Source organism: Artemia franciscana, chromosome 20, assembly GCF_032884065.1.
Source record: "Artemia franciscana chromosome 20, ASM3288406v1, whole genome shotgun sequence".
NCBI classification, from domain to species: Eukaryota; Metazoa; Arthropoda; class Branchiopoda; order Anostraca; family Artemiidae; genus Artemia; species Artemia franciscana.
In genome coordinates this window covers 34,435,452-34,655,317 of record NC_088882.1, presented here as the reverse complement: position 1 = coordinate 34,655,317, position 219,866 = coordinate 34,435,452, and the positions used below count along the sequence as shown (strand labels likewise).

At 34.6% G+C, this 219,866-nt stretch overlaps 5 protein-coding genes and 1 long non-coding RNA gene across 20 annotated transcripts; 4 read left to right on the top strand and 2 right to left on the bottom strand.

Moving 5' to 3' along the window:
• Positions 1-11,347: 11,347 nt before the first annotated feature.
• Positions 11,348-95,478, bottom strand: LOC136040175 (merlin-like). 3 transcript variants are annotated; one of them, XM_065724322.1, is made up of 12 exons: positions 95,354-95,478; positions 87,132-87,261; positions 75,551-75,756; positions 70,738-70,965; positions 56,430-56,639; positions 50,337-50,443; positions 41,817-41,946; positions 35,134-35,265; positions 29,975-30,190; positions 26,926-27,077; positions 16,718-16,877; positions 11,348-11,510 (listed from the first exon to the last, which is right to left on the bottom strand). In XM_065724322.1, the coding sequence occupies exons 1-12, from the start codon at positions 95,432-95,434 to the stop codon at positions 11,460-11,462; spliced, it is 1,803 nt and encodes a 600-aa protein (XP_065580394.1). In that variant the 5' UTR covers positions 95,435-95,478; the 3' UTR covers positions 11,348-11,459. The 3 variants fall into 3 exon arrangements, with proteins under 3 accessions (XP_065580394.1, XP_065580395.1, XP_065580396.1); XM_065724323.1 differs by lacking the exon at positions 95,354-95,478 and having other exon boundaries at positions 75,551-75,788; positions 87,132-87,263; XM_065724324.1 differs by lacking the exon at positions 95,354-95,478 and having other exon boundaries at positions 75,551-75,766; positions 87,132-87,248.
• LOC136040178 (uncharacterized) lies at positions 60,479-70,640 on the top strand. Of its 2 annotated transcripts, none has more exons than XR_010620636.1 (3): positions 60,479-60,617; positions 67,524-67,702; positions 70,264-70,640. It is a non-coding gene; the product is annotated as an uncharacterized LOC136040178 (long non-coding RNA). The 2 variants fall into 2 exon arrangements; XR_010620635.1 differs by having other exon boundaries at positions 67,524-67,770.
• On the top strand, positions 76,545-83,873 carry LOC136040176 (uncharacterized). Its single transcript, XM_065724325.1, has 4 exons — positions 76,545-76,705; positions 79,656-79,845; positions 82,268-82,421; positions 83,712-83,873. Exons 1-4 carry the CDS (start codon positions 76,624-76,626, stop codon positions 83,805-83,807), a joined length of 522 nt encoding a protein of 173 aa, XP_065580397.1. The 5' UTR covers positions 76,545-76,623; the 3' UTR covers positions 83,808-83,873.
• Positions 95,479-102,986: 7,508 nt separating the features above from the next.
• Positions 102,987-124,346, bottom strand: LOC136040174 (zinc finger HIT domain-containing protein 3-like). The gene is made up of 4 exons (XM_065724321.1): positions 124,209-124,346; positions 115,473-115,624; positions 106,756-106,911; positions 102,987-103,127 (listed from the first exon to the last, which is right to left on the bottom strand). Exons 1-4 carry the CDS (start codon positions 124,271-124,273, stop codon positions 103,114-103,116), a joined length of 387 nt encoding a protein of 128 aa, XP_065580393.1. The 5' UTR covers positions 124,274-124,346; the 3' UTR covers positions 102,987-103,113.
• Positions 124,347-126,405: 2,059 nt separating this feature from the next.
• LOC136040173 (zinc finger protein 567-like) lies at positions 126,406-145,261 on the top strand. 9 transcript variants are annotated; one of them, XM_065724318.1, is made up of 5 exons: positions 126,406-126,545; positions 129,791-129,873; positions 134,829-134,897; positions 140,004-140,171; positions 142,481-145,261. In XM_065724318.1, exons 2-5 carry the CDS (start codon positions 129,831-129,833, stop codon positions 143,431-143,433), a joined length of 1,233 nt encoding a protein of 410 aa, XP_065580390.1. In that variant the 5' UTR covers positions 126,406-126,545; positions 129,791-129,830; the 3' UTR covers positions 143,434-145,261. The 9 variants fall into 9 exon arrangements, with proteins under 9 accessions (XP_065580390.1, XP_065580385.1, XP_065580392.1 ...); XM_065724313.1 differs by having other exon boundaries at positions 126,407-126,545; positions 134,727-134,897; XM_065724317.1 differs by having other exon boundaries at positions 126,506-126,609.
• A 4,098-nt stretch (positions 145,262-149,359) lies between these two features.
• LOC136040171 (zinc finger protein 664-like) lies at positions 149,360-178,288 on the top strand. Of its 4 annotated transcripts, none has more exons than XM_065724309.1 (5): positions 149,360-149,490; positions 166,218-166,387; positions 169,518-169,688; positions 173,102-173,293; positions 176,295-178,288. In XM_065724309.1, exons 2-5 carry the CDS (start codon positions 166,345-166,347, stop codon positions 176,903-176,905), a joined length of 1,017 nt encoding a protein of 338 aa, XP_065580381.1. In that variant the 5' UTR covers positions 149,360-149,490; positions 166,218-166,344; the 3' UTR covers positions 176,906-178,288. The 4 variants fall into 4 exon arrangements, with proteins under 4 accessions (XP_065580381.1, XP_065580380.1, XP_065580379.1 ...); XM_065724308.1 differs by lacking the exon at positions 149,360-149,490 and adding an exon at positions 160,868-161,012; XM_065724307.1 differs by lacking the exon at positions 149,360-149,490 and adding an exon at positions 160,868-161,025.
• The last annotated feature ends 41,578 nt before the right edge of the window (positions 178,289-219,866 follow it).

Here is a 219,866-nt window from a genome sequence, read left to right as displayed (position 1 = left end):
AATTTAGGAAAAACTCTCAAATAAAAATAGCAATTAAATTGTATGAAAAATGAAACAAAACACAGTAAATTTTAAACGGCAATGATTCCTGGTGAAGGGATTAATTTATTTAATCAATAATATATTTAATTATTATGCATTTAATTTTAAAAGAAAATCAAATTCAAACCAAGATTACAGAAAGATTTATTTCTTCCGTAGACTAAAACCGATGTATACATGTCTTTATGCAATTTACTACGCCTTAGAATAGTTTCCAGAAGGAGTAGAGATGCTCAAAAATCATCGTGCCTGCATAGGTACTACGCTTTGATTTTGTAACGGCCATGTAAAATATACCTCTTTCATAACACGCCAATTCTCCCCCTCGAACTTAAATCCCTTATATATATTAAAAAAAAATAGAATAGCGAAAGAAAAACAAAATTTAAATGTACTATCCAGCTGTAAAATTGACCCTCTTTCTTTTTATTGTCCTATTCAACTGAATAAAATGAACAGATCCAAAATATTTTTTGTCACAAGAGAATCTTATCTATTGTCTGCGATTAAAAAACTGGAAGTAAAAAGTGACTCGGACCAATATTCACCAAAACTAAAAATGGAATTCTCATGACAATCGCTATACCGGCAGTATTGGCTTTTTATGTTGATTCTTGATATATAAAATTATTTCAGTTTGTTGTTACCCACCCAAAACCAAAAATCTTAGAAAATGTGCCTAATTTTCGAAAAAAGGGAAAACATCCCCAAAAAGTCAGCAATCTTATTGAAAATCCCTTTAATTGATTCATCATATCAGAGAAACCTACCATAGAGGTTTCAACCTCCAATCTTCAAAATGCTGAATTTCGATTTTTTTCAGAAGAAACATCGTCGATGCATTTTTATATGTTTTGTTTTTTTCCAGGGGTGTTTGTATATATATACAAACAATATATATATATATATATATATATATATATATATATATATATATATATATATATATATATATATATAAAACTAGCTGTAGCGCCACCCCAAGACCTAGTTGGTGGGGGCGCTTCGCGCTCCCCAAGCCCCCCGCGCGCGTAAGTCGTTACGCGCCATATTAGTTACGCACCATTGTAGTTGTGTCCCTGTGTCCCACCTGTGGATATAGAAAGATATATATATATATATATATATATATATATATATATATATATATATATATATATATATATATATATATATATATATATATATATATATATATATATATATATATATATATATATATATGTTTTTAACTACGTAAAACTTACGAATATACAACATTCTTAGATGTCCCATTGTCTGTGCATATAAATAGATTGTCAGGTTTACCGACTCTTGAACATGCAACATAAAATTGTCCATGGGAAAAACAATCCGTATTCAGATCTATACCTGATTATTCTAATGATTGCCCTTGAGCTTTGTTGATGGTGATGGCTAATCGAACATTCCCTGTCCCCCGTCGTCATTTATATATCCCCCTGTGCCCCCGGCATCCCCCTTGTAGTTGTGTCTCTGTGTCCCGGTCGTCATTTATATCCCCAGTATCCCGGTCGTCATTTGTGTCCCAGTCTGTAATTTCTCTTTGAGCGTCCCGGTCGTCATTTATATTCCCTGTGTCCCGGTCGTCATTTGTGTCCCGGTCTGTAATTTATCTTTGAGTGTCCCGGTCGTCATTTATATCTCCCGGTCGTTATTTGTGTCCCAGTCTGTAATTTCTCTTTGAATGTCCCGGTCGTCATTTATATTCCCTGTGTCCCGGTTTTTAGTTTTCTTTTTCTCCTTTATTTTTCAGTTTTTTTTCCTTTTTTTTAGTTTTTTTTATTAGTTTTTAGTTTTTTTTCTTTTTAATTTTTATTTTAGTTTTTACTTTTTTTTAGTTTTTTTTTCTTTTTTAGTTTTTTACCTTTTTTATTTTTTTTTTAGTTTTTTTAGTTTTTTTAGTATTTTCTTTTTAGTTTTTTTTCTAGTTTTTACCTTTTTTAGTTTTTCTTCTTCTTTTGTATTAATGCTAAAGCCAAGGTTCGAACCTGGAACCTGGAACATAACGCTTTACCACCTCAGCTACTTCGGCTTGAACACATTCGTTTTTGAATTGGTATATGATGAAATAATTCAGACGTCATTATATATATATATATATATATATATATATATATATATATATATATATATATATATATATATATATATATATATATATATATATATATATATATACATTTATATATATATATATATATATATATATATATATATATATATATATATATATATATATATATATATATATATATATATATATATATATATATATATATATATATATATATATATATATATATATATATATATATATATATATATATATATATATATATATATATATATATATATATATATATATATATATATATATATATATATATATATATATATATATATATATATATATATATATATATATATATATATATATATATATATATATATATATATATATATATATATATATATATATATATATATATATATATATATATATATATATATATATATCCGCATATATATATATATACATATATATATATATATATATATATATATATATATATATATATATATATATATATATATATATATATATATATATATATATATATATATATATATATATATATATATATATATATATATATATATATATATATATATATATATATATATATATATATATATATATATATATATATATATATATATATATATATATATATATATATATATATATATATATATATATATATATATATATATATATATATATATATATATATATATATATATATATATATATATATATATATATATATATATATATATATATATATATATATATATATATATATATATATATATATATATATATATATATATATATATATATATATATATATATATATATATATATATATATATATATATATATATATATATATATATATATATATATATATATATATATATATATATATATATATATATATATATATATATATATATATATATATATATATATATATATATATATATATATATATATATATATATATATATATATATATATATATATATATATATATATATATATATATATATATATATATATATATATATATATATATATATATATATATATATATATATATATATATATATATATATATATATATATATATATATATATATATATATATATATACTAGCTGTTGGGGTGGCGCTTCGCGCCACCCCAACACCTAGTTGGTGGGGCGCTTCGCGCCCCCCCCCAAGCCCCCCCGCGCGCGTAAGTCGTTACGCGCCATATTAGTTACGCGCCATTGTAGTTGTGTCCCTGTGTCCCACCTGTGAATATAGATAGATTTATATATGTGTTTCAAACTACGTAAAAATTGCGAATATACAACATTCTTGGCTTTCCCACTACTGGGAGCTTTCCGTTTCCAATTGCCAGCAATTGATCTGAAAATGTTTGACCAGAGTCATCGTTTTGCAATCGGACACGCATATTTGTAGTTAATTTTAATCTTTTTACGTGTGCCCATAAATTAGAATTTTTCAGGCAAGCATTCATTTCGTCTGCAGGAGTTAAACTACCTAAAAATTGCGAATATACAACATTCTTGGCTTTCCCATTGTCTGTGCATATACAAAGCCGTATGTACTAATAATGACGTCATATGCAAACGCTCTTTTTACAAACAAACAAACATGCATACACACAACTCGTTTTTATATAGATAGATAGATAGATAGATACAATACAAATTAACTGCGTAAAACTTGCGAATATACAACATTCTTCGCTGTCCAATTGTCGCTGCATATAAATAGATTGTCAGGTTTACCGACCCTCGAACATGCAACGTACAATTGTCCATGGGAAAAACAATCAGTATTAAGATCTATACCACATTTTTCTAATGATTGACCTTGAGCTTTGTTAGTGGTGATTGCAAATGCTAATCGAACTGGGAATTGCAATCTTTAAAATTGAAAAGGCAGATCCGTTGGAATCATAGGAATGCGAGGAATAAGAACAGCCTCACCCTCAAAAGGCCCTGTCAAGATTGTGGCCTCTATTAGGTTTTCCATTGTTTTTTTACGGCAAGTCGCGTGCCATTGCAAAGCTTTGGTGGGTTGATATTTCTTAAAAGTATTATTGGTACGCCTATTTTTAGTTGTAGCAAGTGTGGTGGAAACCCTGAAAGATCTATGGAATTTAAAAATTCAGATGGATAATTAACCGCTTCATTTGGTTCCAAAACTGTGTCGACTGACTTGCAAAGGACTGCCTGGTCTCGAATCTTGGTCAAAACAATATTGTTGATTTCGTGGACGTCTATATTTTTGGGTGCGAGAATCGCTCTTTCACTTAGCCATTTATTATTTTTATAATTTTTTAGAATATTCGGAAATACTTTTTCAATCAATTCATTTTTCGACGTCACTAAATTACAGAAATCAGCAGGTAGTTGTATACGTCCTGAAATTGAGTCTACTGGGAGCTTTCCGTTTCCAATTGCCAGCAATTGATCTGAAAATGTTTGACCAGAGTCATCGTTTTGCAATCGGACACGCATATTTGTAGTTAATTTTAATATTTTTACGTGTGCCCATAAATTAGAATTTTTCAGGCAAGCATTTTTTTCGTCTGCAGGAGTTGATCTAGGTATTATAGGTAATGTTTGCCTGAAATCTCCCGCAAGCAATATTAATGTGCTGCCAAAGGGTTTCGACTTCCCTCTCAAATCTTTCAAGCATTGATCCAGAGCCTCGAGCAATTTTTTGTGTGCCATTGTGCACTCATCCCAAATAATAAGTTTGCATTGCTGCAATACTTTACCCATCCCAGATGATTTGGAAATATTGCACGTGGGAGTTTCTGTAGAATGCAAATTCAGAGGCAATTTCAAAGCGGAATGAGCAGTTCTTCCACCAGGCAGCAATGTTGCAGCTATTCCGGACGCCGCAATTGCCAACGCTATATCATTTTTTGATCGAATTGATGCCAGAATCAGTTTTATCACAAACGTTTTACCAGTACCTCCTGGCGCATCCAAAAAGAAAATTTCTCTAACGTTGTTATCGACACAATGCATTATCGTATCATAAATGTCTTTTTGTTCCGACGTTAACTTGGAAATGTTATTTTGTACATACGACAATAGATCACTCGTACTGTAACTTTGTTCACGATCCAATTCTACACATGTCGAAACAGCAGCGATACGGTTAGGTGAAGGCATTCCCAAATCCTGAAGAGGTTTGTTTGCCATACGTACGCACAAATCTTCTATAATAACTAAAGTGTACTTATAAATTTCTGATGTAAAATCAAAAGTCATATCAGACGTCTCTAACTGTTTTCGATGGAGTATATCTTCGGACATTTTTGACTTATATTTTTCCCATAACTCTGTAGGAGCTGATGGAGAGCAAGTTGTTAAAATGATGCCAAACAATGCACGAATTTGACTTGGGGTTGACGTTTCGCACGCGTCATTGATGCAGTTATCCCAGTGTTGGTCATTCTCCAATAAATTCAAAGCGTGGCATGCACTACGGTAAGTGTCATGTATAGTACCGTTTACAGTTCTCAAATACTCAAAGGATGTCGGACCGGGTACATTCACCAAAAGCAGGCGTAGAAAGAAGCATTCATGTTGATTGGGGTGAACGGTGTAGTCTTCCTATCGTGGTATCTTTGAAGATGGTAGGTTGGCCGTCGACTGACTTACCCTGTTTTCGACGTTCAAATTTTTTTTTTTAGTATTCCACGTGTAATACGAAGGCACTTCAGTATACAGCAGTTTTTTTGCAAAAGAATCATTTTTGCAAAGCGAAAAAGAGCTGTTAATTTTGTATCCGGTGGATTCAGGGCTCTTTGTTGCACGTTGGTTTCCGAGAAATAAACACTTTGACCATTCTGTAAATGTACCGCTAAGTGAACAACAGCTGGACTACGTTCATGTATCGGAAATGAAAGAATTCGCCAAACAGCTTCATTACTGCTTATGTATCTTCCAGCCTGATATTGTACGATTTCGTCGAAATCTTTGATTTCGGGCTGCAAGCCAAAAACTGCCATGTCACTGCCTTTGTTGACGTATTTACATATGTATTTGATTGCCTTTACGGAGTTACAGTATTCAACGTTTATGTGTGCATTAAACCAAGGCCTTGCAATAGGGACAAATTTTAGACATTGTCCCGATTTGAACACATCTACTCAAGCTATAATCATCGACTGGGCTGTACCTGAATGCCAGGCGATAACTTTCAGGTTGCTCTGATTCCTCGGCACGCTTTCTTTTCTTACTTTCTCTATCAGCAGCAAGCCTGATTTCTTGCTGTTCTTGTGATTCATCGGCACGCTTTCTTTTCTTACTTTCTCTATCAGCAGCAAGCCTGATTTCTTGTTTTTTCTCTTTTAGCAGCAAGTCTGCTTTCGCGTTGCTCTGGTAGTTCCTCGGCACGCTTTCTGTTCTTTCTTTCTCTATCAGCCTCAAGCCTGTTTCCTTGCTGTTCTTTTGATTCCTCGGCACGCTTTCTTTTCTGACTTTCTCTATCAGCAGCAAGTTTTTTGGCATAGACTCTTTGAGCATCTTCATCGGCTTTTGCCATTGTAAGTTCATCAGTCATTTTAAACTTAAACATTAATAGATTTCTACGTGAACATATATGTCTTAAATATCTTTAATGACGTCACCGTCATAGCAAAAATGACGACAACTAACTTCATGACGTCAGTCGACACAGAAACATGACGTCACCTGACAGACACACAGACAGACAACTTATTTATATATATATATATATATATATATATATATATATATATATATATATATATATATATATATAATATATATATATATATATATATATATATATATATATATATATATATATATATATATATGTATATATATATATATATATATATATATATATATATATATATATATATATCCGCGTATGTTTTTCAGCCCTGTTGTGGCAACACAATACTGAACTTTTTATTTTGACAGTTTAAAGAAGTTACGATTTTAATCCTCTTCTTTTAAATACGAAATGAAGATTTTTACCTCCCAGTTGGCTTGTGTGGTAATAAAGTCAGATTCTCGCGATAAAATCTAAATCCAATTCCATAATAGTTCCATAATTATTCGGGTCACTATCAATTCGGTTAAAAGTCTTGAAAACATCAGGGGTTAAACCATTCATGCACTGAAAGACAAATACTGTAGCTTGCTAACCTCTTATCTGACCTATATTAAGGAGCTTCAGGGACCTAAAACAAGCGCCGGTGCCATGTACATCCTGGAAGTACCATCCAATCGTTCCAACAGTTTTATTTTGAAGAGCTTGTGCTTTCCTATAGTTGCATAAGAAGTTACTGCTCCAGAGGAGGTAACCGTAGGATATATATGGATAAACCAACGAGTAGTATATAGTTGGAAGTATCTTTTGAGGAAGGAAGTGCTGCAGACGTCGAAGTATGCCTACCCCACGGGCAATTTTTGATGAAATGCGTCACTGTGATATTTCCATGCCAGATGGCAATCAAGATAAAAACCGAGGTAGTGGAGATGCTCAACTTATTGAACTGGGTTATCACATAAAGTCACCTGGCCAGACACATCCAGTGGAGTACTAACTCGTACAGAATGACATTAGAATGTCTTACGAACATTTACGCACAATAGACTTGATGAAGAGAAAATCTCAAGCCTTTCCAATGCAAGGTTCACTTTTCTCACCAGAACCTTCGCACACGAGGCAAACACAGTTAAAAAAGTATAATCAGCAAACGATATAAGGCACACATCTTTCAGATAAAGACGCATGAGATCAATATGGATGAGATAAAGCAGCGGACCTAACACTGATCATTGAGATACTCCATACGTCACCGGAAATAATGCTGATCTCAAATCATTTAACACTACTTTGAGGGATCTCCCTATGAGACAGTTTTCAAACCACTTTAAGCACTTTCCACGGAAAAATAACGACCCAATCCGACTTAATAGCGTTTAAAAATCAACTGTATCGAATGTTTTGCAAATATCTATAAATATAGACAAAGGTGTTTTACTTCTGTTCATACCATTGTTAATTCATTCCATAAGTTGTTGCAAAGCATTCGTCCTGGAGTGCTCTTTGTGAAATCCGATTTGGGTCTGACTCAGCAAACCATTAGTCTGTAGGAAACTATATTCTCGTTTATTAACAAATTTTTCAACTAGCTTGGAAAACAATGGAAGGGTTCGGTCTCCAACTCTCAGTTTCCTTTTTAGGTCCATCTTTACGAAGTGGTATCACTTTCGCAACATTTATTTGATCAGGGAAATTCCCCCTCTAAAGTTACAGATTTATAATAAAAAGCAGACACGGTAGAATATAATGCACTGTTGCCTTAGACGCTCGAAGGGATAAGCCGTCCACTGCCACAGAATTTGATTCCAGAGATTTTATTATTTTAAGCAGTTCATCACTTTTACACGGCTGAAAGGCTAATTCGAAATTCTCCCCTGTATTATCACGTATAATGTGTTATTGAGCTTGCTGACATCTGTTTTTTACACTATTTTGCACTTTAGTACCAATATTAGAAAAAAATTACCTAACTTATTTGCAATTCCAGACTTTTCACCAGGGGCGAGCCCTTCAAGTTGTACTTCATCCCCTCCAACTTCAGCAGTCCCACAGGTCACTTCGTTTATCAGTTTCTATGTTTCCTTCATATTTCCTTTACTATTTAAAAACTTCCTACTATAATATTCAATCATATCTTTGTGACGTAGTTTATTCCTTAATTGTCCTGTTTTTGAACAATTCATACGAACCATCAGTTTTATCATCTAAATGTCTTTGATATAGCTCAACCCTTATCTTTCTTTCTTCTAGTATTTCACTCGTTATCCATGGCTTACGGGGTCCAGACATAGGCAGCTGATTTCTACTTAGGCTCTGTCTAAACTCTGACTGCAGTGGAGTTTCATCGTGGAAGATTTTTCAATTAGTCTCATATATTGAAGGCTTGTTTCTGCTATGCATGTCCCTGAGAGTTGCCATAAATAATTTTAAAATTAGTGTCACATATTTTTCCTGGCAATGATTGAAGGCTTGTTTCTGCTATGCATGTCCCTGAGAGTCGCCATAAATAATTTTAAAATTAGTGTCACATATTTTTCCTGGCAATGATTGAAGGCTTGTTTCTGCTGTGCATGTCCCTGAGAGTCGCCATAAATAATTTTAAGATTAGTGTCACATATTTTCCCTGGCATTGATTGAAGGCTTGTTTTTCTTGAGAATGTTTATGCGCTATCCTTTTTGGAACATTCATACGTGCATTGACAAAAAGAGAATCAGGAGTATCTGATTCAGATATACCAAAAATTTTCTTGGCAGTCCTCTTAACTCCAGATACAGGCAGTTGGTTACCAATTACAGTTTGGCTAAATCTCTGACGATTGTTAAAAGGCTTGCTTCTGCTGAGCATGTCCCTGAGAGTCACCGAAAAGGATTTTAGATTAGTTTCATTTTTCCGATTAATATGTGATGGATGGTTTCACTAGAGTCTGTTCTTTCTCTTTCTCCTTTTTGGAACCTATTTAAGCACACTGGCAAAAAAGAATCTGGTCTTTGTAATTTAAATATTTAGAACTGTTTGTTTGGGATCCCCTGAGGGTCCAGAACTAGAGAGAAACGATGAAGTATCTGTGCTTTCTGTGCAATGACGATCTCAAATCAAGACGTTTCCTCCCGCTAGCACATATTGTTGCAAAGTTGAGAAGCACATTTAGACTTCTTGTTTTTTCTAAAGCATCATCAAACCCGCATGCACAAGCATGCACATGCTTGTGCACATGCACAAGCATTTTACATGCACCCGCATGTAAAACCCATTTGCTCTTGCACATGCCTTTGCTTGTTCCTCTTTTCAATACGTCTTTATGCACAATGAAAATACTAAAAAATACTAAATATAAATACTAATATAATAATAATAATAATATAATAATAATAATATATATAATATTAAATACTAAAAAAGTAATTGGTCCTTTTTACTTCAGATGCATGCAATTTTTCTTTACGGTCCTCCAGGTCCAATAAATGGAAAAGCTGGTTACCACTTACGGTCAGATTGAATCTGACTAGCTGAAACACTAGACCCATCCCATATACTTCCCCTGGTGATGATTGTGGGCTGGTTATTCTTGAACATATTCTTACTCTTCCTCCTTTTGATACATCTTTATGCGCACATATATAAAGAGCATCCGGTCTATGTAATTTAGATGTACAAAATTTCGCTTGAGAACTCTCAATGGTGCAAAAATAGGCTGTTGGTTGCCATTTAGGGCCTGGCTAAAATCTGAGTGCAATTGACAGTCACCGTATAAGATTTCTCGATTGGTCTCATATATTTTACCTGAAAATAATTGACGGCTTGTTTGTGCTGAAGATGTCCCTAGGAGCCACCGTAAGCGATTTTACGATTTATTTTATATATATTTCCCTGGCTGTGATTAATGGCTATTTCCTCTTGAGCATTTTAGTTTTTCCTCCCGGATTACGTGTCTCCGCTAGACCAGATCAAACCAGGTTACATGTCATATAGTGTAAGAACAAAAGAGCGATTCATTCCCCTTTTGCAGCAAGAAGAAGTACTGGCGCAGTTGAATCGAATGACCTACGAACCTGCCACATAGCCGACAACGCTTTCCGCATCAATCAGAGCATTATCTGAAACATCTTTATACACATTGATGTAAAGAAGATCCGGTCTTGATAATTTAGATATGTAACATTTTGTATGCAAATAGTCCTATGGTCCAGAAATAGCGCCCAGAATACGGTCTAGAAATGGTGAAATATTTTGGATTTCATCTGATCGAAATGTTAAATCAAAACGTTCTCTCATGCTTGCAAATATTGTTACACAGTTGCAAGACGCATTAGAACTACTTATTTGTTCCAAAGCCTTTGAGAAGCCCAGGCCCCCAAAAATACTTTTCTTGTGTTTGTTTATTTTTATTGTGTAACGATAATGCCTCTTTTACGGAACAGTCAGTGTAGTTAATGAAATCCTGGCTAAATATGTTCCTCGACCAAAATTGAACCTTCACCATGATTGTTTTCCAGAAGTACCACGTCATCAAGCGAAGTCTAGGTCACACAAGAGTCTGATACCCCCAAGGGTAATTTACTTTAGGCCCAAATTTGACCACCAAAGCATTGTATCTTGAGATTTGTATATTGAAAATGACATATTTATTAGCTTAACTAAAACACATTAGAAGTCAAAGCGATCTGAGATAAAAAAAAGAAAAAATTGGCAAAAAAGTGGCACATGGAATATATCACAACTCTTCAAAGAAGGCAACTCGGGTATGTGTAGAACCAGACTGCGTCTGAAAAAAAAAGATTTTTGATAAAATACATGAAAATAAAATTTAATGGACTTAACAGAATGTTTTACTAATTATTATACTAATTATAATAGCTAGTAAAATAATACGGTTTTATGCACACTTATTTATACATAACAACACTAAGAATAATAATACTTGTTTATATATAACTTTTATTATATTATAATAAATATAACTTTATATTATATTATAACTTTTTTATATTTGTTTATATAAGTTTGGAAAATGTTCACTAAAACAGATAAGTCGGAACTTCATTTAGTTTTCTTTCGTTTCGCAAAATATCTTCTACATACCCCCCCCCCCCAAGGACTCGGAACCCTTATCTAGTTATAAAGTATAGCTTAGCTGATCTTGCTATATCTGATGAAAAGCAAGTCTCTGTATATGATATAGGTCTTTCGTAGCTGAACCATCCTTGGTCTCCAATAATATTTCACGTATTTTTGGAAATATTTCATGTACTCTGTATGTGTTTGTATTTAGTTGTATTTTCTTTAACCTTCATCTTTCATTTTGTGCATGACGGGATTTTAAATAAATAATAATAATATAAAATGGTATTATACTTTATTATATGTATTATAGCTTTTGTTATATATTTGGCTTTTAAAAAATAACTGATTTTTATATTCTTTTATAAGCAGTGGAGTCTCCGTTGATTAGGAGCCTTTATAGTTTCCTTAAAATTTTTGGTAGCAGTTGACTTAATGAACTGGTTTGCCTTTCAAACAACAGTTAAAATACGACCAATTTCTCTTTTTCTAATTCAAAAAAACTTATTCTAAGTCAAAAAAAAAAAAAAAAAAAAAAAAAATCAAGGAGATATATATTTGTGAGCACTTTAGCGACATAGATATCACCAGAAGTGCTATAATAGGCAATATCGACAGGTCAGTAGTTCTTATTTTGGTCTTTGGTAAATCAAAACGGCTTTCTTTTCAACCTGTTTCAGTTGGGATTCAAACTACTTTTTAACCAATCAAATCATGGAAGAATAGAATCTTTATAGAAGGTTACCACTGAAGTACGACTATAAGATATTGACTGACTCCCCCCCTTCCTCTAGACTTTCAAAAATAAAGTCTTTGGGTATTTTTCATTACAAAATTCCTATTTTTGGTATTTTCTTTGAAAACAAGTCAAAAAACAAAATTATCCTAGATTCTGAAAAATACTCATGAAAAAGATCTGACTTGAAAGCCTATATTTAATACCTTCAAAAATTAGGTTGACCTGTTTAGTTTGACCAGAAATTTGACTTAGTTTGACTTAGGTTGACCTGATATTCAAATGAAACACGAACGAAATCTTCCAAGATTTTGGCGTTTTCTAGTATATAATTGACTGTAAGATTTGTGGTATAACAAGCACAAATTTTTATTACGGTAATTAATAATAGTGTTTAATACAATAAGTAATAAAAAATAAAACGATAATAAAAGTATATAATAAAAATAAATAATAGACAATAAAATATAATAAATAATAATAGTGGTTTGATGCTACATTTCCGCATCTCCGCCCCAACATATCGATGCCAATATACATATCGTATTCCTGTACCATTTCTTTGGGAATACAAATCAATTTAAAAAGAATATTAACCGTTTATAGGCTTTTCACCTCTAGTCTCTCTGTGGGTTCCTTAAAAGTTACCTTAATACGTTTCTGATCTCATAGATGGCGTTGATAGCCTTTGAGAAACGTTTATAAACTGTTTATAGAAATATATATAGAGAAATAAAAATTCTACTACTCAGACATGACTAACCATTATACATGTCTACGCAGGGGGAGGCGAGAGTTCGGTCAGATCTCGCACACCTCTTCTTGTTCCTCACGAATAAATATTCACCCTTATCGACCTCTAGTCTCTATTCCTAAAAAATGGTTTCTGACCGGAAAAATGGCATTGTTGATAGCCTTTGAAAATAAATTATATTTCATTCAGAGATAAAGCCTATTAACAAAATTTTACAACCCAGAAAAGAGTTTTTAATATGCATTTTTACAGGGAAGAAGAGGGACGGCTTTAGGTCCGTTCAAAGAATCAAAATCTCGAGACTTTTACTCTTGTAGTCAGGTCCCCAGAGATAAATCCCCGAGTATGCTGTTTGATATTTTACAACGTCAGGCCCTTCACCCCGCATCCTGTAATGGGGCCCATTTTATTCCTAAACCTATATAAAGTAAACTTCACTCCTCAAGAAGTAAAAAAATTATCAAAATAAAATGTCATGTTCCACCATTTACTACTGTGTAGTATACCCCCCCCCAAAAAAAAAGGAATAAAATGCCATCAATCCAATTCAAACATCTATTCGGGTTAAAATATCTTAAACATTAAATTTATCAGTTCAAAGCGATAAGAGTATCATAATATTTACTTAGTACGACTTATTATCTGTAGCGGATTTATTATACTTGTTTAAATATCAGGAAACATACGGGGATATGTAATATTATTGCGCATGAAAAAAAAATAAAAGTAAACATTGCTTATTAATTTAAATTTAAATTAAAGAGGAAATTTAAAGAGGAATTCCTACCTCTTCGCCCTCCCATCATTAGACTAAAGTTTAAATAGGATTCAAATGATAATATATTTGAACTGGACGACTATAAACGGTAAATCACATTTTTTCACCTGTTAGCTTTCCATATGTTTAAATCAAATACGAATGGTTTTCAGTAAAGCAAATGCACCTTATTGAATATGCTTGATTCTCGAGGCTTTTCAATAAAAAAAGAAGAATAAAAAAGCACAATTATCTTCAAAAATTGATTTTTAAAGAAAATCAAAACTACGTTGGCTTTATTTAAGCACAAACTCAACTTTTAGCAAAATGACCAGGGGGCTAAGGGGGCAGTAAGCCTTTTTGCATTAAAATTTATCTTCATTTTAAGCTCTATCGTCGTTTTCTATCTCTATGTGAAAAAGTTTTGATTGAACTTGTGTTTTTTTTTAATGGGGAAAAATAATGATTCAAATAATGTTCTCAGGTACAGAATTAAGTGTAATTGATAATAAATTAGTGATAAATAAAATAATAATTGAACTATTAAGAATTACTGAATTAAAAGAATTGTTGGTGAGTTTGTTGAAATGAAAATTATAATAATATTACTGGCTGATTTGTAATTATAATTTTGCCTATTTAATTAAATTATTATTATTATGTATAGTATGAAATCAACTTGTTCCGTTTGTGAGTGTAAAAGTATGAGTGACACAGGGAGTTGTATAGCATCTAACAATTGGTGCTAGTATACATAACATAGTAGTTAATTTTTAAGATTCAATATAATATATATTTCAAAATGATAATATATTTCAATGAAAAATATGTTTTAATATTAAAAAAATTTCATACAATAGGAATAGCTGAAGTACCACCCACAGGTGAATTATTTTACCAGTTAAATTTGAAAACAAATTAAAATTTATAGTGCCAAGGACATCAAAATGATAAAGAATTGCCTGGACCCACCTTAAGTCTGTTCATTAAATAAAAAAACAAGTTTTTTAACTGAAAGTAAGGAGCGACATTTAAACTTAAAACGAACAGAAATTACTCCGTGTATGAAAGAGGCTATTCCCTCCTCAACGTCCCGCTCTTTACGCTAAAGTTATTTACTGTTTTATAAAGTAGAATTGAGAGAAAGAGTCAAAAGAAATTCATTTAAATGAATTCAAATGAATTTTAAATACTAAATAAATTCAAAATTACTTAAATTTCAAATAAATTTATGGTTGTTTAACTTTAAACTTAACTTTTTAAACAAACAGATTCTACTTTCACTATCTTCGGTCCTTTACAATTTTAAACGTTTTAAGTCTAAGTTTTCAGGTTATGTTTTTTCAATGAGAGCAAAGAATTAGAACTCCAATGAAAAAAAATAAAACAATTAGACCTAAAGAATCGAAGAAACTCGCTTGTGTGCATTACTTATATCATCTAAACATGCCTATATTTTCAACAAATCATCTATATTATCTTTATAAACGAGCAATAATTGCGTATGTAATTATTTTATCTCGAAAACAGCTCCATGTTTTTTCCAGAATATTTGTATCCTGGGATTTTCTGGCCTGCTGGTAAACCTGAAAGGTCAAAAACGAATATCCAAATCGTTATCAACCTATTTAAAGTAAATCACTATTAAAGCACTCAAATTAAAATTAAAAAACTCTTTTAAATAACCTCTCATTTTACAAATAGTGTTTGGGTTATATTCCTATTTATGCTATCAAAAGAATAAAGTAGGGCTGGTTGTTGGCTTTTAAATACCAAAAATAAATTTTAAAGTCATGATACATCCATGTTAAATATAGAAATTGAAATTACTAAATTAAATCTCGTTTTAAAAATATTATTTCGGCTATATCCACGATCACACTATGAAAACGAAAAGACAAAGCCCTCTGTTAGCCCTAACGTGCCAAAAATGAATTTCAAGATTCAGGGCCGAAAATATTGTTTCAGCTATATCCACATTCAAACTATAAAAAAGAAAAAGGCAGGGCCATCTGTAGGCCCTAACGTGCCCGAAACAGATTTCCAGGTCACGATTTTCAAATGAAAAATTTTGTTCTGTCTATATTCACATTCATACTACAAAACAAAAAAGACATGGTCACCTTTTGGCCCTAAAGTGCCAAAAATAGATATCCATGTCATGATTCTAAGACAGATTATATCCTATAATATTTAAAAATATTTAGGCCATATTCAAATTTACAACACACATAAAAACACAAATACATCATAAATAAATTCCAAGATTCCCGGAGACTTTCTAGCAGCCTAAGGGAAATTCGAATAGGGTTAAGTATAATTTAAAAAAGGATTCTCACAAATTAGCCCACATAAAGAAAATCTGACGAAAGGTGTAGAAAATGCATTCTTTGTAGCACTAAAAAAGATAGGTAGGTTGAAAAATGGTTCCAAACAAGAACTCCAATCTCCAGCTAAGGACTCCGATCCGATGGATCAGATCTAAGATGGATTGTTTTGTGTTCAACCTTGAGGACGCCTATTTCCGGTCAGAAATAGAAATTATAAGAAAAACACGTTAGTCAATTGAAACAAAACCTAACAAAAGTATAAAAATTACATTGTTTTGTATAGCTAGAAAAAAATAAGTAGGCTAAAAAAGGATTCCAAATAGGAATTCCGAACCTTTCGCAGCGTCGAGTATTTATCTTCGCCCCCTCTCTTGTGCTCTTGATGGAGCTGATCTAAGATGGATTGCTTGTCTTCAACCTTGAGAATGTCTATTTCCGATCGAAGCTCCTTCAACTGCTCATGAAGATGTTTACTCTTCTCAAGGTATTCAACCCTAAAAAATCACATTAAAATGTAAGAAACACATTTCTATCAGTCTTATCAGATTGGAATTTACTAACACCCATTAGGCCTACCATGAACAATCAAATATGAGTCATTAAATGTTAGCAGATATCTAAATGTTCTTTAGTGGAGACATCTTTTTATTTGGGAGTTTTTGATGCTTAGTTATTAGTTATAAGTTGGTCTTTTGGTTACGAGTTTTCGTCTGAGTTTATGAGTTATGAGTTTTGGATATGAGTTGTTTTTTTCTTCTTCTAACATTTATAAGTGTTGCTAATGTTGCTAATTAGCTTATTCCTTGTTTTGTGTGAATAGCAGTAAGCATTATTGCTTACCGTTTGATGTATTAATAAATTAATTAATTAAATCAAGATAATAATTCCAGAGCTCTTCAAACAGCTTATGAAGATGTTTCCTATTTTCGGTACATTCAACCCTTAGACCCACAATTCAAACATGTTGGTAATGAAATTTCTGAGGGCACATTTAAATCAGTTTTTTTTATTGGGGATATCTACTTATGCTCGGTAGGACTAGCCCGGGCAATTAAAGAGAACATACCAGAACAGTTCCAACTGCTAACAGAAAATTTTACCCTTTTCATTGCATTCAACCCTAAAGAATCCTAATTAAACCAAGTCGGTAATAAAATTCATGAGAGCACATTTGAGCTCGTTTTTGTTTTAAATCGGAGGTATCTACCTATACTCGTGAGGCCTAACCGGGCCAATTTTAAAGGAAGTTAGAAATTGCATCAAAATAGGATACCATCATGTTCAAACTGCTTATGAAAATGTTTACTCCTTTCTATGCATTCAGACGTAAGGAATTACAACTGAAACGTGTTGGAAATAAAATCCCTGAGGGCATACTTAATACAGTCCCTTTATATCGGATGTGTTACCAACGCTCGGTGAGACTAATCCGGGCAATTAAAGAGAACATACTAGAACAGTTCCAACTGCTTACAGAAATGTTTACTCTTTTCAATGCATTCAACCCTAAAGAATCCTAATTAAAACATGTCGGTAATAAAATTCATGAGAGCACATTTGAGCTCTTTTTGTTTTAAATCGGAGGTATCTAACTACACTCGTCAGGCCTAACCAGGCTGCTCAAACTGCTTATGAAAACGTTTACTCGTTTCTATACATTCAAACGTAAGGAATCACAACTGAAATATGTTAAAAATCAAATTTATGAGGGCATATTTAATACAATCTCTTTTTATCGGATGTTCTACCAACGCTCGGTTGGTCTAACCAGGGCGATTAAAAAGAAGTTAGAAATTGTACCAAAACTTAGTACCAGAGCTGTTCCAACTGCTTATAAAGATGTTTATTTTTCCATGCCTTCCAACGTAAGGAATCACAATAAAAACATGATGGTAATAAAATTCCTGAAGGCACATTTAAATAAGTCTATCGATAATTCACCATTCCCAACACTCCTGAAATTCTTTGAAAATATTCCTGAAGGCACATTTAAATAAGTCTTTCGATAATTCACCATTCCCAACTCTCCTGAAATTCCTTGAAAAAATTCCTGTAGGCACATTTAAATAAGTCTTTCGATAATTCACCATTCCCAACACTCCTGAAATTCCTTGAAAAAATTCCTGGAGGCACATTTAAATAAGTCTTTCGATAACTCACCATTCCCAACACTCCTGAAATTCCTTGAAAAAATTCCTGAAGGCACATTTAAATAAGTCTTTCGACAATTCAGCATTCCCAACACTCCTGAAATTCCTTGAAAAAATTCCTGAAGGCACATTTAAATAAGTCTTTCGATAATTCACCATTCCCAACACTCCTGAAATTCCTTGAAAAAATTCCTGAAGGCACATTTAAATAAGTCTTTCGATAATTCACCATTCCCAACACTCCTGAAATTCCTTGAAAAAATTCCTGGAGGCACATTTAAATAAGTCTTTCGATAATTCACCATTCCCAACACCCCTGAAATTCCTTAAAAAAATTCCTGAAGGCACATTTAAATAAGTCTTTCGATAATTCAGCATTCCCAACACTCCTGAAATTCCTTGAAAAAATTCCTGAAGGCACATTTAAATAAGTCTTTCGATAATTCAGCATTCCCAACACTCGGCAAGCTTAAGAAATTGCAATCATGGTCGAGCAATCGAAAAGAAGTTGCTTCTTAAATCAAAATAAGGTATCGGAGCTGTCGCAACTGCTTATGATTTTGACTTACTATAACTGAAAGTATTTACAGTAGGCCCAACCATGTCAATTGGAAAAAAATTGCTTATTAATTTGAAACAAGACAATGAAGTTCTTCCAGCAGCTAATACATATATTTACTTATGCATTTAGAACAAAGAAATCAACATCAAATAGTGTTGGTAATAACATTTCTCAAGACAAACTCATATCATGCAATAGAAATATCTTTTTCTTAGAGCTCGTTGCTTGAAGTACGGTCAGTGAAACGGATACACAAAACTACCTGTTGACGTTCCATTTTGGAAACACTTTATAAATCTTCATTTGCCTATCGAAGTGCTGAAGTTTCAGAGTTATATTTGATCTCATCCACTTGGAAGAGGTCAAATTTGGTGCACAGAGTTATTGCACCAAACAGAGTTATTGAACAATACAGAGGGATGGTGCGCTTCCTAATTTTGGTGCACAGAGTTATTGCACCAAACAGTGTTATTGCATCATACAGAGGTATGGTACGCTTCCTAATTTTGGTGCACAGTTATTGCACTAAACAGAGTTATTGCACCATACAGAGATATGGTGCGCTTCCTAATTTTGGTGCACATAGTTATTGCACCAAACAGAGTTACTGCACCATACAGAGGTATGGTGCGCTTCCTAATTTTGATGCACAGAGTTATTGCACCAAACAGAGTTACAGCACCATACAGAGGTATGGTGCGCTTCCTAATTTTGGTGCACAGTTATTGCACCAAACAGAGTTATTGCACCATACAGAGGTATGGTGCGCTTCCCAATTTTGGTGCACAGTTATTGCACCAAACAGAGTTATTGTACCATACAGAGGTACGGTGCGCTTCCTAATTTTGGTGCACAGAATTATTTTCAAACATTATCCAAAAAATTTTCAACCGTAAACCGTTTCAGCCATAAACCGTAAAGGTTTTTCCCAAACATTTTTCAACCGTAAGAAAACACCATGGACCTGGTAATTCTACATTTTTACATCCTCAGTTCAGTCACCATTTTTACTAACGATACTGCGCATGCAAGTGAAGCTATCTACTTTACCAATCCCGTCGTTAAGCAGCAATACATTTCATCTTCGTTTATTCCTAGTCACAATGCAGTCTTCTTAACATGGTTTATCAAGCCTATTCTTACACTCTAAGATCTTCAAAATCGATTCATTTTGCTAAAAATTTTTATCTAGGAGACTTATATCATCTTCATAAACTAAGCCAAGCGGAGTTTTACTTCCCCGTTTGATTTGGTATTCTCCCATTGCCTTTGCTGTTCTCCTTAAGACAAAGTCCACCAAAATGAGTATTTATTTAAAGAGTGGACTAGGTAGATTTGGTATTCAAATATGATGTATGTGTCACGCATCATGTCCATAAACTATGACATTCAAATATGTCACATAGACTTATGACTAGTGTATATTCTTCTAGGCCTTTTATTGAATTTTTTTATCGCCTTTTTATTCAAAATGGCGATATACAAAAACCCTAGCTTCGAAACTGTTAGCAGAAAACGTTGCTGAATATGCTTACCCTTTAAAAAGAGAAATAATGTAGATGGCATTCTCTGCAAATAAAAGCTTCTTACAGTGTTGTCAGGTCATCAGGAACAAAGGATAAAATGCATTTTTCAGAGGCATCCACAAATATAGATGTAGTTATATAGTTATAGATGTAGTTATATCGATATAAGTGTAGCTTGTAAGAGAAGAAGAAAAGGCGGCCAGGCCATCAAAGGACATGTTAAGTAAGATTGGGTGTATCTACCCAAGACATCTATCTATATATATAAAAATAAGTTGTCTGTGTGTGTGGGTATGTCGGGTGACGTCATGTTTGTGTGTTGACTGACGTCATGTTTTCGACTGACGAAATTACAGACCGGGACATCGGGACACAAATGACGACCGGGACACCGGCACATAGGTAATATAAATGACGACCGGGACACTCAAAGAGAAAGCGACCGGGACACAAGGAATGTTCGATTAGCAATCACCATCAACAAAGCACCGGGACACAAATGACGACCGGGACATAGGGAGTATAAATGAAACCAGGACATAAGTAAAAAAAAACTAAAAAAAACTAAAAAAAAAGGTAAAAACTACAAAAAAACTAAAAAGAAAAAAAAACTAAAAACTAATAAAAAAACTAAAAAAGCTAAAAAACTAAAAAAACTAAAAAAGAAAAAAAATAAAATAAGGGAAAAAAAATGAAAAATAAAGGAGAAAAACAAAACTAAAAAAAATAAAAATAAAAAAAAATAAAAAGAAAAAAGAAAAAAACTAAAAAAAAAGTAAAAACCAAAAAAAAAACTAAAAAGAAAAAAATGGGAAAAATACAAAAATTTATTTCATCATATACCATTTCAAAAACGAATGTATATACAGACCGGGACACAGGGATACAAATGACGACCGGGACACAGGGAATATAAATGACGACCGGGACACAGGGACACAACTACAACGGGGACGCCGGGGGGCACAGGGGGATATATAAATGACGACGGGGACACAGGGAATGTTCGATTAGCAATCACCATCAACAAAGCTCAAGGGCAATCATTAGAATCATGAGGTATAACTAAAAAAACTAAGAAAAAGGTAAAAAACTAAAAACCAAAAAAAAAGACCAATTCAAAAACGAATGTATATACAGACCGGGACACCGGGACACAAATGACGACCGGGACACCGGGACACAAGGAATATAAATGACGCCCGGGACATTCAAAGAGAAATCACAGACTGGGACACCGGGACACAAATGACGACCGGGACACAGGGAATATAAATGACGACCGGGACGCAGGGACACAGCTACAACAGGGACGCCGGGGGGCACAGGGGGATATATAAATGACGACGGCGACACAGGGAATGGTCGATTAGCAATCACCATCAACAAAGCTCAAGGGCAATCATTAGAATTATGAGGTATAGATCTGAATACGGATTGTTTTCCCATGGACCATTATATGTTGCATGTTCAAGAGTCGGTAAACCTGACAATCTATTTATATGCACAGACATTGGGACAGCAAAGAATGTTGTATATTCGCAAGTTTTCCGTAGTTAAAACATATATATATATATATATATATATATATATATATATATATATATCTATCTATTTTCACAGGTGGGACATAGGGACACAACTACAATGGCGCGTAACTAATATGGCGCGTAACGACTTACGCGCGCAGGGGGGCTTGGGGGAGGCGCGAAGCGCCCCCACCAACTAGGTGTTGGGGTGGCGCGAAGCGCCACCCCAACAGCTAGTAAAATATAATATTAAAAACACAAACCTAAACATAAATTTTACATAATATAATTTTTGTATAATGAATCATAATATCATTTAAGTACAATTTTCGAATGTCTATATGAAGCGAAATATACTTGTTTACATGTACATTAGTATTTTATTAATAGCTTACTTCTTAAATGAAAGCGATGACATTTAAAAATTGATAATTTAAAAACATCCAAGCAGAAATTACTATCAGAAATGGTATACAAATAGGAAAAAATTCAAAAGTTTAGATGTGAAGAATAGTTATCAAGAATTTTTTGGAGGTTTGACACTTAAAAAGGGTAGTTATTAAGGCCAGAGTAAAAAAAAAGGCCTTTATTAGACATTACTGTAGTGTCAATCAGCAATAAGAATAACTGCTGATTTAAATACAAACATTAAAAATATTGAGTTCTTCGGTTCTACCTCTCAAACATAGTTGGCTTAAAAGAGGATGAAAGCGACTGACAATCCAACAAAATTCAAAGGTTAAAAATATAGCCTTCATTTCCTTCTTTAGGCCCGCAATTCCTAAATTTTAAAAAATTCGACATCTGTGATCCCATTAGTTGCGTAGAAAAGCAAGGTTCTGTATATAATATCCGACCAAAGAACCTGAACCATCCTTAGTCTTTTGTAGTGACCCAGTAAGGCTTCGTCTTTATTGACATCATTTATCCTACGTTTTTTGCGAGCAGATCTTTTTTGAACAGGCGACTATGATTTGCTATCTGGTTGGAGCCAGCCCCGCTAGTAACAGGGTGAATGATGTCAATTAAGGCGAGACTTAATCCGTTTAATAGAAAGTTTTTACGATTTTACTTAACGCTATTTAACGAAACGTTATTACTTCTAAGCTGTACTATCCTTCTCCAGTTTTTTATTATTTTGTTCTTTGCTTATTCACCTTTTTTTCTTGTCATTATGACGATTCAAACACGTGATAAAACTAGAACTATTTTTCTTCAAATCCTACCATTCAAAAAGATCTCGTTTTTTACTCCTTAAAGAAGAAACCAATTCTAAAAGATGAGATTCATTCCGAAGTGGATACGAAATAATTTATCAAGTATTATCATTAACATTGGTTCAATTTGTTGATATTATATTATATTTGGGGCTATGGTACTGAGGATTATTAAAATGTTTTTCCAATTTTTTTTTGTGCTTCTATATGAGCTAGGTTGAATATTAAAAAGATTATTGATGAAAACGCTATTATTTACCCTAGTAGAAGGACAACGTACCTTTCTTTCTCAATTTGTATCGCCAGTGTATCTACTTCACTATTATCAATTTGATAGGTTGAGAGTAGATCAACTATTTACCCTATATTTACCCTAGTATATTTACTAGGGTACTAGGGTAATATTTACCCTAGTAGAAGGACAACGTACCTTTCTTTCTCAATTTGTATCGCCAGTGTGTCTACTTCACTATTATCAATTTGATAGGTTGAGAGTAGATCAACTATTTACCCTATATTTACCCTAGTATATTTACTAGGGTACTAGGGTAATATTTACCCTAGTAGAAGGACAACGTACCTTTCTTTCTCAATTTGTATCGCCAGTGTGTCTACTTCACTATTATCAATTTGATAGGTTGAGAGTAGATCAACTATTTACCCTATATTTACCCTAGTATATTTACTAGGGTACTAGGGTAATATTTACCCTAGTAGAAGGACAACGTACCTTTCTTTCTCAATTTGTATCGCCAGTGTGTCTACTTCACTATTATCAATTTGATAGGTTGAGAGTAGATCAACTATTTACCCTATATTTACCCTAGTATATTTACTAGGGTACTAGGGTAATATTTACCCTAGTAGAAGGACAACGTACCTTTCTTTCTCAATTTGTATCGCCAGTGTGTCTACTTCACTATTATCAATTTGATAGGTTGAGAGTAGATCAACTATTTACCCTAGTATATTTACTAGGATACTAGGGTAATATTTACCCTAGTAGAAGGACAACGTACCTTTCTTTCTCAATTTGTATCGCCAGTGTGTCTACTTCACTATTATCAATTTGATAGGTTGAGAGTAGATCAACTATTTACCCTATATTTACCCTAGTATATTTACTAGGGTACTAGGGTAATATTTACCCTAGTAGAAGGACAACGTACCTTTCTTTCTCAATTTGTATCGCCAGTGTGTCTACTTCACTATTATCAATTTGATAGGTTGAGAGTAGATCAACTATTTACCCTATATTTACCCTAGTATATTTACTAGGATACTAGGGTAATATTTACCCTAGTAGAAGGACAACGTACCTTTCTTTCTCAATTTGTATCGCCAGTGTGTCTACTTCACTATTATCAATTTGATAGGTTGAGAGTAGATCAACTATTTACCCTATATTTACCCTAGTATATTTACTAGGGTACTAGGGTAATATTTACCCTAGTAGAAGGACAACGTACCTTTCTTTCTCAATTTGTATCGCCAGTGTGTCTACTTCACTATTATCAATTTGATAGGTTGAGAGTAGATCAACTATTTACCCTATATTTACCCTAGTATATTTACTAGGATACTAGGGTAATATTTACCCTAGTAGAAGGACAACGTACCTTTCTTTCTCAATTTGTATCGCCAGTGTGTCTACTTCACTATTATCAATTTGATAGGTTGAGAGTAGATCAACTATTTACCCTATATTTACCCTAGTATATTTACTAGGATACTAGGGTAATATTTACCCTAGTAGAAGGACAACGTACCTTTCTTTCTCAATTTGTATCGCCAGTGTGTCTACTTCACTATTATCAATTTGATAGGTTGAGAGTAGATCAACTATTTACCCTATATTTACCCTAGTATATTTACTAGGGTACTAGGGTAATATTTACCCTAGTAGAAGGACAACGTACCTTTCTTTCTCAATTTGTATCGCCAGTGTGTCTACTTCACTATTATCAATTTGATAGGTTGAGAGTAGATCAACTATTTACCCTATATTTACCCTAGTATATTTACTAGGATACTAGGGTAATATTTACCCTAGTAGAAGGACAACGTACCTTTCTTTCTCAATTTGTATCGCCAGTGTGTCTACTTCACTATTATCAATTTGATAGGTTGAGAGTAGATCAACTATTTACCCTATATTTACCCTAGTATATTTACTAGGGTACTAGGGTAATATTTACCCTAGTAGAAGGACAACGTACCTTTCTTTCTCAATTTGTATCGCCAGTGTGTCTACTTCACTATTATCAATTTGATAGGTTGAGAGTAGATCAACTATTTACCCTATATTTACCCTAGTATATTTACTAGGATACTAGGGTAATATTTACCCTAGTAGAAGGACAACGTACCTTTCTTTCTCAATTTGTATCGCCAGTGTGTCTACTTCACTATTATCAATTTGATAGGTTGAGAGTAGATCAACTATTTACCCTATATTTACCCTAGTATATTTACTAGGGTACTAGGGTAATATTTACCCTAGTAGAAGGACAACGTACCTTTCTTTCTCAATTTGTATCGCCAGTGTGTCTACTTCACTATTATCAATTTGATAGGTTGAGAGTAGATCAACTATTTACCCTATATTTACCCTAGTATATTTACTAGGATACTAGGGTAATATTTACCCTAGTAGAAGGACAACGTACCTTTCTTTCTCAATTTGTATCGCCAGTGTGTCTACTTCACTATTATCAATTTGATAGGTTGAGAGTAGATCAACTATTTACCCTATATTTACCCTAGTATATTTACTAGGGTACTAGGGTAATATTTACCCTAGTAGAAGGACAACGTACCTTTCTTTCTCAATTTGTATCGCCAGTGTGTCTACTTCACTATTATCAATTTGATAGGTTGAGAGTAGATCAACTATTTACCCTAGTATATTTACTAGGATACTAGGGTAATATTTACCCTAGTAGAAGGACAACGTACCTTTCTTTCTCAATTTGTATCGCCAGTGTGTCTACTTCACTATTATCAATTTGATAGGTTGAGAGTAGATCAACTATTTACCCTATATTTACCCTAGTATATTTACTAGGGTACTAGGGTAATATTTACCCTAGTAGAAGGACAACGTACCTTTCTTTCTCAATTTGTATCGCCAGTGTGTCTACTTCACTATTATCAATTTGATAGGTTGAGAGTAGATCAACTATTTACCCTATATTTACCCTAGTATATTTACTAGGATACTAGGGTAATATTTACCCTAGTAGAAGGACAACGTACCTTTCTTTCTCAATTTGTATCGCCAGTGTGTCTACTTCACTATTATCAATTTGATAGGTTGAGAGTAGATCAACTATTTACCCTATATTTACCCTAGTATATTTACTAGGGTACTAGGGTAATATTTACCCTAGTAGAAGGACAACGTACCTTTCTTTCTCAATTTGTATCGCCAGTGTGTCTACTTCACTATTATCAATTTGATAGGTTGAGAGTAGATCAACTATTTACCCTATATTTACCCTAGTATATTTACTAGGGTACTAGGGTAATATTTACCCTAGTAGAAGGACAACCTACCTTTCTTTCTCAATTTGTATCGCCAGTGTGTCTACTTCACTATTATCAATTTGATAGGTTGAGAGTAGATCAGGAGATCGGTCGTTTAGACGGAGACCTTGAATATCTGAAGCTACGTCAACACTGGGTGCACGTGATTGTGAATATAACGGCTAAGAAAATAATAAAAATGAAAACAAAAAATCACCATGAGGGTATTCCAAGTCTACACTGTGCGCATGTGATTGTGAGTATAACGGCAAAAAAACGGATAAAATGAAAATAAAAATATCAAGAAGCGATTCCCGATCTACGCTGGGTGCAAGTTATTGTGAGCATAACAGCTACAAAAACAGAAAAAAAGAAAACAAAATCACAATGAGATGATTCACAATCTACACTGGGTACACGTGATTGTGAGTAAAACGGCTAAGAAAATAATGAAAATGAAAACAAAAATCACCATGAGGGGATTTTCAATCTACACTGTAGAAAGAATATAAACTATTAAGAAGCAATTCCCGACCAACGTTGGGTGCACATTATTGTGAGTATAACGGCTACAAAAACAGATAAAACTAAACAAAATCACAATGAGATGATTCACATTCTACACTGCACGCACGTGATTGTGAGTATAACAGATAAAAAACAGGACAGAAAAAAAATCACAATCTACACTGGGTGCACGTGATTGTGAGTATGACGGCTAAGGAAATAACGAAAATGAAAACAAAAATCACCACGAGGGGATTTTCAATATACACTGGAGAAAAAAATAAAAACTATTGAGAAGCGATTCCCTATCAACACTGGGTGTACATCATTGTGAGTATAACGGCTACAAAAACAGAAAAAAAAACTAGACACAATCACAATGAAATATTTCACATTCTACACTGCACACACGTGATTGTGAGTATAACAGATAAAAAACAGGAAAAAAATCACAATCTACACTGGGTGCATGTGATTGTGAGTAAAATGGCTACAAAAACAGAAAAAAAAGAAAAAAATCACAATGAGATGATTCACAATCTACACTGGGATATTGGATGATTTTCCAATATATCTGCAAATCCGAGCGTGATTAACAGTGAAGCCTCAGAAAGAACCTCAACAGTGACCCGCTATTCCATTTTGCACACACCTATTCCATTTTAATTCAAAATTGTGAGTATAACGGATAAAAAACAGATAAAAAAAATCACAACCTACGCTGGGTGCATGTGATTGTGAGTATAACAACAAAACAAGAGCTCATATGGCACTTGTGACGAGGTCGGACCCTAAAATTAGACTCGGTACTAGAGTTATCGATTCTGCTATTTTTAGATTTTTTGGGTCAAGAACTTCTCTCCCTCCAGCCTCCCAGATGGTTGAATTGGGCAAACAACTGTCCTCAAGTCAATTTTGCAGGCCCCTGACACACTTGCCAATTTTCACCGTCCTAGCACGCCAAGAAGCACCGAACTCACCAATGCACGAGAAATCCCTCCAACTCCCACAAAGGGATTGGATCCAGTCCGGTTATGCCAATCAGGTATCTAAAACTTGTGCTAATTCTTCCCATCAAGTTTCATCCCGATCTTCCCACTCTAAGCGTTTTCCAAGATTTCCATTTCCCCCCTACGCTCCCTAATGTCCCCGGATCCGATCCGAATTGAAAATGGAGCATCTGAGACATGAAATCTTTCTATATATAAAGTTTCACTAAGATCCGATCACCCATTCGTAAGATAAACATACCTCAATTTTCACCATTTCCCCTCCCTCCAACCCCCCCAGTTGGTCGAATCGGACAAAAGACTGTTATCAAGTCGTTGGCCGACGGGCAAGTGCCATAAAAACAGAAAAAATGAAAACAAAAACAATCAAGAGATGATGACCAATTTACACTAGATGGACGTGATAGTGAAAATAACGGCCAAAAAGCAGGGACAAATGAAAAAGAAAATCACCATAAGGTGATTCACAATCTACACACAGTGCACACGATTGTAGCAGCTAAAAAATATAAGCAGATAAAAATATATGCAAAATATAGGCAGATAAATATATAAGCAGATAAAATATACATATAAAATGTATAAATATATAAAATATATAAATATAAAAAATATATAGATATAAAAAATATAAGCAAAAATATAGCAGCTAAAATATATATAGAGTATAGCAGCTAAAAAACATATAAAAAATTAAAACTAAAAATCATCATGAACAACAATAGAGAGGAAAGAGCGATTGTGAGCATAGCTATGAGCATAGAGTGCTTTTTAATCAAAATAGGAATTTTCCGACGAAATACAAGCTGTGATGAAAAACCAATTTATTATCAACTTTGGACAGCTCCACCTCTGACCTGTTTTACCTCTGACCTCTTACCTGTTAGGAAACTTCAATTTTTAAACATTCCTCCCAATCTACGTGGATTTAAGTAAAAGCTAAATGAGGTTCATTGTCTCGTTGTCATATATTAATGATAATACATCGTTGATCATGAAAACAAACATTCAAAGAGTGAACAACCTAAAGTTAGCCAACTTTAGCGTAAACTTAGCGTACAACTTTAGCGTACTTAGCCAATACACACAGTTAGAAACACTCTTAAAGGGGCCTCGGTTCTCGCATAAAACACTTTACAGGATACACGAGTACGAACTTTCAAATTTTTGAATTCGAAAAAGTTTCCCCCCCCCTCAGGAAAATAAAACCCTGGTCTTTGCACATCAGAAAATAAAAAAATTTGTTGGGATGTTTTATCCTGATACTGACCCTCAAATTGAATCTCAGCCCTTAACAGTTTAAAAAAAAAATCGGAAATAAATATCGTGTTTAAAAAATAATATCGTTCAAAAGCAAGAAATTAACACACTCAAATTAAGAAGGATGATCAAGTTTTACCTCCTCCCCATTTACTCCCAGCCTTTTCTTGCCGAAAATGCCATATGTGCTGATGTTCAACCCCATTTGTCCATTTTTCAGAAATACACACTAGACAAACAAACAAAGCACTTTGTAGCTTAGATAACTGCTTAGATAAATAAGCAGAAGAATAATGACTTACCAGCACAGGGACTGTAGGTTGCGACGCAAGAACAGGTACTTGACAATACTGGACTAGCCGTTCTTTTGCCTGTCTCTCGGCCATTTTGGCTTGAGATAACTGAACTTTCAAGTATTCTGCTTCGTTTACTCGCCTTTCCGCCTCCTCTAACATTTGCGCAGCCAATAGTTCTGCTTCTCTCATTCGCCTCTCGTAAAGCAGCTTTTCTTCTTCAGACTGTAAAACAAAGTTGAAATATAAAAAATTAAGTGATTAAATCGGAGCAGCTGTTAAATCTAACTCTGAACTTTGAAAAAGTTAAAATAGGAAACACAAAAAAGTGAAAAAGGAAACAAAAAACAAGTGAAAATGGAAAACACAAAAAAGTGAAAACGGAAATACAAAAAAGTTAAAAGGGAAACACAAAAAAGTGACAATGGAAAACACAAAAAGTGAAAGAGGAAACACAAATGAGTCCAAAGTTCAAAAACAATTGACATGCAAACAAGAGTTCATTGGTTTCCAACTTCTATATACAACTATCAGCTTAAGTCGGGTTTGACTATGAAAAATTTCAATTTCTCACAGTTAATAATTTCGTTTTTTTTATAAATATTAAATACTTGCTTCTTGAATTATTAAGATAATTATTTTTTTTTACTAATAATAATCCAAGAAAAAGAATAGAACTTGAGATTGGATAGATGGATGAAGTTGGATAGATGGGGGGGGGGTCTCATCGAGCTGAGATAATTAATAAAATTTGAGATTGATATAAAAGAAAATTTCCTGGTGGTTTGACTATCAGTTCAATGCTGGTTTGATAAACTCCAATTACCCTTTGTTAATAATTTGTTTTTGTTTGTTATAAATATAAAATAGTTGTTTCTTGAATTATTAAGATAATTATTTTTTAAGTATTATTGATCCGATAAAATGGATCAATAATACTAAAGTATTATTGATCCGAAAACGTGAGATTGGATAAATGGATGGGGTTGGGTAAGTAGGGAGGGGGTCTCATCCGATTGAGAAAGAACTCAATCGGATTTATTCCATTTCATAAATCTTTCAGATTTCTATATAACTATTTCGAACCAGTTCTGGGTAAGTGGGGAGGGGGTCTCATCTGATTGAGATAATGAATAAAATTTGAGATTTTTGGAAAAGAAAATTTCATGTTGGTTTGACAATCAATTATATTTTTGAAGGAAATTCATCTACTGAAATCTGATTTGAGGATTTCCTAATTTTATTGTTCCTTCTATCTTCTTTTTCTCTGTTTACTATGTTTTTTTTTATTTCATTATTTTTTATTATTGTTGATGCTTTAGTTATGTTTTTTACTATTTTGTTAATGAATTGAAAAAAAATTGATAGTTGGTATTATTACAAGTGCAGAACGGCCTGCGATAGTATCCCCTTTGCTCGTTATTTTCAATTTTTGGTGGAAGATAATAACGAATAATTATTGTTCATTTAAAATAATTTAGCTCAGGAACAACCCCTCAGTAAAATTAGTCTGTTATCCGACTATCAATTTTAACTTTAATCTGACTATATATTATTTTTATTTTATTTTCAATTAAGTAAATTGATATCAATAGATTAATTTATTGTAAATTATAATATTTCATATAAATTAGTTATGTAACAATTCAATGAATTATTATCCTGTATCTTACTCTGCTATAGTAATTCGAACCCCCCCCCCCCCTCCCTAAAACACTAAAAAGAATGATAAGAAATAAAAATATTAAAAAATTAATTAAATAGATGAGGATACTACATTTGGCAGTCAACATTCATATTAAAGAGAGGAAAGAAGAAAATATGAACAATGAGATTAGGAAATTCTCAAATCAGATCTCAACAGACAATGTTTCAGCTAAAACGTAATCGATAGTCAAATTAACATAAAACTTATTTTTTCTTCCATCAGTCTCAAATTTATTCCATTATCTCAATTGGGTGAGACCCCCCCCCCATTTTCCTAATCCCATCTATTTATCCAATCTCAAGTTTATAAGGAAAAAAAATATATAAAAATAATAATACAGGATATTCTACATCATTCTACCTATAGGGGTCCTACCTATAGGTAGAATATTCCAAATTCCCTTCTTTTTTATTCTTTTTATTCGACTTCTTTTTCTTTTGCTGCTTAATCTAACAGGTGGAAGGAATTGCCTGCGGTGGATTGTTCGCGGAGACTATATTCGGTGGGGAAATGTATCAGTCCATGGAGGGATCAGCTGGGCACCATCATTCACTTACGATGTACTGTGGATTTGTACCATTCTATCAAAAAAAAAAAATTTAGAATCAGTTGGTCCGCCAATACACTTGTTTGGTAATTTAACAAAACTTAGTTTTCAGTAAAATGAACTTTTAAATAAGCATAATATAAGTTATCAAGAAATATTGAATGATATTTTTATGTAACTTGTTGGATATATTTTTCTCTTCCTTATGTTTTAAAAATTAGGGTAAGTTTTGTTACAGGTGGGTAGGGTGAAACAATTCCTTGTAAAGTTTTGCATGAAAGTAAATGGGGCTCTTTTGACGGATGTTGTTATACAAAAAGGGAGGGAGGGGGTGGTAATTTGGGCCAGGGTGGTGTTCTTTCAGATTTATGTATAAACTATTTCGAACCAGTTCTGGGTGATCGGTGGTGAAGGAAGCTTTGCCAAAAATTTGTGAGTATATGTATCATCTTGGTTATTTTTATTTTTTGCATATATTTTATCAGTTGACACGACACAAGGGGGTCCCACAACTTCTTATAGCAGGCGCGCTCACTTGCTAGGGTCAGGAATTTAAAGCGCCAAAACGTGTATTGGCAAGTTTGTATTCCTCTGCGGAGGATGTGAGGTGATCATTTGGGGAATAATTTACTAGATTTAAGGTGCTTTTGCTTGGATTTGTACGACTTACATTTATTAATGTTAAATTTGCTCGATTTTGGACATGATTATTTGGCTAATGGATTGGTTATGCTGTTCTGTCCTGGATGATTGGATGGATGAGTAAGGTCAAGACCTTGTACAAGTGCTCATTCATCTCAATTAATAAATCAGCAAGACAGTTTTTTTCTTTTTAACCAAATAATTACCTGTTATATATTATACAAGAAAAAAAGAAGAACAATTAATAGTCAAACAAAAACGAAACTTAATTTTCTTTTTCATCAACCTCACATTTTATCCATTATCTCAATTGGATGAGAACACAGCACCCTCCCCCCATTTATTCAGCCCCATCCATTTATCCATTTTTAAGTTTTTAAGTTTTATTCCTTTATCTTGAATCAATAATAACAAAATAGTAAATTATTTAATAAGTAAAAAAAACAATAATTTCATCTAAAAAAAAAATTAATTAACAGCTGAGGATAATTGAACTTTGGAACACCCTAAGCTTGGCAGTCATGATTCTTAGTAAACAAAGAAAAAAAGAAACAAAATCAAAATAAATTTCAGCAAAAACATAAAAGAAAAAAAGAAAAACAATAGATAGTCGAAATGACAAAAAGTTTAATTTTATTTAGAATCAATTTCAAATTTGTGCATCTAAGTCCAGGATTTCGGAAGGATTATTGAGTTATTTTTCAGTTTTAGACTTTAAATCCAATAATTTTTTTTCGATACTGCACGATTTTCATAATTCATTTAATAGTCGAAGCAATCATATTGACTCAGTGGTTGCAGTATTTTACAAAAGCATTTGAATGGAAATTTGAAGTTTTCGTGCACTCATTAAGGTCCAAATTCAATTAAAAATTAACTCTGCCATTATTTTCCCACCCAAAATCATCGCTGCCACACATTTTGTCATGCCCAAGTTTACAGGTAAAGCCAGGTTAAAGAAAGAGGTTGTAACGTCTAAACATATAAGTCTCCCAACGCGGCGAGACCCAGACACCCCTTACCAAGTTCATAATCGGATGTAAAGTAATATACCCTTTTGTGGAAGGGTTCCATTTCCCCGGGCAATATCTTATTAGTTTTCAACGTACCACTGACAAGCGCTTCTTCTCTATTTCTTCTATTTATTTCTGTTTTTCTGATATGGTTCTATGTTGAAGTCGTCTTTCGTTTCAAAATTTAGAATATTCCTTTCATGAAATAACGTGCAGCATTTCAGAAAGGCCATCTATTATAAGAGCCCGTAATTAATGTACAGATAGCACTACTTAAGCTTAATTTGCAGGGCTCAAATTTTATATCAAAATGTCTTAATTTTTGGAATATTTCTGTGTTTTTTTGGCAGCTTTTTTAATTACAGTAATTTTTGTGATTTTATTCATCCAAACAAGGAAAGGCATATTGAATTAAGTACAAAATTGAATGGGACTAGTTAAAGACACCGACCAATATAGAGGTGGCTTCAAACAGAGAGAAATGAAGTGAAATAAAGTAAATTTCGGACAGTCAAATTTATTTTTCTTCCTTGCAATATTTCGGCGATTACTACCGTTCCATATATTTTTAGCTTATTTTCGCAGATATTTTAACTCCTGTTAAAACAACATCACTTTACTCCTACCTACAACTAAAGTTAGCAACTGAAGTTGGGTAGGTAGCGCATAACACACCGTCATCATGTGCAACCAACCTTGTTTCTGAAAAAGCGTGTTACAAAAATGAGGTGATTGAGTTCCTCCTTAACCTTAATAGTTTCATGAACTATCTTCGCTAATAAGAATTGTCACTCATTCTACATCCAGCAAAATACCTTGCTAGTCGAACTGAACGCTTTAGTTCTTTGTTTTATAGGCTTCTTATTCTTATATAGATTCACACACACACGCCCATATAATAGAAAAAATTGAGGTTTAGATATACACTTTCTCCCAGCTATTCAATAATTGGGCTACAAACGGATAAGCCAGATTTAGTTTTTTCCCCCAACTTCGTCTGCTTAGACTACATAAGTATTAATAAGCTTAAAAAGTTTTCTTAATTTCAGGTTAGCGAAATAAAACGATTTTCCACCATAATAAAAGCCAAGATATTAGTGGTAGAGTTCCAATATATAAGCTTAGTCTATATACTGGTTTATAACTCCGCTTTATGTTTTGATTTTATGTTTTATCACCCACGGCTGAGGAGTTTCAGCGAAAAGAAGACAAAACAGGATAATGTGACAACAAAAGAGGATAATAAAAATCAAATTGCCTTCATTGCTTGAATACGAAGGCGGTTTAATTCCTCCTCAGCTTCAATGGCTTTCTGTTGAAGGAGTGCTGCTTCTTCTTCTGTTACACGAACTTTGGCATTCAAAAGGTCGGCGGTCTCTTCTGAACGTCGCTGAAATAATGAAAAACATAAATATTAAAATATTTGATAAAGTCGAACAAATAATAAAAAACAACAGAAAAAACATCAGATGTGCTTGGCTTATTCAATACGTGAAATGATTATTCAATACATGAACGTCGCTAATACGTCAACGCCGAAATAATGAAAAACGTAAATATTTAAATATTTTGACAAATACGAAAAAGTAATAAAAACAACAGAAAAACGTCAGACAAGCTTGGCTTATTTAATATGTGAAATACTTATTCATTACATGAACGTCACTGAACGTCAAAATAATAAAAAATATAAATATTTAAATATTTTGATAAATACGAAAAAAATAGATAAAAAACAACAGAAAAAACGTCAAATAAGCTTGACTTATTCAATACGTGAAATAATTATTCAAAACATGAACGTCAAAGAACGTCGTCTAAATAATGGAAAACATAAATGCTTAAATATTTTGATAAATACGAAAAAAATAGATAAAAAACAACAAAAAAACGTCCTGTAAGCTTGGCTTATTCAATACATGATATAATTATTCAATACATGAACGTCGCTGAGAGTCCAAACAATGGAAAACATAAATATTTAAACATTTGATAAATACAAAAAATATAAAAAAAACAACAGAAAAAACGTCCGATAAGCTTAGCTTATTCAATACGTGGAATAATTATTCAATACATGAACGTCGCTGAACGTCAAACAATGAAAAATATAAATATTTAAATATTTTGATAAATACGAAAAAAATATAAAAAACAACAGAAAAAACGTTAAATAAGCTTGGCTTATTCAATACGTGAAATAATTATTCAATACATGAACGTAACTGAACGTCAAAATAATGAAAAACATAAATGCTTAAATATTTTGATAAATAAGAAATAAAATAAACAAAAAACAAGTTTAACTTATTCAATACGTGAAGTAATTATTCAATACGTGAGCGTCGCTGAACGTCAAAATAATGAAAGACATAAATATTTAAATATTTTAATAAATACGAAAAAAAAACAGAAAAAATTTCAATGAAAAACTACTATATTTACTTTCTAAATGCCATTACCGCACTGCTGCTATGTGTGGTTCTATTCGAGTAACAGCATATAATTAAAATTAACAATTCCTGTTGAAAAATCAGTATTTTGACCAGTTATATTATAACGATTGAATATAAACGAGTTTCGGTCTGGGGTGACAGCCGAAGGAGATATTTTGAAAAACAGTAATAACGGTAAAACGGTAAAGGGAAAAACGGTAAACAGATAATTGATATCTGTGCGATGCCTGAATATGTGTGAAGCCTGAAAATATTATGAGAAAGATAAACTGCGGTATTCAATATGTGAAAATGAAAATTCGAGGATGAAGATGCGAGTGTAGATAGCACAGTACTTAAAAAAAAACTCTAAAAACATTGCGATAATAAAACGAATATTTTCTCAAAAGTTTTACTTGACGTATTTTTAAATCCAAGCGGAATTTATTTGAATAAGAATGAGCAAGATTTTCAAGGTTCTACAAGGTCGCCAAATAAGACTGAATGGTCAAAAACATTCACATTTTTCTATTAGTAATTTTTTTTCCTTTTTGGTAGATTATTTTTAGAGTTTGTTTGGCGATGTTTGATGGCTATGATGTGCAGCCACCGGTTAAAATTGACGGTTTTTTGTCCTCCAGACAGGAGTACTACCTCAACTCAATGCCATTATCGACATCATTTCAATGAAGGAAAACGTCATTTTAGTGACATTTTAAGACAAAATTCTCTTGGAAGAGTTACTATTTGGCTGAGTTCAACAAAATTATTATTTTCATTATAACGATGGAGGACACCATTTTAATGACGAAAAAGGTCATTTTAATGACAGAGCATTGGAAAAAAACCAATATTTATCCCAGCTTAATGAAATTGTATGTTATTTTAATGAAGGAAAATCTCATTTTAATAGAGAGAAAGATGGGTTTATTAATATAAATAACAAAACAAAACAAGCAAATGGCCCGAAGCAAAGCTTGTTTGGGCTTACAACCCCAATACACATACAAATAAAACAATACGAAAAAGAAGAAAAAATAAAAAGAAAAGAAAAGGAAAAGAAAAAAGAAAGAAAGAAGAAGAAAAAATCAATTACCCTGCATTTCAATCGAAACGGATTTCCACTTCAAAAGAGACAAAACAAAAAGAAACCAAAACCACTTAACCAGTATCGCCAAAATCAAAACCAACATCTTGGCTCCACTTGAGGTCCATTTAACTATCAAAACCATAAATATTAAGGCAAAATAGCTTTAATTCCCGCCGAAATTCAAAAAAACTATCCATGTTTCTCAAAGTCGTAGGTAAACAATTCCATGCATGGGGTCCTAGATGCCGAATAGAAAATTGAGATCTACGGGTAATAGCAAGTGGACGACGAATTATATCGGACTGTCTCGTAGAATGTGTATGAATATCACTTCCTAATTCAAACATACTTTTAAAACATGTTGGTAAACAATTTTGAAAATATTTATATATAAACAGGCTTCGATAAAAAATAATAAGTCCTGCTAAAGGCAAGATTTTGCATTCTATATACCTCTTTTGTACCGAGTCTTTAAAACCTACACCACATAACACTCGAAGCGCTTTATTCTGCAAAACTCGAACACGATGGAGATGAGAAGGAAATGTACTACCCCAAACATTGCAACAATATAGCAGATAAGGATGAATTAAGGAATAATATATTGTTCTTAAAATATCTCTTGGGAAAATATACTGCAACTTTCTTAAAATGCCAACATTCCTAGCGAGTTTAAGACTAATATAATCTATATGTTCTCTAAAGCTGAGACATTCATCAATTAAAACTCCTAGATATTTTGTACAATTTATTCTTAAAATACTCATATCAGCAATATTAAGTCTGTCTATCCAAGGGTAATAATTTGTGCTCCTACCATACAATAAAAAGCAAGATTTACTATAATTCAAATTTAACTTATTAAGCTTCATCCAATTTTGTACAAACTCCATACTGGGGTCCTAGATGCCGGAATAATGGAGTAATGGAGAAATAACCAATATTTATCTCAAATTAATGAAATTACAGTTGTCATTTTAATGACTGAAAAGCCATTTTAATGACGGAGTATGACGGAGCCATTTTAAAGAGCCAATATTTATCTCAATTTAATAAAATTGTAGCCATCATTTTGATGACGAAAAATGTCATTTTAATGACAGAGTAATGGAAAATACTCTTGCAGAGGCATAGGGGATAGTTGGTGATTGGCGCGGAAGCAGCACTAATAGTGACAGAGAACCCCTCTGCATAGTTTGCAATGAGAGCTTTCTTGTAATAGACGATAGATTCTATTGTCCAGCATTAAAAAGGAACTGAGCAGAATCCGCTCCAGTACACATCTTGCACCAAGGAAGTAAACAGGGTGAGGGTCTCAGGGTTTGGGCCCCTCAAAATCCTAAATTTAACTGAATTTCTGGGTACTTCTTATTCAAATCAGAAATAAATTTGTTTTTTATAATGTCCCCGCTCCCCCCTTTGGCCAAAATTCCTGAATATGAATGCCTTGCAACTATCAACCTCGTCCCAAGTTTCCGAAATTAAGCCCAAGTCTATGAAGGATGAGTGGAAGATGGTAGGGTGAAGAGTATATCAAAAGGTGAGAAAAACAGCGAAAAACAAGAAAAAAGTGAAGTGAATAATGAGTGAATAATGAAAAAAAGTGAATAATGAAGCCAGGTAGACTGAAGAGCGTTTCAAAAGCCAAGAACAATAGCACAAATAAAGAAAAAAGTCGAAAAAAGAACACATTGGCCAAAAAAAAACCCGAAATGATTATTTTAGGAACTAAAACAAAATAATAAAGCCAGGTAGGTTAATACCTTCAGCCGACTAGGCTGAAGGGTATTTCAAAAGCAAAGAAAAATAGCAGAAAGCAAGAAAAGAATAGGAAAAAAGAAGATATATGCGGAAAAAGAGGTAGGAAAGATTATTTTAAGAACTAAAAAAATAATAGAACATAAAATATAAGGTCATTTTCAACTCTCAAGTCTTATTTTGGCCCCCCCCCCTTTAGTTTCTGATAACCCTTGCTCGAGGAGTAGCACAATCGAGAAAACGTTGGCGCATACATAGTTTAGTGAGAATTGTTATTTTTAGGGTCTTTAATCGTCACACCATCCTAGGGCTTTTAGAAACAGCTTGCAAAGGAATGGTAGTTAATACAAGTTTTCTTATTACGGTTGAATCTAATTGACCTTTTTCAAATTCCTGTCACCGAGTAATGTCGGTGAATAGTCGCTTAAGCATCTTGGGAATTTCACATGTAATTTTAGTATTTTCGACAAAGGGGTTCTTACGGTATTGAAAATGACTCCATTTGGATTCTTTTGACAATTTTAGGAAAAGGTATAGAATCATAATAAATAATTGGGGATATTTAAGGCAAATCTCTGGGAGATGGTTTTACTGTAATACATCAACAAGCAATGACTGCAGCAATAGAGTATAGCTATGCAGCAATGACTGCTCTAGTGCACCAATCTACTCTAGTGCAGCAATGACTGCAGCAATTGAGTATAGCATAGAGCTATGAAACAAGTGGCACTTCAAAGCCAAGTAGCCTATTTTTGGATTTTATATTGAAAGTTCTTGAAAACGACGATGTCTCAGACAAATTCCCATACTATACATATGAGTCAGCCAAGTGCAAGCGGCATGAAAATGCCACTTGTTTAATGCCACATGAAAATGCCACTTGTATATGAAAGCCAAGTAGCCTATTTTTGGATTTTATACTGAAAGTTCATGAAAACGACGATGTCTCAGACAAATTCCCATACTATACATACGAGTCAGCCAAGTGCTTTATCCCTAAGACTCGAGGAAGGATCAATTGTTTCTTCTCTACCTGCTTCAAAACTAAGTTTTTTCGATAAGATTCATAGTTCTGTTATTTATCTATTTTTCTTTGTTTCTCTCTTTTCTGTTTATTTATATGAGATTGGTTATTATTATTAATAAGTTGATGAGAGATTGGTTGTTATTAGTTATTATATTTTTTTGTTTCGTTTGTAGTGAATTACTAGTTAGAAAATGAGTTTTATGTACCCGCCCAGTCGCAAGTGCTTTTTTGTATCTTTCTTTGGACGGGTACTTGCATATTAGTTAAATGTATTTGATTTATAAATAAAATGGACTGAACTGAACTGAACGATAAATAACAGCATTCATTTCCATAATAGAAACTGAAAATATGACTTTTTTCTTTGAGGATGTAGCTCAAATACTACAGCCCAGCATCAACTTATTGAAGCTAAAGTAAGCGAATTTTTTATTGTATTCAATAAAATTACTAAAATTATATAATCACAAATTAATCTTAAATTAAATGTTAAAGTTGATATAATTATAATTAAATTTAATTAAAATAATGCCAACCCTTTAGACTAAAATAATCAAAAACAAAGTTCCATATTTTTAACATACCATTGGTCCAACATAGCTTGATTTTATTGTTTTTCAATACCCTCTTAAATCAAGTCCTGGTTTGTGTGTTTATCGAAATATTTCAGCAGTTGTCTAGCTAATCTAAAAGTATTGCTAGTCTTTTCATACATATGAGCTTTTTAACATATTTAAACGCATTAAAACCCCAATATGGCTTGAATTCACTATTTTTCAGTAGCATCACGAACTAATCCTGAGTTGTGGGTTTACCAAAATATATCAGCAGTTGTGGAACCGATACAAAATAACTATATTTCATAGTTACAGACATATAAAATTCATTTAGTTGTGATGTGATATCTGGTTTCTTTCATGAGCCTCAGTCCAATTCAGTACTGGGAACGAATGGGGTGAGCCTAACTTGAGCTAGGAGTGAATAGACTGGGAATCTCGTTGGAATCGGCAGAATTTAGCACTTGATCTTTGCAAATATACCCTATATACGACATACCGTGAAAGATTCAAAATTCTAAAAAAAAAAATTTGAGGGGGATTACAAAGAAGTTTTTCGAAGGGGGAAAGGGGTGCAAAAAAACGCATAAAAACTTTGTTCATATTCATTTTTGTTATGTTTTTAAGAGTCAGACATTCATTTCGAAGGGGGGAGGGTCAAACCCCTTAACCGTGATGCCCATGGATACAGCCTTGCCAACAACCATAATGATAAAAAAATAGATGGCAGATTCTCACTAGTTTTCACCTTTTTCATTCGAAAATATTCCATTTAAAAGTCTGTGAGATTTGACAGGAATTTTTCTGAATTCCCTATATATGTCAACTAACTTTTTGTCTCTTTTCAATTTTCCTCCAAATAGCTCATTTTCATTTTATTTACTCTTCTTATGTCCTTCCTCTTATTTTGTTATTTTCCTCTTCAGCTATCTTATTATCTAACTTTTCACATCTCTATGTAGAGATGCATTGTTTGGTTGATATTAAAAAAAAAAAAAAAATTATTTTATTAAAACGTAAAATGCTGAAACGAATAGGGAGAAGAAATAAGAGAATAGAAAACCGGTTTCATACAAGAGCTTCATTGGCCAGCCTCATTTCTTCTTGATACTGAGAAAGCCGCTGCTCCAAGGACATTTTTTCCCGCTCTGCTGCTTCCCTTAACTGCTTCTCCTTCAGAAGTTTTGTCCTCTCCATCTGGCGCCTTTAAATACAAAACAGGGACGATCATTATCATTTTAACCACTTTATCAACAATGTTAAATAAAATACCACGCAAATTCAGGAAGTCATAATGTCCTTTTCAGGAAAATTGGAAAATTTTCAGGAAAATTTTATCTTACCAATAAAGAAGCTTCTACAGGCTGTTTCCGAGGCTTATAAGGTCAAACTTCTCCGCTAATTTACTGTTTTGGAACCACCGTGGTAATTGAAGCAAAAATTACAATATCTGAAATATGCCACTCGTAGGGTACTACAATATTTTTTACGAAACAAATGTAATACCAGAAAATTTCCAGAAAAACTTACTGTTTTTTGACAGGAAGTCTTTTTTTTAAGAAAAATGTCCGTTTAGAATCAAGGTATGAGAAGCACTTTTCACATGCATATATTTTTCTAAACGATATTTATTGACTAATTCTGGCAAACACAGGTAGGGATAAAGCATATCCTTGTGTAACACCATCTTACATCGGAAACTAATCTGTCAGCCTAGTCTCTGCCTGAGCTGAGTATAGACGACCTTCATATAAGTTTAAAAAGAGTATGGGTGACTTATAAAAGTACAATCTGACGCTGATGTCCATAAAAAAACCATCGACGCCATCTTTCGTTTGGAAAAACTTGGCATTTTTTCAAGCTGTGTAATTGTTTCTCTGTCAAGAACTAGGATCAGACACATATTATTACACTAATTTTACCAACTACAAAAACTAAATTAATTATTTTTATCATTGCAGTAAAAAAAAAGACGCCAAACACTAGATGACGTCAAGTATTTCTTTGGTCAACACCAGTGCCATGGGCTTAATAACATTAGGTTTTAATAATATTTCTGATAATTTTCGGCATTCAAAAAATTGGAGAGTTTTCCAAATTATTTTATGATGAAGTTCATTGAAAATTTTGAGAGAGTATATCAAAATTTCTACTTTTGAATTATACGCATAGTTTTGGGTACTTCCGTTCACTGACCGTATTCTAAGCAATAAGTTCTATGAAGAACGTGATTCTATCCCACTTTCTAGACCTATTTTGAGAGAAATGAAGCGTTATGCAGACGAAGAATGACAGATTGCCCTTTTGGCCATCCATCTAGGGCCAAACGAAAAACATATCATCCCTGAATAAGGTGGAAAAAGCTTATAAAAAAGGATTTAATGGGAAATAAAGCTTCTTGGGAGAGTTAAAAGCTTGAAATAAATTGGGGCGCAGGAGGAGAGTGCGTAGCTGTGTTGAGCCCAGGCAGCATAAGGCTGTAGTGAGTTGTTAACAGTAGCAGTATACTAAAAATTAAAAAAAATTCTACTTTTCATCCATTGGCTCTTAGTGTATTACATGAAGATTAATTGTATTTTCAGTGTTGTTTATTATTGTCAGTATTATTTGGCTGTTACCCGAAGACTAATGATATTTTCAATTTTTTATTAGTGTTAAGTGTTATTTGGCTACTACCCAAAGACTAATGACATTTTCAGTGTTATTTATTAGTGTTAGTGTTATTTGGCTTTTAATCGAAGACTAATGGAAATTTCAGTGTCATTTATTAGTTTTAGCGTTATTTGGCTCTTACCCAAAGACTAATAAAATTTTCAATGTTGTTTATTAATGTTACTGTTATTTGGCTGTTACCCGAAGACTAATGATATTTTCAATTTTTTATTAGTGTTAAGTGTTATTTGGCTACTACCCAAAGACTAATGACATTTTCAGTGTTATTTATAAGTGTTAGTGTTATTTGGCTTTTAATCGAAGACTAATGGAAATTTCAGTGTCATTTGTTAGTTTTAGCGTTATTTGGCTCTTACCCAAAGACTAATAAAATTTTCAATGTTGTTTATTAATGTTAGTGTTATTTGGCTCTTACCCCAAGACTAATGATATTTTCAATGTTATTTATTAGTTATTAATTTATGTTATCTGGCTCTTACCCGAAGACTAAAGATACTTACAGTGTTATTTATTAGTGTCAGTGTTATATTTGGCTCTTACCCCAAGACTAATGATATTTTCAATTTTTTATTAGTGTTAAGTGTTATTTGGCTACTACCCAAAGACTAATGACATTTTCAGTGTTATTTATTAGTGTTAGTGTTATTTGGCTTTTAATCGAAGACTAATGGAAATTTCAGTGTCATTTATTAGTTTTAGCGTTATTTAGCTCTTACCCAAAGACTAATAAAATTTTCAATGTTGTTTACTAATGTTACTGTTATTTGGCTGTTACCCGAAGACTAATGATATTTTCAATTTTTTATTAGTGTTAAGTGTTATTTGGCTACTACCCAAAGACTAATAACATTTTCAGTGTTATTTATAAGTGTTAGTGTTATTTGGCTTTTAATCGAAGACTAATGGAAATTTCAGTGTCATTTATTAGTTTTAGCGTTATTTGGCTCTTACCCAAAGACTAATAAAATTTTCAATGTTGTTTATTAATGTTAGTGTTATTTGGCTCTTACCCCAAGACTAATGATATTTTCAATGTTATTTATTAGTTATTAATTTATGTTATTTGGCTCTTACCCGAAGACTAAAGATACTTACAGTGTTATTTATTAGTGTCAGTGTTATATTTGGCTCTTACCCGAAGACTAATGATATTTTCAATTTTTTATTAGTGTTAAGTGTTATTTGGCTACTACCCAAAGACTAATGACATTTTCAGTGTTATTTATTAGTGTTAGTGTTATTTGGCTTTTAATCGAAGACTAATGGAAATTTCAGTGTCATTTATTAGTTTTAGCGTTATTTGGCTCTTACCCGAAGACTAATAAATTTTTCAATGTTGTTTATTAATGTTAGTGTTATTTGGCTCTTACCCCAAGACTAATGATATTTTCAATGTTATTTATTAGTTATTAATGTATGTTATTTGGCTCTTACCCGAAGACTAAAGATACTTACAGTGTTATTTATTAGTGTCAGTGTTATTTGGCTCTTACCCGAAGAGTAAAGATACTTACAGTGTTATTTATTAGTGTCAGTGTTATTTGGCTCTTACCCGAAGACTAAAGATACTTACAGTGTTATTTATTAGTGTCAGTGTTATTTGGCTCTTACCCGAAGACTAATGATATTTTCAATGTTTTTTATTAGTATTAGTGTTATTTGGCTCTTTTTTAAAGACTAATAGTATTTTTTGTGTTATTTATTAGAGTTAGTATTATTTGGCTATTTCTCAAAAACTAATAATATTTTCAGTGTTATTTATTAGTTTTAGCGTTATTTGGCTCTTACCCGAAGACTAATAAAATTTTCAATGTTGTTTATTAATGTTTGTGTTATTTGGCTCTTACCCCAAGACTAATGATATTTTCAATGTTATTTATTAGTTATTAATTTATGTTATTTGGCTCTTACCCGAAGACTAAAGATACTTACAGTGTTATTTATTAGTGTCAGTGTTATTTGGCTCTAACCCGAAGACTAATGATATTTTCAATGTTATTTATTAGTATTAGTGTTATTTGGCTCTTTTTCAAAGACTAATAGTACTTTTTGTGTTATTTATTAGTGTTAGTATTATTTGGCTATTTCTCAAAACCTAATAATATTTTCAGTGTTATTTATTATTTTTAGTGTTATTTGGCTCTTTCTCAAAGATTAAAAATATTTTCAGTGTTATTTGGCTTTTTCTCAAAGACTAATAATATTTTCAGCGTGCTCAACTGCACGTTTTCAAGAATTAATTTCCATTAATTCTTTGAGAAAAGAATTTCGGCAGAGCTCAAGCTCTGCCGAAACTTGACTGGGGTCTGGAATTTGACAATTCTACAAGAGAAATATATTTCTCTCAAAGAGCGGTAAACGAGTCTAAGTCTTCAAGTACTTACAAAAAACGTACATAACGTTTTTTATTATCTACAAAAAACGATAAGGTTTCATCCCTATTTTGAACTGTTATATTTTCTTACAAAAAACGGATCTGACCTTTAGTCGCTCTGTTTCTGTAAACCATTCCCATAGGAGGGACAGCTAAAGAACAAATGGCAAAGCCGTCGCTCTGTATATCCTCGCCACAATTTGCCGATTGTAAGAGTGCTTCAGCGGGGCAAGTTTGCCATAGCCAACTCGCAGGTTTGACACAAGGGTGTCAAGGCAAAAAAGTTCTCGCTATTTTCTTATCTTGATCATATAGGAAAATAAAAACATTGAGGAGAAAAGGACAGTGCGATAGTAGCACTATCTATTGATGCAATTGGTGTTAGTGAATCCCGTTTCGTCGAGTCGAAAACCTGTTATTCGGTTTTCTGGCCATTAACTTGTGGATCAACGGTGGTATAATCAGATAAAACCTATCTATATTATCCTGCAATGCACTCAAAGAAAAACTCAACATATGAAAATCATCAGCATAGCTTATTAGACTCAAAGATAAAGGCTTAAATCACCAGTAATTTGTTTTGTAACCTTAAAAGTCAAAGTGTTAAATAATATCGGATTTAAACCGAACCTTGTCGAAGTTCTCTATCAAGTTTGTCTGGCACACTAAGCCTGTCAATTCCAAGTTTCAATCTTTTATAGCTATTGGAATACTAATATGACAACATAGCTATTATATGGGTGTTCAAACCAGCATCTAGAAGGATTTAGAAGACGGCAGTCTGGATGACTGCATCAAACGCAGCAAAGATATCAACACAATATATGTATATAAGGACAACCCAAGTTATTTAGCCTTGGCAAGAATATGGTTTAGAAGTCTATGGGTAAAAGCACAGCTGAGATGTTTTCGAAACTCAAACTGTCTTTGAGCTCACACTTCGATATAACTTCGCTGTGAACCATTCTTTCCAGCACTGCGCAACTTACTTGAGACGGTAATTGGCATATATTCTCCACATTTACTTGAGTTTTTTCCTTTCTTCTTTGGTTTGGAACGGGTGTGACTCTGTAAGCCCAGCCAGAGTTGGCCCAGCTCTAAATGGGTACCCAGAGAAATCTGAGGGAAAAACACAGGAATCATCAAATGATTAGCCCCCAACCACGCATTACATTTCCGGCCGAGGGCGGAAAATCGAAAGCTCAGTACCTGCCTTACGCAGATTGATACCACAAGCTATTATACATAATATTACCAAGGTCGTGTCCAGAAGTAGGGGATTATTGGGTTTGACCCCCCCCCGAAATGTTTGTCCGTAAAATAAAAAAAAAAGCAAACAAACAATTTTTCGTGCGTTTTTAAAGTGTTTCTTTTTTATACACCCCCATATACGAGCAAAAATGCTGGATACGGCCCTTGATATTACTTAAACTTTTTCTAAGAGACTGATCTAAGTTTTCTTTAAAAATATCAAATATAATTTAGTAAAAACTAAATATGAGCTACTGAACGAATGGTAAATAATCTTCTTATGTTAAGACATTAAAACCTTGGCATTGATGAGAAATGACACAAAACGTTCACCAAAAACTTGCACAGGGAACAAGTCACCTGACGACGAGCATCCATCTTCATCCAGCGTCTACGAGCCAAACCCCCAACAGGTAACTCCTAATAGCAATAATCTTACCTTTTTTCTCACAAAAAATTCTAAATCCGATATACAGAACAGTTTCCAGAGTTAAGGACCCATCCGGTTTCCGAGGCGTTCCCTCCCTTTCCGAGACTATTCAAAAAGGGTCACATTTTAGTTTGAAAATAAGTATTTTTGATTCAAAAATTTTTGCTAGACCGAGCTTAGTTAGGCTGAATTTTTCTAGGCCGAACTCTGTTAGACCTACAGGCCGAATCTCTGAGCCTTTTTCTCTTCCTAACTCAAGGCGAAGAGACTACCAGATACGCGTTAAAGAAAGGTAACTTAGGATTTACTTTTAGCTTGAAGACCTGAATGCTTTCTTGGCGATTATACTGCTGTCTGGGTATCATAAGCTTCCAAGTGAAAACCAATATTGGTTCAAATCAGATGACTAGGATTTCTCCATCGAAGCCAAAGCCATGAGTAGGAACAGTTTCAACAATAAAAATCTTGATCATGGTGACAAAATGGTCAAAGTGCAACCACTCTTAGAAATTGTAAACTTAAAGTTGAAACAGCTAGGGACCTTCTGAAGTAAACTTTCCATAGACGAGCAAATGATACCGTTCTACGGGTATCATAGCTGCAAACTGTTTGTCAAGGGTAAGCCCATTCATTTTGGCTACAAGGCCTGGGTATTAGCTTGCACTCATGGCTACCCTTTCGACATAGATCTCTATCAAATGAAAGCGACAGAGCAGCAGCTCTCGTGGCGCTCAGCACGAAAGTGCCGAGTTTAAGTGCCAAACATAAGTTCGGCATCAAGTAAAAGTTCGGCAAAAGCACGAAGTTGATTTTGATAAGTTTTTTACAAGCTATGATTCGCTTGTTCAGTTCCATCGCCTGGGTTTTAGGGCGACTGGAAAAGTCCTTGAAAATCACTCGAGAGGGTGCTCTTTGACAGAAATCGGGGTCTTTGATTTCAGAGCGTCAGGAACTGTTTTAACTGTCAAGCGGAATGATAGCAAAGATGTCTGCGTCGCAACCAACTTTGATACTATTAAGCCGTTAGTTGAAAATTCTGGTTTGCTTTTTAAGATAAAAAAATATCAGAGGGACACTAGCCTCCCCCACGCCCTCTTTTCCCCAAATACATATGATCGAAATTTTGAGATTGACATTTTGTTTGAAATAATCACAGGACTATATAACAATCCTCAAGGGTTAATACAACCCACGGAGCTTGGGAGTAAGGGGTGTAAGTAATGCCCCGTGTTATATATCATTTTTATAGAAGGTCCCAAGCTGTTTGTTTCAGACCTTTTGCACCAAACTCTTCATAGACGAGTAAATGATTCCGTTCTACGGGCGTCCTAGCTGCAAAATGTTTATCGAAGGTAAGCCAACTTTTTGGATACAAGGCAAGGGTATTAGCTCTCTCTCATGGCTACCCTTCAACATCAATCTCTACCCAGAGAAAGCGGCAGAGCAGCAGCTCTCGTGACACTCGGCAAAAGAGCTGTAAAAAATGGCTATAATTGCTGTAACAACTTCAATAACTGTAACCATTGAAGACCTATTAAAGCGTCACAACCAACTTTGATACTATTGAGCCCAAGTTTCAAGCCAGAAGGTGCCCAAGCAGCGTGGGATATATTTATCCCACAGCCAGACATTGTCAAGAACTATAACCAAATTATAGATGGCTTTGTTCTCCTGGACAATGCCCTTTCTTGATATAGACCCAATGTCAGAAGCAAAAAATAGTATTGGATGATTGGTCAGTCTTCTTTGCATCCTCACCGTCACGGTTTGGCAATCCTACTGCCACCTCCACGAAAATGATGAAGAAGGAAAATTGTCACAAAAACACATCTCAGAAAAGTTGGGGAGGTTCTTTTTAGCAATGGAACTTTACTTCCGGCCAACAGAGGGGAAGGGGTTCCTGGAGTATTTTTTCGAAGAAAGCTACTGTCCACGTCATTGAGCTAGCTCCAACGCAAGGCCGATGCACAGTTTGTTGGATGAACATACGTCTACAGTGTCGAAACTAAAGGGGGGGAAACTCCACATTCTAACTTGTTATAAGTCATTTCATGCATAGAATTCGAATTCTTCTTGTTTTCTTATACTTTTGGCCACTTTTTCTTACGTTATAGTCTAATTTGATGAGCCAAGATTAAACCCGAATCTGCCCATTGCTCCCAAATGGGAACACACTGTAGGACCAATGGTGAAGGTGTTGATTTTTTGTTTGCACTAAAAACTTCAAAATTGAACCCCAATGACTTCTCTTGAAAATTCAGCATGGTTTCCAACAGGAACTAGGCTTGGAAATTAACGGGTTAGAATCAGCTCTAAGTGCCAGACTTGGGGGCAGAATGTGGAAGCTGGGAACTGAACCATAACTGAAAGCATACAAGAGCTATTGTATCAATCATTGTATGATCAGTCATTTTTATTAAATTTAAATCTTACTTTATTATAGAGAATTTTATTTAAATTTTTACAATTTGACTTGTATCTTTAGTTAAATTTATTATTATATAGATTTTATTATTATATTCATTATTGCATGTTATTAAATAATATATATTATTATATTATTAATTTATTATATATTTATCAGGTTTACATTTTTATGCTTTTGTTATGTCGAGCTTTTCATTCATAAGAACCCTAGCCACTTGAATAGCCTCTTAGGCCTTATGCACCTAATATAGGACAATTTCTCAGGTTGGTTGTGGAGCCCAGAAGTAAATTTTTGTGATTTGCGTTTCTCTTGTTGTGTTAGGTATTGTTTCTGTTATGTTAACGTAATGACATTTATTTAAAAGTGAATTTTCCTTCTGTTTTGTATTGTCATGGCCCTAGGGCTTTTAGCGCAATAAAACTTACTATAATGCATTACCTTAATTTCTCCTCCTTTGCTTGTGCCTTCATTTGTTGGACTTCCATTGTATCAGGACGTCTCCGCCTCATGTATAAATCATGATTACCACTACAGAGATCCAAGATCTGAAATTAAAATCTCATGACTTTCAAACAGTCTTGCTCGCAAGGGTAGGGGGCTTCAGGACCATGCAATCCCAAAATTTCACAAGTGTTGTGATTTTCTCTATATTTTTTCATAATTTTCAAAAAAACTTGGCTTTTAATACTTTTTTGAAGCTTGTGCCCCCTCTCCTCGATTTATGATATGTAAAACCCCTAATTTCTACTTCAGATAGTTGAGGGACTATGCAAAAGGATTTCAGAGATGAGAGTTAAACTACGGACAATCTACGGAGAAATGATTATGCGATAGATGAACGTTTCTTGTTTTATTAATAGCTAAATTTTATAAATGGCAATAATACGAATTATTTAATTAAATATCTAGTTAGATTATTCAATTATTTAATTAATTAAGAATTACGTTTCTTAAATTCCTAATCTAAATTAAAAGATGCGATCTTATTTTTGTTATTGTCATCATTATTAAATATGCCTAATTAAATTAAATCCAATATTAACATAAAAAAATTTTCACCATTAAAATAGTTAGTTACATGGTTAAAGTATTTGATTAAATTATAATTTAAATGTTTAATTCATTGTTTATTAATTATTTAGTTGATGATAACAGAAAAATATTTGTACAACAATGTTTTCGAGTTTGTGTCAATCAAGAGGTGATTATCTTTGCATTTGGATTACAAAAAAGTAGATAATTCCATTTATGGACGGATACTCTAGTTTTTCTTTGCCTTCGTTTCCAATCTAATTTATCTTTCTTTTTAGAGGCCTACTTTTAAATCTTCATTGCTTTAATTTGCATTTTGCATTTCTGTTTAGGAGTCTGACCTGTTTGGTCTTATCTTATAATTAAAATAACAAACAAGCTTTTTTCAACTGGAAGTATGGAGTAACATTAAAACTTAAAACGAACAAAAAATTTTTTTTTTTTGCAAATCAACAGCCCCTGTGTTTCAGCAGCCATTTTTAAGAATTGGGGGAAAATCAACTTTAGCCTCAAGATCGAAGCGTTGAGGAGGGGGAAGACCCTCTCATATACGGAGTAATTTATGTACATTTTAAGTTTCAATGTTGCTCCTTACTTTTAGTTGTGAAAACTTATTTTTTAACTTAGTTTCTGGCCGTTTCTCAAATCATGCCAGAACTTGAAAAATTTCCAAAGCGCATAATTCCCCCGCACAATTCCCTGGTAAAAATCTCCCAGACAATCCCCCCTAAAAAAAAGTCTCCTTACTTTCCTTTGAAAAAAAACAACATTTTTTTAATCAAAATTCTGATTGTTTCTCAAATCATTTCAGAAATCATCCTACCCTCCCACATAAAATATCCAACAAAAAAAATCCCCAGACGATAACCCTTTAGAAAGTTCTCCCAGATGTACAATCCCCCCCCCCCCACCGTGGAAACCGTACTCCCAGAAAAATCCTCCCCATGTGTTAAATTGATAAGCTAAAGGGAATTACAAAAACAGGATATAAAGTAGCACAACTGTCTTCATTTGTGTTTACATTCTTTGTGTTTACATTCATTTATTTGTGTTTGTGTTTACATTTTCTTTTTTTGTGTTTTTATTTTCTTTGTGTTTTTCTTTGTGTTTGTGTTTTTATTTTCTTTGTGTTTACATTCATTTATTTGTGTTTGTGTTTACATTTTCTTTTTTTGTGTTTTTATTTTCTTTGTGTTTGTGTTTTTATTTTCTTTGTGTTTACATTAATTTATTTGTGTTTGTGTTTACATTTTCTTTTTTTGTGTTTTTATTTTCTTTGTGTTTTTCTTTGTGTTTGTGTTTTTATTTTCTTTGTGTTTACATTCATTTATTTGTGTTTGTGTTTACATTTTCTTTTTTTGTGTTTTTATTTTCTTTGTGTTTTTCTTTGTGTTTGTGTTTTTATTTTCTTTGTGTTTACATTCATTTATTTGTGTTTGTGTTTACATTTTCTTTTTTTGTGTTTTTCTTTGTGTTTGTGTTTTTATTTTCTTTGTGTTTACATTCATTTATTTGTGTTTGTGTTTACATTTTCTTTTTTTGTGTTTTTATTTTCTTTGTGTTTTTCTTTGTGTTTGTGTTTTTATTTTCTTTGTGTTTACATTCATTTATTTGTGTTTGTGTTTACATTTTCTTTTTTTGTGTTTTTATTTTCTTTGTGTTTTTCTTTGTGTTTGTGTTTTTATTTTCTTTGTGTTTACATTCATTAAATAGTTCAGCATTTTTCTTTTTTAATTAGCAAGACTTAAATAAATTCCCGGAAATATTTTCAACTTCTTAATAGCTAAGAATCCAAGTACTTTCATCCTATTCTGGCTAGAGTACAAGCAAATATTCATTTATCATATTATTTGAACTCCAAAACTGCACGTTCTGCCCCACAATTTTCAATCAACACATGTTATTATCCTAAGACAAAAGAAGAAGAAAAAAAACTGAGAAGAAGAAAAAAGTTCGTCTTCAGACGAACTTAACTGAGGGGGGACTCCAATTTGTAATACTTTATGGTCTTTCTAAGGTTAAGACTGATTATTTCTGCATGTTTATGGTTCACTTAATTAATCATAATTATTTCTGTTCCTTAAAGAAAATCGAAAATAGGTAAAAAATACAGACAAGTCTCATGATTTTGTAATTTGCTTTAATTTTGCAAAATTCAATTTTGTTGTTTAGACAACTTATATTATTATTTATTATTTATCATGCCATATTTTTGTCTATTTACTGGTCAAATTGATTAAATAAAAAACCTCAAAAAGAGCAAAAAATCAAACTGTTTTCAGTCAATTTTGGATAAAAGCATAAATATTTATTTACCGTATTATATCTATGGACTCGTCAACTTGCTCACACCTAATTTGTGTACAAATAGAAGTGTATTTTGACCAAAATTCTAAGAAACAGACTAAGCTCGTTGTACGACTTTGTTCTTTGGACGTCAAAAATTATTTGCTTAAGATATTGTTGATCAAGACATCTCCTACTTTTAAGGAATTAATGACGTCCAGAAGTTTAGAAGATCTGTGTAAAAGCGACATGTAAACGCTTTTGTCTACAAATAATTAGCTACCTATGGTAATTAGGTGTGCGCTCCAGACTTGAAGTCGTGAGGCCAGGGGTTCGAGTCTTTTTGTCGCTGTTTTTTTTTTTTTGGAATGGGGTTAATGGTGTGACTCTGTTGGCGACCCAGCTCTAACTGTGTACCGGAAGATACCTGAGAAAAAACAGGAGAAGCGTCGGATAATTTGCCCCCCCAACCACGCATTGCACTCCTTACCGAAGGCAGTGAATCAGGAAATAGGTAGCGGCGCAACACAGACCATTGATCAGCATAAATTTTTTTGTTTTAGTATATGGTAATTAGCCCATAACTATATGTAAAAATTAAAGAGTTAAATTAAAATGTTTTTTTTTTAAAGTTAAAAAGTATGGGTATTAAAAATAACAAGACAAGATGATGGCACCTGTAGATTATCGGGGGAAGGGGAAGCCTATAAATCTTCTATCTAGGGGGCTGAAAGTAAAAAAAAACAATTTCTTTATCCAAAGTATTCAGCAATTATATACTTTTTCGGCCCTTTTTGCATATTTAAGATCTTTTAGGAGAGAAGAGAGGGAAGGGCTGGGGAGGGGGAGAGAAATTTCAGGAATATTTTTGGTAAGGAGTTACTGATTTCTACTCTCTACCAATGAAATGGTTCTAGTCCACTTATCATGTATGGAATAAAAAGGGATATAGAACAGTCATATGATTGCTAAAGATGTAAAATTTATTTCTTTACTAGCACAAAGGGGAGAAACCATCCTAAATGAGCTGGAGATGGTATTAAAAAAGATCGCTACGAAATACTTTTGAGACGGTCCAACTAGACGCTTTTCTAACTATTGCACTGCAACATAAAGCTCAAGTGAAATCCTAATTATTAGTTTTTTCTTTAGTGTAATTTTATCGTTGTGCAGTAAGAGTTAGTGCAGTAATTGGTTTCTAGTTCATGCGTTTTTGTTTGTTTTTTATGATTCATTTTCCTCCACTCCGTCTTATCATGCTATGTGAATGAATGGTGTTCAATAAATAAATAGACACTATGGTGAGACCTTCTATTAGAAAACATATCAAATTCAATAGATAAAGAGCTCATTAACAATTAGTATTACTGAAGTATCTTCCAAATAACTTATATACCTGCAATTTCTATGACCTGTCAAAATTAATCCCTCCGCCCACAAGCACCACTCCACTTGCACCAGGCGAGGTAAAAATTTTAGGGAGGTAAAATTTTAAATAAATAATCTAACGGTTGTAATTATTTTGTAGCTTTTGAAATTTTATTTGTGTTAAAATAAAATAGAGAGTACAATTAACAAAAGAAAATAATTAATAAATTACTAATTAATTAATAGAAACACACTAAAAATAAAATAATTACATAATAGTGATTAAAACAATCAAATTTAAAAATTGATAATAATTAGAATTTTCAATAATAAATTCAAAAATAATAAAATAGCTAAATTATTAATTAATTAAAAATATTTTGTTGACAAATAAAAATTTTGTTAAAATCTGACCCTAAAATTTTGTATGAAACAGGGGGGGGGGGTGCTAAAGTTTTTTTCCAGGGCGCAAGAGAGGCCAAAACCGCCACTGATTGGCTAGCATTAAAGAATTGGCTCTGGGGTTATATCTAAGAGGGTTTTTTTTGCATTTTTTTTTCAATTTGCGCGCATAACGCTCCTGAAAGAGCAAACACATCCATGATATTAAATTTATGGATTTTTTCTCTCATTAAAATTATTTTGAGTTGATTAGAGATTAGCAATCTTTATTATTATTATTTTTTTGTGATAGTTAGAAAGTTAGTTACAGTCAACTTTTACTAACTCGAAATTGACGGAAAAACTATTTTTCTTCGAGTTATGCATAGTTCGATTTATGAGTTCGAGTTACGCAGGAAATTCTACATAAAATACGATTCATATATGTAACAAGTTATAGAGATAAGCTAAATGAAAACTTGAGTTAAGAGGTACAAAATCATTAAATTTATTCCCTACAGCCACTACAAAATTAAGAATAAAATTATTAGTGCATTACAGACTTGACATATTATGACTTTAAAATGTCAAGACAATTTCAATAGATAAAATAGCTAAGCTAGAGTCAACCTTCGCTCATAAAAAATATGAGAAAACTCTTTAATTTTCTTGAGTTTGGAAAAACTCCTATAACAAGAAGCAACGAAGACGCACAGCGTTAGGTAAGACCCAAATCCTTAAGTTACATTAGGCTTAGAGGCTGAAAGCTTAATTCAGCTAAAACATACACAACTCCACTGTTTAAAAGAGCTCCATTTAATCCTCAATCCTTCAGTTACACTGGGCTTAGAGTCTGATAGCTTAATTTGACTAAATTACAGAGCTCCACTCTCTTAAAGAGCTCCACTTAATCCTCAATCCATAAGTTACATTGGACACAGAGTCTGAAAGCTTAATTTAACTAAAAATTTCAGTCTTCCACTGTCTCCTCAATCCATAATTTACATGGGGCTTAGAGTCTGAAAGCTTAATTTAACTAAAAATTACAGAACTCCACTCTCTTAAAACGCTCCACTTAATCCTCAATCCATAAGTTACATTGGGCACAGAGTCTGAAAGCTTAATTTAACTAAATTTTACAGTCTTCCACTGTCTCCTCAATCCATAATTTACATGGGGCTTAGAGTCTGAAAGCTTAATTCAACCAAAAATTATAGAGCTCCACTATCTCAAAGAGCTCCACGTAATCCTCAATCCTTAAGCTACATTGGGCTCAGAGTCTGAAAGCTTAATTAAACTAAAAATTACAGAGCTCCACTGTCTTAAAGAACTCCACTTAATCCTTAATCCTTAAGTTAAATTGGGCATAGAGTCTGAATGCTTAATTCAACTAGAAATGTGAAAACTTTCTTAAAATTAGCCTTTTTTAAAAATAAAGTCTAAAAAATAAAAAAAAGGGCTCACCACTTTGTTAACTTTAGGGTTTTCCGTGATGATGACAAAATTCGGTGCAGTCTTGTCCACAGGTCGAATAACAAATTTCTTATCTTCACATGATACATTTCTAACCTCAGACCATGGGAAATTTATTTTTGGCTGTAATTGGTTGTCCTTCTCATAAATATTCAGTCCTAAAGATGTTACACCCAACCAAAGCTCTGTATCTTTTTTATTCTGTAAATAAAATTAACTACAAAATAAATATCCAGTTCAGTCAAGTTGTAATCAGGATTGCATCTTGAAAAAGGGTACCAGTTGGCACGGTGAGTTCCCCCCCCCCGTTCTAAATTTGAAAACAATTTTGTATATTCATTAAACAAGACGAGGAAACTATTCATTCCACTGCATTTTCATGCATTGGTCCCAAGTGAGAACCAACTTGATCATGTTGGAATAAAAATTTAAGAGAAAAAGAGCAAAGCTGTGGTGCCAGCAGCGTGGCACCACAAGTGGCAGCAGGGCACCAGTTGGTGTCACCACACGTGGCACCAGGAGCATGACAAGGCTGTGGTGCCAGGAGGTGGAAAACTGAATGACAATATCCCCCCTCTCCCTGAAGCTACCCAGATTTGTTAGACACTAGAAAGATTCATGAGGCACGAACAGAGAAGGGATAGAGACTGGCTGAAGACCGTCAGGGAAACTGCAGACCAAAAATGGGTCTTCGGATGACTCGAAGATCCAATGATGCCAGGCAGGACAGTTCATTGTCTGGCTATCACCGATATTAAAACTAAGTAAAGTTTGAAGTAAATTTTCACCATTTCTTATCTCCTTTCAATTGTATTTCTGTCAAATACGTAATAAACTCCAAATGAATCATTCCAAAAAATTAAAAAGATTAAAGAAAAAACTTTGACAAATTAAAAAACATCCTTCATAAATTGTCAAAGTTTGGTTAAAAAAGTGGCATTTTAGACCGGTACATTTAATTCGAAAGTAAAGAATGCAATCATTCTAAGAATTTTCCCTTTCCAGTTACCAAGACATTTTTCTTTTACCATTATTTGGGTGGGGTTCGTAAGTAAATTTGAGTAAATATTTGTCTCTTAGGGTCCCACGGCAAAGGAACTTATATATGTAGCATTCAAGCCGTTAGACAATAACAAAGTTTTTCAGTCCTTTTTCCAGTCCTATCTTGGCTAACCCATATTTTTTTTTCCGTTTTCTTTTGTAATTTGGAGTCCCAACGAATTACATATTTAAATTTTGTAAACTATAAAAATTATTTTCAGCATTGAAGCTCCTATGGTTAAAGGACTAACAGATAGAAGTTTCAAGCGAGTAAGTGAAGTTTCACTTACTTTTTTGTTGAACCTTTCATATAAAACAGGTAGGGGAGATCGGGGTTATCCAGCACAAGGGGTTACTCTGAACAGACGAAGGGGGTCGTTCCAGTTTCTGATGTTGCGAATATAATTAAGAATCTAAAAATCAATTCTTCATCAGGATATGATGGAATTAATGTCAAAATTGTGAAGGAAAGTACTCAAGTTCTGGTTGAGCCATTTTTGTTGAACCTTTCATATAAAACAGGTAGGGAAGATAGGGGTTATCCAGCACAAGGGGTTACTCTGAACAGGTCATTTGCTCCCTAATTGCTATCTACACAGTTCCGTAAAAAATACTGAAATAGTTTTTTCTAGCGATTTATTAAAGAAGCTCCTTAAAAAGCCAATAGTTTAACTGTTTCTGAAAACTTTGGATAAAAGTAATTTTGAAGGCTGATTCTTGTGATTTTTCTATCATTTTCTAAGTTCTGCAGCAGCTCACCAGGAGTTCCAATAAAATTCAAAGTTCATAGCTTAAAGTTAAGTAGTCTTAGGGCTATTTTTGTTTTTGCAGAACACTGCCATCTGTTCTGGTTTGTTCAGGACGCATGTTCGACCGTTTACAGTCACAGCAGGGTTATTTCGGACACCGGTTAAAAGGTAACTATGAAAACTTTACTGAAGTGTCTGGAATAGCCTCCTTGAGGTTGAAAAGATGCATTTTCACCTTCAAAAAGGATTGACTATTTTACCTTAGTTTCTTATATATATATATATATATATATATATATATATATATATATATATATATATATATATATATATATATATATATATATATATATATATATATATATATATATATATATCATGAAAAGAGAAGAAGGTCAAGCAGATAGCAAAGAAACGGATGAGCAAGCGAGATTATAAAAAAAAAAAAAAAAAAAAAAAAAAAAACAATTAGACAACCGAAAACAAATCAAGACTCTCAGATTGCCTCTTCTAAAAGGCGCTAGTACCATCAGACGAGTTTGACAGCAAATTATGAATTATGTGCGAGAGATCAAAAAGTGCTCCCCGCATTCGAATGTTATCTTTCGTTTTACAGCAGTCGTTAAACCTCAATCTCAAATTTCTAGTTTGGTGTTTGTAAACATTTATTAGCTCGGCTGATTGCACCTTTTTTTTATCTTTAGTTAGATGTCCATCTGGGTCTATCTTTGAACAAATGAAGGCTATATTAAATGTGTCCAAATTCACCCCTAGGAATATCCGGAGTCTCCCCACTATATGCGATGACCTCGGGGAGTGAGCAACAATAGAAAAAAAAAGACTTTCAGATAGAAGAAAAATAGGAACGCTGGATCAAAGAAACTTCAGGGCAATATACGTAATTGGAGCGTTTGAAGTCATCAATCAGGCAAATCGGTTCATGAACACAGCCCCAAAAACAGCTGTCCGGGATAACTCCAGCCTCCTCAACTTTCTCGGATGATCCAAAAAAGTGACAGTAACTCCTCTTTTTAAAGGAGGAGATCCATCAGATGTGTCTATTTATAGGTGTATTTCACTTTTATCTACTCATTCTAATATTTTTAAAAACGAAAGCATAAACAAATTGCACGTTTTTTGGAATTATAGGGTTTTCTGAATTCGAGACAATTTGTCTTTCGTCACAGCCACTCTTCAGAATAGCTCTTGCTTTTGCTTTGCTTTCCCTTTATATAAATAAAATGAAGGATCAGAGTAAAATTTCTATGTCAATGCTTCTGGACATAATGAAGGCGTTTGATTGTATGTCCCATGATATCCTGCTTGGTAAGATAAACCATATTGGGGTGAGAGATCATCTTTTTTCATATAATTAGGATTAATCGTATACCTTCGAAAACAATGAACTGCGGAGCGCCTCAAGGTTCAGTTCTCGGACCTCTCTTATTTATTATTCACATTAAAGACTTCGAGTTTATTTTCGACCGCCCCCAGTTGGTCGCCTCAAACTTCAGTGTCCAGTCCAAGCTGGGATGCGAGTCCTGACGAAATGTTGCACGGCTTTGCAGATTTCCCAGTCATTGGATGTGCTAAAGGTGATTTTGAGGTGCTGGTTTATCGACAGCAACAGGCGATGGAGCATGTTTACTGGTTTATCGACAGCAACAGGCGATGGAGCATGTTTACTTGTGAATGGGCACTAACAAAATGACTAAAAATATTAAGAAATTCGATGTTTTGCTATTTTCATGAGTAGGAAAGCTCCAGCCCTATTTCACAGATCTCCAAACGACTAGAGGTATGATTCAGAGACCAGAAAATGGCTTTGAAAAGTATCTGGGTGCGTGCATTAATAAAGATTTGTCTTTCAAACAACATTCTGCAGCGGTGGGCTTAAAAATTTCTAGAAATCTGGGAATAGAAAAAAAGCTTAAACCCTTTTTTCCTGTTAAGATCCTTCATCTTCTATATTTTTCTCTGATACAGTCCCTTATCCAATAAGGCTCTCTTCCCTGGACGGTGACATTTAAATCCCATAAAAATATGATTAATAAAATAAATGAGAAAGCATTAAAGCTAATTAACAAAACAAATTTTTTAGTTAGTTTGGGAGTTTTAACTGCTCAGTTTTTGTTTACGAATACTTTCATTCTCTATAACCACAAGGCTTATCAGGAATTGTTCCTGTGGCTGAACCACGCCAGGGAAGATCATGGGATAAAAGCCTGTTGATTGTTCCGTATACGGCATGTGTTCCATCTGATTTTTCATTTGACATTTTATGTTTGTGAGTTTGGAATGGCCTACCAGAGGCAATTAGAAGTAAACCAAGTCTTGCATCATTTAAAATAAATATAAAAAATATCTGAGTAAGAAGCGTTAAGTAATAGTAAGTAATTTTCGATGATATTTTTCAATTGTTAAAGAGAGTGGGGTTTGTCTAGATCAATATCTGAACAAACTATGAATTAAACGATTGATTAGTACATGCTTTGTGTAATTAATTTTAAACTGCAATTAATAATAATGTATCAAATGTATTTTAAATCAAATAACAATTATGATTAATACTTATTTAAAAATAAGTGATTAATTTACTGGAAGACATCGTACTTATTACGACTCGTCACATGCAACAATGGGAGGGAAATTTTCAATTTACTAAGGGAAAATGTCTTCTTGTCGTTTGGCCTTCGTCGTCCATTCAGAAACCCTCTTAGTGTTAATTCTTACTTTCAGTTCAAAAAACTTGAACCATTTTTCAAAGTTCGTTCTAGGATATCCTTCACCCCTGTAAAATTGCTCCCCGTGATAAATCCTTCCCAGTGAACATCCCCCCTCCAAACAATTATACTTACTTTCCAACAACAAACACAATATGTAAACAAAGGACAAATTGCCTTTTTTTACAAGCCTTTTCCCCAGGCCTGTGAGGGTCACGTCATCCCAAGAGGCAAAGTTATTGGAACTTTCAACTATACTGAACCAAATGGCAATATCAAAATTTAGATCGCATATTTCTTGGGAAAAAAGGAGCGTAGGAGGGAGTGTGACCACCCTGCAACCTTATTGGTTATTATCGAAGTCCACTAAAACTTTTAATTTTCATTCAAATGAACCCTTTCCAAATATTCTAGGACCACTGATTCGATATAATCGTCCCTAGAAAAAGAAAAATAAAAACAAAAAGCCCACAAATAGACACGCATTCATGATCTTTCTTCTGGTAAAATATATGAAACTCCACATTTCTCTATTTAAGAGTTTGGAACCTCTACAGTAGGGTCCTCTGATATACTGAATTCTGTTTTGCGAATTTCATTAAGATCACTTGACTTTCGGGGTATTCCCTGCTTTTTCGATAATCAGGCCACATTCCGTTTATGGGTATCCTACCCCAACCGCAGACGTCTTTTTGTCTCTTGACTTCTTTTCTTATCCATTTCTGTCTCTTTTTATTTGTTTTTAAATGGTAATTAGGCAATGTCTAAGTAGACCAGTGGCGGTTCTAGCCTCTCTTGCGCCAGGGGCAAAACCTCCCCCCCCCCCCTAACTCGAAGAAAATTTTCAGGCAAAATTAAAAAAAATATCATTTATTAACAAGGTTATTTTCAATTCATTAACTGATTGAAAATAAGTTATTATTTATTAACATATTATTAATATCTAATTTATTATTGTTATTATTTTACTATTATTAATTCTTTTAATTTGATTTTTTAACAGCTACTATTCAAAAATTTTCATTTATTAACTGCATCCTCTACTTTGGTAATAAAATTCCAAAAGCTACAAAATGATTACAACCGTTAGACTATTTGTTTGAAATTTTGCACCCCTTAAATTCCTGCACCCGGGGCAACTGTCCCTCTCTAAAACCGCCTTTGAACCGCTTGCTTTAAAATGCTCTAAAACCACTTGCTATATGGTCATATAGCAAGGTCATATCAAATATTAAAATGGATGTTTTCACAAACATAAAGTTTAATATTTCTTCCATTTTGTCCTGCCTTATCAAAAAATATATTGCAACATTGACATGACCTATTTCTTTGCAGACAGATAACAACAAGTAGAAAAAAAATTGATTGCCACTTGGAAACAATTATATTATTTCCTCAATAAAAAAAAGGGATAGAGACGCATACTTGGACAAAAAATAAATCTCAATTGCAGAACCTTTCATAGTTTCGCATAACTAAAACCAATCTTTATCAAGCAGCTCGTAGTAACGAACTGCAAGTAAGGAGCGACGTGACTCAATAGTAATCAAAACTCTAAAAAACAGAATTTTGATATCATAGGTACTTCAAAAGAATTGGCTTATTATACTGACTCCAAACATATAAGATTTATTAGGTTTAGTGTTACCCATCAAATGCTACGAGCTTGAAAAATTTGTGTGATTCGAAGGGAAAACACCGTCTAAAAGTCAAGCATGAAAATCACAACATCAGATTAAACGTATCAGAGAACTCTACTGCAGATATTTCAATGTCCAGTCTGTGAAAATGTAGAATTTTATATTTTTTGCCGTGGATACATTTTCTTTTACCCAGAAATGATCGCATTGACTAATGGACCTAAAATAACGGGAAAGGGCTCATTCAAACAGAAATTAAAAGTTCCAGTGGCTCGTTTAAATGCCCTAAAAGATTTGAGGCCAGGTACCCCCCTTCCTCTCGCACCCCCTTTTCCCTGAAATCGTCTAAAAAATTATGAGATAGCCATTTTGTTCAGCATAGTTGAAAGGCCCAATAGCTATGCCTTTGCAGATAACATGACCCCCTTAACCCTCTGGGGAAAGATCTCTGAGTTATAATATTTGCCCATTGTATACGTAGTACCCTATTTATTATTGGTAAATATGCATAAATTATTCGGTTGTGGGGGACGGTAGAGGTGAATTTCATACCGGAGATTTTCCATGGGGAGCATCTTTGACGAAGACAGAAGTTTCCGTGGGCGAACTTTTCATGGAAACTTTTACACTGCAGAAATTTTCTTGAACTCGGAGGCATTGAAAAAAAGGGGACATTTTTCCGTGGCAAATTGTCACTGATATTGACTTGTTTAATGGATCTTTCCTTGAGTAATTTTTCCATGGAAGGAGAGAGATGAGTAATCCTGCATTATTTAAAAAATGATATAAAATTAAATAAATTGGGGAAAGGAAGGATGTAGGAGTTTGCCTGTTGTCAAAGCACCTGATTCATTGATAACAGAATTAGTAGCATAGGCATAATACCTTTAATGGGGCCCTATCCCTTGGAATAACAGCCCTGAGATTGTTTTAAGCTGGGTGTTTTGTTACAGAGCAAGACGCAGGTGCTTGTTACGTAGTAATGGATGTTTTCCTCTGAGATCTTTTTTATGGTTTTAATGCAATAGAATTATTTATGCAAATGTTTAAAAACCTACTGGTGTAGGTAGGAAAACACTTAGGGCAAGCTACCAGTCAAGATGTTTTCCCCCAAGACGTTTCTCCAAAAAAAAAAAATTGAGCATAGTCCAATGTTTATTTATACCGATGACATAGGTTTTTTGGTGGAGGCTTACAAAAACATTTGTTCGGATTCTTAAATTTCATCTTCACTGGTGCTAACAACAAAGGCGTCCCGTTGCGTGACCTATATATTTACTGACTCTCAAATTTTATTCTCATTGCTGCTACCACAAAAGGGTCCCATTGCGTGGTCTAGATATCTATTGATTTTCAACCACAGCCAAGGGATCTCATTATATAAGAGTTAGTTATTCTCATAGCCAGTAATGGATCGAGTAATCTCTCTTATCCCCTGGGACCCATAAACTCGCATGCAAACATGCAATTTCATCAGTCTAGCTTTCGTGGTAGATCGTGGAAGAAGATTTTTTTAATGATATTATCTGAGCACATTAACAGACACTTCACAGTACACTCTTCAGTACACTAAGGATGCCCCCACCCAAAAAAAATGGGAGAGTGGTGAGTATACACCAATTAGAGCTGATATAATCCTCTATAAAAAATTAACAGCTAAAAATCTTCCTCCCATTTCATTACATTGTTCTCTAGGTGATAAAACCTCTCATTTTATTACGTTAAACACATTTACAGTGAAAATATGTTCCCTATTCAAAACAAGCTTTTCATCAATCGAGGCCTATTCCGGTAGAAGGATTAACAGATGCTAGTTAACAACCGTCATATACAGTATATTAAATAAAAAAAAAGTTTTTTTGAACTCAAAGTAAGGAGCGATATTAAAACTTAAAACGAACAGAAATTACTCCGTGTATGAAAGGGGCTGTTCCCTCCTCAACGCCCCGCTCTTTACGCTAAAGTTTGACTCTTTCTCTCAACTCTACTTTATAAAACAGTAAAAAAAATTAGCGTAAAAACCGGGGCGTTGATGAGGAAGCAGCTATATTTAATTTCTGAACGTTTTTAAATTAAGGCATGTTTTGATTTTGGCTCTCCGCACATGAATAATTAAAATGAAATTTGGATATAAATTTATTCTTATGGCTAAATGGCTTTCTCATAGTTTTGATGAGCCGATTTTGAGAAAAAGGAGCAGGGGAGTAGGCATAGTTACCCTCCAATTTTTAGGTTATTTAAAAAAGCAACTAGAACTTTTAATTTTAAAAGAACGTTTTTATTACGTATATGAGGGGGTTCACCACCTCGTAAATACCTCGCTCTTTACACTAAAGCTTAAATTTTGTCTCAATTCCTTAAGAAAAACCCCTGAAGCATAAAGTCAATAAAATAGTTATTTCAATAAATAGTTGAAATGAATAAAGTTACTTTAGCGTAAAGAGCAAGGTATTACGAGGTGGTGAACACCTCATACGCGTAATAATTTCTGTTCGATTTAAGTTTTAATGCTGCTCCTTACTTTCAGTTGAAAAAAAAATTTCATATTTATTTTTTCGTTGTTCTTAAAAAAAAAATGCTAAGAAATCCTGCGCCCCCTTCATCGAAATTTTCTTCCCCAATAATAAATTCCTCCATGGAAAGATCCCCCAGATAGCCCCATCTCTTCAACCCCTCTCCCAACCAAAAAAAAATCCCCCTGAAAGTGTCTCTACACTTCCAATAACCATTACTATGTGTAAACACTGGCCAAAGTTTGTAACTTGCAGCCCCTCCCACGGGGATTGTGGAGGAGTAAGTTGTCCCCAAAGACATAGTTATTAGGTTTTTCGACTATGCTGAATAAAATGGCTATCTCGGAATTTTGATCCGGTGACATTGGGAAAAAATAAGCGTGAGAGGGGGTCTAGGTGCCCTCCAATTTTTTTGGTCACTTAAAAAGGGCACAAGAACTTTTAAATTTCGGTAGAATGAGCCCTCACACGACATTCTAGGACCAATGGATCGATACGATCACCCCTGGAAAAAATAACAACAAACAAATAAACACGCATCCGTGATTCGTCTTGTGACAAAAAATATAAAATTCCACATTTTGGTAGATAGATGCTTGAAACTTCTACTGTAGGGTTCTCTGATACGCTGAATCTGATGGTGTGATTTTCGTTAAGATTCTACGACTTTTAAGGGGTGTTTACCTCTCCAAACTTAACTAATATATTTAAAATCAGCATCAAAATGCAATTCTTTTGATGTAACTATTGTTATAAAAATTCCGTCTTTTAGAGTTTCGGTTACTATTGAGCCGGGTCGCTCCTTAATACAGTTCGTTACCACGAACTGTTTGATTTCCGTTAAGCCTTTAACTACAGCACATTGTCAGATGTAGGATGAATTTCCGTGAGCGGCTAGCGTCTTGCATAGAATTAATGGGCAAAAAGGGTTCTTTTTAACATTTGCTATGTCCAGTAAATTGAGACATTTCAGCCAAATTCCATCAGAAAGGCATGAATTAATTGTGAAAAGGGATTTTTCAAGGGGAAAAACATATTTATTTTTCCTTAAAATCAAGAGATGATATTTAAATTGATTGCATTTTTAGGGACGATTCCATGCGGGAAATTGGACAAGGTTTTATTTTAGTATAATATTGAATTATTATGTAAGGCCACGCTATATACTGTAAGCAAGAAGGGATAAGTACTCATTTCTGAGGCCATAAAAAAACAATAATTTTGGCTATGTACGGGTTATTAAAGTCGAATTTAATGGGTGGAATATGATGAAACTAGCTTCAAGTTATTTAGAAAACTAAAAACAAAAATGTATTACAAAAGTTTTTTTTAACTGAAAGTAAGGAGCGACATTAAAACTTAAAATGAACAGAAATTACCCTGTATATGAAAGGGACTGCTCCTTCTTCAACGCCTTGCTCTTTGCACTAAAGTTTGACTCTTTCTCTCAACTCTACTTTTTAAAACAGTAAAATCTTCAGTAAAACAGTAAAATCCCTTTATGAAAATCTTCTTCCCCCATGACAAATTCCTCCATGGAAAATTTCTCCCACATAGCACCCTCTTCTCCCCCCCCCCCCTCCCAACCAAAAAATCCCCTTAAAAACGTCTCTACATTTCCCAATAACCATTAATATATGCAAACACTGGTCAAAATTTGCAACTTGCAGCCCCTCCCACGGGGACTGTGGGGGAGTAAGTCGTCCCCAAAGACACAGTTATAAGGTTTTTCGAATATGCTGAATAAAATGGTTATCTCAGAATTTTGATCTGACTACTTTGGGAAAAAATGAGCGCGGGAGGGGGCCTAGGTGCCCTCCGATTTTTTTGGTCACTTAAAAAGGGCACTAGAACTTTTCATTTCCGTTTGGATGAGCCCTCTCGCAAAATTCTAGGACCACTGGGTCGATACGATCACCCCTGGGAAAAAGAAAACAAAAACAACAAACAAATAAACACGCATCCGTGATTTGTCTTCTAGCAAAAAATATAAAATTCCACATTTTTGTAGATAGGATCTTGGAACTTGTACAATAGGGTTCTCTGATACGCTGAATCTGATGGTGCGATTTTCATTAAGATTCTATGACTTTTAGGGGATGTTTCACCCTATTTTCTAAAATAGGGCAGATTGTCTCAGGCTCGTAACTTTTGATAGGTAAGACTAAACTTGATGAAACTTATATATTTAAAATCAGCATTAAAATGCGATTCTTTTTATGTAACTATCGGTATCAAAATTCCGTTTTTTAGAGTTTTGGTTACTATTGAGCCGGGTCGCTCCTTACTACAGTTCGTTACCACGAACTGTTTGATACTAGACAATGATATAGAAAAGGGGAGAAAATAAACAGTTCCGATAGGTATGAGCGCAGAGGGAATGATTTATTTGGAAAACTAAACTTTATTAATATTGCAGGAAAATCCTGAGCAAAGTGTACTCCCGCCAATAAGCCGAGGGTGTGTGATGCAGGAGTTGGTCCCGGTGTACAAATCAGTGAAGATGTGGGGCCTTCTGCGCTCCCCAACTAAGGCAGCGAAGTTGCCGGGGCTTCACTGCAAAGCTTGAGACGAGGCGTTCAGCCCTCCCCCTACAAGGTAATGACGTGGAGTCTTCTATCTCCGGTTTTCACTACGCAATTGTACACCGACAATACAGCCTTCCCGTAAGTAAAATCGCAATTATTTAGTCAAAACGAAATTTTGTCCTCGATATTTTTCGGAAAGCTTGACGGCTTATTATCTGTTTAAGAAGTAAAGACTGAATGTTTTTACGTAGAAGCTGAAAAAGTAATGAATTTGTCTGGATAATAGTCACAAACTGTTAAACACAGCCCATACTTTGATACTATTGTTGGGGCCCCCTGGCCCTAAAAAAACTGATTTTTTACCACGATGAACATAATATATGCTTTTAGTGGTTATCTTTATCGTTCAAAAAAAGAAAATATTTGTAAATCATATTTCTACATTCACTTACTGATATTTTTGTAGACCAATCCTGCTTTCTAGGATTATAATGCGAGAGTATCTAAAATTGCGCCCTCGATATTTTTCAAAAAGCAAAGAAGCCTAACCCCGTATTAACCTAACCCCATATTACAAGCCTAAGCCTCACCACGTATTACGTGTAACTTATCAGAATTTCTTCAACAGTATTCTTGGACTAACCGATTTCTTTGGAGAGGAACCAACCAACAGTCCTCTCGTAAGCACAATTATCTAAGAGTCAAAACGAATATTGAAAGGGAAAATAAATGGGAACAGTATTGGACCTTATTTGATGATGCTGAGAGGGTGGAGGGGCCGTCCAAAATAGGGTTATAGGTCTTGTTTTCATCTTAATAACAGGGACAATCCAATAGTTCTGGGAGATCGTCTGATCCTCAAAAATAGAGGTATATATTTTGTTTTAAACCTAATAACAGGGAGCTGTGATAGTCCTCAAAACAGAGGTCTGGGTTATGTTTTCAGCTTAATAAAAGGGACAAGGTGATGGTTATAGAGGGGAAGGGGCTCTCAATAATAGAGGTACAGGTTTTATTTTCAGCTTCATGACTGAGACGATTAAATGATGTTAGGAGGGAGTCACTCCTGACCCTCGAAAATGGGCCTATAGGTTAAGTTCTCAATGGTTCTGGGAAGGGGACCTCAAAACAGGATTATAGGTTATGTTTCTAGCTTAATATAAGGAAACTGTGCTGGTGTTCAAAAAAAGAGGTGTAACATTTGTTTTCAAGCTAATGGTATATTCTTTTTACAGACTGATAATATTTTCTTTTAATAGCAGAGTATATTCTTTTTTTTAATGAAGAAACCGTAATTGTGTCAAAAGGTAAATAAGTTATTTTTAATTATTAGGTTTACCTACCTGTACTATCACCCCCAACAACTCACGAGCCCTGGAATGATGGCACGGAAACTCTTCTCTTACGGCAAAAACAATTTCAGGACAGTTTCTGTACTAATATGTACCCCGACAAAAGAGAGCAGGAGGGTGAAAATTATTTTGTGAGGTTGTGAGCCCTGTTAGAATAGTTCCCCCCCCCCCCATTTTCGAACTAAACACTTATGTGAGAGATTTCGGCCTCGACGCAAATTTTTTAGATGGTGTGCTCGAGCAAGTGAAACCTAACGAGGTGGAGAGGGGCCTAAAGCAGCAGAAATCCCTCATCCCTAGAGTGACCGTAAGGAGGGGAGCAGGGGGAGTAGGAACTAGTGGAACTGGTTCGCCTCCTGTATTACTGGATTTTTAACCAGATAATTCTGTCTTGCACAATTTTTATGTTTTTAGGGCTGAGTTTCGAGACCCCTTCAATACTCTTACAGCTGATGGTATTGTGACGAATCCAATTGACATAGTCCACTCCTGTGTGGGCAAGATTCGAGCTGGAGAGATATACTCTCCAGTATATAAGTCTGGAGAGATATACTCGCATTACATACAAACGGAAATGCGGACATTTCATCCAGCGTTACACAATTTTGAGGGTATTTTTTTCAGACTAGGTGGCAGCGTTTTCAATAAGGTGGATAGCTATAATGGAATGGGAAGTGGTTCAGTAGTTTTATTTATCGAGAATTTAGATGTAGATGTGACAAAATTTAAAAAGAAATTTGTTTTCAGAGACGCGAAGGGAAGAAAAATTTTATAAAATATAATGCAAATTTAAAGGGGTATAGAGGTGTACAACTCTTACATTTGGATACAGACCTAGAGTGCTTAAAAATATGCAGTTCTCGTGGCAGGCCGTAAACCCTGAAAGATGAGGCCACTAAGACAAATTTGTACGATTTGGCGGTTAATGGGTGGGTGGGGAACTAACAGAGTTTCCTAAAGTGGATTTTAGCTGTTTAAACGGTCAATATCATGTATTGACCGTTATTGACCTGTATTGACTGTATTGACCTGTATTGACTGTATTTTGTTGGAATTAAAAATTTTTGAGAAGGCTGACAAATATTTCACGATTGATGTTACAGTGTTATAATATGACACGGAATTTTATTAGAGGCGACACTCTGTAGAGCTTCTCTATAAGCATGCTAGCGAACCTGATTTAATTGGACATTTTTTTTTTCCAATAAAAAATATTAGTCCGGTTTTAAGCGAGGGTAAAAAGGAGAGGGTGCTTTCATTGACAAATTTTTCTTTCCAGATTCCGCAGAGATTCTCGCCTACCTGAACTCTGTGCAGCTCAACCCCATTTAACTGAACCCTCGTTCACAGAAAGAAAAAGAAGAGACGACCAGGTATCAACCACTTTTTCAAAATTCCCAACAATTTGTTTCGTAATTAATTTTAGTGAAGATATTAAAATAAAAAGAATATACCGTTAGCCAATCAGCTTTGTATTTGAATAAATTTTTTCAGTTGTTAAAAACGGTTCAGTTAAACAGGGTTTGAGCTACACGAGGGTTCAGCAAATGGGTTCAACTGATTGGGTTCAGTTGCATGAGGCCTGATTGGAAAGAGGTTTGATTTCAATGTAGGCTTAGTTAAAAGAGGGTTGTGTTTAACAGTGGTTGAGTTAAACAGGGGTCGAGTTAGACGGTGTTCAGTCAAACAAGAGTTCAGTTAAACAAGGTTTTAGTAGTACCACTTGCCCTGATCTGAAAAAAAAAACACTTACCCTGATCGGGAAATAATTTACACCAAACATATCAAGGTCTTGTACAATTTTTAAATATTCCATCTCTGCTTCATCTCGGGACATTCCAATGTGGTCAGCATACCAAGTTCGAATCCGTTCTTCCCACATTTCTGAAGTCATTTGATACTGTTCCATTACTCGAGCAGGAAGAAATTCTTCAAGAATAAGTGTTCCAGGTTTATAGATGTTCGGGTCAAAATCACCATACTAATAAAAAGAAAAGAAAAACAAAAAGTATCAAAAAATACTGCTTTTCCGACAAAAACGCGTACATTAAAAATAAACAGTACTAAAACCATAACATCAAACATATCTTAAAAAAGGTGTCTTAAGCTTGATTTCAATATTCAAAACGTTTTAAGATTTATTTTTCTATTTGTATTAGTACATGTTGTATGTTTGTTAGCTATAGCGACATTAAAACTTAAAACGAACAGAAATTACTTCGTATATGAAAAGAGATGCTTCCTCATCAACGCCCCACTCTTTACGCTAAAGTTTGACTCTTTCTCTTAACTCTACTTTTTAAAACAGTAAAGTTTTTTTTTTGCTAAATGGCTTTCTCATGGTTTTGATCGAATGATTTTGAGAAAAAAAGGAGCGTGGGAGGAGGCCTAGTTACCCTTCGATTTATGGTTACTTAAAAAGGCAACTAGAACTTTTAATTTTTTTACGAATGTTTTTATTAGTAAAAGATATACGAAAATTACAAATTAGCTTACGTAGCGAACTACTGTATTCTCATGTTTTTGTTACGTATACAAAGGGGTTCACCCCCTCGTCAGAACCTCGCTCTTTACACTAAAGCTTAAATTTTGTTCCAATTTCTTAAGAATGACCCCTGAATCACAAAAGCCGTAGAATAAATTGCTGAAATTACTAAAAAATACTTTAGCCTTGAAAAGAGCGAGGTATTAGGAGAAGATGAGTCCATCGTATGCGTAATAATTTCTGTTCGTTTTAAATTTTAATGCTTCTCCTTACTTTCAGTTGAAAAAACTTTTCATATTTATTTTTTCATTGTATTTTTTTTTAATAATGCTACATAATCCTGCATTCCCTTCATGAATATTTTCTTCCCCCAAGACAAATTCCTCCAAGGAAAGCTCCCCCAACATATCCTCCTCTTCTCAACTCCTCCCCCAACCTAAAAATCCCCCTGAAAACGTCTGTGCACTTCCAAATAACCATTACTAGATGTAAGCACTGGTCAAAGTTTGTAACTTGTGGCCCCTCCCACGGGGACTGTTGGGGAGTAAGTCGTCCCCAAAGACATAGTTATAAGTTTTTTTGACTACACTGAATAAAATGGCTATCTCACAATTTTGATCTGGTGACTCTGGGAAAAAAATTAGCGTGGGAGGGGGCCTATTTGCCCCTCCAATCTTTTTGGTAACTTAAAAAGGGCACTAGAACTTTTCATTTCCGTTAGAATAAGCCCTCTCGCAAGATTCTAGGACCACTGGGTCGATACGATCACCCCTGGAAAAAAAAAACCAACAAAACAAACGAACAAATAAACACGCATCCGTGATCTGCCTTCTGGCAAAAAATACAAAATTCCACATTTTTGTAGATAGGATCTTGAAACTTCTACAATAAGGTTCTCTGATACGCTGAATCTGATAGTGTGATTTTCGTTGAGATCCTATGACTTTTAGGGGTTGTTTCCCCAATTTTCTATAATAAGACAAATCTTCTCAGGCTCGTAACTTTTGATGGGTAATACTAAACTTGATTAAAATTATATATTTAAAATCAGCATTAAAATACGATTTTTTTTATTTAGCTATTGATATCAAAATTCCGTTTTTTAGAGTTTTGGTTACTATTTAGCCGGGTCGCTCCTTACTACAGTTTGTTACCACGAACTGTTTGATGATTGTTTATAGAATTTCTGTTCGTTAAAGATATATTAACAATGGATAAATAGCATATCTTAAAGCCCTGTCACTGAGGGCTGGAGAGGGGGGAGGGGTATCAAACCCAGACCCATAGTTTTTTTTTACATTTGGACTGTTTTGAAAAAAATGGCTATATTAAAATTTCAGGGGAGAGGGGAAGGGGTTGTAAACCCCAGAGACAAAGCGATTTGATATTCTTACTATTTCGAACATAATGGCCATCTCAATATTTTGATCAGATGCATTTCAAGAAAGAGGGCGAGGGAGGGGGCTAGTTGCCCTCCGATTATTCTTGGGTCTTCAAAGGGCTTACATACTTCTGATTTCTAATCGAATGAGCTCCTCCAAAGTTTGTAAGACCACTCCTTCCATATGTAGTGCCTCTGGGGAAAAAAAATAAGGAAGCTATTTAATATTTATTTATCTTTGATATTTAATATTTATTTATCATATATATATATATATATTTATAACTATTACTTTTATTTTTGTTATGATTGTTTCTTTTTATTTCTGTTGATTTTGAGTTCCATTTATCCTTTAATAGCAATTTCGGGTCATTTTGAGTTTGAACTATAGTAGGAATTAATTTCTAGTGATCTCGATTTCAAAATGGTTTTCGAACCATTTGGAAAAACCTCTTTTTATGCTAAGATTTTTTTTAATTAATTACCGATGATTTTTATTAGCAAAATTTTAATTGATTTCTGCCCTTTTTGAATTACCAGCGTTTTTTGTTGGTTAATATAATGAATATTTATCTAGTCTTTTATGTCTCATGCGTATGATTGACACCCCCTCAACATTTTCCAACAGTTTTAAATTAATACCGTTAGCTTGGAAACTCAGGAGCAAATATGATCACTTTTCTCAATAATCAATCTTGTATATTAGCAATGGTCACCTTTTATAACGTACAACTTTTGCCCCTGGGGCTGTAGGGGTTTTACCAACCCCAAATGTATAGTTATTTGAGTTTTCGACTATTTTGCACGAGATGGCTATTCCAAAATTTTGGTACACAAACAAAAGATCAGCTGATAAATAAAGTGTTAGAAATCAATGAATCAACTGAGGATGGAAAACATTGACCTATGACATTATCTTCAAGAAGCATTGAAAGAATAACCAATGAGTACGATCAATGCAAGATTTCATAACATAAATATAGCAATTGAAAACTTATTTCATTTTAAACTTTCATAGTATCACTTTATTATAGCTTAATTATAGCTAAACAATGGAATTCAGCAAAATTATATCCTGGGTTCCCATTTTTATTACTGATTGTACCCATTCTATAATACCGCACCGGAGATATTGCTCTCTAGAAAAATATTTATCGGGAAGAATATTTTATAACAAGGAAATACTTTGTATTGAAAGGATTTAACTATATACTGCAAAGAGTACGGGTTGGACCAACCACAACCTTGATTTAGCCTCCACCCGGATCCAAAATAAGACTTTTTATCCAGTTTTGTTCTTTTATATAGTAAAATGTGTGAAAACTTATGTAACAAGCGACACTAATATATCTAGCTTGTCTATGCTAATTAACTATTTATGACAATATGGTAAATATATTGCCATTGTCTCAAAATTTGGATCGGATCGATCTGGATATTGGTGATATTGGTCGCCCTAATCACTTTTGACTCTCAAAACGTAACTAGAACTTTCCAATTTCTAAGTAAAGGAGCCTAATCCAAAGTTTAGTAGGTGAAATGGGGGATTTTTTTTTAAATATCTGTTCTGCGATAATGCTTTTCGTGTAAATTTTTGAAAGTAGTAACGTTAGTTCAGCTTCAGCAAGGCAGTAATTTATAACCATCAATAAATTTGTTTGACTTTGCAATAAGAGAATGAATATCAAAAGCATCGACTGTCTTCCCAGCATCGTATAGGGGACACTTCACAGGATTTTTTGTCTCTATTAGTTTTCATGGATGATTTTTTTTTTTTTATCTCTGCTTTGGTCCCAAGATACTTAAGAAATCACTACAGTTTGGTTTGGTTGTGGTGTTTCTAGTGTAGATAAAAAAAAACAACATTTTAATGAAGTATATTTTCTAACCCACTTAATAAATCCGCGCGATTTAATTTAGTTGTAGTGTTTCTGCGGTAGATAAAAAAGCATTTCCAGAAAGTATCTTTTCTAAGCTAGTTAAGGAACCCACGTAATGTGGGTTGTTTTTACTGTTTCTTCGTTAAATAAAAAAGCATTTTATCCAGAATCACATTTTAGCATGAGATCACTATTGTCGAAAACCATTAACTGGAGGTTTACAACCCCCAACCTTAAACAACAAGGATTTTTTTTTCTTTTTTTTTGGCAAATCACTAACATAGGCTATTTCGCTTTTTCTTCGCCCTCTTCTTCCATAAAAAACCATCCTGGGCATTAAGAGTCTCAGGCAACCCTGTTTTCAAGAATCTAAGGGTAAAGGTGACAATGGTGATATTGAAGACCAAACGAACAAAATTTTTTAAGCGGAAAACGTAGAGAAGAAGGTGAAAATAGTTACGTTTATTTAGAATGGCGTAAACTTTACAATTTCTGGGCTTTCTTTCTAGTCTCCCAAAAGATGGGATAGGGCTAATATCAATGGCCATCTCAATTGGGCACACACAGAAAGAGCTCAAAAGGGCAGAAAACCTTCTTTTATTAATATTACTTTCAAAAAAGTATCCCAAATGTTCAAATTAAAAATACAAGTTGCTCACCTTCGATTGAACTGCATACGAAGCAAGAAGAAGGGGGGCAGTAAATATTCCTTGCAAGAAGAGCAGATACTATGTCGTCTCTTGCACAACCTCCTCCACAATACCCCGTGCTTTACAAAGAACAAAAACTGGCAGGGAAATTAAAAATGCAACTTGCTTACCTTCGCTTGAACTGCATACGAAGCAAGAAGAACAGCAGCCTCAGGGGGGCAGTAAATATTCCTGTTCAATATCATTTGCTTCGCTTGCAAGAAGAACAGATGCTGTGTGGCCTCTTGCACAACCTCCTCCGCAATATCTTCTGGGAAGTACTTGACAAAGAATGAGAAGTGACAGGGAAACATCTTCTTCACATCTTGCTCGATAACTGAAAGAGCCTGTTTACGTCTGAAATCCCAACTAAAAGGACAAGGGAGCGGGTGTGAAGAGTGCGTACCAATACGGTGACAAGAATTTGCCATAGCCTTAATCAGTTATTTTTCATAGGACCACCCTGCCTTTTTATGATGAACAAACGATAGTTCAAGTAGGGATAACTCCTTTTATTAGACAGCCAAAAACAATAAAACGACTTGTTCCTGTTTAAACTTTTATATGTTAGCCATAATTTGTTTGTTTTTTCATTAGCTTAGACAAGCTAGATATATTAGTTTCGCTTGTTACAGAAGTTTTCACAAATTGTAATATATAAAAGAATAAGACTGGATAAAAAGTCTTTTTTCGGGGGGAGAGGGAGGCTAAAACAAGGTTGGTTGAACCCATATCCTTCGCAGCATATAGTTAAATGCTTTCGATGTAAAATATTTTCTTGTTACAAAACATTCTTCCCGATATTATTTTTAAAGTTGTTAAATCAGGAGAATCAATTTTAGACTTAATAAATCGTTTAATAATCAATATAGCTTCATATTATAATTTTAACTTGAATTTTCTCAATTTTTCAAAAATATTTAGAAAATAATTTTTCAAAATTGCTCTCATTTGTCCCTGATTAAAACGGGACAAAAATCCCGCATTTTCCAATAAACTTGATTTATTTCCGCAATGTTTGCATTATTTAGACGTACCATAAAATCAAAAGTACATCAAAATATAATTATCTAAATTTAACAAAAATGGAAACTTGGACTCTGATTAATCTTGTTTGTATATTTGATAAGACGTTTTTGCATATAAATGCTGGCCCAGAATGGACTAACTCAAGCTGGCGTCTCAGTGACTTACCATTTTCAAGATGAAGACTTTCTTTGTAGTTCTCGCCATAGTGGCAGCCGCTAGTGCTCGCAATCTCAGACTCACAGGGGTCGAAGACTGTGGTAAGTATTATCCAACATTCTCAAACTAAAAATCTCAAATTTACGAAATGAAGTTATCCACTTCATCCATTTTCCTGATACTTGACGCCATCTAATCATCATCGTTTAGCGTATTCTTAGCCTAATCAAACATGATTTTCCCATATTATTTTTCAATCCTGACCCCACCTCAAAATTCCCAAAACTTCCAGAAATCAACTTATTTCTCCAAAGATTCAATCAAAAACTAAAATCACCCGCCTAATCAAATTCTAGGAGAGGCAAGGCCGTATCTAGGGGGGATTATGGCTTTCTAGACCCCCCCCCGCCCCAAATGTTTGCCCGACTCGTGAGAACGCAACAAAAATGAATATAAACGAATTTTTTATGTGTTTTTAAGTTTGTCCCAACTGTTTGTCCGACTCGTGAGAACGCAACAAAAATGAATATAAACAAATTTTTGATGTAGTTTTTTCTACCCCCACCAAAAAATTCCGGTTGTAAACACCCTCCCCCCCTCCCAGAAAAAAATCCTGGATACGGACCTGAGGAGACGTTACCTTTATGGTTAACTTTTTGACCGATTTGCGCTTATGTTTCACTTTAACGTTTTTTTAAATATGTGATTCATTGTCAAAAATCAACTAACTTTTAGTTAAGAGTAGTGAATTTAACGGGCTTGGTAAAAAAAAAAGAAAAAAAAAGATTGAGCATGTGCTTCCCGGACAAATCTTCTTTAAAACTCATAGACATTCCGCGATTTTGAACTTTCTCCCATGCCCCCTCCTAGCTAAATGCTCGTAGCGCCAGAGATGAATTTTGTTTTTGTTTTTATGATTCATACCAACATCTTAATTTTTCAAAATTCAAACATACAAAAACTTTTAATAGTCCTTCTAATACTCTTTCAAAGCTTTTCATTTATTTGATGCATATGTTACAGTGGCTGTCCCAAATTCGATAATATCAACATTCACCAGTGAACATCCGGAGGTTTCCAAGGTTGCAAGGTTTGATGATGACAGGTTAGGTTAGGTTTTTGACCCATTTCTAATATTTATAACCAAATTTTACCTAATCTAAGCTAAGATTAGCTTAGACTTTTACCAACATAGGTTTTGAAACCTATGTTTTACCAACATAATGTTTACCTAATGTTTTACCAACTTTTACCAACATAGGTTTGATACAAATGTTTGACAATAATCATATAGTTCAAGTTCAGGAAATCCATTATTTAGGTTTTTACATTGATTGTAATGTTTTGTGGAAGCGCCACAGTGATGTTGTTGCAAAAATGTGGCACATTGTTGACACAAAAGGTCACACAACACTTTGTTGACTGTGATGTCAACAAAGATTGCCCGCTACCTTGGAGCAATTCAAATAAGTTTTTACCTCCGAGAGTTTTATTGCTTTTATACCACACTCTGATTCATTCATATATTCCGTATGGCTGCATGTGGGCAAGCAATTTTTTTTGCGAATTTTAAACGTGTTTGATACAAATGTTTGATAATAAGCATATAGTTCAAGTTCAGGAAATCCATTATTTAGGTTTTTACATTGATTGTAATATTTTGTGGAAGTGCCATAGTGATGTTGTTGCAACAATGTGGCACATTGTTGACACAAAAGGTCACACAACACTTTGTTGACTGTGATGTCAACAAAGATTGCCCGTGACCTTGAAGCAATTCAAAGTTTAAATAAGTTTTTACCTCCGAGAGTTTTATTGCTTTTATACCACACTCTGATTCATTCATATATTCCGTATGGCTGCATGTGGGCAAGCAATTTTTTTTGCGAATTTTAAACGTGTTTGATACAAATGTTTGATAATAAGCATATAGTTCAAGTTCAGGAAATCCATTATTTAGGTTTTTACATTGATTGTAATATTTTGTGGAAGTGCCATAGTGATGTTGTTGCAACAATGTGACACATTGTTGACAGAAAAGGTCACACAACACTTTGTTGACTGTGATGTCAACAAAGATTGCCCGTGACCTTGAAGCAATTCAAAGTTTAAATAAGTTTTTACCTCCGAGAGTTTTATTGCTTTTATACCACACTCTGATTCATTCATATATTCCGTATGGCTGCATGTGGGCAAGTAATTTTTTTGTAAATTTTAAACGTGTTCACGTTCTTCGAAATAAAAAATGCGTCTTATTGGTGGATATGTTGAAGGGGATCACAACAACACAGCTTGCTTCAAAAAGTTGCAAGTACTGAATGTAGACAGCTACGGGAGTACCAAGTTGGAATCTTTACTTATCAATGTTGGCATAATTTAAGTCCAGAGATTTTTCGTGATTACTTTAGTGAAAAGTAGATCTTAGCCTAATTATGAGTGATTTTCGTCCCACATAGAAGTAGAAACAGGGCCAGTTTCCCTACTAGATTTTCGGGGCCTAATGTGTCGAACTCTGTTCCAGAGAGGATTCGGGCGGCTGAGCACTTGGGGTTATTTAAAAAAAAAATTGAAAAAGTGTTTGCTAGGCCAAGGTTCTTAGTTCTTTTATTTATTTATTTATCTTTTCTTTGTTTCTCTATTGTCTGTTTATTGTTATGAGATTGGTTATTATTATTGATGAGTTGATGAGGGATTGGTTGTTACTAGTTATTGTTTGTTTGTTTTTTTTTTTTTTTGCTTTTTTTTGTAGAGAATTATTAGTTAGAAAATGAGTTATGTACCCGCCCAGTCGCAAGTGCAATTTTGTATCTTTTTTGGGGCTGGTACTAGCATATTAATTAAATGTATTTGATTTATAAATAAAGTTAACTAAACTGAACTGAATTCACGGTAACACATAGATAAATTTAAGTTCTGGCTTCTCTTACATCAGGATACTTTAAGCTGTTCATAATTTTATTTCGGGTAAAGTCATTATACCTTATACATTGCTAACTCATTAGAATAAAACATTTGTTAAATAAAAACCTTAGAAATAGTATTTTTTTGCAGGCGGAACCATTGTAAGTGGAAGTGGAGCAATCTACACGGATCCAATTTTGGTCCCTGGTTCTGGTGAGGGAGAATTGACTCTTGTTTTCTCCCAAGACCTTCCAACTGACCTGCAGCTCGAAAAAAGGGTCGTGAAACAGGGCTCTGGTGAGATGGTACCCTGCTTAGGAAACGGCTTTTTGGGATCTTGGTAAGAAAAATAATTATCTCTCTAATATATAAATATATATATATAATATATATATATATATATATATATATATATATATATATATATATATATATATATATATATATATATATATATATATATATATATATATATATATATATATATCTCAAAATGAACAGAATTCCTAAAATAAGATCAGAAACCCCATCATACACCATCGTTCACCATACACCATATGCTAAAGTCTTGAAGTTCTTTCAAAATACTTCTCATTTAAATTCAACGACCCTCGTGTTTGGGCAGTCTTTGCAACAAAACTAAGACAAAAAGTTGGAATTCAGCATTGAGGTAGAAGAAGTTTATAGAATAACGTCTTATCGTTTTGAGTTTTAATGTTGCTGACTACTTTCAGTAGAAACAACTTATTCTTTTTTTTTACTTAATTTCTCAGATTTTACATGACGTTTTTACGTGACGTTAGACGCTTTACGTCTTAATTTCTTACGTTTTTCCATTTATGCCTTTCTCTTCCCTGCCACCTCAAGGACAAATTCACTGGAATTTTAAATCCCTCAGAAAATTCTTTCCTTGAGAATTCCTCCTGCAGTATAATACCCAAATATATACCAATAACAAATCCCATATTTAAACAATGGGCAAATTGCGTAGCCTACAGACCTTTTGTTAGGGGATATGGGGCTCGTGTTACCCAAAAGACATAGTTATTGGAGCTTTCAACTACGCTGAATCGGATATCTGATATCTTTTGATCAGATGTCTTTGGTAGAAAAATGGACGTAGGAGCAAGGGGGGAGAGGGGCTAGTTGCCTTTCAATCTTTTTGTTCACTTAATAAGGGCACTAAAACTTTTGATTTCTGTTCGAATGAGCCCTCTTCTGATCTTCGTGGACCATTAGTTCAATACGACCACTCCTGGGGAAAAAATTAGAACACACGCATCTGTGATCTTTCTCTGGTAAAAGATACAAAACTACACATTTTTGTTGATGGGAGCTTGAAATCTCTATTGTAAGGTTCTTTTATATCATGAATACGATGGTGGGATTTTGATAAGGGTTAAATGACATTTTGGGAATGTTGCTCCCTTTTTCAAAAATCAAGTAAATTTTCTCAGGCTCGTAGCTTTGATGGGTAAACTTAATGAATTTTGCACATTTAGAACCAACATAAAAAACCAATTGTTTTGATGCATCCAGTTTTTAGAGTTTTGGCTATTCTTCGGTCGTGTCAATCCTCACTTACAGTCCGCTACCACGAACTACTATTTCTTCCTTCCCTGTCTTTCCTCAGTAAGTATTTTTAGGAAAACAGGGAGGTTCTTTGGTCTTTTAGGACCTGGAAACGGGCAAAGATAAACTTACTGTTCCTGATCAGCTTAAAACTTACAGCCAGAAGAAACTGGACTAAGAGCAACCCAATGTACAAAAAAGGGGAAATAATAAGGAATGTTGTTTACTAATACGGAGGTTTTGACCCAATTAAGCGTAGAAAAATGTTTTCAGCCAAAGAGGTTGCAGTCACGTAAAGAGGTTACATGTAAGCTAGATGTTTCTGCAAACAGAAGAGTTAAAAAGAAAATCCACACATGTTGAAGACATTGCAACCAAAAGGGGTTGTAGTCACAATTACCAAAGAGATTTCAGTCACAATTATACATGTAGGGATATATCCTGTTAGTAAAGTTTCTGCAAAAAGAAGAGATAAAAGAAAATTCACAAATAAAAAAAACGTCAGATCAGACCTCAAACGTCAAACTTTGCATGAGATTCTAATTTGATGGCTATATTAAAGATCGTTAATTCAGAAAACCAAATTACTATATATTATAATTCCTATAGTAATGATTTATAAGGAAACCAAGTTTCAAAAAGTTTAGAAAAGAACTTTAATGTACAAATTAAGGCACCCATGTAGGGGGAGGAGAAAAGATTCGGGTCCTTGATGTCCTCCTAATATTCTTGCTCTCATACTGGTTCCATTTCACAGACTTAATCATTGATGATCAGGGCATGTAGTCAGAATAGTCAGGCGGTTTTTATTATTGTTTTAGAATTTGGTAGTTTTATAACTAACAAACGGTAGTTAAAAAAAGTTATATTATTAGTTTATAATATGGTAGTTATAAAAAAAAGGTGAGTTATTAAGGTTTCATTTTTGATCGCGAAAAAAATTGACATTTTCAATGATTACACATTTCAAAAAATTTAAGGTTTTCAAATTTGTCAGAGTTTTTTTCAAATAAAACCTTTACTTACCGTCATTTTCAAGTAAGACCGATAAATAAATTTTTATATTCAATAGCATAGCTACAAACCCCCTAATTAGAGCTTTTTTTAAGATGGTTACTTAGAGAGATTATCGTCAAAACTGTACAACGATATGAAAGACTCAAACTCTTTAATTTATTTGATTTTTTCAGTGACGTTGACGTTTGCGGTGCCATCACGACACAACCCGACGTTTTCTGCCCGTACTTTCCACCCGATGTTCCATGCGAGTGTCCATTGCTAGCAGGAGAAACATCTTTTCCTCTTACCCTTAACCTCCCAGCTGAATATATTCAATTTGGCCCGGTAAGTCTAATACACCTTCAGATACTAATTCTAGTTCAGTTTCATTGATACTTCAATACCAGAAGTCAGTAGCGGTATTAGGCCTTGTAATCTAGGGAGGGGGTATACCATATGAGTGTTAAAGTATAAGACTCATGGGATCATTAGATCACTAGAAATTGTGATCATTTACTAGGGATGGCAGCCTTGCCCTTAAGCCACGTAAAACCAGAGACAGAAAAATTGATTTTCTTTTTCTCTCTTTTTTTAGAGCGTTTATGAAAAAAACTTATGTACTCTGCTAGTGACCACTAGCAATAACGATAACAAAAAATATCTCTGGTGACCATTAAATAAATCAGTAGAAATCACCACATCACTAGAAATCGCTAGAAATAGTGATCAATCACAAGAAGTGGCAACCCTGCCCTTCAATCACGTAAAACAAGAGACAGAAAATTGATTTTTCTTTATTAGGGCATTTATGAACAAACCTTTAAGATGTACTCTGCTGCTGATCGCTAGAAATATCTCTAGAAATGTATCTAGTTATCACGAGGAATCACTAGATCACTAGATATAGTGATCATTCATTAGGGGTGGCAACCTTGCCCTTAAGCCATGTAAAACCAGAAACAAAAAATTGATTTTCTTTTTCTCTCTTTTTTAGAGCGTCTATGAAAAAATCTTATGTACTCTGCTAGTGACCACTAGTAATAGTGGTCATTAGAAAAATCTTAAGGTCATTAGAAACATCACTAGAAATCACCAGATCACTAGAAATCGATACAAATAAGAATCGATCACTGGGGGTGGCAACCCTGCCCTTCAGTCACGTAAAAACAGAAACAGGAAATTTATTTTCTTTTTCCTCTCTTTATTAGGATGTTTATGAAAAAAAACCTTATATATATCCAAAAAGTATATCTAATGATCACTAAGATTCACTAAATCACAAGAAATAGTGATCTATCACTAGGATTAACTAAATCACAAGAAATAGTGATCTATCACTAGGGGTGGTAACCATGCCATTAAGCCAAATAAAACCACATACAGAAAAATTGATTTTCTTTTTTTCTCTTCTTTTTAGAGCGTCTATGAAAAAAAAAATCTTGGAGATGTACTCTGTTGGTGACCATTAGTAATAGTGGTTATTAAATATATATCCAGTGATCATTAGAAATATCGCTAGAAAAGATCATTAGAAAATCGCTAGAAATAGCGATCAATCAGCAGGTGTGGCAACCCTGCCCTTAAACCATTTACAACCAGAGACAAAAAAATTATTATCTTTTTCTCTTTTTTTAGGGTGTCTATGAACAAACCTTGAAGATGTATTCTGCTGCTGATCCAGCAACAACTCTTGGATGCTTTCTGATGACGTTTACACTTGCTGAAGCTTAAGACCGTCAAATAGATATGTCTTCATTATCCTTTTTATAAAAGAAGACAATAAAAACGTGCCAAATACCGTTTTCAGTTGTCTGATCTTATGGAACAGTTTCGAGTTAGAACCAAATAGATATGCATAGTAGCTGCAGTATAAAAGATCTGAAAAGCAGTAATTAACAAGCCTATAAAAATATTTGAAAGTTGCTAGTCTAGGAGATATCTCTAAGAGACAGCCTGCTAGTCTTGGCGAAAAAGGAGACAGATCCCTGCTACCACTGCAAAAAGCGATTTCCCTTGTTGTTCAAGATGGGAATTTAAACCTTTAGTTTAGAAGAAACGGGTTTTAATCAAAACAATTTCAACGATTCAGCTTTATTTAAATCCTCTACCATTTTGGTTCTAGGTGTTAACCCTCCGGAAAATACCACCCCACAGAGAATACTCCCCCCACGGAAAATACTCTCCCCTACCCTGCGGAAAATACCCCCGGAAAGGCATAGGAGTTTTGAGTCCTCCTCGCATTAATTTCTGCTCGTTTGGAGTTTGACTAGGTTATTCAACGTATTTTCCTTTTATTTAGTTTAATTTATTTATTGATGCTGATTTGTGGTAGTTCATGCTTGGTCGATTATTTGATTCTAGTGTTACTCAATTTTAGTTTAATGGAGTTTTTCAGTTTTCTTTGAAAAACTTATTTTGTGAATTTTTTTTTTAAACTAATTTCTGTCCGTTTTATATTGATATAGTCTATTTCTGAGGAAAAAAACAATAGTTTTTTATTTAATTTAAATAGCTTCTTATGTAAATAGCTAGAGAAACTTGTCAGATATTTTTAAACAAACACACGCTTTTGAAAATCCAGACGCAATTGTTGGTGTTTAATTTAGTTTCATACCTCCTGACAGCTTGGATACACTTACACACTTTTGATTTAGTTAAATTTTAAGATCAGTAGTAAAGAAGTAGCTCCGAAGAAGAAGAAGAATAACCTCAGTCTTTATTGGGACACTGATGTCTTGTCTTAGTTGCAATCAGCAAACACACAGTGCGTTTTGGTTTTATGTTAAAGCAAAACTGGATGTTAAAGCAAAATTGCAAAATTATGTTAGATCAAAATTTGACCTTAATATCCTCACTCTTTCTTGGGACTTAGTCTTAGTTGCAATCAGCAAACACACAGTGCGTTTTGGTTTTATGTTAAAGCAAAACTGGATGTTAAAGCAAAATTGCAAAATTATTTTAAAGCAAAATTTGAACTTAATAACCTCAGTCTTTCTTGGGACACTGCTGAGAGTTCTTAATTGCAATTAGCATATATACAATGCATTTTGATTTAATCTTCAAGCAAAATCAGATTTTTAAGCATAACGAGCAAATTACACACTGTGGGGGGTTGACCAGCACAGCAGCCCTGTAGATACAGTCACAAGAATGTTCAACTATGCTTAACAAAATAGCTATCTTAAAAATTTGATTGGGTGTTTGGGAAATAATGAGCTAAATAGGGGGAATGATTGAATTCGAAACAATTTTGAATCTTAGAAAGGGTACTAGAACTTTGAATTTCCAATCAAATTAGCTCCCTTAACATGCAAAAGATATTACTTGCTATGATAGAGTAGCGCTGCCTACGATATTGCTAATATGACCTTAAAATACTTGCGTGCACATAGTTTTTTTCGTTGAATTGTAGCTCCCCCTTAACGTTTAAACTTAAAGCCCTTGGTGTCATTAGTTAGTAAATCGTAGAAGTAGTATTTAAAGTATACACAGTATCTTCTGGCTAGGTCAAGATATGCCACAACTTACCCTGAAAGGTCTAACCTAATAATGCAAGCTGTTATTTTGATATTTGCCTTTGGTAAAAAGAAAGGTAGTTGAGGAAAGGAGGGGGGCTAGTTGACCTTAATCGCTATTGACTTTTAAAAGGGAGCTAGAACTTTCAATTTTCAACTAAATAAAACTCCTCTAAAGTTAAACACCCATCCCTTCCATAAAGACCTTTAATGCCTCTGGGGCATAACTTACAACCCTTGCCTCCCAGGCTCTGGGTTTTTTTCAACCCCAAAAGCCTCATTATTTGGACTTGTTATATGACATTTGGACTATTTTGAATAAAATAGCTATCTCAAAATATCTGTTAGATACGTTTCGGGAAAGCACGATGTGTGTGTGTCGGGGAGGGGGGGGGAGGTAGCTGCCCTCTGATCACTTAGACTCTTAAAAAGATTACTAGAAATTCTGAATACCGATCCAATAAGCCCCCTTCAAAGTTTATACGACCGTGCTTTCTATAAAAAAAACCTTATATGTCCCCATGGCATAACTTAAAATCCTGGCCCTGAGGGATGTGGGTTGTCATCCTGAAAGACATAATTTTCAGACCTTTCAACTATACTGACCAAAATGTCCATTTTAAAACTTTTTATTGCAAATGCTTAGGGAAATGATGGGCGTGGGGATAGGGGTTCCTACCCCCCCCCCAATCATGACTATTAGGAAGAGCATTAACCCTCAATCTATAATCGAATGATCCCTTTTCAAACTTTCGTTGACAACTCCTTCGATACGAAGTGACCTGGTCTAAAACCAAAAAAAAAAAGAAAATAGTAACAAAATATATTATATATTATGTCACCATCGTTCTTTACTTAGGTAGCGCTAGTGCACTGCCTATGATAGCCTTTTTCATAGCTTTTTTTTACACTTTTTTTCTATTAGAGTCCATCATTTTCTATTTTTTATATTCTCTGCAGAGGGGTAATTTCCGACGTTTTTTTCTGGGGGGGGGGTACACAGAAGGGTATTTCCGGTGAGGGGGCATTTCCCAAAGGAGGGTATTTTTGGGGGCTATTTTCCGCAGAGTAGGTTTTCCAAGGGGACTATTTTACGTGGGGGGGGGTATATAACGGCCACTACCTTTTTATAGGAGTTTCAAAATCTTTTTCAAAATTCCTGAAAAAACTTTTTTTTTAAATAAACTTTGACTATTGAGACAATCCTATATAACAGTTATCATCCCTGAGCCAGTTTTAAACGAAGAATTTTCACTGTAAACCGAAAGTCTTTAAACTCTAGGATGTAAACTTTCGGACGTATTGGGCTATGGGTCGCTTTTTATGGTTGCTTATGCAACCATGATGGTGGTGTACAGGGATGACAGTGAGGAGCAAGATTAATATCCCCAATTTGTTTAAATAAGGATATTTGAGTCTGAAAAAAAGATTATATTTACGCTTATCACATCGCTCTCTCCTAAAAAACATTTGATCTTCCCCCAGTTTTTTTGGGCTATTTGCAACTGGATCAATAAACTAAAATATAAGACCCAAGTACCTTTCTTTTCCAATTTGAGCCAAACTGTGTTGTCTTTTGAATCCTGGAATTGAAGCCCGAAATACCAAGCTTCTCTAAGACCAATTGTTCGACAGACTAGATCAAATAATTCTTGACCAGTAGCCTTATTCTATAACAAAAAATAGCTATTTTAGGCTCATTTAGTTTTAGTTTTTTTGGTTCAAATTGACAATACAACCGAAAGGAAAACATAAATTGAATAATGAAAACAGATACAAAACAAACAGAAACAAAATGGAATAAAAAAAGCAAAACTATCCAATAATCCTCGAGAATTCCTGGAAAATTTTTGGATTTAAGTTTTGGATATATATATATATATATATATATATATATATATATATATATATATTAACATAACTACATTAAGTATGTGCATTGTTACATGCAACGCCACACTCACCATATACATCAATACCTATAGGCTACTTTATAAAGCTATCATTTTCAGGGGGAGAAATATTTTCTGGATATTTTGGTTTGTGTATGAGGTCCTTAATCCCAAAAACTTGAGAATACATGTTTCCAAATGGGCACAAAAAAAATATTTGCAGGTTAAAAATCAGGGATCCATGCTTATTTAGCTACTAAAAAGCTAAAATTGGGTAGGGTCTCAGAGGGCCAACCTGAGAGTATCGATGATTCGTCCAAATGGTATTAAGTTAAAACTTTCAGAGGGTATTGGAGAGCTCTTGGAGACGAACCAGTCCCCTTGCCCTTTTTAGACGCACTCTTTTTTTTATCATTTATCAACATTTTTTAAAAAGTAATCTTGTCGGACCAGCCAAAAGGTACAGTAACAACACCTCCAAGAATACAATATTCCTCACGGCTACCAAGGTAAGGATTGTTACTGAATGGCTACACCGCCTAACCTTTTTTAGGTGCCTCCTCCCCTCAACATTGATCAAAATTTTGAAAAAAACGGTTTTTTTCAAAATAGACCAAAGGTCTAGTAACTATGTCTCTGAGGATGAAATTCCCAACAGCCTCCAGGAGAAAGGCCTTAAATCATACAATTCACTTTCCTTTAAATGCATGATTCATTGTTACAAAAAGGGGAGGGGGGTTGCAATGTTAAAAATGCTTGATTCTTGGTGTGTGGCAAAGGCTAAGCATTCTCAAACAACCCCAAAACTTCGGCAATTTTCAGGGGCAGGTTAAGTTACATCAAGAGATATTAGGTATATCCAGTTTATCCAAAGCGAATAATTATAATATCTTGAGAATGGCTAAGGGTATTAAGTTTAAACTTCCTGGGCATGTTGAGGGAGACGTTGATGGTTGGAGGGTAAGTGGTCCCACGTCCATGTCCTTTTTATCTTAGTAAATTACTTATTTACATTATTTATTTAAATAAGATACTTTACAAATGTTTTCTTTTACATTTGAAACACTGAAAAATTAAAATTGATATTGCAGTGAAATGAAATCCGAAATGAAGTATTCTTTTATTTTATTATTCAGTTTTTTTTTGTAATTCAATATTCTGTTTATTTCTATTACTTTTTTCCAGTCATCTAAAAAAAAGGGTACAGATTCGGCATTAGACTTTACAGTCCCTACCGGCGGTGCTGTCTCCATTTATCAGCCTTTCAGCCAGGAAGTGCAATGGGGGCTGGGGGCCAATCATCCTGTGCTTTCGCACACCCTTCCTGTTTACCTTCCCCAAATTTCTCCACGTGCCTATTTAGAGCTGGGTCGACACAGGCTAACCTTACAGAGTCACACTACTGACCCTGGACACAGGATCCAGAATCCAGCGCACCAATCCACTCGACCAGGACAGCCGATGTAATATTACAGCGATTTAATATTATTAAATTGATTAATGATAACAATAAAATAATAATAATTAATGTAATATTACAGCGTCTTGATTATTACAGCGATTATCTATTTATTTGTTTGTCGTCAATATTTTGAGAAACAAAAACATAATGGTCAAGAATGGCCTAGATTTCAATAAAACATAAATGACATAAGAAATTTCAGACTTCTATGGTTAGGGGAGAGGAGGGGATAGTAGCTAAACTCATTTTTGTAGTAATTTTTGTTCATTTTACTTTTGAATTGAATATTCAATTTAAATTTTAATAGTTTTAAAATTTATATTATCTTTGAACGTCTTTGCTATGAACGTCTTATTGTGATTTCTGTTCATTTTGGGTTACATTTATCTTATATTGGTAATTTCTGGTCTTTTAAAGTTTGAATTATTGTAAAAAAAAATTATGTTGATACTAAGTTCAATTATTTTTTTTCTCTTTATTTTTCTTTGTGAAACTTTTTTTGTAAAATTTGCTTTAATTAATTTTCAATAAAACGTAAACAATACAATAGGCTTTAGCACTTCTCTCTCTTTCTCTCTGTCTCTCTCTGTCTCTGTCTCTCTCTCTCTCTCTCTCTCTCTGTCTCTCTCTCTCTCTCTCTCTCTCTCTCTCTCTCTCTCTCTCTCTCTCTCTCTCTCTCTCTCTCTCTCTCTCTCTCTCTCTCTCTCTCTCTCTCTCTCTCTCTCTCTCTCTCTCTCTCTCTCTCTCTCTCTCTCTCTCTCTAAAAAAATTAAAAAAAACAATTATACTGAGCTTGAGGATATCCAGCAATAAGTACTCATTTTTTGCTGGAAATTCTCTATTAGTTTGGGAGGAAACGAGAAAACTATAATAAGTTTGTAAGATGTTTTTTTACTTGATTTACAGCTTATAAAATCAAATGATTTTGGTTTTAGTGTACAACTAAAACAAGTTACTTCCATTTGATTTGTTCAGTACATTACCCCCCCCCCCATTCCTTTTTGAAATTTTTTGTGACTCAGATTTATCGTCCATTTATCTTCCTTAAGCTAAGTGTTCAGTGCTTTTGGAAACAAGAAAAAAAAATATTAAACTATCCACCTGATTGATCTTCTTGGTACTGAACATTGCCTACTCACTATTATTTATTCCCAATTTAAGGAACTTAACATTAATTTTCAGATCTATTCTTATACCCTGAACTTGCAAAGTCTCCAGAAAATCATATATTTTCTTAAAATTTATATCTAGGATACTAAAATAATAAGAAAACTAGGTTACAGATTATGTAGGAGCCAAAAAAAGACAAATCCAGCAACATACTAAGACCAGTAGAACGCCCAAAGCCCCAATAACGAGACATAGGTGATGTGGTATAAAGTGATAGGGTCCTATTACCAAAGTTCTTGTATTGTACACCAGCATATAGCATTTAGGCATGTTACAGTGTTGTAGGAATATAGGTATTCTAATCAATCATGTGTGAATGAAAGGATACTCTACTGCTTTCTCTTCTATTTACACAGTTAAAACTGGCTGACTTGCTTCAAACACCTTGGAGAGGGTTCGAAACATGTACACTAGACATAATTCAAGCTGTACATTGATTGCTGAAAGCTTCCTTTGCCTAACTCAACCACTTTCAAAGATAGCAGAAAACCCTAAATTGTCCCAACATGAGCATGAAATAACAACAGTAATTTAATTAGAGCAAACCTAATAACTTGTTTTATGTTAAGGGGTCAACAAATCTATCTTTTACTGGAAAGTTTCATTCTCTTAACTTAGCTACTTGGCATTAATCCAATTTTACTTCATGAAAAAATTCCGATTTCTGTGATAGTCCCTAATAAACCCTTCAGATCCAGCTTCACATTTAATTATCATTTGATTAGGTCAATCCTTTAACTTGAAAAATTGACATAAATTCATACACAACAGGAACCATTACCTTCTCAGAATGAAATTATACCTTCTCTGTATTGAGAAGGTATAATTTTTCATTAATTTTAATATAAAGAAGGTACTCAATATAGAGAAGGTACAATCATTGAAAGCCGGTAATGAATTAGTAAGCCAATAATGAGAAGGAAAAATACCTTCTCAATATGCAACATGGTTAAAAAATCAGCTCATGAGCTCAAAGAAAGGTGTCTTATCTATTGTGTCAAAACTGGGTTATACAATCATTGAAAGCCAGTAATGAATTACCTTCTCAGAATGCAACATGGTTAAAAAAAATCTCATGAGGTCAAAGAAGTGTCTTTTATCTATTTTGTCAAAACTGGGTTATATAATCACTGAAAGCCAGTAATGAATTACCTTCTCAACATACAACATGGTTAAAAAAAGCTCATGAGCTCAAAGAAGTGTGTTTTATCTATTTTGTCAGAACTGGGTTATACAATCATTGAATACCAGTAATGAATTACCTTTTCAGAATGCAACATGGTTAAAAAAAAGCTCATGAGGTATAAGAAGTGTGTTTTATCTATTATGTCAAAACTGGGTTATACAATCTTTGAAAGCCAGTAATGAATTACCTTCTCAACATGCAACATGGTTAAAAAAAAGCTCATGAGCTCAAAGAAGGGTGTCTTATCTATTTTGAGAAAACTGGGTTATACAATCATTGATAGCCAGTAATGAATTACCTTCTCAACATGCAACATGGTTAAAAAGCTCATGAGCTCAAAGAAGTGTGTTATATCTATTTTGTCAGAACTGGGTTATACAATCATTGAATACCAGTAATGAATTACCTTTTCAGAATGCAACACGGTTAAAAAAAAAGCTCATGAGGTGTAAAAAGTGTGTTTTATTTATTATGTCAAAACTGGGTTATACAATCTTTGAAAGCCAGTAATGAATTACCTTCTCAACATGCAACATGGTTAAAAAAAAACTCATGAGCTCAAAGAAGGGTGTCTTATCTATTTTGAGAAAACTGGGTTATACAATCATTGAAAGCCAGTAATGAATTACCTTCTCAACATGCAACATGGTTAAAAAAGCTCATGAGCTCAAAGAAGTGTGTTTTATCTATTTTGTCAAAACTGGGTTATACAATCATTGAATACCAGTATTGAATTGCCTTCTCAGAATGCAACATGGTTAAAAAAAAAAGCCCATGAGGTCTAAGAAGTGTGTTTTATCTATTTTGTCAAAACGGGGTTATACAATCACTGAAAGCTATTAATGAATTACATTCTCAATATGCAACATAGTCAAAAAAAAAGCTCATGAACTCAAAGAAGGGTGTCTTATCTATTTTTTCAAAACTGGGTTATACAATCATTGAAAGCTAATAATGAATTACCTTATCAATATGCTACATGGTAAAAAAAAACAGCTCATGAGCTCAAAGAAGGGTGTCTTATCTATTTTGTCAAAACTGGGTTATACACTCATTGAAAGCTAGTAATGAATTTTATTCTCAATATGCAACACAGTTAAAAAAAAGCTCATGAGCTCAAAGAAGGGTTATCTATTTTTTCAAAACTGGGTTATACAATCATTGAGAGCTAGTAATAAATTACCTTCTCAACATGCAACATGGTTAAAAAAAGCTCATGAGGTCTAAGACGTGTGTTTTATCTATTTTGTCAAAACTGGGTTATATAATCATTGAAAGCCAGTAATGAATTACCTTCTCAATATGCTACATGGTTGAAAAAGACAGCTCACGAGCACAAAGAAGGGTGTCTTATCTATTTTGTCAAAACTTGGTTATACAATCATTGAAAGCAAGTAATAAATTACATTCTCAATATGCAACATAGTTTAAAAAAAAAATCTCATGAGGTCAAAGAAGTGTGTTTTATCTATTTTGTCAAAACTGGGTTATACAATCATTGAAAGCCAGTAATGAATTACCTTCTCAACATGCAACATAGTTAAAAAAAGCTCATGAGGTCAAAGAAGTGTGTTTTATCTATTTTGTCAAAACTGGGTTATACAATCATTGAAAGCCAGTAATGAATTACATTCTCAACATGCAACATAGTTAAAAAAAAAAAAGCTCATGAGGTCAAAGAAGTGTGTTTTATCTATTTTGCCAAAAAGCTAATGTTGCATTCTCAACATGCAACATGGTTAGAAAAAGGCTCATGAGGTCAAAGAAGTGTGTTTTATCTATTTTGTCAAAACTGGGTTATACAATCTTTGAAAGCCAGTAATGAATTACCTTCTCAACATGCAACATGGTTTAAAAAAAAGCTCATGAGGTCAAAGAAGTGTGTTTTATCTATTTTGTCAAAACTGGGTTATACAATCATTGAAAGCCAGATCGCCTTAAAGAAAAATGTCTTAAAAACATTCTTAAATGTTTTGAAACATCTTGAGAAACGTTTTGAAGAAAAATGTCTTAAAAACGACTTTTGAATATAAAAAAACTAGTAAATTCAGAAAGAACACTGCAAAAGAAATGCCATGTAGGGCACTTTTTGTCAAAGCAGACAATTTCAGCTCTGATAGTGAAAGTAAAATGGTCTTCAACAATGATTCTGATCTTGATGTTGATATGGATGACTGTACTGCTGAAAAAGATGAAGTCAGTGTTGGTGACTTTGTTCTTTATCTTAAACTACCTTAAGCTTGGAGTAATATAAGGATTTTCTATCCTTCTGATGCTCCAGTGATGAAAAACATTTGTTTGGTGTAGGTTGTGGTTGTTGATCCAGACTCTTGTGGAGGACTCTGCAGCTTCCCAATTGTAAAGGAACTCCTGGCAGAGCCATTCCTTACCAAGGTGGGACTTGAGTCAATTGAAGTTGTAGAAACTGTTTCCTCAGACAGTTGATTCCACAGATTGATAACTCTTTGGGTAACGAAACAACTTCTTTGTCTACTCATGGAATACTGCATGGGGAACTTCATTGAATGTGCTCTAGTACCAGAATGCAAGGACTGTGTAAAGAGACTGGAAAGGGTGCTTTTAGAAAGGATTTTTTTTTGGTTAAAATCATATCACCTCTTTTTCTTCAGTATGTCAGCATTGGCAGCTTCAAACAATGTAGTCTTTCTTTGAATGGAGATTTATTTCCATTCTAGCTGCTAACCATCTCAGTGGCACAATACTGGACATCCTCAAGCAACTTCTTATCTTTTTTGAAAAAAGGTGCTGCCAATGACATTCTGACCTCCAGATATGGTCATACAAGCACCTTATATAACTTCATAAAAACACTCCACTTTTGTGGAGTTTTTAGACAAGAGAGTGAAAAACTACCTTGCCAGTGAATTCAATGAAGACACCAGTGAAGGATATCTTGTGAACATCCTTTGGAGGAAATCTCCCTCATGAAAAATTGTTTTTCTGAAGCACCTGATAAATCACTAGTTTCCTCAAAGTGGCCTTGTTATGAACCTTCCAGTTCCCAGGATCTCTGGGGCAACAGACTGTGCTGGAAAAGTACTACTCTTTGATATAAATTTGAGTGAATATAATTTTTTTTTGGTCAATGTTCCTATTACCAGAACAATTGTTTAGGGTCATGAAACTATTGTTAATAGATGCATTTCTCACCATTATCAAGTTATTATATATTTGCACATTAGGGGGGGGGGGTAAAGCACAGCATATATTAAATACAGCAATGGTTAATTTACATATTTAATATCTGCTATGATTTACTCTCACCCCCTCTGATGTGTAAATATATAGTCCAAATTTGTTTCTAAACTATTACAGATTTGCAATTTCAAATATCTAATCAACAAAAACAGAAATGATTGCAATTCTATATGTGTAAAAAATACTTTAAATATATATAGTTTGGTCCAAAAATTTCCATATTAGAGGGACTACAGTATATTTTATACCTTACACATAGTACTATAATTGTTTCTGGTGTTAGAAGTAATAAAGAGACTATTAACAGTGTGACCAACCTGCTCCATGGGCCTGACCAGCCTATCCCCCTATGGGGGACATTGGTCACTTTCAAACTCATATGTTAAATATTTTACTAAGAGTAAATAATTGTAAATTAAACCTAAAAAAATTATGGACATTAAACAGTAAATGCTCTGTCTTTTGATACCAGAATCACTTTCCTAGCTTGTGTACTTTGGCCAAACAAAAAAATGTGAACAATCTGCCCCACTATCCCCTACAGAAAAATTCTTTGGGTTGGGGTACCCTTAGAAAACTTAATAACAGCACCCTCTCTTGACTCAAATATAAGCAAAAAGAGCTGAATCAATGTGAAAAGATCCACAAAAATCAGCAGCCCCCAGCCAGAGCACCCAGGGCAGCTGACCTGGTTCCCCCTCCCTTTTCAGTGGCTCTAGGTCTGTCTTCTACGGAAAAGGTCTAGCCTATGGACCCACTTCAGCAAGGCTCAAAGAAGTTAGATATCAAAGTCTTTCTAACTGTATATTTTTTTTTATTAGTTCTATTAATACCTCAACATTGAATTCCATTTGAGCATCCATCGTATTCACTTTAACCGGGAAAGTTTTAATCTTTTTAGATATGAGTCTCATTTTTGTACTTCAAAAATCAACTTAATTGAACGCCATCTAATATTTTATCATTACCAAGGATTGTCATGCCGGTCTATCCTTTCGGACCAAATAAAAAGCGGTTCGTGGTAGAAAATGTCGCATGGAAGATTTAAGAAAATCGGAACATTTTGGGAGAGTGTAAAGAGGAAAGATATATATTAGGATGAACAAAGATTGGCCGTAGCTCTGTCAGCATCAGGTCGCTTGTTGCTCTATTCAGTTGTTTGCAATGTTAGTTGCAATGTTTTATAATAATTACTTGGGAACTATAAAGTGTAAATTTCAAAAACCAAATGAAACTGCAGAGCAGGACAATTAGTTTGTATCCTTATGATTTTAATGAAGAACTAAAGGAAGCTTGTCTTTTTCGTATGAACTTTTGGGGGAATTTGAGACAAAATTTTCATTTTTTCTCTCGACCTGCTTATTTGCTGCTTTAAGGACTTTTTTTATGCACCAACCATCACTAGAATTTTCACTTCTTTTTTCCAAGTGCTTTCTTTTGAACTGCCCGTCGAATTATAAACATTTCATCAAAGTGCTAGCTAACAATTCTGTATCTCTGTATTAACAGAAACAATTATCTAGCATTATTAGCTAGCAATGGGACAGATTTTATCGGACAGATTTAACAGGACAGGGCAGTAACTCGTTTTTTCTTCGGACTTCGGGCAGTAATCAGTTTTTATAGTAACTCGTTTACTATAAACGAACCAACCAAAGCGTACTCGTTTCAATGCTGATTCGAAAAATACTAATCTAATATTGCTGATCTACTATATTGATGCGCCTTACATAGTTCTTGGCTATTTGTAAACTTCGGTTGTTTCGCTTTATAAACTATATTTAGTTTTATAACAATAATTTGGTCCCATTCAGGGAGGAAGCTTCAACTGATTTGTGTGCCACTCTTTACAATATGCACAACTTGCTCGTATATTAGGTTTATTCCACGCTTTTGAACGTGACTATGTTTATAGAAAATATTAATTTTTAAAAACCTAAATGGCAACAAAAGTTGAAAAGGAGCGACTAATCATAGACAAGACGCCATCCTTGCCCATGTGTGTTGAGCAGTGAATCATCAACTGGAGAAGTCCTCACGTAAGGAGACATAAGTAAAAGGAATGTCCATACCTACTAATTTGAGTGATTGATAAGGGGTGTGAAATTTTTTATTTTTTCATGTTCATCGATCGAGAAAAAAAATGAATCTTACCTAAGCAACGTCTGTGATTATGCAATACTAAGAGTAAACAGTTATTTTGCTTAGTTTATGTTCCATAAAAATAAATTGAATATGACAGTGTCAATAATTTCGTAATACGACCGAAAAGACTAATAAAACTATGCTTAGATACTAACACTATTGATATAAAGAGAAACCATTAAGTGATTGGCATATGAAAACACTAATCAAAAAACACTTTCTTACCATACACATATCGAGCCAGAAGTACAAAGTATTTATGATAGAACCCATGCATATTTGCGACCATTCCAAGAAAAAAAAATAGTAAAGAAGGAAGATGATGCTGTTCACAGAAGAAATCACCACCAAGCGCAAAATCAAGATTATTGATGCAAAGGGAAAAAGAAACTCAACTGACTTTAACTCTATGGAAGAACTTTTTCACAAGTCCATGTCTGTCAAGCTCAAGTAAATCTTAAACTATATTTTAAACACTGAACCACTTTACTTAACTTAAAAAACAGTTTCAACATCACGGCAGATGATGATGATGGGTGTGGAGTTGATTCTGATCAGGAGGATGAGTTATTTTTAGTTTTTTTTTAAACCCTCCAAACAACCAACATACGGTGTTTTGACACTGGACCTCAATGATCGAACTCAAGTTGAATTCTAATGGATATCAGAGCTCAATAACATACAAGTTAACTTACTTGACTTAGTCCCATCAATCCTTAAAGGTCAGCTTGGGGCCTTTTTTGTAATGTTGTAGATATTATATTTTAGGAAGAAAAGAGGCTTCCTGGCTAACTTCAGGACAGCGGTAAGCTGTCCCTTTCCATCCATGGCAAGAGTCGGCAATATCTATTACCAGAAACGCACCTCTCTGGTCTCCTACACTTCCACAAATTTATCTCAAGAAAGGTTTTTGACTGGTGGGGCATATTCATACATTGATGGGCCCTGTCTAGTGCACATTACAGGGGTATTTCACTTCCTCCGTCGGGATTTATAGCCCCACCACTGAGGTGGACGTTTAAGGTTCATTTATAGCACCCCCAAGACTATGTCTCCCTTGGTCCTTGGCTCAAGGAAGTACCCTGCACATTTGCAAGAGCTTCCCCCATACACCACCTGGGCATGTGCTGACTTACCTGGAGGAGGCCCAATCGGAGAATATGTTTCAGTAGTACTAAGTAAGCAAGTCAAGTTTTACTATCTTAAGTCAACATTTCATCAGAATACTAAGATGGGAACAAAGTACTCTTTTAATAATTTTCTTGCCAAGAAATCTAACCAAGGGTCTCGAAGATAACAAGCTAACATTTATCGAAATTCCAGTAAAAAGAGCATGTCAAATCATACACAACTGTCAGCCCCAACTCGAAACCTAAGAAACAGTTATATTTGGTAGAAAAATACTTTGTTCCAATCTAAGGACTCTTATCAAAATTGATCAAATAGTAGAATTTTCCGTAAAAGGAATAAAACTGTAGAAACAACCAAAAAAATTATGCTTTTTATAAGCTTTAAAAAGTTTATAAAATAAACTTTTTATGCATATTTCAACTTTTTCTATGTTAGAACCCCCCCCCCCCCACACACACACACACACGCACACAAGAAATTACTAATTTTTATTCATTTTTCAGGTGTGTATTTCTAGCGTAAAAGAAAGCCGGAGGAGAAGCATCAGGTAGTTGAAAAAAGCTGGTCGAATCTTTATTTTTTCTGCATATGCTTAGATAGACTATTCCGAAATGGTGAAATAAAACAAAAAAAAACTGGAACCCCCCTTTATGCTTGTCCAACTCATACAAATGTAACAAAAATGCACATAAACAAACTTTTTACGCATTTTTAAACTTTTCCCTGTAAGACCCCCCCAGACATATACAGACAAACACACACCCGAAAAACTACTATTTTTTACTCATTTTTCAGGTATATATTTCTGGCGTAAAAAGAAAGCCGGAGGAGAAGCATCCGGTAGTTGAAAAAAGCTGACCGAATCTTTATTCTTTCTGCATAAAAAAATAGACTATATTAGTATAATTAGAAAAACTAGAATAATAATCTGCATAATTAGAATAGTTAGATAGACTATTCTGAAATGGTGAAATATAATAAAAAGAAAATGAAACCCCAAACATGAGTTTGTCTAACTCATACAAATGTAACAAAAATGCACATAAACAAACTTTTTGTACAATTTTAAACTTTTTCTATGTAAGAACCCCTTCCCCCCCACACACACACGCACCCGAAAAATTACAAATTTTTACTCATTTTTCAGGTATTCATTTCTGGCGTAAAAAGAAAGCCAGAGGAGAAACATCAGGTAGTTGAAAAAAACTGATCGAATCTTTATTTTCTCTGTTAGATAGACCAGTCCAAACTGGTGTAATATAATAAACAACTTGACCCCCTCCTAAATACTCGTCTGACTCATAAAAACATAACAAAAATGCACATAAACAAACTTTGATGCTTTTTCAAAGTATTTCTGTGTAATATATCACCTCCCACACTAAAAATTGCAAAGTTTATAATAATTCTCCAGGTATGTATTTCTGTTGTAATGAAGAAGCCAGAGGAGAAACTTCAGGTACTTGAAAAAATCTAAACAAACCTTTATTTTCTCTATATTAGATGGATAATTCCAAACTGGTGAAAGAAAATAAACAACTTGAACCCCCCCCCCTAAATGTTTATCCGACTCAAAAAAAAAAAAACGTAACAAAATCCACATTTGTATTATTGGTGTAAAGAGGAAGCTGGAGGAGAAACTTCAAGTACTTGAAGAAGGATTATCGAATGTTTGGTTTACTATATTAGACAGACCATTTCAAATTGGTGAAACATAATAAATAACTTGAACCCTCTAAATGTTTACCCGACTCATAACAAGAGCTAAGAGCTCATATGGCACTTGTGACGAGGCGAGAAGACCTAAGAGCCAAGAGATCATACGGTATGAGCTCTAACAAAATTCTATGAATCAATAGATTGATTTAAAAAGGAAAATAAGAGGCTTAATGCCGGTCATGATTTAAAATAAGAGCTCTGAGTCACAAAGTCCTTCTAAACATCAAAATTCATTAAGATCCGATCACCCACTCGTAAGTTATAAATACCTAACTTTTTCTAATTTTTCCTCTCCCTTTTGCCCCCCAGATGGTCGAATCAGGGAAAACGACTTTATCAAGTCAAATTGTGCAGCTCCCTGACACGCCTACCAATTTTCATCGCCCTAGCACGTCCAGAAGCACCGAACTCGCCAAATCACTGAACCCCTCCCCGCAACTCCCCCAAAGAGAGCGAATCCAGTACGATTCTGTCAATCACGTATCAAGGACATTTGTTTATTCTATCCACCAAGCTTCATCCCGATTCCTCCACTCCAAGTGTTTTTCCAAGATTTACCCCTCCAACTTCCCGCAATGTTAAAAGATCTGGTCGGGATTTGAAATAAGAGCTCTGAGACGTGAATTCCTTCTAAAAATCAAATTTCATTACGATCCGATCATCTATTCGTAAGATAAAAATACCCCATTTTTCACGTTTTCCAAGAATTCCGGTTTCCCCCTCCAACTCCCCTGAATGTCACAGGATCTGGTCGGAATTTGAAATTGGAACTTTAAAGCACAAGATCCTTTTAAATATCGAATTTCATTAATATCTGGTCACCCTTTCGTAAGTTGCAAATACCTCAATTTTCGAAATTACCCCCCCCCCCCAATTCCACCAAAGAGAGCAGATTCGGTCCAGTTATGTCAGTCACGTATCTTAGACAGGTTTCTATTCTTCCCATCCAGTTTCATCCTGATCTCACCGCTTTAAGTATTTTCTAAAATTTCCGGTCCCCCCCAACTGCCCCCCCCAATTACGCTTGATCCGGTTGAGATTTAAAATAAGATATCTGAGTTACGAGGTCCTTCTAAATACGAAGTTTCAGGAAGATCCTATCACTCCTTCGTAAGTTAAAAATACGTCGTTTTTCTTATTTTTCAGAATTACCCCCCCCCCCCCCCAATTGAGCGGATCCGTTCCAATTATGTAAATCACGTATGCAAGACTTCTGCTTATTTTTCCAACCAAGTTTCATCCCAATCCCTCCAATCTAAGCGTTTTCCATCATTTTAGGTTTCCCCACCCTAAACTTCCCCCCATGTCGCCAGATCCAGTCAGGATTTAAAATAAGAGCTTTGAGACACGATATCCTTCTAAATATCAAATTTCATGGAGATCCAATCACCCGTTCGTAAGTTAAAAATACCTCATTTTTTTCTAATTTTTCAGAATTAACCCCCCTCCCCCAACTACCCCAAAGAGAGCGGATCCGTTCTGGTTATGCCAATCATGTATCTAGGACTCGTGTTTTTTTTTTCACCAAGTTTCATCCCGATTCCTCCACTCTAAGTGTTTTCCAAGTTTTAGGTTTCTCCCTCCCAACTCCCCCTCCCCAATGTCACCAGATCCGGTCGGGTTTAAAATAAGAGCTCTCAGCCACGATATCCTTCTAAATATCAAATTTCATTGAGATCCGATCACCCGTTCGTAAGTTAAAAATACCTCATTTTTTTAATATTTCAGAAATACCCTCCCCCAACTACCCCAAAGAGAGCGGATCCGTTCCATTTATGTCAATCATCTATCTAGGACTTGTGTTTATTTTTCCCACCATGTTTCATCCCGATCCCTTCACTCTAAGTGTTTTCCAAGTTTTAGGTTTCCCCCTCCCAATTCCCCGCCACCAGATCCGGTAAGGATTTAAAATAAGAGCTCTAAGACACGATATCCTTCTAAAAATCAAATTTCATTGAAATCCGATCACCCGTTCGTAAGTTGAAAATACCTCATTTTTTCTAATTTTTAAAAATTACTCTCCCCCCCAACTACCCCAAAGAGAGCGAATCAGTTCCGATTATGTCAATCATGTATCTGGGACTTGCGCTTATTTTTTCCATAAAGTTTCATCCCGATCCCTCCACTCTAAGTGTTTTCCAAGATAATAGGTTTCCCCCCTCCAACTCCCCCCAATGTCATCAGATCCGGTCGGGATTTAAAATAAGAGCTCTGAGACACAATATCATTCCAAACATCAAATTTCATTAAGATCCAATCACCCGCTCATAAGTTAAAAATACTTCATTTTTTCTATTTTTTCCGAATTAACCGGCCCCCCACCCCTCCCCCAGATGGTCAAGTCGGGAAAACGACTATTTCTAATTTAATCTGGTCCGGTCCCTGATACGCTTGCCAAATTTCATCGTCCTAGCTTACCTGGAAGTGCCTAAAGTAGCAAAACCGGGACTTTAGATTTCCCCCTCCAACTCCCCCCAATGTCATCAGATCTGGTCGGGATTTAAAATAAGAGGTCTGAGAGACAATATCATTCCAAATATCAAATTTCATTAAGATCCAATCACCCGCTCATAAGTTAAAAATACTTCATTTTTTCTATTTTTTCCGAATTAACCGGCCCCCCACTCCCCTCCCAGATGGTCAAATCGGGAAAAAGACTATTTCTAATTTAATCTGGTCCGGTCCCTGATACGCTTGCCAAATTTCATCGTCCTAGCTTACCTGGAAGTGCCTAAAGTAGCAAAACCGGGACCGATAGACCGACAGACAGACAGACCGACAGAATTGGCGATTGCTATATGTAACTTGGTTAATACCAAGTGCCATAAAAACGTAACAAAATCCACATTGACTAGTTTTTCATGCATTTTTAACGTTTTTATTTGTAACCCCTCCCCCTCACTCATACTTCAGGAATGTACTTCTGGTGTAAAGGAAACCGGAGGAAAAACTTCATGTACTTGAAAATAGCGGATCAAATTTTTATTTCCTCTGTATTAGATAGACCAATCCAAATTGGTGAAACATAATAAATAACTTGAACACCAACCCCCAACTATTTGTCCGAATCATAAAAATGTAACAAAATCCACATATGTATTTCTGTTGCAAAGAGGAAGCCGGAGGAGAAAGTTCAGTTACTTGAAGAAAGTTGATCGAATCTTTATTTTCTCTATATTAGATAGACCATTTCAAATTGGTGGAACATAATAAACAACGATAGTAAGAGGAACCTACTGAGTAAATATCTCAGCTGCCATGTAAGCATCTCCTGCAGTAAAGATTAACTGAAAATGAATTGTAGTCAAAGAAAATGGCTATTACCAATACTATAAATAATTGCAAGGACGCGACCTTATTCCCTATAAGGATGTGACCTATTTGGACTGCAGCTAAATTGGACGTCAGTAGAGAAAAAAATGACGCAACCGCACTTCAATATTTTTATCATCTTTCAATACAGAGAAATAATTATAGAGAAAAAACTTTTATGCTAAATTGTAAAATGAATGACAATAATAATAAATTAACGATGCCTTCTTCAACTTCTTGTCTTCTTAAAACCTATTTAATTACATCCTCATGTTATTGCCAAAAATCAAAGCTTTTCTCCTAGAAAGACAATGTAAATAAAATGATAGTAATAGAAACCTACTGAGTAAATGTCACAGCTGCCACGTAAGCATCTCCTGCAGTAAAGGTTAACTGAAAATGACTTGTAGTTAAAGAAGATGACTACTGCCTATACTATAAATAATTGCGAGGACGCGACCTTATTCCAGATAAGAATGTGACGTATTTGGACTGCAGCTAAATCAATCGTACGGCAGCAAAGGTAAAAATGACGCCACCGTATTAAAGAACACTGTATATGTGTTCGAAATATCCAGTTAAATAATTTTATATTTCACTGTCAATAAAAAGGTATCATCCCTATTTTGAACTGTTTTACTTTCGTCATGGAAAGGCAGTGTGGTCTTCGAAGTTATCAACCTTTACGTTAAAATGTACAATGAGAGTTAATAATCATAAATTAACCATACCTTCTTCTACTTCCTGTCTTCTCAAAACATCGTGAATTACAACCTCATTTCATTATTAGTCAAAATATAAGTAGCTCTTTGAGTCAAAATAAAAACCGAGAGTACAAACAGTCGCCAGTAATCGCAGTGACCAGCAGTCAAAGTTGCAATTACAAGTAGTCACAGTTGCAGTAGCAAGTCGTTGCAGTAACAAGTAACTGTAGTCACTGTCTCTTTGGCATTAGGAAGTAGTTACAGACACAAGTAGTCTCAGTCACAAGTAGATGTAGTACAAATAGTCACAGTCGTAATAAATTGCAGGCACAAGCAGTCATAGTCTTAAGTAGTTACAGTCTCAGTCGCAAGTGGTTACAGTCATAATTGCAAGTAGCAGCAGTGACTCGTAGTCGCCGTTGCAATCGGACGTAGTCACAGTTGCAAGTAGTTGATGTCGCATTGACAATTATCGCAGTCTCAAATAGTTGCGAACACAACAGCAAGCATTCACGGTCGGAACTAGTTTCAGTCATAGTCACCATCACAAAAAGTCACAATCACTATCTCAAAAAGCTACAGTTGCAGTCATAAGCGTTCGCAGTCGCAAATAGCCATATTCATAGTCACAAGTAGCCGCAATCGTAAGTAATTGCAGGTACAGTAGCAGTGGTAGTAGTAGCGTGACTATATTGCCATTTGGTTAGTCGAACATTAATCCCAAAATGCGCTAAAAGTTTCAAAGTAATTCCCTAAGCTGTTTTTGATATATTGCCGATACGCCCTTTTCCTGATAGCACATACTGTGTTCTGATTTATATCATCATTTTTTTCGCCATTCCCAGAAATTTCCAACCTTATCCTTAGCAATAGTAGTAGCTACAGTCGCGGAAGTAGTAACAGTAGTAGGGCGATACCCATTGTGTCATGTGGTGAGTTCAGCATATCCCTCAGCATGTCCTGAAAGTTTCAAATTAATACCCTTAGACGTTCGTAAGATAGTACTGATGCGCTCTTTTGACAGCTGCCATGCACGTTGTGTAATACTTAGTTTAAAATTTAATAAATTAATTTATTAATTAATAATTATTTATTGATTATTTATTAATAATTTAAAATTTAATTTAATATTTAAATTCAGTTTAATATTCCCTGAAAGTTTTATCTCAGTGCTCATAGCCTTTATGGGGACCTAGGATCAAAAACATCTTCTCTTTTCCAAATAGCAAACCCTACATGTAAACAAAAGACAACTTGCATAATTTACAGCCCTTGCCCAAATCAAGGTCCTCCAATCACTCTGGAAAATGCCTAGAACTTTCAATTTCCAATAGAATTAGCCCCTCCTAGGCTTCTATGGGAAATCCTTCTATGACTTGGTGAAAATAACAATAAGAAAAAATTAAAGCCAATTTGTTCTGGGCAGCTCTTTTGCACTGCCAGCAATACATCTCAAAACTATTTTTCTACCTTTGTAACTGCACCTACTGTGTCTTTATTTAGTAAAATTTCGAGTTAACGAATTTAGACTGACACAAACAGCACCTCTGAAGCAATTCAGCCAATTAAATCAAGCACTTCACTCTAGATATTCGAGCTGTAGCTCACAAGTTTCCAAGCCCGCTTTATCAGGGCACTCACAATTCCACATGGCAAAACCTATTACATAAATATATAAAAACCACAATTTCATTCTATCTGAAATCAAGACATCGCATCTTATCTTAAATATGTTTTATATATATATATATATTTTTTCATTTTGCAGTTTTTATGAAACTCGAAGTTTGACATCTTACAGTTTGACACTTAACATCGTCGTATCTTATTTTCAATCTGCTTTAGATTTTTTTTTTTTTTTATGGTTTTGAAGAAACTCAAAGTTTGATAATTTCCTTCAAATTGGTTTGAAATTTCCTTCAATTTGGTTTGAACAGAACGTTTCGGTTACATAATTAGCTGAAATACATGCACTCAAACTTAGTCGTCGTCTCACCTAAAGGTCGTAACAGACATCCGACATATTCAAAATGCTGTGGAATTAAAGCAAAAACATGGTGACGACCTTGAGAGGATATTGCCTGATACACTGTCACACATAAAAGTAGCAACTAACATTTTCACACTTCTAAGACAACTACCAAAAACTGCTTACTAACGTCCTTTAAGGGAGAGTAACCTCCTTTCAGAGGAGGGGGAGTCAGCGAGGAAATGTAAATAAAAAGGACGAAGTGGGATTAAACGTACAATTGCCTTGGTGATATTCCATTCTAAGACAATTATCTTTAGACATTTGTAAGACAATAAATTTTTGGCAATTATCTCAGAAGTAAGAACATGTCAGACACAATCCATAGGCATAACAATTATGAAATTTCTTTTGGGCTAGAATTTTGAGGTTAAAAGAAAGAAGATGAAAAGTTAATTTCTGAGCTGTTGGAATATACAAATATAATAGAAGATTGGAAAGAACGACTACTTCTTCTTGGTTTGTAAATGTTAATCCTTGAAATGCGTAGATTGGATCATGCTGTAGGACAGTTACGTGACTACCAGTCAGGAATTTTCGTTTACCGATGTTAGAATTAAGTAAGTCCTTAGGGTTTTCATGATTATTTTAGTGATAACAGGTCCCTCCCAAATTATGAAACCCATCATAAGAGTGATTTTTTGTCTGTATAGATTTGGAACCAGGAAAAGCTTTCCTACCAGATTTCAGCATTTCAAGTGGGTAATGTTATTTGGGCGACTGAGTACCATGGGCTGTTTGAAACCATATTGAAAGGCTCCTAGTAATGGGAAAAGGTTCATAATTTATATTCATCTATTTTTTATCATCTATATTAGTGTTATTACTATTGTAGAACGGTTGTTAAAGAACAAATTATAGTGTTTGCTATGAAATTATCTAATATTTGGTTTTTTTCTGTTGTTTTCAGTTATTTATTTTACAAAATGTGAGTAGCCACCAGGAGGGATAGAAGGGGGGAGGGTTGACCCCCACCCGAAATGTTTATCCGACTCGTAAAAACATAACAAAAAGGTTTTTGTAATATCCCCCAAAGACAAATCCTGGATAAAGCCTTAGTAGCCATCCTATTGCATGTATTCTTTGGGCAGCAGTTTCGTTGTTATAATTGTAATAAAGTTAAGTCTAGCTTTCTTGAACTTGAAGGACTAAACTTCAATTTCTAAAGAAACGGTAATGAAGAATGCGCACTTACCAACAATTTCTAGGACCATATCTGCGTATTCAGTAAAAATTGGTTCCAACATTGCTGCCTGCATTGCCTTTTCCTTATTTACTGCAGCACCCAAGGCCTGGAGCATGTCTCTCAAATGTGGATTACTAAGCAGGGCTTTCAATTTCTGAGATTCGGCTAAGAATGGAAATATGAAAAGATTAAAGCAAATTAAATATACTAAACAAACGTGGATCAAGGGGCTGTTTTAGGGAGCATGCATAGGGACCCCTAAGGAGTTTGAAACTTGCACTAATTACATAGGTAGAGGGGTATTGATACCCAAGGGAAGCCCAATTTTCGTTGGTGCCTCCGCCCTCCACCAAAAAACAACTTGATTCTGTATCCTACCCTGCTAAGAAGGGTAAGACTGGAGTAAAGTACTTACTTGATTAAAAAATATCTCATTAGAATCACGAGACGAAAATCATGAGATGAAAACTGTTTGACCTAGATGGTTGGCTGACAAGGACAATCTTCGGCAATCTGTCATCCTTCATCTGCAGAACGTTTCCTAGCCATATAAAAATTCTTCTCATTATATCCCTAGAAAGCAGAATTTAGCAAAATTTTTCGTAATACTTACTGTTTGAAATAAAGACAGTCTGATGGGTACCCAAAATAATCCGTAGACAATTTCTCTGGAAAATATTTAAAAATCATTCCCGTGTTTTGGAGCTCATCAGATTCTTCAGATCCAACTTCACGCTTCAGATCCACACATGCTTCAGATCCAAACTCAACCAATGTTATCACTGTAGCTTCGAATATTTAATTTTGGTTTGCAGGGTTGAACTTTGAACTTTTTTCAACTGTGAACAAAAAAACCTTGGCCTTGCTATTCTACTTTTAACATCTTTACTGCACCGTCTTAATCAACAATAATACCCAGGGCAACAAAGCTGCCCGCTTAATCATTCTTCTCGTTACCCAAGATCACCTCTTCATGTTCACTTAATCCTAGTCTTAGCAACATAGTCTTCTTATCATTAGTTCACGAATCTACTCTTGCACCCTGAACACTTAAAACCTCCAAAATTCATTCAATTTCCTAACAGTTTCATCTAGGATGATGAAATCATAGGCACAAACAAAGTCTAGGGGAGTTTTACTTCCCCATCCGATTCCAAGTTCTCTCATAGCTTTTTCTATGTTCCTTAGGACAAAGTCGATCAAAATGATTCATATAAATGGGAATAGAACAGATTCCTGATTAACACGTGATTCACTAAGAGAGCAGCTACTAGCAGTGACGTATTTTGGGAGGGCTCAGAGTGCGCTCCCCCCCGAAATTCCCAAAGAATTCTTTTTCTAGTGTTTAATGTCTTGCTCTTAGCATTACCTTCATTTTTTGTATATACTTCGTTAATTAATTGAAATTGCTACACAACAATAAAATGTTATTTATCAGTCTTGGTCTATATCCTATACTTTTAAGATCTCTCTCACGTCTTTAGCAGGGAACTTTCCTCGGTCATCCCATCCCTTTGCTCAAGTCTCTAGTAAGTCTTATTTCAAACTTATTGGGATTACGTTTGATCAGGTTGAAAGGTTAGTAAGCTCTATTGCTAGTATTTGACTCAACATGACTCAGTCCTAATTAAAAAGAAAGCAGAATATATATTGACAAGTATCTTGATGGCAAAGTAAAACTGTCTACAATTTCTTTATCTGTTTTTCTAAAATATTGCGTGAAGTTGATGAAGATGATGCTTTGAATTCTACAAGGGTAGAAGGTTCTCAGCTAATCTCATTCCTGTTAAAACCATTCCAGTCAAAGGGATTATTAATGAGTTACACATAATTTTTCTTTTTTCATGTTTTTAAATACCCAAGATGCGTTGAATATTAAGAATGCAACAGATTAGCCCTATAAAAGTATTCAATTGACGCTAATCATACAGATCAGTTTTCTATAGAGTGCAGATTTATAATTCTTGTCAACTATGTTGGCCAACATGGACGCCGCAACAAAAGTTTAAATACCTTATTCCACTTCCAATTCTAATAGAATAGTTTACTTGTAAATCCTAATCGTGGTAATATACTAACTGTCTTTATTACCTTACAGAAGTTAAGAAATTCTTAAATAGTTATGTAGTTATAAAGTGGTCTCCATAAAGTCCGTAAGTTTATCAGAGAAGCTACGCTTCACAGCGGAGTTGTTATTTTGACATACAACTTTTATTTATTAAGAAATTTCAGAAAATGAAGAAATACTGAGCATCTTCTTTTTCCTTAAATTCCCTCAATTCTTAGACTCTTTTTCCTTTATATGGTTTTCATTTGTCCTTATTACACCCCAAGCTATGATTTAAGGTAATTCTTTTTCCTTAAATTCAAAACTTATAGAAAGGGGAGTATCTTCTAAATTCTTGGACAAGATGGGGTGAAATGAAGACAGATACAAGAATAGATTTACTGCATTACAATTACCAACTTTCTAATCTAATAACTCGAAAAGAAAAAAACGTAGCTAGCATGATTGTTGCTCATTTTAAAGAACAATACTTGCCATAAAATCCTTGTTGAATGAGACAAGAGGACTGTTGATGAAACAAGATATGCAAGAACAGATTGTTGGGAAATAATGGTTGAACTTTTGTTCCCTATATTCTGAGGCCTTGGTTCATTTTGAAGAAAGCCCTTTCTTCTACGAGCTGCAAGAACGGGCAATTTATTATATTATTCTGAGGGCCAACATGAGGGCCAACTGAGGGCCAAAATAATAATATTCTGAGGTCAGTTCTCCTATCACCTCTTGGAATTAGCGTGAGAATCCAATAAAATATGATACATGGATGACAATTATACAGCCGTGAAGGCTACAAGGATTAGATGCGTTTTGAAATTTAGGGTTATAAAATACAGTTAAAATTAAAGAAAACCTAAATATATGAACTAGGTCTGTTTTTTTGTGAAAACAAGACGTCTGAGGGAAAAGGCGTCAGAGCTCATGCTTTATAATTAGACTCAAATCAGCAGAAAGGGGAGAGGAGCTAGGAAGAAGGCCTTTTAAACAAAAACAACCATAAAGTAGTCATTGCGCCCATAGTCACCTTGCTTGACAGTCCTTTAATAACCATGACCAGACTTCTGATGCTTGAAAGTTGTACTTAATGTGCAGGCACTGGAAATCAGGAAGGGATGTTGAATTTCCAGAAATAGTTGACCTGATGTCGAGGGCGTAGTGGACAAAGCATCGTCTTTTTTTAAAGTACATGGCTCATTGTTCACCTATCTTATTCATGGTCATTGTTCACCAGGGACGTAATTTTCTATGGGGCAGGGGACCAACTGTCTATCAAAACCCAGCTTGCCCCCCCCCCAGCTGAAATTTAGTTTATTCAAAAAGTTTGGCAAAACTACGATAACCTTGTATAATTCAAGCATCAAGAGAAACAGGTTAGTTTTCTTTAGTACATCTTTGCTTTTATGGTAAAATATGGTTCATTTTCAGTTTTCCACCGTCATTTTCACTTGATTTGTGACAATTAGCTTCAACTTTGCCCCCCTCCCTAGGATTTTGACGGAATTTCACCACTGGTGTTCCCCCTTCAGAAAAAGGTGCATTCTATTCACTCCTTCCTATTTGCCAAATCTGAAACCAGTTAAGACTCACATCAGACTGGACGCTTAGTTTCGAAATCATTTACTGACCTTAAAGATGCTCTCGCTGACTTCAAGTATCATGATGAAAGACAGTATCATGATATTGCAGTAAATTTTTTTTTTTTTGATATTTATCAAAATACAAGACGGAAAAAAGCATTTCACCTGACTACCAATTGAATTTACAAGATCACGAGAAAAGGACTAAAAACCAAGAAATGTAAAGACCAATGGTTCAAGCTATCATGTTTTTTGATTTTCATGAACTAGCCCTGCAGGTTCTTGAAGAAAAGTGATTCTTTTACAAAAAGTCTTGAAGATGAAGGGTATTCATGGGGTTGTTGTGATTAATGATAGATGGGGGAAACACGAAACTGTAGGAAAAATTCACATCATCCCCTAAAAGCGCGAAATATGCATCTCCTCAAGTATAGAATGATATCGTCGATAGTGTAGGCAATGTCAGGCGGGACGCAATTCGAATAGACCGAAAATTGCGAAACGCTTTTCAAAATTGGCTGATGAGATGAGTGATATACCTTCAAAAGAACAGCTTACAACTGTCGTCTGATGTTCTTGTCTTGACGATCATCCAATAGAAAAAAATGTTTTTTTTTGCGTTTCGACACGTCGAATGACTTGACTGGTATAGGTCTTGGAAAGTCAATTATTCGACTCCGTTTAAGTTTCAATAAGACGTCAACAAGTAAGCTCGAATTCGCTTTGATGGAGTTAGTAGCATGTTGGTTTGTACAAGGAAATTTATGCAGAGATACAAAAATATCCACTTGCCACTGACACGTGTTTCGCATTATTTAAACCTTGCCCTGGTGAAGTCTTCCAGAATTAACTTAATTCAAATTCTCTATGGATGCTTGCAAATGTTGTTGTTTTCACCTATTTCCTCAAATGAACTGACTCATTAACTTCTTGTCTGCCGCACACACAAAAAAAAGCAGCTCCACTCTTGTGACACATGGTGGGTTGAAAGGCATGATAGTATTGTCACTTTTCTAGAGCTTTTCCTGTTGTTGTTGGAGAGCTGCAGAGTTTTGTTGACAACCCGTCCGATTCAGGTCTAATGACGAAAGTCAACTCTTTAATAGCAGCCATTATCGAGTTCAGCTACATTTTCCCTCTGATTTTCATTGGAAAAATGAGTTCCATTCTGCTTTCAACTTCTATTTCTCTGCTGAAGAAAAATTCAGATCTACTTATTGACTGTCAACGTGAACATGCCGATCTATGCAAGCCTGTATTGAAACAGACAGTACAAAATGGTTAGACACCCGCCTTCACACCAAAACGCCGATGTCAGTGATTCTCCTCTTTGGACATTTCTATTTTTTGCAAGGGCCTTATCTTTTCCCTATATCTCGAGCAGCTATATGAATAATTCAATGCAAGATTTCTTAACCACCAAGTGGCAGTATTTCAAATCGAACTTCTGTTTGCTCGTTGTATTGTTGATGCTGAGTTATCCGAAATTGCGATGAAGCTGCAAAAATATAAGCAGTTCTATTTCTCTTATACTAGCCCCTTTGCGGAGGTAGCTGTCTGGCAAGCAAAATGAAGGTCTATAGGCCAGTCTCATGATCCCGATAAAGTTTCTGAAGCTCTTAATGTGTGCAACAACCACTGATTTCGAACTGTGCATTCACCCTTGATTATGTTCTCACTCTCACCACGACATCTTCAGAGTGTTTATTTAACATACTAAAGCAGCTTAAAACCTACCTCTGAAATCAGAGAGGAGTGCAGGTTGAACGGCCTTGCACACATTAACAATTGCAATTTTAAGGTGGATATTGACGATCTTTTAAGCGACTTTGGGAAGAAAAAATCAATATGGATTAAAACATAATAAGTATTCACAGTGCTTAAATTCTTTTGAATCTGATTGAAGAATTAGCAAGATTGCAGCTCTTTAATTTGGTTAATTTAACTCATTGTTTTGTCATATCTTTAGTATCGTACTCAAAAAAGGAACAATGACAGTAGGATACTTAGTTGCTGGTACGTTGCTGGACTTCCAGGAGCTTTTACATGGTGCCCCCCTCCCAACGGAAATCCTAAATACACCACTGGCTACTGGCCTTATTTCATAGCTTTCCCACAGCAATGTTACTAATCCATATATAATCTAAAAAACTGAGTGCTAAAGGCATTCCTCAATCATTAACGAAGAGTGAAAATATGTTAAAAGAATCCTCTCTTCTCTTTAAAATTACACTGCTCTTCTTTTAAAACCTTCAACTACACTGCAAGTCTGAATTCTTTCAGTAATTTGCTTCCTAAGGAAACCAAGTTAATGCCTCTATAATTACCAAACTTGCTCTTATGATCAATCTTAAAGAGTGGTTTAATTAAAATTTTCCTAAAATTGCTAGAAACTTTCCTTATTCAAAATTCATAATCATAGTCTTCAGCAGCTTATCTCTAACTTTGCAACCACCATACTTAAAAAAAAAACCATCACTATCAGCATTTTGGATCAGACCATTTTTTAATCCGTTTTGTACCTACCATAATTCTGCTGCACAAAGTATATGTAATCCTTTCCTTCCAAAGTATTACAAACCATTTCAATATTTTCGTCTTTAGCATGTTTTCAAAACTCTTGAACTCTTTCCTCATGCAGTAATTAATGCCCTATTTCCATCTTTAACTGTGTGAAGTCTAGATTGACAGTTCCAACTTAATTTAGTAACTTCCTAGGACAATATTTTAATATTATGTTGTCTGGCTGCATCTTCTAGATTTTCAACCATTCTATTTCGCACCTCTTAATAACTATTTTAATGTTTTCCTCAATTTCCTTACATTTCTCTTATTATCATATGATGTATCACTAACATATTTCTTGTACAAACCTCCTCCTCACTACTAAACTCAAACCATTTTCACGAATATTCTTAGCTGCGTTTTTAACTTTCCTCCCAAATACATCATTTTCTACTTCACAAACTATTTTCCTAAAATTATTTTAACCCCTCTTCTATATTGTCAAATTCCAGACTCTTCAGTTCAGTATTAAATTGTTCCTGGAGAGTTTCTCAAAAATTATACAATACAAACAAATGCAGAATCAATAATGTTAGCCGTCTTACCATCACCTGAACAAAATGTTAACTTTTGTGCCATCTTATGACCAAATACTATTGGCTTTTAGCTAAAACTAGGTTTTTACCTAGACCTGTAGGTACTATATGTAGGTACTTACTAGACCTGTAGGTACTTATGTAGGTACTATACCTATACCTACATAATGGCAAACTTCTGTAACTGTTAACATTTTCTTTTCCAACACTAATTTTACAAAGGATAAATTCTATCCCTATTTCCACCAACCTGGACCCTAAAGTTTCCAAACAAAAATGCCATATTTCTAACAAGGATCATGTCTATTTGTTCCTCTAGCTGAAAGTAAAGTTCCTCTGAGTTACTATTACCTCTATTAGTCAGTTTTAGGTGTATCTATGATGACCATACACTTTTTGTCATAAGACGAGCATCTAACATTCTGTTATTAAAACCTTCCCAACTTATGCAGGACTTAGCAGCATACTTATTCATCAAGAGCCCTATTCTCTACCAATGTACCTCATCCTTCCTGTCAGAGGAAATAAATTCTATATCGCCTGATTTCAAAAAGTCTAATTCAAAGCATCTGAATACTATATTTATTTTTTAAAGATGTATTTTTTTAATATTAAAATCATCAAAATTATTCTAGCATCAAGGAAAGCAGTTTTCCCACATCAGTGCAGGACAGGGACGAACATATCTTCTAAAGTCTACACAAAGCGCTTACGTCAGCTTAGAACTGAACTGGGAGAAGTCAGTGGGAACTTCACTATAAGCAGAGGCTTTGTTGGTTTTCCACACTTGGTGATGCGGTTTTCCACACTCCTGTCAACAAGAGTCAGAATCCTGCACAAGCAATCTCAAGCCTATTACCTTCATCATTATATGTTCATACCTACAAATATTGCGCTATTATGGAAAAGCAGCCTATAATAGATAAATTAGCTACAAACAGATTTTTTTATTCCAATGCTCAATAAAACAAACAAAACCAAAAAGAGCTTTCCATCAATAACAATCCAGTGCAAATACTACTACTACTACTACTAACTTACTACAGCAAAAAGCCGCCTTAGGTCAACACAACTACGCACGCTCCTCTTCCAACCCAATCTATTCAATGCCTCCCTCTTCAAACCCTACCATAAAGTTCTCATTTCCTTTAAATTATTATTTATGACACCCTCCCATTCCTGACAAGGATGACCTGCTTTCCGTTTAGCCTTAGAAGATTGACTGAAAAGGACAATCTTTGGCAATCTGTCATCCTTCATCCACAATATATGGCCTAGCCATCTTAACCCTTCTCTTGTTACAGCCCTAGAAAGAAGGATTGAACTACATTTTTCTTACAGCCTACTGTTTGAAATACAGTCGGTCAGCCGAGTACCAAGAACAATCTGTAGGCAATTTTTCTGAAAATCATCTAGAAAATTTTCACCCACTTTTTGGTGCACCCATGCTTTAGAGCCATATGTGACCCCTGTCATCACTGTAGCTTCCAATATTTTAATCTTGGTTTGCAGACTTATCTTCCCATTCTTCCAAACTTTTTTTAACTGTGAAAAAACACCCTGAGCCTTGGCTATTCTCCTTTTAACATCATCAGAGGCATCATTCAGCTCTCATTTTTGCCTAAATCTCGAAACTCTGTTTTTATTACTTAGATGTGAGCATTTGCTAGATATGACGTGAAAAAATTTCATTCAACCTGAATACACTTGACAGACTTTCATTGAGCTCAACATCCCACTCAACATTCTCAAGAAGTTCAACTTCACACAAAAGTAAATGTCAGAGCGAAAATGGAAAGAAATTATCTTAGAAAACCAGGGAAAACATAAGGGACGCAAAGCAAGATGTCAAAATCAATATTTTCCCATACTAAGTAACTGGTAGTGGGTCAATTTTTTTGAATGTCTGAATAGGCCCTAGAAAACTGTATCAGCACCTCCTCCCCCCACTACCTATATGCATCCATAACTATCAGAAAACCTTACCAAGTTTTTCCAACTTCTCTTTTGGGACTGTATCTTCAGTGGGGAATTGGAATTCTTGATTTGACTTTTCCTTGGAAGGATTTGCACCTGTATTTACATCTTCACTAATTGCACAACTCCCTTTGTGATTACAAAAACAATCCACTGAACAGCTATAAAGAACAGATAATAAATAAAGATGTTCAGCTATAAGAAACTGTTCAGCTATATCTGTTCAGATAAAAGTATGTAATCTGTACAACACATACTATATCTGTTCAGACAAACTGTTCATATAAAATATCTGTTCAGCTATAAAGAACAGATAAATAATGTTTAACAAAGAATAAAAAATATCTATGGCTTAGAAAATTGTGATAAATAACCAAGTCAAGTCAGCAGAAATTACCATAAAGAGGAGTAGGGGAAGCAAATCTTGTGCTTCCTAAGGACCAGAAGGGGAGAGTCGGGTAAGACGGACCCCATTTTGGTTTTTCGTCTGCGGAAGAGGTTGGAAACAAGCAACGACTGACGAAAGGTGTCTAACTTGTCCCCAAAACATTGAGGTACGTAAAGATACCTTCTTCACACATAAATCAGCCGTATTTCCGGGCCCAGATAAAAAAACTGAAGTTGGTCAAAAGGTCCATCTTGCCCACCCCATAGGATAAGACGGACCAGCCCTTTGGGCAAGACGGACCCAATTGCTCAAAAAGATTGATTGTCTCTAAACAATTTTATTTTGAATACTTAAAATACTAGTAGTAAGTAAAAAAGTAAAAAGTTAGCAAATAACTATATTTAAACACTGTACGAGGCCAAATCTACGTGAAAAACGAACTGAGCCGACTGTCTCGTCGTTCCGCCCGAAGGGGTCGGTTTTGGCAGCTTCATGATGACCTCTTCTTTTCGCACGATGCTCATCTCTTCAGTTGCCGTGAATTTGCTTGATGGAGCTAATCGCTTCCAAAACTGAACTTGGAAACCATCAGATTCACAATCACACACAATTCCAACATAATTCCTGAAGCTCTTCTTGGTCGGCACTTTCACAACCAAGAAATCCCCACTTTTTGGTTCGGTTCCATCAAGAAACTCCTCCTCCTCTGACACATCCAAATGCAAACTGTCATCACTTTCATCATCCAGCGCGATATGTTCATCAAAGCTGTCTTCCCCGTTCCCAGGCTGTTTGGAGAGGTTTCTCTTTTCAGGCCGTTTTCTTTGACCTTTCTTTTCTGATTTTTTTCTTTTCAACTCAAATTCTTCTTCCAGTCTGTTTTTTTCAGGTGTGTTCGTCAGAATTTTGGACTTTGTTCTTTTCCTAGACGTTTTTCCGTCTCTTGCATAGAAACTCGCCTTAGGGTGAGGACGAACCGACTCTGGAGTCGGTGTCTTCTGAACCACCTTTGGTGTCTTCTGAACGGTGGTTACTCCAGTCTCGTCAAGATTATATATTCTATTCGGCGGATACTTGTGCTTTATAAGCAGCTCTTCTAAATTATTGAAGAATTCGCTGACATTCGTCCTGTTGAAGCTGGTGGCTCTGGCAAGGCTTGTTGCTTTGGAGGACCTTATTATCATATAGTCCTTCAGAAGTATCTCTTCGTTTGCTGAGAACACACTTTTAAAGTTGAAGGTAGTTGCCAACTCCACTGATTGGGGATCTTCTGCTGCGTCGAGTTTTGCAACTGCTCTTTGCACTGTGCTTCGTGGCAAACCAACCTCTTTCGAAACTTTGCGAAGCGGCGAACCAGATTTAACTCGCATAGCAGCTGCTCTCAGTAAGTCCTGGTCGTGGAGACCGCGGGTGGTTTTCCTAGTATATTTTCCCATTCTGCAAAAGAGAGACAGCTTAATATATTTCTAATTGACATGCGGGAACAATAAATGCAACACAATATTCACAAAATATGTAAAAAATAATAACTTCGAAAAATATCCCAGATGATAGGGGGCAAGACGGACCAGTCCGTCTTACCTGCTGTCTCTGTGGTCCATCTTACCCTAAACCTGCTTTTTGGGAATAGTTAAAAATTATAACATAAGATGGCGCTGCAATGAAAAAAATTAATGTCTCACACACTCTCCTAGACCTCCATATTTGTAAGAAAAATTACCACAGTATAAAACAGAACATTAGAAACACCAGAAAAGAAAAACATTTACCTCAAAAGCCGGTTTCGAAAATTTGAAAACGAATAAAAATATTTTTCTCAAAGACAAGATTGGCTTCAACTCTCAGACTTCGCTCCAAAACTTGCCACTAGATGGCCGTTGTTTCTAGCTCTACAAGCGATAAAAAGGTGACGCTCAAGTCGAGCAATGACAAAAGGTCCATCTTGCCCCCCAGTCCATCTTACCTGACTCTCCCCAACATAATTTGCATTATACTTAAAACAATCTTTGCTTAAAACTGTGTAATTTTATGGGTGATAACATCAAAGAAAAGACAAAAATCATCATCGTAACCAAGATTACTAAAAAAAACACTCCCTACTGTTTCTCAAAGAAAAGACCAAAAATCACCATCATAACCAAGATTACTAAAAAAAATAATGTTTAACAAAGAATAAAAATATCTATGGCCTAGAAAATTGTGATAAATAGCCAAGTCAAGTCAGCAGAAATTACCATAAAGAGGAGTAGGGAAAGCAAATCCTGTGCTTCCTAAGGACCAAAACATAATTTGCACTATACTTAAAACAATATTTGTTTCAAAGTGTAATTTTATGGGGTGACAACATCAAAGAAAATACAAAAAATCACCATCATAACCAAGATTACTAAAAAAAAGCCCCCCTCCTGTCTAAAGGATGCTGCCTTATATTTTTGTTGAGATTTCCATTGTAAAGCATTGGAAGTGCCAATTAAACCATGTAAGCCCCCCTCCCACACAATTCAACTTATGAGCACTTATGACCTTGTGGTAGTTTCTGCTTGTTTTGAGTTTAACTTGGTTATTAACTGTAATTTCTGTTCATTTTAGATTTACTTATTTATTCATGGTGATTTATGGTACTTATACACTTAAAAAATTATATGATTTTGTATTTGAATCTTGACACACATACAATCTTTTTATTTGACATTAAGTTTTTCTGAAAAATTAAACTTGATACCCTTCCTAAAACAATGCAACTATGCTATTTTGACACTCTGGATGTTCTTACACTGTTTCAATTGAGTTCAATTATATGGGTAGAAGTAACAATAGTAGTTAAATTACCTTAACTACCTTAAATTACCTTAAATCACAGCTTGGGGCAATATAAGGATTTTCCATTCTTGTGATGAAAAAAATTCGTTTGGTGTGGGTTGTGGTTGTTGATCTAGACTCTTGTGGATGACTCTGCAGCTTCCCAATTGTAAAGGAACTCCTGGCAGAGCCATTCTTTATCAAGGTGGGACTTGAATGTGTTGGTTAAAGTTGCACAAACTGTTTTCTCAGAATTCCACATGTTGATGTGGAATTCAGCATATGGGAGAACTCTATTGTAGATGTTTCATGCTCCTATTTGCAAAATTTGGAATTTTGTACCTTTTTCCTGAAGAAAGATCAAGGATGCGCGTTTATTTGCTTTTTTCCCCTTCTCAACACCTTGCTTTTTATGCTAAAGTTTAGATCTTTTGCCAATTCTTTAAAAACCACTCATGAAACACAAGGGTTGTTTAATTAGAGCAATAAGTAACTTTTTTATTTTTAATGCCAAAAATCTTTAGCGTAAGGAGTGAGGTGTTGAGGAGGTGGACACCCCCTCCTATACGTAATAACTTCTGTACATTTTAAGGTTTAATATTGCTCCTTACTTTCAGTTTAAAACTTGTTTTTTGTTTATCAACTTTATAAAGATTCTGTAAATTTTTTTCTGAAAATTATTTATTTAGCTAAAAAAATATAATCGCAGGTTGGCCAGGTTATATGTTTTCACCATCCACCAGCCCATTTCATGGGGCTTAGAAGCTCAGACTCTTTTCTACCGAGTCTCCATTTTTCCAGTGTTACGTTTTCTCCACTATTAAGGAAAAGAGCAATAAACATTTCGATTTAAAAAAAGAGACTCATTTGGTGACAAAGTATAAAGTAAAAGAAATTGATGCACAACCAGTGCACTGATGTCCAGTCAAGTGGAGAAAAGTTTTAATTACATATACTGGTTACACACACCAGATATTAGCACAAGCAGCATTGCAAAAGAGCAAAGCTTAGTGATGTGTGTCACAATGACACACATTACTAAAATTAAGCACCACACAACATGCACACGCTGACATTGATTTTTACCAGGTCCATCATTTTTGGGTGGGGTACATATTTTGCATATTGGGTGAAAATTGAAATTGGTTGAAAAAAACATATTTTCTAGAATTCCACAGATTGATGACTCTTTGGCTGAAGAAATGACTTCTATGTCTAATGTGGCATGCTGCAAGGGGAGCTTCATTTAATGTCCTCTAGTAACAGAATGCAAGGGCTGTGTAAAGAGACCAGAAAGGGTGTTTTTAGAAAGGATTTTTTGGTTAGTAATCTCAGTTGTTCTTGAGATATTGAAGAAACATGTTACTTACAACCAGCATACACATAGCAACTTTTGATTTGATTTCAAAGTACCATGAACTTTCCCTCAAACTTTCTACTTTACACTATATCCTACTCCTAAGATATCTTGCATGGTTATCTTAACAACCTGGCTCCTTTCACTGCTATATAGTTGGATTTTCCCATTACTGTAATTTGTCCCTTTTTCTGACAGATAAACAACATCCTGACAACAGTCTTTTTGGCAAGCGGACAGATTAAGCTTAGGGTTTTTGGAAAAGGTATTTAATTGATAGCAATGACTAGGGACAAGCAATAACTTTAGAAAGAGAATTAAGTGAAGAAGAGGAAAATTTACCTAATAATTAGTTTCAGAGGCCAAACACCTTCCCCAAAGATAAATGGCCACTATCACCCCACAATGGTCAGAACATTCAAAGACACTAAAAACAACACAAAACACTAATGTCAAAATCTCCAATAATCTTCCATTGCTGGCTAATGTCCACTGCAGCAACAGAACAGCTTGGCTACAGGTTCTATTGCCATTCAACACAGAACAGCTGGAACACAGAACACAAAACAGAACCATTCAGCAATAGAACAGCTTGGCAACAGGTTCTGTTGCCATTCAACACATCTGTAGAACAATTGAAATCTCAACCAGGCTTGATATTTTAAAGAAGGTAATATGTGTGATTAGCAGAAAGTTTTCATGCTGACATGATGGATTGTGGTTAATATATGTGGTTCTTGGGCCCAGCCTGAGAGGAATTCATATATCTACTAATCTACTAGCAAAAAGGAGAAAAGACTAAGGGATAACAATTGCCTAGGTTCTGGGTCATCACTTATCAGATCCTTATAACACTATTAGATGAGGAATTTCAGAAGCAGTAAGGGTTCTGACATATAACACAATACCAGGCATTAAGAGGGATTGTTCTCCTCCTAGAAGAAACAGCCACTTCACGGGAAGACACTAGGCCTCCTGCTATTGTTGAAAATATCTTTCAAGATTTTTCAAATCTTGATGTAATCTGGGAATCTCATTTTATTTTTCAAATGTAAATTTGAGAGGAGAAAATAGGCTTAAATAAACAATAAGGTGGAGGTAATATACTTAAGATTTCTTTGGCAGGATGACAACTCTTGTTGATAGGAGAACATTGCCAATTTTGCATTTTCTATAGTTAAGCATATGCATCAATTTTTTAATTTTTATGAACTGTAGCCTAAGTTGTTGTGTTACATGTTTTTACATCTCTACTAGAGAAGTTTCTAGAAATACACTGTGGACTACCTAGTTGTAACAGGGTAACTCCTTTGCTTGTGCTGAAATGTCCAATAGATCTAGCAATTGCTATTTCTATTGCACTTCATCTAATTCTAACTATTTTTTATGTAAATTTGTATTGGAATTCTTTCCAAGTCTCTGAATTTCTTTTCGTTTCATTTGTAAATTTCTGATTGAAGTGTTCTAGTGATAAAAAAATCACTAAAAAATCTTCTTTTTAGAGTCCCAAACTATTTTCACTTACATTTCTTGCTTTTATGATCACCCTTGAGAATAAAACAAAACATAATCACTAAGATAGCTTGCTTTTTTGAGGGCATTTTACTCTTTTTCAAAAACCAAGCAAATCTTCTCATATTTGTACCTTTTGGTTGGTAACAATACAACAAACAAGTTTTATATATTTAGAATCAGCATAAAAAGCCAATTCTGTTGATGTTGCATTTGTCTCTCAAATCCTATATTTAATTTTGGTGAATGATGGCTCTAACTGCCCCTTATTTGCAGTTCATTATAAAAGACTATTTGATGAGATTCTCTTGTGATAGAAAATTTTTTTGAACCTATTCATTTTATTCAGTTGAATTTGAGTATCAAAAGCAAGAGGGACAAATTGAAAATGGAATTTTAAGTTTAAATTTAGTTTTTTGGTCAAATTCTAGTTTAGTGACTTTTTGCTGTCTCAGAAAGGGGTTACATTAGGAAAATTAAACTTTTGGGGATGGATCTACAGGCTAAAGTATATCCTGGGAAGGTTATTTAATTACCTACCTCCTCTCCTTCTCCCTCTAGAGGGCCCTGAAATTTGCCTACATGACAGGTCCCTCTAGAGGACCCTGAAATTTGCCTACATGACAGGTCTATACCTGTTTAAATTTTGACAAAACAAGATTTTACCTTAATTTTCAGTTACCAGTTGCTTTTTCTCTGCCTTTAGTTCTGAAAATGCAATTCCTGTTATTTGAGTGGAATACTGAGCCATATCAATGTTTTTTGATTTTTTTGAAAATTAGGAAATGTATTTGCATATCTTTAAAACATTATAAAAAGGAATTGAGCAAAGTTGTGATGCTGAAAAATTTCTTGTTGTACTTTATTCAAGCAGAAGATCTATTTTGCAAGGTTTCACTTTTATAACACACATATTTTTAAAGGTCATCAAAGGTCAGGACCCTCAAGAGGGAGAGAAAGCAGAGGTGGGGTAAAATTATAGCAAACAGTATTACTGGCTTTTGTATAAAGTGAATATACTACTCAATGCCTTTTTATGCTCTTTACAAATATTATAATCGCTTCTACCGGAAATTCAGATTTAAGCACTTTTTGACCTCTTAAAAATGACCTAAATAGGGGTATAAAAAAGGCTTAAAACCTTGGTCTCAAACTTTATAACATTAGACTCAAACTTACCATTTCATTATATATCCATTTTTTAATGTTATATTATCCACAAGCACTGATTTTCCACAATTAAATTGGATAAATAAATTTTGTCAATGTTATGATATTTTCTTCTTCCCTGTCACCAAAATTTCAATTAAAGCATGCGTTTTTGGTCATTTTTTACAAAATAATAGGATATTTGAATGACCTAAATATGGGGTATAGAAAAGGCTTAAAGATTCATCTCAAACTTTATAACATTGGACTCAAACTTACCATTTTGTTATAAATCCATTTTTTAATGTTATATCCACAAGCACTGATTTTCCATAATTAAATTGGATAAACAGTATAACTGGCATTCATAATAGCTGGCTTTCATATTTTCAACTAAAAACGTATGCTTTTATTTAAAATTTGATGTCAAGGAAGAAGAAAATGTCATAATATTGGAAAAATTAATTTATCCAAATTAATATTGGAAAATCAGTGCTTTTGAATTATATAACATAAAAAAAAATTGATTTATAATGAAACAGTAAGTTTGAGATAAATGTTATAAGGTATTTGAGGTTTGAGACCATTTTTCTTAGCCTTTTCATACCCCATATTTAGGTCATTTTTAAGAGGTCAAAAAGTGCTTAGATCTGAATTTCTGGTAGAAGTGATTATTATATTTGTAAAGAGCATAAAAAAAGGCATCAAGTGGTATATTCACTTTATACAAAAGCCAGTAATACTGTTTGCTATAATTTTACCAAGGTAGGTACTTCAAAATGCCTTCCTGACATATATTTTAACCTGTAGACCCATCCCTGAAAGTTTCATTTTCCTAACCTACCCCTTTTCTGAGATAGCAAAAAGTCACCAAACTAGAATTTTACCAGTTTTCTTTTGCTATTCTGTAACCTTTACAGATGTCTGAAGATATACAATATTTCAGTTTAAGGGGGAGAACTGTCCTGTTATGAAAGACAAATGTTTTATAATACCATCATAAAAATCAAAGTATGGCATCTATCCAGACAGGGTGGTTTGAGCATTGCTAGTCCCTTAGAAAAGTGAATATCTTGGCAAAACCATTAGGGACTTTCGAGATTTTTTAATGATGGAGGGAAGATAAACAAAATTTTCAGGAGTGAAATCAGAGCCTAAAATATCCCCATGGATCCCATTTCCAAGTTCTGTTTTACAAGTTTAATTCTCATTACAGGAATGAAGGTGGATGAAAAGACTTTATTTTAAATAGGCCTATTGTAACAAAAATTCTTAACAGAACACTTTTTTAGCTTTTGTTTCAGCCAACCCACTCTTGTATTTTTCTCTTATTATCCTTATCTTCAGAGTGAAAGAAGATCCAGAAATTATATATGACTGAGTGTTTTTAACAAGCTCAAGCATTTTCTTGAAAATAATAAATGAGTTTGTCCTGTCTACAAAGTGATTTTTTACCCCATGACCTTATCATATCTCTCAGAGGTAGGTCTGCAGAAAACTTAATGCTTGTGTTAGCTACCCAATTTACCAAAAATCTTACTATTTTATTTGACAGATTGGGCATCTGTACTTAAAGTAGTTATTATTGCATATTTGGCATTCCATTCTCTAAGGCAAATAAGCCACAATGCACGTGCTTCAGCATTAAAATATTTTAAAAAATTGGCACGATTGCCGAATCAAAGGGCTATGTTGTACTATAAATAAGAAGCGGCTCAGCCCAGTAGTAGCCCGAAAAGAAAAAAGAACATTAATTAACATATTAAAAGAAAAAATAATATTGATTCCAAATAAATGAAGTTTATTAATTTTTTTTACCCAACGAAAATTAGAAACATTATATATCTGGCAGAAAAGCCTTGTTTGTATGATAATACTCGCATATGTGAAAAACCAGAAACAGTCTTTTTCTTCAACAAAGGCGAACAGTTCATTAATAATACCTCTGGGGATGACATGACTCTCCGAAACCCTTTCACGGAAGGCCTATATTACATATAGGATATACCATTGTGAAATATATGGAATTTTTGCGATGGGGATTTTTCAGAAAAGGAAGTGGTGTTTTTGGAAGGAATTTTTTTGGGGAGAAAAACTTTTGGAGGTCATTTCAAATGGGAATGGAATTTCTGATAGGATTTATAAAAAAATCGGAAGCTAAATAAAAAAAAACGAGATTCTTAAACTGAAATAAGAAGCAACATAAAACGGCGAACGGAACTAACTTTTTTCCGAATAAGGGGGGATAGATCTCCTTTCAATCCTTCACTCTCTACATTAAAGTTTGAAATTTTGCCGCAATTTTTTAAGAACGATTCGTGACACAAAAAGGACGTTGAATTTTAATGATTAACATTTAAAAAAAACTTTATGACTCTAGCGTCAAGAAAGAGGGGTTGAGAAATGGGCAGCCTCCCCTCATGTATGTAATAAATTATACTCACTTTCAGTTTTATGTTGCTCCTTATTCCAAGTTTAAAGACACATTTTTTTGATAAATCTAAGTAATCTAAGCTCTAATTTTTTACTACACTTCTTTTGACACAACAACCCGCGTCTTAGCGAAAAATAGTCTCAGTCACAGAAAAAAAAGAATAGAAAGCGATGCTGGCTTATCAAATTGGCAAAGTCATTCCCATAGCTGGTGGTAACTGGGAAAAAATTAAGTACAGTGTTCCCCTCCCGATTCAAATATAAGCCAAAATGCCGAATCAACGTAAAACATTGATCAGAGTCGGCAGCCCCAAGCCACGGTCCCCCCCCTCCAAGCTGAGGTGCATGTGGCAGCTTAACAAATTTCCCCTCCTTCTCTCCGCCACGTTTCCCCCATATTTTTAGTGTCACTGAACAAAAGCAAGGAAAAATATGCCAACTTGTAAAGAATAACCAGTAAAGGGACTAAATTAAAATACTTACTAGGCATTCATGGTCGTATGGTTAAATTTTCTTTTCTTCCCATGGTTCTTTTTGCGTTTCTGTTTTTTAATAGCTGTCTGAAAATCATCTTTGAGTTAGGAATCAGTTTGGAGGTTTGGGGGACTCTGAGACTGTGTCATTGTATTATTATGGCTGTCATCACTTTAGATTGGAGATACAGCAATGGCATTGGCAGCTATGGAGATCTCAGCTTCTAATTGCCAATTTGATGGTTGACCCTCTTCTCGGGGGGGGGGGTGGCAGAAGAGCTAGGATATATACAGCTAAGGAAAATGAAATCCCAAAACAAATCCTTCCCACAATAAACTTGAAGGAAAATGCGAAAATACACTTCGCAAAAAATGATAATAAAGGCTTAATTCCAATCACTGAGAATGAAAAAGGAAATCAATAATATAAGCTTTCCCAAACACCTAGGCTACTGGAAAATACTTCTAATTATCATTCAAAGTGAGGCAGATCTGCTTGAGAGGTGTACTAAAAGGACAATTTTTTCTTAAACAGACCATTGAAACGGGGACAGTGAAAATGAGCAATATTTATTCTAGTTATAAGAAATTTGGCGCAGCAGTTTGCTAATAGTATTGTATTAAACACAAATTGTAGTCAACTGTTTGTGACTATTTACTGGATTTGATGAGTGAAAATATGGCCCTAATGCTCCTTGACGACTAAGGTCCATGTATCAGCCTTCCAGTGTGTTGGTAAATCTGAGTTTGAACTATCAGTCCCATATTAATAAGCTGAGGTTAAAACTGCTGCAGTACCGTACGATATTAATTTCTGTTTGGTGACTGTTAAATTTAAGATATTGATGATACCAAAATCCATCTTCAAAATGCTGTCACATTTTCAAGTCATCATGGGAATACATTCTTAAAATGCCATCAGAGGCAATGTCAAACTCAATTCCCACCTTATAAATATTTTGATATAGATGGTATCATTGTCCCTTATTATGATTATATATTTAACTATTTATAAAAATGTGACTGCAAGCTGAGGTGACTTTGGTTTTTATGCTTAATGTAAAGTAGGGGTTGTTTTATTAACTAAGTCCATTCTGGTTCTTTCAGGAACCTATCGGTACAATTTTTATTTCGTATTTGTTTTGTATTTAGTCAAGGACTAGGCTCTATAGTCCTGGCTAGTGGGTTGGGAATGCTTTTTCCATGAGATGCTGGTTTAGTTCCTGTTGTGGTCTATTATTTGATTTAGGATAGGGTCTGTGGCATCAGTGTAAGCTCTGCCAGAGTCAACCAGCTCTAAATGAGTAGGCTACCTGGAGAAATCTGGGGAAGGTAAGCAGGGAGGCATGCTAAAGGACAGGATGGCAGAAAGACTATGAAATGGAGATCAGCATCGCCTGTTTTGATCTTGAGGGTTTAGTACATACCTAATTAGGCTACAGATTAACTTATATACAAAGAAAGGGGGCTGGGTAGCCTATAAATTGCTAAATTGCAAAAAGAGTAAGACCCTCAATGCTCAGCCAGTTACCCTAATAGCATTTTTTCCATATATAATGTTTGGCTAAGGTGTTTTCTTTTTCTCTATATAAGTTGTTCTATTTTCTGTTAGCCATCTGGTGATAGGCTTGGTAAAGGCAAAGAATAATGGCTCTTGAGAATGAGGCCTACTTGCCTAGTAAAAAGAGTGATATTTTTAGATTGCCACTTTTATATTCTTTTAGCAATGTAATGGTACAATTTTTATTTCCTGATTATTTTGCATATAGCCTAGGCCTATACAAAAGAAGGGGATGGGGGATAAATTCTCAAGAATGCAAACAGGGTAAGGCCCCCAGTGCTTGGCCAGATGTTCTGGTTAAAAATTATGTTTCCAATATGTAGACTGTATGGCTTTCCAATATGTAGACTGCTGATTTGAATTGAAAATGAAGCATTTAAGACATAAGATCCTTCTATATATCAAGTTTCATAAAGATCCAATCACCCATTTGTAAGATAAAGATACCTCAATTTTCATGTTTTCCAAGAATTCCAGTTTCCCCCTCCAACTCCCCAAAATGTCACCAGATCTGGTTGGGATTTAAAATGAGAGCTTCTAAAGCACAATATCCTTCTAGATGTAAAACTTCATTAAGATTTGATCACCCATTTGTAAGTTACAAATACCTCATTTTTTAAAAAAAAATTTCAAGTTACCCCACCCCCCAACTCCACCAAATAGAGTGGATCCAGTCTGGTTGTGCCAGTCATGTATCTTGGACTTGTGCTTACTCTTCCTACCAAGTTTCATCTTGATCACTCTGCTTTAAGTGTTTTCTAAGATTTCTGGTCCCCTCCCCCACTCCCCCAATGACACTGGATCTGGTCAGGATTTATTTTCCCCACCAAGTTTTGTCCCAATCCCTCCACTCTAAGCATTTTCCAAGATTTTAGGCCCCCCCCCCAATGCCACTGGATCCAGTTGGGAATTAAAATAAGCGCTCTAAGACACAATATCCTTCTAAATATCAAATTTATTAAGATCCAATTACCTCTTTGTAAGTTAAAAGCACTTCATTTTTTCTAATTTTTCTGAATTAACCAACCCCCCACCCACCCAGATGGTTGAATCACAGAAACAACTATTTATAATTTAATCTAGTCTGGCTCCTGATATGCCAGCCAAATTCATTGTCCTAGCTTATCTGGAAGTGCCTAAAATAGCAAAATTGGGACAGACAGACCAACAGAATTTGCAATCACTATATGTCACTTGGTAAATACCAAGTACCCTAAAACACAAAAAATAGTGTTTCATTGTGCTTCCTCATCACTTCTTATACCAGCTCATCATAGCATTAACCAGAGAGAATCTGCTCTTGTTGACATGTCTCATGCTTGAAATACATTATAGTGAGAATCTCACCTTTATATAATGAAGACAGTCTTAGATCAATAATGTTCAGTAACCAGAGCATCAATTGAAGGAGGAATTTATTTAGACTTAGGTCCTCCTATGCCTGAAGGCACATGAGGCAGCAACAGTGGTTTGCCATGACAACCTGTCCTGAGGCATTGACCAAAGCTCCTCCATCAAAGACCTCCTCAGCCTTGCCTCTTTCTCTAACATGCTGCCAATGGTCAGTTTCGGTCTCCCTGACTTGTGGAGGCCAGGGGGTTTCCAACACCATCCGTCATGTGGCAGCCTTCCTTCACCCATTCGCACCATGTGTCCCTTTTAAATTTTGATTGAAACACTTATAGGAAATTCCTTTGAAAAATGATACTTTTTGTATTTTAATGGAACAAAACGAAAAATAATTTGTATTCTTTTTTTTTGAAAAATTTGTTGCCTTTCCCTCACCATTTTTGTGAATGAACATACCTAATAGTTCATTTTTCATAGAACAAAAAGAAGGTGACAAGGTATAAGTAAAGACCAGCCCAGGAAATAATAACCAAGACCCAAAAAAAAAAGAAATTTTGATAACACTTAAGACATTTCAACAGTTGGCTTTTTATCCTAATTCCAAGTATGTCAAATCCAATAAGTTAAATTCATGGTATTAATTTTATGTTGTAAAATTATAATAATAATTCATTAAATTAATTTTTGTTATATTAATAATTGTTAAATTATAACAATAATTAACTAAATAAAGTAATCATTATAACTATTAAATCAAAACTCATCTAAAGCAAAGCTCATGAAACATGTGCCTAATTTTGAAATATGGGGAAAACACCATCAAAAAGGACTGTAATGAAATTCAAATAATTGTGCGAATTTTTCTCTGTGCTATGAGAGAACCTTACTGTAGGTTTTAAGTCTTTTATATCCCATGCCTTTTAACAAAGATTTCATCATTGTAACACACTTTCCCACGTAGCGCCTCAATATGAAGCGGGTCTGGGAAATTAATAATATTAAAAATACATTGAAGCGTTATGACTTCTACTATGGACAATAATTGAGTATTGCCTCAGCTATTCTTTTCTAGGAATCTTAGATTTGCATTACTGTGCTTTTGGGTAAACAAAGAACTCAATCCTATTTACCATAACAGTATTCTTATTGCAAGTGATTAATATAAAGATTGAAGTGTTAAATAGGTTGTAATTTTGGAATCTATTTTTGTTGTGCCTGTTTCTTAGAACTATTTTCTAGGTTAGGTTCTCCTTGTGCTCTTTGAAGATTTTGTTATCAAATTCGTTGATTATTCAGTTTTTGTAGTATTCGTGTTTGACTGTGTATTCGACTCAATTAGTGAAAGATGGACACTCCCAACGACTTTGCAATCACTGCTGTGAAGCAAGGTAATTGATTTTGCTGTTGATTAAGCCAATATGCTTTATATTCTGTTAGTTTTTTTAAAATTTAGGACAAACAATTCCATTGATTTTCTGCTTCTTTTATTTGAAAAGTACACAAAAAAAATTGTAAAACCCATCAGTTATATTTTAACTAAAATTCTGTCAATCATGGCTTTTTGTCCCCTCTATGTGAGTTGATGAATGATTACTTTCTGACTAATGAACTAATGATCAATTTTATAGACATTTTCCCTCCTGTATATTTTTAGTGTATTTTTAGGAGGGGTTGAAGGAATATCCCCATTTCTTTGAAAAAATGGTTTGGACTTAAACTTGAAAGTAAATAAGCAAATAACCAGGAGCAATCACAGATATGTCCCAAATATAATTGTAAATTGTAAATATGTAAATTATGTAAATTGTATTTTTTGGATTAGAAAGACCCAAAAGCCTCTAATTTTAACCTGAGGATAAGCTTACATTACCTTTTAATGTGTTACTGTTTGTACTAGGTTAAACTTTTGATGGACATTAGGCATATTCTATTCATTTTTAAGACATCTAATGAAGATTTAGCTGTGATCATGGCTCACAACGGGAGTTCCCAGAGGAGTATAGAAAAGAGACTAAATTCAACTCATTTCTGACTTCGACATTAAATCTAAACATATAAGATTGAAAATAAAAAATGTTTATGGACAAAAGTACTTAAAATACTTCTTGAAACAAGTCAATAAGATAACTTGAGAACTCAAAATCATAAGACAAACTTAATCATACTCATGTATTTCCTCGTGATCTTAAAATCAACTCACTAAATCTCTCTCAAGAAAATTTGATATTTTGAGGTTTATTTAATCTCGGCTTTTCTTCCCAAATAAAAATTCCGCGTGAATGGGTATTTTGGACCTGACTAATTGCTTTCCTAATTTTAAGAGTAATCCAAAAAAAAAAAAGAAAAAACCAACGAGAGTGCTCTTTAGCAACATTTTATAGATAAACATATTATAGATAAACATAGGTAAATATATAAAAGATAGATAAAAATAGATAGATAGATAAATATAGATAAATATAATAAATATAGATACATAAATAAATATATGAATATATTAACCGCATAAACTGTATATTAACCGTATTAAACTATAAACTATATTACCGTATTAAACCGTATAAACTATATTAACCGTATAAATATTAATTGTATAAAAATCTTATAGACAAAAATCTTCCCAATATGTAGTGCACGGTTGACTTGGATTCGGTGGGGTTATGAAAAACGTGGATTTAAAACTTACATAAACGAGCATAAGATGGCTTTATATTGCCCATCTAACGCCCCTCCAACGGTAAGTATTAAAACACACCTTGCTCAGACTCCCCGACCGGCGAGTCTGACTGGCTTTTGCTCGCGCCGCGACCGGCTTTTGCCCGCACTGCGGACAAAATCACTTATAATGCTGCTTGAAACAAGTCAATAAGATAACTTTTGAACTCAAAATCCTTGGTATTTGAGGTGTGTTTAACCTTGACATTTCTTCTCCAATAAAAATTTCTTTTGAATGAACATTTTGAATAGATTTATTATGACATATAAAGTTGAACTGCTATTTTTTCTTGACTTAAAAAGGACTATGAAAACCTTGGTGAGGTCATATATTACGTTTTAGTGTGAAGATCTTAGTACGGTATGCAAGACATTTTATGAAAAGCTTTAATAGGTCGTGATGGGTTACAGTGGTTTGTAATGTAAAATCTGACTATCATGTGTTTAAAGGCACTGATTTTTAAGTCAGTAAGTTGTTACTTTCACTACTAATGGCGTTATGGGCTTGCAATTTTTCTCGCTCGTTACAAAACACCCAAGAGACACCGTTCAGACAGACAGTCGAGTTGCGTTTTTATATTGCAATTTCAAATCGCTCAATTTTGATTTAATGTTTTTTTCTATACGTGGATTCTTTTTAAAATTTTAAATTTAAATCGTTCATTTAACATATGCCTATTAGAAAAAATATGAAAGAAACTGTGAAATTAGCCATTGAAAACTTGAAAAAAATTACTGAGAATCGTTTATGCTTCAATTGTATCTAATATTAAACACGTAGAAAAATTAAATCTTGCGAAAATTTATAATAGCCTAGTTGTACCTCATCTCCTTTCTCTTTGTCCAGTTTGGCAGTTTTTTAGTGAACCTCAGAAACAATGTGGTCGTAGAGTATATTTTCGTTATGCTAAATTCCTTCTCAGTTACCCTCCTTGGACTAGAAATAGTTACTTAATGAACAAATTCCGCCTAGTTTCTCCTACATCTATTATTGATAAAAGGCTTCGTGATTTTCGTTCTTCTATGTCGATAGTGTCTCATCCATGGTAAGCATTATTTATTTAACTGTTTGTTGGTGTTTATTTGCATTTATTTATAGATTTTTATGGCACTTGGTATTAACCAAGTGATATATAGCAATCGCCAATTCTGTCGGTCTGTCTGTCTGTCGATCCCGATTTTGCTACTTTAGGCACTTCCAGGTATGCTAGGACGATGAAATTTGGCAGGCGTATTAGGGACGGGACCAATTTAAATTAGAAATAGTCGTTTTCACAATTTGACCATCTGGAGGGGGGAGTGGGGGGCCATTAGAAAAAATGAAGTATTTTTAACTTATGAATGGGTGATGGGATCTTAATGAAATTTCATGTTTGGAATGATATTGTGTCTCAGAACTCTTATTTTAAATCCCGACCGGATCTGATGACACTGGGGGGAGTTGGGGTGGGGGAACCTAAAATCATGGAAAACGCTTAGAATGGAGGGATCGGGATGAAACTTGGTGGAAAAAATAATTACGAGTTCTAGATACATGATTGACATAACCGAAACGGATCCGCTCTCTTTGGGGTAGTTGGGGGAGGAGTTAATTCTGAAAAATTAGAGAAAATTAGGTATTTTTAACTTAAGAACGGGTTACCGGATCTCAATGAAATTTGATATTCAAAAGGATATCGTGTCTCAAAGCTCTTATTTTAAATCCTGACTGGATCTGGTGACGTTGGGGGAAGTTTGGGGTGGGGGAACCTAAAATCATGGATAACGCTTAGATTGGAGGGATCGGGATGAAACTTGGTGGGAAAAATAAGCAGAAGTCTTACATACGTGATTTACATAATTGGAACGGATCTGATCTATTGGGGAGGGGGGTTAATTCTGAAAAATAAGAAAATACTTAAAGTGGTGAGATCAGGATGAAACTGGATGGGAAAAATAAAAACCTGTCTAAGATACGTGACTGACATAACCGGACCGGATCTGCTCTCTTTGGTGGAATTGGAGGGGGGTAATTTTGAAAATTGAGGTATTTGTAACTTACGAAAGGGTGACCAGATCTTAATGAAATTTGATATTTAGAAGGATCTTGTGCTTTAAAGCTCTTATTTAAATTCCGACCAGATCATGTGACTTTGGGGGGAGTTGGAGGGGAAACCGGAATTCTTGGAAAACGTGAAAATTGGGGTGTTTTTATCTTACGAATAGATGATCAGATCTTAATGAAATTTGATTTTTAGAAAGAATTCATGGCTAAGAGCTCTTATTTTAAATCCCGACCAGATCGTTTGACATTGGGGGGAGTTGGAGGGGAAATCTTGGAAAAACACTTGGAGTGTAGGAACCGGGATGAAGCTTGGTGGATAGAATAAGCAAATGTCCTTGATACGTGATTGACAGAATCGTACTGGATTGGCTCTCTTTGGGGAGTTGGGCGGAGGGGATCAGTGATTTGGTGAGTTTGGTGCTTCTGGACGTGCTAGGACGATGAAAATTGATAGGCGTGTCAGGGAGCTGCAAAATTTGACTTGATAAAGTCGTTTTCCCAGATTCGACCATCTTGGGGGCTAAAGGGAGAGGAAAAATTAGAAAAAATTAGGTATTTATACCTTACGAGTGGGTGACCGGTTCTTAATGAATTTTGATATTTAGAAGGACATCGTGACTCAGAGCTCTTATTTTAAATCCTGACCGGCATTAAGCCTCTTATTTTCCTTTTTAAATCGATCTATTGATTCATAGAATTTTGTTAGAGCTCATGCCATATGATCTCTTGGCTCTTAGCTCTTCTCGCCTCGTCACAAGTGCCATATGAGCTCTTAGCTCTTGTTTTGTATTGTTTTTCTCTTATTACTCCATCTTATTGGCATTTCGCCCTCTTTTTGTAGATGGGTTATAAGTAGACTGATTGATTGATATTTCAAGTTAAAATTTCTCATTAAAACTATTTTATTAATTTGATATTCAAAAGAGAAAATTTAATGTTTGCTTTATACCCCTCCGAAAATCACAATTCCTTCCAACTCCTTCACAAATATTTTCCACAAAATTTTTTATAATTCTTCCAAGTTCGTAGAGAGAAATAATTTGTGCTTGGTTGTTAATTTCCCACATAATTTTGCATATCATGCATTAGGAGCTGTCGTACCCTCAGCATGAACTGTTGTGTGAAACCGAGATTATAAGATAATGTAGCTTTTATTATGCTATTTGATTTTGATTGGTAATTTTAGCTTTTCATTTGTTTGGAACTAGTATATAATGTTGTTGATTTGGTGGATATTTAGTTCCAAACGACAGACAGTAGTTTTTCCTTGTTTGGCTCACTACTGTTACGAGTTACTTTCTGCTTTACTAATAGTTTTGTACCGTGAATTGTTTAATTGTGCAATGACAAAAGCAGCAAATCAATCCATGTACCTTTGGGTACATGCAAACCTTTTTTTTTTTTGGTATCAAAAGTGTCTTTGTTCAGCATTAAATCACGTCCTGAGATCTCTCAAGTAAATTTTCCTTAATTTTTTTTTAGAACTTGAAGATCCTCTACTAAATGATCAAAAAAGTCTGTTTGGATGTACAAATCCTATTTTATTACCTATGGAGGGTAGTAATCTTGTGAATTTTTTTCAAGGCGTATCTACCAAGCTCGAACCCAATTGCAACCCTCTGAAACTGGAGCCAAATGTTAACGTGGACAGTGGTATGCTTTTTGATATGTTCTCTTATGATTGGAGGCTACGATAGAATATTGTATTTTGAAATGCCACGGAAAATGCGGTAGAAACTCAAAGAGAATTTTAGTGGATGATCATGAAGTTAATGGTTTTGAAAGTCGAGATTTTCGGAACACATTTATTTCATAAGGGGCTTTGGAGATAGGAATGGATTGGAATAATCATGTTTGTCTCCCAAAGTTGATTCTTGTAAAACATTCAAATATTGACGCTTTTGGTCTTATTTGAATCTTTTTCTAACATTCTAGGAATGTGTTATACAATCTTTCGTTTTTGGCAAACAGATTAAACTGTACAAAGGATGCCAACACATAATATTAACATGAAACTTGCATCAAAGAATCAGAAAGTGGTTTGTTGTATTTACGGAATTCTTAAAATAGCAGAAGAGAACATAAATATCCTGGAGAGAATTAAAGATAAATTTATAAAGCTATATAAATGATATTTAATATAAAGGATATATATAAAGGATATTTAATATTTTAACTATATAAACCAAATAAAGGATGCCAACAATAATAGTGATGTGTGTTTTTAACTTTGTATTAGGTGGTTTTATTAATGACAGTTGAGATACACGTAATATTAACAACAATTTTGCATCAAAGAATCACAAAGTGATTTATTGTATGTACGGAATTCTTAAAATAGCAGAAAAGAACATAAATATCCAGGAGAAAATTGAAGACAAAGTTATAAAGCTCTCAAGAAAATTTCAAAAGTACTCGTTTTTATTCTTTTAATATGCAGTTTGGATTCTTTATATAATACAAGCGGGGTTAGTTGTCTCCAAAGCACTAGTAAACACAAGAAAAACAATAATCTTTCTTGTTGACCAAAGTGGAGGACTGCAAGTCTATAGTACAGGGTTTTCAACGATGGTGATAACAATTGTTTAACTTCTATTACAGTCTTATTTCATGTTGTTGGATGCCGCTTTATTGAAACTTAAAATTATTTTTCAAAAATAAAAATTATACCAGTTTAGGAACTGGAACTGATAAATTTAACAATATGTTTCAAAATATAACCAAAAAATTATAACTATGATTGAGCTGAAGTTTTGTACTTTATAGAATGTTGTCTTCAGTCTAAGAATATCCAATGGTTAAAAAGCAACAAATATGTTTTACAAACATATCATATGTTTTACATGTCTTTGAACCAGCTAAAATCGTATTTGACGTAATTTGATCGGTTAAAATTGAATCTTTTTTTTTTTGTCCAGCTGGAGCAATACCAACAAAATTTTAGTATTGAAATCTTACCTATCTGGAGTTGTAGACTTGGTTTTTTGGTCGGAATTATATTTTGCAGCTTCTTTTGAGATAGATGGTGCTTGTTTCTTTTATTTGTTAGGTGGGAAGCTATTCTTTGACCTTTGTAGTTGTGAGCGGTTCCTTGGCTGTTGAATGAGCCAGTAGCTCAGTGAAATTGCTTCTTCATTATTCACAATGCGTAGCTCAGGTAAAGGAACAGGTTAAAGGTACCGTGTCTTTTTGCACAGTTGGCAATACCAACATAATTTTAGTATTGAAAACTTACGTATCTGGAGTTCTAGACCTTAGTTTTTGGTCGGAATTATACTCGTAGTCAAACAGTTCGTGGTAACGAACTGTAGTAAGGAGCGACCCGGCTCAATAGTAACCAAAACTCTAAAAAATGGAATTTTGATATCAATAGCTACATCAAAAGAATCGCATTTTAATGCTGGTTTTAAATATACAAGTTTCATCAAGTTTAGTCTTACCCATCAAAAGTTACGAGCCTGAGAAAATTTGCGTTATTTTACAAAATAGGGGGAAACGCCCCCTAAAAGTCATAGATTCTTAACGAAAATCACACCATCAGATTCAGCGTATCAGAGAACTCTACTGTAGAAGTTTCGAGCTCCTATCTACAAAAATGTGGAATTTTGCATTTTTTGCCAGAAGGCAGATCACGGATGCGTGTTTATTTGTTTTTTTTTGTTTTTGTTTTTTCTTTTTCCCAGGGGTGATCGTATCGACCCATTTGTCCTAGAATGTTGCAAGAGGGCTCATTCTAACGGAAATGAAAAGTTCTAGTGCCCTTTTTAAGTGACCAAAAAAATTGGAGGGCACCTAGGCCCCCTCCCACGCTAATTATTTTCCCAAAGTCAACGGATCAAAATTCTGAGATTCAGCGTAGTCGAAAAACCTTATAACTATGTCTTTGGGGACGACTTACTCCCCCACAGTCCCCGTGGGAGGGGCAACAAGTTACAAACTTTGACCTGTGCTTACATATAGTAATGGTTATTGGGAAATATGCAGGCGTTTTCAGGAGGATTTTTTTTGGTTTGGGGGAGGGGTTGAGAAGAGGGGGATATGCTGGGGGAACTTTCCTTAGAGAATTTGTAATGGAAGAAGAAAATTTCCATGAAGGGAGAGCAGGATATAGGCTACTAGCATTATTTAAAAAAAAAACAATTAAAAAATAAAAGTGAAAAAGCTTTTTCAGCTGGAAGTAAGGAATAGCAATAAAACTTAAAACAAACAGAAATTATTACCCATATGAGGGGCTCACCTCCTTCTAATACCTCGCTCTTTACGCTAAAGTATTTTCAGTAATTCCAACTACTTATTCTACGGCTTTTGTGATTCAGGGGGTCATTTTTAATGAATTGGGATAAAATTTAAGCTTTAGTGTAAAGAGCGAGGTACTGACGATGGGGCGAATCCCCTCATATATGTAATAAAAACATGAGAAAACAAAAGTTCTGTACGTAAGCTAATTTATAAGTTACGTAAATCTTTTACCAATAAAAAAATTCGTAAAAAATTAAAAGTTCTAGTTGCCTTTTTAATTAACCAAAAAATCGGGGGGCAACTAGGTTTCGTCCCCCGCTCTTTTTTCTCAAAATCATTCGATCAAAATTATGAGAAAGCCATTAAGCCAAAAAAAAATATACAAATTTCGTTTTGATTATTCCTCTGCGGAGAGCCAAAATCAAAACATGCATTGATTCAAAAACGTTCAGAAATTAAATAAAAAAAAACAGTTTTTTTTAACTGAAAGTAAGGAGCGACATTAAAACTTAAAACGCACAGAAATTACTTCGTATATGAAAGAGGCTGCTTCCTCATCAACGCCCCGCTCTTTACGCTAAAGTTTTTTACTGTTTTAAAAAGAAGAATTGAGAGAAAGAGTCAAACTTTAGCGTAAAGAGCGGGGCGTTGATGAGGAAGTAGCCTCTTTCATATACGAAGTAATTTCTGTGCGTTTTAAGTTTTAATGTCGCTCCTTACTTTCAGTTAAAAAAAACTTGTTTTTTTTATTTAATCGAATAATGAAATAGCTATCGTAGCACTCAAAAATGAACACCAAATTACGCTACTATTACAATCATAAAGTGGTCACTAGTTAGATACATTTACGTAATATGGTGCAGCTTCTCTTGAGATAGATGGTGTTAGTTCCTGTTAAATGCTAGATGGGAAGCTATTCTTTGGCTTCTGTAGTTGTGAGCGGTTCTTTGGCTGTTAATTGAACCAATTGCTCAGTGAGATTGATATTTCTTCATTCACAATGCGTAGATTGGAACAGGTTAAATGTATCTTGTCTTCAAAGAATTATTAGGCTGGGCCATGTGACCCCATGGGTATTTCTACTGGCAGCTGTGTTAATACACATAACATTAAGTGAAGCTGCAATTATTTATTAATTTGTGATATTGAGAAAAAATGCACAATATGAATTAAGTAAATTAGAAAGTAGAGCATAATACGTCCTTTATATTACAATGTACCATGTATTGTATGAAGTTCCATATTTTCATTGTATGGAATTCCATGTATTTAAGTTCTAAACATGAACAAAATGGCATGATCCGAAACATACCGTTTATATGTAAACATATCCCTAGGTTAAGAGGCGTTAATTATTTGAGAATTATATAAGACGTTTTGCAGTTGAAAGAAATAATGTTTTGGTTCACTGTACCTCTAAAACTTTCAGTAGGCTTTCTTTGATAAGTTATCATAACTTTAAAGCAAAGTTCAGGTCAACTTTACCTAAATATTTTAAGTACGTTTTCTTTGACATGTTACCGCAATTGTTTTGCTGCATAAAATAGTCATTTTGCAGAAATTAATTAATTGATTAATCCTTAGTACGCCATCAAATTACCTAGCCCAAAATAACGTCTTGTCATTTTATTTTTAGCAGTAATAGCATACATTATAAGTAAGTAATACATTATAAGTAATAGCATACAGGACATTCTCTTTTCTCTTGTGCACTTAATGTTGTTATCCCGTAGTTACTACTTACTTTTCGGCTAACTACTTACTACTTACTTTTCGGGTAACTACTTACTACTTACTTTTCGGGTATCTACTTGGGTAACTACTTACTACTTACTTTTCGGGTAACTACTTACTACTTAATTTTCGGGTAACTACTCGGGTAACTACTTACTACTTACTTTTCGGGTAACTACTCGGGTAACTACTTACTACTTACTTTTCGGGTAACTACTTACTACTTACTTTTCGGGTAACTACTTACTACTTACTTTTCGGGTAACTACTTACTACTTACTTTTCGGGTAACTACTTACTACTTACTTTTCGGGTAACTACTTACTACTTACTTTTCGGGAGCACTAGGTTTAGTTGATGTTTCTCTTTCGCATAATAGGCTTTTGCCTCCTTTTATGATGTATTCCTAAAAGTTTTCCATAATTGATAGTTAGTATTAAGTAATGATATAAGGAATATTAAAAAATGGCCCATATTGTTTTTGCCACGGATTTTGCGAAAATAACTCATATTGTTTGGTTATTGACAATATACATTGGTCTTTGGCTATAAGGGTAGCTGAGACCACTTTCTCGGTTCATAGTTTCCTGAAAGTGCTCAACCAGGTAGCCGAGTTTTAAGGAGAATTTCTTTTTTCTTGTTATCCCATAGTTACTACTTACTTTTCGGGAGCACTAGGTTTAGTTGATAGTTTCTCTCTTTAAACAGGTTTTCTCAAAGCTTTTTAAAGATCATTTAAGTAACAAACTTGTTTATTATTAGTATTTTATGTGATTTCTATTGCAGATATTGTAGAACCTAAAGATGAATCCTCTAATGACGATAAACATATTTTCCCTTTATTATCAATGAAACACGAAGACAATCTTTTGGCTAGTTCTCCTAGTATATCTGCTGATTACAAACCTGATTCTATTCTTCTGAAAGTGGAGTCACAAAGTGGCGAGGACAAAGGTATGTTGCAAGTATCTTGAGCTTCTTGTGTCTATTTGGGTGTCCAAAATAATAAATAACTTCCTTCGGAATTTTGGCGGTGCATCAAAATTATATGTTTGCTGCATCTGATCGTACTGGTTGCATTTGTCTAGCAAACATTTGGCTAACAAACGTCCCGGATAGTTTTACTTATTAGGATATTAAGCTTTGTATCCCCATTAAATCCTTGAACAAAACAACAAACACACCTTTATTTGAAACTCTTTTCTACCTTTTGAAACTCATTAGAGCTTTTTTCTTGTTTTAAAAATATTAGATATTTTCTTTTGTTTCTGGTGCAAGGATGTAGACTGTATCCCGAATAATCAAAGAAAGCTGGCTTTTGCAACACAACCAATGCAACTTGTTTACCTAAGATGAAAAATTTCTTTCATTTCTTCTTCTGAATTGGTGATGTAAGTGTGTATTCTTGGAGCCTGTTGATAGAACTGAAGAAAACGATTGCGAGGAAAACTTTTAATAAGAAAACCTCATACTTTCTAGGCAAAGGCAAATCTAGTGCAAAATCTTTTTTTTGGGGGGGGGGGCAATGTGACAATGGCGCCAATAATTGACCAAATTAACAAGTTTATTTTGAAAAAAAAAGAGAAAACTAGATAAGGGCAACAGATAAATCTTGGGAGGGGGGCGAACACTCTGGATCCGTCCCTCTTTTTAGCCCAACTCTTTTTAGGTTTTATGTAAATTAATGCACAAGTCAAACTTATGAATTTATATTGTTATAAAAAGTTTCTCCTATTTTTACATTAATAAAGGAATGAAGGATTCTTTGAATGACAAGAATAATTTACCAAATTAGCTTCTTTCAATTTTTGACCGAGGTGAGATTCCTTAACATAAAATTGCAATAATTGATTAAGGTTAAAACTGTTAGAGCTGAATTTTATTCCAAATAAAATAAATCTTTACGAATATATCACTTAAGTAATCTAAATAATCTTTCACTTACCTTTTTAACATGAGCAATTTTGAAGCGCATTGGTTTTAAGGTTTGGAAATATGTCTTTAGGTATTAATTGATTCGTGCATCACCTGGGGTCAAGCTCGCACAACATGTATTTAGCTCGTTTAAAACAGAATGCAAATATACATTTTAATAGAATGGTTTCCACCTTGTTGGTATTATCGACATACAAGATTTTTATATCCATAATTTTATGTCCCGGGGGCATTGCCTTTTACCCTCAACTCTCCCGGTTTGCTAATTCAAAATGTAAGTAAATACGAATGGTATTACGGGCAAACTAGATGACCCAGTTGGGTCGGGGAGAAAGGGTGAATTTATTTTATTCTCAAAGTTTGCTCTCCATCTACAATGCATTCCATCTGTGTATAGTATATGGTTGTCATATTCGTCATGGAGGGAGCAAGCCCTGGGGTTGTTCTTTTTAGCCAGTTCTTTTATACACAGATGGAAATAATCGGCTGGGAGTCAAAGGATTGTAGCCTTCTTTTACCAGAGGTATTGTTGCCCTCCATTGATGGTTTATATAAGCGACCTCTGTTAATATGTAGTTTGTAAATATGTTAGTCATTTAGTCAATACTGAATTAATGCAGCTCTTTGATAGGCTATCACACTGTAGTGACACATTCTAGACAATTTAGTCAATACTGAATTAATGCAGCTCTTTGATAGGCTATCACACTGTAGTGACACATTCTAGACAATTTAGTCAATACTGAATTAATGCAGCTCTTTGATAGGCTATCACACTGTAGTGACACATTCTAGACAATTTAGTCAATACTGAATTAATGCAGCTCTTTGATAGGCTATCACACTGTAGTGACACATTCTAGACAATTTAGTCAATACTGAATTAATGCAGCTCTTTGATAGGCTATCACACTGTAGTGACACATTCTAGACAATTTAGTCAATACTGAATTAATGCAGCTCTTTGATAGGCTATCACACTGTAGTGACACATTCTAGACAAACTCGTAATTACGTAAACACTTGCACTACCTCAAGCTTAGGAATTTCAATTACATTACAAACTTAAGGTTTAAAAAATAAGAATATTTGTGCCAAAAAAAGATTGTTCTGGTTTTATTATATAAAAAACAAATAAAGCATTGGTTGAACCACAAGAATAATACCTCAAGTTGGGTCTTATAAATTTATCACTGAGGTAAGATCCGTTAAAACTAAATACAGAGTGACTGAGTAAGGGCAAAAGTGTTAAAAGCTGAATTTAGTGTCCAATAGAAAGTAATTTATTTTCAGTGAACTTTATCTTATTTTGCTTTTCCCCCTTGCAGATAACCAAAGAACCCACACTGCAATAACACCTTTCGAATGTGATATGTGCAGGAAATGTTTTGCTACAAATTCTGGTTTATCTTGTCATCAAAGAACGCATACTGGAGAAAAGCGTTTCGAATGTTGCATGTGTAATAAAGTATTCCACCAAAGATCCCACCTATCTTCTCATCAAAGAAGTCACACTGGTGAAAAACCTTTCAAATGCGATATATGTGATAAAACATTCGGTCACAAATCGACCTTATCTGATCATGAAAGAATTCACACTGGAGAAAAACCTTTCAGATGTGCCAGATGTGATAAAACATTTCACCACAAATCCAACCTAACTTATCATCGAAGAACACATACTGGAGAAAAACCTTTCAAATGTGACATGTGTGAGAAAACATTCCACCAAAGATCCGCCCTATCTTCTCATCGAAGAACTCATACTGGAGAAAAACCTTTCAAATGTGACATATGCAGTAAAACATTCAGTCAAAAATCGACCCTATCTGATCATGAAAGAATTCATAGTGGAGAAAAACCTTTCAAATGTGATATGTGTGAAAAAACATTCTACCGAAGATCTTACCTGTCGTCTCATCGGAGAACTCATTTTGGAGAAGACCCTTTCAAATGTGCCATATGTGACAAAACATTCCACCACAAAGGCAACCTAACTTATCATCAAAGAGTTCATACAGGAGAAAAACCTTTCAAATGTGATATGTGTGAGAAAACATTTGGTCAAAAATCAACCTTATCTGATCATAAAAGAATTCACACTGGAGAAAAACCTTTCAACTGTGACATGTGTGATAAAACATTCCACCAAAAATCCAACCTATCATGTCATCGAAGAACTCATACTAGAGAAAAACCTTTCAAATGTGGCGTATGTGATAAGACATTCCATCAAAAATCCCACGTATATTCTCATCAAAGAACTCATACAGGAAAATAACCTTACTAATGTGATAACTACAGGAGATATTTTACCACAAATTACAATTTACTTGGTCATCCAAGAACGCATACTGGGGAGAAACTTTTTCAACGTGACATGTGTAAGAAATGTTTTACTATTTTTTTTGGTTTATCTATTTGTCAAAGTACTCATAGGGGAGTAAACCTTTTCAAGAGTGACAAAAGTAACAAATTTTTCACTTCAAGTTCTAATTTTCTCGTCAATGAAGATATCTTGATTGAAAAAAAAAAATGTATTTCAGTTTGATGTATATATGGAATGTTTTACTTTTAATTCCCAATTATATTGCCACCAATGAATTCTTACTGAGGTAAAACCCCTTTTTTAACTCAATGTGTAAAGGTGTTATACGGTTATCCAGTGTCAAAGATCTCTTGTAAAAGAGTATTATGCTTAGGCTCCTTGTATTTTCAAACTTGTGTATGCTAATATCAAAGTTATCGAAGGCATCATTCTGGTAAAAGTGTTTTTGGATCTAGGAATAAGAAACCCTTTTCTAAAACTTATATTAAATTCTAAGCATGTTCTTTTAATGCACATATAAAAAAAGAGAGTATAGTCTAACGAATTTGAGTAAGGTTAATTATAATTATCTTGAAAAGTCCTTGGTTTAGCATATGAAATATTGCAACAAACAACGAAAAGGTATATAAAAAAAAACTCAAACAAGACTGTCAGTAGAGAGAAAAGAGATGAAAGACTAAAATAACTTGGATATTTCGCCTGTATATAAACTAGGCATCCTCAGCACAAGATAAAAAGAAAAAAACACTAAACTAAAAACAAATAAAACCACAACCAATAATAATAAATACAATTGTCGCTACTGATCCACGTAGGGAAAAGAAGCTATTAGAGTTACTTCAATGAAAACATCAAAGCAACTGAGGAAAAATTATGAAACTGAAACTTAGTTAACTATTCTGTTGCAAAATAATCCTCTTGTTAGCTAATATTATAGCAACTCTTTTTGGTCCAGTAGGTAATCTTGTCCCCTGGTGATTATGTAAAATTTTAATTCCCTTATGGACTATTAGTTCTTTTTTCAAAAGACAATCCTAAATTGGGACACTATTTAAATTCCCCGTGTCTCTATTTATTGAAAGATTAGCAAACATGTGTTTTTTAATCTCTATAACCTCCCTCGCCCATTGAGAAAAACCCTTTCATTAGAAATAGCTCAGTAGTATATATAAAATGTTCAGGATGAAAGAATGTATGTTTAGCCAGAGCCGAAACAAAAGTTTCAGGAGGCTTTCTTAATTTTAGGGGTTTTTTTCTATTCAGTTGTGATGCTCAATAAATTGTTGGTGAGTTCTACCAATGTAAAAATTTCCACAATAACAAGGAATTACATACACATCACTAACCCACTAACTGGCTATACTAAGCATAACAAACGGTATTCGGCAATCTTCATGAGGTCCAGCCTAAAACATTACCGGCTAACGTCTAATAAATATTGAACTTAATCATACAAATCTTGGTTCTGTGTATTACCTTCTTACATGGGTGGTTCTAAACATTTTATTTTTATATTGCTTCAGGTTCAGTTCGATTGACATTGGGGCTTTTTTTCTTTTAAAACGTTCAATTATCTCATTAGATAGCTGTCACAAGGTTCTCTTATGTGTTGGATTTCATTGCACAATTGCGATTAAGATCCCGTCCATTTTCGTTGGAGTGTTAATTTTTTTTTATACAATTGCTTTTAAATGCTATTATTTGCTAATTGCTTTTCATGTGTAACCTTGAAACTGATATTTTGTACATTTTGTTTCATTAATTGCATTAATTTTATAAAGTTTTTCTCCTTTGTTGAAAAAGTTGTTCTTTACCTTAAGTTTGTAGCCATGTTAGGTACGATTACCCATTTCTACCCAGGCTAAGGTACCCAGGATTACCAGGCTAACCAGGATTATCCAGGCACGATTACCATTAGGTAAGATTATCCAGTCTTTATTTAATTCTGTCTATTTAGATTTCCGTCTATTTCTAATGGAGTCTGTGCATCTTGCGCAACGGTCGTTTTTTTCTTTTATTTTATAAGATTGTTAAAAATGGAGTTTAAAAGCTCTTAAAGAAATTTTTTCCGGTGGATTTAAAATATTCGAAGATCATAGGCTAACGGGAATAACAGTTTGTTATGATGGAAAAGGTTATTTGAGAGCCAAAAAATAAGGTTGAAAAATTTGATGTTTAGTGACTTAGTGACTTGCAGCTGTGTGACTTGCAGCTGAGTTGCAGTTGTGACTTGCGTCTGAGTTGCAGTTGTGACTTGCAGCTGAGTTGCAGTTGTGACTTGCGTCTGAGTTGCAGTTGTGACTTGCAGCTGAGTTGCAGTTAGTGACTTGCGTCTGAGTTGCAGTTGTGACTTGCAGCTGAGTTGCAGTTGTGACTTGTGTCTGAGTTGCAGTTGTGACTTGCAGCTGAGTTGCAGTTGTGACTTGCGTCTGAGTTGCAGTTGTGACTTGCAGCTGAGTTGCAGTTGTGAATTGCGTCTGAGTTGCAGTTGTGACTTGCAGCTGAGTTGCAGTTAGTGATTTGCGTCTGAGTTGCAGTTGTGACTTGCGTCTGAGTTGCAGTTGTGACTTGCGTCTGAGTTGCAGTTGTGACTTGCGTCTGAGTTGCAGTTGTGACTTGCAGCTGAGTTGCAGTTGTGACTTGCGTCTGAGTTGCAGTTGTGACTTGCAGCTGAGTTGCAGTTAGTGATTTGCGTCTGAGTTGCAGTTGTGACTTGCGTCTGAGTTGCAGTTGTGACTTGCAGCTGAGTTGCAGTTGTGACTTGCGTCTGAGTTGCAGTTGTGACTTGCAGCTGAGTTGCAGTTAGTGACTTGCGTCTGAGTTGCAGTTGTGACTTGCAGCTGAGTTGCAGTTGTGACTTGCAGTTAGTGACTTGCGTCTGAGTTGCAGTTGTGACTTGCGTCTGAGTTGCAGTTGTGACTTGCAGCTGAGTTGCAGTTAGTGACTTGCGTCTGAGTTGCAGTTGTGACTTGCAGCTGAGTTGCAGTTAGTGACTTGCGTCTGAGTTGCAGTTGTGGCTTGCAGCTGAGTTGCAGTTAGTGACTTGCAGCTGATGTTTAGTGACTTGCAGCTGTGAGTCTCTGTCCAAATGCAAATCTAATGTAGAAAAAAGCTAATTAAAGGGACGATCCGTAAAATGAGCAGTAAAGCTATTTTATAGTATAGTCGCCGGATTAAGATGACCCAAATTAGTGACCGAGACCTAGCGGTCATATGAGGTAAAAAAACCTAATAATAGATTGGTGGAGCGGGCCCACGAAAACCGGGACTGTTTTCTTTTAATCAGGTTAAGAATTTCAGTCGTAATTTCCTGAGAAAAATAAACCCAAATGACAATTTCTAGTTTGGGGCAATGGACCATCTAGGAAATGAAGAGGAAACAGCAATTTTCAATTATTGAGTATTGTTGCCATGACTAAGGGAATCTCATAATTTTTTTGGAACGAAAAGATGTTTTAAGGGGGGCCAAGAATTGGCTAAAATCAGTCTTAGTCTTTAATCAGTCTACAATCGTAATCCTTTTGGCCAAGGAGAATTTAACATAAATACGGAATGTGTACTACTCAACTCACCTTCCACTAACTTATTAATGTAGGAAAACTAATCATTAATGTACCAACAACCTAAAAAATTTAATACAAGAAAAAATTTTTATCTACAGATGGCAGCCAGAGCCCCAAAAAAGACTGTTTTGATGATTCGCAAAAATTTACACAAGGCCTTGAACAGGCAAAATGGGATGTTGATGAAAACAACAATTTTGAAGACAACTTTTTATCACTGGTGGTTTATAGCACTTAACTGGTACCTTTACTAAACAGGCGCAACAAAAATAGGATTAGAATTAGAAAACAACATTAGGTGGCTAACAAAAGAATGCAAGTTTCAGAGAGCATTCATGAAGCTCTCAATTGTCTAATCAAATATAAAATATTAAACAATGATTTTAATTCTTTAAATAGTAAAACATAGTTTTCAGTAATATCCTGGTTTTCTAGAATTCTACAATCGTATCAAGCCAATTTATTTTAAAAAGTTTTTCTAAAAATATTCTGTATAAGCTTTACAGCAGAAATTGTGTTTCTGTATTGTTTTTTTTCAACTTCGCTCTTTAATTTCATCAGAAAAGCATTTTTGTTCATTTTTGTGAACAAGAAGGTCCTTTTCCAACCTATTGACGGTAATATGATTTTGTGCTAAAATTTTGAATGAAGTATAGGTTTAACTGTACATTTCTCTTCAACTTCTCCTTTTGTAAATCTGAGACTCATAACAAAGAGTCCATTGGGTATATTCTCCTTGGAACCTTTTGTGGGTTATAAACAAAAATTCAGTTATTTCTGAAAGATTATCCCATGTTAAATGTAATCAGAAATTTAGGACACTTGAAGGATATTAAAAGAATTTAGGATGTACTATTAAAATATTTTAGGAAATTACGTGTCATTAGTCATGTAATCTTTCTGTTGTAATGCGGCAAAAAATTGAGCTTATTATCTGCAAGTATACTTATATAATTTTTATTTTTTTGACTTCAAAGAGACCGCCTATTTCAAATAGATTGTCTTTTCCAAGATTTTAACCTAAGATCTTCCGGCTAAACCAAAGTGTGGCTACTGCTCTGCAGATTTTTTCAATGTATGTTATGTATTTTCGCTGTTCGGAATCAGGCATTTATTGCAATCTAGATGCATGAAACACAATGATAACCTGAGCCTCAAAGGTATATCATACACAAACAATTAACTATAGTACTTGTGTACTTATTTACCCAGACTACCTGCAAAATAAATAATTTGACATACTATTAGTAAGAAGGCTGCATCTCTTTTCTAATAACTAGAATAAATTTTTCTCATTTTCACTGCCTTTGTTACAAGGGTCTGTCCAAAAAAACTATCTTTCTCTTACTTCACCTCTTAAGAACATCTATCTTCCTGTAACTTTTTTATTAATGGTATCTGATTTTGAAATTACTCCAATAGGTTCAGTTTCCAGGACTTTCTTAGTAGTCTTATCTCTAAAATGTCATTGGTATCTCACCAAATTCCTTAATTGGCTTTGCAGTCGTGTTTTGGCGGCGACTAAGGGTTTGATTCCTTTCTTGGATCGGGAATGGGGGCATTGGCTGGCTGGCTCATCTGCAGCATACAGGACGGTAGATTGGTAGTCGAATCTAGCAGTACGCTTATGTCAGTAGTATATTAATTGCTGATTCTGGACTACTCATCAAATCAATTAATTTTGTCAACTTTTCAATCGAATTTGCACCATTTTAAATGAAAATCTGCAACATTTTGATTATTTCCTTCATAACTTTTAACATCAAAACCGTCTTGTGAAATAAGAACTACTATATTTTATGTACTACTGGTATAATTTAACACTTAAAGGATAGTTTGATACACTATCCTAATATCAAGTTCTAACTTTTATTATCTTTATTTTTTCTTTCAATAACCTTTAGAATCATACCTTTATCTATTTTTTTAAATTTCTTTTCAAAATTAGCTGCTGTAGAATCAAATCGTTTTGGTGCGAATATATCAACCACTTCACTTTTAAAATTAATAGTATAAACGAATTTACTTCCATGTTTAGTTTTCACCCATTTCATAGTTTTAATTTCGTATTCAATCCTAGATCCAAGTCTTCTTTTTTAACGGTTTTATTGTAGTTATTTTCTATTTTCATTTCGCTTAGAAGTTCCTTCGTTTATTAGGCGACTATTTTATTAAACAAATTTTCTGAATCAGGAGTAATTTTTATTCATTTAAATAACCTTTGGATTTCTTCCCGGGAATCTTTCACTGGTGAAAGATATCTGGGAAGAAAGCCAAACGCGTCAGAAACAAGTTTCAGAGATTTTTTTAATAGAGTTCTACTACAGAAGCCCGTTTCGCAAGTACTCATTTGAAAAGAATTTTCAGTTGATGAGATCGAACCTTTGAGTAATGACGCGATATTTGGTTAGAGGCTTGCATAGCTTTAGCACTCTAGGAAAAGATGGTTTGTATTCTTAAAGTTTTGGAGAATATAGTACGGAAAGTAAGAAGGGTTTTATTTATGTGTTAAACTTTATAGGCTTGGAGCAGTATTAAGACTTGTCTCATGCATTTTTCATATTTATGAACCAGAAATAAATCAAAGATTAACATGTAATTTATGATCAATGACATCCATGTTTGCTTTACTTTCGGTTAATTTAATGCATTAAATATTGCATGGATTATCAGGCCAATCATCTAACAAAAGGTTAATTTTTGTCTCAGCAGTTGATCTAGATGCATAAATATTAGGTTCATGTTTTGAAACATAAAAAAAACAATGGATGTACTATTTTAAAGTCATTATAATTAGCAATAGTTCCACTATCAACGTTTCGATGTTTGTATTCTCAATATAAAAATATGATTAGCAACAAAATAATCCTCATTATTCTTATAAAAATTACATTTCAAATCTTCTTGTAGACATTTATATCCATTCACTCTCAATTCTATTCATATTCATATGATCAAATACCATATTATTTTGTGAAGCATTATCATCTTTTTTCTGTTTTCTCTAGTACTATACCAATTTTAGTTGTACTATATCTTTCAGAAACTACCCTCCATGCTAATTCTTTCTCTTTTTATTATTACTTTTATTAATTTTACACGCTTCCCATCTTAATTCAAAAGAACTCTTTTTAACTAATGGGCTAGTTTGGTTAGTCATAGAACAATTTTTTTCCTGTATAGGCATTCTTGCCTTATCATGTAAGTTAGATATGATGGTTTCAAAAAGAATGAAAGTTGACATCCACAATGTAGTGCAATAAGAGACGTATAACTGAACTAAGCGATTGAGCAGAATTTTAACTGATCCAGGAAAAATCCGTTTTAGCTTTCTCCTTGAGATTTTCATATTAAATAGTCCAATATGATGCTTAAGCGAAAGGTTATCATCGAGAAGAGTACCGAAAAATCAGACATACTGATCCTTGGATCTACTGAGAGAGTCCCTTGAAAGCTGGATATCAGTTAACTCAAGGCACGCCAGAGGAATACAGGAAACAAATTAAAAAACTTGACTTGGCAACATCTAGGGCGAGGCGATTGGCAGCGATTGGAAAGCAATGAGTGTCCTCATCCTGCGAAAGGGATGGATTTTTTTAAGCATTGAAAGATTCAGGATGACACAAGCGATAGCAGACGTAAGCTTCTGTTCTTAACCGCAATTAGCACACAGCAAGTTGCACAAACGAAAATCGGCAGGTAACATATTCTATGCAAAAATCAGTTTCACGAGGAGATAAATCAATATACAAGTTTCACGAAGAGAAAAATCAGCACGCTAAAATTTCAATGAGCAAAATCAGTTTCATGTGGAGAAAAATCAATGTGTTTGTTTCAAGAAGAGAAAAATTAACTTGCAAAAAATGTCTTGAAACAAAATCAGCTTGCAGCAAGTGCCATGAACAAAACCAGTTTCACGGGGAGAAAAATCTATGTACAAGTTTCAGGAAGAGAAAAATCAACAACAAGTTCCAAGAACAAAAATCACCACGCAACGAGTTCCATGAACAAAATCAATTTCACGAGAGGAAAAATCATTGTAAAGTTTTCGCGAAGAGAAAAGCAACATGTAACAAGTTCTATGAACAAAATCAGTTACACGAAGAGTTTTGTAAAGTTTTCACGAAGAGAAAAGCAACATTTAACAAGCTTCGCAAACAAAAATCGGCATGCAACAAGTTCTATGAACAAAGTCAGTTACACGAAGAGAAAAATCAATCTACAAGTTTCACGAAGGGATGAATCAACACACAGCAAGTTCCGAGAACAAAAATTAGCAGGCCAAAAATTCCACAAGCAAAATCAATTTACCGAGGAGAAAAATCAATGTAAAAGTTATACGAAGAGAGAAATCAACATTAAAGAAGTTTCACGAACAAAAAATCAGCACGCAGCAAGTTCCACGAACAAAAATCAGCACGCTGCAGTTCCATGAACAAAGTAATTTTTGCGAGGAGAAAAATAACATTTAACAAATTTCACGAACAAAAATGGGCGCTCGACAAGTTCCACGAACAGAATCACCACGCAACAAGCTCTATAAACAAAATCAGTTTCAAGAGGAGAAATATCAATTTACAAGTTTCAAAAAGAGGGGAATCAACATGGAAGAAGTTTCAGGAACAAAAATCAGCACGCGACAAGTTCCATGAACGAAAATCAGTTTGCAACAAGTTCCTTGAACAAAATCAGTTTCACAAAGAAAAAATTTAATCTAAAAGTTTCAGGAAGTTTCGAATCAACATGCAACAAGTTTTACGAACATAACAAAAATCAGCATGCAACAAGTTCCATTATCAAAATCAATTTCACGACGAGAAAAATCAATTCATATTTTTCCCGAAGAGAAAATATTACAAGTTTCACGAACAAATATCAGCACGGAAGAATTTCGACGATCAAAAATCAGCACATAATAAGTTCCATGTATAAAATCAGTTTCACGAGGAGAAAAATCAATGTACAAGTTTCATGAAGAGAAAAAAGTTACATGCAAACAGTTTCTGGAATAAAAATCAGCACGAGAGAACTTCCTTTAACAAAATCAGTTTCACGAGGAGAAGATTAATTAATAAGTTTCACAAAGAAAATAATCAACATACTACAAATTTAGCGAACAAACATCAGCACACACAATAAATCCCACGTAGAGAAATAAGCATGCTACAAGCTCCGTGAATAAAGACAGTTCTACATGGAGAAAAATCAATGTACAAGTTTAGCGAAGAGAAAAAATCAGCATACCGAAAGTTGTGTGAACAAAATTCAACACGCAACAAGTTCACGAAAAAATGAATATCACGAGGAGAAAAATCAATATAAATCTTTCACGAAGATAAAAATCAATATAAAAAGTTTCGTGAACAAAAACTGGCTTGCAAAAAGTTCCACGAACAAAAATCAGCACGCAACAAGTTCCATCAGTAAAATCAGTTTCATGAGTAGAAAAATCTATGTAAAAGTTTGTACAAGAGTAGATTTAACATGAACAATTGTTTTGAACAAAAATCAGCAAGCAATAAGTCCCAAGGACAAAAATCAGCATGCAGCAACTCCCGTGAATAGAATCAGTTTCACGTGGACAAAAATCAATGTACAAGTTCAGTGAAGAGAAAAAACACGCAAAAACTACCAGGAACAAAAATCAGCACGCGAGAACTTCCATAAACAAAATCGAAGTTTCGCAAAGATTAAGAATCAACATGCAACAAGTTTCACGAATAAAAATCAGTACTTAACAAGTTTTACGAAAAAAAATCACCTTGCAACAAGTTCCATGAACAAAAATGAGTTTCACGAGGTGGAAAATCAATGTACAAGTTTCACTAAGTGAAGAATCAACATGAAACCAGTTTCACGTACAAAAAATCATCACGCAGCAAGTTCTACGAATAAAAATAAGCATGTACCTAGCTTCATGAAAAAAAAATTTCACAAGACGAAAAATCAATTTTAAAGTTTCACGAAGAGAGAAATCACCTTTCAACAAGTCACACGAACAAAAATTAGCTCGAGAAAAGTTTCTAGAACAAAGTGAGTTTTGTAAGGATAAAAATCAATATATAAGTTTCACGAAGAGAAAAATAAACATGCAACAAGTTTCATGAACAAAAATAAGCTCCCAACAAGTTCAAGGAACAAAAAATAAATGTGCAAAAGTTTTATTAGCAGAATCGGTCCTGCAAGGAGAAAAAATCAATGTATAATTTAAACGAAAAGAAAAATTAACATGCAACAATTTACATAAACGAAAATAAGCACACAACAAGTATCACGAACAGAAATAAACCCGCAACTACATGAATAAAATCAGTCTCACAATGAGAAAAAACAGTGGACAAGTTTAACGAAGAGGAAAAATCAACATGCAACAAGTTTCAAGAACGAAAATTAACATGAAACAAGTTCCGTGAACGAAATCAGTTTCACGAGGACACACATCACTCTACAAGTTTCATGAAGCGAAGAATCAACATTCAACTAGTTTAACGAACTAAAAAAATGAGCACGCAGAAATGTCCATGAGCAAAATCAATTTCACAAGGAGAAAAATCAATGTAAAAGTTTCACGAAGAGGAAAATCAACATACAAGTTCCACGAACAGAAAATCAGCACACAAGAAGTTCCATCAGTAGAAACATAAATGTACAAGTTTGTACAAGAGCAGATTGAACGCTAACAAGTTTTATGAACAAAAATCAGCACACAGCAAACCCAAGGACGAAAATCACCTTGCAACAAGTTCCATGAACACAATCAGTTTCACCAGGAGAAAAATCAATCTTCAAGTTTCACGGAGTGAAGAATCAAAATTCAACAAGTTTCAATAACAAAAATCAGCACGCAGTAAGCTCCACGAGCAATAATTAGCGCGCAGCAAGTTCTAGGAACAAAATAGGTATTATGGAGAGAAAAAAACATGTAACAATTTTCACGAACAAAAATTAGAACGCAATAAGTTCGACGAACAAAAGTCATCATGCAAGAAGTTCCAATAACAAAATCAGCTTCACAAGGAGAAAAATCAATGTACAACTTTTTCGAACAGAAAAATAAACACGCAACAAGTTTTACGAACAAAAATCAGCAGTAAACATATCCATGAGCAAAATCTGTTTCACGAGGAGACAGATCATTGTAAAAAAACATGAGAAAACAAGAGGAGAAAAAAAACATTTAGTAAGCTTCATGAATAAAAATCAGCACTCGACAAATTCCAGCATCAAAATACAGAACGCAACAAGTTCGACGAACAAAAATCAGTATGCAACAAGTTCCATGAAGAAAATCAGTTACACGAGGAGAAAAATCTATCTACAAGTTTCACGAAGTGAAGAATCAACACGCAGCAAGTTCCGAGAACAAAAATCAGCAGGCCAAAAGTTCCATGAGCAAAATCAATTTCACGAAAAGAAAAATCAATGTAAATTTTTCACGAAGACAGAAATGAACAACAAAATTAACCACACAACAAGTTCCACGAACGGAATCACTTTCACGAGAAGAAAAATCAATGTACAAGTTTCACGAAGAGGTAATTCAGCGTGCAGCAAGTTTCACGAACAAGAATCACCACACGACAAGTTCCAGTAACAAAAATCAGCATGCAACAAGTTCCATGAACAAAATCAGTTTCACGAGGAGAAAAATGAAAAATCCCTGTACAAGTTTCACGAAGAGAAAGAATCAGTTTCACAAGAATCAGCACGTGACAAGTTCCATTAGCAAAAATCATCATGCAGAAAGTTCCATCAACGAAAATCAGCACGCAAAAGTTCTATAATTAAAATCAGTTTTACGAGGAGAAAATTGAAAAATCAATGTACATGTTTCACGAAGAGAAAAATCAACATGCAACAAGTTTCATGGACAAAAATCAGCACGCAAAAAGCTATATGATTAAAACCAGTTTCACGAGGAGAAAAATCGATGTACATGTCTGTAAAAGAGCAAAATCAACTTGTAACAAGTTTTATGAACAAAAATCAGCACGCAACAAGATTTTGGAATCGTTTGAAAATGGATGAAAACCAGCAGAATCGGAGGTGGAACTGTTTTAACCGGGGGTCAACAGCGGGGGAAGTGGAATTGGTTATCACTTTATTTAAAAAAATTTGAAAAGTTCTTGGGAATGATGACGGGATGCCACAGGGTTTCAAAGGGCCAGGCATGTTGTGGTACGGTGGTGTAAAATGTCATTGTGCATCACGAAGGGTTGGCTTGCAAAAAATACGAATAAATGGATTTACTGTTTGATTTTGATAAAAAAAATATATGGGAAATGTCTTAGGAGTAATTGACGAATGCCAGAGGTTGAGTAATAGGTCAACTCGGTGGCGTGAATTGTCATAGAGGGCATTATATTGAAGGATGGCTTGCAAAAACACAAATCAATAGACTATAAACATAGTTTTATTAGGAAAATATCTGGGAAATGTCTTAGGAATGATGTTGTCTATCATAAGGCTGTCATGAAGGTGCAGCCACATATTGTCACATGACGTGAATTGTTTTGGAGGCCATTACATTTAGGGGTGAGTGAGAGTGCCATGTGCCGCCCATTGTGTGACACGGTGACTTGAATTCCTCGGACTATCATGTTCTACAGCTTAAAGTTAAGGTGGGAGGTGTGAAAAGAATTTTTCAGCGGTGGAGGGAGTGGAGTCTAAACTCAAATCAAAGAAATGAGGCATTTTCATTAACACCCCTCAGAAATAACCCTTAATATGGTTTAAATTTATCTCTAATACCAATCCTCCTTCTCTGAAACTGCTTTCTAATGAGGGCTAGCCACATTTTGTTATGGTGGCGTGAAAATGCATAACCATGACGCAAAGAAACGTTGCATTTCCATTAAAACCTCTCAGAAATAACCCTTAATTTGGTTGAAACTTATTTCTGATAACAAACCTTCCCAAAATCATACCAGATACCTGTGAAATTTATCATTGTCCTTTAAAGGATTTTATCCATGTTTATCGTCAATGAAATGGAAATAGTTGCTAGGGGGCCCTCGTTGGAATTGAATGTTAGGGGCCTCGCTGGAATTGCTCGCTAGGGCTCCATGGAAATTTGTTCCTAGGTCTGCAGTTGCATCGAACGTTAGGGGGCCCCGCTGGAATTGCTTGCTAGGGGTGGTTCAGTCACATATTGTCATAGTCTTGTGAATATACATAGCCATGGCTCATAGAAACGTATTATTTCTATTAGAACCTCTCATTAATAACGCTTAATTTGGTTTAAATTTATCCATAATAACAAACTCCCCTCTGGAACTGGTTGCTATGGGGTCCCTGTTGGAATTGCTGACCAGGGTCCCATTTAGAATTGTTTCTAGGGCACTGGTGGAGTTAAATGTTGGGGGATCCCGCTGGAATTGCTCGCAAGGGGATTGGTAAGCCACATATTGTCACATTGGCGTCAATATGCATAGTCTTGGCTCAAAGAAACGTGGCGTTTACATTAAAACCTCTCGGAAATAATTCATAATATGGCTTAATTTACTTCTAATAACAACCCTCCCCCTCTGGAATTGGTTGCTAGGACCTCCATCTTTCTTTAATTTACTCTTGTTTTTGCTTATATTTTATTCTATATCAGGTTTTTTTACCTTTTGTTTTTCCATTTGTCAAGTTTTAGCTGATTTTCTTTGATTTCATGGTTATTTTTGCTTATATTTTATCCTTTATTAGCTTTTACACGTTTTTTATAGTTTGTTGAGTTTTCACTGCTCTTTCTTTGTTTTTATAACGTTTTTCTATTCATAAAATCTGTATTTACAAAATTTTGTATACCTTAGATTTATTGATCTATGATAAAACTTCAATATACTTCACTAATGCACTTTATGCATCTTGTAGCCCATGCAAATAGGTATGCCCATTAAAGGATACCCCTAATATAAGTGTAAATTTCTATGTAGGAAAGAGGAAAAGGACAATTTTTTGATTATGTATGAAGGCTACCTTATTCTAGGCATGAACGTAATCTCGCTTTTATTTCATCTCTGATACCAATATTATTTGATAACACTCTCTAAAACGTTACTTAGCAAGCAGGTGCATGCCAAGTATAAGCAATTTCTGGTAAGCAATTTCTCCGTCTGCGTTTCAATTAAGGCAGCCATATGGGAATACACAATTCAAATAATAATTTGAGTATGCGCGAACAGTGCATTCTCCTTTTACAATAGGTTATTTCTTTGAATCTACTTCCCTAATCTCAATATTTTAAAAAGGTTTTCATAGTCCAGATGTCTAGGGCGCAGTTAAATTGGGTAGAAATGGCCCTTTCGAGCCCTAATTTGGATATAAATCTCTGGAATCTGAAGCTTTTGAGAAAAAGGGGAAAAAGTATCGAAAGAAAATATTTTAAAGTATTATGTAAGAACCCATGTGTGCATTATCATTGCGTAACACCTCACATATGCACCCTCTACAGTACAAGAGAGGATTCACTATGTAGCCTGAAGGCACAAGTAATGTTAGAATGTGTCATCCTTAACATAAGTAAACATTCCTCTTTTAACATAACAACCAAAGAAATCTTGAAAAGTCCTGAAAATCGTCTTGTTGGTGAAATTGGTTGCTAGGCCTCTCCCAATAGGATTGGATGCTAGGACCCCCTGATGGAATTAGATGCTTGGATCCCCGGTGGTTAGTTTAGGATCCTGATGAAACAGGATGCTAGGGCCCCATTGGTATTGTATTCTAGGGCCCTCGGTGACTAGGTTAGGGGCCCTGATGAAATTGGATGCTAGAGTTCCGATGAAATTAGAATTTAGAATTAGAAGCCCAATTATAATTTCTGGCTAGTGGTCCCCCGGTGGTTAGGTTAGGGACCCGATAAAATTAGATGCTAGGGCCCCGATGGATTTGGATTCTTGGGGTAGGGCCTTCACTGGAATTTGCTGTTAGGGCCCCTGATGGAATTGACTGCTAGGTCCCCTAGGGTCTCCGCTGGAAATGGTTGCTATGGCCTTCGGTGGTTAGTTTATGCCCCCCGATGAAATCGGATGCTTGGACCCTGTCAGTATTGGATGATAGGGTCCCCTGTGGTTAGGGCCCTTGATAAAATTGGATGCTAAGACCCCCGTCGGAATTGACTGCTAGGCCCCCCAATGAAATTGGATGCTAGGGGCTGTTGGAATTGCTCGCTATTATCCGGTGTCCCGAAGGTCCCCCACTAGCGGGTCCTAAAGGTTTTTTACAACCCCTTGTGGGTTTTTAAGAACAAAAACACCCTCTATTATACAACAGCCAAACCCTATTACATAAACACCCAAAGAAAATCCTGAAGTAAAGAATTCCTAGCCCTCAAATGTTTTTTAAGTAGCTAACACCTGTATCTCTTAGAAAACATTCCTGTTTGTGTAGCATGCACCTGCATCTCTTAAAAAACATTCCTTATGACGTAACATGTGCTTGCGTCTTGAAAAGTTTAAAAGTGTCTTCACTGGGATTCGAAGTTATGTATAGTGCCCATGTCGGATTTGTTGAGGCTAAACTACTAAAATTACCTGAAAGTAAACGCAATCAGAAAAGGTTAGAGTCGCAAGTAGTAATAGTCAAATTAATGAATGGTCGCAGCCGTTGTAGAATTAGCAGCAGTAGGGGGCCTGAAAGTTTCAAGTTAAACCCTTAACTGTTCTTATAGTATTACAGATGCCCCCTTTTTTATAAACCATTTGCACGTAGTGTTCTTTGCTTTAGTTAAAAATATCCTTCAGCATTCAGTAAAGTTTTACATTAGTACCCTTACTCTCTGTGACCACAACTTGGTGTTCACTGTAAAACTCACTGTACACTACAGTGAGTTGTGTTATTTTTGACCCTCTTTTGCACTTTATTCTTCCTGAAGTTGGTTATTTTTTTTGGCTTATTGTATCTGAAGTTATTTTGTGTTCCATTTTCTTTTCTTGTCGTATTTTTTTTTGTTCTTGAACTCCACATTGTTCTTTTTTGTATTTAACTTTGAAATTAACTGACCTTTCATAATTTGGGAAAATGTGCTATAAAGGCAGAAATTTAAAAATAGATCTACGCTATAAATGGGATTCAAGAAATGTGAAGTCTTCCCCAACAAAGACGAAGCCGATTTCGATCACTAGGAGACGAATTGGAATCCTTCCAGATCTGCATTTAAGTAGCCGCCCAGTTGAATATGTTAGCGAAGCAAAAATACTAGGTGTAGTGGTTGACAATAAACTTATCTTGAAACCCCATTTGATGTGTCTTAAATTAACAGTTAATGGATACTCAGTGTTATGAAGAATTCGGCCTATATGGCTAGAGGATTACCAGTAGAACTTTTGATCCAGTATTATTTTAAATATGTATTGCCTAAAATGGAGTATTGCGCAACAATTTATGGCACAGCTTGTCATTCTACCATTGAAAGATTAGATTTAATCCAAAACCCAGCCATGAGAATTGGAGCAAGAATAGCAACACCTGCTAGTTTCCTTCTATCAGAAAGTGGTCTAGTAGACCTGAAAACACGAAGAAAGATCAGATTTTTTAAATATATACAGAGGATTTGGAAAATAACCACCCAGTTTAGTCAAAAATCATCAGACTTGGTTGCCAAGCCACTGCCGACATATCTAGAATAAGGAATCAACCCAATTGTCTTGAAGCAGCATTAGAAATTTTTAGAAATTATGGAATAGATATAGTACTTTCCAAAATGTTAAGAAGGGTAAAATAGGTGTTCCTCCGCCATGAGAGGAAAACGGGATCAATCCAAATTAAAATTCATTGTGGAACAAGTTACTCCAGTGGACTTGGCATTCTGCAAGATGATTGACAAAGAGTACAAGGGTTACCTTCCACTATTTACTGGTGGATCAAAAGTAAATGAAATGAAGAATGTAGGAGTAGGATTTTGATGCCTCTTTCAAAAATATTTCCAAAAAAATTTAAATTACTTCCAGAGAGCAGTGCATTCTTGGCAGAATTTTACGCCATTAAGAAGGCGCTGGTGTTCATTGAAGAATCTGTTAAAGAGGACAAGGTGTATCATTTGCTCTAATTCATAAGTGCTATTCAAGCGGTTGTAAATGCTAATACTATGGCAAAACCAACTAGAGATGTCCTCATATGTTATATTAAACTACAAAACCTATTAAACACGAAGAAAATAGTTATTCAGTGAATTTCCGCCCACATTGGGATCACTGGAAATGAAATAGCAGATTTGAAGGCCAGTCAGCAGTTAAGTCAGGAATACTTATAACCAACATGGAGACTTCTTGCGAAGTTATGATATTTCATATGGTGATTAAAGAGATCGATCGTCAGGGTTATAAAGAGAATAGATATTTGAATGGAAATCTTTTTGTGACAACGAAAAAACGGAGGAATATTGAAACGAAGGTGTATAAAGAACTCACTAGATATGAATCAAGAAACTGTTTCGACTCCAATCGCACAATGCTGGAGTTGATTGTTACAAAGCAAGATTTTTGGGACAGAGTGAGGAATGTCCTAGGTGTGGTGCATCAGAAACTATAGAACACTTGATGATAGTGTGCCGTGATAGCGAACAAGAGAGACGTGAAATAACCGAATTTTTAAGACAGAAGAAAGTGCAGTCGAGCTTATATATGTTACTAGGAGGATTTAATAGTGAAAAAGAAAATTGTAAGACAGTTTCTGACAAGAATTGGAAGATTAAAGGACATTTTAATTAAAGTTTCAGGAAAATAAATTTCCTCTTACTCAAAGAGCATGGGAAACTATATGAGTGGAAACTTCGGCGATTTAACATAGAAAAATAGGAGTTGAAAACTATTAGCGCCAGACGCAGCGTAGTGGCCGGCGAAATCATTAAAATGTCTTTAAATAAGTAGAAAAAATTCAAGGCGAACTGGATAGTTGGAAAAGGCCTAACCAAATAGAATTGAAAACTCACAGTTTACCATGCTCTTTGGACCTGATCTGTATATATATATATATGACTCAAAGGTGAAGTCTCAGTGTAAGTCTTAAAAATCAAGCATTTGGCTGTTTAGGTTAGGCTAACCTACTGTTTGAAAGATATATATAAGGCCTAGCCTATTTGTCTATGATGGCAAAGGGTTATGCCTAATTGCCCTTTTAAAATAATTAGGCATAGTACATATTTCTAGGCCTGACTATTAGTACACCTAGGTTTGATGAGGGCAAATCATGGCTAATTAATTTGGCTTAATGCAAATTTTGCTAGATGCCAGATGGTGTTGGTGATTTTTTCACACTAGCACCAGTTTCCACTCTTATGAGTTACCTTGGTAAAATTCTAGCTTAGTCTATCTTGGCTAGTTTAGTCTATCTTTTGGCTATCTTGGAAAGGGGTTAGGTTAGGAAAATGAAACTTTTAGGGATGGGTCTACAGGCTAGAGTATATCCCAGGAAGGTATTTTAAAGTAGCCTATCGACCTCAACTCCTTCTCCCTCTAGAGGGCCCTGAAATTTGCCTACATGACAGTTCTATACTTGTGACAGAGTCGCTAAACTAGAATTTTACTGTTACCAATACTCTTTGCTCCTATGGTTGAATAAGAAGTGAGGATCAACTTACCATAAAAGATCCCCTAGGCTGAACAGCAAGAGGGAAGTCAATGTTGCTGTTGATAGTTTTTTTCAAGGATAATTTTCATTTTGAGAACAATAGGGTATGCATTTTTAGATCACAAAGATAAACACAGAGCCAAAAGACAACTTCATCCAGGTTAAGAAACTGGTAATTTATGACAGTTCATATAACTGACTTACCAGTAAAGTTTCACTTTTATAAGTTCAAATTGCAATTTTTTTCACCAGGCAGTTTTTTTTTCAAATAGAACCTTTTAATTTTTGGTTACTATGGGCTGTGGTTTGCTCTTTACTAGGTTGCAGTTACCACTGTAACCATGATATTCTTATTTTTATTGTAGGTTTTGGGTGTGTTATCTATTGGGAGTAGCCTACTTTATGACATCCCCAATAGCTCCCACTAGAATCTGCAGGTTCAAACCTTTTCAAAACATATGATGTGCTGTTTTATGTAAATTTTCATATTAAAAAAGTTAACAGTTAAAAATCTACAATATATTCCCTGTACCCCATCTGCTTCATGTGTCACCTTTTTGGAATATATTTACTATCTGAGATAACCAGAGACTGTAATCTTTTCTATTTGTGTTTGCCAAGCTCTCACTTGAAATACCTCTTTGGGCTAGAAACTGACACCTATTTTTTTTTTTTTTTTTTTTTATTTATTTATTTTTTTTTTTTTTTTTTTGCTTAGTGTCATAGATCATATCAAAGCCATCACAGAACAGAGCTGATTGAACAAAAACAGAACATGCTGGCTGAATAAAAACAGTGTTGGGTCCATTTTTAGGTTATGTGAATAAATTAAACCAATTTTTCTTTTAGTTTCATTTGCCCTTTTTCACATGCTCAGGAAGTAAATAGCCATTCAGATACTAAGCAAATTTATATGTTTTTCCTTTTTGTATCAAATTTAAAGAATGTTTTCTTACTGATTGTTTTTATTAATAGGGTCTTATCTCTATCTGCATTTTCTGTAAATATGAGATAATTCTAAGCAAAATATATATGGGATACTAAAAGGTGTCACAAACTGAGAAGCCAATTTTCTAAGAATTATGTTTTTATGTATGTCTATTTTGCCCTACATGTCCTGTAAATTACAAACTTATGCAAGATATATGCAATTTATTGGGCATCACAAACAAAGAAAGTTCCAATTAGTTTCAGATTTGTTTTATGTATAGGGGTTCACCTCACTAACAAATTGTGATTGTGATTTTGGGTGGTTTTTGAGGAGAGGTGAAACATAAGGCTTGTTCTTCACCTTCCTTAATTAATTAGTCATTTGCTTGAAACAATTAAAAGTATCTCAATGCATGGAACTTGGGTCAAGAACAGTTGAGACAATTTTTCTCAACATTTATTGTGCACAAAGGTCCCTCTCACCTAATAGTTCATTAATATCTTGTGTTTTTTATGTTTGATTGGAGATGTAATATTCCTCTCACATTTCTTGTATTTAAAATATTCAAAAGAAATATCTCAAAGTTGTTTCCAGTAATATGGGGAAAGGGCTAGGTAGCATAAGAGAGAACTGAAGAATGATTGGTTACCCTTCTGTCACTTTAGGCCCTTAAATCACAATATAAGCTTTAATTTCTAATCAATTGATAATTATTGTCTTTTCAGGCCTATTTTTGTTTTTTGAATTTGTTCTTTTAGGGCTAAGGGCCAGTTATTTTAGCTTTTGAATTAGAAAGAGAAAAGTAGTTTTTGGTCTGTCTAGTTTGTCTAGTCCCTTCTCTAGCCTACATTAAAATGTTTAATGTTGCCAACTAATTAGTCTCAGAGACTATTGAGCTATTCACACACCTGACATAAAGCAAACCCCTTTTTCATTGTAAAATCAGTCTAGAGATAATTAACAGTTTTTTTTTTCATTTGTATTCCCTAGAATATATATATTTAAGGTGTCTATAGAGATATATTTTTTGAATTGTCTGAAAATTTTGAATAAAATGACTATCTCCAAATTTTTGATCTGAAGTCTTTGGAGGTGAGGGTTTACAAGGAATTAGGCTAGCAAAAAAGACAAAGAGAGAGGAGACTAGTTTCCTTCCTGTTGTTTTTTAAACCTTGAAATGAGTCACTAGAATTTACAGTTTTTCTATCAAGTAACCAATTTCAGAAACTTCCCCATGACCAGAAAGTTTCTAAAACAACTCTTGCACACAAAGAGGCAAAACTTAAAAGTAAAAAGAGGTAAAGCTAAAGGTAAAAAAAGAGTTAAAGGTAAAAAGAGTTTAGGTAAAAAGAGCTAGAGGTAAAAACTTAAAAGCTGGATTAGAAACACTTGGTTATATGGCGTTCAATTTTTCCAGAGATGCAATTCTAAACTCACACTCAAACTATTTTATTTGAGAATTATTATTTAATATTTATTATTTGAGAATTATTTTGAATTTATCTCTTTTTTGGCCATTGTTTTCTCTATACAGTTTTTTCTCTATACAGATTTTTTTCAATTGGTCTATTCATGTGTTAGACTATATTATTTAATAATTATTAAATGAGAATTCTGTATTCAGATTCTACTTGCCCTAGGCTGATTGTCTTCTAACACCCTACTATCTCCCATTTGCTTCTTTTGTCCTAGTTGTTTCCCCCTTTTAAATTATTCATATCTCTTTCCTTGTTTTCCTCCCTTTTTGCATTTTTAAAGGCCTATAAAATTTCTTGATTATGTTATTTGTTAAATTATTTTTAATGTTTTGATGTGTTATAGCTTGGGAATTTATCTCTCTTTTTTGGCCTTTTCTCTATACAATTGACATTTTATGGATTTTTTTTTTCAGTTGGCCTATTCATGTTTTAAGTATCCCTTTATTCAATTTCACATGAATTCTTGCTTGGAATTATTGTGTTTTCAATGTCAATCAATATCTTTTCTGCCCAAAAAAACACACAAAGGCTCAATATGAAGCAGATGAGAAGACAAAAAAAAGAAAAAAAGAAGACACTCACAAAGAAATTTATAGACAAAAAGAGAGAGAGTCTAGAAGAATAGCGACCATGACGCTCCTCAGCCATGGTTAGTGGCTTAGTTAACCCATAGGCTGACACTAGTCTTGTTTCTATCCCATAGGGGTATACATAAGAGAAATTTTGTAAAACAAAAATATAGAGATCTAATAGTCTTTTTATTAGTAGCTGTAAACACATTCCAAAATGGAGTCAATGCAAGGACATGAGGCATCGCAAAAGCGTTGTTCACACTGACAAGAATATGCCTGCTGTAACTAGCTTTACAGCAAACTATCACACCAAACGCTTTTCTAAGTTGCTCACTTAGATGAGAGATAAGAAGAGCCCTTGTCGTTTTTACAGTATCCTCTATCGGGAGACTGTCCCAATATCCCCTATTGGGAGACCGAGATACTTAATACAAGCATATAACTGAACAATCTGATTTTCTAACTGAACGCATCCAACAACACCGACAGATTTGCTGAAAGCAAGAATCTCGCTTTTTGAAGCATTAAAATTGAGACGAATTTCAGCATGTTTCTACTAAGCACAGAAAAATTTTCCTTCACAAACAATACAATTCTACTTAAACTCAGTAGGTCGTCAGTGCAATTGAGTGGCGTAATCTATTCTGTTTGAATTTAATAGCCAGTTTTACTTTCATTTTCTTCTTATGTGTGTTTTTCTTTACTCTTAGATTTGAATTTCACGCATCACGGCTTGTAACAGACTGCATTTTTAATATCTCTTCTTTGAATTTGCTCAAGAGATTTGGTAAAAATAAATAAATAATGGAAACTAGGCCTATCTGAATTTTATGCTATTACTTGATCCGCCTGTGAAGAATTTTTTGGTTCTACTTCTCATTCCCCCCCCCTTACAATCCAAATTGTTATTTATTCCTATTTTAAGACACATACAAGGAAGAGAGAAAATTAGGAGCATAAGAATGCAATCCAATAAGCTTAAAAAGTTTTTCGGCCCATCAGCCATTGGGATCTTTTTAATTCGAAATTACTCCCACTACATGCCTTTACCAATGGAAACAATATACATAATAGTTGACCCAAATCCAATAAAAGCCGGTGAAATCACTGTACTTTTTTTTTAAGCACTATGCAATGTTACTTAGTAAGTAAAACTTGAAGTTGAGCGTTTTAGATGGTGAAAAATGTTTTAAACTAAGTGCTTTTTACTGGTATAAGATCACTTCAAAAATTGTCGTTTCCCTTCTGACTTTTTCATTTGTAAGCTGTAAGATTTTCTTAAAGATACTGCACCAAGCCGCCTGAGGCCAATACAGCTGCGCATGCACCTCCATCCCAGTCTATTCAAAGCCTTCCTTTTTACACCTTCCCAGGAAGTTCCCACTTCCTTTAAATCTAACTGCGGATGACCTGGTTTCCGCTCAGCCCTAGACGGTTGGCCGAAAACTATGGTAATATCTCAAAATATTTTTACCATAATACTATTTTTATTATGATAGATTTTTTTACTAAAATAAAAAAAATATGCTATTATGATGGAAATGTTTTTTTTTTGTCAGGAAAAATGATAACATCAATAAACTGATCTTGAAAAGTTTGGAATCTGTTTGTCCACGCTTTTTATGCTTATATTTTCTAGGTTTGCGTACTTTGGTCGTTTTGGAAGTCGTGATGTTGAAACTCCTTAATTAATCTGATTCTGAATATTTGAACTTCTTGGAGGAGTCAATAGAAGTTGACTGTTTGTTTTACTCATTTGGTGAAACATGGATATTCCCAGCATCTTTGGGATTCGTGCTTTTAAACAAGGTTATTTGTTTTAATCTAAATTAAGACATTGTAAGATTAGTACTGTTGAACAAAGTTATTTGCTTATAACCTTGTTCAAGGTTGAACAAGGTTAAGACCAGGATATAATTTTCAATTAGAACAACACTTATTATGTGATATATGTTTTTATTTCTCATATTTTAGAAGAGATCGCCATCACAACAAAAATTACTAAGTGAAAACAAATGATTGTGGATTGGCAGTTTAATATGTATACTGATAAACATTCCTAAAGTCTTGGTAATTTTGTGCTTATAAAAATTACCAAAGAAAAAAAAATGTAAGATTAATTTGTTTTAGGAAACTACAAATTATGTTGTGGGCTTTAGTAGACGCTGCAAGAGGCCGCCCAGTTCTTTTTAGTTTCCACTTGTTTTGAGATTGACTTGGTTATTTTTTGTGATTTCGGTTTCTTTTATTTATTATTGGTAATTTATGGTAGTTTTATGTTTGAACAATTGCTTGACTTTATTAACTTTTTCTTTGATTTAAAGTAGGCCTCTACTTTTCTTTGAAAAACTTCTTTTGTGGTGAAAGCTGTTTAAAAAATTAATTTCTGTTTGTTTGTAATTGGCATAGTTTTTTTCATTGGTTAAGAAAAAATATCAAATATTTTTGGTTTTCTCCATGAGATTTCAGATTTTACCTTACCATTTATATGTTGGACTAAATTATATAACGATTTATAATAGTTGTATAGTAATGCTCTGGCTTTATGGATATAGAGGAAATGCTCAAATATATGGGAGAAAAATCTGCATGATCTTGAGAGCTCTGAAGGTTTGATCCTGGGGGAAATTTTAATCCCCAGTGTGTTATAGCTTTGAGTATTGACAAATGCTAATCACCTATCCCTCACTTACTCTGAACATTTCAACTCAATTCCCTGAAGCTTTCCTAAGATATGTCAGATACACATTTTTGATTACCTTGGACGCACTTAAACTTTTGGTTTAATTCAGTAGTAGTATTAGTAGTAGTAGTTGCAGTAACAGTATTAGTAGTTGTATTATCAGTAATAGCAGTAGTAGCTGTCGCCTGTATTTACAATGTAGTTCAAAGTAGTCGAAACCAAAGTGACTAATAGTTTTAGTCACAGTCACGAGTTTTTGCAGCCATAATTAGTTGCAAACAAAGCAAAAGTCAGTCAAAAGTCAGTCAACAGACAGCAAAAGTAGTTGCAGTAGTAGTAGTGATAGTAGGCGAGTAAACTCAAACTAAAAGTAAACTTTTAAGCTCAAGCATACTTTAATTAAAATCAACTTGGTGGAAGTGATGAAAGACTTGAGAGCCATGGCTAATTGGAGAAAAGCCAAGACAGATAGTATCAGTGATAGGCAAAGCTGGCATAAACTTTTTTCAGAATTAAGTAAAAAAAAAACTTTCCGAAAAAGAAGTTTTTCAAATAAAGTAAAGGTCATTTTAAACTTAAGATCAGCAGATACAAATACCTGTTCAAATTAAGCATTACTCGCTTTAAGATTTATTTATTCATTTATATTATTATTTGTTGTATGTTTTTTTGCTATGATTTGTTGATTTGATATCTGTCGTTTTGGGTAGTGCTTCAATAATTTGTTATAATTTGTTCAACCGTATAGAACAAAATATACGGTTCACATAGTAAATTGAATAAAATAATATCCCGTCATGACTTATTGTCCGTCATTTTGAATTAAATCAACTTGTCGGTAGCGATGAAAGACTTGAGAGCCAAGGCTTATTGGAGTAAAGCCAAGACAGATAGTCTCAGTGAGAGGCAAGGCTGGCATAAACCATTCTAAGAATTGTTTAAAAATTATGTCATCTTGCTTGTTGGTAAATAGTCTGTCATCCATCCTTCAGCAGAACTAAGTTTAGATAGGTATAGAGTAAGGGTAATTCAAGTGAGCTTTGCCTACTGGAGAAGCCCGCTGGAGTTACAGTGGCGATAACTAAGATTTTTGGGTTGACGGGCAATGTTCACTGGACTTGTATGTAAAACGGGGACTGAACTCGCCTGGAATCAGAGGTGGACGAGCAACTTGAGCCTAATAGGCCTGCCGTCTGGAGTCTCGGATTGGCAACCAAGTTTTAGGATTGAAATATGACCGTCAAATCCCGGGGACTCACAAAAGAACAGGGCAATCTATATTTTCCATACTGTTTGGGTTTAACGCGGGTAGGTAACACTGGAAGGTCCAGTTTAATAACTTTAGCTGTTCCTGTGATATTGGCGATACGAAATTCCTGATATATTGTTGACATCCCCTTTTAGCATCCAGACTAAACTAAAAATCCCACTCAACATGCCCCGAAGGCTTCAATTTGATACCTTTGTCTTTTTCTAAAATACCAGAAATACACCATTGTGAGAGATTTGGATTCACATCGTGTATCATGATCTAGTTCATAATTTTGTTTTAAGTTGGAACAACTTAATACTCTTAGTTGTTACTTGGATATTAAATATACACTTCTATGACAATAAACTGTTCTATGACAATAAACTCCCATAAAACAAACTGTTATACCCTATTCTGTTCCTAAGATATGGTATCTTTGCTATTTTAATATCCTGGATCCACTTAAAAGTGTCTCTCCCTAAACATTCCCTGGATGCACAGAGTGTGTTTTGATTTAGTTGAAACTTCCCCAACACATTCCCTGACGGAAAGTTGCAAGGATATCATCTTTTTTCTAGAAAACGAAGCCTTTCTCTCTGTCTTCCTCTTTCTCCCTTTCCCCCTCTCTTTCTCTCTCTCTCCCTGTCTTTGTCTCTCTGCCCTTTGACTAAAAATTTTTTAAAGTAAAGCCTATAAAATTTGCTAAAGTAAGTACGATTCTCAGATTTTCGGAACTTGTTTAAAGTTTTTTTTCTGTGCTTATTTTTATCCTTTTCTCCTTTTGTTTCCTTTGCTATTGACATGAGCTAAGTTTTGCCTTACCTATAGTTATTTACTATAAGTTGTGTAACTATGAATTGATAAAAATAAATACAGGCAGTCAATCTTTGTACTGATCTTGCAAAACTTTAGTGGTCTTCAAATTATTTTTTTGAACCTCTTTACTCATCAGTGAATCACTGTCGTGAGATTTCTTAGTTAATTTTAATTTGAACCTTCTTTAGAAATTGAAGACTCACAACCAAATGATGATAAAATCCTGTTTGAGTCAACTAATCGAATTTTATTACCAAAAGAGGAAGGTAATCTTTTGATTTTTTATCAAGATGTATCTGCCGAGCGTGAACCTGATTGCAACCTTCTGAAACTGGAACCAAACACTAATAGAAATATTGGTATGCTCTTTGATATATTTTTGTGTATTTGGGTACCAAAATTATTGCATTGAGGAATATTGTATTTCTAACCCCTTTTGATAATACGGTAGATAATATTTCTATTGTGGATTGCTTAAAAAGTTTAGTTCTGAGTTCTCTGGTTTAGTATTTGCAGAATTAGTTTTGTTTCGCAAGGGGGCTTGGAGACTGGAATGATTAGAATATAATAATTTCATCAACTCGTAGAGTTATATTATTATATGTTAAAAATTATATGATTTTATCCAGTGTGAAACAACAATTTTTTTTACCCATACTAGATCCTTCAAGAAAAAAGTGTGCCGGGGAATGGCCCTCTTTGATTCGCTTTTTTTCTGATATGGACATCGGGAAAGGGGTGGGCTTTTATTAAATTTACTCCAAGCGCAACCAGCCTTATGAAAAGCTCTGCCGATGTAGCAGACGTTCTTGTGAAGGTGTTCTCTTTTTCAGTCAAATTGAGAATGATGAACCCTTGAAAGTTTCAGATTCTCCTCGTTCATCCCTCAGGAGTTTGGACACTCCTGAGGGCGGTTCTTCCAACTCGTTTCAGACTCGGGTTGGCTTTTCCACGTTAAAAGAAGAAGCTATGCTTTCAAACAGAAAGAATGCAAAAGCCTTTTCAACAAGTTAATTTTGTATTAGACTTTTTTTTTTTTTTTTTTTTTTTTTATCAAATCAAGCATTAACTGGCGTTTCGAAACCGTTAATCTTAGTGCCTATATGAAACATGGTGAGATTATTCCTTTCATTGGGAACAACTGCCTTACTGTTTTTATATATAAAAAATAGTTTATGTCTTTTATTTGCAGATTGTGCTTAATAGAATTTTTATTAAAAAAAAAAAAAAATCATAATCTTTTATCTAATCATAAATGATTAGACTCGCTAGAGAAAATTGAACAAAATTATGTTTATTTTCATATAAAGTCAGTAAATAGTCAGCTGATTATTGCAAGTCAGCAAATTCCTCGTTTAAAAATTGTAATGTTAATGTAAATGCGAAAAAAATGGAGCCATCTCAAAAATTCTCCAATTTCAGGATTTTGATACAACATCCTTAAGGCATGTAGACTTTTTCTGCAAAAATTATTGTTTTTTTGTTTTTGTTTTTTTTTCATCCGATTTTTTTTTAATAGTAGTGAGAATCTAATAGATTTAAAACTAAAGAAAAAAGTTACTTTTTTATCCTAACTAAATTTACTTAGTATTTGAACAAATTTATCATTCAACCCTCCGTTTTTGCTGATTTCAACTTGATGTGTTTTGTATGTGGACCAATGGTCAAAGTAGGCTGCAATAGCTTGAAGTCTTTTCACGTCCAATTTAAACTAATTTCTATTCTAATGAAGCCTAATTTCGTCTAATTTAAACTCTTCTCCAAAGTTTTAAAAATACGCTATACAATCGGTCAGATTGGACCATATTAATGGCGCTGCCCGCCATCGTTAGAAATCTCCCATTATCTATAGATATTAATTTTATGATTAAGGCATATCTATGTTCTAGTTGCCAAGTCAAAACTGTAGACTTTGTTGCAGTATTGTCAGGTCTTTTTAAATTATAAAAAGTGATTCTGATGGAAGTAAGGTGCAAAGGTAAAAGTTAGACAGGGAATAATTATTGCTTTTCAATTAGTGCAGTTAATGATCTGCTAATAGTTTACTTTACTACTACTAACAACTCACCGCAGCACCAAGCCGCCTGAGGCCAACACAGCTATGCACATTCCTCTTCCATCCCAATCTGCTCAAAGCCTCCCTGTTTACATCCTCCCAAAAAAGTTCCAATTTCCTTCAAATCCTTCTTTATGACATCCTCCCACCCTAACCGCGGACGCCCTGATTTCCGTTTAGCAATAGATAGTTCACCGAAAAGGACAATTTTTGGCGATCTATCATCCTTTCTCCCCAGAATGTGCCCTAGGCATCTTAACCTTTCTCAAATTATAGCCTTAGAAAGTGCGATTGAACCACACTTTTCATACAGCCTACTGTTTGAAATACGGTCAGTCAGCCGGGTACCCAGAACAATACGTAGGCAATTTCTCTGGAAAACATCCAGCAAATCTTCAATTGCTTTTCGGAGCGCCCATGCTTCAGAGCCATACTTGACAATACTGTCATCATTGTAGCTCCTAATATTCTAATCTTGGTTTGCACACTTATCTTCTTATTCTTCCAATTTTTTTTAACTGTGAAAAAACACCCTTAGCCTTGGCTATTCTACTTTTAACATCTTCCCTGGTCCCACCGTTTTTACTAATAATGCTACCAAGGTAAGTGAAGCTGTTCACCTGATTAATCATTTCGTTGTCCAACGCCACTTTTTCATTTCACTTTTTCCTAGCCTTAGTGACTTCTTCTTCTTAGCATTTATTTTCAAACTTATTCTAGCACCTTGAACTTGCAAATAGCCCAGAAGTAATTTGCCCGAAAGTAATGAGGAAATGTGCAGTTTAAACTGAAAATAATATATGCGTTGCAGTGTGTGCTCCATATATTTACTAGTAAATTGCAAACTAAGGTAATCAAGAAACGCATGTTTTTTTTCCCCATATTTGAAGGATTCTTAAATTGGTAGGGAGGATATCTTGGGGAAAATTAAAATAGCAGAAATATATTGAAATATCCCGGAAAAATTCAAGTTCTAATCTGTGGGTTTTTTTAGGGGGGGGGGTATATATGCATTTGCTTTATGCGTTTTTGCCATGTTTTTACGAGTTGGACAAACATTTTATTTTTGGGGGGACATATTTCAATCCCCTAACATCCCCCCTGGATACGGTTTAGATGATATCAGTGCTTATTATCCAATTTTTATACTATGATAAATCAAGCAAGCTCAGTTTTTCCTTAAGGGCTAATTAACTGAAAGGGATAAAACTATTCTTCTTGCGGTTAAAGGTGAAGTTTTAAGTGTCCTACAGGGTATTTCAACAATAGGGATTTTAATTTCGATCGGATGTAAATTTTATGTTTTTTGTTCTGATATTAATTTGATGTCGGGACAAAATTCTATAAAACTTGTTTCAGCTTAAAAATCACTATACAACTAAAGATCACATAATTTTATTAAAAAAATGCCCCAAATTGAAAGAATGATTTGGCTGAATTTTTGAATTTTGGCTGAATGATTTGAATTTTGAATTTTTGAATTTTGAATTTTGGCTGAATGATTTGGCTGAATTCAGCCAATGATTTGGCTGAATTTTTGGTACGACATAGCTTGTTATCTCTTGTCTAGGAATGCCCGATTTTTAAAATAAAAGCAAGTTTGAACTAAATAATGCAACAGTTTAAGGGAAAATTCTAAGTATTTATTGTCCTTACTAATAATTGTATTTACAATTGTACTCAATTGCTTTTTTGTGCTTGATTTTCATTTTATAGAAGGTGAAGATGCATCCTCAAATAATAGTAAAGACGTTATTGGAAGCACTCATCCACACAGACGTTTGGAAGCTCACATATTATCAATGGAACATGAACCTAGTCTTTTGGCTGATTTTCCTGGCACATCTTCAGAATGTAAACCTAATTCTGGCCATCTTAAATCACAGTTTAATATTGCCAAGGACAAAGGTATGAAAATATAACCTGCGCTTCTTCTGTGCTCTTGTATATCCAAAATTAAAATGTGTATCTTTTGCTTCGCTTGAAGTCGTGGCGGGTTGTTGAAAATATATTTTTGGTGCCTCAAATTTTACTGGATGAATTTAAAATTATTTAATTAAGGTCTTGTGTGGGTTATATTATAAGGACCTAATATTTTGCATACAAATACAACGTAGAGACAATAGGGAAAATTTCAAGACAGTGGAAATTATTTCTGTAGATATTTCGGCCCTATGTCCAAGGGCCGTCTTCAGCACAATACAAGAATAAGAGAGAAACTATATATATATATAAAAGAACTTACATCAAAATTGAGTCCTGGTTGAACTTCGTTGAAGTAAGGATGCTAGGGCTATTTTTTAAAAAAAGTTTTAAAAAGTGTTTTTAATTATTTAGTTCTATCACAATTTGATGTAAGTTCTTTTATATATATATATAGTTTCTCTCTTATTCTTGTATTGTGCTGAAGACGGCCCTTGGACATAGGGCCGAAATATCTACAGAAATAATTTCCACTGTCTTGAAATTTTCCCTATTGTCTACGTTGTATTTGTTTGTTATGGAAAGGCAGTGTGGTCTTCGTCGCTATTTTTAATATTTTGCATCCCAGCTAAATTCCTAAAAAAAACAAAAAACAAGAAACTCAAAATTATTTGGAACTCTTTTTACGGTACTTTGTATCTACCAAGTGACATATAGCGATCGCAAATTCTGTCGGTCAGTCTGTCTGTTCCGGTTTTGATACTTTAGGCACTTCCATGTAAACTAGGACGATGAAATTTGGCAGGTGTATCAGGAACCAAATCAGATTAAATTATAAATTTTTTTTTCCCGATTCGACCATCTGGGGGTGGGGGGTGGGGTGGAGGGACAGTTAAATCGGAAAATTAGAAAAAAGAGGTATTTTTGATTTACGAAGAGGTGATCGGATCTGAATGTAATTTGATGTTTGGAACAATATCGTGTCTCAGAGCTCTTATTTTAAATCCCGACCGGATCAGGTGACATTGCGGGGAATTCGGGGGGGGGGGGGGACCTAAAATCTTGGAAAACGCTTAGAGTGGAGGGATCGGGATGAAACTTGGTGGTAAAACTAATCACAAGTCCTAGGAACGTGATTGCAATAATCGGAAGGGATCCGCTCTCTTTGGAGTAGTTTGGGAGGGGGGGGGGGGTAATTCTGAAAAATTAGAAAACATGAAGTATTTTTAACTTACGAAGGAGAGATCGGATCTTAATTAAATTTGATGTTTGGAAGGATATCGTGCCTCACAGCTCTTATTTTAAACCCTGACCGGATCCGGTGACATTGGCGGGAGTTGAGGGGGGGGGGGAACCTAAAATCTTGGAAAACGCTTAGAGTGGATAGATCGGGATGAAACCTGATGGGAAGCATAAGCACAAGTTCTAGATACGTGATTGACATAACCGGAACGAATTTGCTCTCTTTGGGGAAATTGTGGAGGGGGGGGGGGAAGGATTAATTCTAAAAAATTAGAAAAAATTAGGTATTTTTAACTTACGAAGGAGTGATCGGATCCTAATGAAATTTCATATTTGGAAGGACCTCGTAACTCAGATCTCTTATTTTAAATCCCGACCGGATCTAGTGTCATTGGGGGGGGGGAATCTTGGAAAACGCTTAAAGCGGAGAGATCAGGATGAAACTTGGTGGGAAGAATAGGCACAAGTCCAAGATCTGTGAGAAATAACCAGACCGGATCCGCTCTTTTTGGTGGAGTTGGGAGGGGGGGGGGGAAGGAATTCGGAAAAATTAAAAAAATGAGATATTTGTAACTTACGGACGGGTTATCAGGTCTTAATGAAATTTGATATTTAGAAGGATCTTGTGCTTTAGAACATTGTGGAGAGCTGGAGAGGGAAACCGGAAATCTTGGAAAACGCTTAGAGTGGAGAGGTCGAGATGAAACTTGATGGGAAAAATAAACACAAGCTATAGATAAGTGATTCACATAATTGGAACGGATCCATTCTCTTTAGGGGAGCTGGGGGTTGTTTATTTGGAAAAATTAGAAAACTTGAGGTATTTTAACTTAAGAACGGGTGACCAAATCTTAATGAAATTTGATGTTTAGAAGGAACTCATGTCTCAGAGCTCCTACTTCAAATCCCGAACAGATCTGTTGAAATTGGAGGGAGTTGGAGGGGGAAACCGGCACTCTTGGAAAACGCTTATAAATGTCTTAGATACGTGACTGACGTAACTGGACTGGATCCGCTCTCTTTGGGCAAGATAGGGGGTTGGGTTCAGTGCTTTGGCGAGTTTGGTGCTTCTGGGCGTGCTAGGACGATGAAAATTGGTAGGCATGTCAGGGAGCTGCACAAATTGACTTGATAAAGTCATTTTCCCCGATTCGACCATCTGGGGTTTTAAGGGAGAGGAAAAATTAGAAAAATTGAGGTATTTTTAACTTACGATTGGGTGATTCGATCTTTTGCAGAATTTTGCCAGAGCTCATACCATATGAGCTCTTGGCTCTTCCGACCTCGTCACAAGTGCCATATGAGCTCTTAGCTCTTGTTTAGAGGGAAATTCTTTATAAGTCATCTTGTTTTTATGTTATAATATATTCCTCTTCTTCATGTGCAAAATGTGCAAAAATATTAAGAATATTACAGCACACGAGTGCTATATCCACAAGTAATGTCAATAATAAAATAAAATGCCTTTTTTTTATCAGGAAAACTCCAAAGTCAGGCCATTCTTTTTGAAAGTGCGTTTTTTTCTCCTTCGTTTTAATGCAAAGCTTACGCTGGGGTACTACGTGGTGTGGAATAACTTTAAAATCAAATAAGAATTGGGTTGCTTCGTCAAACTGAAAGTAAAGTAACTGTATTAGGTCAAAAGTGTTCTGAATTGAGTTCTAAATGCCAAACGCCTAAAAACGTAAGACTTAGTTATCTATTTTGAGTGAATTTTACCTTATTATAGTTCTCCCTGTTGCAGGAAATCGAAGAACTCGCACTGGAATAAAACCTTTTCATTGTGATATATGCAAGAAACTTTTTACTACAAATTCCAGTTTACGGCTTCATCAAAGAACTCATACTGGAGAAAAACCTTTCAAATGTGACGTATGTGAGAAACCATTCCGCCAAAAAGGCCATCTGTCTGATCATCAAAGATCTCATACTGGCGAAAAACCTTTCATATGCGACATATGCGAAAAACCATTTTTCAAAAAAGTTCATCTGCTTGATCATCAAAGGACGCATACTGGAGAAAAACCTTTTGAATGCGCCGCATGCGAAAAAAAATTCTACAGAAAGTCCCACCTATCTGATCACCAAATGACTCATAGCGGAAAAAAGCCTTTCCAATGTGATATATGCAAAAAATCGTATACCAAAAATTCAAGTTTGCATCTTCATCAAAGATCTCATACTGGAGAAAAAAATTTCAAATGTTGTGTATGTGAGAAATTTTTCTCAACAAATGCACTTTTATCTCGTCATCAAATAGTTCATAGTAAGGAAAAACCTTTCAAATGTGACGTATGCAAGAAAAGGTTCCGCCAAAAATCTTATCTCTCTTATCATAAAAGAACTCATATATGAGAAAAAAAAACTTTTGAATGTTACGTATAAGATGTTTCACTATAATTCTCCTATCCATCTCTTCATCAAAGAGCTGATCCTGGAGAAAAATCAGTCCATTGTACCGCATTCAACAAATTGCTTACTACAAGTTCTAGTCATCTTTTTGTCTACGTACTTATACTTGAGAAAAATCTGTCTAATTGGATCTATACAAGAAATGTTCTCCCGAAAATCTAGTCTAGGATCTGGTCGTAGGACTCATACTGAAGAAAAACGTTTCAAATGTGATATATGTTAGAAATTCTTTAATAGAAAATAATATATAATAATAGTAATATATAATATATAAATACTAGAAAATCCCCTTTTGTGTATGGCAGTGTGTAATATACTTATGCAAATTATCATGTCAATGTTATCAATGCTTAAGGAAAATATTTTTGGTTCTGTAATTTCTGTTTTTACCGAAAATTTTGTCTTCAGTGTATTTAATAGCTTTTTTAATGTCAGCAATGCCCAAATCTATTTTTCAGTAACTTTGTTTGATATTTTCATTAACGAAAACCACCCCAGCCTAATTTACAATATACATACCCCGTCAACCCCTCCCCTACCAAACATACACACATTTTTCTAAATTGGAAAATGTGCAGCCTTAGACCAGGTTCACATATTTGACCCCCCAACAAATGAATATCAGAAAGTACATTCTTTGGTATATTCATTCAACAGTAACTTTTTTGGTATTTTCATTGACAAAAACCATCCCAGCCTAATTTACAATATACATACCCCGTCACCCCCTCCCCTACCACACATACACACATTTTTCTAAACTGGTTCTACTGAACAATGTTAAGGTAATCCTAATTAACAGAATTGTTGATGCAATTCCCGAGTGTCACATTTCTTTTCCATTACTATTCTAGAGCCTGAGGGATTACAAGGATTCTGTTTTGGCATGTTTATATCTTGCATTGAGAAGTAGACACTTATGAAGAAATGTTTTTCGTAATTTCAATAAATAGTTGTAAAGTAAATATTTTAAACAATAGCTAAGATTTTCAGTTGGAGTGTGGATCCTTCTAATATTAGAAAGGAACAATCACAACTTTCATGGGGTTGTTTCTGATATTTATTTTTTAAGTGTTTCTATTTGTCTTTATTTTATAATTTTCTTTTTAAATTGACGTGAAATTATTTTATACGGTATTTTATATTATCTGATTGATGAGAATTTCTAATTATTTGTAAGATCTGTTTTAGTGCATTGCATATTTGCTTTATTCTGATTAGTTCTGTTGCCAGTCGTAGATTTATTTAGCTTGATACTTTGATTCTTTCCTGAGAAAACCCATTTATCAAGATTTTGTATAATCATAATATATTCCTTAATAATTATTTGTTCAATTAATAAGAAGTGGGTAACTTCGAAGACCACAATGCCTTTCCATGACGAAAATATTGTTGTTCAAAACAGGGAGTAAATCTTTTAATCGACAGTGAAACAAACATAAAATTTTAACTGAATATTTCGGACGCATGTACAATGTCCTGCATCTGCAGTAAAACTCAGTTTTACTGAGTTTAAATGCGTCCGTAATATTCAGTTAAAATTTCATATTTGTTTCACTGTCGATTAAAAGCTTTCACTGCTAAGGTTAAAAAAGTTTCGGAAAAGTAACCGAAACTCTAAAAAAAGGAATTTCGGTACCAGTAGATCCATCAAAAATCGGACTTCTATGCTGATTTCAAATATATAAATTTCATCAAGTTTAATTTTTCCCACCATTAGTCACGAGTCTGAGAAAATTTGCCCTTTTTTAGAAAAAACGGTATTTTTTTTTTAGAAACACCATTGGATTCAGTGTATCAGAAAACCTCACTGTAGAGAGTTTAAGCTCCTCTTCTTCTTTTTATGTTTATGAGGTTTGTGGGTCAGTAGGATGTCCGTTCACCTCTTAGACATTACAGACTAGTCTAGTCAAGACTAGTCTAGTCAAGCGCTTAAGCCTGCTTAGAACCACACAGCAAGAATTCCCAGAGACCTAAGGTATGAATTGAAGTTTTGTTCAATCATGGACCCATCGTGGTCACAGCATGGTTTTCAGCACTTGCTGGTGCTCCTCTGGAAAAAATATTTTCCATAAAAACCAATAAATAAAAAACTACTGATCACTATCAGCTTGAACAGGAGGGGGGATTGGGATTTTTGGTAGGGCATCTACAGTAACAGCAGGCGCTCCTCCAGGTGCCTCTAGTTTTATTAGAGTTTTAATAAGCTCATTTCACTCTGTTGGTGACATTTCTTGCACAAACTATGAACATACTATAAACAAAAATATTTTATGGAAAATAAATTGCAACACCTATTTTGCAAAACGGAGTGTCAATAGTCGTGTATGAAGATCCGGGGCTTAAAGTTTCAGATTCTTGGAAACGGATTTTTCCTGGTACATCAATATCAAAGAAGTGAACCTGAGAGTGGAAAAAAAATTCCTATCTTTCAGACATAGGGTAACACAAAACTATTCCTAAATGTCTGAAAATACCAAAGATGAGACACATAAACACTATAAGGCGTTCCAAATACAATTTGGAAGGTTATATATCTATCACCTTCTGAATTGCACTAACTAGACAGTCACAACTAGTCTTGACGAGTTTTGACTTCACTGATTATTGAAAGCTTCTGGCAATATTCCTAGAAAAAAAAATCTGCCGGTTGACAACAAGCAACGTGTTGCTAGTAATAATGGCGTCTTTTCAGGATTGTTATCATCAAACTATAAATAATAGCTTCCAATGCATGTGACAGAGAGCAATTGATGAGAGCATCAAATGTTAAGGGTATCTTTAATTGATGGCAGTAATTCCTCAGTCTCCTGGAATCATTATCTCCTGGGATGCAGTCAAATAGAACATGTTGAGCGCTTTCCAACGTCTGACAGCAATTTCTACATAGTGGGGTTTCTACTTAAAAACTTTTGTCAAATGAGTTGTGATCTCCTTTACAAATGGTACACTTAGGCATAGACCTGCAGGATTGGTGTGAGTGTTCTTCAAGACAAACATTACATTGAGTCTTGGTGGACTTGCAGTTTTTAGAGGCATGACCTAACTTCACGCATTTGGTGCACTGTATAGGCTTTTCTTGGTATAATCTATATGGCTTTGGCTGGCCAAAGAGGAAAATTTTTTCTACCATTGTTGAGAGAGGTAAAATAAACAAGACATTTTTGCTCAGTACAAGTCTAGATTCATTTAGTTTACCCAGTCGGAAGGCCTATAGCACTGATATTTCTTCACCCTTGGAGTTCATTAGACCTTATTTAAGAACTAATAGTGGGATTTCAGGGGAGACATTGTAGATCACAATTTTTTGTTGTTGTCCTGTTTGTAATGTTGATTTCAAACTAGGTGTGACATATATGTTATTGATGCAGCTAAGTTTCTAGGGCTTTTTTGGCGTCTTTAGCATTCGGTGAAAAAAACATCTAGGACTCCATCTCTTTTAGTATTTGTAATAAAGCTGCATTTCAATATTTTGAAAAGGTGCATCGTGAGCTTTAAATTTTTTTTTAGTTGTGAACATGTCTGATTTGTTTGTTTGGGTGAAATGCACAAGAGGTTTTGGCAGGGGGGGATATTGTAGTTTGTTTCAGGTTTATTCTCAGTCCTTCTGGCTTAGGGGTATTGGAGATTTTCTTTCTCTTTCTGCTTTCAACCACCTGAAAATCATCATCGGAGTCTGATTGACTACTAGTACAAGGTGAAACATCTTCAACAGCTAACGTTGTGACTGTACTATCATCAGGACTGGTTTCATCATCATCAGAGGGATGTCCATCCCCCCAGGGCTGGCCCCCTTCCAGAAGGGGGCCAGGCACATCTAGCTTTGACATTCAGTCAAGGAAGGGAAAAGGAGAATAGATTATGTGTAAGGCATTATAAGTTATATACAGAGCTAGAAAACACTCGACCAAAAGGATATTAGTCGGCTACTTCCTCTCTGTACTACAAGATTTATAAAATTTCTCTAGTACAATGATTGGAAGCACGTGTTGAATATTTGAAATCGATTTGAGATTTTAAGCTATTATCTTCAAAAACGTGGAATTTTGTAGTTTTGCCAGATGAAAGATCACGGATGTGTGCTATTTTTTTTTCAGAGATGATCGTATTGATCCTGTAGTCTAGGATATTCTAAGAGGGCTCATTCGAACGGAAGTTAAAGTTCTAGTGCCCTTTTTTAAGTGACCAAAAAATTAAGGGCAGCTAGACCCCCTCACACGCTCATTTTTTCCCCAAAGTAACCCGATGAAAATTTTGAGACAGCCATTTTGTCAAAATAGCCAGTTCATTGTTGCTCTTATTTTTTTATTTGATTTGACTGTTTTTTGTTCTATTGGCCCTAGACACACATTTCAATTAAATTCATTGTCATTTTTGCAATGAAATGTGTTATTTTTTATCGGTCGTAAATTTAGGGATATTTTCTGCTCATAGTCTGAAAAATATTTTGATTTGGAGAGAATATTAGCGGTTGGTATTCTGTAGTTGGAACCAGTACACTCTTTACAAAACTTTCGAGGAAAGCTTATCAAAGTTCGATGTAAAATTCGATAAATTTTCAAAATTTTCAGATTTTTGTTGTTTTTTTTTTTCACATTTTTCTTCACCTTCGATCCACGGAGTTGCCTTTTACTTTTAGTGTTTTTTCTTACAAAAGATGGTAAATTTATAAAAATAATGAGAAACTGCCAATTCAAAGACGTCCAAAACTTCCAAGCTCTGTGCCGCCTGCATCTCTCTCTCTCTCTCTCTCTCTCTCTCTCTCTATATATATATATATATATATATATATATATATATATATATATATATATATATATATATATATATATATATGTAAAATTCAAAGTCGACCCTCCCCCCTCCCAGGGACTGGGGGCAGACGCTGTAAGCTATACACTGGAGGTATATATAGTTCTTAAGGAGGGAGTGCTTGTATAAGCTTCAGTGGGGGCTCATTTGATTAGTAACTAAAAATTCTAGTTAATATTTTCAGAGTAAAAAAAATCAAAGAGAAACTTACCCTCCCCCCGTGCCTTTTCCCAATCCCACCAGAAAAAAATAAAATAATAAGTCTAGGAACGAAAAATTTTCTAACATATATCACATTTGAAACGTTTTTCTTCAGTACGAGTCCTACGACCAGATCCTAGACTAGAATTTTCGGGAGAACATTTCTTTTATATACCCGTTTAGACTGGTTAAAAATAGTCCAAAAGCCAGATAATCAAAGCTCTGGGGTCGGCACACTCCCCTCCCCCAGAGCTCTGGGGTAAGTGTTCTAAGCTATGCCCTGGGGGCATACAAGTTTTTATGTAATGGGTGGTCGTATTAACTTCAGAACTGGGTCATTTAATTGGAAATTGAAAGGATAAGCTATCTTTTTGGAGTCGAAAGTCATAGGAGGGCACCTATCCCCCCTCCACACCTTCTTCCCCAAATGCATCCAATGAAAATTTTGAGATAGCAAGTTCTTTTCAAATTCTCCAACTATGCATATAGAGTTTTTATGGAAGAGTTGGTCGTATAAACCTCTGGGGCACTCAAATGATTATAAATTGAAAGTCATTTCGTTTCCAAGACTCAAAAGTAATCTGGTGGCAGCTAGACTCCCCCCAACCCTCTTTTTCCCAAATAGGTCCGACTGATTTGTATTTATTTAACCATTTTGGTCACAATAGACCAAAGATCATATAGCAAAAACTCCAGTGAATAAAATACCCCCCCCCCCTACCAGAACCAAAGGGCAAGTGCTTTAAATATTTACGGACCAGAGGCATGTAAGGTTTTTATGGAAGCCACCCCCCAGACGTTTTCCCCAAATCCGTCCGATCAAAATTAGGATACAGCCATTTTGTTCAAAATACTTTAAAGACAAAATAACGGAAACCTCGAGGTCGACACAGCCCCCTTGAGTCCAGGGCCAATTTTGTAAGTTATTCTCTGGGGGAATATAAGGTTTAATGTAAGGGGTGGTCGTATAAAATTCAGAGATGGCTCTGGAAATTGAAAGTTCTAGTTAACCTTTAAGTCATCAAAAGTGATTGGACGGCATCCCCCCATACCCTGTTTTCCCAAAATGTACGTGATCAAAATTTTGAGATAGCCATTAAGTTTGAAATAGTCCAACAATCAGATGACAAACTACTCGAGTTCAACATACCCCCTTCCAGCCCAGGGAAAGAGTTTTAACTTATGCCCTGGGGGAAAATGATTTTGTGGAAGAGGTGGTCATATACATTTCAGAGGACTCAAATGATCAGAAATTGAAAGTTTTAGTTTTCTTTTTTCAGTTTATTTGTTAAGGGAAGAGGGCATGTTGCTAAGGGAAGCGTTGCTAGCTGTGCACTAAGATTAGTGAAAATAGGGCCACCGATGGAAGATTGTGCATGACCATCCCCGCCCAACCCCTAACATCGAACCCAAGCTCTGAATATCCTCCAATTTGCAGCGCAAACAGGAGGATAGCTTTATATACTGAGTGTGGGTTGTGGTCTCTTATCTTCCCTGCCCCGGGGAAATGGCTTTGAGTTACGGAACTTGCTTATTGTTTATTTGATACATTGTTAAATTTTATGCTTGGACATGGTGATTTACGTGGTGCAAGGGCTGTAAGTTATACAAGTTGCTTATTGTTACCTATGCCTTGTTTACTTTTAACGTTTTTTAACTTTGTTATTTTATACTTTGGTACTAATTTTGACACTTTGATGAAAGTATGATGTTGAAAAAAAAAATTATTTTGGAATAAGGAATTTTTCTAAATCTTGAAACTTTTTGCAATCAAAACCGAACAAAGATTAATTTAAAAAAAAATTCCTAAAAAGAAGTTTTTCAAAGAAAAGTAAAGGTCATATTAAACAATGTCAGCATATGTAAATGCCTGTTATAAATCCGACTATAAAAGACCAGAAATTAGTTCTACGTAACAAATAAAACCCAAAACAAGCAGAAATTAAATAAGCAACTATAGTTAAAAACAAAGATTATATTCAAGTGCTAATGTAAAAGAATAAATAATTATTGAAAGATTAATGCTTAGTGCAGGGATCGGGATGAAACTTCGTGGGCAAAATAAGCACAAGTCCTAGAGACATGATTGACACAACCGGAACGGATCCGCTCTCTTTGGGCTAGTTGGGGGGGGGGGGGTAATTCTGAAAAATTAGAAAAAAAATAGGTATTTTAACTTACGAACAGGTGATCGGATCTCAGTGAAATTTGATATTTAGAAGGATATCGTGTCTCAAAGCTCTTATTTTAAATCCCGACCGGATCTGGTGACATTGGGGGGGGGATTTGGGAGGGGGAAACCTAAAACTTGGAAAACACTTGAGTGGAGGGATCAGGATGTAACTTGGTGGGAAAAATTAACACAAGTTCTAGATGCATGATTGATATAAACGGAACGGTCCGCTCTCTTTGGGGTAGTTGGGGGGGGGGGGGTATTTCTGAAAAATGAGGTATTTTTAACTTACGAACGGGTGATCGGATCTCAGTGAAATTTGATATTTAGAAGGATATCGTGGCACAGAGCTCTTATTTAAACCCGACCGGATCTGGTGACATTGGGGGGAGTTGGGAGGGGGAAACCTAAAACTTGGAAAACACTTAGAGTGGAGGGATCGGGATGAAACTTGGTGGCAAAAAAAGACACGAGTCCTAGATACATGATTGACATAACCAGAACGGATCCGCTCTCTTTGGGGTAGTTGGGGGGGGGGGGGGTAATTCTGAAAAATTAGAAAAAATGAGGTATTTTTAACTTACGAACGGGTGATTGGATCTCCATAAAATTTGATATTTAGAAGGATATCGTGTCTCAAAGCTCTTATTTTAAATCCTAACCGGATCTGGTGACATTGGGGGGAGTTTGGGGTGGGGAAACCTAAAATGATGGAAAACGCTTAGATTGGAGGGATTGGGATGAAAATTGGTTGGAAAAATAAGCAGATGTCTTGCATACGTGATTTACATAATTGGAACGGACCCGCTCGATTAGGGGGGGGGGATTCTGAAAAATAAGAAAAAATGACGTAGTTTTAACTTACGAAGGAGTGATCAGATCTTCATGAAACTTCATATTTAGAAGGACCTCCTAACTCAGATATCTTATTTTAAATCTCAACCGGATCAAGCTTAATTGGGGGGGGGCAGTTGGGGGACCGGAAATCTTAGAAAATACTTAAAGCGGTGAGATCAGGATGAAACTGGATTGGAAGAATAGAAACCTGTCTAAGATACGTGACTGACATAACTGGACTGGATCTGCTCTCTTTGGTGGAATTGTGGGGGGGGGGGGGGTAATTTTTAAAATTGAGGTATTTGTAACTTACGAAAGGGTGACCAGATCTTAATGAAATTTGATATTTAGAAGGATCTTGTGCTTTAAAGTTCTAATTTCAAATTCCGACCAGATCCTGTGACATTCGGGGGATTTGGAGGGGGAAATCGGAATTCTTGGAAAACATGAAAATTGGGGTATTTTTATCTTACTAATAGATGATCGGGTCGTAATGAAATTTGATTTTTAGAAGGAATTCATGTCTCAGAGCTCTTATTTCAAATCTCGACCAGATCTTTTGACATTGGGGGGAGTTGGAGGGGGAAATCTTGGAAAAACACTTGGAGTGGAGGAATCGGGATGAAGCTTGGTGGATAGAATAAACAGATGTCCTTGATACGTGATTGACAGAATCGTACTGGAGTCGCTCTCTTTGGGGGAGTTGGGGGGAGGGGTTCAGTGATTTGGCGAGTTCGGTGCTTCTGGACGTGCTAGGGTGATGAAAATTGGTAGACGTGTCAGGGAGGTACACAATTTGACTTGATAAAGTCGTTTCCCCAGATTCGACCATCTGGGGGGCAAAAGGGAGAGGAAACATTAGAAAAAAATAGGTATTTCTAACTTACGAGTGGGTGATCGGATCTTAATGAATTTTGATATTTAGAAGAACTTTAGGGGGAAAAGTTCTTGACTCAGAGCTCTTATTTTAAATCTTGACCGGCATTAAGCCTCTTATTTTCCTTTTTAAATCAATCTATTGATTCATAGAATTTTGTTAGAGCTCATACCATATGATCTCTTGGCTCTTAGCTTTTCTTGCCTCGTCACAAGTACCATATGAGCTCTTAGCTCTTGTTCTAACTGAATTTCAATAGAACTTGTTTGCACTCGCTAAATTTCAGTACAATCTGTATTTTGATAATTTTAATCGTAAGTTTCAATACAATTCTTACATCCAGTATTTATTTAATTTGGTGACTATATTTTTATTCAACTATAATTTTGTTTCCCAAGTCTTAATGTATCTATTTTTGTTTTCTACAGATATCTACAAATTATTTTCTTTTCAACTACATTGTAATACAACTTTGTTTTGCTGGCTCAGTAAGTTTTTATACAGCTTTTTTCCCCCTAAATTCTAATACAAATGGTTTTTCAAAAAGTTTTAATGCAATTTGTCTTTGCTAACTAAATTTAACTTCAATGTTAATACATTATTCAACAAATAAATTTACGCGCAATTTGTTTTCGTTTGCGAAGTTCTAATTCAATTTTTTTATGTGGATAATATTTATGCTCCATTTTTTTCTGACAGAATTTCAATAGAACTTACTTCTACTCACGAAATTTCAATACAATCTGTATTCCTCTAATTTTATTTTAAGTTTCAATACAATGCTTACATCCAGTAATTATTTAATGTGTTGACTAAATTATTTCGTTACTATATTTAATTCAACTATTATTTTGTTTTCCGAATCTTATATGATTATTTTTGTTGTCTGTCAAGTTTTTATACAACATATCTTTTCCTTATTAAATTTTTGCAACTCGTTTCTTTTTACAACAACATCATAATGTGACTCTTTTTGCTCTCAAAATATTAGAATTTTTTGTGTTCATTGGTTTTTACTATGCATTTATTTGCTAATTAAATTGCAATACAGCTTGTTCTTGTTCATTAAGTTCTAAGAGAAAGAATAATTATGTCCACCATGTTTAATATAGTTTGGCATTAATAATATAGTAATAATAATAATTATTAATTAATTAATAATAATAACAATATAATTAATTATAATATATTAATATAGTTGGCATGTTTAATATAGTTTGGCATAGTTTGTCATACTGTACCTATACTTAATTTGAACTGCCCACAGATTTTGTCATACTGATTAGGTGAGGAGCAAAGTTGACGATATGTAACAATTCTTTTTTACCAAGCCACTTCGTATGGAAGTTGTTGTCGTAGAAACGTCATGAGGGGCTCTTCGATCGAAAATTAAAGGCTATAGTGCCCTTTCTAAGTAAAAGGTTTGCAGCAAACAGCCCCTTATTACGCCAAAAATTTCCAATAAAACTTTGGTATAGCCATTTTGCTCAGGAAAGTTGAAATGCCTGATTATGCCCTTGACGATGAATTGAGCTTCCACAGCCTTTAGGGCAAGGAATTTTTGCTCTACAATTTGGGAAAGGGAGGTTACATTTGATCCTTGGAATTCATAAAATGCTATGAGTATTCAGATGAAGCTTTTAGAAAATGTTCAAGAGAAGGTTGAACTGAATGATAACACATTATATGTATGCAGGTTGTCAAAAGAGTGTGTCCCTCCGAGCAAAATTTTTTTATTTTGTGCATTTTTTTTTGAAGTTTCCCACAAAAACTCAAAGACATTGAAGAAAATGACTACAGTCAGTCCACAAAATTCAGGAAGGTCATATAAATACCTGTTCGGTACCTTGCAAATATTATTTCAACGAGGGATGTTGGTAATTGGTGTAATGTTGCTAAGTCAACAGTGATCTTATGTCAGAAAATGTTGCAGTTTCCTTATAAAACTTAATAATAAATAAATTAATATTTATATTAATAAATATAAATTTATTATTTAGCCTATAAATTTAATATTTATATTAGCCAATAAATTTAATATTTAGCCTAAAGAGAATGTGCAAGCATTGCTTCCAAATTTTTATCTATTTCTGGTTTTCCTAATATCTTGGGACCACTAGATAGATGTCAAATACCTTTCATCAGTCCAGCTCATCAACAAACAGCCTACCTCAATAGAAAGTTTGGGCATTCTATAATGCTTCGAACAGTGTGTACTGCAGTCAAAATTTCTGTTGTCTCAACAGCTTATTCTGGGTCAATGCTTGCCGGCAGAATATTCCGTAATGGGGTAGAGAGTAGAGTACTCAGGGTCAAGGGGGGTAGGCCTACATTTGAAAAAGCAGTGTCAAACCAAATTAACACTTTCAGTGACAAGTCACATTATTTTGTAGCTGACACTACCTATCCACCACTGACATGGATTGTAGTAGCTTACCAAAGCTTTGGGCCCCTAGCTCGATGTGAAATAAAGTTCAATAAGAAGCTTTCAAAGGCAAGAGTAGTAATTGAGAATGCCTGTGGAATATTGAAGGGAAGATTTTACAAACTCTGGATGTTAGACTGTGATTAAATAAAAAACACAAGTTTTTTTTCACTGAAAGTAAGGAGCGACATTAAAACTTAAAACGAACAGAAATTAATTTGTATATGAAAGGGGCTGCTTCCTCATCAAGGCCCCACTTCTTTACGCTAAAGTTTGACTCTTTCTCTCAACTCTTCTTTTAAAAAGAGTAAAAAACTTTAGTGCAAAGAGTGGGGCGTTGATGAGGAAGCGGCCCCTTTCATATGCGAAGTAATTTCTATTCGTTTTAAGTTTTAATATCGCTCGTTATTTTCAGTTAAAAAAAACTTGTTTTTTTTTTATTTAATTTCTGAACGTTTTTGAATCAATGCTTGTTTTGATTTTGGGTCTCCACAGAGGAATAATTAAAACGAAATTTGCATATTTATTTTTCTTTGGCTAAATGGATTTCTCAAAATCGAATGATTTTGAGAAAAAAAGAGCGGGGGAGAAAGCCTAGTTGCCCTCCGATTTTTTGGTTACTTAAAAAGGCAACTTTCAATTTTTTGCAAATGTTTTTACTAGTAAAAGATATACGTAACTTATAAATTAGCTTGCGTAACGAACTTTTGTATTCTCATGTTTTTATTACATATATGAGGGGGTTCACCCCCTTGTCAGTACCTCGCTATTTACACTAAAGCTTAAATTTTGTCCCAATTCATTAAGAATGCCCCCCTGAATCACAAAAGCCGTATAATAAATAGTTGAAATTACTAAAAATACTTCAGCGTAAAGAGCGAGGCATTAGGAGGAGGTGAGCCCCTCATATGCGTTATAATTTCTGTTCGTTTTAAGTTTTAATGCTGATCCTTACTTCCAGTTGAAAAAACTTTCATATTTATATTGTCATTGTTTTTTTTTTTTTTTAATAATGCTAGAAAATCCTGCGCTCCCTTCATGGAAATTTTCTTCCCTCATGACAAATTCCTCAATGGAAATTTCCCCCAGCACATCCCCCTCTTCTCAGTCCCTCCTCCCAACCAAAAAATCCCCCTGAAAACGTCTGTACACTTCCCAATAACCATTACTATATGTAAGCACTAGTCAAAGTTTGTAACTTGTAGCCCCTCCCACGGGGACTGTGGGGGAGTAAGTCGTCCCCAAAGACATAGTTATAAGGTTTTTAGACTAGGCTGAATAAAATGGCTATCTCAGAATTTTGATCCTTTGACTTTGGGAAAATAATTAGCGTGGGAGGGGGCCTAGGTGCCCTCCAATTTTTTTGGTTACTTAAAAAGGTCACTAGAACTTTTCATTTCCGTTAGAATGAGCCCTCTCGCAACATTCTAGGACCACTGGGTCGATACGATCACTCCTGGGAAAAAAAACGAACAAATAAACACGCACCCGTGATTTATCTTCTGGCAAAAAATACGAAATTCCACATTATTGTAGATAGGAGCTTGAAACTACTACAATAGGGTTCTCTGGTACGCTGAATCTGATGTTGTGATTTTCGTTAAGATTATATGACTTTTAAGGGATGCTTCCCCCTATTCTCTAAAATAAGGCAAATTTTCTCAGGCTCGTAACGTTTGATGGGTAAGACTAAACTTGATGAAACTTATGTATTTAAAATCAGCATTAAAATGCGATTCTCTTGATGTAGTCATTGGTATCAAAATTCCATTTTTTGAGTTTTGGTTACTATTGAGCCGGGTCGCTCCTTACTACAGTTCGTTACCACGAACTGTTTGATATGGACTTTGCGCCAAATGTCATGATTGCTTGATTTATGCTTCAAAACCTCTCTGCCATGGAATGAGGCCTCACAGAAGAGTGGTATATTGACAATGACATCATTATTGGAAAAAAATTCAACAATACAAATTAAATAAGACATAAATTTCAATGTCACAGCTCATCTGAAGCCCACTACGTAATTGATCTGTTAGCTGCAAGCTTTTGGAATAAAATTTTGTTTTTAAATAAGGCATTTCTTGTTGAAATATAAAATCAAAATAGGGATGAAACCTTTTAATCGACAGTGAAACAAATATGAAATTTTAACTGAATATTACGGACACATTTAAACTCAGTAAAACTGAGTTTTACTGAGTCCTGCTGATGCAGGACATTGTACATGCGTCCGAAATATTCAGTTAAAATTTTATATTTCTTTCACTATCGATTAAAAGATTTACTCCCTGTTTCGAACAATAATATTTTTGTCATGAAAAGGCATTGTGGTCTTCGAAGTTACCCACTTCTTGTTAATTGAACAAATAATTATTAAGGAATATATTATGATTATATAAAATCTTAATAAATGGGAAAGAATTAAAGTATCAAGGAAAGAATTAAAGTATCAAGCTAAATAAATCTACGACTGGCAACAGAACTATTCAGAATAAAGCAAATATGCAATGCACTAAAACAGATCTTACAAATAATTAGAAATTCTCATCAATCAGATAATATAAAATACCGTATAAAATAATTTCACGTCAATTTAAAAAGAAAATTATAAAATAAAGACAAATAGAAACACTTAAAAAATGAATATCAGGAACAACCCCATGAAAGTTGTGATTGTTCTTTTCTAATATTAGAAGGATCCAAACTCCAACTGAAAATCTTAGCTATTGTTTAAAATATTTACTTTACAACTATTTATTGAAATTACGAAAAACATTTCTTCATAAGTGTCTACTTCTCAATGCAAGATATAAACATGCCAAAACAGAATCCTTGTAATCCCTCAGACTCTGGAATAGTAATGGAAAAGAAATTTGACACTCGAGAATTGCATCAACAATTCTGTTAATTAGGATTACCTTGACATTGTTCAGTAGAACCAATTTAGAAAAAATGTGTGTATGTGTGGTAGGGGAGGGGGTGACGGGGTATGCATATTGTAAATTAGGCTGGGGTGGTTTTTGGCAATGAAAATACCAAAAAAGTTACTGTTGAATGAATATACCAAAGAATGTACTTTCTGATATTCAGATGTTGGGGGGTCAAATATGTGAACCTGGTCTAAGGCTGCACATTTTCTAACTACTATTGACATGCATAAAACTAAACATAGAAACTAAAGAAAAGCAAGATAATAAAAGAAAATCATCAATTTATTAACTAACATCATTTTTTTTTTCAATTTCCCCCTTCTTTTGTTCTTGTTAATTTTGGCATCAATGGCAAATACAGCTAATATGCCTCTTTCTGTTCAACCACTACATTTCCTCTAATATTATGTTTTATTTCCATCAGGTCCAAGACATTGACCTGAACTCTTGGTCTTCTTTACTTCTTTTGGCATCATCTTTTTTTACTGCCTTAATACTGTTTGTGGTTTCAGCAATCGTTTGTTTTCCCCGACCTTTGCCTAGAGGTTGCGTGAATAGGAATAGCGGGATAGGGCTGCTGGGAACAGGATCAATAACAGGATTTACGGAACCACTACTGTGTGGAGCAGTAGGACTATACTCCATTGGACCTAGATCAACCTCAACATTTAAAGAATTTTTTACTTGTGTGTGTCTACCAGATTTTTCAAGTTTATGGATGAGTCATGACTTAAAATGTCCATCATCTGTTTATTGGAGCAGCACAATTCCTTCTGCTATAATCGTTGTATTGTTTTATTTATTTTTTTAATCGTTCTATTTATTTTTTCATTTCTAAGCAGGAAAATTTCCAATGTTGTACCCTTGACGAAGCATTTGCTTGGTCAATTCCCCCCTCAAAAGTTTGGTTCTCAGAACCCCGAGAAAAATTGAAAAATACACGATTTCTACATTTTAACCATAATGACTTGTAAGTAGGTTCCATCCCAAAAAGGGAGTACTTTTAAATCATGCACGTATGGAAGAGGCTTTTGTGCGGGTGTCAGGGGACAAGGTTTTGAACCCATATTTATTCTCTGACAAATGGCATGGCGTTTAATAGGAATTTTCTGTTTATACACTGAGGAAACTACTGCTAGCATTCTTTATAAAATAGGGGGTTCTAGGTATTTACTCCGTGGACAACACCCCCTCCATCGTGGAAACCCCCCTCTCCAGGAAATCTCCTTGTGAAAAATATCCCGTTCCTCGTAAAATAAGCCCCCCGAAAAATAAGATTTTCCAAATTTGCGAATTTTAATTGAGGTTTTTTTTTTTAGTTCCATTGAGAAGTACTTAAAAAAGGGTAAAAGAGGAATTTACACCCCATAAGTATCTAGAAGACTTAGAAAAGAAACGTAAAACCATTTTGTTTTAAAAGTCTTCCATATGATCTTCTGCAATTTCTGGCAGTAGTGGTTGCCTAATTAAAAAAAAAGAAGAAGAAAAAGATGTAGGTGACAAATCATCAAAATTACTCAAAAGACACATGCCACCAAAAAGTTTCGGAAAGTTTTGCTTTCTTTTGAAAGGGTGGCAAATTCTTATGGCTAAAGTTTTTACGGACGGAAGTATTGTCAAATTCTGTGAGTTTTTTTACGGGTTGTAGCAAAGTTTTTTTTTTAGAGAATCTAAAAAGAAAGCTTATGTGTCTAAGCCTGCGAAAAGCGAGGGAAAGGGCATTTTCAAACATTTTTTTTTTTTTGGGGGGGGGGGGGTACAAAAGAAATTTTAAAAAACGCATCAACAGTTTGAAATCGGTATCTACACCTTTATGATTTCCGAGAATATTTCTGGTAAATTGTGCAATTTTCGGCAGTAGAGGGCACCAAAACTAAAAAAAAAGAAGAAGAAAAAAATGTTTGCGAAAAACCATCAAAACTAAGCTTAAAACAAATGGCATCAAAAAGTTTAAGGAGGTTTGCTTTCTCTCGAAAGGATAGCTGGCTTTGGGGAACCAACAAATTCTTATTGCTTAAGCTTTTAAGGCCGAAAGTGTTGTCAAATTCTGCGAGTTTCTTATGGGTGGTGGCACAGTTTTCTATACAATTAAAAAAAAATTACTTTTTTAATTAAACGGCCCCTGTGTTTCCAGATTCATTTCTAAGCCTGCAAAAAGCCAGGGACAGGTTATTTTCCAACATTTTTTTGTGGGAGGAAGGAGTTTCAAAAAACGTATCAAAAATGTGAAATTGATATCTACTACCTTCTGATTTCTGGGAATATTTCTGGTCTTTGCTGTTGTTATGGAAGCAAAGGGTATCGTTAAACCCCAACATAAGAAAATGAATAAACCCCCAGAATTTTATCCGTATAGGAGGGAGACTTTGCATTTTCATCTCTACCTCCACCTCGTGGTCGTAGCAACTTCGGTGAATGCTCAATAGATCCTTTTTTTAAAGTCCAATGGGATTGGAGACAATTGGGGATCATATTTTCTAAGAGGGGGAAGGGGAATTTTCTACCTGGCTTATTTTCCTTGGGATTATTTTCTGGGGGGGGGGGAACGGTGATAACCAATATTGAGATGCAACGGAATCTCTTTTTTATTAGAAAATATCATTAATTACGCTATCAATAAGACATACCATGTAGAGCTAACATAGGAGAGATTGTCCTTTCTTCATCCATACCTTCGCCTCATGGTCGTAGAAACTTTGATGTGTGCTCAATAGATCCGAAATTGAGAGTTCTAGTTCTTTTATAAAGTCCAAAGGGATTGGAGACCAACCAGCCGCGTGGGGATCATATTTTCTAAGAGGGGGGATTTTTACTGGGCTTATTTTCCGTGGGATTGTTTTCTAGGGGGGGGGGGGGTAAACGCTGACAACCAATATTGAGATGCAACGGAATCTCTTTTTCATTAGAAAATATCATTAATTCTGCTATCAATAAGACATACCAGGTAGAACTAACATAGGAGAGTGTCCCTTCCCCATCCATACCTCCGCCTCATGGTCGTAGAAACTTCGATGTGTGCTCAATAGATCAGAAATTGAGAGTTCTAGTTCCATTTAAAGTCCAAGGGACTGGAGACTATCCGGCCGCATATGGATGGCATTTTCTTATATGATAGTTGGTATTTTCACCGGGCGCATTTTTCGCGGGGGTATTTTCCAGGGGGAGGATTAAACGCCGACCGCCAATGTTGAAATGCAATGGACACTTTTTCCAACAGTTCTTGATAACGAACTGTAGTAAGGAGTGACCTGGTTCAATAATAAACGAAACTCCAGAAAATGGAGTTTTTATACTAAAAGATGCATCAAAAGAATCGGATTTTCATGCTGATTTTTAAATATATAAGTTTCATCAAATTTAGTCTTTGTCATCAAAAGTTACGAGCCTGAGAAAATTTGCCTTATTTTAGAAAAGAGGAGAAAACTACCCCTAAAAGTCATAGAATCTTAACGAAAAATCACACCATCCTATTCAGCGTACCAGAGAACCCTAATGCGAAAATTACAAGCTCCTATCTACAAAAATGTGGAGTTTCGTATTTTTTGCCAGAAGACGGATCATGGGTGCGTGTTTATTTGTTTTGTTCTTGTTTTTTGTTTTTGTTTTTTCCCAGGGGTCAGCGTGTCGACCAAGTGGTACAAGAATGTCGCAAAAGGGATCATTCTAACGGAAATGAAAAGTTCTAGTGTCCTTTTTAAGTGAGCCAAAAAATTGGAGGGCACCTAGGCCCCCTCCCACAGTTATTTTTTCCCAAAGTCAACGGATCAAAATTTTGACATAGGCATTTTGTGCAGCATAGTCAAAAACCATAATAACTATGTCTTTGGGGATGACCCCCATATTCCCCGGGGGAGGGGCTGCAAGTTACAAACTTTTACCATTGTTTACATACAGTAATGGTTATTGGGAAATGTACAGACGTTTTCAGGGTGATTGTTTTTTGTTTGGGGGGGGGGGGGTGAGGGGAGGGGGCTATGTGGGAGGATCTTTTCTTGGAGGAATATGTCATGGGAGAAGAGAAATTCAATGAAAAGGGCGCAGGATTTTCTAGCATTACTATAAAAATAAAGAAAAAATAAACATGAAAAAGTTTTTTCAATTGTTAGTAAGGAGTAGCATTAAAACTTAAAACGAAAAGAGATTGTTACGCATATGAGTGGTTCTTCTCCTCCTAAACACCTCGCTCTTTATGCTAAAGTATCTGTAGTAATTTCAACTATTTATTCTACGGCCTTTCTGATTCAGGGGTCATTCTTAAAGAATTGGGATAAAACTTAAGCTTTAGTGTAAAGAGTGAGGTATTAACGAGAGGACAAACCCCCTCATATACATAATAAAAATATAAGAATATAGAAATTTGTTACGTAAGTTAATTCTTAAGTTACGTATATTTTTTACTAATAAAAAATTTCATTAAAAATTAAAAGTTCTAGTTGCTTTTTAAGTAACCGAAAAATTGGAGGGCAACTAAGCCTCCTTCCCCATCCCTTATTTCTCAAAATCGTCTGATCAAAACAAAGAGAAGGCCATATAGTCAAAAAAAAATAATATGCAAATTTCATTTTAATAATTTATATGCGGAGACCCAAAATCAAACATGCATTAATTCAAAAACACTCACAAATTAAATAAAAAACTAGTTTTTTAACTGAAAGTAAGGAGCGACATTAAAACTTAAAACGAACAAAAATTACTCCGTGTATGAAAGGGGCTGTTCCCTTCTCAACGCCCCGCTCTTTACGCGAAAGTTTTTTACTGTTTAATAAAGTAGAATTGAGAGAAAGAGTCAAACTTTAGCGTATAGAGCGGGACGTTGAGATATATCTCAACGTACGTTTGGGGACGTACGTTTGAGTACGTAAAGGAAGTTGATAATATATCTAAAGTTTGAGTTCAATTATTTTATTGTTTACACATACATGTATGGTGATTAGACCCATTGGGAGACAAGCTCGAAAAACTAGGCCTAGGCAAATATAAGATAATGAATAACACTACAGTACAAATATAAACAAAGATAGAATAGCATAACAGTAATATGAATCCTGGGAGGAACCCAGGATTCATAAAAAAATCAAAAAAAATCTAATATTATAAAATATAAATTAATACTAGAAGATAGCCGAGAGGCCCACATTCAACCGGAGCAACAAATCATAAAAATAACTTTACCTTATTTGATAGACGCTAAATTAAGGATAACTTTGAATTAAATTAAATTTAGGATTTCTTTTTATTAATAGATTAGAAGTAAATTTATCAATAAGATCTTTGAGAGCATCCCAGCACCGGGCTACCGACACAAATAGAGCGAATTTAGATCTTCCAGTAGTACTACTAATAACTCACGGCAGCACCAAGCTGCCTGAGGCCAACAGTGCTACGCACGCTCCTCCTCCAACCTAATCTATTCAAGGCCTCCCTCGACCTGCTTTCCGTGTAGCCCCAGACGGTTGGCCAAAAAGGACAATCTTCGGCAATCTGTCATCCTTCATCCACAGAATGTGGACTAGCCATCTCAACCTTTCTTTCATTATAGCCCTAGAAAGCGGGATTGAACCAAATTTTTCGTACAAACTACTGTTTGAAATACAGTCAGTCAGTCGAGTACCCAGGGCAATCCGTAGGCAATTTCTCTGGAAAACATCTAGTAAATTTTCGTCCGCTTTTCGGAACACCCATGCTTCAGAGCCATATTTGACCACTGTCATCACTCTAACTTTCAATATTCTAATCTTGGTTTGTAGACTTATCTTCCTATTCTTCCAAACTTTTTTAGCTGTGAAAAACACCCTGAGCCTTAGCTATTCTATTTTTAAGATCTTCACTGCTCCTACCGTCTTTACTAATAATACTACCAAGGTAAATGAAGCTGCCCACCTGATAAATCTTTTCGTTACCCAACGTCACCTTTTCATCTTCACTTATTCCTAGACTTAGTGACTTAGTCTTCTTAACATTAATTTTCTAGCTTATTCTAGCACCCTGAACTCGCAAAACCTCTAAAAATTCGTTCATTTTGCTCACACTTTCATCTAATATGCTTAAAACATCAGCATAACCTAAGTTCAGGAGAGTTTTTCCTCCCCATTTGATTCCGTGGTCTCTAATTGCCTTTCATGTGCGCCTTAAGACGAAGTCCATCAAAATGATCTATATAATGGAGGACAGAACAAAACCCTACTTAACTCCTAATTTAATACAAAACCAGTTGCTAACCTCATTTCCTACCTTAACCGCAGCACTATTATTCTCGTACATAGGACAAATCACTTTAATGTATTTGTCTGGTATACCATATAAGCGTAAGACCTTAACAGAATCGAACGCTTGCTCATAATCGATAAAACTGGGGACCAAAGGTGTTTGACAACAAAGGGACTTGTTGTCAAACAAGTCCCTTTGTCAAACTTGATCGATATATCCTCTACCTTTTCTATAGCCACACCGTTCTTCCCTTAAAACTTTGTCTACAGCATCTCTCAGTCTAAAAAATATCATGTTACTAAGTAATTTGCTACCTACAGAGACCAGACTAATGCCTGGATAATTACGATATTCACTCTTGTCACCTTTCTTACACAGTGGTTTAATTAACGTTTTCCTAAAATCATTTGGTCCTTTCCCTTTTTCAAAAATCATATTCATAATCTTTAGTAGCTTATTTCTAACCTCAGATTCACCATATTTAAGAAAATCATTGATCACACTATTAGCACCTGGAGCCTTATTGTTTTTTAATCCTTTACTGTCACTAATTCTTCCTCACAAAAAAAATCTTCCCTCACATCCATGGTATCACAAAATTTCCCATTTTCATCTATATCTTTGCCTGCAACTATATCTCTTTTAGCACACTTTCAAAATGTTCCGCCCATCTTTCTCTAACTATTTCCTTATCACTTAATGTGGCCCCATTCCTATCTTTAACTGGGACTAGTTCGGATTGACTACTCCCTCTCAATTTATTAACATGCCAGCATAATATTTTACTATTATGCCGTCTAGCTGCATCTTCCAGATCTTCAGCAATTTTATCTTTCAGTACTATACTTGTCAATGTAGATACTCTTTTTTTGTCGAGTGTAAAATTATGTAAATCTTGTAATTGGGAGAACAAACTTTGATTGAGGTAATAAAGGGGTAATTACTTAATGTTAACACCTCTTAACTTTGTACAGCCACGCATAGCAACAACTTAGGGATATTGGACAATATGAAAAGACTGTCTAGATATGATCTGAAATTACTTTTTGACATATAAGATGCCCATTCTCAAGAGAATTTTTTGGTCAAAGTTTTCAATTGCTGTTGTGCAAATTTGTTCTTTAACTTTAGCAAGGTACATGTATATAAGAAAAGCTCTGAACAATTATACAAATTAGCCTTTTAATGATGAAGACGTAATACTTAATTTTCCCTAATTTGGGAATTTCATACCTATTTTTTTTCTTTTTTTTGCCATTTCTTAAGCAGTTAGGTTAGAGAATTACCAGGAAATTGTGGAGAAATGTTTAATAGCATATATAAAAACTAGTAATCATATCTGCGAGCTTTATAATATTAATAATATTTATTACCGACAAACATACAAAAGTATAAACAGTGGAGTACAGAGAAAAAATTAATAAAAAAAGCAAAAACAAAAGTACACGTAACTCAACAATGGCAAGCACAACAAACCTAATATAACAAAGAAAAATAGTATAATAAAATAGACTAACAGATCAGTAGAACAGACGAAGTAAAACTGCATTGATAACTAGATATATTCTATCATATACACGTGCCAAATGGTACTTTTAGTGCCATGTCCCAAGTAAAAAATAATGAGCTAGCGGGTTACCAGAAAGTCGTAGAAATATCTAATGGCTGATTTAAAAGCTATTGCTTCTATCAACGTCTTTTTTTCTTTTCATCAATTCTATCATCTGTAAGTGTCCTATGGCAATATTAAACTTTTAGTGCCATCTCTTAGCTGGAAAAGCTTTGAAGTATAAATTGGTCCCATTGTATGATTATCGTCCAAATCCCTTAACTGGAAGTCAGTAGTATGGCCTACACAAATCAACCAATACAACTCTATCCCAATTTCTGAGAATTTATGTGTACGTTTCTGAGAATTTCAAGAATGAAGCGTTATCTGGTATTGCGTAATCCTTCATATTGTCGGTGTAACTGTTCAATACGTCCTGTGACAGCCCTCACATCTGGTCTATTGAGATAACGACATCTTGGAAACATGCCAAGTTTATTTTCTCGGTACAACAATGCGTCAGATACTACGACAGCCCATACCATTGTGCTATCTCAGATTCCGGTGACGAAAATAATTCCAGGAAGTTCTTGCTAAGTTTATTTTCTCAGGGAAACAATACGATGGGTTCCCAATACACACATAGCGTTATCTCAGCTTCTGGCGATAAGAATATTTCCTGTAAATGCTTGCCAGCTGTTAATTATTGCTGTGACAATGCAATGAATAAAAGCGGATAGGTACCCCTACTCTTTTCTTCCTCGTGGTTTAAGACCACGAAGAAGGTTGGACTGTGATTCCCCTAATGGTGCCATCTACATAACCGAAATTATAGATGGTTTTATTATTAACTATAGTTATAGATAGTGACATGTTTTATTTTCCAGCTACATACTTCTACTTCTACATACTTCTACATACTTATTTACCAGCTACTAACTCCGCCTGTAAGAGATTACAGCCAGTCCCAAGCCTGGATAAAGGAGGAGGGTTTGGCGGTGGCCTAGCAGCCTGCCCCTAGAAAAAAGTTATGCTATAGAAACATCCAAAATGAGCCAAAGTTTTTCTCCCAATTTGTTTGATATGATTGCCCAACGTGATACCGACCATGGACCATCCCCGGACACCCCTACGACGACGACCTTGGACCGCCCCCGGACACGCTTCTTGAAACCCAATTGCCCTATTAAACTCGGTTTCTGGAATGTAAGAACCATGGCCCAACTATCAAAAACTGAACAGGTTCTGAAAGAAATGGATAATTATGGCTTGGATATTTTAGCCCTCTCTGAGGTCCGTTGGACTGGAGCAGGAAGACAGAACCTGGATATGGGGTATACTATCCTGCACAGTGGCCTCGAGAAAAATAAAGAAGCGGGTTTAGCCATAATACTCTCCAAACCAGCCTCAAAAGCGCTGACGAAATAGACCCCCATTAGCGAAAGGATCATCACAGCCCGATTCGCTGGTAACAATGAAAAACTAACCCTAGTAGCGTGCTATGCACCAACTAATGACGCAGACGACGTGACGAAGGACAGCTTTTACAACACCCTTCAAGCTGTGGCAAAAGACATTCCCAGTCATGACTTAATTTGCTTCGCTGGTGACTTCAACGCCAAAGTGGGGAATGATGATTCTTACTACCCTGAGGTCCTGGGAAGCGAAGGACTCGGTGAAATAAACGAGAACGGAATGCTACTAGTGGACTTTGCACTGACAAATGACCTAATAATTGGGGGTACTATGTTTGCACACAAAACAATCCACAAATATTCCTGGAACTCCCCAGACGGGAGCACGCACAACCAAATCGACCACCTTCTGATAAATAGAAAATAGAAGTCTAGTCTACAAGATGTGAGAGCCTTCAGAGGAGCTGACGTGGCATCCGATCACGCCCTAATGATAGCCAGGATATCATTGAAGTTAAAGGCTGCACTGAAGACCAGTCCCAAGGCAAACCCCACCTTCAACTCCGCAAAGCTTTCCACTCCGGCAATACAAAATGTGTTTGCCCTTACACTCTCTAACAAGTTTGAAGCCCTCGCCCTAGATGATGACACTGACGCCAGTCTGGAGTCGACCTGGAAAACCATCAAGGAGGTTTACAGCCAAACGGCTGCTGCTACGGTTAGGTATGCCAAGAGGCCCAAAGACCAATGGCTATCCGAGAGGACATGGAACCTGATTGGTGACCGACGCAACCTAAAACAGCAGCTTCTTAATGGTGGTGAATACAACGACACAGTCCTAAAGAACCAACTATACAGAGATCTGGATAAACTAGTCAAAAGAAGTGCAAGGGGGGACAAGCGCAACCTTCTGGAGGAAAAAGCTGCCTCGGCGGAGGAAGCGGCAAAAAGAGGTGACTCCAGAGCCGTATACAAGATCACTAACGAAATCGCGGGGAAAAGCCGAAACGTAAACGGACCAGTAAAGAATGCGTATGGCAAAACTGTCAAAGACCCATCGGAAATCGCCGAAGTATGGGCCTTGCATTTCGAAAAGGTTCTGAACAGACCCCGCCCTCTGGATTCGCCTGACATCCCCGTAACCCTCTGTTTGAACCTCCAAATCAGCACCGAAGAACCGTCTGATGTAGAAATCAGTCAAGCAGCCTGCAAGCTGAAAAATGGTAGAGCTGCAGGTACAGGCAGGATATCAGCTGAGATGATAAAAGCATCACTTAGCGTCTGTATGACTGTGTGGCTGACACTCTTTGCTAGCATTTGGAAGTCTGAGAAAGTACCTGATGATTGGACAAAAAGTACGCTCATCAAACTTTTTAAGAAAGGTGACGCGACAAAATGTGACAACTGGAGGGGCATTAGTCTCATTTCGACTCCGGGTAAACTCTTCGCACAGATTATTCTCCGGCGCATTCAGACAGCCCTCGATAGTCACTTGCGTGACGAACAGCATGGCTTCCAGCCGTCCCGTTCTTGCACTGAACTCATTTATGTGCTACGAATGATGATCGAGGAGTCCAATGAATGGAGAGAAAAAATGTACCTGATTTTCGTGGACTTCGAAAAAGCGTTCGACTCCATCGACCAAGACTCGCTTTGGAAAATCCTGCGGTACTATGGAATCCCCGAAAAAATAGTGTCCCTAATTCTTGCATTGTATGAAAACACAGAATGCTGTATTCGGACCCAAGATGGGAACACCAGATATTTCCGTATCAAGTCCGGCGTAAAACAGGGTTGTGTCCTTTCTCCGTTACTCTTTGTCTTCGTTATTGATTACGTACTTCTTGATTGTACAGGATTTGGCATCCAAATTGGAGAAGCCAAAAAGCTAGCCGACCTGGATTTTGCTGACGATATTGCCTTGATGGAGAGGAACAAGGCCAAACTCCAGGATCTTCTTAATACTATCCGTGAAAATGCTAGCCGACTTGGACTCAAGATCAACACGGAGAAGACAAAGAGTATGGCAACAACCGATTCCCCTCTGGACATGAAATGCGGAGATTCAACCATCGAGCAGGTCGTGGAGTTCAGGTACCTCGGCAATACTGTGGAGAACTCAGGATCAAGTAAGCAAGAAGTGCATCAGAGGATTGGGCAAGCAAGTGGAACTTTTAACCGACTAAATCCAGTATGGTGATCGAAAAAGTATTCCCTGAAGCTGAAATTGAGACTATTTAATAGCAACGTCCTTTCTGCACTTCTCTACAGCAGTGAGTGCTGGAAGTTGAATCAGCAACAAGAAAGACGGATCCTAGCCTTCGAAAATAACTGCCTTCGGAGGATCCTGAACATCGACTGGAGGGATCACGTCACAAACCGGATAGTCTGCTCTATCTCAGGCCAGTCGTGGGTCATAGACGTCATCCGGCAACGTAGATGGCGTTACCTTGGGCACGTGATCCGTATGAAGGAATACAGGATCCCTAGGCTGATCCGTATGAAGGAAGACAGGATCCCTAGGCTGATCCAAGAGTGGCAACCCCAGGGAACTCGCAGGAGAGGTAGACCCAAGAACACGCTGCGTCTTACCTACCAACGGGATTTGTCGAACATCCACACGACGATCCAGCCTCAGTCGGAAGATGTTTGGGCAGCGGCACACATGCGGGATGACTGGCGGCTCTTTGTGGATGCCCTGGGTGCCTCTGGCGGCCCAGGAGGATCTAAGGTCTAAGGTAAGGATACTTCTTAGCAGTTTTCAATTGGTTTTACGAAATGTATAACTAATGTATGAACCGAACGTGAGACCCGCTGTTTCCTGTGCTGGACGTGGTTCTCAGAAATAGATTCTAGGCAATCAGTATATTGCTTCTGTGACGCTAGTCAACTTGTGTTTAGCGTCGCTACATCGTAACAAGTTGATTGCGCAATTGTTTTCTCAATTCGAGTTGAATATAGGGTAAATGCTATCAGTGATTTGTTTCCTGGCGCATTTTTTGCCATCATTCCAATAATATTCTTACCACAGTGATATGAGATGCTTGCTGGACAGATATACTCTTTTAATGATCAATGAAACTCATTTTGATCTCTAAAATTTGTAATGACTACTACCCGATATGTATCCATTTTATGATGTAATGGTCCCGAGCATATTGGTTTTCCATTACCGGGGCTGTATGGCAAGTATGGCAATAGACACACTTCTTACAGAGAAGAAAAGGATGACAAATGTGAGTTTGGGTGAAATTCGCTCATCACTATTGAGAAACGAATATGTAATATCCTATTTATAGATGATATTTTTGTTCCATATGTTTTTCTGCACCTATATTCTTTAATTCTAAAACATGCTAATAAAAAAAGAAGATTTCTGAACTAGAATACTGACAATTAAAACATTATTATATTAACTAATTAATTATAAAAATATCTTAAATATCATGAATGTGAGTGTGAAGGTAAAATATTATTATTTGCTTAAAAATTTATGGTTTATATTGAAAAAATTAGCATTTTAGTTTTTTGTCTAAGTCAGCAGTCGATCTAGAGCAAAATATTAGGGGGGAAAGGGATAAATTTGTCAAATGTGCCAATAAGCAAAACATTGTGGGGAGGGACAATGTGACAAAGGCTTGAATAATTGACCAAATTTATTTTAAAAAGGGTGGAAACCAGAAAAGAGAAATAAGGCCGTCAGAGATCATCTTGGGTGGGGGAAGGCCCCAGTCTCCCCAGATCGGCCAGTTATCTAAGTTAGGTCGATATGACTCAATGATCTATTTCGTGTTTGCTTTTTGTGACGTCAATAGAAATGGAAGACTAGAAACTTGAACTTCTTTGTAAAAAGATTTTAGAGCAACAGGGTTGTTGTAGGTTTAAAATCTACGTTGCAAAGAAAAAAAATATTATCTAAATATAGCATTACGTAAGGGCAGAGGGCCTAGTTTGTTGACTAGAACATGAAAATAAAGGGAATTTCAAAGACATCAAAGAGATGTTACACATCTTTAACAATAGTGCTCTTAGCTTGAAAATTAGCTTTTTTAGAACATGTCTTTAATTTAACTGTTGAGAATTCTGTTCAATAAGAAATCCACAAATTAGGGAAATTTAAGTATTACATTTTCTTCTTTAAAAGGCTAATTTGTATAATTCCATAGAGCTTTTTTAATACACATGTAATTTGTAAAAGTTAATGAAGAAATTCGCACAACAGTAATTGAAAACTTCCGCCATAATATTCTCTTAACGATGGGCATCTTTTATGTCAAAATGTAATTTCAGGTCATATCTAGACAGTCCCTTCAAGTTGTCCCATATCAATAAGTTGTTGCTATGCGTGGCTGTATCAAGTTAAGAGGTTATAACATTAAAAAACTATCAACTTATTACCTGAACCAAAGTTTGTTCTCCCAACCACAAAATTTATATAATTACTAGCTGTTGGTGAGGCGCTTCGCGCCGTACCGACACCTAGTTGGTGGGGGGCGCTTCGTGCCCCCCCCCAAGCCCCCCTGCGTGCTTAAGTCGTTATGCGCCATTGTAGTTGTGTAATAGATTGTCAGGCTTACCGACTCTTGAACATGCAACATATAATTGTCCATGGGAAAAACAATCCGTATTCAGATCTATACCGCATTTTTCTAATGATTGCCCTTGAGCTTTGTTGATGGTGATTGCTAATCGAATATTCCCTGTGTCCCAGTCGTCATTTATATATCCCCCTGTGCTCCCCCGGCGTCCCCGTTGTAGTTGTTTCCCTGCGTCCTGGTCGTCATTTATATTCCCTGTGTCCCGGTCGTCATTTGTGTCCCGGTGTCCCAGTCTGTAATTTCTCTTTGAGTGTCCTGTTCGTCATTTATATTCCCCGTTTCCCAGTGTCCCGGTCGTCATTTGTGTCCCGGTGTCCAGGTCTGTAACGTCATATTATAATGACGTCATATGCAAAGCCTTATATACTTATAATGACGTCATATGCAAACCCTCTTTTTACAAAAAAAACGTACAATAAACAAACATGCATACAGATTATTTCTATATATATATATATACATATATATATATATATATATATATATATATATATATATATATATATATATATATATATATATATATATATATATATATATATATATATATATATATATATATATATATATATATATATATATATATATATATATATGCATATATATATATATAGATAACACTAGGCAAAGAAGATTATTTACATTGGCAAGTATAGTCCTGAAAGATCTAAACTTCCTCTGTTTGTTTCTGTAGCCCGGTGTTGGGATGCTCTCAACGATCTCATTGATAAATTTACTTCTATCCTATTAATAAAAAGGAATACTATCTTTATTTTACTTCTAAATTATCCTTAATTTAGCGTCTATCAAAAAAGGAAAGTTATTTTTATGATTTGCTGCTCCAGTTGAATGTGGGCCTCTCGGCTATCTTCTAATATTAATTTATATTGTATAATGTTCAAATTTTGATACTTATTTATGAATTCTAGGCTAGCTGCAACCTTCATTTCCCTTTTGTGCTATTTTATCGCTATCATTTTGTTTACATTTGTACCTTAGTGTTATTCGTTAAATCATATTTGTTTAGGCCGAATTTTTTTTGCTCGTTTTCCACTGGCCTAGTCAAGTATGATAATTAAACTGGAACTTGAGATAATTTATTTTATTGAATAGGTACGTCCATTTCCAATGCCTGCAAAGAAAGACAAAAAAATTTTAGGAACAAATTTTAACAAAAACTCATTTTGACTTCTATATATTTTCTTTGCCCAAGTTGGAAAAAGATCTCCTTGAAAGATTGATTCTCTGTATTTGTTTTTAAACTACAAATGAAAAAAATACTTAATTTCCAAATAAATAGTTTTTGTTATGACAGTAACGATTGAAAATGAAACTTAAAATAGTGAAAATTATTTCTTGTCAGTTTATGTAGCATATATCTTAAAACTTTTCCAATATGCTGGCTTGTGATGATTCCCTATACTTATGGAATTCTGAAATTCTAGCACTTCACTGAAAACTCAATGAATTTTGATTAAGAGTTGAAGCCATTTCGATTAAAACCCCCCCAAAATTTCTGCATTTTACATCACTATGTGCATGCTTTTTATACTGGTAAGAATTCTATTTTTGTTTTTTATCAACACAAACGAACAAAAATAGATTTAAAAACTTTTTCCACAAGACAACAAATTCAAAAAAAAGTAAATGGCTACATTAAGCCAAGAATGAGCAAAATAAAAGTCAAATAATCTTCACAGCGCAAAACTACGACAAATCATCATCAATAAAAAAATGAAACTCAAAACAGAAATTATAATAAATAGCCGAGTCAAATTCAAAAGGAGAAAAATTTCCATTAGTAGGGATCATTATTCCCATGCCTTCTCAAGACCAGAACAAAATTTGCACTTTATTGAAAACAAAATACGTTTGAAAAAGTTTTCACCTTTCTTATTTTCATAAATTAAAATGCATCAAAGCCTTAAGGAAGAAATATCCCTATATGTCAATTAAACTTACAATTTACGGTCATTTTTTTTCAGTAAAGCACGAATTGCGTTTATAGGTTATGAATATAGGTTATATAGGTTATGTATATAGGTTATAATATATAGGTTATATATAGGTTATGTATATAGGTTATATAGGTTATGTATATAGGTTATGAATGATTCGAACAGGTGATAAAGCAAAAATTACATAAATGGGATAAATATTGAGGGTGTCGTAGCAACAATTTCACTTTTTGAAATTTTATAATAAAGAAATTACATAAAGGATATGTCAGTTTCATCGCATATAGCTGAATTGGATATGTTGCAGTGGTAGCTATCAACCTAGTAGGACAAACATAGTTCATCTATATTCTATATATATATATATATATATATATATATATATATATATATATATATATATACTAGCTATTGGGGTGGCGCTTCGCGCCACCCCAACACCTAGTTGGTGGGGCGCTTCGCGCCCCCCCCCAAGCCCCCCCGCGCGCGTAAGTCGTTACGCGCCATATTAGTTATGCGCCATTGTAGTTGTGTCCCTGTGTCCCACCTGTGAATATAGATAGATTTATATATGTGTTTCAAACTACGCAAAAATTGCGAATAAACAACATTCTTGGCTTTCCCATTGTCTGTGCATATGCAAAGCCGTATGTACTAATAATGACGTCATATACAAACGCTCTTTTTACAAACAAACAAACATGCATCCACATAACTCGTTTTTATATAGATAGATACAATACAAATTAACTGCGTAAAACTTGCGAATATTCAACATTCTTCGCTGTCCAATTGTCGCTGCATATAAATACATTTTCAGGTTTACCGACCCTCGAACATGCAACGTACAATTGTCCATGGGAAAAACAATCAGGATTAAGATCTATACCACATTTTTCTAATGATTGACCTTGAGCTTTGTTAATGGTGATTGCAAATACTAATCGAATTGGGAATTGCAATCTTTTAAATTGAAAAAGCAGATCCGTTGGAATCATGGGAATGCGAGGAATAAGAACAGCCTCACCCTCATAAGGCCCTGTCAAGATTGTGGCCTCTATTATGTTTTCCATTGTTTTTTTTTACGGCAAGTCGCGTGCCATTGCAAAGCTTTGGTGGGTTGATATTTCTTAAAAGTATTATTGGTACGCCTATTTTTAGTTGTAGCACGTGTGGTGGAAACCCTGAAGGATCTATGGAATTTAAAAATTCAGATGGATAATTAACCGCTTCATTTGGTTCCAAAACTGTGTCGACTGACTTGTAAAGGACTGCCTGGTCTCGAATCTTGTTCAAAACAATATTGTTGATTTCGTGGACGTCTATATTTTTGGGTGCGAGAATCGCTCTTTCACTTAGCCATTTATTATTTTTATAATTTTTTAGAATATTCGGAAATACTTTTTCAATCAATTCATTTTTGGACGTCACTAAATTACAGAAATCAGCAGGTAGTTGTATACGTCCTGAAATTGAGTTTACTGTTTGACCAGAGTCATCGTTTTGCAATCGGACACGCATATTTGTAGTTAATTTTAATATTTTTACGTGTGCCTATAAATTAGAATTTTTTAGGCAAGCATTCATTTCGTCTGCAGGAGTTAAACTACGTAAAAATTGCGAATATACAACATTCTTGGCTTTCCCATTGTCTCTGCATATACAAAGCCGTATGTACTAATAATGACATCATATGCAAACGCTCTTTTTACAAACAAACAAACATGCATACATACAACTCGTTTTTATATAGATAGATAGATAGATAGATAGATAAAATACAAATTAACTGCGTAAAACTTGCGAATATACAACATTCTTCGCTGTCCAATTGTCGCTGCATATAAATAGATTGTCAGGTTTAACGACCCTCGAACATGCAACGTACAATTGTCAATGGGAAAAACAATCAGTATTAAGATCTATACCACATTTTTCTAATGATTGACCTTGAGCTTTGTTAATGGTGATTGCAAATGCTAATCGAATTGGGAATTGCAATCTTTTAAATTGAAAAGGCAGATCCGTTGGAATCTTGGGAATGCGAGGAATAAGAACAGCCTCACCCTCAAAAGGCCCTGTCAAGATTGTGGCCTCTATTAGGTTTTTCATTGTTTTTTTTTTACGGCAGGTCGAGTGCCATAGCAAAGCTTTGGTGGGTTTATATTTCTTAAAAGTATTATTGGTAGGCCTATTTTTAGTTGTAGCACGTGTGGTGGAAACCCTGAGAATAATATCTCGAGGTAAAAACTGATCACCGACCATAACGATGGCCACTTCGTCGATAGTTGGAGCATTGTATCTACACACATGTTGGCCAGGAGGCGTTTTGTCAGCGGAAATAACAATTTTATGCGTATAAGTAGGCATCAAATCGATGGCTGTTTTGAACAGACGCACTAAATTATTATTTTCGTGGAAAAGATGTTGTAATTGGGAAACGATTGTCCTTTCAATGTTGGGAGAAATTTCGCAACGTGCATTCAATTCAGAATTTCTATCACTGATGAAGTACAATTGTAAAAATTTATGATTCTCGCCTGAGAATGGTAGAAGAGACCCTGCTCTATGATAAATTTGCCCTTTTACTTTGAAAGTAGACATAAATTGATCTGGATTTTCAATTTGGGCTCCAAACGACGTCATTTGGAAACATGAGTTGTATTTTCTGATTCATTTATATTCCTTATGTCCCGGTGTCCCGGTCGTCATTTATATCCCCCTGTTTTATATCCCGCTTATTTTTCAGTTTTTTCCTTTTTTTAGTTTTTTTTTACTTTTTTAGTTCTTTTAGTTTTTATGTTTTTTAGTTTTTTTTAGTTTTTTAGATGAATTTTTTTTTTTAGTTTTTTACCTTTTTTTCTTTTTAGTTTTTATTGGTTTTTACCTTTTTTTAGCTTTTTATCTTTTTTATTTTTTTTTATTTTTATTTTTAATTTTATTAGTATTCTTTTTCTCTTCTATTTTTCATTTTTCCTTTTTTTTAGTTTTTTTTAGTTTTTAGTTTTTTAACTTTTTTCCTTTTTTTAGTTTCTTTAGTTTTTTTAGTTTTTCGGCTTTTTTATTTTTTTATTAGTTTTTAGTTTTTTTTTGTAGTTTTTGCCTTTTTTTAGTTTTTTCAGTTTTTTTTTTAGTTTTTAGGTTTTTACCTTTTTTAGCCTAACCAGGATTTGAACCTGGGACCTTCATTCTCCGTTCTGACACCCTCTCTCACCGAGTGACTACTCCAGCATGTTCATTTTGGTGTTTTAAATGGTATATTATTAACCAAATTAATGTGTTTTACAATTTACTAAGCATCGTCATAACAAAAATGACGGCAACTAATTTCATGACGTCAGCCGAAACATGACGTCACCTGATCCACAGACAGACAGACAACTTATTTTTATATATATAGAAGATATATATATATATATATATATATATATATATATATATATATATATATATATATATATATATATATATATATATATATATATATATATATATATATATATATACATATTTATATATATATATATATATATATATATATATATACCCCAACACCTAGTTGGTGGGGGCGCTTCGCCCCCCCAAGCACCCCCGCGCGCGTAAGTCGTTACGCGCCATATTAGTTACGCGCCATTGTAGTTGTGTCCCTATGTCCCACCTGTTAGCTTTTTAGCTTTTTTAGTTTTTTATTAGTTTTTAGTTTTTTTTTCTTTTTAGTTTTTTTGTAGTTTTTACCTTTTTTTAGTTTTTAATTTTTTTTTACTTATGTCCTGGTCGTCATTTATACTCCCTGTGTCCCGGTCGTCATTTGTGTCCCGGTGCTTTGTTGATGGTGATTGCTAATCGAACATTCCTTGTGTCCCGGTCGTCATTTATATTCCCTATGCCTATGTGCCGGTGTCCCGGTCGTCATTTGTGTCCCGATGTCCCGGTCTGTAATTTCGTCAGTCGAAAACATGACGTCAGTCGACACAGAAACATGACGTCACCTGACAGATCCACAGACAGACAAATTATTTTTATATATATAGATATATATATAAATATATATATATTTTCTTTTTAGTTTTTTTGTAGTTTTTACCTTTTTTAGTTTTTTTCTTCTTTTGTATTAATGCTAAAGCCAAGGTTCAAACCTGGAGCCTCTCGGACCTAGAACCTGAAACATAACGCTTTACCAGCTCAGCTACTTCGGCTTGAATACATTCGTTTTGAGCAGCTTCCTCGGGTGTTGCCATTGTAGGTTCTTCAGTCATTTTACAATTAGAAATTTCTCTTTCAACGGTCTTCTTACAATTAAAAATTTGTCTTTGAACGATATTCTTAAATACCTGTGTCCTGGTCGTCATTTTTATTCCCTGTGTCCCGGTCGTCATTTGTGTCCCGGTGTCCCAGTCTGTAATTTCTCTTTGAGTGTCCCGGTCGTTATTTATATTCCCTCTGTCCCGGTCGTCATTTGTGTCCCGGTCTGTAATTTCTCTTTGAGTGTTTATTCTTTTTAGTATTTTTTAGTTTTTTACATTTTTTTTTTTCAGTTTTTTTTTCTTCTTTATTTTTCACCTTCACTATGAAATACATATCGCCGAACCTTTGTTTTTTTAACAAAAATCTGGTAGGCATTGATGACCTTATCCAAGTCAAGATCCCAAACCCAATCATCATCGCTATCATTTTCAGTTTTGATATGTTTTGACTCTCGCTGTCCAGGGGGATCTTCATCTAACTGCGCGGTTTTGCGTTCTTTAGCCTCAAGCCTGTTTCCTTGCTGTTCTTTTGATTCCTCGGCACGCTTTCTTTTCTGACTTTCTCTATCAGCAGCAAGTTTTTTGGCATAGACTCTTTGAGCATCTTCATCGGCTTTTGCCATGGTAAGTTCATCAGTCATTGTAAACTTAAACATTAATAGATTTCTACGTGAACATATGTCTTAAATATCTTGAATGACGTCACCGTCAAAGCAAAAATGACGACAACTAATTTCATGACGTCAGCCGACACAGAAACATGACGTCACCTGATCCACAGACAGACAGACAACTTATTTTTATATATATCTATATATGTAAAAATAAGTTGTCTGTCTGTTACGGCTTGCTTGAATAATCAAATATTTTTGAAAAGACAACAGTACTAAAAGAGATTGAATTTCTTAAAGAATAAAAAACTGGTAGCTTCAAAAATCTATCTATCTATCTATCTATCTATATATATAAAAATAAGTTGTCTGTCTGTTACGGCTTGCTTGAATAATCAAATATCGTTGAAAAGACAACAGTACTAAAAGAGATTGAATTTCTTAAAGAATAAAAAACTGGTAGCTTCAAAAATATATCTATCTATCTTCTATCTATATAAAAATAAGTTGTCTGTCCGTTACGGCTTGCTTGAATAATCAAATATCTTTGAAAAGACAACAGTATTAAAAGAGATTGAATTTCTTAAAGAATAAAAAACTGGTAGCTTCAAAAATCTATCTATCTTCTATATATATAAAAATAAGTTGTCTGTCCGTTACGGCTTGCTTGAATAATCAAATATCTTTGAAAAGACAACAGTATTAAAAGAGATTGAATTTCTTAAAGAGTAAAAAACTGGTAGCTTCAAAAATCTATCTATCTATCTATATAAAAATAAATTGTCTTTCCGTTACGGCTTGCTTGAATAATCAAATATCTTTGAAAAGACAACAGTATTAAAAGAGATTGAATTTCTTAAATAATAAAAAACTGGTAACTTCAAAAATCTATCTATCTATCTATATAAAAATAAGTTGTCTGTCCGTTACGGCTTGCTTGAATAATCAATTATCTTTGAAAAGACAACAGTATTAAAAGAGATTGAATTTCTTAAAGAATAAAAAACTGGTAGCTTCAAAAATCTATCTATCTATCTATCTATATAAAAATAAGTTGTCTGTCCGTTACGGCTTGCTTGAAAAAATCAAGTATCTTTGAAAAGACAACAGTATTAAAAGAGATTGAATTTCTTAAAGAATAAAAAACTGGTAGCTTCAAAAATCTATCTATCTTCTATATATATAAAAATAAGTTGTCTGTCTGTTACGGCTTGCTTGAATAATCAAATATCGTTGAAAAGACACAGTATTAAAAGAGATTGAATTTCTTAAAGAGTAAAAAACTGGTAGCTTCAAAAATCTATCTATCTATATAAAAATAAGTTGTCTGTCCGTTACGGCTAGCTTGAATAATCAAATATCTTTGAAAAGACAACAGTATTAAAAGATTGAATTTCTTAAAGAATAAAAAACTGGTAGCTTCAAAAATCTATCTACATATATATATATATATATATATATATATATATATATATATATATATATATATATATATATATATTCAAAAATCTATCTACATATATATATATATATATATATATATATATATATATATATATATATATATATATATATATATATATATATATATATATATTATATATATATTATATTATATATATATATATATATATATATATATATATATATATATATATATATATATTATATATATATATATATATATATAAAACTTATTTATATATATATATATATATATATATATATATATATATATATATATATCTATATATATAAAAATAAGTTGTCTGTCTGTGTGTCTGTCTGTGGATCAGGTGACGTCATGTTTCTGTGTTGACTGACGTCATGAAATTAGTTGTCGTCATTTTTGCTTTGACGGTGACGTCATTCAAGATATTTAAGACATATGTTCACGTAGAAATCTATTAATGTTTAGTTTACAATGACTGATGAACTTACAATGGCAAAAGCCGATGAAGATGCTCAAAGAGTCTATGCCAAAAAACTTGCTGCTGATAGAGAAAGTCAGAAAAGAAAGCGTGCCGAGGAATCCAAAGAACAGCAAGGAAACAGGCTTGAGGCTAAAGAACGCAAAACCGCGCAGTTAGATGAAGATCCACCTGGACAGCGAGTGTCAAAACATATCAAAACTGAAAATGATAGCGATGATGATTGGGTTTGGGATTTTGACCTGGATAAGGTCATCAATGCCTACCAGATTCTAGTTAAAAAAACAAAAGTTCGGCGATATGTATTTCATAGTGAAGCCAGTCAGTCGACGGCCAACCTACCATCTTCAAAGATACCACGATAGGAAGACTCTACACCGTTCACCCCAATCAACTTGAATGCTTCTTTCTACGCCTGCTTTTGGTGAATGTACCCGGTCCGACATCCTTTGAGTATTTGAGAGCTGTAAACGGTACTATACATGACACTTACCGTAGTGCATGCCAAGCTCTGAATTTATTGAAGAAGTCGTGCATTGTTTCGCATCATTTTAACAACTTGCTCTCCATCAGCTCCTACAGAGTTATGGGAAAAATATAAGTCAAAAATGTCCGAAGATATACTCCATCGAAAACAGTTAGAGACGTCAGATATGACTTTTGATTTTACATCAGAAATTTATAACTACACTTTAGTTATTATAGAAGATTTGTGCATACGTATGGCAAACAAACCTCTTCAGGATTTGGGAATGCCTTCACCTAACCGTATCGCTGCTGTTTCGACATGTGTAGAATTGGATCGTGAACAAAGTTACAGTACGAGTGATCTATTGTCGTATGTACAAAATAACATTTCCAAGTTAACGTCGGAACAAAAAGACATTTATGATACGATAATGCATTGTGTCGATAACAACGTTGGAGAAATTTTCTTTTTGGATGCGCCAGGAGGTACTGGTAAAACGTTTGTGATAAAACTGATTCTGGCATCAATTTGATCAAAAAATGATATAGCGTTGGCAATTGCGTCGTCCGGAATAGCCGCAACATTGCTGCCTGGTGGAAGAACTGCTCATTCCGCTTTGAAATTGCCTCTCAATTTGCATTCTACAGAAACTCCCACGTGCAATATTTCCAAATCATCTGGGATGGGTAAAGTATTGCAGCAATGCAAACTTATTATTTGGGATGAGTGCACAATGGCACACAAAAAATTGCTCGAGGCTCTGGATCAATGCTTGAAAGATTTGAGAGGGAAGTCGAAACCCTTTGGCAGCACATTACTATTGCTTGCGGGAGATTTCAGGCAAACATTACCTATAATACCTAGATCAACTCCTGCAGACGAAATGAATACTTGCCTGAAAAAATTCTAATTTATGGGCACACGTAAAAATATTAAAATTAACTACAAATATGCGTGTCCGATTGCAAAACGATGACTCTGGTCAAACATTTTCAGATCAATTGCTGGCAATTGGAAACGGAAAGCTCCCAGTAGACTCAATTTCAGGACGTATACAACTACCTGCTGATTTCTGTAATTTAATGACGTCCAAAAATGAATTGATTGAAAAAGTATTTCCGAATATTCTAAAAAATTATAAAAATAATAAATGGCTAAGTGAAAGAGCGATTCTCGCACCCAAAAATATAGACATCCACGAAATCAGCAATATTGTTTTGACCAAGATTCTAGACCAGGCAGTCCTTTACAAGTCAGTCGACACAGTTTTGGAACCAAATGAAGCGGTTAATTATCCATCTGAATTTTTAAATTCCATAGATCTTTCATGGTTTCCACCACACGTGCTACAACTAAAAATAGGCGTACCAATAATACTTTTAAGAAATATCAACCCACCAAAGCTTTGCAATGGCACGCGACTTGCCGTAAAAAAAAACAATGGAAAACCTAATGGAGGCCACAATCTTGACAGGGCCTTTTGAGGGTGAGGCTGTTCTTATTCCTCGCATTCCGATGATTCCAACGGATCTGCCTTTTCAATTTAAAAGATTGCAATTCCCAATTCGATTAGCATTTGCAATCACCATTAACAAAGCTCAAGGTCAATCATTAGAAAAATGTGGTATAGATCTAAATACTGATTGTTTTTCCCATGGACAATTGTACGTTGCATGTTCGAGGGTCGGTAAACCTGACAATCTATTTATATGCAGCGACAATTGGACAGCGAAGAATGTTGTATATTCGCAAGTTTTACGCAGTTAATTTGTATTGTATCTATCTATCTAGATAAAAACGAGTTGTGTGTATGCATGTTTGTTTGTTTGTAAAAAGAGCGTTTGCATATGACGTCATTATTAGTACATACGGCTTTGTATATGCACAGACAATGGGAAAGTCAAGAATGTTGTATATTCGCAATTTTTACGTAGTTTAACTCCTGCAGACGAAATGAATGCTTGCCTGAAAAATTCTAATTTATGGGCACACGTAAAAATATTAAAATTAACTACAAATATGCGTGTCCGATTGCAAAACGATGACTCTGGTCAAACATTTTCAGATCAATTGCCATATATACATATATATATATATATATATATATATATATATATATATATATATATATATATATATATATATATATATATATATATATATATATATATAAGTTGTCTGTGGGTTATGTCTGTTACACTTTGTCTGTTACGCCGGATTATATCTTCAATATATAAAAAATAAGTTGTATGTATTTTTGTGTTGAGGGTTTAAATATGACGTCTGAAAAATAAAGAAGAAAAAGCAAACTGAAAAAGGAAAAAAAGGTAAAAAACTAAAAAAAAAATAACAAGAAAAAAAACAAAAAAAAAGAAAAAAAAGAAAAAAAAAGAAAAAACCTAAAAAAATAAAAAAATGTAAAAAACTAAAACGAAAAAAAAGCTAAAAAAACTAAAAAAGCTGAAAAAGCTAAAAAAATAAAAAACTAAAAACTTAAAAATAAAAAAGGAAGAATATATATATATATAGCTGTTGGGGTGGCGCTTCGCACCACCCCAACACCTAGTTGGTGGGGGCGCTTTGCGCCCCCCCAAGCCCCGCCGCGCGCGTAAGTCGTTACGCGCCATATTAGTTACGCGCCATTGTAGTTGCGTCCCTATGTCCCACCTGTGAATATAGATAGATATATATATATATATATATATATATATATATATATATATATATATATATATATATATATATATATATATATATATATATATATATATATATATATATATATATATGTTTTTAACTACGTAAAACTTGCGAATATACAACATTCTTTGCTGTCCCATTGTCTGTGCATATAAATAGATTGTCAGGTTTACCGACTCTTGAACATGCAACATATAATGGTCCATGGGAAAACAATCCGTATTCAGATCTATACCTCATGATTCTAATGATTGCCCTTGAGCTTTGTTGATGGTGATTGCTAATCGACCATTCCCTGAGTCGCCATCGTCATTTATATATCCCCCTGTGCACCCCGGCGTCCCCTTTGTAGTTATGTCCCTGTGTCCCGGTCGTCATTTATATTCCCTGTGTCCCGGTCGTCATTTGTGTTCCGGTGTTCCAGTCTGTGATTTCTCTTTGAGTGTCCCGGGCGTCATTTATATTCCTTGTGTCCCGGTGTCCCGGTCGTCATTTATATCCCCCTGTGCCCCCCGGCGTCCCCATTGTAGTTGTGTCCCTGTGTCCCGGTCGTCATTTATATTCCCTGTGTCCCGGTCGTCATTTGTATCCCGGTGTCCCGGTCTGTATATACATTCGTTTTTTAGTTTTGTTTTTCTCCTTTATTTTTTTCCTTTTTTCTTTTTTTTCTTTTTTAGTTTATTTAGATTTTTAGATTTTTAGTTTTTTTATTAGTTTTTAGTTTTTTTGTAGTTTTTACCACTTTTTTAGTTTTTTTAGTTTTTTTTTTTACTTATGTCCTGGTCGTCATTTATACTCCCTGTGTCCCGGTCGTCATTTGTGTCTCGGTGCTTTGTTGATTGCTAATTTATATTATATCTATATTTATATTTTTTATATTTATTAATATTTTTTTAGTTTTCTTTTTCTCTTATTTTTCAGTTTTTTCCTTTTTTTTAGTTTTTTCTTTTTTAGTTTTTAGTTTTTTTTTGTTTTTTACCTTTTTTTAGTTTTTTTTTTAGTTTTTTAGCTTTTTTAGTTTTTTTATTAGTTTTTAGTTTTTTTTAGTTTTTGCCTTTTTTTAGTTTTTTCAGTTTTTTTTAGTTTTTAGTTTTTTACCTTTTTTTAGTTTTTTTTAGTTTTTTAGCTTTTTTGGTTTTTTTTTCTTTTTAGTTTTTTTTGTAGTTTTTACCTTTTTTAGTTTTTTTTTCTTCTTTTGTATTAGTGTGAAATAATTCAGACGTCATATGCGGACAAACATGACGTCACCTGATCCACAGATCCACAGATCCACACACAGACAACTTATTTTTATATATATTAAATTCATATTTTTTTAGTTTTCTTTTTCTCTTTTATTTTTCAGTTTTTTCCTTTTTTTTTAGTTTTTTTCTTTTTTAGTTTTTAGTTTTTTTTAGTTTTTTACCTTTTTTTAGTTTTTTTTAGTTTATTTAGTTTTTTAGTTTTTTTAGTTTTTTTATTAGTTTTTATTTTTTTGTAGTTTTTGCCTTTTTTTATTTTTTTCAGTTTTTTTAGTTATTAGATTTTTACCTTTTTTTAGTTTTTTTTAGTTTTTTAGCTTTTTTAGTTTTTTTTTCTTTTTAGTTTTTTTTGTAGTTTTTACCTTTTTTAGTTTTTTTCTTCTTTTGTATTAGTGTGAAATAATTCAGACGTCATATGCGGACAAACATGACGTCACCTGATCCACAGATCCACAGATCCACACACAGACAACTTATTTATATATATATATATATATATATATATATTTAACTACGTAAAACTTGCGAATATACAACATTCTTTGCTGTCCTATTGTCTGTCCATATAAATAGATTGTCAGGTTTACCAACTCTTGAACTTGCAACATAATAATTGTCCATTTGAAAACAATCCGTATTCATATCTATACCGCATTTTTCTAACGATTGCCCTTGAGCTTTGTTGATGGTGATTGCTAATCGAATATTCCCTGTGTCCCCGTCGTCATTTATATATCCCCCTGTGCCCCCGGCGTCCCCGTTGTAGTTGTGTCCCTGTTTCCAGGTCGTCATTTATATTCCCTGTGTCCCGGTCGTCATTTGTGTCCCGGTATCCCAGTCTGTAATTTCTCTTTGAGTGTCCCGGTCGTCATTTATATAGATATGCAAGCTGTTAGGGTGGCGCTTTGCGCCACCCCAACAGCTAGTTGGTGGGGGCACTTTGCACCCCCCCAAGCCCCCCCAGGCGCGTAAGTCGTTACGCGCCATATTAGTTACGCGCCATTGTAGTTGTGTCCCTATGTCCCACCTGTGAATATAGATATATATATATATATATATATATATATATATATATATATATATATATATATATATATATATATATATATATATATATATATATATATGTTTTAAACTACGTAAAACTTGCGAATATACAACATTCTTTGCTGTACCATTGTCTGTGCATATAAATAGATTGTTAGGTTTCCGTATTCAGATCTATACCTCATGATTCTAATGATTGCCCTTGAGCTTTGTTGATGGTGATTGCTAATCGACCATTCCCTGTGTCGCTGTCGTCATTTATATATCCCCCTGTGCCCCCGGCGTCCCCTTTGTAGTTGTGTCCCTGTGTCCCGGTCGTCATTTATATTCCCTGTGTCCCGGTCGTCATTTGTGTCCCAGTGTCCCAGTCTGTGATTTCTCTTTGAGTGTCCCGGGCGTCATTTATATTCCTTGTGTCCCGGTGTCCCGGTCGTCATTTATATCCCCCTGTGCCCCCCGGCGTCCCCGTTGTAGTTGTGTCCCAGTGTCCCGGTCGTCATTTATATTCCCTGTGTCTCGGTCGTCATTTGTATCCCGGTGTTTCGGTCTGTATATACATTCGTTTTTTTAGTTTTTCTCCTTTATTTTTTCATTTTTTTCCTTTTTTATTTTTTTTCTTATTTAGTTTTTTTTATTTTTTAGCTTTTTTAGTTTTTTTATTAGTTTTTACCTTTTTTTT

Bases quoted from the DNA above. Each gene is read 5' to 3' on its own strand.
- LOC136040173 (XM_065724313.1), top strand. From the start codon at position 129,831: ATGGACACTCCCAACGACTTTGCAATCACTGCTGTGAAGCAAG. The intron at 129,874-134,726 runs GTAATTGATTTT...ATTTTTTTTTAG, and splicing joins AATCACTGCTGTGAAGCAAG to AACTTGAAGATCCTCTACTA. The intron at 134,898-140,003 runs GTATGCTTTTTG...TTTCTATTGCAG, and splicing joins AAATGTTAACGTGGACAGTG to ATATTGTAGAACCTAAAGAT.
- LOC136040171 (XM_065724309.1), top strand. From the start codon at position 166,345: ATGGATATTCCCAGCATCTTTGGGATTCGTGCTTTTAAACAAG. The intron at 169,689-173,101 runs GTATGCTCTTTG...TTCATTTTATAG, and splicing joins AAACACTAATAGAAATATTG to AAGGTGAAGATGCATCCTCA. The intron at 173,294-176,294 runs GTATGAAAATAT...TCCCTGTTGCAG, and splicing joins TAATATTGCCAAGGACAAAG to GAAATCGAAGAACTCGCACT.
- LOC136040176 (XM_065724325.1), top strand. From the start codon at position 76,624: ATGAAGACTTTCTTTGTAGTTCTCGCCATAGTGGCAGCCGCTAGTGCT. The intron at 79,846-82,267 runs GTAAGAAAAATA...TGATTTTTTCAG, and splicing joins AACGGCTTTTTGGGATCTTG to TGACGTTGACGTTTGCGGTG. The intron at 82,422-83,711 runs GTAAGTCTAATA...CTCTTTTTTTAG, and splicing joins AATATATTCAATTTGGCCCG to GGTGTCTATGAACAAACCTT.
- LOC136040175 (XM_065724322.1), bottom strand. From the start codon at position 95,434: ATGAGACTCATATCTAAAAAGATTAAAACTTTCCCGGTTAAAGTGAAT. The intron at 70,966-75,550 runs GTAAGCAAGTTG...TCTTTTTATTAG, and splicing joins CGTATGCAGTTCAAGCGAAG to TATGGTGATTTTGACCCGAA. The intron at 27,078-29,974 runs GTAAGTCATTAT...TTATTTTCTTAG, and splicing joins AACCTACAGTCCCTGTGCTG to CCGTTATATTCACAATCACG.
- LOC136040174 (XM_065724321.1), bottom strand. From the start codon at position 124,273: ATGGAATGCCAAATATGCAATAATAACTACTTTAAGTACAGATGCCCA. The intron at 115,625-124,208 runs GTAAGATTTTTG...TGTTCTTTATAG, and splicing joins CCAATCTGTCAAATAAAATA to CTGTTCAGTGGATTGTTTTT. The intron at 106,912-115,472 runs GTAAGGTTTTCT...TTCCATTCTTAG, and splicing joins AGAGAAGTTGGAAAAACTTG to CCGAATCTCAGAAATTGAAA.